Raw genomic sequence first — 288,358 nt, forward strand, 5'->3', positions numbered from 1 at the left:
ACTGGTCTCATAAGCTTGCCATGGACACACATATTTTATCTTGCAAATCCTGGAAGTGATGTGTACAGGCTGCAAATTTAACATGAAAAAAGGAGTATCTCTCACAGATCACCCACAGCCGTGCGAGAGGTACTCATTTGGAATTCTCCAATAATTGTAAAGGGCCCCTTGAGAAGAACAAATAAGCCCTGCCATGTTTCCTAATCTTGCTACACTAGTTATAGAGAGAAATGTTCACTCCTAATGATGACACAAAAGCTGCTGTAAGCTTTTCTTCTGCAACGCTGCTGCTTGTATCAGCTATTATTCAGTTATTCCATCCTAACAGAGAAGAATAATTTTTGTGCTTTTCATTCTTCCTCCCAGAGGGCAACAGATGTAATGACTTATTCCCTGTCTGGCACATTAAGGCTTGAAAAATTAATGCAGTGCTGCTGAGATTTCCACTTGCCACTTTACTTAGAGTGCCAAAGCTTTGAATTTCAGTGAAAAAAAAAATAAAGTAATAAAAAGCTTATTTTAAGTTTGTTAATGTACTTGTCTGCTTTAATGCCTTTCTGAGGTTTCCACAACATAAGAATTCCAGTCACTAATCTTCCTGAATTTCTTTTGCTTCTAAGCTATTACTCTACTGTCTAATTGAGACCTCTCACATTTCACAATTCTGACATGCCAACTGAAATTTAAATGCTATTACCAACCACATTATGGTAAAAAACAAGCAGCTGAGAATACCAAATTAACATAGATATGCTTGCTTGCAATGTTTTATTTATCAGGCCACTCACAAAAAATCATCAGCCACATGACTCCTGTCACATACTGCTCTGTACATGCTACCTCATGCTTTAGACCCAGGCTTATCCATTCCTTCAAAAATACTGTCCAGTTACATATATTTTGTAAGAGAGAGCAGTAGTTCAAACCAAATTTCACCTGCACTTTATTGCTTTTGGCTCGAACTGTCCCTTTGGAAGCAGCAAGAAAAGCAAATATTGCAGCTCCTGAGTGCAGCTTGCCTTGACACAACATTTGCAGCATCAAACCATAGCCCATCTGGTTGTAGATTCCTTCACAGAGGTTCCAAAGGATGTTGCAGGCAAAAATGCAGTGTGTATTCCTTTGGAGAAGTGCAGGGGATGGGTTTAAGTAAGCCTATAGGGTTTCCTCTCGATTAGCACTGTCTAATCACTCATGTCACACATCTTCAGCAGGCACATCTACAAACTGGCTACCTTTGCAAATAATGAACATACCCATATCAGCTGATTGTAGTGAAAGAAAAAGGCAAAGAGGGTGCATTGAAGAACACTATGAACAAAATCCGAGCTGGAAACTACTTCTCCTCCAAAAATAACGCAGAAGCTTTTTCTGCCCTCTCCCAGAGAAAAAGCAATTAAACAAGCCCCTGATTTAGACTTCTTTTGTGCAGAAGGCAGTTCTTAGTGTCAGAAGCTTCACCCAAAAGGACAGGGTGGAAAGCCTCAAACCAAATATACAGGTTCAGAATGTCTCAGCAGTTACAGGAAAAGGAAGTCCCAGGCTCTCTTCCCTAGCACTGTAGAGCATTTGTTAATGCTACTGCTTCATATATTCCAAGTCTGCAAGCACGGGAACCAGCATGAACTGCACATCAGGCTGTTCTTTCACTCCTCCATCGAGCCACTGGGCTCTCCTTCCCTCCTTAGGTGGAAATCATCAAGTCATTTCTCCTTTGCCCTCCAGGCTGCTGGCTGAGCCCCAGAGAGCACTGAGTGTTAAAGAGCGCAGAGTTCATATTTCCAGTCTCTGGCAGTGCTTGCTCCTTTGCTCCACAGAGAGGGATCTCTGTTTCCTTAAAAGCTGGCTTTGCTGATTCAGGCTTCTTCATCTCGGCAGATTTCAGTTCAGAGTTTGATCTATCAGCATCAAAGACACCCTTCTGTTCAGAGCATGCCTCAGCGATCAGACAATAAGCAGCAGAAAAGTTTCAAATGAGGCTAGTCGTTCCCCAGGAGACCCAAGGCAATTAATAACATGTTTTTCTGCAAGGAGCGAAGCTAATGAAGCCTGATTTCCTACACATCTGAGACATTCATCTTCTATCCTCTCTGTAAACTCTTAACCCAGTTTCTACTGTAAAATGAGCTCCTCTGCCTCATGCCTCCCATCTCACCTGCCAATCTCCCCTTACCCAATTCCTTCTTTATCTTACTGCGACAAACAACCTTCTCGTTCAAACAGTCATCTTTGACAAACATCGTCCACCTTCCTCTGGTTCTTACCAGAACCTCCACAGGGTCCTCCTCTTCCTCTGTGCACATTGATTTTGCCCATCACTTGCAAGATGACACAAACCGTAACTAGCCCGGAGCCACGTGGGTGCTCGTGAGCCAGCAAACTGCTGCCAAGCAGAACGAGGAACGTTTGCACCTTCAGCAAAAAGCGTGTGAAAACACACACCAAACTAGCAATTCTAATGAAAACCATCAGCACTTCACAGCTACAAGACCTCACTGAACCCACGGTTGCCAAGTTAGGCTGAAACAGGCCTATGAATACAGAAGTTTTCTGGAAGCACTGGACAGGCGAGACAGAAGGAGCAAGAAGAAACAGTGTAATTGCAAATGTTTTTCTTTGAAATCCAGGCAAACAAAAGAACAGAAGTGTTTCAAGAGATCAGCTGTGACCCTGGCTCAGTCACATCTATTGATCAGGATCGATAGGAACAACTGCAGTTGTGACTCTGACCATTTTATTTTTTCCGATAAAAAAGAGGAAACTGCAATTTTATTAACACCTGGATCATGATAGCTGACTGCCATTTAAAATAATTAACATTAAAGTTAGAAGATGAACAGAAGCTGATCAGACTGACACTGAAGAGACTCTAAAAAATTAAAGCAATTTGGTTCCCCTCAACTGTGTGATTAAACTGGATTTTATTCTCTAGCAAATTAATGGGTAATCACTTTCATTTAGAGTTGCTCACCAGCCTTTTTAAGCCAACATCTGACCCAACCTACAAACCAACACACCTGCCATTAGCCAGGATTTAGAACAAGCTGCACAGATTTAAGTGTCCATTATTTATGGAACTACCTAATGACACCTCCCACCTATTTTCTCAATCAACTGCACTGTACCTTGTCTTCCATCATGTGCTATTGTCAACAGTTTCAAGTGAAATCTAAGCAGACTTTGCAAACTAGTCTCTCAAGGGAAGAGTTTCCATTTAGCAGGGACATGGAATAGTCTACATGAGAGGTTGCCTACCTTCCAGTCAATGGCTTTCTTACAGGTCATGACATCTTGTGATTGCTGCTGATTGTAACACCGTCTCATGACTCGTTTGCAGATTTCTCTTTCTTGTTATTATGAAATCAATCCTTCAGCTAAAAAAAAAAAAAAAAAAAAAAGACCAAATGAGCATAACATCACTAAGAGCACAGCACTGGACAATTCAGACCACAGATTCAAAGAAGTTTGACTTAGTTTTGGTTGGGATATTTTTCCAGATACAAACTGTCATAGAGATAGAAATCAGCAATATTAACTGCATATTTCTATGCATATACATATATAATTTCATATATCATATATACTAACCAATGTTGACACTAAGGCATACACCTTCTGCAAAGAACCTGGAATAAATGTCCTAATTTTCTGTAATTCTCCCAGACATACCACACTTACTAAACAGGACTATGGCTGTCCTGTTGATTTCTGCTGTGATCAATTAAAATTGAGTAAACAGATGTTGCTCTTCTGATCAGGACATTGACACCTTTGTATTTAGTGCTCTAACTACAGGAATTGCAGAACTGCATCTTCCTCTGAGGAGAGAAAACTTCTGATATGGCTCATTCACACCACTTAAGAGATCTACTTGGAGTCTTCTGTTAAGTTGTTATTAAAAAGGAAGATGGTCATGCCCTAGTTTTAAACTAGCTGACCACAGGACCTGCAAATCAGTATGTTTCTTGAAGGTGAACAGAAATACCATTAAACAGGGAACAGTTTCTTTGTTTATTTTATTTCAAGCTGTGAGCTCGTTCTAAACCAAGGAGAAAAAGACAGATGCAACCAATGGCTTCACTAAGAAGAAATTTAATACCAACTCAGACAAGGAATCAAAAGCAAAACAAGGTGAAAGGAGAAAAGAGAGAGACCACAAATTAAATAATTTAGTTTATCTCAGTCATGTCCTAGGTTGACATCTGTCTAGTGCAAAATTGCACTACATTATAGTCATTGACTAGTAGCTTTTGTATTTGTAGAAAATAAATGTTTGTGAGAACAAAGAGATTACTTAATTTTCAAGACAGAGTTCTGGCAAATGAATTTCTTAAACATCTGCAAAGCCAAGGAGAAATATTTCACAGCAGCAGTGATGGAAAAGCTCTGACTGAAGATTTACAAACCATGTGTGAAACTATTTCAGACAGTTCTTAATCACTAGCTTAAAAATCAGCAGGCACTCTGAATGTCACTGGTATCCAGGTGAAAGTCACACATATTGCAAAGGATTGTGTTTGGGTTTTTTTTAATTGGCAATGCTTGAAATGGATATGAGAGATTTTGTAGTGTATCAGAAAGGTGCAGAAAACATAGAAGTGACAGAGAGCCAACACTGTGCTCCCTGCAGATCAGCCCTTTCACAAAACATGGACTGAAACACTGGAAAAGTTCGAGAATGTTTTGCTTTAAAAGGTGAGGGAGGGAAATAATATTTTCATCATCAACTCTCTCCAAACTTGAAGAATAAAAAGTCTCTAGAAAAGGGGAGGGAAGAGGAGAGGACACCAAGGTGAAAAGGAAAAAGGAAACGAAAACAACTTACGGACCCTTCTAAGACCCTACAGTGAAGCTGTTTGTGAAAGATTCCAAACAACCTCTTTATGATTAAAGGGACCTTCAACTGTCTGCTCGCATAACCCCCCTGCAATGACCAGGGACACCTTCAACTACCACCTCTGGGCAATCTGTTCCAGTGTTTCACTACCCTCACAGTAAAAAATTTCTTCTGACTATCTAGTCTGTATCTATCCTCTTCCAGCTTAAAACCATTACCCCTTGTCGTATTGTAACAGGCCCTACTAAAAAGTCTGTTCCCATCTTTCTTATAAGCCCCCTTCTAAGTATTGAAAGGCTGCAATAAGGTCCCCATGGAGCCTTCTCTTCTCCAGGACGAACAAGGCCAACTGTCCCAGCCTTTCCTCATAGGAGAGCTATTCCATCACACTGGTCATTTTTGTGGCCTTCCTCTGGAAGCTTCCCTGCCTCAGGAAACCCTAAGGGACATTTCCAACACAGGCCTGGCATACAGAGGGGATATTTTAAAACACTCAGCACCTAAGCGTTTCAAGAAACCTAAATGAACCAGATTATTTCTTAAAAATACTCCCGGACCAGACTCAGCTGGACAATCCTCATGAGCCTGATTGTTTGCTCCAGCTGTCCCCCACAGATGCCTCAGCTCCTGCCACGGAGTGCGGCGGGTTGCAGGGACACAGCTCAGATCCTGCATCAAACAGCCAACACAAGCTTAGGGCAGCCACTGAAATACCTGTTCAAAACAGATTGGCTTTAAAATGAAACAATCCCTGATTGCTTTTGAAATTCCACCAGCTCTCCTTCAAGCACTTCTTACAACAAAAAATAAATCAAAAAAATATTTCCAGTTGCTACAGGAAGGCACCTGCAGTTTTCTCTCTCCTTTCTTTCTCTCTTTCCTTCTTTAAGAATAACCAGAACTCGAAAGAACCACAAAATCTTCAATGAGTTCCCTGTTTCTACAATCCAAAACATGAAAACATTACCTCAAATACAAATATGGCCACGATTCCTACTTAATGGTGTTTCAAAGGAGGCCAAAACAGTCTTAAAGCATAACTAGTTGTACAGACCATCACTTGCAACGTGCAGAGCGTTACGGCATAATTTATGTTTATTAGGCTTTGTGAGGTGCAATAAATCATTGTTTTCATTTGCAGAGCATTATTACAGGAGTGACTGAACTGAAGAAATCCTTCCTCATGGCCTATAGGAGCGAAAGGTTAATGGCATAATGAATTCCCATAAAACAAATAGTAGACTTTCACCATCCTTCAGCCAGCAGGTGGTAAATTAGCAGGTAATAAAGTGTGCATGCAATCTGCATTCACAGGCCAATAAATAATAGTCAGGGGCTAGTTTTACCTGCTCTACTTGACAGTGCATTACTGGGAGTATATAGCTCCACAGCAGCTAGGAAAGGTACAGTGAGCCAAAGGGAGCTGATTTTGCAGTAGCCTGACTTTTAGCACTGATATATGTCAGATATTACCAGAGAAGCATACTTAGAATATTATAGCAATGCTCATAAATTCCACATCATGCTATAATCAAGTACTGCTTCTACATGTGGCAAATGCACATTTCTGTGGTCCCTTCAGCTTGTGACATTTACTCTGCCATCCTATTAATACTGGTGGCATTTCATTCTGGTAATGGCACAGCAGAGGAAAAAAAAAACCAACAGCGAAAAACTTAACATGTAGCACCACTCTGAAAGCCAAGAAAAAACCCTCCTAAAATCATAGTCTAACTCTCACTGTGAAAATTAAACATGTTATCATTGTACTTCTGCAAATGGACATTAATTATCCATTCAGCCTACAAGACTTGTGTCATGTGTTGATGCTTTCCAGCTACAAGAAATACTGCTACATGGCAGTGCACTTAAATCAAGGTATTATTAACATGGAAGTACCTTTTATATTATTATTATTAATTTTGACTGTATCCTTTGCTCTAACCAGTCTCAGCTTTTCTTTTTCCAGTATTGGAGGAGAGCAGACTCCCAGTTAATTCCCTGTTATTGATGGTTCTGTACTACACAAGTCAGGATACAAGACTTGTGTAAGGGGCATTGTAGTGAATCCCAATGCTGAAACTAAATTCAGCAGCTTTGTTGCAGTTGGGTTTTGTTCTGTATTTCCTGGGAAAAGAAGTATTTTCTGACAGGTAGCTGGAGGTTTGGGATACTATTTGAAATCCTTTCACCCTAAAGAGAAGATGGGTAAGATGTGTGAGGGCATCAGCACATTGGTCTCTCCAGACTGAACAGATCATACGGTGACTTGTGAAAACCTCATTCTGAGTCCAATGGACCTTGCAACCCAATCAGCCTCAGAGGCTTGTCTACACTGCAAAATGAAACTGCTGAAGTAAGCCAAGTGGCACCAACTGAACAAGACCCTAGGTCTCCTCAGGGCTCCAGTGGTCTTAAAACATAATTACTGCTAGGGTTTGATATTTTTTCCTGAAAATCACCTGCAGCACAAGGCCTGCAGAGTGGGCAGAGTGCTGCTTCTCTAGCACACGGAGGTGGGAGAGGGAGTCTAGCCTGCTGGGACAGTGATGGGGGCCAGTGGGAAGAGCTCACACCTCTGGCCAGGCTTCCTAGGGATGCTGTCTGCAACAAGCAGCCCAAATCACTCTCCAGAGTTGCTGCAGAAACTGATCCTGGGCACAAGTCAGGATAATGTCGTAGCTAATTGCAAAGCCCCCTCTTAAATGTATATATCTATACTTATTTTTACTAATTTTGCTAACTGATTTTATTACATTCAGGGCAGTTAATTCTGTGTCATGTAAGTTTACAGGTATCTGCTGAGAGATGAAAAACTCATATTAAAGCTCTTAGCATTAGCACACATAACATTCTCATTTGTGAGCTGATTAAAAGGAACAAAATCAAAAAAATCCAACAAAACAGATTAAAAATATTATCAATCAGACCCCAAGTATGTTACTTCTAGCTTTCAGGAAAACTTTGTCAGAATAAAACTTTAAAAAATTAAAAATTATCCTATGTATTATGGCAGTTGAGTGAGGGTATCAAAAATCACATTTCTCAAAGTGACAAAACACTACAAAAGCAAAAAAATGCCACCAAATTGCTACATTACACTGCTGTTTTGGTTAGAGTAACAACTCCCCTGTGCAACAACTATAGACAGATCAAGGAATACCATGCTTTAGTCCATACCATGTTCATTTTCCGTCGTTTGATTTTTCCATCACTCCAGACTCAGTTTAATATTAAGGTTCTGCTTATAGCAGTTTAAGTGACCAAAATGGCATATGTATATGTAATATGTAATATGTAATACAGGTAAATGGATCATGCTTTTTGTAAAGAAATCTTTACCCAAGGATGTCAGGAGGAATTGTTATCATTCACTCTCTGGTCATATTGTTGAAGGGACCTCTCACTGCTCCCATGTCCACATCAGTGCAGGTGCTGGAATTAATAGCGGCTTTTTAAAGAGTATTTATCACACTTCTAAATAGAGAACATGTGACTCAGCATGGGAGTTCAGGGCTTTTATCAGGTGATAAAATGGGACATTCAGGAGCCCTGCTGGGACAGGCAACCAGCTTTTAAAAATCCTTTCCTTACGCTCTGCTTTAAAAACCCATAACTGGAATTGGTATAAAAAGCAGAGAGGTGATTGTGGATTGCAGTGTTGCTCGAATTTTCAACATTGGCTTTTCTACCAGGACCATGCAGCAAGTCTGGGTGCATATAGTTGCACGTATTTTGAAATGGCCAGGACAACCCACTCCCTTGCATTCAGCTTATTATTTTTAACCCCTGCTCAAGACAGTTTCTAAGTTGTGGGTTTTTTTTTTAGTAGGACGTAGTTTCCACCTGTGTACAAGGGTGGAAAAACATTTTGCAGGAAAAATATCCAACCGACCAACGACACATACTTCTTCCTTAGTTTTAGGTAATATCTACTTGTTGTAGACATCATGTTTCCAAATCATTAAACAAAGCACATTGTTTATGGTATCTTGCAGATATTAGCACCATACTTCTGTTCCTCTGTTGGCTGCGATTCTAAGACCCTCCTGCAAAGCTGCATCTAGGCTCAAATAATTTTGTCAAGAGAAATGTAACTATATTGCTTGTTGAAACTATGACTGGCACCTCAAAAATCTATCATGGAGCCTTTCAGAGCTGGGAGCTGAGGACAGGGAGCCATTTTGATGCTGCTGGCTGGAAGCCATGCCCTCAGACACCGGCACGGGGCGGTTGGACACGGCTTCCCAAATGCCTCCCTTCACTCAGCCCCATCTGCTGAGGTGGCACAGTGCCCACGTCCCTCAGATGGTGCCAGTTCTGCTCCGTGCCAAGCAAAATGAGTTTAGATGGGCAGTTTGTGAGCAGTCTCTCTTCTATAGAAAGTCCCTCCTCTCCGAGGGCAGCGACGCACAGGTGCCAAATGCCGCTTTACACTTGATTGCATCTGCTGGTCCTGAGCGTGGCAAAAGTGGAACACCTAAATGGAGATGGTAGCAAAGAGAGGACTCTGCATGTATGCTTGCCAAAAGACAGCCTATGCTCAAACATAAAGCCATCAGAACAACACAGGGTATCCAGCTCCATGTTAAACTATACCACCTCAGAAGAGCCTCTTAAGGCTAATTCACAACCGACGATCAGGGAACAAAAAAGCCATGAGGGAGAAAAGGTCCAAGACACAGTTTTGCACATACCTGAAGGACTATAAAGCACCTGCAACACTATTACCCTTCCGTGATCTCCAGTATGTTTACAGTGGAAGAATTAAAAATGTTAAGTTAAAATAAATTCAAATGCAAAGACACATGGAAAAAAAACCCAGCCCAAGTCTCAACTAGAAATTTCTTATCCTGTCTTCCATTTGCCTGCAGAGATGTTGATGCTCTTCTCATTCTCTTAATGGGCCATCATGTTAAATAGTTGGCTATTTCAGACCTTATAAATAGAAAAAACATCACGTTTCTTTCCCTCTAAAGCAAAATATTAAAACCATTTAGACACTCACCTCAAAAGACAAAGGTGTTTACTGATAATTTTTTTCCTGCATTTTCCTCCCTGTCTGACCTCACTTCGTGATAAGCTTCTGGAATTCATTTTTTTTTCCCCTCAGAGGCTATAAATCATAATGGATTAGAAAGAAATGTCATTTAATTGTATTTTTTGCAGATCAATACGAGGTTTCCGTTGCATTAAGAACCACATACACACACTAAGAAACAGGCCATCCATAAAAAGGAAACAATGCTGTCTAGACAAGGCTCAGAAAGGTGTCCCTGGTGGTGCTCATCAGCTCATTTTTCCCCCTCCTGAGATGGGGAAAAAGACTAAAACAGAAAAAATGTTGCCTCTAGCTTGCCACTCCCTGGAGAAGTTGTGAGTCCAGGAAATTCTTCCCGTGTTTGTATAAAGAACAATACACAAAAATTTAATTAATACACCCTAGACCAGCTAATCTCTTCCAGATGCTTTGTTTGCAATAATCAATAAACTCTTCCCAGTTCTTTCTCACTCTCTCTGCCCTTTTTGTCCATCTGTCTCTATTTATTCTACATCCCAGACCATGAGGATAGACATACTGACTCGTGGCAAAACTTACCCAGCCCCTATTCTGCTCTGGCAAGACCCTGAGGGGACTCTTTGAGCAAACACAGATAAAGATGCTTCCTACAGTGGCCTATTAGTAATTGGTCATGATAGATGTTAATCTTTCAGAGAGTTTCACCTCTTCAGTTTTGCAGTCTAATTTTTCTTTAGCTAAGGTTTTCACAAGAGATTTTTCACAGCATTTTTTATAACAGAGGAAGTGTATTATTTTGTTAACACTTTGTATTTCAAGAAAAAAAAAAACTTTACAAAATCTCTTCTTTTACTCTAGGTGTCTGTAATATATTTAAAATGTTTGCATCTTGTCTGAAAGAAGTGTTATCCTATTCACAGATGAGGTGGCAAGAACACAGAGAGGCAGCCAGAGCACATTACTCACCATTTTCTCACCTAAACTGTTTATGAAACTTGCACTTCAAAGGAGAGGAATCCATTGCATGATGATACTGCCAGGAGACAGCAGGAGACCCACAGTCTGAACTTACATAGAATCCCGGGCAGGGGTGGCTGTGGGTCCCTGGTGAGGTAAGTTAGGGGCCTGAGTGCCTCTCCAGGTCTTCTTTTAGCTATGCAGTCTGCTCAGTTGATACTGGATGGCATCAGTCATTCATTCAAGGGAAATGTTTCTGTCATTCACCAAGACTTCTGTCTGCTGAAAGCCTTGTCCTTTTCAAGAACTGTCCCCGACACTTTCCTGTGCTGATCCTGCTAGTCCTTAAATATGTAAACCATTTTGGCACATCCAAGTCATTCCCCCAACTCCCCATAAAGTTCTCTTTCTTCTTCACTTTCTTATTAGGTCATTTTTATCTTCTCAACCTGAGATACACCCATCCTGTCTCCAAAACAGCTCTGATGAGGCCAAGTTTTAAAACTCGTTTCCATGACCCTATCTCACCCTGAGTCCAATGCTATTCAACTCAACGGGAAGACTAAAAAAAGGTCTTACTGGTTTTACCAGGAAGTGAATCAAGCATGTGATCTCAGAACTGCTGAAGCTCCTATGTTAATTCCTGGCAGTCCAGCAATATTGAAGCAACACTTAAGTACCAATACTGTTTACTTTTAGGCAAGCGTTAGCAGTTCTATTGCTCTCAGAAAGACTTTAGCACATACTTAAATTTAAGGATAAGATGAAGTACTTTCCTGAGTATATATTACAGCTGCTTTTAATTATAATAATTTGTTCATGTGTCTTTTACACTGTTGCTATATATCACTAACGTTGAGTTGCCAATAGCTGCTAGCATTTCTGCTCTTTCAGGATGCTGCTTACTTCATCAGCACAGACTGTGCTGCAGTTTTCATTCTCCCAAACAGCCTGACTTTATGACTCTGTTCATTTCACACCTGGCAACACAGAAAATGCAGAGGTAATAGAGGGGAAATCCTTTAACAATCAGTAAAATGACTAGAACTGCAGTGGTGATGTGTGTTATTTTCTCAAGCACCAATAAAATGCATGTGAATTTTCAAGGGAACTACAAGTCATTGTTTGCTACTGTGACATGCCAGCATATGCTCATGTTATCATTTAATAATCTGGAAGACAGCACTCATCATAGCCCTCACAGAGCCAAATACCAGGAAGGCAGGTGCTGCAATACAAAGTAACTCCATGTGAAAGGTGTAACACGCTGTTGATGTTAACAGCAGATTTTATGCAGACATACCTAGACACAAAAGCTCATGAACATATATAGGCATATAAATGCATGCCCTTCTATTGCTTAGAACAGTGAAAAAGCACAGAAGAGACTTTTACCTGAAACCTGATGGAAAGCTTAGGCTCTCGAAAATAAATCCAGTAATGGCTTGGTAGAATTTCATGTTTGTGGTTTCATGATGTTTACTTGGTCACAGCGTCTTCTATCTTAGTCTTCTCTAGCAATGACACATCTCTTCCTGACACTGGAAAGATAAAAGGTATGCTTTTATTTAGGAACATTAAGTAAAACTAAGCTTTACATTACTTATGCTCAATAAATAATACATGTTTACTAAATGTGAATACATTTTTATTAATTAAATTTGATAAGATTAAATTAATAAATTCCTAAAAACTCCGAACTGCTCACATAACAGACATGGGTGAGTATATAAAGCTTTTGGGAGAGAAAAATGTGTTATTTTAGTGATATTTTATATATAGTTCTTAACCCATTGCTTCTAATAAAGGCTCTTGCCTTAAAAACACCCTTCCAAAAATGTCATGTGCAGAGAAACAAAGTGTATACTCTAATGACTTTATGCCTTCTTTTTTTTCAGGGAAGGGCAAGCCTGTAGGGGCCTTAGGGAAGGCAGGAAACAAATGTCATCTTTCTTTTCATATGATTGTATACCCATGTGCTTTATGTAATCAGAATGAATACTTCAATTTGCTACATGTTTAGCTGGAAGAATAGAAGGCATATGGAAAAAGGGCCCCAGGGGCAAATGATCTCACTCACCTGGAAAACAATGTGTGTGTTAATAGAGTAATTTGTTAATTAAAGATTCTAAGATGTCCACCAAAGTCATTTATTTCTGAATTACCACTTCCTAGAGTTAAACAAGATCCCTGGTAAAATGTAATTAGAAACTCTATTTTTCCTCTGCCTCAGTTGTTCCTGAGTGCAATCAATTTGACAAGTATCCCAAGAGTTACCTCAGCAGCAGATGGTCTATGCACAAGCCCAATCAGCACCGTGCACCAAGAACAAAAGAGATAAAACAATTTCACGCCTGTCGCTACAGCTCTAAGATACAGTGCTGTATTGAATTACCTTCAAATTAAACTCCCTACTGGCAGTGGAAGACAAAACGGGAACAACTGCAGAAAAAAGAATAAATTCTCATTTATAAGACTACAAGCACAATGAATTTGTTTTTTTCAGGAATGCTTAAAACATAGGTGCTGTTTTTTCAGCTCGTGGTAGCAAGTATGAGTACTTGGCCATGAGGATCTACCTAGCAGCAGATTCCCCTGATACCTAGGAATACTTTCCATTTCAACTATGCAGCAGCCCCTTAGAAAACTGATAGCTGACTAGGTTTTTAAAGAAATTATCAAAGAGTTACTGTGTTCCATGTTGAGAACCCTCCTAACTCTGTTTTGTTCGGTTATAGTTTTTAAAAAGGAACAAACACAAATTACTACCTTGCACTTCAGATCAGTAATATGAAACAAACACATAAGTAACCCACAGGTGTGTGCTATTCAGCAAAGTCCTAATCTCCCAGGCTTTCCAGGGGGCTTTGCAGGTTGCTATGGCAGGAAGAAGGAAGAATTGTTCTGGTAGAAATCACTCTGTTTGGCTCTGACTCCTGCTGCTGCTGCTGTTGGCTGTGTTCCCAGGTTTATCCCTACCGTGGCACTTGGTCCTCCATCCTCCCTGAGGTAGGAACAACAAAAGATGAAAGAAACTTGTATTGTGGAGTGCTAGGGGCCTGGGGTTGTTTTACAGAAGTCCAGTTCCAGGTGCAAAATAGAATAGACTCTTATAGTTGGAGGGGACCTACATGAATCATCTACTCCACCTGCAATGCTGTAGGAAGATGGAGCTAACAGCTTGTTAGGACAGTGGGGAACTGGACACTGCATGGTAGGGTTACTTCTTAATGGAGGAATTTGGCCAAAACTGGTGGCAGATGATGTGTGAGTTACAAGTTATTACAGCAGAGCTTCCTTTGGAAGAGACATACTGAGGATTTCAATAGCTCCATGGTCTGATCCCCAGGAAAACGATGAAAATCTATACCAAAGAAAACTCCCCGTGTATATGGTCATTGGTGTCAGGGATTTCTCGGGCAAATGCATCAATGGAGAGCTATTCTCAGCTACTGGCTGATCTTAGGTGCAAGCATTGCTTGTCACATGCATACTCTCTTCCAGCAGGTGTTGGTCAGTTTGCTTATAAGGGATTGCTCCTTCAATTAACTAAAGATTGCTCTTTTCATTAAACTTCTAAATTTAATGTTATAGAATTTTACAGTTGATATTAAGAGCAAGCTGTTCTCTTTGCGTTTATATGCTCCTTGCCATCTATAAACTTATATTTACAAAAGCATAGCTGGTTTTAGTGATTCAATCGCATAAGTACATACTTCTAGACATAAAAACCTAAATCTGCCACTTTAAATTTTGGAATCAAATGCATATTACGCATCAGGCAGGGAACATACTATGAACTTGAATACTCCTAAGCACTAATCCACTGAAAAATTATTTTGCTGGAGTAAGCACTAAAAGCAGAGTAATTAAACCTGACACAAAAATAATACAGCAGGAAGGTTCGTACTCTAAACACAGCATGTAAGTCGTGGTAGTCCACGAAGGCATATGGTAAATAATGCTATTCTGTATGCCAGATAACCAGTATTTCTGAAAAACAGTGACAAAATTCTCAGCATTACAGTAGCAAAACATTACCACGTGGGACTGATACCTTTCTGTGCTGGCCACTCCAAGTTCAGCAATTCTGACACTTCCCGTCTTCTTTCTGTTTAGTATTTTGTTTTTCCTTTTGGCATTTGGCTTGTCCAGCCATTGAGAGCTTTTAATATCTGTTCACTCTGCAGCTCCAAAAAGTGTGTTTCTTGACAGAAGAAATTTTTTTCTTCCTAAACTTCCTGGACACTTTGTCATCCCTTTCTTGACTTGAAAGAAAAACCACAGTACTCTGTGAACACAACCGTGGGACAACAGAACAGACCCTTGGTTGAATCTAAGAAAAGGAATGCAGTCCTGCCAGTCTGCCTGCCCCCCACCCCCTACAGAGGGGCTGTCTCGCATAAGACAGCAGGCTAAATCACTGTGATCCTTACCTCAGATAAGAGGTAGGGGCAGGAGGAACAGACAGTTGTGTCAGCCAAGGCATCAGCCAAGATAAAACTCTGGCGCCAGGCTTGGGGATCTGCACTGCAAACTTGATGACTGGCAATTAGCATGACTTCTGGAACGGGATGAAGATTCTGTGGCCTGGGGTTGGAGGGATATGACAAAACAATGGAAACGATTACACCTGAGCAATTTGCATCAAGATCCACACCGGGTCCTTTTCCCTTCCCTTAATTGATAAGTAATAAGAGCTTGCAAAGGTACCAATCAGAAAATTACTTATGACCTAGCCCCATCTCATCAATTAGTACAAATTACTCCTTGAATCCTCTGTTTTTCTGGAAGAAGAGATCAACAGCTATCTGGATGGGTCGACAGGCCTGAATCCTCTCTTCTCCCCAAAAAGTGGATGCCTTCTGGTAAGACTTGCACCTCTGACTCTGTTAGATGTTTTTATTTTGTCTTTGTTACCTTCACCTCAAATCTATGCAGCTAGTGAATTTATCAGCGGCTATTCAGAACTTGTTAGAACTGTCACATCGATACATCATCTTTACTTCGTTTTAAAACTGCCTCAGTGAAAGTACTTGCTAGGGTTCTGAGGTGGGCAAAGTGCTTCAGTGAAAGTCCTTTTGGTGGGACTCTGAAGCAGCAACCTTGAGAAGCTGTCTCAGTGAAAGTCCTCTCTGGGACTCTGAGACAGGCAAATGTTGTCTTTTTTATGTGACAACAACCAAGCATCATTTTTTGACTCCAACAGTCAGATATGGAAGTAATCCAAGAATCCACCACACCCATCAGATTCTCTATATCAAAACTGCCCAAATTATTTTCTCTCTTTTCCTGCGTCCTGCCTAAGTGTCCTCCCAAATGCCCATTTTGCTTCTGACTGTGGTTAAACAGCAACTCTTGTCCACCTCACAGCCTCTTTGACCTTGGATGTTCTTCTTCTAAAATCTGGCCTGACAGAATACATTTAGTGCATACCTGACACCTCAAAATAACATGCTGACAATTTCCAAGTTTATTTCCATAACGTAGACCAATATGCAAGGAGGAAATACTTTAATACCCCTCTCTAAATCTTTGCAAACGATTGTCAGCCTATTAAATGTTATAAAATAAATAAATAGGGAAGGTGTTTCTGCAAAGGCCTGTGACTTTGTTTGTGTACAGCTCCCTGACCCAAGCGAAGTCTTTCCTAATCCAATGATTATAAACTGCTTAAATATATTTTGCCCATATCTAGGGTTCTCAGAGAAGACTAGGGATATTGATGGGGTACTGATGAGGTGAGAGTGCAAATTTACTCCTGTTGTTGCTCAACAAGGACCTTGTGGAAGTCCTTGCATTTCAGTTTTGGTTTTGGGAATAAACCTCCCACCTGCTGCAGTATTTCCTCCCTGCTATTGCCAGCTCATGCCAAGAGAAATTGATTTGTTATTACAGCTTGTATCACCATCACTGTCTCCTCCAGATGCAGACTGGAAATTTCCCTGCTCACAAAGTAGTGAGGAGTTTGCAGCAAGCTGGTGCTGACCAAAAGCTGTGCAGTTATGGGAAGGATTTGGGGGAAGAATAAAAGATTGGAGAGGCCCTCTCATGTTTATAAAGATATTCTGCCACTTCACTAGGAGACGAACAAAGAGGAAGCTGCTCTAGGAAAAAAAGGACAGAGAGAGTTAATGCATCTTCTAGTAACCTGCACATTTCCTTGATAAGGAACAGCAGGGCCATTGCTGCAGAGGTCTACAGAGCAATCCCATCACATACTGCCAGCTCAGCAATCTCTGTCTTAGATACTGTGTTGCAGAGCAGTATTTGCAAGTTCAGGCAGAAGTCTAAACATATTAGTTATGCACTAAAATGAAAAGGCTGAGTACAATTACCTTTTCTAAAAAGCTGATGTTTGTGCAAACTAAAATAAAAACAGGAGAATACATTTGTGGGCTAAGATGAATCGGTTAATTCCCATTTCTTTGCCTAGGCTGTTTATCAATGGGAAATGCACCTAACATTAAACACATTTTCATTTCTTTCTGTGTGGAAATATTTTTAAAGGGAAACCTGACTGAAAACCACAGAGTCTACTCTGCCAATTCAGTCTGTGAACAGTACTTTGAAATATTTTTCAGGCTACAAACAAACTCTATGTTCTTATGGCTCCTGGCAGAGCAGTCGGAAAACTGATGGCTGGCAAATCAATAAGATAATCTAATTGGACCACAAGAACAACTTGAAAATCAAGATGTTGAACCCAAGTCCAGAACAGACCTGCCTCTAGCCTAACTGTATCTTAACCTGGAGGAATGAGAGAGTTCTGAAGACCTTTGACCCGTTCCTTTTGATAAATACAACTTAAATGTAAAACATTCATTAAAAGTAATAATTTCCTTAACATTCACAAGTGAAAAGGTTTCACTTGGTGGAGGGAATAAATATATAGCACAATCGGGGTTTGTTAAAACCAATCAACCCTGGATGGAATCTACAGAGATTAAAAAATGTCAGTTGTCAAAAAGGAATGTAAAGCATTGTAAGCAAAGGGTAAATAAAAGACCTGATCTACCCCAGCAATGCACCCAAGGAAGACTGGATGAAATCATTGGTAATGACACAAATAATGAAAATCCGCACATTTGATGTCTTGCAGCGTGTCCTCAGATACAGTCACCTGCTGGTTTTTGCTTCACATGTCACAGATCACTTTTGCAGCAGTGATAACAGGTGGAGGGAAATACAAATAGAGTTGGACAAAGCCCTTCTTAACCCGGAAAATAATCTAGCGTTGGACTGCCAGCCACCAAAGCCAGATGTGGATTTCTGTGGAGGCGGCTGTGACGGAGCCTGGGGCAGATGCTGCCTTCTCTGCTCCAAGTGGAGCCTTGGCTGCCCCTGGGGCTTGGGCTGGCTTGGAGCAGTGTCTGAAATGGAACCACTAGGGCCTAATGGTGAGTGTGGCTCTGTCTACCTGACTCTTGCAAACCTCTGAGGATGAATGCTCCACCACCTCTCTGAATAACCTCTCCCACTACCCTCTGAATTAATTAGATAGATAAATAAGTAAAGCTTCAATAGACATTTTCCTTGAAGCTCTGTCAAAATATTGAGACTTCATTCTCAATGTTTATGGACAATTAAAAACAGAGACTTATAAATATTTTTAAATAAAATAGTTGTATAAATGAACATTAAATCAATATAAAACTTCATAAGTAAAATCTATTTTTAATGCCATAACATTTAAAAAATAGATTTAATCTTCCTCCATGCATGTTTAATTAAGGCTTTGAATTATATCATCCTGCACTGTTGAGCAATGTTTCCTTGCGTTGTTGAGCAATGGTTTCACATCACACCAAAGATAAAGGCAACATCAGGGAAGTCTGACTTTTCTCACAGGTTTTGGAATGTTTGTGTTGAAAAACCCTTGATTGATATTCATGATCTGATACTTAATTATAAGAAACGTATATTAAACGCTTACCCATGTTTTAAATATATTTCAAAATCCATCCTGTTTTATAAACAGCACATTTAAACAGTTTAAACTAACCAGTACAAGCTACAGTACATTACAATTCACATAACAAATTTAATGACCTGGCTTTTCAGTCAACAGAGAGGATTTTTTTGAAAGCTGTAACAGCAAGTTACTCCATTCAATTAACGTAGAAGAAGGTAGGACATAAGCATATCAGCATGAAATCAGTCTTCCTATTTGTTCTGTTATTCTTCATAATTGGAAAATGAAATATTACTCTAGTATGGATGCTATTATATTAGGAAACAAGTCAGGCATATACATGCAATTTGCTTTATAGGTATTTCATATATATATTCTTCTGAGGCAGGTTTGCCTTTTGCTGCAACTGTTAATATTATGGGGGTTTTTAAATTATGATCCATTGACTGAAGTTGATGTAAAAATGTGCATCTAATTACAAACCCAAGCACATATTTTATTTCACTTAGCGTTTCATTATCACCACGAAAGTCAATGAGTAGATAAAGCTCTGTCATATAGGTCACCTGGTATCTAGAAGGAAGCATCAGTAATTTGCTTTACAGTCTTGATTGACAGGAAAACTGGAAGCCATTCACTACAGATGCCTGTCAATGGATGTATGTATAGTGAATAGCACCAAAATCCAAAAGCAGCATTGTTAGGTTCATGAGGCAATTTATGAAGGAAAGTGTTACTTACAGAGAACAGAACTGTTACACTGTAACCCCAAATAGCTAGGAGGAAACGCAAGAAACCTTAAATAAAATGTTCTCCACTCATATGTAAAGCCTACTTACTTAATTGCATGGTACAGGGCCTTGTTAGATTTCAGCCATGCAGAGGCCTTTGGCACTGAGAGAATGTGTAGTTTCTGGGCATTATTTCAGCTGGGAGTTTTTAATCTTTAGTCTATTGCTGGTATTGTCTCTGTACTATGAAATTCATAATATGAAGCTGAATTTAAGTGAAGTCATTCAAATGAAGTTACGCTCCTGGCAACATATTCTTTAACAGGGTGGGATTTTGCCTCGTAAGCTGCCACGATCAGCTGTTGCTTTTCTGGTGAAAGAACTGCACAGTACTGTAAGTGGAGGGGGGAAGAACAAAAATAAACCTCCAAGAGTTCAAACAAGCAAGACGTGAATAGCACATTAACAGAGAAAGAAATCTCTGCAGTACATGAAACCTGAATTTAGGCAAGGATCTCAAAGTGCAACTGAGAAAGGAGGAGAGAAACGAGACTACCCACTCTGTTCATAGATTGAATGCCATTTCACAGCAAGGCACTCAAGAGAGTGTGGCCCCCTACCCTGCTTTTTTTTGTCAGTACCCATTCGTTAGTTAGAGATAACACACTTGAAATGCATGGGGTTTTGTAGAAACTACATCCTTCATTTCTGGAGCTCACAGCTTTGACTGTGAATGTCTGAACAACAGGCAATGTGAGTAACTAATAGGGGTAGGAGCTACCCTCCGGTAAGGAATGTTGTCACCTAGTGGGTTCTCTATTTGTAATTGAAAACCATTGATTAATTTGTTCAAAATGAAAATGTTTGCTTATAGTGGAGTCTCTTTGCGGAACTCAATTACATTTATAGCAGCTGTGACTACGATCACTCTTCTAACCCTCAAAAAACAATTAGGGTTGCTGCAAGAGAAAACATTAATCATGACAGAGCAGAACTGATGAAGAGTAGAAGGCAATGAGCATTAAAAGCCTGTTCAGGTCTCGTCAACTATGCAGCATGCACAGGCTGAAAAGAGGCTGTATAGATCCTGTAAGAACAGGTCGTAACACAAAGATAATGATGCCTGTCACCCCCAAGCTACACTTTTACACACGGCTAGAAAACACTCATCTTTTCTCAAGGGTTTTACAACTTTTCTGGATAAAGCTGATTTCCAAATATCTGCCTTTTAAATATTGTACATGAAAGTAATTTGTTAGCGACATTAAAAGACATTTAATTAAACTCAAATATACTGCTTTCTCTTTAAGAGCTTCCTTGTATGTACCACTCCTATGGTAACCACATGTTCTCCTTCCATCCCACCACAGAGCACCCACGTGGGACAGCAAGATAAAGTGAAATGAGGTACTGCATAATTGAACACACTTTCACATTCTTTCAATACGACTTGATACAAATGCATTTACAGCTTTGGTTGTCATTTTTCAATTTGACAGAAACCTCTACGCAGCAATGATCTACTGCATTTATGTAGAAAATCACTGGTCATCATCCTGCTGTAAAAAGAGGGTCTTTTAAATATGCAGGATTGCTTATTTTGTACCAGAGCAAACAGCCATCTGAGGGGAAAAGAATGTCATGTGACATGCCCAAAAGATTTAACTAGATTTTTCTAAGATCAGATGGCTTGACATATACGCTACCTGTTCCGTTGCACAATCCAACATGGCATCTCTGAAAATCTGCTGCCAGCCTGTCCTTCCCTACACAGCACCTACAGAAACAAAGGCACACAGTGAGCTGTGGCTTACTGAGTTCAGGCCCCTATTGATTCAAGCAGCCATAAGTTTTTCCATAAATAAATCCAGCTTCCTAAAAGAAAAGATCTGTGTTTTTAGAGCTAGCTTCTGTCTTTGATGTTTTATTGTTTTGTTTTGGGGGTTTTTTTGTGTGTTTTGGTTTTTTTTGTTTGTTTTCTGGTTTTTGTTTTGTTTTGTTTGCGGGGTTTTGTTCTTCCTGGGTTTCTTGGTTGTGGTGTGGGGGGGTTTTTTGTGGCTTTTTTGTGGGTTTCTTGTTTGGTTGGTGGGTGGTTTTGTTTATTCGGTTGTTTTTTCTCTGTGAAATGTGAAGTCTTAGGCAGTTTGGCTGCCTGCCTCTGATTAACTCAGGCTTGCCTTGGACAGACACAGAGCACTGGATTGTGGCTGATCACAACTATCTGTTACTGCCTCGCACAGACCCAGCTTACACCAACTACCACTCTCCCAAACAATTACCAGGCATAGTTTTGCATTTTGAACAATCTGAGGGCCATGCCTTCTCTGTTTGCACACACCCACCGTTCCTGGGGCAGCATAAGAGCCTTGCCACTGGGCCAGCTCTTTCCAGCCTCCAGAAACATTGGGAAGCCCATTCATTTCATTATATCCCAACAAAAGGAAACAGTCTGCTTATGAATTCTGCCAGTCTATTAACTGTAAGGCAGTTTCTCCTAGGTGTTGTTTTTTTTCTTACTGCCTTACTAAACAGAATTTGGGATGAATGGATATTATACTTTTAAATTTCTACTAAGCAAGATCAGACATAATTTAAGAACTGGATTTTGCATGTTTGTTTCCTCATTAAAATATACATCCTTATCATATGTGCATAGAGATCTGTTGCTTGATTCTAGTATTTTTTCAGGTTGTTTTCCCACATCAGTTGTTCCTTCTCCATTTAGAAAAACAACTGGCCTGACTGTAAGATGCAGTGAGATATTAATATACAGAAAAGAGAGTTATTTACGTTTAGTGAGAGAGGAACAGGCTTTTACTTTAAAGAACTGTAAAAAACGGTCTTAAATGTCTTCAGAATATATATTAGATAAAAATCAAGCACTTTCTAAAAGAAGTGCACAGCCAAAATGATGGCTGAATCATTTGAACACTAACTGAAACACTAGAGAAATAGATGGTCCTAGATCATTCCTCAAGTCCCGTGAAATGAGGCACGCTTTCTCATGTGCATCATTTCCCTTCCATGCCTTTTATTACTCAAACTAAGCAGAGACTAGGACCCCGGTGCTGAAAAATTGATGTACAGTTGAGCTAGTGGCAGAGTGTACGTTGTTGCTCCAAACCTCTGCAATGTTTATAGACCTTGGCCAGCATTAGAATCTGGTACTAACCTGAACTGCTGCAGAATGCCTCTCAGTTGCTTTACAAGGGTTATTATCTGTAGTTCTTTCAGAAATTACTTCACTTTGTGTAAGAAGTGCATTAAAGATTAACACCATACATTTCTCAGAATAATTTCAGAAATGAATACGGACTCAATGTGTTAGCAAAAATAAATAAATAAATGAAAATCTCTTTTCCTAGCTGAAAACTTCACCAAAGTTATAAGTTAGTAAAATGTACTTCATCTATTGATCAACTCTGTTAGTATGTAAGTGTACCTATATATATTAATAGGTGATTGCAATTGTTCCAGTATCCTAAAGGAATAGGAGAGAAAAACTATTTCAGTCCAAAGTCACACACCCTGTTTGTGACTGGGATAAGAATTCAACTTATGAGCCTTCATTTCTATCTTCAAGGACATTCTGCGCCTCAGAATCAGGATCACTATTCAGGATCCTGCATATGTTCTAGTGTCCAGGGCTGTCTGACAGTAACAGACATTCATTCCTAACCCCCAAAACATAAAGCAAATCTCAGATGTGTGCCAACAATAAGCAGGAAGGGTTGTTATTTTTTCTCTCCTCTCTGATTTCTGCAATGCCAAATGAATCCCCAGAAATACAGGTATGATTTTTATCTCTTTTTTGACAAGTCAGGTAGCAACAGCTTTAAAACACACTAATCTGACAAGGAGCATCAGACACAGGGCAGAGAGGACAAAAGAATTGTGTTTAAACTCTCAAAGAAGCAAAAGTTCTTTTTTTTTTTTCTTTTCCCTGAAAGAATATCTCTTGGGATAAACAGTCATTTTCTTATTGCATAACAGAGAAAGCATATTACAATTTCTGTGTGACTTGAAAGAAAAAAAAAATTATTTAATATAAAATTAGTTCCTTGTGACAGAGCAGGAGAAATCCAGCTCTCAAAGTTTTCCCTGCTTTCAAAGGAATGATGATTGTGTAAATTATTGCATAGACTTTAAAATAAAAACCAATATAGTCATGATTTTCAAAGTTACCAAATTCAGTTTCTCAAAGCAAAATTTCATCAAATCATAGAATGCCAGGTTGGAAGGGACCTCTGTGATCATCTGGTCCAACCTTTTTAGGTAGGAACATGGTTTGGATGAAATGGTTGAGCACCCTGTCAAGCTAAGTCTTAAAAGTGTGCAGTGTTGGGGAAGAATTTGGTATGGTGAGAAGTCCCAGGAAAGTAACTGGGTGAGAGCCCACGCAGGGCTGTTAGTACACCAAGTACAGTATTCCTGTACAAATGCTTAGCATGCTAAAACTCCAAGGAAGTGGCTGAGTCGTGAGGCTGATGATTACTGTGATTTTCTTTTTGTGTAAAGAGAAAATTCCAAACATTTCTTACACAGCAACACAAAGAGCATCCAGAACTGTTTAAGGGCTTTAGAAATTCCCAACCTACACTTGACAGTAGGAGGCTGTCATGTAGGCCAAGTTCAGGAGTTTCCTGTGAATGCCCCCAATTCATAATCCAGACCTTGGCTTGAGATTTCGAGTGATATCTTCATAGAATGAAAAACTTCTCAGGCATACTAGCTCAAGCCACAAACATATATCCAGAGCAGCTCAACCAGCTACATGTATTTTAGGTGAGCTTATGTGAAGTCATGATGACAAGCCAAACCAGCACCTACTTAATACTGCTTTAACAGAATACTGAAAAGCTAAAGGTACTCATCCTAGATCATATAGTTGTTATCACATAGCAGGAATCACACATCACTGACTGGCATCATTAATGCAGTCCTAGAGGCAGGATGCATATGATAATTCTATGAAAGGAAAAAGAGTCACCTTTTATTAGAACAGGTGAAAATTGTTTGAAGCTGAATTATTACAGAGCAAACACAAGCATCCCTATGAAAAATAATCAGTCTGACACAACACTAAACTGAAATGGTCTGTGTGTGTTGTAGGTACACAAAGCCACAGGAAAAATGCAACACACGTAAACCATAAGGATCTCAGGTCACCTGGTACCTTAATATGATTGTTTCTGCTGACCAGAAGCAGTCCACTGCGGACAAGCACTCACTGGGAGAACACCAGTGGGACACAACACTACCCATCTGAGTGATCTCTCAGTGTCAGAAGGAAGATTTCAATTCCTGGGATTTGAAAACAAATTTTCAGTACTATTGAGTCTTCCATTATTACCCATTTCTAAGCAGGAAGATCATTCCATCTTATATTTTATTTAAAACATGAAAATTAGCTGCCTAAATTAGCTAATACTCAGTAGGTACAGACAATTCGCACTATTTCTTCCCAAGCCTATTCAAGGTCCCTTTTCCGTTCCTCTCCCTCTTGCCCACCACTGCCATCTACTTACCCTTGCTTTTCTCAACAGGGCTGACACTGTGGATCCTTCCATCTCCTCTCCAAAGGCACTCTCCACTCCATCCTGTCATCTAAACCTACGGAGTGACCCAGCAAATCCAAACTCTTTTCCATCTAACATCCAGGCTCAGACAGCTACCCCCATAAAACTCAGTTTTGCCTCCCTATAATTTTTGGTCAGGATGATAAAATTAAACCTTGCTACTTATCCCCACCAGGGCCAGCCTCCAAGGCAATCAAGAACTCCTGATAATGTGAGTACTTGGCATTATGGCTTTAGGATAAAATATGAACTTATTTTGCACATTATTTAAATTACCTTACATTTTTTATTTCCACTGTTATTAAACTGTAATGAATTTATTTGTTTATGGAAGTGTGCACTGCATGTCTAGTACCATTTTATAATAGCTGGATTTAGAGCCAGACTGATTTCTATCCTAGACATCATTAAACAATTTATTTTCTGTGATAGGGGAATGTGCTCTTGGGCAAGAGCTCTCCATTAATATGAATTATTAACAATATGTATTTACATGCACCGTGCATTTAAAAGATGAAAAGGAAGCTTGCCAGTTACTCTGTGGAGCTTTCTCCACCTCCGAGGCCACTGAATTTCAGTGAGCTGTCTGCTGAGGGGTCACAGGCAAGGAATCCTAGATGACCACTAGTATTTTGCTCTCCTGTTGTTAAAACTATATAAAGTGTTACAGAAACAGAAAAAAATAAATTATCTGATTGGCAACACCTGCTTGACCCTCCACTACTTCTTCCTGTTGTGAACCAGCAGATAGCTCCCCAAAGAAACACTGGGAAGGGGTCTCACCACTGTCATCAGCACACATACAGACGGGTTTTGCAGTCTGACAAGAAGGATATTTTTTTGGAAGTGCAGCACTTGAGAAAATGGCATCATTTTTAGCTGTTGCTGCTGACGCATCTGCTTGTGATGTGTCAAGTCGCATCGATCAGCGACGTGAAGCTTCATAACCCCGTGTGGTAATGAAAAATGAGGGAAAGCAGCAGCTTTGATACTTAACATCACACTGCAAGACAGCAGCAGAAAGTCTCTAAAACATTGAAATCTCAAATAAAAACTCTTAAGGTATGCAGCACAGCGGTCACCATTCAGGTTTCTGTACGACTTTGCTCTCTGGGAAAAGCACTCTAAAAGGTGTCAGCTCCTTAAACCTTTCCAGGTAAATCAGTCCCTGTGCTACTGCAGGATCCATGCATCCCACTGCTCATGGCAATACCCCAAAATACAGTGTCAGGAAATCCACTGCTTGGTATCCAGGGGTTAATAAGTAACACTACTCCCAAGGAGAACTGAACACAGGGAGGCAGGGGGGAGTCTAGAGACAAATTATCACTGCTCTCTGCAGGCTTGAAAAAGTTTCTTAAAGCTCTTCAAAACCCCTTGAAGCAGTGCCCCCTTCCACCTGGCCTCTCTTGTATCCCTTTGTTGCCACCCAGTTGACTAAATATTGCCAAATTCAATCAGTGGCCCCGTGGGGCCCATCATGTTGGTGGCCTTAGGGCCCTGCAGGGCCCACGAGGGGATACCATGGGGGTGGGGGGTGGTGACACTAATTTGAGGTCCTTCCTACAAAAAAAAACTTCCATCCCAGCCCCGAATTACCTTCTTGGCCTCCACCATGTTGAACTCTACAGTCTTGACATCTCCCAGGCTGTGCTGTTACTTCCAGAGGTTGTTTCTCTTGATGGCTGTCTACATTTGGGGAGTGCCCTCAAAATGTGGGGCAGCCAGAAGGGGAGTATTCCCCCCCAGCACCCCCCCCTTGGGGGTTTTGGGTGCAGGAGGGTTGTTACGTGGTGAACAAAGATATCCTCCTGTGTGTCATTCCTGGGGGAACCCAAAAAAAAAGAAGGGGGTGTTAAGGTTTTTTTCTGGACCCCCCAAAATTAGGGCATTTTGGGGGACACCCTAATGCCACATCCAGTACCCTACAAATTCCATCCCATGCAAACAAGGAAGCATCCTCCCAGGACCTTCCTCCCACCCCTTGAAGGGGACCCCAGAAACCCCAGGGGTGACCCCAAAACCTTCCAAAGCCCTGGGCCCCCCCAGTATTGTGTGTTCCCTGCTCCCCCTTTTACCTGGTGGAGTAGCCATAGCCCTTGCAGATGCTGAACCATTTGATGGTGGCCAGCACCTGAGTGGCTGGAAAGGGGTGAGGGGATAAATTTTAGGGTGAAAGCCCCCAAATTTGGGTACAGCCTATCCCAAATTCTCGTCACTTTAAGCCTCCCCAGGGGACTTAACGCACAACAGGGGGAATCCCTAAGCCCCCCCTTAAGGACAAGGGATCCCCAAAAGTGGGGTGGGGATATCCCCAATGCCCTTGTCACGATTGGGGGAACGCCCCAATTCACCTCCCACCACAGCTAGGGACTCCCTAAACGAAGTGGGGGACACCCTGGATCCCCCATCCCACAAGGATTCTAACTGCCCAAACAGGGAGGAGCCTAAAGAGCTGTCAGTCAACAGCTGGGGGGCTCAGCTGTCCATCCACAGCCTCAGGTGGGTACCAGGGACCCCGATTGTTAATCAAGAACCCCAAGGGGGTCCCAGACCTCTTCCCCAAGACCCCTCTGCTGTCAACCAACAGCCCCAGGGGGATCCCAGACCTTCCCACTGCCCTTCAGCAGACCCACGAGGGAAACCAGAGCCCCTCAGCTTCCGCACAACTCCCAACCACCATCCCCTGCCCTGGCAGAAGGGAAGGGGCCCCACCGAGCACCTCCTTGGCTGCTGGCACCAGTGTCTCCTGAGTGGGGTGGAGCGACGGCCCCCGTGGCTCCTGAGGAGGTGGAGGCGATGGCGGGAGCAGCCCTGGAGGGGGCTGGGGGAGCGGGGTGTGGGTTCCTGAGGGAACAGCCGGCGATCCTGAGGTGGGAGCAGCCCTGCGGGGTGCTGGGGGGCAGCCCGGGGGGTCTGCATGGCCGGACCCAGGATGGGGCTCCATCCCTGTGGGGGATGCCTTTGTGGGGAGGTGCCACCCAGGCCCCGCCCACTCATCCCATTGGTTCACCCGCGAGAGAGCCGCGAGGGGATTGGATGGGCAGTGGTCACGTGGTGGCCGCCTGCAGGCGAGCCAGGGCAGGGCAATGCTCACCAACGCCCAGCGCCGCCCTCTCGCCTCATTTGCATAGATTTGCATCATCTAGGCCGGGGGAAAGGGGGGTGGAGGGGGGTACAGGTTGGAGGCCTCGCTCTGTAATTAGTCTCATGGAGCTCATTTGCATAGAGCGGCACGGTTGCCACGGCAACGCGGCTCCCTCACGATGGTGGGAGCGGATCCTCCCCCCCGTGTCCCAGCCTGGTGCTCCCTCCAGATTCCATCAGGCTACATCGGCGCCGACGGCCGCGCCAGGAACGCGCCAGGGTCCCTTGTAACGGCGACGGGTTCGAACGCGTGGTACTTACTCATTCGTGCCAAGGGTGCCCAGCTCCTATCCACACACCGCTCCTTTCTACAAGTCCACTTTCAAAAGAACTGCTGCTTCTTTGTTTTGTGAGGGGGTTTTTTGAGGTAAAAAAAAGTCATTATTTTCTCTTCAAATCTCATTCACAGCAAACAAACACCACTGCTGATGGAACAGTAACCTTCTTTAATTCGCATAAATAATATTCTATCCATCGTGGATTCACATTTGCAGCTTACTTAATTATTATGGTTTTCTCTACATGGATCTGCACGTTTTGACCTTAGCTCAAGGACCACTGATATATTATTATACCTAAGTATTGTATGAATGTAGTCCCACTTACTAAAACCTTCCAAATGAGCCTGTACAGCCAGAAAACTTTTCTAACTGTTTGGTTTTTTCTTTTCTTTGGTATCAGAATAGAAGGTGCACACAGGTGTTTCGAAACACTGATGATACAGAACTGAAACTGTAAAGATACTGATTTAAAATGGATTACTTTTCTTTAGTAGATTGTGCTCTTCATAATACCTTATGAAATTATTATTTGACTGAAAAGAATAAGTATTAGGGAGTTTAAATAAATAAAGAGCCCTACTGCCCCAGGTCAAAACAAATCCTCAATAATATTAATGGCAAAGCTTCCTTTGACTTCACTGGTTTCAGAATTTCACCAACAAGTCAAAATTCAGACTCAGGGTCGAAATTCCATCAACCTTTTATAAAATCCAGACAATAAAACACACGCTTGAAGCAAAAATAAGCCTTGTAATTCTTAAGAGTTGGTACACTCATTTTTGCAGCTTGAAGTAATAAAAAAGTCTGGTTCCTATTCATAAAAGATATAAATCCCAATAAACTCTTATAGACTCACAAACAGAAAAACAGAAAACTTTATAGTGTTCCTGAAGTACAGAGGAGAAGGACATAAAATAATATACAAAACCATGCCTACTGCAAACATCAAACCTAAGTGATCTATAAAATAACATACTCATTTAGATAGTAAGCCATGTTAATTTAAAAATATCAAATGATCTTTATACAGTAAAAATGTCTTTGCTTTCCATAAAGAGAGTTAAGATAGCTTTGTAAAACTTTACGACAGGTAGGTAGGCATATTGCATAAATATGTGCACTGCTACATATATACAAGTCTTTAGGCAATGTACAGTCATGGAAACCAGAAAATGAATGTGTGGAGTTTAGAACAAGTAGACTATGAGCACCACAGTAAAATACCCAGTAGATTAAAATTTGCCACTTGAATTTTAAACAAATAACTGTCTCCAAAATACATTCAGATGGTCATAACTTATTGCCTTAATCTGGGAAAACTAACAGAACCCTTAAGGTTGCAACATGATTGATTTTTGGTTGGTACAAATCAACGGAATTCTACCAATGTCAGAAGTTGTACCTTGATTTACACCAGCTGAAAGTCTGGCCAAATATACTTAAAACGGTGTTTTAAATGCAGCATAGAAAGTAAATATTATCATCACGCAAACCATGTGTTTTTAAAAAACTGTACCATTATAGAAGATGAACTCAACAAATTACAGCCATGTTGCATATTGCATAACAAGCACATCATCATGTATAGTGACATATTAAAGAGAAATGGATGTCCCAATGGTCTTCTGAAACTTAATGTGAATATCATATAGAAAGGAGGATTTTCAAAAGTGTAAAAGCTTACTAACTGATAAAAAATTAACATTGCAAGTAAAGACTGCTTTACTTCATACTGATTTAATTGTTTGATTGCAGCGAGTGATAAAAAAAGTTCTGACTCAATAATGCTCTGTAGAAGGTGTTTCTTTTACCACTATTTATGGTTCCTACCTCTGCAACTACCCAGCGCTCGCTCCTGTAGAATCTGAAATCTGGTCATTTCTCCCCAGCAATTAAAAGCTTGTGTATCTTCTATTTTGTGAATGAAACCAAATAAACAGTTTGATTATTTGCATGTATCGGTAGCAGTAAAAAAAAAAAAAAAATTAAAAAAATCAATATACTCACAGACAGCATAAGAGAGTTTGAATATTCCACACTGCCCATCACAGGGCAAGGCGATCGTGTTCCTTAGTGCCCGGAAGCTCCTCTAGACCATAAATGAGACCATTACTCTCTGGCTCACATTACCTGAGAAAGGCTGTGTCCCCAGGAAGGTCATAGTCTGCACAGACTGCAACTTCTCAAGGGCTGAAAACAAGGTACTTCTCATCTCCATGGAACAGATTAACTTTTCGAGCATTTTCCTGCAGAGCTGTTCTGGAATATCACTTAGCAACATCTATAACCTCATTAAGGTTTAGGTCTGAAGGTGTAATTCTTGCACTTCAGGGGCACCACTTTTACTGTTTATACTGGAATAACAGGGCAATAATTCTAAAAATTGGCAAACTGGCCAGGAACATGGACACACTAGACCTGTGTAAATTTGAAAATTCAAGAGTAAATTAACTAGGTTTAACAAATTTGGCGGATTATTTAGCATTTGCAATAATTTTTACTTATAAATTATACTACTCAGTTACAGAATAAATATACACATTTAATGTAAAATACCAGATAAAACATGAAGAACTACCCTTATCTACCTTACTAAAAGTCACATGTCTAACAATAAAATAGAAACTCAAAATATTATTTTATTAGGTAATTTCATTTAGCATGTTAAATTTTGAACTTCACTTGTGATTAATTTTTATATTGGTTTTACTTTTACATATGAAGTGACATATACAAGCAGTACTAGCATTAAAGGAAATACCATATTAGAAAATTATTACATTGGATGGTTATTAGTCTTTTATTGTAAGTAGTTTATACACTATTGAAAAGCAATTACAGTAGATAATAAATAATTTTATATGCAAGGTCTTAAAACTGTTTAACAACTTAAAATAGAAATATAAATAATTTAAATTGTACTAAAAGATAAAAATTCAAAGCTGTTGGAATATTTTATTGGAAAAAAATGTGGACTTCTAAGTTAATACGTTGGATTTTTCAATGAACGTTGTGACTGAAAATTTTAAATTGGTGATTTTTAATCTCCTGTCAGGTACAAATGTATGGATGTGCTAAGGTGAAATCAGCTGTCCTACATGTTTTTTTTTTTTCAAGTGTACAGCTATATAATTAGATGGATTTTGCCTTTGAGAAGACATCAGAACCCAGGGGACTGTCTGCACTGAGTACAGCAGAGGATGGCAGAAAGGCAAAAGCCAGAGCATGTCAGCTGAGGTGGGAGATGGAGCAGCCAGCACACGCCTCCCAGCTTCAAACAGAGATTCCTGTGCTTGGCACCTGCCTGTGACAGGAGGTAATGAGGATGTACAGATTATGTAGGCATGCTGCTGAAATAAAGGAGGAGTATAGAGTCGCTCTTATGCGCTGTTTTTCAGGTACCAGATAAATGGGCATTCACCTGAAATGACAACTAAAGAAAATGTACCTTCCTTGTGGCATTGCAGGGATAGATGCTCAGCAACACCCCGCTCTGTGCCACAGCCTCAGGCAGGGGATCCAAGCCACTCTCCAGAACCAGGCTGATTACTGCTCCTGTGTCTCAACTTTTTCCTTATTCACATAGTTTAGCCCTTGGTAACTGCACAACATGGAAAACTTGCATCCCTTGAGTCGCTGACACCGTCATCATAGTGGCAAGATGTCATCTACTATAGTTTTAATATTGAATTATACTGAAGCTTGCAATATTGATACAGATAAGTTCTAATGCTATAGCTGCAGAAAATAATAACCAGGTATCTATGCTTTAGGATATAGTATTACTTTCAAACGGTAAATTTCTGTAGCTATTAATATGCAATGTATATTAATAATATTCCAAAAAATTACTATTCTTTCAGTTGAACTGTATATAATTTTATTACACTATATAAAAAGAAGTGATTAATTGGAGAGCTAGCACCTACCTTTTATTATGGCGGGCCTACCTCTAGCACTAACAGTCATGCTGCAAATCCTTAGCTTCACTCATGATGACACTTCATTTTACCTCAAAGAGGTGGCTCTATCTCAGAACCACTTCTGGTTTTATTCTGGGCCATCGCAGGTGTGGGTCTGATATATCTCATACTACAGCAAATGGGAAGATTTCTCTGGCTAAAGCTGAGTGAGGTTCAACACCAATAAAAAAGGCTGCAGAGGTAGGGAGAATTCTCTGAAATACAGTTAGAAATAATGGCAGTACATTAGTATTATCATGACTCTCTATTCTACGCTATTTTATTTCTTTCCCAAAACGCTCTGGGAAAGAGAGAGGTGAAGAGAGGTAAGAATCTGAATCAAACCCTGGTGGGTTCACCATGCAAAGCTCTTCCTGACCTCCCCATCATGCTCATGAGCTCTTGCTATCTTCATATGCTGCACAGGCAGCGAGGACCTCACTCTGACAGATCCCTCCCCCACCAGTGGATGTGTGCACTCAGGGAAAGCTGGCTTGATGGAACCAAGGCCTTGCCTATGCTCTACCCTTCTGCTAGAAGCAATATTCCCTTGAAGTCAAATTGACCTTGATCTTTTCCTTCCCCACTGCCCTCTCCACTGCCCCCATCATTGCTGTTATTTTTGTTACATCATCTTTTTTGTCTTTTAGTAGAAAAGAGATAAGCTCCAGCAGTCAGCAGTTTGTGCACATACTACAAGTAGGCAAAATTTGTCACAGTGACATGAAACCACTAACACAAACAGATCTATTACCCTTTCTCTCTTGCTCTGTAAGACAGCTGCCCTCAAGGTATTAGCCTCTCAGCCTCCCTGATAAATCACTGATGTAGAGGAAACCTGATTATCCCAACATAGCAGGAGTGGGGGATGCTATTCGTCCGCAGAAGAACATGGAAGAACAACATCCACGAGGCTTATAATGAAAGATTTTTGATATACTTAAGTAGTTAACAAAAATTTATTGCAAGAGATAGTTTGTCACTAGATTTACAGTTTCAGAGAACATAGTACAAAACATAGTGCATCGGCTTTGTCTAAACATTAAATAGGTGCAAATACACAAAGATTAAAAATAAAAAAAAAAGGTGAATACTTTACAATGTAAGTTATAGAACTATAAATATATTTTATATACATTATACATATTTTCTAAGACATGATTTCACTTACATATATATATAGAGAGAGAGAGTTCATATTAGTATCAGACTATTCAGTGCTTTAATTATAGTATAGGTCTGAACTTTACGTGAAGGTTTGCATCGTTATACTTACAGTAAATGTTTCCCAAGGAACGAGGAGTTTTAACCAGTTTATTTCACAGAACCGTTTTGGCAGAGCCAAGGGGACTGCGGAAATAGCAGGACCTTTTAGCTCAAGGCTCCTTCCACCAACATCCCCGAGGAGCCTGTCCTAAAAGAGGGGCTGCAGGGGGATGACAGCCGGATGTGGAGACAGCAGGGACGGGAAGACAGCGTGAGGCAGAGGGGCCAAGGCCAGCTGGGTGGGGTGCAGGACCGAGGGCGGCAGCAGCGGCGGCAAATGTGGCGGGGCGACGAAAGCCGTGTGGCCCCCAGGACAAATCCTTGGTCCTACTGGTAGATGAGGTAAAGGTGCTCTGGAAAGAGCCGGGACCTGGGAGACGAACTGCTGGTGGGGCTGGAGAAACTTCAACGTGCTGGCGGCGGCGTGTTGCTGCAGGACAGTGTGGTGGATGGTGGTAATGGAGGTAGAAGAGAGCGGTGGCTGCAAGGGCAAGGGCTGCAGCGGGGAACTGGGGGGCTGGATCGCTGGGGAAGGGAAGGCGAACTTCACTTTGTTGGCCAGCATGTTTTGGGGCATGATCTGCTGATACGCCTCAGATGGGAGATCTTTGAATTTTTCGTGGTTGTCTGGAGGGAATATCAACGTCTGATCTGGCAGGGTGAAGGGGGCTATTAACTGCTCGGTAGTTAAAAAGGTATGGCTATTTACATGTGCTTCTTTGAACGGCAAGGGCGGTGGGCTGCTAAATATGCCTGGATGACACGGTACCCATTCACTGGTCACCTCATTTATTTTCTCATGTGGTAGAGACTCAGCCAATTCGTAATGGCAAAGACTGGACCTAGGAGGAACTTGTTCCAAATGTCTGTTGGGGAGCGGAATTTTGTAACGAGCTTGATTTTCACGACTGTTGACATTTTCTTTTTTCTTCTCATCCTGCAGAATATCCTGCACGCTGGCAGCTGCTGGAGCATTGTGCTCAGGAACAGAAGCAGCAGAACCTGTGATGACATCAGAAAACGTACTCGGAGTGCTCTCCATCGCTGTGCACCCTGTCAGTTTGTCCTTTTCCAGCACATGTGAACTATCAGTTTCTAGACACGACTTGCTTTCTTCCAGCTGCATTGTTTCTTCTGTATCTTTTGCTTGATCAGCTTTAGGATCCACATTAGTTTCCTCTAGACTGTCTTGAGTCAAGAAGTCCATCAAAGTACTTGAAGTAGAACTTGCAGAATTTTCTTTGGAAGTTTTGGAGGTCTCACTTTTTGCATTCCTGTCAAGGAAAATGTGATGGATTCTAGTTTTCCTTCTCCTGTGTTTGCCTTTTGCCTTGTGATGTGTACCTAAAATATGTGCTTGCCTTAGATACTCGTCTGCTGATAACGTCTGACTGTATGAGCTTTCATCTGATGAAGAGGAGCAGGTATGTTGTCTCCGCTTGCGGTGGGATTTTTCAGGTTCCTCTGTCAGAAGGCTGTAAACTCTTTTTATGGACTGGTTTTGACTGGGGCTCTTCTTCTCACTGCTGTGTCCTAAACATTTATGCTCTGGACTACAGCTCAGCCTCCTGACTTTGCAGCTACAACATTTTTTAGAGTACCTTAAGCTGTGCCTCCTGGAACTCAGAGCCAGCTGCTTCGCCTGCCTCCGAGAGCTTGCTTTGCTCTTTCTGTGCACTCGTTTACAACCACGGTGGCCACTATTTTTTGTAGCCCAAGCATGACACCAGTCTCTGTCCCCATATGCATAATCTGACATAGAGATGGCTCTCTTTTGACCATTTTCAATGCCAAGTTGTTGATGTGACTGCTGTATCTCACCTGCAGCGAGCCAGATATTCCCTGCATCATGTCTGCCCCTCTCGGGATTATTTTGGAGGAGAGGATATTTATTTTCATCTCCATAACTAACTTCTTTCTCACTCACTGGGGACATCTCCATTTCTGCCACTGATGTGTCTCCACAGTGATGATGATGAAAATGACAATGACATAATCTTCTTCTCCTTTTCCGTTTTCTACTTTTGTGAAGCCATTTTGCATGGCTTTTTTTGATCCAGACTTTGTTGTATTTCTCGTCTATCACAGTGTTTTGTCCTAAGGAATTTTTAGAAATGTGATACTTTTCCTCTTTTCTAATCCTGAATGACTCATCCAAGGGCACTTTATTTTGATTTTTTGCAAGATGATGATTTCTGATGAGGGAAGCATCACTTATAAGGGGTGTCGTATAGTTGCACACATTTTTGTTCGTTTCTGTTTCATAATCATGACAATCTGAAGGAGGTTTATTTGTAAAATCCAAGACTAAGGTAGAGTTGGATTCGGTTTTATGGTGCACGTGAGGTATGTTAGGCTGATGCTTGGGCTTTTCGTGGCTGTCGCTTGCTCTCGATGATTTGAAATCAAAATACAGAGGATTACAGCTGTAAGAAATGGATGGGTCTGTCCTTGTGTAAATTAACATTTCTGATGGCCACTGAAGAACGTTTGATCCATGTTTGCTAAGAACAGGAACAAAGGGCTCACAAGGTCTCTTGCGCACGTCCGGTTTGCTCTCTGGAGCTCCACTACCACCTTCGTCAGGTGGCAACGGAACCAATGCATCTGCCCCCGGATTTTTTATTTCAGTTTCAGTTGTGGATGAATCACTGTTCCTGTCTTTATCATTCTCCTCCGCAACATCCTGCAGAGATAAACAATCCTCCACGACTGCCTGTGTGAGAGCCTTGGTTGCCTGCAGCTCATAACTGCTGCAGTCCAGGGGCAGGACCTGAGCACCGTCTGCAACCATGGGCAGCGTCTGCTCTGGTAGGTCTGCTGTACTTACATCAATACCATAGCTCTCCATGTCCAAGGACACTGGTTGCTTTGAATGGGACACTGCAAGAGTTAATTCAGGACTCTCTAGAACCCCGGTGTCTTCACTGGCCAGCTCTTTTGACTCCTGAGCTTCAGAAGCTTCTGCTGGGTCAGTGCATTTTTCTACGAGTGGGTGAAAAGAGTTATGTTTCTCCTCAGGGCTCAGGACTATTTCTGCTGCTGCTGGAGACTGAAGGGTACAAGCTCCTGGAACAAACCTACTTTTTCTGCTCAATCCGTGCTCCACGGACGATTCATCGTTATATTCATAGAAAACAGCAGCTGAAGACTCCAGTTTGACTGCTGCTTTCTTAGGAAAAGCAAAAGAGAACCCAACTCTATGTCCTTGAGTTCCTTGAACTTGATCTCCAAATTTGTTAGCGTCGGATTTATCACTACATGCATTTCCAGGAGTGGAAGAAGTAACGGAAGCCACGTCTTTGCAATTCTGGGCATCTTGCATTAATGAGCAGCTGAAATCCTGCTTGTTGGCAGGATCTATGGCAGCACTTGGTGGGATATCATTGCAATGATCTTGCACTGTCACTGTCGTGGATTTGAACATTGGCCCACTTCCAGGAGCACTAGGAAGGAAAAGAAAACTCCAAGTCAGTACCTTTGGAAGAACTGTGGATACATGGAACATGGTGTAACATTGGTATGGAAGAGATTTTTTTTTTTTTAAGGAAAGAGGAAGAATCTCTGGATATATAGATTTAGAATATGAAAAAGACATTTTATAATCAGATCAGTTGACCACTATTAAAAGAAAAACAAACCAAAACAAAATATTCTGCCCCCAGTTACTTCATGTGAAGTCTTCAGCTCAAGGGCTAATATTCTTACAAGGTAGTTCACCTTTCCTAGACATACTGCCTTAATAAAAGACTGTATATTTCCCGTGAAGTCTTGCTCCTCCTCCTGGTAGACCATCATGGTTACTACACTGTTCCTGCAAATAGCACAGGTTTTACATTCCTTTGTGCTACAAAATACACTAAAGCAGAGACCGCCTCACAGACCCCTTCTCTCTCAGGCATCAGCCTAGAGACTGCTGCTCTGCCCATGGGCAACCACCCAGCAGGTCCCATCCTGTTTGTGTTCACAGGCCAACCACTGGCAATCTCAGCAATTTCTTTCATGGAAAAAGAGTATCAGGGCGACTATTTCAGCTGACTAGTGCAGTAAGTGATTCATCCCTCTTGAGAAACAAATTATCGCTGTCTACTTCTGTTCTTCATTTCATGTCCTCTTCCCATCTGTTCCATTTGACTTAATAGGAAGCAAAGAGAAAAGCAAAAACTGTTTAAGCTGCCAATTTTCCAGGATCCAGAGGAAATGCTCAACACTAGGAGTAATGGACCTATGCTAAACCATTTTTTTGTTGTTGTTGTTTAACCAAATTGTTCTATGTTAGAGTGCAGAGCAACACGAGATGATGGATAACTGGGAAAACATGCGAGTGTCATTTAGGACCCCAAGAAGTGCTGAAATAAAGAATGACAAACTTAATCTATTGGGTCTAGAAATTAAGGCAGAGGTTTTATGAGAAAAGAATTCCTCATGAGAATTCTTGCCTTGTCCCGTTCGTCATAAATTAAGAATATATATTAAACCACCCATACAATTCCTTTCCTTAACAGAATAAAACGGTGATTTCTGCAAAACCAGCCTAGATAGAAAATACCAGTTTGAAAAATCTTGAGTGTCTGTCTATTATCACACCTCTAAGGATGCAAAGTCAATGTAAACAGCAATTCTTAAATAGAAAAAGCTCAGAGACAAATTCTCCTTCAGGAACTAGAAGAAGGATATTTAAAACAAAACAAAACAACAAACCACAACAAAACAGAAACAACAAAACCCCGCAAAATCTGTGCTTCCCTAGCATGGAAAAAGGGAAATAGTAAGTTTCTCTTTCTCTTGAAATATGCTAAATTTAGATTTTGGACTCCATTTAGAGGGAATAACAGCTAATATCCTCAAGTACTAAATCTGGACATTTAAAACACTGACAGAAGAGAAGGAGTCTCTATATGAGTTATCATAAAAAGTTAAAAATTTTAAATCAGGTGTTGTGTTGCTCATTCCAAACAGACACAGCATTCATGTCCCATTCACCTGCTCAGACAGACTTTGTTTCAGCAGGCTGCTCACCATCCAAACTACAGAGAAAGATACTCTTACTGAACAAGAGCTACCACTCGGTTGGCCTTCCCTGTTAATTTGGCAAGACAAAGGCTGGATAATAAGAAAACATTTGCTCATCTACTTTTCTTCTTTCCCCCCCTTGAGATTCCCCTGTGAAAAGTCAGTACATGGATTTTGAGTGCTTATTGGTGTCATAACTGTGTCTTTTTTAGCAAGCTCAGTATTAATTTCAACAGTATGCCTAGATGCAATAAACATATGACTAGCAAGGAGTCACTGTTACAGAGGAGGTAAATATTCTGCTGAGCTGGGGAAAAGGAGAACTTGAATTTCAATAACTAGATCTTTTTTATATTGAAAGGTAAGACTAGATTTCTGGATGCTTTCCCAGGCGAACAGTTTGAACACTACATCACAGAGATCTGTTACATCCTAGAAAGACAGACTGTGTTCCTCACTTCATCAATGAAGTAGTGTCAGCCTGCAAATGCATGACCCAGTTCACTCAGCTTCCAGCCAATGTGCCAGGTTTTATGAAATATAGATGAGACACATCTTTTTTTAAACTAAAAATACCTGTCATTTTAGCTCCACTGAAAAAGCAACGAGCAACATTCATTTCTGCACACAGTGTGACTCAAATTACCATACACACACTGCTCCCAAAAGTGCCATAAAAACCGCCGTGTGCTGGGCTCCATCTGAAGGACTCCAACAGCCCCTGTGGCCCACAGCACCAACAGAGGGATTATTTTCAAGGATTTTGTAGGTTTCAGCAGCTGTGCACTTACCACGTTGCCTCTTTCCTCAGCTCAGCCAGCTTGTGCAAGCGCTGGAGCGCTTTCTCCTGTTTCCTTTCATCTTTTCGTGACTTAGATGCTACGTTTCGAGCAAACTCCCTCTGTTTCAGTTCCTTCAGCCTCTGGAAGAAACAGTCACGTAATGCACACCAAAAAAAAAAAGCCAGAAATGATAAATGTTTATACTGACAACTACTTTCTGGTAAGCAGTCATGGTGAAAATTATTTTTGAACCTAAGCAAAAGAACCCATTCAATAAATTCATGCATTTCAAGTGAATAACCAAAAGAGATAAAAAATACTAGAGACAGATTAGCTAGGCTAGAGATAACCTGGACAATGTTACTGCAGCCTTTCTGATTAATGCAGACCATCCTCAGTAGGAATAGGCAAGGTTCATCTGGAATTTTCCTCATGACTTCTTCCAAAAGCATTCTCCACAGCCTAATTGCTCTTTGAGAGAGTAATAGGAAATAATGAGACCACCCTAGCTCTTTTTATGCAAAGCTGTTCTGTAGCCTGTCAACCCCTCAGAAGGTGCTGCTTGCTCGCCAGGCAGTTCTTCTGCCCCAGATGCTGGACATGGCATTTGTCACTGCTGATCCATGGGAGGTCCCTGTCAGCCCTTTTCTGCAGCCTACCAAGGTCTCTGTGGACCTGCCCTGCCACATTATCAGATTGGTATTCTCTGCAAAGCTCCTGAGAGTGCTCTGTCCTGTCATCCAGGTCATTAGTAAGGATGTTAAAGGGTCCTGTCCCAGCAGGAATCCCCAAGGAATGTAATGGCCAGAGGAGTCTGGTAGTTTGAAATGGGAAGATCATCTCTTCAGAGGAGCTTGTTTTCTGCTCTCATTGGTGGCTGACACAGCAATTAAGCAGCCACTGAGATTCAATCCAGTATCTAATTTGCTTTTGTCTCCAGCCTGTTTCTTTGGATAGAAGTACAAATGCACAGCTCTGTTTATCCAAACAAAAGGGGCTTTTGTTTTCTTTATATCACAGACGAAAAACATGCAGAGACTTTTCTAATCCTTCATGTAACAAAAAGAACTTTGGTAGGTCCCAAACCCCATTGGTGTATCATTCAGTTGTTCAGCATGGCTCACAGTCCAGATGACATCAACTTATGAGATAGTGATCTCATAATTCTGGGACAAACCCAGTAACTTGCCACCATTTTCATGTCCGAGGCCTAAGAGCTGGCCACGAACAGGGGCTATGTGGATTTGTAAAAGCAATAATTCTAACACCAATTTTTTCAAGCAGCATTGACAGCTTTTCATCTCACTGATAGCACATGTTAGATACACAGGTAATGGAGTTTGCAGAACTCTAGAAGCACTTTTTCCCCTACTCCTATTCCATTTCTTATTTCACTCTTTTGGTACTTTTTTTCCTATTCACAGAAAAACAGCCTTCACATAACATCATTAATTTAAGCACTGGATTTATCTTTACCATTTTGGGTGATACTAATGCTATCTTGGCAGTCTATTTAATGCCAAGAAACATAAAGGTAGAAACATGCTGAGAAAGCAAACAAATGTCTGCAGAAAAATGAGCATTACTCTTTATTTTCAATTTTTGCATTATTTTTCCAACAACTGGATATTCCTTTGAAGACACTCTTGACAGATAAAGAGAAGTAATTTGAAAGGTAATAATTTCTACCATTTGCATTTTCTAGATAGAGCTATTAGTTTTCATGTGCTAATGCAGTTTAAGGTCATAAATTCACAAAACTGGATGGATGGAAGCTTTTTTCCAAAGAAAAAAAGTTTGAAATATGAAGGAACCTAGTGTAACATATTTTATTTCTGAGTATTCATGCTTTCCTAAAGATAGTATGATACTGACTTTGCTTCCCACCAGCCACTCCTGAAACGCAAAGGATTTCATTTCACAGGCGACAGTTCTGAGCACTCAGAATACCAGAGAAGGGATCCAGTTTGCTCCTCCCCACTTCCAGCATTCACACACAGGATTTAATTCCATTTTGCAGAGCTCAGTAATACCTCCTTTCCCCCCCCGCACCCCCCCCCCAGTGGGTAAGAAGTATGCAACAAAGCAGCAGCAGAAAGAGATCAAAGGGTGCTTTTTCACAGGTTAAAAAGGAGAAGCTGAGGTGTGTACAAATCCATAATCACCCTCCAGCAGCAGCAGCACTTTACTGTAATTACTGGGATGATTATGATCAGTGATTTGATTCTGACCAGATTTTGACCCCTTTTCTTTTCTGGCTGCAAGTTAGCAGGGCTCCATGCCGTCGAGAGTGCTGAAGCTAACATGACTCCTCGTTTCAGGGTGTGAGTAGGGTCTCACTCACAGGGAACAGGGACAATGCTGTTAAAGGAAGTTGTATGTGACCTTGGAGGCACAGAGATGTATCATGCCTAGCATTGCCAAGCAAACATCATCCTACCAATCTGAGCCTCTCGTCAGCCTGATCAGTCATTATCTATTTAGCACATACCAGAGCTAGTCCAGAAGAACCGTTTACAATTTTTAAGTAATTAAATTGTTCCCCTTCATTGCTACAAGTAGGTGTCAACATGTAAGACACAGGAGCCTGGCAGAAGTTGTGTGTGCACAGCTTTCGTGTCAGGCCGTCTGCTCTTCTCTTCTGGAGAACTAGTCATTCCAGAGCTCCCCTTCTGTTAGGGCCTCCTGACAAATACACTGCCCCTTTCCTGTGCAGGCCAATGGCATCCTGGGGTGCATTAGAAAGGGTGTGGTTAGTCGGTCAAGAGAGGTTCTCCTCCCCCTCTGTTCTGCCCTGGTGAGGCTGCATCTGGAGTATTGTGTTCAGTTCTGGGCCCCTCAGTTCAAGAAGGACAGGGAACTGCTTGAAAGAGTCCAGCACAGAGCTACAAAGATGATTAAGGGAGTGGAACATCTCCCTTATGAGGAAAGGCTGAGGGAGCTGGGTCTCTTTAGTTTGGAGAAAAGGAGACTGAGGGGTGACCTCATCAATGTTTACAAATATGTAAAGGGTGAGTGTCAAGAAGATGGAGTTAAGCTTTTTTCAGTGATGACCAGTGATAGGACAAGGAGTAATGGATACAAATTGGAGCATAGGAGGTTTAAGGTCAATATCAGAAAAATTTTTTTTACTGTGAGAGTGACAGAGCACTGGAACAGGCTGCCCAGAGAGGTTGTGGAGTCTCCTTCCCTGGAGACATTCAAAACCTGCCTGGACGCCTTCCTGTGTGATGTACTCTAGGTGACCCTGCTCTGGCAGGGGGGTTGGACTAGATGATCTTTTGAGGTCCCTTCCAACCCCTAGGATTCTGTGATTATGTGATCCGTAAGGATTATACCTAGGGAATTCCTGAGGACTTTATTCAGCAAGTACATATGTATGATTGGAACTTGGTTGTAGACCACAGAACACGCACCAGGTGCAAATTGTTTTAAGGCCTGATTAGGCAGTCTCCAAAAATACTATTTCCTGTACATAAAAGGTCATCTAAGTGGGAAAATGTGTTTGTACTTTTGCATATTTCAATTTTTCCATTTGTCTTTATTTAGCCATCTGATAAACCACCATCACCTGTCTTCCCTTACTGCACTTAGTCATGCTAGTGATTGCTAGCACTGCATTTATTCAGCCTTATGTTTGTATTTTGTTGGGTTTGCTTGTACTATGCAAAGGAAAACAAGATATTACCCAATTACATGTAAACTACCATTAGTCCATGCATCTGAGCCTCACTAGGCTCCCACAAAGCCTGTTCAGAATTTTTTAAAAAGTGTGCTTTATTCCTAAAAAGCATCTTTTTCTTAATGTTTTTATGCCTTTCCATGCAGCAGAGCTATTCACTAATGCTAACTTGCATCATTGGTTTAATGCCTGTTATGGTTTTTTTCGTGGATCAGTAAGCAAATAATTAGCAGGTAGTCACACAGTATTCTGTATTTTGCTCTGCTTATGAACCAGCTCAAAATGTGTAAGTCTTAGCAAGCAGAGTTCAACAAACAGTTCACAATGAATAATTAAATGACATGTCTCCAAGAAAACCTAATGCCTTCATCATTATCCTGATACACTCTGTTGCCATCTTGAACGTGCAGAGCACACATCACAGTTGTTTTGCAAAGGACTTCCCCAAGTGCAGAGCAACAGGAAGCCTGACCCTGATTCTCCAGCCTTGCAATGGCATCCTGCAACTTGGCCAGAAGCTGCATTATTTTTTAAAAAAATCTAATTAACAGTGAGCCTGAAGCAGAAATACTCCACCTATTTCTAATGAACTCCACTGGGAATCTTACTGCACACCTGGTACAACACGCTGAGCTGAGGTATGCAAGTCCAGACAGGAAGGAAGACTTTACCAGCTCCCATGTGTCTATGCAGGGATGGAACCATACAGGAGCAGACCTCATGAGGTCCAAACTCAGGTCTGGCTGTATTTCAGTCAGAGGCATCCAGCTCAGGTGTCCTCAGGATTGACACAGAAGATACTCATAAAAAAAAAATAATCAAAGAAATCCTAAATGGACTTAACAGTGTGACTCCATTTCTGGTTACCACCATTGTCTTTATTTCCCCATTTCTACTACATTAGCCAGTTCATCTCAGCAGGCCACTTGTCAAAAAGCTCATGCCAAGTTTCCATAAACTCCCCAGTGTTTTGTAACATAGGAAAACACAAGCCCAGATCCTGCTGCAGGAGGCAGGTGCTTCAAGACCTCTGCAGATCAAAGCTTCTCAAACACAAAGACACATTATGGCGTGAAGTGTACATCTTACATCGCTGTTACAAGCTTCCTGCCACCTTGCCAAGTGGTTGGTTTTGTTTTGGGTTTGGGTTTTGTTTTGTTTTTTTTTTAACTCAAGGTATAAGCATCTGTAACATCAGCACTTCAAACTAAAGGTCTTAAAAAGATGGAGAAGACAGTAATTAATAAATATCCTCAGGACACAAAAGGCTGAATAGTGAAACACAATGTACCTGATTACGATGATATCAGGTGATAAAATGAGGAGAAAAACCCAGAAACAAAACCAGCCTCAAAAAAAGCATTTTTTACTTCGAAATATTTAGTATTATCAGAACTGACTCTGAAGTAAAGCAGTGAAACTTTTAACAAAGTTTTTGAAACTGAAGGGGAAATCGTTACAAGCACCAGGATTGAGACAGGCTCCCTGTAGCATCAGTATCCCACATAAAACCAGCCCTTCTCCCCAGCACAAAGGCATCATCTAAGGGCTGCTTATCCAAAGAGGCACTCACAAACTACTCGTGCAACGCTTCTCTCTCTAGTTTAGGAACAACTTTAACAGGGTCAGGAACCAATGGGAACAGTTTTGTAACAGCAGGAGTCAGAAAGATGCCTATCAGGGGATTTCAGGGCAGTGCAGTTCAGATATTATTATGTTAATTTGCTTTTGACCTTAGATTACCAATTAAATTACATGGACTTTTACAATGTTGAAAATAGGGAGACTATTAATTCATTTTCTGATTAATGGAAGCATAAAATTACAGAACTTAACAGCCATGACACCAAATTCTGCTTCTTTACTGTCTTTTTATGTTATCAGGAAAAATGACTGTGTTCCCAGCAGTGGCTGAATCATGAATGTAAGCAGTTGTTAACTTTTAAAAAACAACTCATCAAAGTAAAACTTCCTTTTCTTGCTCAAAGCACTAAAACATCAAGTCTTTGTTGTACACCTTGCAATTCCTATCACAGCTCTTTTCCCATTCAGATTCTCCTGAAAGGTCAGATACAGCAGAGTCTAAGTATTGGTGAACAACCAGAAGCAAAGAACAAGCCTGCTCCTACTGCCCTTCCCCAACCAGCCACAGCAGCGTGAGGCTGAGACCATGAAAACATGGGATATTCTGTCCTATGCCTGTGTCCTAAATCCACAGGAGCTTCCTCCTGCTCCTGTGCTGCCTATAACTCCATTCGCACCCTGCAAGGAGCTCCAAGTCCACTGCAGCTTCATCCTGCCCTGCAAAAGTTTGTGAAGTACCTAAACGTGGCAGCCATGGGTTGGTAGTTCAGTGCTGCTGCGGAGGTGGCAGAAAAGTGGCATTTAGATTTATTGAAAACATTTATTCTCTCTAAATCTGTACAAAACCACATTTTTATTAGTAAATAAAGGTGGTTTGTTGTTTGTTTTGTTTTGTTCTTTAACTTGTATTCAGTTTGTGGGTTTTTCGAGTTTTGTTTTGTTGTGTTTTGTTTGTTTTAACCTGATTCCTACTTTATACAGGGATTAAATAGGAGTATTGCTTAGCATCTGGTGATTATTCTAGAAGCTACTCCCCTTTTTCTGAATCTCACGTGACTGTTGTCAACATACTCCCTCTTAACTGAGTCTTCCTCAGCTTCAGCGAGGCTTTTGACCCTGTCTCCCATAAAATCCTTCTGGATAAGTGTGAGTTAGTAGACCGGACAGTGAGATGGATCAAGAACTGGCTAAACAATAGAGCCCAGAGGGTTGTGATCAATGGTGCAGAGTCCAGATGGAGACCTGTGACTAGTGGTGTTCCCCAGGGTCAATACTGGGCCCAGCCTTTTTCACTATCTTCATCGATGACATGGATGAGGGGATAGAGTTTGTCCTCAGCCAGTTTGCTGATGACACGAAGATGGGAGGACTGGCTGGTACACCTGAAGGCTGTGCAGCCGTTCAGCAAGATCTAGACCCAATGGAAAGCTGGGCAAAGATGAACCTTATGAGGTTCAACGAGAGTAAGTGTAGAGTCCTGCACCTGGGGGGAAAAAACACCATGCACCAGTAGAGATTAGGAGTTGACCTGCTAGAAAGCAGCCCCATGGAGAAGGACCTTGGGGTCCTAGTAGACAAGAAGTTATTCATGGGACAGCAATGTGCCCTCGTGGCCAAGAGAGTCAATAATATCTTGGGATGTATTAAGAACAGTGTGGCCAGCAGGTTAAGGGAGGTTCTCCTCCTCCTCCTCTACTCTGCCCTCAGAAGACCACATCTGGAGTATTGTGTCCAGCTCTGGGTTTCCCAGTTCAAGAGGGACAGGGATATGCTGGAAAGAGTCCAAGGGAGGCTACAAGGATGATTAAGGGAATGGAACACCTGTCATATGAGGAAAGGCTGAGAGACCTGGGGCAGTTTTGTCTTGAGAAGACTAAGAGGGGACCTTATTAATGTCTACAAATATCTGAAGGGTGGATGTCAAGAATGGGCCAGTCTCTATCCAGCGATGACCTGTGAGAGGATGAGGGGAAATGGCACCAAGTGACAACACAGGAAGTTCCACCTCAACATGAGGAAAAACTTCTTTCCTGTGAGGGTGACAGAGGCCTGGGACAGGCTGCCCGGAGAGCCTGTAGAGTCTCCTTCTCTGGAGAATTTCAAGACCCATCTGGACACATTGGTTAGTGATGTCCCCTTGGTGTTCCTGCTGCAGCAGGGGGCTTGGACTTGATGATCTTCAGAGGTCCCTTTGCAACCCCTGTGATTCTGTGATTCTATGAAATGAGACAGTTTCATAGAATCACAGAATCATAGAATCCTAGGGGTTGGAAGGGACCTCGAAAGATCATCTAGTCCAACCCCCCCCGCCAGAGCAGGGTCACCTAGAGTACATCACACAGGAATGCATCCAGGTGGGTTTTGAATGTCTCCAGTGAAGGAGACTCCACAACCTCTCTGGGCAGCCTGTTCCAGTGCTCTGTCACTCTTACAGTAAAAAAATTTTTTTGGATATTCACCTTGAACCTCCTATGCTCCAATTTACACCCATTACCCCTTGTCCTATCACTGGTCATCACTGAGAAGAGCCTAACTCCATCTCCCTGACACTCACCCCTTACATATTTGTAAACATTGATGAGGTCACCCCTCAGCCTCCTTTTCTCCAAGCTAAAGAGACCCAGCTCCCTCAACCTTTCCTCATAAGGGAGATGTTCCACTCCCTTAATCATCTTTGTAGCTCTGAGCTGGACTCTTTCCAGCAGTTCCCTGTCCTTCTTGAACTGAGGGGCCCAGAACTGGACACAATACTCCAGATGCGGCCTCACCAATGCAGAATAGAGGGGGAGGAGAACCTCTCTTGACCGACTAACCACACCCTTTCTAATGCACCCCAGTTTATTGCTTCTTTAGGTGAATTTCGGCCTGACAAAGTGACAATGTACTCATTAGATAAACACTTGCCACACCAACCCAGATGAGCTGAGTATTCTTTTGCAAAGTGGATTAAGCTTAATCAATTATAAATAATAACTGAACAATCAGAGGTTCTGTAACACCTGTCAACACTCAAATGGGGAACGAAACATGCCATTTAAAGTTGAAAACATTGCTTACTAAGACATAAAATACATATCTTTCTGTCTTAGGTTGTTTGTGAGGACATACATTTTTCTGTTCTACAAGTGGAGACTCTTCACGCAGCATGACAGGGCTGTGTCTCTTCACTTGCACTCTGGTCTGCCATTCAACATGCTCTCCATGACCATATCTTTCATATTATTTAAAAATAAGAAATAAAAAAATAAAAAAATCTCCCTTTGTAAAGACTAAAGAAAAAACTAAAGCTCAAGGAAAAAAATACTATAATGCAAGAACACCTTACCCTGTTAGTGCTCCAACCCTTCCTTAGGAGGAGTTAAACAAGGCAATTTATTTCTACAGAAAGGAGAAATAGATTTCTCAATGAAATTAGTAATTCTGCAACTCAAATAGGCAGGCTAAGTAAGAAATTAATAAACAATCTTTCTTTGTGTTGTTTTTTTTTTCCTTTCTGCTAGTAAGGAATTACTGCTACAATGTATTCCTGCACTAGAAGAGAAACTGGGGGGCAATTTAACAGCAGCCTGAAAGTGTTGGATGGGATAGGGAGTTAACACAGCAGAAGGAGTCACTTCTTGCTAGTTGCAGGGAAAGCTTCCTCCTCGCTGAGGTGATGCAGCCCCAGAGCACATCATCTACAGGCACTGTGGCATCTTCAGCCCCATGGAAATTCAAGGCATGGCTGAAGAAAAATCCTTGTCTTACTCAGTGATTTCCTGCAGGTGAGCAGGAAGCCAGCAACTCCTTCAAACCACTAGTTTTACAATTTCTGTCCTAAGCAGTGAGTTATCCCCTCACCTCACCGGTGTATGGACTACACTGGCCACTCTCTTTTCAAGAGGCCTTTAATAAGGTACATTGATCTAGAGCTGCCTTATGATGAACTTCAGGTTTGTTGCAAGTTCTAAGTTGCTTCTAACTGCCTCTGACTATAGCTGTATGCATCTCACTTTAAGCTGCAAAACTTAAACCCTTTCCTGAAAACAGAGAGCTCCACAAATATGCAACAGAACCACGTTCTGTATGATGGGATATTCAGCCCTCCAGATCACAACGAGCATTCAAGTTGTGAAAAATAGCTTCCTCTTCTATTGCTACCACAAATTGCAGCCATAAAGATGATCTCTTAATATCAGAAGAAACACAAAACCCACAGATAGAGATAGATGCAGGATTTTGAAATAGTAAGTCCTTGGACTCCAGAGTATTCCTGAATACGTAGATTCACTTGATGTGAAACTAGGCTCTTCTTCCAGCATGGTCATGAGCACCATCCCAGACTGTGAAAGTGGGTATGAATCAGGAGGAAGGAAAGGCTAGGATTGTTTTATCTGCCCGTCGTGGTTCCAAAGGGAGGCAGGTGACGAGTAGATCAGCTTTTTCATAATTCGAGGGGTTTTTAATTTAACTTTAAATGAATTGATGTAATGCAAATGTTCATAGACAAGGACAACTTGCTCAGGACCACACTCGAGCAATTTGCAGTGGTTCAGTTTGTTCTGCAGAGTGCAAAAAAGTATTGCAGAACCAGCTTTTACAACCAGACCCTACAAATACATACTAAATATACGTATTGTGACATACAAGTTAAAACTCACATTGTTATTTTCTACTTTCAAATTAAAAAAATCTGAAATTATTTTATAATGAAAGACAACTGGTTTTTGAGACTACTTCATACTCATATATGAAGCATCTTGTTCAAGTGTCTGGAGTTCAGTCACATTTTCCTGTGTAATTTCATAGAAAAAAATAAATGAAACGAGATTAAATTGAAAACCAAAACCAAATGAAGGCCTGTTTTCAAAATCATGAGGAAAATCAGAATATTAAATATTTTGCACACTTGCACATGTAATATACATGAAAGCTAATTATCTTTGATGAAGATCTTACTAGTTACTCTTGATTAGGTGACTGCAAAAAATACACACTGGGGCAATGGAAGGAATAATAAATCTTTCTTTGCTTTCTGTTCAACATTTTACCTTCAGAAATTACCTGCCAGAAAGAGACACACACTTAATTATGTGATGATTAATGCCCTTCCTAGCATAGTAAGCTGTTTTCTTTGACATTCTGGTGCCTGCTCATCCTCCTTTCCAGTGCAGGGGGCTGCAGGATTCAGATAGCACTGTGGCTTTCAGTTGAACCAAGGCTCCAGGGCTTTGACAAATAACAGGTTGTGGAGCTTAAATTAAGGCTTTTGTGGCTTTTTGGGTTTAGATAACAAAGTTTTCTAAAGTTGACTAAATGGCCACAGCATTGCCATTGTGCAAAAACATTGTTTTAAGCCTGCAGAACTGCTGAGTGTTGCCTACCCAGTATTTCCCTGCCACAGCCAAGCCCACGTGTAACAGCAGCCTGGTCTTATTGCAAGCTGCAGGGTATTTTTTGTCAGCTTCAGCAAAAATCAGCAGAATACTCCATAAATATTAAGGTCAAGACCAAAGAAAACAGCAGAGAAGTACAGAGTTAGCATCTTACCCATCAAATTAATTTTACCAGATAATGAAAAGAACACAAAGCTGACACACACTTGTGCAGCTGGGAAGTGGTTCCATATGCTAGTCTCTAATTTAAAGGTATTTATTTTAATGACTCTAGGTCTAATTCTGCTTCTCTTGAAGTCAATGGAGAAACTCCCACTGGGCTCAGGGAGAGCAGAGGTTTTTAATTCAGCATGGAAATACTCAGTAGCACTTAAGGGAGCATCTTCAGTCGCAAAGATTAAAGACAAGATGGGTACCCATCACTTCTTTGAGGACACTTCACACCCACTCCTGCACCATTCAGGACTCTTAACTAAAAAAAAAAACAACAACTAAACCAGGTGGCCCTAAGAGTGGGGCTGCCCTCGGAGGCCACAGCTCCTCTTTGCTGCTCCACAGGGACAAGCCAGCACGGATAGTCTCAGACATGGTGTGCCATCCCGTGGGCCCACAGCATTATCTGCCACCTTCACTTCACTGCAGCAGTGATGTTTAAGCACCCAGAGCACTTCCGAGCACAGCATGTGCAATATTTTTCATGTTTGACAGTTCTGCAACCACAATATTGACACAGTGAGGCACTGCCTCCTGGTATTTTCAGTCACTGAGTGCCAAATGCTGATGATGTTTTATTCTCTGGCCAGTTACAATTTCCCACACATAAATAACAAAGAGCTCCACAACATCCCTTCTCAACTCTATTCAGAAAGTTTTAAGATACTGGGAAAATTCTTGTTTAAGCAGCATCCCTCTTCCATAAATCATTTCACAGAAGCAATTAATTCCTCAACAAGAAGCCCTTTCAGAGAAAGGTCAGCTCTATACCTCTTTGGAGAGAGGAATACAGGATTTCCTCTTAGAATGACTTTCTCTTGGGAGATGATAAGGCCATGAAATAGATGGCTCCATCAACACATAACCATTGGGTGGCTCAGCTACTAAAGTTGCCTTTTTCTCATTTTGGAGACTGTTTTTCTGTTTCCTACATCAGCGGCGTATTGGCAGCTCTGACATCTTTGAGACTTCACCCAACTCTTCACTACGGTGCCCTCCAACACCTACTGGTGTCTATTGTGACCCACCAGCTTTTCACCTTGGTCAAAAAGGTTCACTGGGTCTCCAGCACTTAAGTTCCCTGTAGGATCATGCTGCTGTTCTGATCATTCCTCCTCCTTTCCTGAAGGAGGACACAATACCCTACAATACCTTGTGTTCGACGAGCACACTGAAAATGACAAGCAGAAATTTTGAGTGTATCTCTACAACGTGCACAGTGACTGAAAGTGAGGAATTAGTATTTACAGTCAGGTTCCCTAAGGGCTATTTTCCATAATCCTTGAAGGATACTCTAATAACTCTTATGAGCTGAAGGAGATACATGAATTCCCTCACAGTTAGCTCTTTCTTTTAATTCTTTATGTCAGAGCTAAATCATAATCGCTTTCCCACCTCAGTTTTATATTGGATCACTGAGCCGTTCAAAGCCTCTCTTCACAAATTGCTTCTCATCAGCAGGATCTGGTCCTTGCCAGAGATTATCCCAGGACCATGACAAGCTTCTTCAAAGAATATATAAAATGTGACCAATGGAAATTGAGACAAGAATGGCCCTTTGTAAATTGTGACACATATCGCACAGGCACAGCTCACTGGCACAGACAAAACCTGCTACCCTTAAGCCAACCTTTAATACTACTCACCCAGACTCCTCTGAGGGGGAAAGAAAAAAAGAGATTAAAGAGAAAAATTATCAAATATGAAGTCTGCACCTCACAAGGCAAAATGAATTCATATCGTAATTTGATTTACGCTTTCATTTTCAACTGTTTAAGTGCAGGATGTTGTAAAGTACCTTTGATAACATGCCACGGACGTCATTGTGAGGTGCTGGTAGCAAGTGGCTATGAGAGCACATGTCTCTATGTGTGTCTTCTACTGCATCATTGCTTTTGCAGGCTGAAATCTTAGTAACTGTAGAGCAAGGATGCAAGTGTCACCACTTTGTGTTAATCAAGTATTACGTTATCAGTACATGGCAGCTTGGAGACTGCTGAGGGGAACCAGGAGTGGAACACACACCCTCACAAGGACAAGCTCAAGGTCACAGCAGAGGCCTTGGAGGTGGAACGAACAGGATGAGAGCAGGGTCACAGGGCTATAAACAACTCACTGGTGCTCAGTTACTGCTTGCTAAAGGAATGCGACTTTAAAATATGCATAAAAGTGGGTTCAGGGCTTAAAAGAAAATGATGCATCCAACACACTATACATAGCAAATTTTACCACAAAATGCAATTGGAAACCACTGGAGCACATATTTGTGTTAGGAAATATTGGAGTCCCTCTCGCATGAGAGCAGGCTGGGAGGGCTGGGCTTGTTCAGTCTGGAGAAGAGCAGGCTCTGGGGAGACCTTAGAGCACCTTCCAGTGCCCGAAGGGGCTCCAGGAAAGCTGGGGAGGGGCTTTTTACAAGAGCATGGAGGGACAGGCCGAGGGGGGAATGGTCTCAAACTGAAAGAGGGCAGATTTAGATTAGATACTAGGCGGAAATTCTTTCCTGTGAGGGTGGTGAGACACTGGCACAGGTTACCCAGGGAAGCAGTGGCTGCCTCATCCCTGGAAGTGTTGAAGGCCAGGTTGGATGAGGCTTTCTATGATAATTATATTTAAATGACCCCAAATAGACCCCAGAGTGAGGAGAAGGAAACCATAAAATTTCACCCTCTTTCTGTCACACAAGGAGGAATAAACCACCAATACCACATGCCCCACATGAAGAATCAATTGTGCTAAGAGCTTGCAGTGACACCTCTTCTATCTTCTTGTGAGGACTTTAACACCAAAAAAGGACCAGACACTAGAAAGGTTACATAGGTCCATATCATTATCAGGAATGACCTCTTGTGATGAGACAATTTTTACTGCTAACTGCCAGTATAATTCTAATTAGCCTAAGATTAATTGTATTTCAGTAAGCTGTTAGGACTATAGCTAAACTAACAGCAAATTCTCAGCTTTGCATGTCAGGTGTGGTTTTTTCACCCACATAACTGCAAAAGGTGTTTGGTCAGGTAAGTCAGCCTCGAGAACCTGCTGAGCATGTGATGATGGGTACAGCAGCTCCAGCTTTCTGTTTTTATGTGACCCAGAAGCAATTCATAGCAGCATTCCCCCCCCTCATTCAGATAAGAACCTTTCAGGAGATAATTTGCCTCTGATTAAGAATCACTAGGAGATTAATAAAAAAATCATTAAGTAATAACGTCAAGCTCATTACCAAATGGAAATGTACCCAAATCTCAGTCCCCAGTCTTAAAGGCAGAAGAAAGCAGTTCCTAAGAAAAACTGACAATAATCCTTTTCCACCTTTTCTGGCTGATAACAACAGCCAGGATAGAAACACATGGACTCTCATGAGTCAGGTTCTGATGAACAGGTGAGCATCGCATGAGGAAGACAGCACAGAGACCTATGGTGCTAAACTCTGAAATCCAAACGGCTACATGCTGAAGCTTTGATGAAAAGAAGAAAAAGAAGCCCATAAAAAGCTACCTATCTGACACATAAATAACAGGGGCAATTAACTGGGTGGACCTTCTGTATATCTCAGAAGACAGATTTAAAATGGCTGTACTCAATGTGAAGGTATTCCTGGATAAAACATTGCCACAGAAAATGGAAAGTAAGAGCAGAAGCTTTATCATCTCAAGGTCAGTGTAACTGTATGTTTAGGAAAGTTTAAAAAAAAAAAGTAAAAAAAAAAAAGTGTCTTACTCTCTTTCCCAACAGCAAACTCAAAGAAAAACAGAAGTACTCTGCAACTAAAAACTACTGGTGTGAGCTATGAAACCCTTGCCCCCTCTTCTTACAAAGACCAGAAGAAATAATCTTATTCTGAGAGCTCCCAGCCCCACAAACAAACCTCTCACCATCCTCAAGCACTTCACAAGCATTGCTATAGCACTCCACAATTAATAAGGATTTACAGACCCAATTCTCTACTTTTGTACAAGATTTACACTTCTCAGTTGAAACAGCTATTGTTGTTGGTCTGTAATTTGGCAGGAGAACACTTTGAGTGACCACAATATTTTTATGGTTCTGATTCTCCAAAATGTGTGTGTGTTTTGTTTTTTGTTTGGGTTTTTTTGTTTGTTTGGGTTGTTTTGATTTTTTTGGTTGGTCGGTTTTGGTTTTTATTTTGGCAACTACACAAATTTCCTTCTTTCTAGATCATCTTATGGGCATTTTAATGAATCACAGGTGAGAACCTTACCACCAAGTTGCATTCAGATATCTTTATATACTTCTTTCCCTATGGATAGCTATAAAAAATACAGAAGCAAACCATGGCATTTCTTTCTATCCTACCAAAAAAACTTGGCTGTTTTCTTCCTTGGAAACCTAGATATTTCAGATACCTGTTCTCAGTCTTCACAGCATCCCTTAAAAGAGGCTGATCTTAAAATATACTTGTGACTTAAGGTCCCCACATTGCTGCTCCACAATATCTTAGCAGTATCCTGCAGTGCTCTCTGGACTAGGATAGGAAAAAAAATCTGTAAGACACTTGCCTTTCCCTGCCACATCCTCTCCTTTTTTTTTTTTTTTTTAGCAAAATTGCCACAGACAATACTTAGGGAAGGTCGGAAGAACACAACTTCACACGAGTATCACTTTTCCTCTCTGCAGATCTTGAATACATTGTTGGAATTCTCCCTTTTAATGGTATCAAAGTGACTCATCCTTTACGAAGGTCTTGAATCTGTTCATCAGATTGTCATCCCCAAAAACTGTTTCTTGCCTGCTTGTGTAGGATGCAACTACATAATCATAGAAGGGCTTAGAAAATTTCTCAAGTGCCAAAGCTCGGAAAGTTTCCAAAAGAAAACCTACACTCTTAACTCTAACTCAAATATACACACATTAAAATGTTTTCTATTTCCAGCCAAACACAAGATTGAGCAGAGTGTTATTTCTAATATGCAGCACATAAGCTGAAGGAACTGTCCTTACCAGTGTGCCACAAAACTAGGCTACATCAGCACATGAGCACATGGTACAGCGGGTGGTGAGCACCTCAGTAATTGAAGAGAAGCATGGCCAAGCAGGCTTTAAACAAAGACAATCAGGACCTATACACCATTTCTGGCTCTGACTCAGGTTTATTGTACAGTCCCAGTTACAAAACAAAACAGCCTGTCCTTCAAATGCTGCCTGTAAAATCGAGTTAGTGTGAAGCAGCTGCCAGGAGAAAACATTCAGCCGTATCAACACTTGATCTGATTTCTGATTTGAGAATATTTAGGAAGGCATGCAACTTGCATGACCCATTTCATGTTGTTTTGTCTTACTGCAGAGGCACAGAGGTGCTTACACATGAGGATTAGCTAGAGATCGGCCAAGTCACACATCACTGCTAACGAATGGCAGGAGAACGGTTCACAGTTGCATCATCCAAAACATTTTTTCAGTTGTAGCAGGCAAACATGGGGGTTCTTTCAGGACCATTTGGCATTCCACTGTTCTGCAAAGGCAGTGCCAGATGTTGGTTTGTGCACCAAAGCCTGTGCCTGGACTTGGTCAGACCTTCCTGAATTTTGAGGAATCAGGTCCCCGGGTAAGCTGCCAGCAGCCAGCTCAAGCTCCTTCTTGGTCACACTGCCCAAATGAGAGCTACTGGTATTAAAAGAAATAGCTTGCTGAAACATCCCTGAAGATGGAAGTGAAGTAGCATCCCCTTAGTTCTAATAATTTGGTTGTAACAATTATGCAGTGTTTTCTGTTCTCGACAGTTTTTATTAACATACAGCACTTCATAGCACAGGGATAAACTGAATGCAGCTCTGCCTTGAACTAACATCCTAGGCTGAGGACTTTGCTCTAAAAATTAAGAAGGGTAATCAGATTCTGGGTGAAAAATTGCAAATGACCATCCTTGCAGAATAAAATCAGCTTTTACACTGATAGCCTCCCAAAACATGGACTAAAGATTGCATTGAAAAAAGGACACTCAATATAAAAGATAAGGACTGCTTAAGCAGTTTTGCATCAGCTTTAGTTCCTCTCCCATTAAAATTGTGATATTTTGCAGTGTTAGAATTCCAAGCTTCTGTTCAATGGGCAAAAGTTGAAGTGTATGAACAAAATCAGTGACCACCTACTTTGGGATGGCTGGCTGCCTACCTGATGCACACAGCTCCTCTGAAGGCGAGCACAAGGTGGGCCTCCCCATCCAACACATACACATTGCAGCAATAGAAGTCCCCAGCACTTCTCACTACTGAAACCAGACCTAGTGTTTTCAACCAGGGACAAAAACATTCTGATATGATTACAGGGAGCAGTCTCACACCCTTTACAAGCAGATATATTAGCACAGCTCAGACTTGTGTTCCTCTTTTAGCAGACGTTGTGGAACAAATCTTGTGAGCCTGCAAAGAGCACGCGTCACGTTGATGCTGTCAACTCTCCCTTCTGCCCGGGGCGGTATCACTAGCAATAAATCATCCTGTTTGAGATTCCTTCTGACTCTCAAGACAGCAGCTGGCATCCTGCATGCAGCACATCTGCAACCTGTGTCCAGACTGCTGCTCAGTGCCAAGGAAAGCCTTGCCTTTGCCCCTTCCACTCTGGAGACATTCTCCAGGCACTGAAAAGCTACAAAAGAGCTTAACTCTACCCACCTGCAGCAAGTCAATGGCCGGTGAGATGTAAACTTTAGGGAAGACTAAGTCATGTTACTTTTAATGGCCGCTCACATTTCAAGTAGTTGATCCTCATGTACAGCTCCTCAACTAATTCTGGTCTTTCAGAATGGTGCTCTGAATTGGATTGATGATGGAAATGTCTTCCATCTTCTTGTTCTTAATCCTTAAGGTAACGGGAGAACCTGGGGCGATAATCATATTTTTCAATAACTGGTATTTCTAGTCCCTTCTTTTTGGGGACACAAGGCTGGCAGTTTGGTTTCCCAGGCTTAGCCCAATTGGAACATGAAAAACTGTAATTATTTGTGGGTTTGATAGTTTTACCTTTTGCTTCTAGACATTCTGGATGTAGTCATAGATTTAATTACACCACCTCAGAAGAGGCTACTATACTTAAGAGTCAATGACTTGAGAAGGAACCCTTCACTGGCCTCTCCCACTTACTATGTGCTCCCCAAATTACAGTCACTTCACCATCTTCCAGGTCAGAGGGAGAAAGCATATTCTGGTACTGTACATTCAGCAAGTGGAAGAAAAAGCTTTGCCTTTAACTGGTGTTTTTTTCAGTGGGATCTCCTTAGTGCCAGGTAATCATACCCTTCATCTCCTGCCATGTAAACCAAATACAGAAACCAGTGATTTCAGGTGGCTCATGTACTTGTACAGTACAAGTATTTTCATTTAATGAAACCGTATCTTTCCAATAGCAATGAATTCCATAGTACAACAATTGCTTTTTATTCTTTTCCAGGTGCTGGGGTTGAGGAGTCCACCTGTACCACCTAATTCCTCGGTGAAACACAACCACCCTTGGCTTAGATGGCAGCAGCTGATGATGCACAGCAATTACACCTCCCAGCCAGGATGGGATGAGAAGAAGCTGCAGGGGTGGGTGTTACTGTAACAGAATCTAATTATCTGCTTGGATTTTGTCCAGGACATGACTGAGTTACCACCCTCACTCCTAAGAAAACAGCCTGAGAACAACTACCACGATGGTCAAAGTCTCTGTTTTATACCTTGAAGGCAGCAACTCCTGCAACACAATTACATTGCTCCAATCCCCACTCAAAGCAAGAAGTACCTCCCGTTGAAGTACCATCACGTCCTGTAGCACACAAATGTTAATTAGCAGTCTTTTTTTAGAAATTATGAGATGCTCTAGTCCTACACAGTGTGAGATTTGATGAGATGAGGGCACTGGGTGGTATAGCTAATAAATCAGTTTACTGTACAACCACATTTCTTTAATAAAGAGCAAATACCTGAGGCTTAGTAAAGCAAGAGCCCCAGGCGTTCACTTGCAAATCAAAATGCTAGATTTCATTTTTTTGTGGTCTCTCTGAAACAGGGAGTGCTGACCTACTGCTGGTCATTAGAGAATGCTCTCCTGTCAGGGGTCAATGCTAGCCATAAACTTTGATGTCAGAGTTAAAAAACACAGAAGAGTTGAGTGGCAAGGCCGTTATGGGAGAATAACCAGTACAGTTTTCATGAGGGAATAACTTCTAAAAGCTGTCAAGAGATGTCAAGATGTCAGGCCAGGAAAAGAGCCAGCACAATTAACATTCCCTATTGTTTCAATCGACTGGGAAGGAAAAAAAACAGGATTTATTTTGGTCAATTACAAGTTAATAAATGGGAGTGTCAGTTCCTCTGTAGAGCACTCATTAAAGCACACTAAAGGCCAAAACTTCTTACAGTTTCTGTCACGGTAGGCAAAACACTACCATTATTTTATATTTCGAGCAATTTTGCTGCCAATGACAGCAGTTACACACGGACAAGAAAACATTTTCCTTAGCAGCATACAAGCAGTTTAGTTTGCAGAAATTATTTGTGCCCCCAGAAGTGACTGGTATTTCAGATTTTTATTGTGAGTACTGTGTATTTTTTTAATTATTATGTGTATTTTATTTTCCAAACAGCTCTGAAGAACTGGCTTTGGCTTCACCCGCTCACCCTATGTAGTGGACCAAGAAAAGATGCTTACACTGCTTGAACCTTGTTATTCTCATTTTTGCCTACCTAACAATAAATTACAGCTCAAATATTTACCATTTAGATGGTATCTCAAGGGACCTGCAAAGGAGTCAAACCTCGCCAGGCATACCCGCAGGGGAAGGCACAAAAGTCCCTTTATAGCAGTGAATCTCCACTGTACGATGAGCAGGTAGAGAACTTTGAATTTTATCTGAAATCCCCTCTAAGGGAAGCAGAAGCTTCCAAACCCAGCACTTTTTAACACTCAGTTTTTTTCTGGTCAGTATTGCTTAGGGAAAATTACATGACATTATGTTTGTCTTGTTGATCTTCCTGTTAATGAAGGCAAAGATAAGAGTCATCATCTATTCCAGCTTCCCTTTGGTCACGGCCAGGCAGGTGTGCACAACCAAAGCAAGATACCCCAACACTGTTTGAAAAGAAAATCCCCTGCCCACAGAGCCATTTGCAAAAGAGTAGCTATCATTTAAGACATTGTCTACCATTATTTAATTATCACCCCACCTCATAATCATAAGGGAGGTTGCTCAACACCTACAGTTTTAAGGCTGCCCAGCTCTCACCTTTGCAAATCCTATTGTTCAGATGTTGTGGGAGCTTCGCTTGGTCAGCCACTCCTCCTCACTTGCATTTTTTTTTTGACTTAAGAAGAAAAAGGATCCTAAAATAGGCTGGGGTATAGCATATGCCTTGCAGGAATTTTGGCATGAAGTGGGTGGCCATCTGGTTCAGGCCTGACCTACTTCTAAGCATCTGAACACAAAAACCAACTTGCAAATATTCCCCGTAGAGTACTATTTTGAGCTGTTAATCCCCCAGTGATTCCACCTGGTCCTCAGAAACCTTCTTTGCAGTTAAATTATTCCAAAAATGCATCAACTGTATGCAGAGAAAAAAAGAAAAACCCTAGTTCATGTTTTAGACTTGGCTGAAGGCTCCTAGAATGGTTGAAGGACTTGAAGGCGTTTCAGCACAAGCTGCCACTGAACCGCAACTAACACACGCAGAACAACAGGAATTACAGTTGCTGAAGTAGCATTGGTCTGCCTAAAGAAATGGCAGCACTAGCTGAGTGCTTGAGGCAAACACCTTTTCCTTGGATTTCCCTGAAGTGAAGCCCTGGCTGTGAGGAGGTCCTGCTGTCCTGCTGCACGCAGGGTGCAGAGCAAGCCGGAAGCGGCACCACGGCTGCCGGGCATTTTGTTTGTCTCCTCACATCTCTTCACAACATGGAACACTGATTGCAAGGTTGTGTTTCCTCAGCATGTCAGAATCACTGCTGAAAAAGGAAAAAGCCTCCTTCTGAAATGAAAGGAGGACTGATTTTGCATGGATCAGCAAAGACTGTCATAATTAACCTAAGGTGTCCTGCGGCTGGTACTGAAAAGGTTGTGCAGCTCTTCCCAGTGCAGAATGAACTCTCACATGTAACCCAGCATGCACGAGCTGCAGGGCCTAAAATGTCATTCTAGCAGAGCTCCTAATGAATAAAAAACCCAGTATCCTGAAACTCTTCTTTTGGTAGCAAATAGAAAACTCCAAGGTGGCTTCTGCAGCCAAAAGATGCATTAGGATATGCAGGATGCCTCAAGAATGGTGTACTGGAACACTCTGTTATTTCCTGTCTTCACATCCTAACTATTATGTCCATTCTTATCTTAGTTCTGAAAGGAAAAAAAACTCCTTTCTTTTGCAACAGGGTTGGCCAAACAGCAGAAACCTGACCAGTGCCAGTACAGTGAGGTAAAGTTTAAAATTATCCTCAAGTTCGGCAAAGTTACAAGCAGAAATGTTTAGAAGTTGAGTTTTAAAAAAATAAGGTGAACTGAAATTTGTAAATAAAAAGAGTGAGAACCACAAGGGTAGAAATGCATGCAAATAAGAAAAATGTGCTGAATAAACCCTGTTTCTTCGTGTCCCTTGCTCCTCCCTCCCTCTTGATGTTGGCCCTGTGTTTTCCCCACCCCTGAAGAATCATACTTGACCTAGATTTGGAAATCAACTATAATTTTTTTTGGCATGGAAATGTAACATCAGTGATTTATCAGGTTGATCTGGATATTGAAAAGGTCAGAAAGGAGAAGGCTACAATAATACAAAACAGAAAAAAATGTAAAGAACTGAGGATAAATATGCAGTGTCCAAGCTCAGGAAGGGCTGCACCTGGGTAAGGCTACTCCTGAATTTAAGAACAGACTCCTTGTGGAATGAGAAGTGTCAGTGCAGGGGTTAATGCTCTGTTTGCAGGCTATTAGTGGGACAGATAGGGTACATACTTCTCTACTATAATTATATTTGTGCTATAAACACCTTTTCAAAAAGAAACAAGCCAATTAGTTAATCAAACATTATTACAGAACAGAATTTCCCAAACAAGAAAAACAGAAAATGTCACGCAGTGTCTTTTCTCATGTAATTGCTAAGGCAGGAATGCAGTGATCCATCTTTTTAGTAATGAGGAAACAGAATGTTAGTTGGCAACAAAATTGGATTTTGCAGTATTAATATTTTACTCAAGAATATCCTTATCTAACCTGCCAGTACAAGTTTTGAGCTGAGGAGTGCCTAAATATTTTTGTGACACTGATACCAATCAAGAAGCCAGTTTCTGGGATTAAACCTGAGAGGTAAAAAAAATCCAAACAGAAGGAAACCAGATTTTTGTTTTCTTTCATTTTGGCAACAGTGTGTGAAGTTTCTCCTGAAATAAACTGAAACAGTCATAAGTAACAGAAATTAACACCTTAATTGTAAAACACATTCTGTAAAGCAGAGTGAAGACTACCTTTGGCAGCTTTCCCATCCAGACCCTCTCTTCCTGCAGCCATCCAGCTCCCACTTGTCACCTCCCTCCACTTCATTCTGCCCACAGCTGGGAGGTGTTTGCCCAAAACGCCAGCCCAAGGGATCTCCCCACCCACCCGGGGTCACCCCAAAAGCAACCCTTGGCCACCCACCAGCCAAACACAAAGCCCCACCTGGAAGCTTCTCTCCAGCTTTACACTCTGGGCACGTCCTTACATCGGCAAGGAGCACAGGCACTCAGTCCTGTTTCCCTCCCCCTTCTTGCCCCCTGTGCTCCTGCCACCTTGGCAATCTTGACTTCCTCTTCAGAGTAACAGCAGCAGGGTTGTGGGTTTTTTAAAAGGAGCACAAAGCCTGTTGCAATACTCTGCTGCAACACTACCAGTAGTGCTGAACTATAATAGGTCAGGTGATGACACTTATTAGTATCATTGTCAGCCTAAATGCTCAAAGCATAGAAGCTCTTAACTAAAAAAAACCAACAAACAACAAACAAGCAGACCAACCACAAGAGACCACTAAATAATGCAATATTCATGGAAATAAAACAGAAATACACGGATAGAGCAGCATGTGCTTGGAAGAGAAGGGGGTAATTTTGGGGTTGTATGTGTCTTATAAATATACTTATATATATGAACACATTTGCTCGTGTTCCCTTAATATTTAAAAATGCTACAAAGTTGACTATCTTTTACTGAGGGGAAAAAATAATTATAGGAAGAAGTGCCAAGTTACCTTCTGGGAAAGCAATAATGGCAGTAAGGGTCACACAAGACCAAGTCAAGCAAAAATTTCTAAATCCTCTTCTGTGCTCGCTTAAAATTTGGAAACTGAAGACTGGCTACCCATATGGACATAGCAAGAAGTTGCTCTCTCTTGATGTGAGAAACAAGCTGAGGTAAGGGAAGGGATCAAAAATGTCTCCATTCCAAGAAATTCAGCTGCAAGAATCCAATCTGATATCAGAAGTGACGAATCACTTAGCGACAAAGAGAAGATGCACTGAAACGTGTTGCAAAGAATTTTTTTAACTTGCAAGGAATGAAACAAAAGGATGCTGCAGGTGATTCCCACCCCAGTTTCCCACAAGCTCAGCCCAACAGCATGCAAGGGTCACGCTGTCCCAAACAGGGTATGAATCCTTCCTGCTGTCTGTCCCCTCTGTCCTGCCAGACACACCCCCCCTTGGTTACACAAGATACCATGGGCTTGGCACCAGGACAGTCATAATGGCATCCTCCTGATCCAACACCAGACTAAGCGGTGCTTGAAAAAGTGATTTTTTTAATTCCTCTTGAGGATTTTCCCTGCCATAAATTCTCACCATGGCCTTCTTGACTGTTTTATCATCTTAAACATCCTTTCTGGCTGGGCTCCGTGCACAGCACGAAGCCAGCAAAACACTGTGGGGCGTCAGGCAGCGCAGAGCTGTAGTGGGGCTGCTGGCCAGTGGAAGAGGACAGCACCCAGCTGAGGGGCAGGCAGCCTCAGGACTTGCCTCCAACCCTCCCTCAGTACGTCTCATAACACAGAGCCTGGCATAGCTGGACACACAACATGAAACAAACAGTGTCTTGCTCTGCAATAGCTCCTTGTCATCCCCTTCACCATTACTCGATCAGGTGCCCTAACCCTGAGCAACCTGACCTAGGGAGAGGTGTCCCTGCCCATGCAGAGGGGTTGGAAGCAGAGGAGCTTTAAGGTCCCTTCAACCCAAACCATTCTATGGTTCCAGGTAAAACAGCTCCAGGTGATCTCCAGGAAGGGCTACACCCTGAACTTGAGAAACAGAGTTGTTTCACCTTATTGGTGAACATCCCCAAAACTCAGACCTGCTATCTATCATATCTGTTTGAAGCAAATCTTCAGAACATTTGTGTCGCTTTTAAGGTTTTACTCTGCACTACAAAACAGCTCTTTATTGACATACTGCTCTAGAAGACACCACTTTTTTGGAGAATCATTATTTCTGTGTTTCCAAGACACTATACAACATGTTGCCTGTGTTGTACTCTGATTCAAATAGCTCCAGGGGGACACAACGTGCAAAAAGCAAGCCTGAAAAAACAACATAAAATCCTGTTTGCTCCTGGTAAATAGTTAATTTCTTTCACTTTGCATTTCCCTTCAAACAGCTGTAAACTCTTTGGCTCTGCCAGAACCTGCAGATGTCCCAGGAACAAATCCACCACGGTGCCCTGAGCTGACCTACTCGTGAGCAGCAGATGCACAGCAGGAGCCAACCAAGTGGAAGAGATGGGATCTTTTCTTATTTAAGAGGGAATAACTCTCTTTTTTTAAAAAAAAGCTGTAATGATGCCTACATGGATTTGCTGCTTTCTTTTTAAATTGCAGAGTCAAGCAACTGATAGCATCCACTTATCCTTGCTGAGAATACTGGCATCCCCAAATGTGCTGTACTGCTCTTACTTTATACCTTAGGTGCTTCCTACCTCATGGGAGGCATTCCTTTAGTAAAACTATGGTTTATTAACACTGTTATGCCTAACCACACCCTTCCACTTCCAAATTTCTTTTTCTTCATCCATATTCCATGAAATACTTATGCAAACACATAAAGGTCATCACAGTTTGGACCTGTGATTGGCTATACACTGATATTCTCTAACCTATTTTGGCATTGATCTCCTAACAAATCTGCAAAGAAGAAAAAACACGGAGAGAGAAGAAAAATGTAGGCAGGAGAAATCTGTGTCTGTAACAGGGAAGAAGACACCTACTAATTTAATCTTCGTGCATAATTTGTGTTTTAGTACTTGCATACAATTTTAAATACATTTTTAGAGCAGGGAGATAATTTTCAACCAGGGAGAGACAGTCGGAGAAATGGCCTCTGATTCTGTGGGGAAAAATTCCTGCTTATAATTTCCTTAATTGATTCTATTTGCATATCTGGGTGCAAATAGATTACAGCTATTTATTTTGGTTTTTATCACAGCTTTTTTTCTTGTTGTTGCTAAGAGCTTTGGAAGGGCACTCCTGGGAGAGAAACCAGCACCAAGCAGGGGTGCACTGCTGTGATAGTAGGTAATAAATCAGAAGTTCTGGGGTGGAGAGAAAGACTCTTAAATACAGGGATAAAACCACTTTGTTCTTGTAGTGACAGAAGTCTCCTGAATGACTGATGTAGGGGACCCAGCTGTGTGATCTGGCCTTCTTCACTGACAAGACAAAACAACGCCCCAACTCTGAACAGCTGTGGGATGAAGGTCATTCAGAGCCTTAGACTTAATGCTCAGCCACATCCATTAAAACTGCAGCATTTTGAGGAACTCGGGAAGGATTTTTTTTTCACCCTGCATGACTGCAGCACTTCGGAGAGCTCCTGATGTGCTTCTAAATATTAAAGAAATGCTGCACAAATCATATGGATGTTTTTTAAGTCCTGGCTTGAACCTAAATGCAGCTGAATTCCATGATTTTGGACCATCAGCATCAAATAGCAATTCTCTCATTACTCTATTGAATAGTAGTGGTTCTGCCTAAGCTACATTTCTCTTAGTATTTAGCCCATGTTCATTTTTCTCCATTACCACTGGCTGCTTGCAAGTTGCTTTTCCAGGAATATCTCATAAAAGGCTAAAGATACCACTCTCTAAGCCATATTGTCAAAGCTAAGAACAAGAAAACACGAATGGAGGCAGGGGAGACCTTGAGACATTGGACTGAACTCCTTCAGATCCTCAGAAATAAATCTAGTTTTGCCCTACTTGTATCCTTTCTTTCTGGACCAGTCAGGAGGACCTCATGCTACCTCAGAATGAGTGCTCAGAAGCTCAAGATATCAAAACACAACCAACTTCTGACAGCACAGGGGCCCCCATCTGGTGAAGGAAAACCCCATAATAATTTAACCTTCTGCTTTAATTCCTGTAAATTGTCTGTGCTAGCAGCCTTTGAATTGACTGAAAGAAGAAGAGAAGCTTCTCCAATAAAACTGAGGTTACGAGCTGTTGCCAACATTTTCTCTGATAAGGCATCCCCTGGCTTAGATGATGTGATAAGACTGACATGGCTTTTCAGCACAGCTGGGATGAGCTCAGGTTGTGGCAGAGCTTTCATCCATTTGATCACACAGAAACCACTGGCAGGTGCTGGGATCACTGAAACTGAACTGGCTGCATCTGCTTGCAACTATTCATGGATCATAGGAAACTTAGTCTAGTAACTGCTTCCCCTTACCTATCAGTATTCACAGAAAGCTGTGATGCAAGGGAGAAGAAGAAAAATAGGAAGCAAAATTCAAAGACAGATGATCTGTTCCTCTAACCTCTGCTGAACTGCTGGAAAATTTCTGCCATTGAGGTGGGAAGTTTCGAGACAAAATCAGAGCATTCAACAACAGCACCTGCAAATGGCTCCACCACACTTAACAAAACCAGGTTGCTTAAAAAAGGCACATGGTATGAAGTTCCTTGAAAACTGAGCTAATCTGAGTGAGCCTACACTGCAGCATATGCTGCCTGCCTCCTTCTTCACCAGAAAGATGTGAAGATAAAGGGGTTTTCTTTGTAATACCAGCAGAAACCACCACAAAAAACACTCCAGCAGAGTTAAACTTGACTTAACATTTAGTCTTATTTGCCAGTAATATTACAGAAAATTATTACTTTGCCCAAGCAAACATCTATACAATTGTTTCTACTGGAAAACTAGAAACTTTTGCCTCAGTCCCTGCCAGGGACGTCAGAGTTCTGGACTCCTTACAGAGGAAGAGGATGGCTTCCTGTTCTTCACCAAACACATCCACAAAGCCACTTGCAAACACAGGCCGCCTACACAGAAGATAAGAGAGGTAGGACTTGCTGTGCTCCATCACATGCTGCTGGAGTGCCCACCACCTCCTCTCTAAAGTCATCAAGAGACAAGAATAACTATGTGCACAACAATTCTCACACCTGACCTCAGTTTCAAAATCAATTTTCCATCAATACTGACTAGTGGAACAAACACTGCAGCCTTCAGGCTCTTGCTATTGACAAGTGCTTCAGAGCACTTAGAAGTTAATAAATAAAAATCCCAAGAGAGTTCAAGTGGGGAAGACTCTGCCCATCACTTCTTTTTTCCTGCCTTCTATCAATGAGGTGCTGCTGTGTGAACCTAACACCTAAAGAATCTGCTCAGCTCTGTTATAACTAAAAATACTTGCAACTCTTAAGTATCTATAGGGTGCAATGATGTTACCTGCCAATTTCTTTTCTAATGTATCTTTCCCTTCAGGTTCTCATGGATTGCTATTGCTGCCGAGGTCCACATTGCTGTACTTATCAAAACTACATCTAACACTCACAATGGCAGTGTAAATTATGGGATATATAAAAATACCAGAGAGAGAGAGAGAGGGAAGTACTTCAGGGAGAAGCACTGAAGGAAAGAAAAGTGAACTGCTGGCTGACATAACACAGAAATAAAACACGGGTAGCAGCTCACCCTGAGCAGAATAACAGGTTAAGATGAGATTCAGTTACAATGAAAAGCAATTAATCCAGATGCACAACCATATGATTTCACCAGATTAAAAACAAAACAAAAAACAAACAAAACAAACAAACAAACCAACAAAACAAACAAACAAAACCAAAAACCGAAAAACCACAGAGTAATTACCAGCTAAGTGGACTAAGTAGAAATTTCCTGTACCATTATTACATGTCTTTATATTATCATTACCTATCTCTTTGGTGGAGTCAAGATGCATTGTATTATCCTCTGAATTACATAGTCCTGACCCTTCTGAAGACCAGGACACTGCACTGGGGTGCATTGCCTCTCTTGTTGTGTGGAAGCACTGCTTTTCTGCTATCAAAGTAGGGGACACAGCTTGGAGGTGTGGCAAAATACAAACATCAATGTTTTAAAGCTAACACACATCTTACTGTGAGCTGAGCCAAAAACTTTTCATTACCACAGGTTTGTTTTTCTATATCCAATGCATTTGAGTAAAATCACAGCCCATTTCAGAACTGTATCTGCAGTAAAAGGAAGTTTACTGAGGAGAATGTCAAGTTTCCTAGTCACATCCATTGCAGCAAATGCTTCCCAATAAGTCATCTCTTAGGTATACCGCAGTATTTATTTATGTACAAAACTGAATTGATTACAAGCAATTTGTACATTTACAATTTTATTTACAATCATATTTTTCATCATTCCCTGTTTCTCTTCACATTTTAACTGTCCACATGCCCCTTTCTGCAAAATCTTCACATTACAATTCATTTCCAAGAAAACAGTGCATTTTGCTTCCCAGAACATGAAATCTGGGCCCAACTCAACTGTGATTTCCAAGCCTTATTGCATTATTCTACCTGAAACTAGGTTGAAATAGTGAGCAGATTCCTCTTACCTGTTTGTGAGCATGATCATAAGAGTTAATGTGATTGTCAAACTCCTGGTGTTTATAGTACTGCTTGTCACAGAGTTCACAGTAGAAGTTGGCTTTAAGATCTTCCAGAGCTTTTGCTATCGTGTTTTTCTTTTCAGCATAATCCTGGAGGGGGGCGGGAAAAAGCAATTTTAGTTTTGCCTCTGATGCTGCAAATGGGTTTTGTGCTCTGCAGTTAATCATATTTGTAAACATTTACACACCTCCGTTAACTAAAAGCCTTCACATATTTGCTGTGTTACACTGCCCATATTTACTTTCTCTGCTGCGAGGCTGAAGATTTGCAAACTGCAATTTGCCATCGAGTTGCCAGCTCCCCTTAGGGGACCTGTCAGAGGCTGGAAGGATTTCCCCAGGTCCTGCCTAAATGCAAATATTTATCATGCTGAAGGCTATTTTTGAGGGAATTTCGATCCAAGGCTCGCTGCCATGTAGCATACCCAAGCAGATGGGGGTGTATGTGAAGATACAAACTGCAATCATTTAGTTATCAGGCTTTTACAAGAAAGCATGCTTGCTAAAAAGACTACAAAATCCAAGAAACTCTTCTGAGCCCTTCCTGAACATGTGCACACATGAAAACACGAGGAACACTTCCATAGCCGAGATGTAATGAGTATCTCCCACAGCTTTGTTTTTTTTAATCTAATCCGAGCAGGGCAGACACATATCCCTGTTTACCATACATTAGCAAAAGCATTACAAACAACCTTGCTTATCAATTAGGAGCAAATTATGCATTAGTAATATTTATTAATTTCCGAAATACACCGATGATAACGTGGCCTGTTCTGAAGGAGCATGGAAATGGTCTGTCACCTCTAATTAGTTTAATACCAGCTAAACATTGAACACACAACTTCAGTGCAATGACTCCTGCTTTTGACAACATTGACAGGTTTCACAGTTTAGGACTCATATACCACCAATATAACTTTTGGAGTTCAAAATGGAAAATTTAGGTTTATCAGATTGGAATATTTTTATAACAATGAAGTTTATGAAAAAATTAAGTAATCCAACTAGAACTCTATCCACAAAGTACTTAATTAAAATAGCACTTTAAATATAATTCAGCATGATTGGGCAAGCTGTTGATTCATACCCAAACAAAGGTCCTCTCTCATCTAATCTTTGCCCAAGAACTGCAAAAGTCACTTAATAAGAAACTACAGGCTTTGAACCACTTCAATTACTAAGAAGATGCCTAAATTTAGGAAAGCCTTGGTGACAGCACGTGGAGACCCTAAGGAGATACACTCCCTGGAAACGCTTCAGAAGCAATAGACTACAAGGAGATGCCACCTAATTCTGCTTATTTAAAACACAAAAGAGATAATTCTGGATTTGGGGGAATTATCAGAAATTTGAAAGATTCTATATGACATCTGTGAAAGAAGAGAAGAAATGGGATGGATTCTAAGACAAAAACAGTGAATTGAATAATTTTTTTTCTTTCTAGGAAGATCTCACACTATGTTGCTGATGACGCCTCAAGCAAAATTTGGCAAGACTTACTAATGCAGCATAAGACCTTCAAGAAAATGACATCACTTCAGTGGCATTCCTCTTGACATAAAGCCCCATTTTTAAATGACATGCTTATTATATAGCAGAATCTAACCCCAGTGAATTTTATGTGACATGCCAATGGATCCTAATGGAGCAGAGACACTGGAACCCCATAAACAACTTGACTGTAAAGTAATAAAACCTCACCACGATCTTGGGGCTTCTACTACTAAATCCCTTCCATGAGGGTTGTTTTTTGGAGTGGGTTAATTTTACATTACAATATTACATCGCAGCTTCAGAGGCAAGAAAATGTCAGCATGTCATCTAAATCACACACAAATAAGTAGATGGAATATAACAATGGAGTTCAATCATGCAGGGGTGAAACAGAACTTTTAAATGATGACAACCAGAAGTGTTTGACCTTCGGAGCACATTAATGGCTGCACTGGATCAGGTTAACCTTTTAAACCTGTAGAACACTTTGTCCTGTACAACCAGGAAAAGGAACTAAATAAAGGACTGTTCCTTTTGCTTTGCAGCTCCGTTCTGCTAGTTGCATTTGTTGTTGCATATGAGAAGAGGTCATAAACACCTATTTTCATGGTTTCATGATGACATACACGCCTACCCCACTGCCTCTCAGGTAACACTCAGTGATACAGTTGTAGTTTATCCAGGCCTTCTTTATATCAAGACCACTCATCACCTCCACTTGCTCTTTTCACAGCCTCCAAGAGAAGACATGGAACACAACATACCTTGGTGCCACACAGAGCTACATTAAAACTCTCTATTTTCTACCCTACTCCTTTTTGTATTAAGTCTTAACATACGAATTTTTAAAAATCACAACAGAGCACTAAGCTGACATTTTTCTGAAACTCCTTTATCACCTACATCCTTCACTCATGTACAATATCTTGCTGGCAGGAGATGTTTTTATCCAACTACTGAACTTCACCTCACTTCAGAAATGGCACATGTCTTCAGTGGCCATTAACAAAGCCCATGGCTGAGGTACTGAGGATCTAAGGGTGGGCAATAGCATGCACTGTGGGCAGTGAAGCACCTACCTCCAACAGGAATATATCTGCAGAAAAAAATACCTAAAGAGATAGTAGCAGAAGTGTTTTACAAAGTTTCACATTGTATTACATTTAAACAATCATGAAACACACAAAAGAAAGGTGTTTCTTTGTGTTAGCCCCTAAGACTACCTGGTGAGACTTATTTTAATCTAGTGGGAAAAGATCCTGAATCACCTCCCCAAACATCTTTGTTAATCCTGTGCAAGACTTCAGCTTTATTACCTGTGTACAGAAAAAACCCTCTTCATAAAAGCCTTAATGGAGGGTGTTAAGGAGATTCCCTGTGGCAGTGGGATCCCCCAGGCTGTGTCAGGATTGAACGTAAGTTCCTGTTGCTGGTTGGCATTGGGAGCAGAGATAGTCTGACTTCAGGGATGAACAGGGAATGGCAGGAGGAGAACAGAGGCTGCTGGTTCTCTGCCTGCTGGGCTATTTCTATTGATTTTTGCAAAGAGCATTACCTTGGAAGAGGAGACTTTCACTAGATCTATCAATTTTGATGAGGGAAAACTGCCAAAAAACTGACAGCAAAAAATTACAGTCCCTGGACCTTGATAGTGCTGAGCAACAGACTGCAGACAGGAACTACCTGGCAACTTAGCAGGGAGGAATATTCCTGGAGTAAAGTAGCAGCCAAAAAACTCAAAACAGGTTAAATACGAACAAGCTTAGTCTCAATTTCATTAAGATTGGCAAACCATTCTGGAACTTTTAAATGAACTCTGAGTTATGATTCAGCTTGCTAACGACAATCAGAACTGGGTGTCACTTAGTCTCATTACTTTTTTCCTGGAAGGCTTATTATCTGAAAGCCCTTCAGCTATAACTCACTGTAGCTATTTTTCATAATTTATATGAAAGATCTCTAAGAAGTGATCACATCTATCAGCTGGCTTTATTTCTCTAAATCTTCTCCATCCTCCAAAGCCTTAAGTCTGGGCAACTGTTACTGCAAATGTCTGATAAATTGGATCAAGAGCAGGCTTCCTCCACAGAGGGGCTACCTGTCAACACCTGGACTGGACTTCCTGCTCCCGTGATAAGAGAGAAAAAGAAGTAAAGCTTCAGAAGCACTAACCACTTGATGTAGATAACTTGGAAGAGTTAACTAGATGCTTCAAGCTAGTGGATATTTTTATGGAGCGCACTTCAGGCTCATAATTCTACTGTCTGAGGAAAGGCTAGCTACAAAAAAAACCCAACTAAGAATATGAAATTATAATACATCATCTACTCCATGGTGACCGCCAGCGTGAATATTCTTATTTTACAATATATGTGAGCTCCTTTTATTGCAGTAAGCTATTCTGCATTTACTTAAAAGGGTCAGGCTGGCAATCACTGTAAAGCAAAAGGTATTAGAGAAATAAACCCCTTCTTCAGGATAATTTACTGGTATAGTCATTCCAGAGAGGATTTGACTGCTCTGGTCTGATCCTTGGGACTAGACTACATTAGACCTCACAGATGTTCCAGTGTAACCTTATTTCACAAAAATTATTTAATTTTTATTTTTTTTTAAATTGCATTTTCAACATTGTCAAAAAACTCCACCAAATTATCTTGATTTGCTAAAAATACTCCATACAGTAGCTGTATTTATATGAAAGAATCTGCCTAAAAATACACTGTGGCCAAAAAAAAAAAAAAAAAAGAGAAGAAAAAAAATCAAGGGAAAAAAGAGCCATAGCTAAGGAGCACACTTCTCTATAAAGAATTAACTGTGATACCCATGGGGACAATTAACAATGGATTCCTTCATTTCTGGAATACTTCCTAGGTATCATAAAACAGTTATGAAGAAGCAGATTTCACTGAATAAAATGTACAATTTACCAATATCTCCTTTGCTATTAATCTTGGTATTACTTTGTACACATCAATTTTTAAATATCTTCCCATATCACTTTTTTTCTCATGGAAGCAGTCTATAGATCAACCACTGATGCACTTGAAGGAATAAATAAAAAATAGAGAACATTAATAATATACATGTGGTCTAGTGCCAAATCTAATTATTTATAAGGTTCTTGTCCTAATCAAGGTGGTGAGATGAAAGCAAAAGGCCATTAGATGCACTGATCAAATTAGTCATTGATCTTAACAAATTCATTTCCAAGCAGTGCGTAGTGAGTTTCAGTTTCATACCAAGTTTACAAAGTGACTGGCTGGGAAAATAAATACCCAGAATCTTGTGTGATGCTTTTTGATTACATTACCAGAAACTTGCCCAATAGCCACGAGAAGATGTGATATCAGCCTCCAACTCCCAAAGCCATAAACATCCAATGCCATTTCCTTTCTGACCTTCTCCTTTCATGCCAGGCAGTTTCCCCAGCAATGACCCCTCCTGCTTCACTGCACTGTGTGAGGATGGGCCCCAGGAAGGAACGGTACCCTGAAGACTCCTACAGTCATTGAACATCAGAGGCTGGAAAAAACCCACCCAAGATTCTCTTCAAGATCACCTGCAGACAACTGGTTCCAACCAAAACACTTAAAACATACAAGAGAGCTAATCAGCATTCTCCTGTGAGCATACCTGAAAATGCTCCCAAAGAGATGCTAATAGTTATAAAAGTGGCTTCTCAGCTTCCTAATAAACACACAGACAGAATTTCATGTTAGATGAACACCCTGGCATTAAGACAAATAACACAGTGAAGTCAGAAGGAAATAGCAAAATTTATTCCAATTAGTGCTGTTTGCTTCCTAATGCCATCCTCACCTTTGGAAATACCAGGTTTGTTAACCCTGTACCTGCTCATGCAAACAGCTGCATCCTGCAACCTCTGAGTGAGACAGACACGAGCAGGGACTCAGCAAAGCAATGCAGAACATGGGCCTGCAATGTTCAGATTGAATTCACTTGAAAGGGAGCTTATGATGAGGCAGCAATTTGTTATCAGATTTCTCTGTCTCATTAACTTACTTAAAGCACTTATGCTGTATAATTACTTTTAACTGGGACTCATAAAATCAGTTTTAATGGCAAAAAAACCCAATCAAGTCACTGTTGTGCATAGATCTGTAGGATTACTTATTTATTCTAGTGCTTTAAAACCTACTTCCAGGCGAAGCATGCAAGTGCAAGGTGAGAGTACTGGCCACAGATTTTTGCCTGGATGCTAGTATTAAGGAGGAGCTCAGTGCTTTTGAGAAAGCACAGGCCTAGTTATAATGGAAAAGATTTATCTAAGTCATCTCTACCACTAATCTTTTGAAGTCCATCCAAGGCAGAACTGAAAAAGGCTTTTCTATAGAAAAGAAAGAATGTCTAACTCCAGATAATATCTTCTTCACTGAATGTTCATCACTGCTTAATGATAAGCAAGGGATGAAGGAGCCCAGAATAATCTCCTTTACTATTAATCTCCTTTACTCCTCTACATTAAGTAGTCCAGTCACATGCTTTGATTAAAGCAGAATTTTGATTTAAAAACATCCTGGGGTTGACTTTTGGCGTTTAATTTCCTTATAGCAGGTATGTAGACATCTAAAGATTTTCATAGTTCCTTAATGTAATCTCATTGACAGTTAAGTGTCTAATGTAATTAGACTCTTCAGGAAAATCAAGCTTTTCTATTTGATCCTTCCAGTGACACAGTAAACTAAATGAAGTGCCTTTTAACCCTGCAGAGCTTGCAGCCCCGGAGGTGGACTGAAAAGACTCTCCTGAGCACAAAGACAGAGCCCTGCTACAAAAGTCAGTGTCTAAGCTCAGCAGCCCTCAGACCAAGGGGTATGACCACACCATGCAGAAGGCATTACAGGACACAAGGAAGGGGAAAGGACAGGGTGGGGGTGAGTGGTTTATTTCACCTCAGGTTAACTGATTGCCAACTGACTGGCAATCCACATTAAAAGGTTGCTCTAGAGCTCTTCAAGCTTTCATTTTTGGGGCCAGTTAGTTTTGGGCCTAGTAAAAACTGCAAGTAAAGTTGGCCAAGGCATCAGGGAAACTGAAAATTGGACTCCATCTTATTAAATATTATTACTTTTGAGGATGTGACTGAGCTATGGAATAACTTACACATGAAAACCTGCATATCTAGGTTTTCCAGATGAGAGCTCTTGGTGACTATCAAGTTTTTCCAGGTTCAGCTGCTGTGCTTGACTTGAAAAAATGTTTTCCTGCAACCCTTAACCCTCTCTAGTGATTTTTTTATTTGCTAAGTTTTCAAAACACTATTTTTTTTTTTTAAATTATCTTTTCTGCTTCTATTTTTAAAGGATTTTTTTAAGTAGGGAAAAGGGAACAGAATAATCTTTGAATTGAAATAAAGATGTTTCTGTCTCCTTTTACTCCTCTCAAGAACACAGTTTCTCCACAACTGGTTAAAATTTCAACCTGTTGTATTTCCAAACAAATCTGAAACTCCGTTATTTAAATACAAAGTGACATTTCAAAAATGTGAGCTTTAAATTTGTGCTACCGAGGAAGTTTCAAATCGCATTTTAAATTCCACAGGTCCACTGGGTTTTCGCCTCCACTGAGTCTAGCAGAAGTAGAGCACTTCTGCCCTGCCCACACTGAACTGTGTACTCCTAGAAATCCCCCCAGCAGGCTCAGTGATTTTTCTTTACAGAACCTTCTACTGATTCCATTTCCCTGTGGCTTTCCAGACCATTAAGCCTTTTCATGCAAATTTCCTATCTTTTCATAGCTTCAGGGATCCACCACAACCAGCCTTACGTTATCTGCTTTGAAGTTACATGCCACAAGCACTTAAAATACCTAGACACTGAAAAAGATATCTTAAAACTGGGCCAGGTCTGGAAGGCTCCTGGGCAGGTTTGGGTGCATGCCCAAGTCCTGGATGCAGAGAAGAAACAGTTTACAGCTGTAAACCACGACGATAGGCTATTCCGAGATAGAGCTGATTGTCTCAGTTAATCATGGAATCATAGTGTGGTTTGTGTTGGAAGGGACCTTAAAGATCATCTAGTTTCAACCCCCTGCATGGGCAGGGACACCTCCCACCAGACCAGGATGCCTCAAGCCCCATCCAACCTGCCCTTGAACACTTTCAGGGATGGAGCAGCCACAGCTTCTCTGGGCAACCTGTGCCAGTGTCTCACCACCCTCATAGTGAAGAATTTCTTCCTAATGTCTAACCTAAATCTACCCTCTTCCACTTGGAAACCACTACCCCTCATGCTATTGCTAAATGCCCTTTTAAAAAGTTCCTCCCCAGCTTTCCTGTAGCCCCTTCAGGTACTGGAAGGGGCCTAGAGGTACTTACACTATTAGAAATAATCATCTCCTGTGCAGACATTTGATTATCAAATGGAACACATCCTGTACAACTGGACCAATGTACTTTTCATTTGAATTAATAAAAACACCACCAACACCACAACAAACACCTAAACACACTTGGAATTACTCTCTTGAGCTTCTTCACTTGTCTAATTTTGAATATGTACGAGCTTAAGATTCGCATTAGGATTAGTATGATGCACTAAATATTTGTTTTCCTAAAATTAATTCTCAGAGTTGCCATACTCATAAAAGAACTTCATTGAATGCAAAATTTGGAAAAAAAAGAGCTTAATTTCTTTTGGCGTCTTTAAGTACTGCAAATAAATCTTCCTACTCACAAGCCCACAGGAAAAAACTCTACTAATGGGAAACAGAATTAAGCTTTAATTTGTCATAGAGAAAACTCCTTTAAAAAAAAAAAAAATTCTTCTAAAAATTCATTCTGAGTTTGGGTTGACTCAAGCAGCAATAGAGCACAATGAAGATGCTCAGTCTAAATGCAAAGCCTACCTAGCCAAAGAGGAATGGGGCTGTAAGGACACTGCTTTGCAAAGGGACAAACTAGTGTTGAAGATTTTATTCTTTCATTTCTGAGATTTCTTTTGCAAGCTGCCAAAGTATGAGCAAGGCCCTGCAGGAGCCCTGGCTGACCTTGGTGGATCTACACTAGCTAAATGATGAGTGACTTTCCTGCAGTCTTAAAGCCAGATCTAGAGAAACCTGATCTTTGCTCTTACTGGAAAGATAATCAAGAATGTTGCCAACTTCTGAAGGACTCTGGGTTTAAACTAAAAATAATAATAAAAAAAAGAAAGCAAGTTGAGGAGACTGGAGTAAGTGTAGCTGCTGCTGAAGCTGCGGCCTATAAACTAAATACAGTAACCAATGACACATGGAAAATCTCTTTTTTCCAATGTCTTTTCATGAGTTTTTCTTCCTCTTCCATTTGCATGAGAAAAAAATGGCAGATGGAGCATTTATAATGCTATGACCCTGATGTACACAAAAAGTTATTGTAATAGGTGCAACTCATAAGAATCGCTACTTTATGTGGATGATAATACTTAAGTTTTGACTACTTTAGGCCATAAAGTGGGATATTTTATCCTCAGTCGTTTAAATAAAAGGGAAAAACAGCAGAAGCTTAATAAAAACACCACTTAAGGCTCATATATGCATAAAATCCTGATTTTAACTCTACCTCCTGGCCAAAGAGGAGAAGAAAGGATTTAGGCTGATGCGATACTTTTCACCCTTGCGTTTAAAAATGGGGTGAAAAAAAGAGGCCTGTGGCACAGCTGTGTGCCAAGATGTACTGCTGAGCCAACACTTCGGAAGTTGAGAGCATCAGCTACAGAAAAAGCACAACAAAGCAGTTTGGATCTCTTTGCTGTCCACCTAGCCCCTCATAGCCAAGTTCAAAGGTTTTATGTCCCTTGTCTGTATGGGAAACATCTAAACGTGACTGGCCATCACCACCACTGCCATCTCCAAGGAGACTCTCAGAAGGGCAGCAGGACCACAGCCCTGCCCTGGGCTGCTCTGCTGCCGGCACTACAGTGTGACAGACAACCCAGCATTGCTGGATCCACCCACAAAGATGAAGCATTTACCCAGCATTGCCCATCATCCTTAATTGTGTTTAAAGAGATGCAGAGAAAATGAGCCGTGTCCTCAGAAGAGTCAGAGCTTCCTCAGAAATATCATACTTAAACCCACACGTTAGCAGAAATGATAGATGTAGACTGATCCTTAGCCACGCTTTTCCATTTTTCTCCATTTGCTGTCCTGCTTTCTTGCATAGCAAACTGCCAAAAAAATCCCTAAAGCTGAGCCAAAAGGCAGAGAATGACATGTTGTCATGCTGTCAGGTAAAGAAAAAGGCTTTTAAATGCACTTTCAATATACACTCACAAAAGCTCAGGACCAGAGTGGAGCCCAAGATGTGTCTGAAGTTCAAGGGACTATTTCTGCGAATCTGTCACACGCTGCAGTGCTCAGAGACACTGTCAGGGAGGGAGATGCCACAGCACCACCAGCCCCTCTGTGAGCACTACTAGCAGCACAACCCCCTGTGAGCAGTGCTGAAACACTTGTCTCAGCTTTGCTAATAACAGGACCGGTTTGGGTTTTTTTTGCTAAAACCATCAGGCCCAGTTTGAAGATCTGTCACGAGAAGTATCCCGTGGGTCTTACTGACCACTTCTATCTGAGCAGTGCCTAGAGGTTGGTTCCCACTGCTTTAGGGACTCTGAACAGAATACAAAAGTTTGAGAGTCCACAGAAGTTAAGCTGAACTTACAGGTACCTGCTCCTCAATAGCAAGGCTTCTTCTCTATGCCTAGTTACCCCTCCTTGGAGCCAGCACACTTGTTTGCAGGAACACACATTTGCTTAGACCAGTGAGCTGATCCAGGTTAAAAATACATTTTCAGGGGGAAAAAAAGCAACAACAAACAACAAAAGCTTAATTAAAACTTGAATTATTTAAGATATCCACTTAAGCAGTGTTCAGCTCCATCGCTACCATGCCAGAGCAAAAACCAGAATAGTCACATGAGATGTGGAACAAGTAAGAGCTGGCTGAGCCCAACCAACTCTGTTGCAGGGGCATCAAAGCCAACGGCAACAGCAAAAGGTCCAAGAGAAATGAGTGCAACAACCAAAACGAAAAACAAAGCCTCCTAATGTTGCTCTGTCTGATAAATGTGCACTTTCAGGTTTCCACAAAAGTATTGATCCAAAGATCTTTATTTAGTCTTTATGAAGAAGTTGCTATAAGGTCCTGAATTTTTCACCAGTTAGAGGAGCAGCCTGACCTGAGGCTCAAGGATCATTCAATACAAATAGGAAAAAAAGCCTGGAAGGGAGAAATAATGCCACAGCACACTAGAAAGAAATGTGTCTTGGGGAGATGTCAGCAATAGTGGTGACCTTGAAGCATTCAGTAAAAGAAACAGATTCTTGCATGCAAGTGCTGATTTTTTTTCAAAGGTTTCATATTCTTGATTATTCAATTCTTTTCTCTTCCTAAGCCTTCCCTACCCAGCCAAAAGTTCTCCCTTTTCAGCTGAAAGGAATTCCAGCTGCCTTGAAGAAACAAACAGCAGACAAATGCCCCATGCCATGGGAACTGCTGGATGCACAACAGGCTTGTCCAGCAGGAATCAGTGGGGAAACATAGGTAGGCACAATTAGCATTTCTGAGCCTCCTCATCATTTTTAGGATTCCAGTTTATCTGCAATTCATAGTAAACCAATAAAATTTAATATTGCATTAAAATGGCTACTTCTCATAACCCCTAAAACCAATACTCTGGATACAGAGCTTAGCAAGGCCCACTTAAAAAGATGAACTCCATTCCAGACTGAATTCCATCGTAAGGTAAAATACTTCAGGATGATTAAGCTAAATTAAACTCCTTTAACCACTCCAGACAAGCAATTTATTTCTTCCAAAGAGTGTGGAAGGGTACTCAGCAGAGGATGCTCGTGCTGAAGCTTTGTGTCAAGATGCTGCCAGGAGGTGCTCAATGAAGAAAAAGCACTTTGGGTTTTTCTTCCAATTTCATCCACAGCAATGCAAAAGAAGCTTTTATGTAATAATGTTTTAATGGCTTGCTTAAATTTGAGCATTTTGATCAAAGTTTTGGTGTATTTTCAAGCCAAAGTTTGAAAATTTATGTTAAAGTATCTGTATACACATATCTGTGTATAAAAACCAAATAGGTGGCAACTGCATTTATCATCATTAACCTTGCTTTGATAAAAAGCTTAAAAATCAGTTTTACCTGCAGGAGCACATTAAATGAAGCAATGGCAATGTCCCTGTGTACAATAAGACTGCCCTGATAGCAAAGGATTTTGGTCAGGTCTCATAATACGAGTCAGCAATTGTTCTGTGATATCTTTAATTTGTTACAAGCTCAATCCTCTTAAGAGCACTCGCAGGAATCCAAAAGGTCAGGCTGGGAAGTGGCAGAAAATCAATACTGACAGCTTCTGTCACCCCCTTACAATCTATAGAGCTCTTTCTAAGCTAAATTGCTTCTTTCTAATCTTTCTAATATTTGGCTGCTTGTCTTGCTTATGTAACATAACTTTTCTGTACAGAAAGTTGTTACTTCTCGCACCAAAACTCAGAATAAAGCTGGTTCTTGGTTGAGGTTTTGCACGTACTGTTGAGATTCAAGTTGCATTTTCATTCAGAGACTGTCCAAAGCCATGACAAAACAAACAACTGCACACCTGTAGCAGCCAGAACACTTTTGAGGTGGGTTGGCCCAAAATTTGAAAGACAGATTAATACCAGTTTGGCCCATTTGAATTTTTTATTGCTCTTTAAAAAATAAGGTTCCTCTACTTAAATGCATACAAGGGTTAACATCAAAATGCAGTGAAATAAAAATGCCCAGAAGGCTTTCGATTCAGCTTTAAAAATGGTTTTCTTGTCTACTGTAGTTTTAATCATGAATAAATATCAGCACTAATAATCAATACATGCAACAATGAGAAAAACATTAATTTTTAAAGAATGGGATTTTAATATGAAGCACAGAAAAGGTCATTCTCATCTAAACAAGATTAAAAGTAAAAGAAATTAGACATGTCCTTAACTTTGAGATGAAAATGTAACAGGTGCTGCAGCTGTTGGCAATCTTCTTATCAAATAAAACCACAAAAAACCCAACCTTAGCAGGAACAGGGGGAGAAAAATATAGATTTTAGCAGACAAGGAATGACAGTTTGTGCCCCTTAAAAGAAAGCTGAAAATGCATAGAAAGGAGTCAGTGCTTAGCAGTACACTGATTTTATTTGGAATCTTTCCCTGAGAATGAGAGACAAGTCTGTTGATTGTATTTTTTTTTTTCCTGCATTTGTGAGGGTTTTTAAACATTATTTTCAGGATTGTACTCCTGTCACATTAAAATCGGGTTCCACAGGTCAGTAAGCCAAAGCAAGGAAGTGATGAAAGCAGAAAAGCTGCCATGGTGACCATTGCTTTGGATTTTTAAAATAATCCTGTTAGATTATTCCAAACAAGCTACTGAAATATTGGGTTTTGTCTTTATTAAAAGAAAACCTTTCTTTGGCCAACTCAGTTCATACAGGACCTATCTGCATGGAAATGTGGCCTTCAGGCAATTACAGTGAGCAGAAATCAAGACCAAACCGACAGTACCAACATCTCAGCACGTACAAAAGTCCTTCATATCCAGGACCAATGATGCTCCTCAGTAGTAGCTCCAGCCAACCAACCAATCACCTGTGGTTCCTGGCCTCCAGGTCACCCCCAAACCGCCTGTTGACCAAATGCCTTTCCAACAGGAATGGAAGGTGAGATTCCTAACTGAAACAAAGCACAGGAATCCCTGTAGCACAGCATGTCAGGGACAGGTGACACACTGTCCCTGGCTGGCTTCCTTTAGGTGTTATCAAAGAGACAGAGCTGCCCCAACACTCATCAGGAGTATAACCCACGTGAGACTGACCAAAACTGAGACTCAAAAAAGTTAGTGTTGATGGCACAGATACACTTACATTCTCTACATATAGACCATTTCTGTTTTTGAAATACAAAGGAGGTGGATTGAAAATTATTGCTGTTAATAACAGCTCCTGGAAAAGCTTTTGGAAGAAGTAGATGTAGATCCACTCACTTTCTTGAGCCCAAGTGTTTGACTTCTGCTTGAAATGGCAATTGAGCTGCTGAGCACAAGGCTTTTAATGCTGACCTTGGAACAGTTAATTATAAAGGCAATGAGAAGAGGACAATTTAATACAAACGCATTGACCTTTTGAAAAGCTTTCCTGCACCACTTTCTCTCAAAAATTGGGAAAATATTTACTAGCAAGAAGCTTTTGCTTTTTCTGTTAACTAATACTTTCCCCTGCCTGCTTGATTCCAGTCATAATATTCTTCTCTATGATGTCACTCTCTGCTACACAAATAATTACAAAATAAAGGTTTTTCCAACTTGCATTTAGAAGTAATAAAGTCACAAAGAGAAGTAGTAGGAAAAATAGTTCAACAGTAAGTGAAAAATGCAGATTCTTCTAATGTATATTTAAATGGCCATTTTCTTGGTCTCAGAGAGCCCTGGCTCTAGCAGTGCTTGCTTTGGTCTTTGTTCCAGACAGCCAAGCACTTCAGAGAAGGATGAGCAGAGAAGAGGGCAGAAAAGAGCTGACTCCCAACAGATGCCACTCAACACCCTAGTAAACAACCCCAAAGCACCCATCCATGATCAAGGAGGACCTAGTCAGTAAGCAAAGAGCTGTGGGAGAGGGTCCAGAGAAGGGCCACCAAGATGATCAAGGGGCTGGAGCAGCTCTGCTATGAAGACAGGCTGAGGGAGTTGGGGCTGTCCAGCCTAGAGAAGAGAAGGCTCTGGGGAGACCTTAGAGCACCTCCCAGTACTTGAAAGAGGCTAAAGGAAAGCTGGGGAGGGACTTCTCTTCAGAGACAATAGTGGTAGGACAAGGGGTAATGGTATTAAATTGAAAGAGGGGAGATTTAGGTCAAGACATAAGGAAAAAATTCTTCACCGTGAGGGTAGTAAGGTGCTGGAATAGGTTGACTAGGCAGGCTGTGGCTGCTCCCTCCCTGGAGGTGTTCAAGACCCGGCTGGATGAGGTTTTTGCAGCCTCATCTGGTGGGAGGTGTCCCTGCTCATAGCAGAGAGGTTGGAACCTGATGATCTTTAAGGTCCCTTCCAACTGTAACCATTCTACGATTCTGTGATTCGATCTAATCCCTTGCAAACAATTAGGTCCACTGTCACCACCTATAAGGACACATTGTAAGTAGTCACAGGATTAACAGAAGTTTCTACCAGTGGCAGGGAGCCAAATGAGCCATCCTGAGAGAAGCTCCCTGCAGAAAGACAGGACCTGGCTGATTCCCACGGGCACACAGCTGGTGCCTACAGCGAGCAAATATTGACCTTCATAACAAATTTCTTTTCTCTCCCCCTTCTTTGTCCCTTCTGGAATAACGAATCACATGTTCAAGCACTTGCCCCCAGCGTGTTGTCCAAATTTAGGCATCAGGACCCACATGGTAAAGCTCTTGAATAAAGACTTAAATAACATTTGCTATCCTACAAAACTGAACATTTTCCTCCTCGGTTCAAAACCTTTTTTAATTCAAAAAGTTTCTTCTTCTGGGTTTTTAATGTGTTTGTTTTTTTTTTTAAGGTGGGTGTGTCTCCCATCTCTGGAACATGAAAATAATGTTTCCAAAAAACTCTGATTATATAACCCAATATGGTTACAGCAACTACACCTGAGACTCCCAAGCCTTCTTCAACATGATACGAATCTACATGATCTTGTATCGACCCATATTTTTGTAACTCTGGGGTCTTATTTCAGTGGTTCTCAGCTTTCCCAAAGTCAGTCAAACAGGTTGAGTTTTGGTGAAGAATTTTTGAACACAGTATCAAAGCCTACACGTGGCATTTATTACTGTCAAAAGAGACCTTACAGCTTTCCTGCAGCCCTGGCTCACATCAGCGTAGCTCTACCACTGCACAGGAGGACCAGAAGGCAAAGTCATACTATCACACTTTTTTTTTTTTTTTTTCAGGAAGAAAGGAGTAGCTCTTAATCTACTGCTGTATATATTGACTTTACGTGACCAGCAAGGTGACATGAGTATCATCAGTGGGCAAGATCAATGGAAAGGTGAAGGAGTCTAACAATTGCACCTAAATACAAGAGACCGCATGAAAGCCTCTGTAATCAGGTAACATTGATTTGGTGGAAGAGCACAGGGGAGAAAACGTGAAATGTTGGGCTAACATTTAATTAATTAATTAAGTCATTAATTAATTCATTAACCAATTTTAAACTGGGCTTCTCAGATTTGATTACAAACATAACTGTTTGGAAACATACGCCATCACAAACAGAGGTGTATGGGATCTCTCCAGCACTATGTAGTTAAAAACAGACATTGATCACTTGACTGTTAAAGCCAGAATCTCTGACAAATACAGCTTTATTGAACAAGAAATTAAATCTCAAATTTGCTTATTATTTTAAGATTAAAGCATGCTGTATTACACACACAGAGCTACATACTCAGATGGCAAGTGGAAAGTATTCATTACAAAAGCAGTCATGCTTCAGTGCCAGCAATTATCAGCTTGCACTTGTTAAATGCCATTCAAAATGAGACTTGCTTCAGATTGTTTTACTTCAGCCAACATGACCTGAATTAAACTACTGATGTACTGCAAAAGCTAGACTTACACAGCAGCCAATGACAGCAGTTGATTACTGTGTGGTCTTTCTATGGGTTTTAGTACAAAAACATCAGAGTGAATGCAAATAACATCCTTGATTTTATCCACACTTAAAAAAGGAATCATCTGTGCTTGTGTTCGTCGTGGAACAGCAGCTCTCTAGATTTCATTCCAACTTCTGTAGCTTAGCATCATCTTAAAGACTCAGCTTCAGATTGGGTTTACTCCAGGTTTATAATATTGAATTAAATATATTAATAACATGGATTAGAAGTGAAATCTTTGGGATGAGAGGCTGTCTTTATTTAAAAATGTGTAAATGCGAACATAGTTTCTACTAGCATCTAGAAAAAGTGTTTGAACCTGAGCAGATAAAAGGGCACTGACAATAACATTACCAAAGCCTCCTCTATTCCTCCTGAAGCAATGGTTCTAAGTAGATCCTTCTTGTCTGATTTAGCTATTTATGTTAGAGGCAGCAAAAAGCCTTTTCCAAAATCAGGGGATGAGGTTCTAAGGATGGTCATGCTCAAGACATCTGCCACTTTTTCTATCAAGGCTTTAAAAAAAAGAGCTCCAAGCATGATGCAGCTCTCTTAAAAAAAATCACAGGAAAAAAACAACCCAAAGCAACAGATGAATGAAAGGCTGATCAGCATTTCACCTGCAAAACAGTTTTTCACAGAATCATAAAATGGTTTGAGTTGGAAGGGACCTTAAAGATGATCTAGTTCCAACCCTGCTGCCAATGGGCAGGAACACCCTTCCAGGGTGACCAGCGTGCTCAAAGTCAACCTCATGAGTGGGACCAACTTTCAACTAATTTAAGCCTTCCAATTTACCTTCCAAACAATTTAAGCCCCAAAACTAGCTGTTTTCCTAGCTGTTTTCCCAGGGCTTGTACACGGGTGGGCTCTCAGGTAGCTATTTTTTGCAAGGCACACCATCCACTCACAGGAAGCCTCCTGACAATCCTTCTGCCCTCGTTTCACTCAGGTTTCTGAAGCCCACTGGAGCTGCTCCTTCCTTACGAGTTATACCCAGGCATTAGAGGGGAGCTAGGGGTGACTCTTTCAGCCAATCCCTGTTTCCATTTTTTGGCAGAGCACTGGGGTTTGTCCATTTCAAGTATCAAAGGAAAGGTCCTCAATAGAAGAGAACTGACTGTTGGAGTTAGGGGAATAGAAGTACTGATGAACTACAGATACTGTCAGAGAATTTTATAGCATATTAGAACAGATTTACTCAAGACTGATAAAATCCTTAATACCTGGAAAAAAAACAAACCCTCAAAACCCCTCTAACCTCTGTATGAGCAGAATTTGTTGGATAACCAAACTTTCATAACATTTCAATTTTCTTATCAGCTCTATACATATTACATTATTTTTAGGAGTTTATATAATATTGATGTTGGGAAGGAAGTTCTCTCTAAAGGGCATCATCTAGCCCAGAGAATCAGACGCCTCAGCTAATGTTTGTTCTTTGAAGGTAAATCCAGACATTATTCCCATTTCCAGATACAATTTGTGCCTCATTTCTTTGTCTACATATGAAGGAAACATCTGGAGCAAAACATTCTGTTCCTAAAAACCAACAAATAAACATTTCTAAGAGTGACACAGAAACAGAATTTTGGTCAATAATACTTCACTGCAACACAATGCTCACAAAAACAGGAAGAAGGTTAAGACTCTTCTGTGAATTCAGCCTTCTGAAGACAACCTTACGACACAATACACAGCCCCTTTTGTTGCTTGAGATGTAATACTACATATTTGGGAAAATAGTTGCAGTTTTGGGACCTTTGAGATTACATATATACAATCGGGCTTTACTCAGTCAAAAGCAAGAACTGATTTTGTTTCAGCAGATTTCTGCCTGAGCTCCCACAGGATCACGAAACCCTCCCAATAGTCTATTTTAAAAGATGTGATTGTGTTGAAACGCTGGTGGTTTTCTGAAACATTTCTGAAAGGGCATTTTATGTTTCCATAAAAACAGTGAAGGTTTGTATCACTGCATCACCAATATTTCTTCCATAAAGTTTGTTAAATTAACTCTATTCTAAAAGCGTAAATTCAGTCAATAAATGGCACAGCTGTGCAATCGGTGCCTCCACAGCTCTCCCTGGTCTGGAAGCTCAGATTAATAATCATCTGGCTGAAAGATTAACTCTTCTCCATTTTTTTTTTCCTCTTCTGCCCCTACACTATTTATGTCTTTTATACCTGAGCTGCAAGGAAGCAAGCAGATTTCGTATTAGACCACAATACAGCTGGAAATTGCTGCAGCAACCAATTTAGATCTGATCTCACTGATGTCCCACTCCATTTGATGTGTTTGACCTCAGTGAGAAACAAGCTGCTGGGCCACTGTCCTTAACAATGGCACTGATGAAATCAGGAGGAGCTGCCTGCTCTGAAATGTGTCGGGTCGAGTGCTGTGCAGGAGGCAGATCCACATCATCAGCCTGGGGCTATGTGCCTCACACAGCTACACTCCTGCTTCACCCACCACTGCTCACCTCAGGTCCTTTATTCACTGTTCATATTCCTAACCAAAGGAATCTCTCTTACAAGAGATGGGGTAAGCATATCAAAATGTAAACCTAAATGAATACTTTACTATATGAACACTTTTTTCTCCAAAGCAAACACATTTTGAGATGCTTCACGCCTCTCACATCACAGCTAAAGCATGGTCAAACTCAGGACTGTAAAACACCTGGGAAAAGGAAATGGACAATCTCTTATCCCTTTTCTTTCTGCCTTCCCCAACATCTCTAAGAAGTGCCATCACAAAGAGTAAAGGCAAAGAGAACTGCAAGAGATCCCACATCCAACCACACACTCCTTGCTGAGAGTCAGGACGGCACTGAACATCAACAGGCCTTTCAAAACATGGTTAGATTCCTACAAATGAGACTTACAAGGACATTGAGGAATCCAGAGGCAGATATTCCTCACATGCCCACCTGCCAACACACCTATCTCATTCTTTCCTTCAGAATTCACTTGAAAGCCAGTTTGAACTTTTCCTGAATAACCTCAACATCCATATAAACAAACACTCCATAAGCAGCAAAGCTCTCCCTGTATCTCTTATTGGTACTATTGCACTACCTCATTTCTTGAACAACTTCCAACCCCCAAATTTGGCCACACCCTTCTATTCTGCCTTTATTTCACAGAAACAAGAGGGTAATTTCTGGCTGTAACAGTTTATATGATTTCTTAGGTAGCAGCTTGTAAATATGCACTGGATGTATCTTTTGACATGGATTTAACATCAAAAATTACACACTCAATGTGTGACTTACACAGGGCCAGGGTGGCGAATCAACATTAAGCTCCTAGTTACAATATTAATTTATATTCAATTATTCCCCACAAACATCAGTCAATCAGCACATTTTCATGTCATTTCTGAACACCTAAGAGAAATGTAGTATGGCTCTAATGAAAAAAACACAGCGCATCTTCAAAACCTTCAATTTATCTTTACTTCCAGAGAAAGAGGACGGGTAAAATTTTTCACTTACTTGCTTCTATGTAATTATAATCTTCACACAATTTTGGTATTAGAATAGAGTTTCGTATCAGTTGAGAGATAAAGAGAAAAAATTACCCCTGACAGCTACTCACAGAAGCTGTGAATCAGCTTCTTTAAGGGGATGTCATATGGCAAATGTTTAAATTCATTGTGGGCTATACCTGCAGTTCTGTAAGAAAAGTCTGCTATGTCAGTCACTTAAAAAATGACAATAATTTACATCTATATTGTTGTGACAACACAAGGCCAGTAAGGTGCATTGACTGGTAACAGGACACAGAAAAGGACAGTTTGCCTTGAAGAAAGAGATCAAAACACACCACAGAGTTTCCAGTGAAAAAAAGGACAGAAATCTTCAGGTACCTGGTGATGTCACAGCGAAAATACCTGATCACTACAGTTTTTCAAGAAATAAAATACACAACCAACTAATAGGCAATTTCTAATATTTTTTTTTTTTTTAATTTACATACAGACCTTACACTAAAAGAAGTTTGCTGTGCCACTTTATTAGTGACTTTTCAATGACATCTCTCCTTTTTCAAGAGATCAGGGAATTTCTGTGGCATCTGGCGGTGGCCCCCAGCTAAGGGACTGTTACAGCTGTTCTTACATCACCATTTTCACATCAGAGAGTAAATCAGGAGTCATTTGTATCAGAAATGCTGGTACTGTGGCCAGCTGTCATTGCTTCCTGCCTTCAATCAGTGTTTTTAAAAGAGGTTGTGGGTTTTTTGTTTGATTTCTGGGCGTTTGATTTAGATTTTAAATGTATCTAGAAACCAGTATCAGTCTGCATCTAACAAAAGCAAACATCAGTTCTGGGCTGATCAGCGTGTTATACTCTGTTTTTTGTTATGGTTTACAAACACATGCTAGAGCTTAAATACACAAGCAAACTGGACTTTGTTCTGTGGGGTGTTGTTAAAGGTCACAAATTTGGAATTAGAGATAAAACAGTTTCATCGTCAGAAAAAAATAACCACAGGTTGCCTTCTCCCCCCAAGAAATCTAATGCACTCTGAATAAAAACATATTTTTTTCTGGGTATAAACATTTGCTTGAATTAATTAGGTTACCATATCACAGTAGGGAGAGTAACCAGAAAAATTTGGGTGAGTGGGTATGTTAATAATTTCTATCTGTATGTGCTAACCGGTTTTAAATAGACACCCAAAATTAAATCACAGAGTCATAGAAAGCTTAAATCTTTTTATGCAAGAAGGGATGAGTGGTGGTACAACAAATTTCCTTGTGGGAGAAGCACAATTAATTATTACAAGAGCTCTTCTACAAAGGCTTTTTGTTCTTTTTGTCAAAAGAATAGTAGCTCAATAGGAAAGAAGGTAAAGAGAGAAGGAAGTAGGTTACAGGATCTCTAGTTTTTCATCTCCTTCCAGACCAACCTACTACCTGGCAAGTAGGGAGAGATGAAATAAATAACTGTGATGCTACAATGGCTAAATACTTCCCCACTGGGCAGAACAGCCTCTCTCAAACGCCCAGTGCTCTTCTAACCCTAATATCCCATTGCAGCAGTGATAATGAACTCCGTATCAGCTTCCATTCTTCCCAACTCACACTAAACAAGACTGGCTATATCCACAGCATGTTATGCCACTGCCTGCCATGGCCAGACGGAAGGAAGGAAAACCTACGACACAGATCATTTCAGCATTTGGATCTGCTTATTTCCATGGGACTGTATTTCTGACTGGAATCTTAACTGGGAATAAAGTTCCAAATGTCAGAAAGTGTCCATGCTCCCAAGTTAAATTTCCTGGTGTAAAGAGGAATAGAGACAGATGGAATGAGGGCTTATTTTTACATAGCCTTTCCGTTTCTGTGACCAGGCTGTTTCCACACTGCTTGTTCTCAGGTGCCACAGACAGACGTTAGATACCTCTGCAAATTCAACCTGTTCCTAATGTCATGTTGGAAAAGGTCTGACTACACTCTCTTCAGTAAGCTGTCCTCAAAAGAGGATATGATGCACATATTCTTTGACTGATATTTTACCAAAGAGTACACATGTACCTCAATTAATCATATTGGGATATTGCAAGAATTGCCAGCTGGAAGGAAAAAAACTCCAGTGAATGCGAAACTCCACTCACATTTCTCCAGTGCTCAAATCTCCACAAAACTAGATTTGATTAAAAAATAGAATGTGTCTATTTTTTCCCAATTTTTTACTTATAGCAGAATTTGCAGTGACCTCAACAGACTGCAGAACTACCATGGACAAATTATTTCTGCACTTACAACTTATTTTCTGTACTTTTCTTATCTGGAAAAATAACAGGAAAGCAAGAAAGACTCTGTCCTCCAGTTCTGAACCAAAACTGAATCTGAATGTGAAGTATTTAACCATAACAGAAAACATGTTACTTTGTATAACACACCCGGAAAACTTAGTGATTGTACAAGTTCATTTAACAGCCTTCAACGCTCCAGACAAATGCAAATGCAGTATCATTACTTATGACTTGGCAAAGTCACTACATCCCAAATGGTGCCATTGGTAGATTCTGCATCAACATCCTTATATTAAGTCCTGTGCAGGACAAGAAAAAAAAAGAAATAATCCCATTTGTCAAGAAATAGAGACAAATAATACAAAGAAATACAACTTTATGGTTGTAATTTTTCTTCCTCAATCTTCCTGTCTTCTTCACAGACAATCTGGGGTAAATTTACTCTTCAAAACTTAATGGCTGAGGGTGTGGGTGGTTTTTTTTTACACTGTCTGAATTTATATGTTGGAAATTGTCCCTTCATTGGCTGTGTTATGTAGCTACTGTAGCAATACTCTAAATTACTGTTTTATCCTGGAATCCCATTTCAGCCTTGTCACCGACAAGTCTCTAATGCAATAATCAAAGAGTCAAGTCGTTCCTTATACAAATAAAAGTCTGAAGTAACTTCAACTGAGTTTCTCCAGCTTTACTCCAATGGGAAATTACATTTTGACACCAGATGCAAACTATTTTCAACACTGGGTTTGGCTAAAGCAGTTCATTTCAATCTGATTTCCCAAGAGAAAAGAAGTGTCAATAACATTAGAGCTACAAAGTCATGTCAATATGTATTGTGCTGCATTATTGGAACATCTCAATGAAACCACTTCTAAATTGCACAGGCAGGCAGGCAGCTGCATTTCCAACAACATATTCTATATTCAATGATCAAGGTCCTATTGAACAACATATGCTCAACTTACTCCACAGGGAAAAAAGAACTTCTAGGGTACCTTGAAAACACACAGTTCTCTCCACGCCCGCCTTCCCTCCTGCCTTTTTTTGCTCGCTGCAAAACATGGAGCAATTAAGCAGGTTGCTATATTTGGTGAATCTAAACTTCACAAGTTGATAGCATAATGATTTTAACAACTACTTCAAATAGAACATAGTGACAAGCTGACACCCAAGGTTTGCATCCTGCAATTTGATTTTTCCAGAATTCTTTTGTTATGCCTCAGGAATAGCAATATGATTAAGAATAATTTCTTGATAGTACTTCTTACCTCTGGTGGGGTTTCTCTTCCCCCTCCTTTTTTCTCCATTAAAACACTATAAACTTGCTAACTAAAGGCTCTCTGGTAGGTACTAAAAGTTGAAGAGTCAGCAAAGACTTCTTGGTGATTGCTTTATCTAAAGACATGAATTAACATTGCTAAAGGCAAGCAAATCACCAAGTAGTCATATCCTCTGTGAAAACACAAGCAGTAATACAGGTTCAGAATAAGGATTTTATAATATTTCAGTGCTATAAGAAGGATCTCAAAAAGCACTTGCAGAATTGTGGGCATCAGAGCCTGCCTCCATTCACAACTGACAAGACTTTGATCATAGAAGGAAAGAAACTACCACTACCTTTTTTTCTGACCAGAAAAAAAAGCAACATCACACAGAAAATGTGAAATGGTACTTAATTTTATGGAGTACCACCAAGAAATACCAACTCTGTATCAGGTGCTCTGTATTGCTACAGCCCATTAAACACATTTGAGAAATGATTTTTTTTCTATTTGATATGGTGGTACTTCCATTTTTGTGCATTTTCCTGCAGCTTTGTATTTTGAAACCAGCTGAAAAAATTCTCTACATGAACTGAAAATAACTCGAATTGGAAGTGCAGTCCTCAGTGAATTGGTATTTAGCACATTTCTGTAATCTGCAGAGAAGTTTACAGACAAAAAGCGTTTCACCACTGAATTTTAGATGAGAATGAATGGTCGTAATAGATGCCACATTTTAAGAGTGCACGTAAAACCCAGAGAATGGTATTCTCAAGGCAAACCTTATGTATCCATCTTCGACATGCTTCTGCCTCCAAAAAGTATTTCTGAAGTTCTGAAAGCCCACACTGTTGACACTGGTTAAGTCAGAAGTACCTATAATTTTGTTTGCCCAAGTCAAAGGAATCAGAATACTTCAGAATCACTGAGCGCTGCTCCATGAAATTCCTGTTTTGCAAGGATTTTATAGACTACATCTATGACTACTCATCAGAATACTCATCTATTGATCTATTTTCCAAGACAGACAAACCCCCACTGAATTTACAGCGTCCAACTTCCTCACGTACAAGACCAGTACGATTTCAAGATTGTATCATAAAAAAAGAGAGCAAGTTCTTGAAGGAATACAAACGACATTCATTGAAACCATCTTCCCATCACCTTGATTTTCATCATCCTTAATGAACTTAAAAATGTGGCCAAGCAAACCTCAGTGACCTCTGAGAGGTAGTTTATGGAGAACGTTTAAGATCCTTACCTACAGAATAGGTGTCAAGTGTTTTTTCTGTATCCAGCCTTGAAAAAAATACATCTCTGGTTATGCCAGAAGTGGAAGATATAGAAAAGTGATAAGAAGTACTTAGAAAGTACTTTTATGCCATTTTCTAATGATGATCAGCCAGAGCTCTTTTACATGAAGCATGTAATCTGGGAAACCAGTAAACCCCATCTTAATTCAAATGACTTTGGGCAAAGCACAGTCTCCAAAAGTAGCGTTTGGCAGCTGATAGGATGAAACAGTCCTCCAGTTTAAATTATCTGCTTTCGCATATGTTTTTTTACAGTTTCAAATACTCTTAATGGCATTTCATTGCTGTATTGAAAAAAAAATCAGGCAGGCATTACTTATGGCCCTTATACTGTGTGGAACAGCTACGGTAAATACCTTAATATTTATTACTTTTTAACCCAGGGGGGGATTCAGTTGCCTAAGCCTAGTGGTAAGTGGGTGTTTTTCATTCCCTAGTGACTACAACGTGACAGGACCTACAATATGTCTGCTCATTTCTGGAGCAGCAGCTGCTGGTCAGACCAAGTATTTTACACTGCTGAATATGACACTGGGTTTTCTATTTACAGACAGCTAAATCCACTCGCCTTTGGAAATTTCACTTTGAAAAATGTTAAAAAAATATTCCTGATGACACATAAAGCTCTTCTTGATCTACCAACACTAAAAATGTGGAAGACAACACATGCCTTAAAAAACCCCAGCTGTAACACAATGCCCTGAAACCCCTTGCAACCAGGTTAGTGTTTTAACATCCTGCTGAGCTTAGATAAGCTTTTCCTGAGACTCTGCTAAAGCCTCTGACTAGAAAATCCGTGGCCTTGCCAGGGAAAAAGGCTTGTACCTTGGTTTAAAATTTTGCTTGAACACACCCTCCAGTTTTATTTTGCAATAAATATATTAATGCACATATACAGCAAATATTTGCAGGTGAACCTTCCAGAGATGCTCGGTCTTTTATTTTGCAAGATACTTATCTTTGCTTATAATAGCAGCAATAACCACCTCCATTAACATACCTGCAACAGCTGAAGTCTCCAGTATAAACTCACACTCCATTTTTTTCTCTCAGAACTTCACATTCTGGCAGTGGGACAAATTTAGAGTTTTTGCAACAGTGTTTTCTTAAAAATAAACACCGTTGCATATTTAAAACAAGAGTTAGGGGGACACTCCAATTGTTCAATGACTTTGTTCTGCCAAGACTTGACTGATTGACTCACACTTCCCTGTTCCTCAGGTAGAAGGCAGCAGGTGCTTATGCCCAAATCCTCATTTTGTAATATTCAATTACTTCCTATTTGGCTAAAATTATCACCTACTGTATCCAGGTACCACAGGGAAGAACTGCAGTGCATTTAAACACAAAATTCAGTTTATACCCCTGCACTCCAATGATATCCATTCTATTGTCCATATATTCAGACAAATCTAAGTGATCTCTATATTCTTTTAAAATGCTGTCACACACCTGCCCTCCCCCCCCAAAAAAAAAAAAAAAAAAGGAAGACCACAGGTGTACTATAAAAGTACAGATTTATTAAAAAAAATAAGACTGGATGTACCAGAAAGAACTGGAGCATGGAAGACAAACACAAACAGTAGTTCAATTGAGAGAGGAGTGTTTTGCACTTCACTGAACAGTGCAGAATGAATAGGAAAGAATTATGTATCCCAGGTAAGTAATATGTATCTTTTGTAATCTTGAAATCACTGAGACTGTGCAGCTTGTCCTGGAAAAAGTAAAATATATAAAACCTTTCAATGGAAACACAGGAAAAGTAGATGCAAAAGTATTTACCAGCATGATTCTCCAACTTGAAAACTAAAGACCTTTACTTCTGTCCTCAACCAGCAACACACTTGAGTACCTACTGATGTTCAAACACCACCTAGGAGCAAATTAGAGCCTAATCATAAGTTTGCTATAGATGAAGGATAAAGTAGCCATTTACTCCTCTAATGCTCAAAAAAACCTGAGATGGAATAAAGCAGAAGAGATGTATAGTGGAACACTCAAAACATGGCTAAAAGCAGCATTTAGCAGTGAGAAGATGCAGAGCCTTGCAATTGATGTAAAAAGGTACAGGCATCCAGAGCATAAATCTGAGATTGGAAATGATAAAAGGGCTGAATTTCATCTAGCTAATCTAGCTGCTGCACGCTGAATTAAATGCAACTTACTCTGAATCACAGCTTGCTGTTTAAGAGCAAGAGGCTGTGGCAATAGCAGAGATAAAGAACAGCAACTGGAAGATCTCTGGAATTGATCCCTGCAAATCTTAGACCTGTGTCTGTTTAAAAAGAAACAGCATCATGTATTGGTTAAGACACGGACTCCAGGGTGAGAAGCAATGGAATTGCTTGTAATGAGAAAATGCTCCCTTATATACTTCTACAGTGGGAACTGAGAATAAGCAACCGGGGTACAGAGAGTGTAAACAGCACTCACACCTGCTCCTTGGCACAGACACAGTCCTTGGGCTCCCAGGATGCAGCCAATCACACACCAAACGCATGATCAACCGTGTTCTGAATGTCCAGCCTTCACAGTGCTGCTCACAGCAAGCCCTGGCCCTTAGCTGGTCTCATACTGTTTTGTCTACTTCTTTACAGATAGAGGAGGCCCTTTTTCTTTTCCCATGGCTATTCTCCACAGCACACAATTTAAAATACTCCAGACTGCAGGTCTAATTATTATCTCACAAGGTTACAAAAGGAAATATATCCTGCATGGCACAGGAAGTAGCATGCAGTTCATCTTCTTACAGCTGTGGATGAACACATTCAGCAGATCTAGTTGCCACTATCACATCAGCAGAAAAACGTCTCTGTATAAAGAAAATAAATTACCATACAGAGGAAAGAAATCTTCACAAGTAAAAGGTCCACCAATTAATTTCCTTCCGTCAATAAAAACGTGCTTATCTGAGCGCAGGACAGGAAAATGGCTGCGAGTCAGGGAAGCTTCAGCTGCAGCTGCCTGGACACTGCAAAGCTAAGAAATTATATACATAAAAAAAGTAATCAATGAGAAGCCAAGGTTGAACACGTTTCATATGTTGGTAAGTCTTCAGACTACACTGCAATGCCCAACTGCAGAGCAGCAGGACGGAAAGCCCTGTGTTTGTACTGTCTTAGCACAGACTAATAACGAGGTAGGGAAACAGTGCGCATTGCAACTTTTCCTCCTCTGCTGTGACATGTTTAATTTCAGAGATTTAGAATTACAAAAAGTCATCATCACCATCAACTGGGCCCTTCCTCTAAGCCTGGATTACTTAAATTATGCAAGGCAGGAAACTGTGTTTGCTTTGCCGTGGAAAGCCGATTAATTTGTTAAGAATTCAGGCCTTAAAACTCAAACTCACAAAGAAACGGATAAAACCAGAGCACTTGCACAGTTTATTAAATACTTTCATTAGAATGCTATGCCAAGCAACTAATCATATTTGCCATTTTTAAATGAAGATGTGGTATCTAGGTGACAATTGCAAATTATGATCCTTTTAAGGTGATAGTTACTTCGAGGGCTTAACTATACTTGGAAGGAAAACTCCAAGGATTTTATTTAGCCTAGATAACACCATGTGAACGCTTTGCAGAAATAACTTCTTGTTGCTGTTTTAACAACTGCTGCTTTCTAGCCTCTCCCACATTTTCATTATATTATTTCTTTTAACAAAACACCGACGTCCCCATAACAAACTTGGAGGAGCTGTTTCATGTCCAACTCTTGTCCAGCATTGTATTTGCCTGAATCACACCCAGATTTATTGCTGGGTCCTAACGTTACTTATAGACACAAGTATGCAAAAACTCCAACAGATAGCATCAGAATATGACTCAGGATAGACATAAAAAAAAATATTGAAGTGCAAAAGGTCAATCTGCTACCTTCAGAAAAACCTCCTGTGAGGTATTTGCTATTTGATATTTATCTGTGAGGCAGATGCTATTTTAGGAAAAATAGCATAAGACATTTCTTCCACAGATGAGGAGTTAAAGATGGTGTTTCTTCCCTTCCTGACTCCAACGGAGCACTTCATCTGCACTTAACTTGTTTTGTGCACAGACACACATCAAACCTGCTCAGCTCCTCAGTACTGGGGTAACACACATCATGGTTAGGGCAGCATCAGCCAAATCAAATCTGAAGGCCAAGCAGCAAGAAAACATAAAAAGAAAAAGAAACTTCAGAGTTTTTTACAGGCTCATATATAAAGTGAAGATCTACACATAGTCATATTGGAACTCTTTTACATGAGGCGTTTGCAGACAAGATTAAGCTTTAAGTGCTCAGGCAACTCTGTAGGAGGAAAGGACTATTCAGAGAAAAAATCCACCCTCACACTCTGTAACACCTTTGAAATTGCACTAGTCTCCCAAGACAAAACTACTTCAGCAATAGGATACTGTGGTGGTGGTTCTGCTCAATGTGTATACCTTTGGGTTAGGGTCTAGAGATGCTCTACAGAAAACAGCTAGGGAACAGAAAAAAAAAAATTAACACCACTAACTGTGACCCTCTCTCATCACTTTATAGAGTAGGAAATTAATAGCAGCAGCCCAAAAGCTGTCTGGAAAGGTCTTTCTAGGCCAGAGTGGAAAAGCAGGCTGGATGGGACAGGGAACCTAGTCCTGTGCAATGTGACAACCAAAGCAATCCACATAGCAATTCAATGAGACTTACTAAGATGGCAAATGCAAGTTTGGTCTCCAAATTCTAGGACACAGAATCACAGAATTATCAAGACTGGAAAAGAGCTCTGAGATAATCAAGTCCCACCTATGACCTAACACCACCACATTGGCGAGACCATGACACTTGGTGACACATCCAGTCTTTCCTTAAAGAAGCAAATAAGAATAGGCAGACAGAAAGGAAGGACAGAAACAGGGAAGAGGTGAAATAACCACCGGCAGCAGCAGAGCAGATGGGAGGATGGAAGGAGACAGCACAGCAATCCTTCTGCTCAGCATCAAAATAGCAAAGGGAGTCTCAGCACAAGCGCCACTGGCCACTCACTGCATACCCACTGTCCCCACAATGCAGCCTCCTGGATCATGCACTGGTGTTCCCACATTGTAATTTTGAAAGCTTTCTTTCTTCTCCTCCAATGTAAAAGTTGAAAGGACAAAGGTCTTCAATTGTCTACAAACAGAAATGAAAGCATCCTTTCCCTTAACTTCATTCAATTCCCATTAGTCTCACAAATTGACCTGGCCCCTCTGCTCTTCCTCCTAACATTATTAATCTAGAGAAACCTAGGACGCTTTCCTGAGCTGAGTTAATGTCTGGGGAATTAGTCTATTCAATATGAACAGTTCAGCAAGTTTAGCAAGTCCCTAGACAATTGCCTTCAACACTTCTAACTTCTCTGAGTCTCTTACATTAAGAACATAATTCTGTATTTTGCTTTCTAAAACAGTAGGTTCCTTTATTCCCCCAGTTTCCAGACACACGTACACCATAGCTACTCTCAGCTGAAACTTACCTCAAAATTATAATACCCAGGTTTGCCTGTTTGTAAAAAATCTAGTCAGCTATCAAAAACAAGATTGCATCTCCAAGCTTTGCATTTTTAACACAGAGCACTTAATTCCCTTGACCAATACCTGTTGTTCTATGTCACACTTACACACACTAAAGCTCATCATTTAGCATTATTAAAATTTATTACTAATTATAACAATTGCTAAATCAACTTAGAACATTATGTTGTTCTGACAAAGGCAGATGCCTTTCCTTGCATGAGCATCCCAACAACTCAGGGGCATTCCTTTCTGAAACTGTATGGAAAACAGTTTCAGGAAAACTGTAGGCTATTTTAAACCACATTGTTTTTTAAAATATCACCCTGCCATATTTGCTGTAAGTGAAAGCCAGAAAAATACCAGTGTATTACTTTTAGAATTGCACCTTAGAAATACGTGAGTTTGATCAGATTAACATGGTGCAATTTTTAAATTGTCTCCCTATTTATCTGGAGATGTGTTACCAGATTCTGTTCCAAGGTTTTCTTATGCATTCCAAAAGCTGCACAGGTATTTCATCTAATTTAGGTGTCAATAACCTTTATTAGCAGTGAGAAGTTCTCACTGTAAACTGCAAAGTTAAACTCCAGTTTTTCTTGGTCACATTTGTAATTTCTGTAGGTTTCATATACTTTTTTGAAAATCTGCAACTTATTTTCAAAAAAAAATTAATTAAGAGAGCAGAAGAGCCACATCAAGATGGACCAAGCCCACCTCAAAATCAGTATCTCATCATCACAGATATTTTCAAGATTTTAAAAGCATTTCATGAAACATGCTGGGAATATAACCATTTCCCAATAAAATTTCTTTCTCCTCATCTTTTTTTTTTTTCCTTTTAATTGATATAAGGAATAGGGGATTTTTACTCCCATTTGTACACTTCATCTCCTGTAATTGCAGATCTAAAGAAAGAGATGCACTTTCTGATTTTTCTTTAATCATGGCTCTTGTCCTCATTGATATTCTGTCATGCTGAATTATCCATGACTTCAAGCTCCTTCTTTCAGTTTTAGATGTCATGTTCTTCATTTTCAATGACTGCTAGTTCAGTTTTTTTTTTCTTGAAAAACCAGTCCTGACTGCTGAAACTTGGTGGGGGACGGTAGGAGCCCTCATTATTTATAGGGATGAGAACAGCCTCTTCCATCCCCTCTGCCTATAATACAAACCACAGAGTTTCACATCTTCCCATCAAAAGCTATTTGCAGACTTCTCTCATCTTTAACACATTTTTGGTTTGGGTTGGAAGGGACCTCAAAGACCATCCAGTTCCAACCCCCTGCATGGGCAGGGACACCTCCCACCAGCCAGGTTGCTCCAAGCCCCATCCAACCTGCCCTTCAACACTGCCAGGGATGGGGCAGTCACAGCTTCCCTGGGCAACCCGTGCCAGGGTCTCACCACCCTCACAGGAAAGAATTTATTCCTAATGCCTACTCTAAATCTACCCTCATAAAATCTAAAAGACACACAAAGCAAAATCAATTATTCAAAATGAATTATTCAAGCAACTACAATGTGTTTAGATAAGCCCTATTTAGAGGTCATGAAGACTGAACTGACTTCAAAAATTCTTGTGTTTTCCATTTTTTTCATAAAGCATTAATTAAACCTGGTCAAGCCTACTATGAGAAATTAACTGCCTTAAGTGTTTTCTAGATTATTTCTATAAAGGAGAACATAATGTCTCTCATATGAAAGTTCTCCAGTGGAATACAGTTGGACTTCCCCTACAAACTTGTGGGTAAGAAAAAATTATGGACATTTCATGTAATATTGCTCAGCAAGTTTTTAATCAATCACAACTGATGGGAAATTTGGAGGCTTTGCTTCTAGTTCTCTGCTCTCTCAGCAAGATCTGATTTATCATAACACCAGAAATTAATGTTCCTAGGAAGCTCCAACAAACAAGTAGTATAAAAGACAAAATTCAGATTTTCTTTTAATTGATCAACCTTTAGGAAGCAAACCCAACAATTGACATAAGATGAACAGATTGAGAAAATTTTAGCAGAACTCACTAATAAGGCTTGTTTAATTTTATCTCCATACACACTAACTCACACTGTTATTTTTTAGCCTTTATACTTCCCCCCCCCCCCCCCTTTTTTTTTTTTTTTAGCCTTTGTACTTGTTTTTTTCTTATAGTAGGGACTGCAAGAAGAAAATTACTTCTTCACCTTGTTAAAAAAAATTATTTATGAAGTTCTAGTTTCTGGGAAGTATGATGAACCAGAGGACCATGCCAGGTGCTGCAGATGCACATTAACTGGCACACCCAAAGAAATCAACACAAGGAAAGGACTGGTCAATACGGCAAAGAGAAACAAGGAAAGAATAAAAACGTCATTTTGTTGCCACCAACCATCCTTAGCTCTTCAGTCCTCACCTACCACCCATTTCATCCTTACTATCTGCACCCTTCTCTCCACCTGTAATCTTACTATCAGACCACGTTGGAACACACTGCTCACGGTCCACCACCAATCAGAACCAGAGTGGGTTTTAGCAGTAGTTGATTGTCTGCATTATTTTCAGAAGAATACCAGGATACATAATGCTCTGGGATCCATCACTGCTGCCTACTAAGTACAGTCCCTGGTTCAGCACCAAAATAAACCAGTGTCTGTTTCGAAGTTATGTCTTAAAAAAAAAATCATTATGCTGTTAACCACAAAGCACTGAACTTGCTCATTTTCCTTCTCCACTGCAAAATAACAGCCTAGTTTTTCCCAGATTTTAATCAATAGTTTGTACCAAGTCAGTGCCCTACAAAGCTTGACTGCATGAGCCAAATTTGTATAACCACAAAAATGATACCAGGCTCATTTCACAAGGTCTGTTTTCCACAAACCCATGCTGATGAGCAATAATTATATTACCCTTGTTTAATTATTTATTAATTGAGTCCTTTAGAAACCATTCCATTATTTTGCCTGAGATCAATGTCAGCCTGACAGACTTATAATTATCTGGGTCGTCCCATTGAGCCTTTTATTGGCACAACATTAGATTTCCTCCCGTCGTCTGGAACTTCCCCAATATTCCATGACTTACTAAAAATCAACAATAATGACCCAAGCATATTTTTTAAAACTCTCAGAGACTTGGAATTCCAATCTGTTGATTGCAAAATGCCCAACATTACTATCTGCTATTAAGCATCCTTAGCTACTGTTGTAATGAAATTTTGTCCTGCTCTTCTCCTCACTTTATTTCCCAATACTGAACATCAGTACTTGCTCAGAATTTCTGACATTCCTGCATTCTCCTTTCCAACTCTTCTGTTTTTCTTTTCTATTCTGTGTTGTTATTTAAAACATTTCTATTTCATTACTAATAAGTATTCACACTTGATGGTTACATTAATTTATAGATATTATTTTTCTATGTAACATTCTAGTACAATTTGGGATTTATTCAGGGTTATATTTCTATACATACACAATATATGTGCCCATATATATTATCTATACATGGATATGTGTTTCAGTGTATATACATATACACATTCCTCAGTAGCTTTCTACAATTTCTAGATTCTGTTCCATGATCATTAACATCAAATGCCATATTTTTTTTATTTATTTATTTTAGGCATTCTCCCTTCCCCTCAGTGAGTTCTTTTTTCAATCAGCAGTGCCACAATTATTCTCAAAATCTGGCCTCTTCAGTGCACCAAGCACACACACATGTATATGCACACACACACAGATTTTCTAACGTCCTTCCTACAGCTCAGAATTTAGCAAACTCATGTTCTTTTGTCCTTTAGTTAATTCCTCTCTTTGGTAGTTAAGCCATCACTAATTTGCCTTCATCTGTGAAGATGAGCCCTAACACAGAACTCTCTCAAAATCAGATTTTATGAAAGGAAATTAATAATCTACATGTAGGTACACTAGACAGTTCTGTTTTTAAAGAAAGACAAACATTACTTTAGAAGGCAGCCTGACTCCAGTTCCATGACAAAACTTGAAGCCTCCCACAGTAGCAATTTCTCCTCTTACATGTTACAGGAGGTTTTTAAGAAGCTGGCCACGTTGCTCTCTGCTGGTGGCCTCCTGCACATGGGGAAGTAGATGCCCATTTTGCAAATCATGGATAAAAAAGTCGAGCTGTGAGTTAGTCAAGAGAATTACTTCATAAATTATTATGAACACAGAAAAATTCCACATGTCTGAGCCACCACTTCTCTTCTTCCCTCTGAGTGCCAGTTAAATATGTTTTCAGCCTTTCAATCATCTGAATTTTCCCATTAGGCGACATTATTAGCAATCTGTTCAAATTTGCTATAAATGAGGGATTTCATTACTTTTTATTTATTGCAGGCTCTTAACATTTGCACAAAGGCAAAGCATTCCTTCTTTTCATCTCCTTTGATGTACTGATTAATGTTTTTTTCCAGTATCTTGGTTTCATGATAAATTAATGGTCTTTCTCCCTCTGAACCCACTCTTTTCATTGCATGCTTGGCCCCTTTCTCCCTTCTAAAAGACCATTTTCTCTTTTAATAACATGTGGCAAATCTCCTTCCACCAGAGACGAGCCCTACAACACAACTCAAATCCTGTTTCTTAAAATAGTGTCCCAGGATTAGAGCTCATGTCAAGAATCTTTCTTTACCTGGAGAACAAAAGGTGAGTTTGGTGCTACTTCCCCATGCTCCTTTTCCAGTCCTATGGTGGATTAGTTTAAGTGAATAATTCACCAAAATGGTTGGATGAAGAAAGAACAAGCTTGGTACCCAAGAGGGCAGGGAAGGGATTTAGGAAAGGATCAATTAACAGTTCTGAATGGGATTAACCAAGCAAGACAGATGAGGAGAACAAACCATATAAATGGATGACTAAAAGCAGATCACTAAACATTCTGATACCCCAGTGCAGAGAAGGACTAGTTGATGTAAAAGTGAGAGAAATGGGTTACAGGTGAAAAACCTACAGATCAGTCACATCTGAAGCAATTCAGGGATATGAAACAGAAGGGGAAATTGAAGTCTGATGGAAAGAGATGTGTTATCCTTTTTGTTATTATTACCAAGATGATGGGATAGCTGATTGTAATTTCTTTTATGAGAAAAGAGAAAAGCTGGTGAATGGCTTGGGCAAGCAAAAAGATGAAATACATTCAGAAGGAACATTAATTAAACTTTGTCTATGGCAGATTTCAGGAGGCCTTCCTTTGGGTTAAATAGAGTCTTCTCCCCCCACTAATGGTTCAAGGTCCATCAGAGCAGACCAGGGTTCACCCAAAGGGAAAGCTCACTTGAAAACTGCTCTGTAACATGTGGCAAGTGGAAATGACCCAGAGACTGATTACAAAACTGCACCCCTGACCCACGCCAACACTTGATCATACTGATCAAGCCAAAAGCTTGATACACCTTGTGGCACTTTGCCAAAATATTCCAAACCTGGTGCAGTCAAGTGTTCAACACCATTATCTTACATCAATTTGTACTCGATAGATTTTACTTGTACAAAGCCTCCAAAAATAATATTTTGCATTCCAAGGGATGCTGACATTTCCAGTCCACTCCTAAGTCTTCTGTTTTGACTGTGCAGTCAAGTGGATGATTGGTATTTGTAAGCAGGACACAAATGCCACAGAAAAGTTACAATGCCAGAAAATGCATCAGTTGTACTACACAAACTAAGACAGATAAATCCACAACAGCTCCTAGTACATGGTGCTCATAATGAATATTTTAAATGCTTCTCATCAACAGAGAAGTATTTCAGGGTATCCATCCCATCTGTTTCAACCACTGCTTGTTTAAGATTGCAAAAATATAGATTGACTGAAAAATGAATAGTTTACTTTTCCTTTAACATCTCTGCAAAATATTTTATTTACACAGGTGTTTATTCAACACCTTTAGTACTTTTGATATTGCCAGAGAGATTCCATCTCATGACATTCTAAAAAGCAAATGCCCTTTTCTTCTTCTTTACTCATTTTCCTTGTAAAAAGACCTGCTTTGATCTTTTGTGTCATTTTCTGCAGCTCCATCAAGTCCTGTGACAGAGAGCCACGTATGATTTAAGTACTTCTCCAACTGTGGCACATCATAGTGGTCTAGGAAAACAGTTATCCAAATACCATTCATGCCTTTCTTGCTTTTTCACACAAAGCACTTGGGAGATCTGTAGAAAAAACAGCCATCACACACTGCACATGGAACCAGTGCAGCAAACTTCAGGCACAGGCACATTTGTACTAAAGGACCAGTCTCATTGATAACAAAACCAGGAGACAGGTTACAAAACCAGCCCCAAATGCAGCCTGCATTAAGTGAAATAAAATATGCTCTTGGTGACTCAAACAAGTCTTCATGCTGCTGTGTCACAGGTGGTTTTATGCCAGGAGTTTTGCATTCTCCTAGGGGAAAAATAATAATAAAAAAAGATAATGCCTACATGTGAATTATTCTATTTTGATATTAATATATGAGCTTCAATGTCTGGTAGGAAAAAACTATTTGGACATGAGCGTTGGGGCACTGCTCCTCTCTCTTGTTACCAGTGTAGCCACTGCAAGCTTTCTGCAGGTATTGAAAAGTGCTGGGTAGGCATCTTGGTATCATAAAAGTCCAGGCTGTATGAAGACAACAAGGGCACATACTTGGAAAAAAACAATGCCATCTGACTGGACCACAGGGAACCCAGGATAAACCGAAGCTGTGATGCACTGTAAACAAACACATCCCCACCATCTTACCAAATGCTTTTTCATTCAGAATGTGGCCAGTATAATTTATTCAGATAAAACCTAAGGCAGGAAAACCGTATTACAAAGCTAGTACTCCTGGGAAATGGGGGAGTTTATTATTAACATAGGGAGTTAGCCTTCAAGGCGTAGGAAAAATGGTTTTTCTTCTTCCATTGCTTTGTTAAATGCCAGCTAAGGGTGTGCTTTGCTTTTCAGGAGTCTTTTTCTTTCCAGAATATGAGGCTTACTTTTAAATTTATTTGAGAAACTGATCTTTAAAACAACAACAAAATCACCCTAATTCTGACTGGCAGATCCAAGAGTAAAAAAACACTAATTCATACACAGGCAAGATTTTCATTACAGACATTGCATAAATGCACTTGTTTATCCCCCAGTAAATAAACAGGCTATGAAATCCAATAAGCATTTAACTGCAGAAACAGTTTATTTGGCCTCTGGGCTGTACAGATGTACTGTAAGGACTTCTCTCTGTGCTGGACTTCATACATTTTGTACATGCCTTAAATTCTGCTATTTTCATGTAAAAGGTAAGCTACCTAAAAATTATTCTATATCGTGGATGTCCTTATTTTTGCCTTTTCAACATCAAAATATTTATAGGTCTTTATTCCCCTCTACAGAGAAGGTCTAGACAAACACAAAAGCCATGAAGATGCCTTGTTCATACCCAGGTTAAACTTGCCCCTTTCAGCTCGCCATGTAAAGGGTACCTTATTCAGCAGAAGTGAAATCAGTTGAAATAAAGAAAAACCAACTTTAACAGTTTTCCTAGATAAAAATGTATATGACTATGCATATTACAGGACATGGAAATAGGCCTTGAGATACACTAATTCTGTATATCTGTGCTGTAGTAACTCCAACCATCATCAGGGAGTAATTGTTTTAAAATCATGGATGATGTGGGGAGGATGAATGAGTAACAGGTACTCATTATTCTACCACAGAAACAGTCATCAGTTAATTAAATTAACATTAAACCAGTTTAAGACCTTATTGACTTCTGCTTTAAACCTGCCACTTTTACCCATGTAAACAGCATCTTATTCACCAGAGGTGGAATCAGAACTGTTCAGTCGAAATACCAAAAACTCAACCTTAACAGTTTTCCTGCATAAAAATATAGATGACTATATATATTACAGGACATGAAACAAGGCCTTAAGACCCATAAATCCTGTATGCCAGTGCTGTAGCCACTCCAGCTGTAATCAGGGAGTAATTGTTTTAAAACATGGACGATGCAGGGAGGATGAATGGGAAGCAGTTACTCATTATTCTAACACAGGAACCAGTCATTGGTCTATGAAATTAGCATTGAACCAGTTTAAGACCCAAAAAAAGGGAGGTAGTTTACCACATAAGGCGCAGTTAAACCATGAACTTGACTACTACAGGATGCTGCAGATGTCAAAAATTACATAGGGCTGATTAGATGAACTGGTTTAGGAGAAATGTGCTAAGGTTTAAAATTGGTCTGAACCATGCCTGGCTTTGGGAAGCAAACAAGTTGCACAGGATTAGAGGCTGACTTCAGAAATTGTCCTGGGTCACTGCTAGAGACAGAAAATCATCCTGCGGCACGACCCAGAGCAATCTTTACAGGTTTTTTTGGTGTTTATCTGTGTTAAAAAGCACTGGAGAAAGTTTAAATCAAAACAAGTTACGTTTATACAAAGTACTGGTATCATTACTCACAAACAATGAATAACAGCACATCACAAAGCTTTTTCTGATGATGTGTCAAAGACATCTTGCTCAGAAAGATGAACTGTAACAAACCTGAAGAGCTCTCCCTCACTTCTGATCCCAGTTTCTGTTACAATCACATTTGACTTTCACTGACACTGAAAACTTCCACATTTCTCCAAGTTAATGCCATCTGATAAGACAAAAAAGCTTCTACGTGAGACTTTTCATTCAAAACCAAATGAGTTTCTTACCCTTCTCATTTCTGAGCCTTCCTCTGCAGTTAATGACAAAACCCAACAGTGCCAGCAGACTGAGCTTATCCCTTTTCAATGCAGATGGCTGTAACAGGAGGGCTGCAGGGTCTGCTGGAAGGGTATGGAATGGAGCCGAAACCATCTTCAGATTTCAGATGGCTGAAGCTAATTGAGATGAAGCTAAGCCACTGTCTGCCCAGCCAAACATCCATAACACTACATTTTCTCCTTCAGACATGTTCACGAGTTAATTTTGGCTAATTTTATTTATTATTGAGAAGCAAACAAAGTTACACTTCTAAATGCAAAGGAAAATTTCATTCAAAGATTTATTGATAGTAATAATAATCTCAGCTCCACTTCTGAACTGAAATGATTTTGGATTTATTCTGAATGGCAGAAAATGTTGAAGTTAATGAGCATAAACAAACTATTACAGACTTACAAAATACAGCTCTGTGGCTTCTGCAGGAGACAGAGCTGGATTGACTCAATACATGCTCTGCTGCTCCTCCTTTCCTAAATCATGTGGTGACTGGCACTCCAACTCCTTTTCCAGTTGGACTAGTGATAGACCAGTGCTTTGGTAGCCGAGCCCTGCATTTTGGAAACTCTTAGCTAGACACCAAAATGGCAAATCCCACTGAAACTAAGCAGTGGATAAGGACGATTCATTAAATGACTGTGAAATTCACAAAAGGGGAGAAAACCAGAACTGGCATAACACTGCGAGGCGAAGAAAATACAATATAAAATTAGATGCTGTAAAATTCAAAGTTTAAAAGCTTTTAGCATTAGCCTTCTACTATTATCTATTGCACCTCTGCTGACTTGGAAAGAAAGTAAAGCAAACTTGGTGCAACTTCTTCTAAGTACTTTAATGATCACTCTTACACTACCTGCTCTTTAAACCAAATCATCCTACTCCTTTGATTTTCCATTGACCCACAAAGACACCCATCATTACCTGGTAACTAAATTCCCTATAGTCAAATTTTTCCTCTATATCTCCCCACCACAAATCCTTCAGCTCAGTCACACTCCTGGTCAGGTTTTCTGTCTTTGCTTTTTTCCTCCTCTTTCACAGCAATGCCCTTTTAAGCAGCCTGAAAGCTTCCAGCTTCTTTGAAAAGCTGACTTTTCAAAGCACTGGCCTCACAGGTGCTAACATTTCCCTACGTTTCCTAATCCTAAAGTGTTATTAACAGTTTTCTCAAAGTATATGCTTTTAGCTCCTGTACTGGCTGGCAAAAGATCTGAAAAAAAAACAACCCAACAGCTCAGTCTCGCCAGAGTCTGGGATGGAAATAGTCAGCCAGGGTGAAGAAAGGAAGGTGCTCAGCAGTGAGTACTCTTCACGAAGTCCTTCAGTTCCTATTGACTTCCCAAGAGGAGCTGGTGAGCAACCAGCTGCCACTTCCTAACCTTCCTTCAGATGCAGAAGCAAGATGGCACAGGGAGAAGGCCATGCTCAAGGTCTTCATCACCCTCAGTGAGGCAGGATTTGGCCTCAAGTGAGGATGTGCTACGTAGCCCGGGGTTTTTCTTCGGTGTTTTTTTTTAAATGAAGGGCAAAACAAGGCATCTTCTTGAAACTGTTTGAAGTGGATTGACATTTTTCAGTTGAAGACTGTTGTTAGTTTCACAGCAGGCCTAATTTTTAAATTTAATGTTCTAGCACATATAAAAAGGAAAGCATCCTAGGGGGATAATAACTTCTAGCAATCAAGTGATTGCATATAGCTGCTGGTTTTGCAGGTACAATCTCTTTAAGGAGGTTGTGAAGTAGGGAAATCATAGCCTTTGGATGTACGGATTATCTGAGCTGGCAAGAAAACACTACTGTCAGGACTATTTGCTGGTATGGTTTAGATCTTTCTTTTTTTCTTTCATAATAAATATGTCACAGTAAATAAAAGAAGCAATGGTGAGCAGGTCAGAAGACATCACCTATCTTATACTATCACTCCCAGGGTTTTCTGGGGGGATTTTTATTCTTTTTGTCTCTGCAGCCTGTTCTCAAGAAAAATTGTTTGGAATTTTATTCAAGGAAAAAGGAAAATTAACCTACACTATTTAAACTACATAGTTATACTCAGCCAACTGAAATATTCTAATGCCATATTAATGCAATTAACACATCCCTGCACCAACACTTTTGCAGTTTTCATTAAGTCCCTTACCTTTGCCATCTTTTTCCTAAACACATGTAGTTGTTGCACACAGAGCAGTACACAGAGGGCAAGATCTTACTAAAAGTTAATACCAGTGTGTAATAATACCCTGTATCACATTTTTCATATAAAATATAGCCTCTCAGGTGGAAAAGAGTTTCCCGAAACCGGTCTTCAGGCTCATTTTTACATTAAATGAATATGATTTAGATAGTAAAGTTAAGTGAAATGGATCAAAGACGCTACTGTTAACTTAAGTTAGCATGTGATTATTAAATATCCTTTGTTATATGCATGGTATGAAAAAAAACCAAAAACCAACAACAAAACCAAATCTGTTTTCTAAGTGCAGGTGTGTTACATCCACATTTTAGCATTGGTGAAAAATCAAGTTTCCATACATGAAAAGATGATGCAATCACAGAATGGCCTAGGTTGGAACCTTACACTCGACTAGGTTGCTCAAAACTCCATCTCCCATGACTTCTGCATATACTTTGGGTTTAGTCATTGTTTCAGACACTTCTAGGTTCAAATGAGAATCAGTAAGCACTAGGCAAACCCAAGGAATCCAGAAATATGGAAGTCACCAGTGATGGATCTAAACATTAATCCTGCCCTTGTATCAGAAAAAGAGGGACACATGGGTACCTGCTGCATGTCACAGATACTGCAAGAGATGATGCTTTAGCAACACAGCTCCTCTCATTTCTGAAAAGTGGCTTTCAAGGCAAATTCATCTCTGTGAACTGGTTACTGCGAAGCACATGAGCCTGAAATCAAGGCTTAATTTTAAATTTGTAAGTATTCACACAGTGGCTTATGCAATATAGGCAAAATGCAATTTTGGGAGTGGCCAAGTTCACCCAACTTAGAAGCACATTGCAAACATGACATTTGCAAATTTGTAAGATGATTCCTGAAGGTTTAATGTCAGACCAGTTTCTTCCTGTTTACCTCCTAGTCTTTGTTTCTATCACAGCTGTAATGACTGGACACATTCTCAACTACCTTTGTACCTGGTGCTCCTAGCCAGGCTGAGAAATGAAAAAAAGTAGGAGATAACATTCTTCTAAATTTCTTGAACTCAGTAAGAAGCCTTAAAAGTTGCACTAGCAGTATCCTGACCTGAGACTGCCAGCCAGACTTCTAGATCAAAACAATACATGCATAGGAAGATCTCAACCCACACCCTAATCACAATCAATCAGTGAGGAAAGTCTATCTTATTAAAAATATATTGCATCTTTTTATTCAATTACTTCATCACAAATACACGACATAAAGAGATGAACTTGCATTTAAAAACTCAAGGTTCTGGACTGTTTGAGCTTAATAAGGACAAAATAATCAGTGGCAGCTGCTTTCACTTCACATTCAGAAAGATCCCATGGGACAGCAAGATTTAATTTTATAGTCATCTGCCATTTTAATGATGTGCTTGTTATAATGCAGAACATCTCTGCCTTACTTGCCTGGTTATAGGAAACACGCTAAATTGGGAAAGGATTTGGATGCACTACTGCTACCTTGTATCATTAACAAATCATGTATGCCCTAGGAATATGAATTGCTAACATATCTACTGTATTTTTATTTAAAGGAAAAGCCTGAAACTTTTGCTATTTAAGCAAAATTTACGTCTGTCTGTTGCTCTTTCCCCCCGCCCCCAATCTTGATTTTTCATGTAACTGCAACCATGTTCTACATCTTCAATTCTAACCTCTCCAATGGATTTCTTTCTAGTTGGGATGTTCAGAAAGCACACGTGTTTTGGCTGCAAGAGCAAAAGCCATTTCATTTTCAGTGAGTACATTAAGAAAGAAGGTGAACTACTCGCCTATCATTACCTACAAGGAAACCTGTGGATCTTAAGTAGCTATAAAAGAAGCCTTAAATGAAGAATTATGATTCATTTGCACAGTATGTTACAGGTCAGATTCTTTACAGTCCTAACATATAAAGACCCTTATGTCTGCTGAAGATGCTCGTGTAACAAAGTGAATAGGTCAAAAAGATTCCTCTTGAGGGTCCAACATACATGCATGGACTGTTTTCTTTTTCCCTTGCAAAACCAAACATAAGACAAGATTAAGTTTTTATTGGAATGTGTGTAACAGACTAAGACTACAGACAAAGGGACTATCGTAAAAATAAGGGAAAAACCTGTCATATAAATTAGTCCATTTTTTGTTTAGAACTAAACAACCCTTGCCACATAATAACACTGAATGTGAAACTAAACAGAGTTTGTTTTTTGTTTGTTTTTTTCCAGGAAGAAATTAACACAGGAAAGGAGAACACATTTTATGTGTATAAAATAGGTATTTTCCACAGGTTTCAAAAGTCCAGTTGGGATTAATGCTCTGACTGGAATCCAGCCAAAGAAATGCAAAGATCCAATCATCACCAGTAGAACCAATATTAGCATATTTTAAAATCATATCACTTAAAACTCATGATCTTATAAGTAACTTCTATTCTTCTGTTTTGCTTAACTTTCCACAAAGAAGTGATTGCTATGAAGATTGAAGATGTTTTCTTAGCAGATCTTTCATGGATAAGAAGGAAAGAACAAACACTTCCAGAACATTAAAAGTAAATTCTTACTTTTCTGCTTCCTTCCCTGTTGAAAATCTACCTCTAGGATTCAGAGCATAAAGCTGTTACTGAGCAGTTAGAAGAAGGTCTAGAGTAAGCAGAAGGGTGTCTATGTTCTCCAGATACTTAGCAGCTCTTAGGAACTTGATGCCATCTACAAATCCTCAAGTGAGTAGATGAAAAATTATTAGTTAGTACTACTATTCCTGGTATCATTGCATTCCTTTTCCACATACTGAGAAAGAGATGACCAAAGAGACATGCCCAGATTGATGGACCAAGCCAGCCAGGACAGCACAGAACTTAAGTCTTGATTCTTAGATCCCTGTTTCAAAGGAACAACTTAAGCAAATATTTCTTTGCAATACCTCTTCTTCCCACTGAGATAAGGGTGGTACAGATATTACCACTTCACAGATGTGTCTGTATTTTTTTTACAAAGCCTCTTGTGACAAGCCATGCCCTGCTGCCTCGCGAGTCCAACCTAACAGTACAAACACAACTTTATTTGCTCATATATAAAGAACAACAGAGAAACCCACATGCCACAACTCATCATGAGGAACTGCCTCAAGTCAGTATCAGTCTGGCACAAGCAATAGGAGCAGTACTATCAACAGGGTGTTGATCTGGGACAAAAAGCCAAGAGAGAGAGTCAGGCACACAATCCTGAAGCAGAGTTATCCCCACCAGCAGCCTGGGGCTTGCACACTTCCCTCCCTGCTTCCATGGGACTCCAACTTTATAGCTTGTATTTTTCTGTTGGAATGAAATTTAAATGTATCTACTCATAGATAGTAAGGTTTTTATACAAACCCATCTTTCCACCTAACATTTCCTATTCAATCCACATCAAAGCAGCAATCAGCAGCTTCAAGCAAACCAACTCACTCCCTGAAAAAAGTGGTAGCAAGTATTATTTACTCTGCTACAACATGTTGTTGCTCCTGATTTCTCTTTTCACTAGACCTGATGGTAGGCACAACAGAGTAGATTTCAACATAGCCATCTGTCTCCTTGGCACTTCATACCAAGCAACTATCTGCCACTTTGATGGCAAATTAGAATTTCCCACCAGATACATTAAGCCAGAGGCTGCTGACAGGTTGCCCTACCTCCTCCCTCAATGCCTTCTTCCATTTTTTATACAGAGTAATACAAGCATGGTAAGAACAAGCCTCTACATGACATGTATTAAATTGCAAGAATCATCAATAAAGGAACAATGTATTGTCTGAAAAATGCTATTATAAAGACTTGTAAAGCATCATTAAATATATTGCAACACTTCCAGGACATCTTAAGTATTGTGAAGAGGGATGGTCACAAAAAGGTTAACTGTAGTGCTTGGGAGAGAGAAGACAGACATGCTGATCGGATACACCAAGCTGCAGAGAAGCTGGAAAGAGTCAAGTGAGGATCAGCCACAGTGGCAATACTGCATTGCTGCATATTCTCTGAAATCCAGCTCCCTTCCAAGATAAATCACTATAGCTATGTTAAGAAAGTTACAGTCCTCATTTCTCACCACTGAATACGCTCTTGCCTGCATCAATCTAATTCTTTATTTCAGCTTCAATTTTTGTAGTTGAAGATGTATTGACTCTGCCTGACAGCTGAGCTCAGAAGAGAACTGCAGACCTTCTGCTCAGCGCTGCAGGAAGGGCATCAGCAGGTACCTTGGGGGACCAGAAAACGTTGAGAATACATTTTGTTTTGGTTGCTGTGAGGTGAGCAACAAGATCATCCTGAAAGTCTGTCCACTTTAATATGTAGGCAAACGTATTTCCCAATACCTCTGGGAGGAAAACATATTTCCCAACATCAAAGCCAGGCTTTTCAGGTCAAATATATTGCTTAAAAAAATAAGCCAAATTCAACTCCAAGCAAAATACAGTATAAGATGCCAAGTTACTTCAGGGGGATATAGATTATGTTTAAGTTAAGTGATGAAGAAGAGATTTTTTTTAAATCAAACCATTCAGAGCAAGCAGACAAAAGAGCACATTGAAAGGACTGTGAAGTCCCAGAACAGCAGTGCCATACCTTGCAGACAGAAAGGACATGGTTCACGTGGTGAACCTCACTCCAACACAAGGTGAACTACAAAATAACATTTATTACCTAATACTAAGCAACTTGAAGAGAAAACAGGATGCAACACCAACCTCCAGCCTGATGCTGAGATAAATGCAAACTTACACTATTACCAAAGGTTTCTGCTCCTGACAAAACAAATAATGAAAATTTCATAGTCTTTGATTTAAATGCTACTTTCATTCTTTCAGCATATTTTCAGTATTATCTTGTATTTCTTACATCAAGCCACTTGGGCATATAAAAGTGTAATAGATAATTCTGTTTCTGAACATGAAAAATGACAGGGACATCTCCCAGCATAATTTTATTTCACTGATCCTGAACAGAGAATTCAAGCACTTCCAGATTTTCTTAACGAAGTGCAAGTTCACAAAAATTTACACATTTCTCATCTGGTTATTTCTGCTCGAGACAGAGGACACTCAGACCAAGAAGATGTAGCTGCTTGATCCTGGCCAGGATCCTATGCATGGATGTAAAAAAAACAAACACAAATAAACATCAGCTCACCATGAAATGTGCTACTGGTGGGCTGTCAGGAAGGCAGCTGCCTCCACAAGACACCTCTCCCATAACAGACACTCAACTGCAACGATCAGAGCCATTATGGCGCAATGTTTACCTCAAAGATTATAATACTACCAGTTTTACAGGTTAACAGCCTATGTGGCTGCTGATTTGCCCTGGGCTATTATTTACACAGGCTTCTTCCTATTCTGAAGTGGGTAATGGCTCCTCTGGGAGATGCTGAAGTGGAAGCTGAGAATATACCTGGACACCAGAGCCCACCTTGGTCCATCAACTCAGTCGAGTTGGATACCTATTTAGGCCCATTTGGCATGTTACACAACAACACCTCATATTCAACATCCCTGTGCAGCAGCAGATTTATTTTCCTGTGTTTGCTGTTCCTCATTCAGATAAGAATCTTCAAGGGGTTGCCTAATGACTTCCCTCAGATACAGATTGCTGCAAAAGCCAGGGCAGGAAGGAAAGGAGGGCAGCTCACCCCTGGGACCTAAAACAAGGTATTAATGTCTGTCCTTATGTCCTTAGGGCATCAGGTCCTCTTTGGCCACATACCTACATTTCCTTGATCCACTGACAGAGCTTTATGCTTTGTCCCTGAAAAACATTCCTTCCAGGTGAGGAAAAAACCCAAATTCATTTATAGGGGTCAAATTTCGGGGTTAATATTTCGAGTTCCTATCACCAAATTTTATAAGGAGGCTGCCTTTGAAGATTAATTGTTTGGCACTAGGGAGGGGTTAACAAATTATTACAAACTACTATCTCTTCCATAAGTACCAGGAGGTCTAAGTCATTAACTTGCCTAATTAAGCACAGAGAAGCAGTGCTTGTCAAGGACCAACACAAAATAATTTAACTTTTGTATAGACTATTGCCTTCCTCCTCAGGGCTGAACACTTTAATTCCTCCTCAGCTGCTCTGGTCCTTGGCACACCCGAAAATCCATCAACACCTCGGCCAGGAGACACATCACTCTAGAAACATACTAAGATCCAGCATGTCATGGCCTGAAATCAGACAAGAAAATACTGGCAAATTCCCTGCATCTTCCTCTACAAGATTTGCTTCCTTCTGGTTTACAGCATTCATAAACTCCAGGACAATATTTTAATTTAGATTTGAACTTAAGTAACAGTGGAGTTTGAATCAGCATGATTTCAACAGTTTGTAATGACTCTGGATTTAATATGATTATTTCCATCTTCATTGCTTTTAGCATTTTGAAATGTGCTTGCATTTTCCAGTTTTCACTGTATCTTCATCCTCCGCAACTGGAAAAAGTACTTTACTGTTATAAACACTATGAATTTATACAGAGAAATGAAAAAATCCAGGTTTTTTTTTTTTAATGGAAAGGTAGCTGAAAATAGCTATGAAAACCTTTTTTCAGCTAAAAATCAGGGATTTGCAACAACATAGAGCACTAGGTGTCCCAGATGTTTCAGAGTGGCAGTCGGACTGTTGGTTCTCTGTTTTAAAGTAACTTTAATTAGCATCTGAAACCTCAGTTTCTAGGGGCAAAATAAAGTCTTTTCAATTTCTTAATATTTACTGATGAATCAAAAAAGCACCCAACTCACTCTATTCCATGTATACAGTAGAAGACTACTCCACAGTTATATTTTCATACATCTATTTCCTCCACTGGGCACTTTCATCTTAAAAACTTGCAAAACTGAATGCCATGAGTACCCACACCCATGACTGTGAATTAATATATCCCATCCTTGCTCTCCACTTACAAATGTTCAGTGTCCTACACTGATCTGGAACTCTGAGGGGGTAACAATTCACTAATACAGTGAGTGCATGAATATACAGAAGAAACAACAGTATTTTACTGTGAAATTACTGTTTCCAGACTGTTTCTTATTTTAATGCCTTCATATACTTGCTGTTCTCAACCAGTTTGGCTGTTCACAACCACTAATATATTTCTTTTTCCCATGAAACAATTCTGTTGAAGAAAACATTCTAGCAAAATCATGAAGGTCTCTCATTCTCATCCATGGCTTCTTAAAAATAAAAAATAAAACCCCTTTTCTGTTCTCCTACTGCCAGGCACAGGCATCAAACCCATCAGCAGAAAGAGGACACACATCAGGCTCAGCAAAGCTGCCCAAGATGTGATAGGGGTAAATGAGAACCCCCCTAAGTGACTGACCTTCAGAGAGCATTTGTACTTATCTAGCCGTTGCTCTGAGCATATCTTAGTGCCCAAGGAATTCCCTTCTTCATGTGCTGATTACCCTTCTTGAGCAGAAGCAGCAGTACTGCCTCTGCTCTGAACTGATGCTCCATTTGTCCACCCTTGCTGTCCTCTGACAGCATTAGCATCCCTCAGTTGGGATTCAATTCCATTGCTCTGTGTCACGATAAAAGGAAAACTGTGACAACAAACATAAGCGGTGACTATTTGTGGTCAAAAACCATCTACTAATTCTGATATTTTTTTTCCCACTCTGAATAGAAGATTGAGAATACTTTATGTATTTTCTGAAAATAAACTAAGCTCAGAAGAAAACAGATGCTACTCAAATTTCAAGTTTTGATTCAGACATCATACAATGAAACACGTGCAGAAATAAGCTGGATTATTTAACAGACTCTGTGGAGCAATCTCCAAGCCAGGTTCCGCATTACATCAAAACCATGACATTTATTACTGCATCTCCCTCTTGTAACCAGGATGAAAACTCAGAACAAAGGAGGACAAAATTTCCACTCAGGAACCTATTCAAACCAGGAAGCAAACATCATGAGGAAAAAAAACCCCGTATCTTTAAAAAAAACCCCTAACACACACAAAAAAAGCCCCACTTGACTTTTTCTGACTAACAATAATGTTAACTCATTTAATAAGGCTCTGACATTTGCTTTCAGAACCACCTGGGACCTGGAAATAAAGTTTAGCATCTAGCCTGCAGTCAGACCTTTATTACAAAAAAACAGAGCCCATTTCTGTATGCCACAGCAGTTTCAATATTCAGATTCTCTCAGTAATCTGTTTTCTCCAGCATGTTGTTCAATATATGTGACATCCTGGCAAAATATTTTCTAAACCACAGTAGATCATTGTGGGTTACCCTTTAGAGAAGACATAATTACATCCCAGATAAAACAGAAGCTGGCAAATGCCCCAGAGCTACATAATAGCATCAAGAAACAAGACAAAGGTGGAAAATGGGATCTGCTACTTTCACTGATTAGAAATAAAATTAGTTAGGATGCAATTACTTAGATTCAGTTGCTTTCTCAGATTGAAACCAACTTGTTAAATAGGATCCTTTTGACCCCAAGGTAATATAAAAAATAGGATTTAATCTCAAAAAATGTAAATGTTGCACATTCTTGCCAGGCTTCTTTCTGACCATAACCACTCCAATGAGGGCAGCAAGTTATAGCTCTGCTCACTTACACAGATCATATATTCGTCATGTAGATCATGAAAAACATGCTTAATATGATGTGAAAAAGGGTTTATAAACATTAATTTAGCAAAAGAGATCCATTTTTAAAATCCCATTTATCCCTTGTTTTATCTACTTTACATATTCCTTCTTATTCTTTCTCACTTATTTTTCAGCTATGCATTCAGTTTAGAGCAAATTCTGCTAATTTACATGGGGTTTTTTAGCCTAACAAACACTGTGCCTCTACTAGTCTCTTTCTCCCTTGTCTCTAAATTTCTTTATGTCATGCAATTACAGGAATACAGGTTAATTGCTGGATTTTTATGCTCCAGATGTATTAGAGCATTAGCTGCCTGGTGAACTAAATGCTCATGTAGGGTTTTCTGTTGCACTGTACAGTCATGATTAGAAGCAGACGCAGAAAAAAAGTCACTGAGCACCATCAGACAGTGCCATTAGCATTCTAAACTGGCTGCACCAAATTAAGAAAAGCAGAAACTTTAAAAGACATCATCTAAGGAGTGAAAGACACCAACAGGCTAACAACCTCCTCTCAGTGTCCATCAGCAGTGTCCCTCTGACCTGCAGCCACCGAAGCCTGCTCCAAAACACGGTCATCACTTTGGGATGTGCTCCCATAAAGTTGTAACTATTCCTCGTATCAAAATCCACATAATATGCTTGGATTGTTCAAACGTTGCATATACTTTGGCAATTCCTGACAACAGCTATGAAGTACATGAAGTAATACAACCAGTGAATAATCTGTGAATATCAGATTCAAGATGCAACTCCTGACATTTTCAGGAAATGTTGCCCCCAATTAAATCAATTACCTTGCTGAGGTTGATGCAAGAACATCCCCCATTCACACATCAAAACCATCTGTCATGATTCAGTGTTTGGTGAGAAGTTTTGCACGTGAGCATTTCTCTTCCCACCACTGTCCTTTAGGTGTTGGCTGGCTCTTGCAACCCAACACCAAGACTTAAAACACCATGAAAAGTCAAGAGCAGCAGTCGCTGCCTCTTCAGTTCAACGTTAGAGATGTGGCTGTTTTCTTCCTAAAGGAACTTCCAGATTTATTTGAAGAAATATGTGCTGTACCCCAAGACTATTAATACATGCACCCATGATTGTCTTGATTCAGTTTTGGGTTTTCAGACATTTTTTGTCACATAATATATATACTACTTACTTGATGAGTAACATATTAATCCATGAAGACTATCTTCTGTGTAACACCTAAATGTGTTAGAAAGGTTAATGTGGCATTTTATAACACACAGGCTGATGACAGAAAGGAAAAATGCTATTCTGAAAAGCAGAAATGTCAACACATCTCTAAAGACATAAAATGACACAAAATTAAATGTTACCAACTGCTGAGTCTGAAGAAAGGCTTCTTGAAGTTACAGGATGATGTAAAAAAAGCACAAATCATATTTTAAAAGCATAATAATCTACTTACTGTAACTTTATATAATGTTTTTTACACACCTAGGCTTCTAGAAATACTGTTCATTTCCTTTCTGCTGCAAAAATTTCAAAGGGTACAGAAAGGTCCTTAAGTGTTGACCATTGATCACTCATTAACTTTTTGTAGCTATTAGTACCTGAGCTTCCATAGCGTTATGCAAATTACAAACAGTTCAACAGAACTTCAGCATTTGGGAGGACATTTTGTAAAATGATTCATTACTTTATATTTAATTCCATGAATAGGGGTGTGTGTGTGTGTGTGTATATGCAGACACACTCATTCCTGTCCACACTGTGTCGCACTATGTATAAACACACACATATTTATAAGGACTATATATCAACATGACTGCCCGTGAGTACACACCTGTAGCCAGACAGGTTTGCAATTATGTACAACCAGACATTCAAACCAAATTACACCCAGTAGGCTTGCCTGATGCAATCCCCAAAGCATCAGGAGGAATGTGGGGGTTTTCTGAAAGGTAGAAAGGAAGGTGTGAGAACATTGTCACCTCCCTTCCACACTAGGATGCAGGAATGAACCACCATTGTTTAAAGCAAACTAAAAAGAAAAAAATCAGCAGCAGCAGCCTCTAGCCCAGATGAAAGTATGGGTTGAATACAAAATGAGGAGACTTGTTAACATCCTGGATTCCTCCAGTCCAGATTTCAAATCTAGTCCATTAGGAAGGTTTTGCAAAGCTATGAGGGCACACAGGGAATACACTGTCTGTGCTTTATCAGCATCAGTGACCCGCAGCTGCAGCAACACACCACCCTACTGATTTCTGAATTACTAGCATCAAATCTTGAGCTCCTCAGGTTTTTCACTTGGTGCTTTTAAACTAACATGTCCAAAGGCTAACATCTTAGACAACAGCACAGCCCAAGGTGTAAGCCTGCCGGGAAATGTAAAACAGCAGCTTATATTCCCAAGTATTCAGGCAAAAGCCCTGCTGGGAGCAGAAGCCCAGCCATCAGCTGTCAGTGAAAGGCACAGCAAACCTTTAGCACTGGCTCAGCACTGCAGCTTTCAGCTGCCAAACAAGCCCTGGGAAAAAGTCAGGAGCAGAGCTCTGCAGGGGTGCCCGAGAGGCAGGGGGGCAGACACCATCAGATTGGATGTACAAAGAGCGTTGTAACACGGTAGAGTCTTGAAGCCCTGGGCCACTTTCCGGTGCCAACTTTAAACACCACTTGTCCAAGTAATGTTCATTCTTAATACAGAGATTTTTTTCTTTAAATTGGATGCATGTAGGCAGCCAGTAAGTAGCACTTACCAAGCCAGTGTTGTGATTTTTTTGAGAAAGCATGAGTGAAACACAGGGCAAGATGAGTACAGGCTGGATTCATTCAATGCAGTTCCCCTAGAAAGTACAAAATATGTTCCTCTGCACTATAATTAGGACAACACAATAATTATATTCCTAGCAGACAACCAGGAAATGCAGAAGTCAGTTTGGCCCTCTTCCTTTATGACTTTGAGTTCATCAAACCAAAATCTCAGCTGAAGAGAAAAGCCCAGTGAGTAGAGCTCATCTACCTCTCTCTGCAAGAGCTTGACTTGAAATTCATACTCACTTGCTCATTTCAAAACTGCAATAATGAGCACAGATATGTTTACCACACCGTGACAGAAACAGAGGCAGAAAGGAGGAGAAACAGAGAGAGAAATGCTGAAGGTAATGTCTCTGCCTGATGTTACTAGTCATTCTAATGGAAAATGATGGCAAAACATTTGAAAGACAAATCTGCCCTAAGATACTTAATCCAATTTTTCATTATGTTAGACATTAAAGAAAATTTCATTTCTGCAAGACAAATTCAGTATGTGATAGCATTTTTAGAGACAGACAGAATCAATTTGAAGAGATACGGATGTCTACAAATACAGATGGCTGTGCAGGTTCCAGCATAGCAGGGGTATTGTCATCTCCCCTGTTTCCTATCAAAAGCCATCATGGTCAGTAGCTCCAGAGAGCAACATTTTTCTCTCTCCTCCTAGAAAAGTACTATGGGATGGCCCACTATAATGCAGATGGAGTTTATAAAGAAAAACAAAACAACAATGAGGATGGATTTTGCTTCTATGTGTTTCACCCACCCATAGTGGCTGGGTCAGCCCCTGGGAGAGGGATGCTGGCAGGATTCCAGGCTTTTATTTCTGTGGACAGTGTCCACATCTAGTTAATATTTTTAACTTAGATTTTTTCATTACAACAGTTTTTTCTTCTTGCAAAAGCAGCTTCCAAGTGTTCAACCCACAGAGGCCAAAAGCAAATTCTAAACAATTACAAACTGAGACCAGCATCCATTTCATGCTGCTGATCTAGACCCTTCCTTCAGACTGAGGCCAGGAGGTACTTACTACACATCCAGAACCCACCTTCCTGCAAATAATGTAGTGAAAACCTCCTTCAAAATTCTCTCAATGATCAAAGATATTGCACACACATTCAGGTGTAACTATGTCTTGCTAAGACTAATGTTTTCCTTTTTAGAGGTCCATTCTGACAACTATTAGCTTTAACAAAGATTTGCCTTAAAGTCAATAAATCTAGGGAAAAAGAATCCAGAAATGCATTACTAAAAATACCCAAAGTTTCAAGAGAAATATTTCCAAATATGGCAGAAGTAGGACTAATTAGTTATTCCTGGGGAAAAAAACAAAACCACATAACCCCCACCAACTTGAAGCACATAGAGAGAGTCCAATCCTCACATCACGGATGCACTTCCTGGAAAGCTCAGTGAAGAAATGCATTTGGTTTACCAAAGATGTCCATTGTGAAGGTTTCTCTCATTGCTCCAGACCAACAAACTCCTGCTATTATGCTGGCCTCATGCCTAAGTCTCTGTGAGTTATCTGGATGGATTTACCTTAAATCTCTGAGTTGTTCACAGGTCTGTGCCTTGGTTACAAAATAGAGTTAAAAGTTTTAGGTTATACTGCAGCCACCACTATTTTTCACAAAGAAGATTAATCCTACTTCTTCAGCCCACAGGGATTTTTACTTAGGTTACAGGAAGTACTTTTGGAAGGTATCATAGCCTCAGTGTTGTAATCTGTGCATTAAGAAAACCTGCATGACTTCCAATAGATTAAAGCACTATGGTCTTGAAATGTCAAAATGGCTCATGTTGCTTATATGAGGTGGAGATGCCCACAAATCTATTGTTAGTGCAGCCTCCAACAGCCTCCAAGCAGCCAGTGTCATCCAAACAACCATTCTGCCTTTTCCAGTATTAAGATGCTGCTTTGTAGTCTTCAGCACCTGCACGTTCCCCTCATGTACGGGGCACATTCCTGTTAAGCTCTGATTGATTCTGTGAGGATTACACTTTCTGTCCTCTACTGTACTGGTGATGTGCAACTCCAGTCACAGGCAAATCCCTGTTTATCACAAAAACATCAGGTTGGGAAATTCCAGCACAGCCACAACAGTTCCCTAAGAACAAGGCCATGGTCATTCTCCATCTTCCAGCATGGCTGGGGAAGGTGTAGACTGAACATACTAAATCCCAAATCAACATCTATTTCCCAAGACCCTTGTAAGATTTCCAATAATTGCAGAACCAAGAGACCTTCCATATCTACTCACCAAAGAAGAAGGTAAGTAATTGCCAGAAAATTACTAATATTCTAATTAACAGGAAATTAAAGCCATACTTTCCTTCCTGCCAAAGATCTCCTGTAAACCAACTGACTCTGACCTGTAAATTCATCTTTCACCGTGTTTTTGTTCCAGCTCAGTGCTACAACAGCTGGTTTGCTTAGAGCAATGGGCTGTTGAATTAGATGACATGTTTTTAATAAGTCAGCCTCGTAGAGCAGTTTTCAATTGCTTCACAATGCACAGATGTCTAAATTGTCTGTAGAGTAATATTAATGCTAAGTGGTAAAACCAGGGACTTACGATCCTGTTGAGCCCACAAGTGATAAATAAGCATTTTCTCAGCTATCAGCTTTTAATTAGTGTTTTAATTAGTTCTAAATAAAATTGCATATTTATATAGCATTAGGAATTATTTTCAGACAAATTACAGGTTAAGCGCAATAAAACACCCACCTGAACTCAGAGCTAAACCAAAGGCACAAAGAGACATATAATCCCTTGCTAGCAGTGAAGAAGGAGAATTTGTGCTACAAAAGAGAAAGTTCCCTAAAGTTTCTACTCAGTTTTACTGATCCCAAGGAAAGAATCCATGAAGTCATAACCCTGAGGCACCAAGTAAGCTCAGGAGTCTTGCATGCTCCAGGACACCTCTCCAAGAGCCCTACTAGTAAAACAAGAGGTAAGCAGAGAAGGCTGTCACATAAATAAAGGATTTCATTGCTGCTGAGGCAGCAGGTACCTGCAATATAAAGCTACTGTGACATTCAGGGTACTGGGGAGCTGACTGGACTCATGACTTGGGAAAGATACTCAGAGAGCTTTGCAGGACTGGAGTGGCCTATTCATGTCCCCAAAGTGAAGGGTTTTGGTCACACCACTCGGCAGCCCTCGTGCAGACTCAGACCTATAGAGACATACTGGTACAGAAACACAGCAAGCCTGGATGAAAAGGCTGTCCTCAAAGCAACCAGAGATGCTGCAACTGGTATTGATGCTCTTGGAACACAGCAGTATATCCAAATTATTTTTCAAATAGTCAAGTGTGACCAGCAGGACCAGGGAGGTGATCCTGCCCTTCTGCTCAGCCTTGGTGAGGCTGCACCTCGAGCATTGTGTGCAGTTTTGGGCACAGCAGTACAGGAAGGACATGGAGGTGCTGGGGAGGGTGCAGAGAAGGGCAACTAGACTGATTAGGGGTCTGGAGAGCAGGTCTTAGGAGGAGAGGCTGAGGGAGCTGGAGCTGTTCAGCCTGGAGAAGAGGAGGCTGAGGGGAGGCCTCATTGCTCTCATTGGAACGGGCTGCCCAAGGAGGTGGTGGAGGCACCATCCCCCTGGAAGTGTTCAAAAAATGGGTAGATGTGGTGTTTAGGAGATAATTTAGTAGATGGGGGCTGTAGGGCGGATGGTTGGACTTGATGATCTTGAAGGTCTTTTCCAACTTTGATGATTTTGTGATTCTAAGATGAGCATTTTGACATTTTCCTTGTATCTCTTAATAAAGTTTCCACTGTTTTTCAGATAGGGTGACAATGGAATTCTTTTTATGACTAAAACTTCAGTTTTGATTGATATAAAGAAGCACTTCCAAGGAAGACAAGATTACCATGAGGTTGCAAGTGCTTTTTACTCATCAGTGTAAAATAAAAATAAGTAACTATAAAAGAATTAAAAGAATCATTGAAAATCCAATTAAATAATGTTTTGCTTTCAGAAACAAACAAAAAAAAAGGATTACTTAGAAATCAATGAAGAAATTATTCACTAAAATGAGATTTGTTTTATAGCACAGTACTTCAAAAATACATTTGAAGCTTAACTAACAAAACACACATAAAAACCAGCAAACAATTCTTAGACTAATCAATTGCATCTAAATAATATTTTACAGTTCATTAGATCAAGTGTGACAAAAACCAAACTGTTTAGAAAAACGGGCAGGTTTGTGGCATCTGCTAAGCTGTACAAGCAATGCCATTCGAATCACTTAGTAAAAAAAAGAAAATGCTCTCAAGCCATGCTGGGTACCACACAACATGCATTTAGACAACTTACAAAATCATAACATCATCTAAACGCAACACGAACCCTCTCCACAAAGCCAATCCTCTTTTCTTCTTTCTTTGTTCTCTTCACCAAATTGTGCAGTTCCTAAAGCATTTTTGCATATGAGCTGTGCAAGCAATTCTCACCCATTTATGCCAACTGGCTGCAAAGGAGAACTCCAAGATCTCTCCAAGTTTAGTTATTCCCCAGACACTCAGTACAATACACTTTGGTAAAAGCATTCTTATTTCCTCAAACCTGACTCTACCTTTCTTCTCCACCATGCCAGTGTACTGGGCTGCTGACTACAGTGACTAGAGTACTGGCTATGCTCCAATATAAGGTCTTAATAGTGACAATGGGAAAAATCATTATGACTTGCCATGAGGGAAGACATTTATGCTCCCAGTGAACTGCCACACAGAACAGGCATCTATTTCTTTTCAGCTTGATCAGATTCTATAATATGCAAATATTCATTTGAATCCTTGAAAGCAAAATACTGATTTGAGCTGCAAAACAGCTGTGGGGAGAAGGACCTGGGGGTCTTCGTGGTCACCAAGCTGACCACAATCTCATGAGGTCCCTGTCAACCTCAACCATCCTATGACCCATTGCTGGGACTCATCTGCTCATCCAAAAGAACCGTTTTTATTTTTAAACTCAGAATCATGGCTGAAAATGAATTCCTAAATAAATCAATCTATTTTTAACTAACATTTAAGTAACTGAAATAAAAACCTAGCCCATTAGCTTGTGTTACATGAAAAAACAGTTCAGATTTACAGTCTACAATGCTGAGATTGTGAGTACAACAAGCAGCTTCACTTCAGAAACTTCACTTCAGAAAGGTGACAGACTATGAAAACAGAAAACACAAAATATTTATACAGAAAAGCTGAAAGAAAAAAAATATTGAAATCTCTTCTTAGAAGGCAAATCCTTGTCTTCCTAGATGTGATAGAAGGATTAAAACTGAAGGAGGTCACTGGGTTTGCAACCATTATGTTTTTCAAGGAAACTTGTTTCACAATACATAAAAATACCTTAAGCTATATAATCCACCTGGAGCAAATTCCAAGCACACCAAAACAATTTCAAAGGATTACAAAAAACAAAGTACTGTGACCTACTGTATCCTTGGAATACTCTTATTTCCATTGTATCTAAGAATTTCGGTACTCAGTTTATGGATCAGGGTTAGACCATAATATAAGCCTGCTAAATGCTTAAATTAACTCAAAATTGATTTTGAAATATTTCACATATACAATAATCAAGGTAGAAATCACAACTATTCTTTGTAGTAGCTTTTATGCCAAGTAAGTAAGTTAACAAGCTCATGCAAGACGTTCATTTATTTATTTCCACCAAGTTGCTAAATCTTGAGATTAGCTCCTAAGGGAGCTTGGAACTGAAGAAAGGGGACATGAAGAAATAAAACCATGGCTGAGAGAACAATAATGGAAAGAGAGAGAGACCTTACGTTGCCTGTACCTAATGAAAATAAAAATAGAGAATAAATGTAACTTCACAGCAACATACACCTATTGATCAAACAAAAATATTGTTGAGCTGGGCTATAGGACTGTCTCAAAAACGTGTAATAATGATACAGAAGCTTATAAAACCTCCAAGGAAAAGACGCATAAATCACTTTTTAAGATAAGATGGTCCTGTGCAAATAATGGCTTAGTAAATCACAGTCCCTGATTTTGGCTCACACTCATGGCTTTTGGCTCCAAAGATTCCTAAAATTCAGATCTCATTAGGAAGCATTTGGTTTGTGTCATATTTTACCCTGGTGAGAACAGATTTAATATATATGACGTCAAAGATGCTCAGAACTTTAAATATCAGTAATAGTCAATCTGACATTTATCAAACTTCATCAAGTGATCTTTGAGTAACGGAAAGATCACTACATTCTAAATCCCCATCCTCAGCCATTACAGTTCATCTAAGCTCCACTCATGTTTTTTTCTAAACTATAAAAATATTAATGCATACCCAGAGATATCAGGATTTCAGACTTGTTTCAGAAATGGAACCAAATCCATATGTATTCTCCACTGCACTAAAAATGGACATTCTAGGTACATTAGGGGGATGGAAATGATTTTCAATACACTGCTTACAACAGTTTCCCTTCTATAAATGAACTCACAATGCTGAAAAATATGTTAGAAAACAAACTCTCCTAGATGTGACCAAGCCCAGCTCCTAAATCATGCTTGTGAATTGCCATGGATACCAAGTCCAGAAATGCAACACAGATGAAGAGGAGAAATTCTCAAAGGATGAAAAAATCTATAGTCTGTTGTGAAATTCTGCCTTATCTTTAGAAATGCAGATGTGCAGACAAGGTGATACCACAGTCGTGTTTGTTCCAGCTTATCACTTACTTTTAAAGCACACACTGTCTAGCAGTTCCCTATTATAAATAATTCAAAGGAATCCAAGTTTCAAACCCCTTGTCTTTAGAGTTCAAAACAGCCGAGTTCAAAAATAGACTTGCTTTTTCATACTTCTGGGTCTTTGCACACTAACACCCCCTAAGCCCCCCCACCCATGTTTTCACAGCTTTGCTGGCAAAACCCAACACGCAGCAATCCCCAGGTGGGCTACGTGTATGCAGACAACACCACAGAAGTTGTTGAAGTTGAAATGTGCCCAGCTCAACAAAATGTGAAGAGTTCTCATTGTGCTTTAAAATACTTTACCGTTAATTATATTCCCCCTTAATAGTTTTCCAGAAGTATTTTAACGTTACAGAGCAATCTATCGGTATTGTGATCTGTTTTAAATTTCTATTGACATCTGCTCCACTATGGGTATTGCAACAGGAAACACCCAAGCCTGCTGAACACTACAATTCTTAAAAATTACCACAGGTGTTGCAATAATGCTTGTAATTTTGCATTTGAAGGATGTAGGTGAGGCAGAATCGAGGCCAAAAGTCCTATCCAGATCAACTCATCCTGGTAGACACAAAACTCAACAAGGACAGAGTTATTCTAGTCTTATTAGTGGAAGTTACCAATCACATCCTAAAGTGTTTTGCTTTTAAAAGGAGAAAGGAGGGAAATGCTCAGTGTGCAGAATCTGGGTAAACCTGAATTTTTAAATATTATCAATACATTTGACAATCTTTGTTGCACTTGAATGAACCAGATCTAAGAAGATAAGTCTGAATCACCTCCTCAATCATCCTAATGCCAGGTTTTCTTCTGCCTTCACATTTCCTTTCAAGCTATAAAGAGATCTGAAAAACTCAAATAGAAGAAATAGTTCCATTACATGCAATTCAAATAGTGATAACAAACGCCTGCTTATTTTCCAGGACTTGGATTATACATTTATCACTACACTTAGTTTATATTTCTACTGGCATTCAGTGTGCTACTCAAAACATGTAATTATAAACCAGAACTATAATTTGCAGATGTCCTTACTTAATTGAGCACAATGAAATTAATTGCCCTTCTCCTAAAGAGGACAAAAACTTTGGGTATAGGTCTTTGAGCAACTCACAGAATGTTAATAATGTTACCAATATAATACAATGTTACATAAAAACGATACCAGAGGTATCATTGATACCCAGAACTTTCCACTTCACACCAATAATTAATCATAAGACTGTCAGTGCAATTAAGTAGTCTCATATATTCAGCCATAGTCAGTGTTTTTCCAAAATAAACTAAACCTACAAAAAATATTTGGAATACAGGACTATTTTTAGCAATACTGTAACTCCTTTTACAATGTAAGATGAACTTTGCACTGTTCAGAAACTGAATTAAGGAGTAGTTGAATATGCAAAATCTTCTGATGGGCAGATTCTGCTATCTGAGGCTTTACATGACATGTACCAGAACCCAGGATTCACCCAGTTTTTTTCAAAAAAAATAAATTAAAATGCTGCCCCTCTGGCTCCCATAGTTCAAACCAGCCCATTACATTCATAGAGGCTCATCATGGAGTGTGATGAAGTTCCCTGAAAGTTTGGCATTGGCATGGAGCACCAACACCTTCATTTCCAAGTCACATCTAAGCCTGTCAGGACACAATGTCCACTGGCACTTGGAGAAGTTATCCCTCCAGCAAGTCTCCTTTCCTCCTGGCTGTTTCAGGCACTTAGCAATTGGCTCACTTGTGGGTCTGCAAGGTAAAGTGCATGGCTAGCAGTTTCTCCTTGGCTACAGTGGATTGCTTGGAATAGTTCCCTAAGAAATAATAAATAGACTTGAGTGCTTACAGCTTTGCCGCATTGCCCAGCTTTTCTTACATTTCTAGAGTTCCTTATGGAACTGCTGTGCTTCCTAGGTTCCCAGAAGAACCTGGGCCACGGTCATTCCCAAAGCACTGTGCCATGGTAGTCTCTCCAGTCTTTGTGCACTCTCCCCTTAGTAGCCATGTTATTTAGTTCACCTCAATTTCACTTACATGATCCTAACACCTGACCCTCCACGAAGTCAAACCTCACGGCAAATCACATCACAGACCCAAACTGGGGTTTCAGCAACTTAATTCGATTTAATTTCTCTTTCTGAATCACAAAGGACAAAACAATTTGATCTTCTTTGACACAAGTTATGTTCCAAAGGCTTCTCTGTCATCTTAATTAGTGCATCATACACCCAGTATTTAAGAAAACAACTATTTAGTCGTATTTTTTGTTCACCATACACAGGTCACGAGACGTTTAATACCCATACCCACGGATGCAAGGAAGGTCGACTGACCTCTACACAACAGTGGGACACAGTGCCAGGTACCAATGGGTACCATTTGTGCTTTTGCTATGGCCCAGGTTAAAAATATGTTGATGACTTGGCTCACAAGGACTACTTTGGCAGTGACTAGGCTTTTGTTTCTACAATGTGTCAATTAGCTTTAGCCTATAGTGCTGTTCTGAGACAGGAATGCTGACTCTGCACAAGCAAGGATGAGATAAATGGGAAAAAAACCTGACTCCCAGCAAGCTGTAAAGCCCACTTTCCAGCTTCCACTGGTTAACACTTCCCGGGTAACTCATGTACAGTCTTTCACACAATTATTCAATCACTATTCAGTCCTGACAGCATTCCACAACTTTTTCTATTTTGCCAAAACTACTCGAGAATTAACAAATTCCAGTGGCTTCTGCCTGTCTCACCACCAAGACTCAAGCCAGCAGGTGTCTGGTACACTGTCACACCCCAGGTGTCACAAACTGCTGCTGTCCCTGCTCACAGGCTGCACCAGGACATGGCACTCTTTGGATCACTTCTCCTCCTGGACCTAAACTCCCTGGTCTCAAAGCTTCCTAACAAACCACTCTGGCACTTCTCCGGCACATCAGGATCCAGACCCAAGGACATTCATTCTGCCTATTCATGAAATCAGAGACTCCAGGACCACACCAGACAAATAGATAAGAAGGCACCAGAAAACTAGAATCTGCAATGCTACTTGTGATGGTATCCACCTGGGATTTAATCCTCGTGACTCCACTCCCCTCTGTAAGAGAAGAATTACTTCCCCAGCTCCCAGCCCCACTGCAGAGCAGGGCACTGCAGCACTGCACTCTGTAAGGTCATCCCAGATTCCAGTTCCTTTTTGCAGACAAAGTGATTCCTTGTTCCAAAAGCATTTACTGCTTTACACGAGCAGAAGTATCAGGAACTCCTGGCCAGGTTTGCAGCATGCCAGCACAATTCCTCTCTGGAGGAATCATTAGTCATCCCAGCTGAGGACATGCTGACTTAAAGAGCTCTGCCCATTATTTTATCACTTTATACTGCATAAGAAAATGCTCTCAAACACAGATTTGTGGTGGCACGGTTATTACATGGACCTTCTCCTTTTTGCCATTTTGTTATACTGAGCTGAGATTACACATGTAGTACTGAAAAGGGGGGTGGGGGTGGGGGGGTGGGAAGAGTCTTATACAACATTTATTAGTTTTATACTTTGGTTCTCACTCCTTTAAAGCTTGAGCTCTGCTTTTCTGGAAGCAGGTTATGAAAACTGTTGCTTACGCTAAGCTATAGAAAAACACTGGAGATTAACCTTTCTTTACTCCAGTGACTCTTAGTTTCCAAATAACTTGTTTCCAGCAGCTGTGGATAGCAACATAAATACAGATAAGAACAAGCTAGTAGGAGAGGAGTCTTTAGCAAGAGATGAGAATTGAACACACTGAGGAATGGGGGGGGGGGGGGGAATCACAGTACAGAACTCCAGTTGGAAATCCCCACTTCCATACAGAAGAATTATTTCAGAAAAATTATTTCCCAAAGAATGAGTCTCATGCAAAAAAAAATCCCATCACTCTTGATATGTAGGCTCTGTATATGTGAATCTAGCTAAGTGCCAGGGAAGCAAACTACTTAGCCAACTGAAAACCAACAGAGTGGCTAATATGAAAAAAGCTGTCTGCAAACTATTGGGTAGTTTCCCCAACACACACACACGAAAGCCACTGCAGAAAGGGTTTTTAGAGCTGTGTAGAACTATTTTTGCAAACAAAGTTAATGGGAAATCAGTTATTTTGTCCACATCAAAATAATTACAAGATTTCTTTCATTGGGCAAGTCTAGACACCTTACAGTTTAGGACTGCAACCGAAATTTTACAAGGAATTTACCCTGGTTTGTAAAATACACTTTCTGCCATCCCATGAAATTTAAAGAAATCAGAAGACACACAAAAAAAACCCAACAAACACCAACCAACCAAACCTCAAACCACACACAAAAACATATATTTCATGTATGTTTCTTACATGCTTATTGGTATCAGCTGCTGATTCTCTGAAGATAACCTTTACAGCACATATAGACTTACATAAGGGGAAGGGATTTTTATTTGAACAAGAAAACACTAAAGAGAAAACAAAAATCATGCAGAAGAATTCAGTTAGCGTCTTAGATCGTAATTCCTACATCAAAGCAACACACTGCTAGAGGACTTATTGAAGGACTGCCTGAACCCTGCCTGGCTGCTCTGTCTGAGCAGGGGGTGAGAAAGAAGCATCAGCATCCTCATGAGCATCCTCAAGCAGATGGTTCCCAGGCTTAAACAAGACATCTGAGCCCAAGATGCAGAGGTCTGAGGTTACCTCGAGGTGTGTCAAGCCCAGAGAGACCTGTCAATACTTCAGGTTTATTTGTCTTATACTTGAAAGCCCCACATCTCACCCAACATATGGGGCTAAGCCTGTGAAAGGATGCTGATGAAAAGGACTAAGGTTTGTAAGTGAATCTCTTCTGTGATCAGGCAAAGCAGTGTGGATTTTCCTGCACATCCAGAGCTGTGGCAAGGAAGAGACTTTCGAACTTCTGGATGATAGGAAAGGGTGTGCTGCAAATTTGTTTGTGCTAAACTCCCTTTTGGGATAATTAATTTTCTTGGCATAAAAATAGGGGACTAGGAAATTAGCCTTTAAAGCCCATGGCTTAATTTGAACATGTCCGTTTAGTTTACCAGGGTTAAAACCTTTACAACTAGACTTTGTGTTTATGTCAAGTTACTGCTGTACAATTTCTCCATGGAGTGCCTGGTCCCCATAACCAGAGTTTCTTTCACCTTCCTTTTTCTGAAAACAAAGCACTGAGGTGTGGAAGACACCCTAGCAGACAGATCTTCAATTGCTATTGTGCCAGCAGAACGCAGCATCTAACAGCTTCTAGCCCTTACTCAGCACTGAGCTGCTGTACAATCCAGAGATAATATTGACAGTGCTTTGGGAATATGGGAATACCTAAAGGCAACACAACATCTCTTCTTACAAGATAAATATTCATTAGTTTTAGCATTCTCTTAATTGGTCCAAGCAGAGGTGACTGTTTGGTTAAGCACATCTCTGGGAAATTCAGTAAGGTTGACATTTGGTGCCAGCAATGCAGGCAGAAGTCAGGAGCTATGAATGATCTAAATTTACTGCAAGATATAAAGGGACATAAGGTAGTGCTGATAAATCTCAAGGGCTGCCACAAAACCCCAGTCAGGTGTCACAAGCTATAAACTTACTGAGAGGGCGACTTGGAATAATTCTTTCTGGGGTTAGTTGCACTGTCATGAGTCAACCTCTGCTGCAGAGTTTCACCTTCCTGCAGACACAGAGGGGCTGAGCACAGCCCTCTGGGCAGGCATCAGTTGGCTGGCACCTGGGATGAAGTTCTCCAGATACCATCTGCGAGGCTGCAGCACCCTCAAACACAAGGTGCTCATCCTGAGAGTGCTACAAGGCTCACCACAGGAAAAGGCAAGATGGGGGTACTGCACCCTGTCCTGGGGTCTTCAGAGCAAGAAGGACATGAAGCTGTTGGAGGAAGTCCAGAGGAGGGCCAAGAAGATGGTCAGAGGGCTGAACAACCTCTCCTATGAAGACAGGCTGAGACTATTTGGCTTGTTCAGCCTGGAGAAGAGAAGGCTCCAGAGAGAACTTATAGCCCTTTCCAGTACCTGAAGGGGCTACAGGAAAGCTGGGGAGGGACTTTTTACAAGGGCATGAAGGGACAGGACAAAGGGAAACAGTTTCAAACCGAAAGAGGGTAGATTTGTATTGGACGTTAGGAAGAAGTTCTTTCCTGTGAGGGTGGTGAGACACTGGCACAGGTTGCCCAAGGGAGCTGTGGCTGCCCCCTCCCTGGAAGTGTTCAAGGCCTCGTTGGATGGGACTTGGAGCAACCTGGTCTGGTGGGAGGTGTCCCTGCCCATGGCATGGGGGTTAGAATTAATTATATTTAAGGTCCCTTTCAACCCAAACCACTCTATGATTCTATAATTCTCAAACAAAAATGAAGCATTGACTCAGTAACTGTAAAGTTCTGCTACAACCAATTGCCATGCACAAAATAAAATCATTAATTCAGTGCTTTGCAGCAGTTCTCTCAGGATAACAGCTATTCCCCTCCACATTCTCTCTGCCTTTTTACACCACATTCTCCCATCCAACTTTATTTAAGAAAAGGAAGAAATTAATTACTTCTGAAGTAATTAGAAATTTAAAATCCTTTAATTCACTTCTCTCAGACACACAGCTTTAGAATATATTAAGAAGATGTTAAGTCTAATACTCTCCTCGGAAGCCTGAGAGACTAATTTATTTTGATGGAAAGCACACATGCCTCTGAAAGCAAATATAGCCATTAACCCCTTTAATCCCTCCCCATCACAAGTGATCTATTTTGTTATTTAACTACTGAATCGTTAAAACGTTGAGTAGGAAAGGTTCCAAGAAACTCAGACGTGAGGATGTGAGAGAAGCAGACAAGAAGCTTGCCTTGCCCTAACGTGCCCTTACACCCTGGCAGGCAGCAGCAAAGCCCAGCTCAGTGTCTACAGCCCTGCCTGGAAACTCTTCTGCAGCCTGGCTAAGCCCTGTCCCAGCAGACCAAACTCTTTCCTGGCATAAATGCTACTAGAGAGCTTTAATCCAAGGCACCGAGAGGAATTTGGCACAGCATATTAAAAAACATAGGCTTGAAACATTAAATTGACCATGTGACCACGAGTTTCCTAAATTGTCTGTTCACAGAAATACTAACTTTAAATGTCATTTATGTACTTACCGCTGAAAAAAAGGCACATCGCAATAGGATGCATTTATTTTTTAAATTGGAAGAACATGAGCTTACTTGACAAAACAAGTAGCAAGTACACAGATAATTTTATACCATGTTGCTAAAGTAAATTGGAATTCAATTCCAGCTCGAGCACCAAATGGCAAGTTAACACACTGCACAAGCTGAATTTTTGATCGTGTCCCAGGAAGACATGCTGGCAATGCACAGTGCAGCCCCAGGAGGAAGGCACTAATAATTTCACACCAGAACCACCCCCTGCACATGCCGGCTGCAGTAGATGGCTTGGCCTCATGGCTATCCACAGCCTGTGGTCACAATCTGTGCTCCTAATCTAGGCAGATTAAAAATACATCCCAGTGATTAAGGGAGCATAATAATTTTTCTCTAATACTGTAAGCGCCATCTGACATAACAGCCTGCAGCAGGTAACCTGAAAATTAGAAGATTACCTATATAAAATTGTTAAACAATGTATAAATGTATGTGCAAATATACAAGCTATAAAACAAACAGCCAGAAAGAAAATACTTTTTGCCAGAAAAACTCCTTTAGAGAATTAACAAGGAAAACAAGGTAATATTCCCATACCCAAACACTACCTTTCACAGTAGGACTTGCAGTATGACACAATGGATCCACCCTCAGTAAATACTTATTTCACAAGTCAGCTACAAAAGGCCTACAATGACTTTTTTCTTGATCTTTAAAATGAATATGGGGTTGTTTTTTTTTCCTTTTAAAGCAATGCAACCAGACCAAGCAGCCTAAAGGTGATGAAAATGTGAAGGCACAAGAGGGCATTTTAGAAGCCTGAAGATTAAGGGCTCATCATGTCGCAGAGCAGTTAACACACTTGAACTTAAGCAGGGGATAATTTCTTCCAGATGAGGAAGCGAGGTGGACAGAGGACTAATGATTAATAATTATCCTAATCTACTTTCACCATTCCTGCACTGAAGTTTTTAACAGAAGGGGATTTAGCAGCAAAGCAGGATAACGTGAGCCTGCACGCAGGGGGATGACGGCAAAGAGGTTTTTAGCATCCGTGCTCAGGCAGGGCTGTCTCTTTAAAGCTCCAAACCCCTTTCCCCAGGCAGTCTTCATCACCCTGCTAAGAGATTTGCTGGCACCCATCTGCATGGCAGAGAGACACGCCAGGCTCTGAAGCCATTTGGCAAAACACTGGTGGATGTTTTTTAAATGTTACATCTAATCCGCCATCTCCAGTGCTAGCTAGACACTAGGAGGTTACCTTGAAAAGGCTGGAAAACTTGAACTGCTTCAAAAGCATTTCAGAAAAAAGGGATGATATTCATTCAGAAAAAAAAAAAAAAGAAAAAAAAAAGGCAAGATCTTTCTTGGGGGACAAGTTTGGGGCATTTCCTCCCAACTAATGAACCTGAGGAGCAGGGTGACAGGACACGTGTAGGAAAGGTGGATGTATAGGGTGTATCTCATTTTGGGACTCTGCATCCTTTTCCACCCTGAAGGCAGCATTCACAGAGTGGGATTATGGATACATTCCTTGTAGCTTGCATTTCTATGTTATGCATTCTACTAAAATTAGATATTTGTAGTAGTTCAACACAACCAGCAGTGCTGCAGCACAGTAATCGCCAGAGCCATTGTACCGGCTGCAGCTTGAACCAGTAACTTTGGAAATGTCTGTTTTGTTGGGTTGAGTGGTACAACAGTCACCTTGGCAGAGCTCGTGATGCTGTTAAAGGTCCAAGCACATCTTCAGAAAATTGTAACAAAGACCTGTATTGGTATTCAAAGGGAAAAAATAAAAATGCCCTGAGAGCTAAGTACTTGTGTATGCCATGACTAGCACAATCCCATGACAGATGTAGCATCAATCCTCCCAGGAATCCATGCATACCAACTGTATAAAAGGTCTGCCAAAAGCCATGAGGGGCTGCTGAAAAATAATTTGTCACAGCTGGCCATAGCTGGGGGAGGGTACTCAAATTAGAAAGTCATGTCTGTTAAGAGAAAATGGGAAGAAAGGAAAATGACAAGAGTGAACAAATGGCACGTTACCAGAAGATTTAAGTAACATTTGAAAATAATCCAAATACAAAGACTTGACAGAAAAAAAGAGATATATTTTCAAAAAATAAATCCATATGAGAATTATTATTTTCAAGGTTTAGTACTTAAATGCCAGCAATAACATCCTTCCCTTTCCCACAGGACAGCTGTGAACAGGGGTCAGCACACAACCCAGTGACTTCACTTTTGCAGCTCCAAGGCAAACCAGATACACTCATCTTAGTGAAGCAGCAAAGGGGGAACTTTGCTAATAAGTCAGATTACAGCAACAAACCCTTCATTTTCCTATTTTTATTTCCTTGGAAAGACAAAAAATATTCAGGAAAAACCTAGACATGACCTTGTTGATGAATTCTCTACACTCTGCTTCCAGTTTTTCTACCTACATATAGAAAAGCTCACAGCAAAACCAGAATTCCACATGTGAAGTACAAGAAACTAAAATATCCAAATATCCCATGTGTATAGTGAATTGAAAGACCCCACCAGACCCAAACTCCTATAAGATACACTGCTTGTGTATCTTCTTTCTGTGAGCTGTCTATCATTCCTACCAGCTTTTACATCTTGTTATGCAAAGTTGACATGCTTTGCAAATTCTTTGAGCTCTGCACAGTCACCTGCCATGAAAACCACCTTGCAAATACTTGGCATAGTTAGTATATAGGAGGATGTCCATACTTAAATGTGTAAAATCCAGAAGAAATGCTAAGAAATAAGGGTAACCAAATACTGAAAAGGGTCAGGTCTGCATGTGCTATTTACATGAAGGCTTCCTGAGGCTTCACAGCGCTGGTCTTCCCTTAGTTACTAAAGAGATGTTTTTAACATGGCAACCGATTTTTGAGGCAGCATGATGCGATATCATACACAAACAACAATTAGTCAATGTGCTAATTAAAAATGGGTGTGGAAATGCACATCCTGTACCTCTATCATAAAAAGGAAAAAAGGCAACAAATGGAAAAGCAGGTGGTCACTCTGTCTGTAAGAGTAGAGAAACCTGAGTAGCAAAATGAAAGCACAGATTTTCAGGGATAAGGACGGAGGACTCTTCAATTAGATTTGTTGGATTATTTTTTTTCTGTCAGGTCACAGGGAAGAATGGGGTCTACCTTGCTTCCCCTCACGTAATCAAATTTTTGGGCATGATGACAGTTAACAATAGTCCAAAGAAAAAAAGGGGTACATTTACAGGGCATGTTTATAGTCAAAAAAACAGCACCTGTCTGACGACTCATGGATTGTGAAGATATCAGGTTGAAAGATTAAAAAGTCTCACTGTGAAAATCGCTCTGGTTCAAACACATACATAGACCACTGAGTAGATCAGGTCCCTCTTAAAACACATGAGAACACGAAGAATTTGCCACAGCACCTTCTAGGAAAAAAAACTTGCTGATGATAAAAACTGGATGACAATTTTCCTGTAATGAAGGAAATTTACTAAAATATTGTGCTTGTCAAACGCAGATTCTTAACTAAAAGGATGAGAATCCACCAAAATAAGCTTGGTCTAAAAGGTTTTTTAAACTATTGAATTTATTTAATACAAGGTGCTTCGTTATTGTCATGTCCTCATTGAACTGAAAACATGCCTTCATATAAAAATGTGGCAACTAAAAATATGCATTTCAAAATCTGGTGTGTCAGGAAGTTATCTTCAGACTAGTTATAATAAACTTCGTTCTCATAAAATAAACCAACTCACTTTAGTCTGCTCACTTTATATCAAAAGATTAGAAAACAGCAAGGAACAAAAAATTATGAACATTTTCTATACTACATTCGTTTTAAGCTAAGTAGTAGAAAAATCTGTGAAAAAATACACAGACAAGAGCTAAGAGGGACTCCAGGTGATAAATACACCACCACAAACTACACTGGGACCTCTAAAACGTTTCTCAAAAAATTCATCAACTTTTACTTATGAAAACTGACTTGTTAGATTGACAAAACTGCATATGCAGGCAAAATCTTCATGTGTAAATGGCCCGAGATTTGAAACCCAGACTTCAAGTGAGCTGTGACAAAAAAAGGAAGGAAAATACACCTGGAACTGCACACAATGTAAACTGAGAATTAAACGGTGTGTTCCTGCTTTTCTCAATAGCTTTCTATAGTGATAAAGCAAATGCATGAACCCTCACATAATTTCTCAGATGTGTTCTGTTAACCCCAGATTGCTGACAAGAAATTAAAGTATGGAAAGATTAAGGCCAACAATGTAAAACCAAACCAACACAAAAAATCCAGACAAACACCCACAAATAAATAAAAGGCCACCGGTTATTTGAGGACTCAAACACAGATGCTTAAACGCCGATTTTCATTTTTTACCCCTTGGAAGCATAATCTTCTTATTGCAGTTACAATTGTCACATTTTGTACATATTTATGTAGTAAATCCTAGCAGATTCCTACAAAAATGTTTGTTTGCCCTTTTTGTTTAATTAAGAGCTGTGTTTCCTCTTATGTGTAGGCACCATCGCTGCAGTCACTGAATTCTTGCTGCAGTCACGGAATTCTTGCTACAGTCATTCACAAACTGGGTCAACAAAACCAGGTTTCTCTCTAACACCATATAATTGCTGAAAGGAAGAGCCAGAGATCCATGCTGGACATGAGGAACATGCTCTATGTACTCATATCCCAGCACTACACTTCCTATTAACTGGCAAAACTCCTTGCTGAAACCACTAATTCACTTAAAAAAAAACAACAACAACAACAAAACAACCAAACAACAAGTCATTGCCAAGTATAAATTGCACTGAAAGGTTTGGTCTTTTGCACCGCTTCAGAAAGGCTCCTACAATAAGTCTGCATATAAAAAAAGACTGAGATGTCCAAGACAACATCTCAAAATTTTTAATTAAACATCCATCTCAGTAATCCTAAGCATCTGCAGGGATTCTCTTTGGGATTTTGCATACTGTGAAATGACACAGAGACGGTGAAAAGGAAACTGCTGGTTAGTTTCTTTCACTATGAAAAATCAGCAAGTATGTAATCAGTGAGCCTGAGGAGGCTGTGCTGAGACCACATGTACTGACTTGCAGGACCGTTTGCCATGGAACTTTTTGGGTACTACAAGTGACGTAGGTTTAAAAACAGCTAGAAAATAAAGAGACTGTGGGGCAGCAGACAAATCAGTTGGAGCTACTAAATGTAGATTACACTCCAAAAGGAAGAGTGAGGTCAAGATTACCTATCCAGAGGGAACATTTGGGGGACTCAGAATATCTTCAGGGCAAAGAACAAATAGGAAATTGAGAATGTATGCATAGAAATAAATACACCTACCCAAGACATCAGCAGTGAAGACTGAAGCATCGGAACCATGATTTTTCCCCAAGAAAATGTACTCATCCTAAAGCTAACACAAGCAGAATCCAGCTTGCTGAGAAAGCTCACATCACCTTCCATAGACTAAGCTGTATCTAAACAAATGCTTAAACATCTGCCTGGTGAGGACATCAGCAGGCACTATGGGTTAGACTCAACACACAGAAAAGTTTCTTCAGACCAAAAGCCTTCTCCCTGCGTGTTACATTCATGCTGCTCTTTACGTTCTTCAGCCAATGGATTCTCCGGGCTGGACCAACTATAACATCCAGACCATTCAGGAGCAAGGAACAAACTCAAAAATTTCAGTCTTGGGCCTGTTTTTGTACCATTTATCCTCCACACTTTTGTTGTGTGTGGGGTTTTTTTGTTGTGGTTTTTTTGTTTGTTTGTTGGTTGGTTGTTTTTTTTTAAATCTACACTGTTTGTTGTGTTAATATCTTGTTCTATTTAGAGCAGGTTAGAATGAAACCCTGAAACCTTGCTATCTTTTTCCAAGCCTCTCCATTACACACACAGCAATCTGAAGTGTAAAAACATCCTTGTGGATTTACTCCTTCCTAAAGGCATCTGCTCTCTGCATACAACTATAGCACTTGAGACGGATCTCCCACTAAGACAAGGTCACCTCCTCATTGAGGGCTACTGGACGTGAAGATCTGTCACTTGAACAAATGTCACTGAACCTGAAGACTTCACTCATTCACACAGAATGGAAAAAAAAAAAAGTTACATTTTTGATTTTGTGGGGAGTGACAGATGCCTGTGCCACAAGAAAACTGAATGCACTGTTTCATGGAGTAATCGCCTCCAAAAGACTTCACCCAGTACCACAAACTATGTGTTCTTCCTTTTATGATAAGATCCTTTCCTACTATAAAAACCCCTTTTATCAGGGATTGCAAAATGTAAAAGATTTGCATATGTTAGAGTAAGGCAGTCTAAAGCATGTAGAGACACCACATTATTTGTGTCTAAGCTTAAATCTTGGTGGTTAGATCTCATTATCTTGGTTTGATCTGAAAATTTGTAAAACATTCAGAATAATTTGTATTAGAATGAAACACCTCTTTGGGCATGTACACTTTGGGGATATTTATTTTAACTGCTGAATGCTACACTAATCTGCAACTGAACTGATCACTGAAATAGCTGTTATTTTATGATTATCTCAAGCAAAGCAGAGCCACCCCAAATTATCAGTCTTTATCTAAAACCAAAATCATACAGACTAAAACTGTGAAAACATAGCTTTATAATTTAGTAATTAATACTTTTTAGTTTGTTTCATTAGATCATAAATACATGGTGGGGAGGCTGTTCACTGCAATCCCTGTAAAATACTCCACCAAGGTTTTTATTCTTCATTACATTATCTGGATTGATGGGTCTATAATCTGTTTTTTTCAAAGACTTCGCTATTCTCTTTTATGCGACACATAAGGAAATTTTTTATTCTCTTATTGAAACAATCATTTAAACAGAAGCACAGCCTGAATGGGAAGATTTGGCAGCATACAAACTAAAGCTCCCTAGGCAAAATACCTATGGGATAGTTGAATCAAAACCAGGTTCTCCCTTAGGAAATACAGCAGAGCTACAAGCAACTTCTCCATCAGCCTGAGTCTTCTGGCAGAAAATGAACTCTCAGTACTATCTACCAGATAATCCAACTCCCAGTATTTTACCTTCTTTATACGGATCTGGAATGCCTACAAAAAGAATTACAACATTTGATTCTAAAATAATTTAGCACCTTCCTGTCTCCCAGCACCTTCCATCCCTCTCCTCTTCTGCAGATGGGTCTCTCTGGAGGAATGGTGCAGCCATTAGACAACTCCATCACACCTCTTGGTTGCACGACACACCAGATGGATTACAAGTAGAGGAGCTGCAGGTCTGGATAAGATACTGGGAAACTAGTTTACCCAGATGGAAAGTGGGTCACCTGGAGCTGATGGGGGAAATACACCTTGGGAGGGAAAGCATAACTCACTACAAAGCATTTCAGCAGTTGTTTTGCAACTCCAAGTAAAATATTTGTAATTCGAAAACATCAGAATACTTAATTCCCACCCCAAACAGGCTCATGAAATCTAAAAGTTATCCAAAGAAAGGGAATAAAGTGCAACTCCAAACTTCCCTGGTGTCTGTATGCTGGTATACATACAGTTGTCCGATATAATTATGAATTCCCCTGAGCTCTACAACTTCACAAACATCCAACACATTTGCCATGACTTGTGAACGTTACCCCCAGGAGTGCTGGCTGGTTTTACAATGGCTTCCTGGACATCATGGACAACCCACCCCTTGATCCCACCTCCATGAGATGGTGAGAGGTTATCCCCAAGCACCAGGATGTGCAAGGGAAGCCCTCTTGCCCAGCAGCACTGCAGAAAGGGAGAGCCTGCCAGAGAAGAACCGGTGATGGGAATAAAAAGATGAGGAATTTTCAGGTGATGGGCACACCAAGATGATGAATTTGCAAAGAGAAGGGCAAATGGCACCTTTTGTCTGGGGTGAGCAGCCTGGTCACTGCAGAAAGCTGGGGTCAGGAGATCAAAAGAGTAAGGAATAATAGGTTGGAGAAATGGAGCCCTCTACTCAGGCTCCACAAGAGAGCCTGCTCCATGGCAGCATTTTATCCAGAATAAATTCAGTGCCACAACACCAGGAAAATAATTTAAAGCCAAACCAATGACAGCTGTCTATATATCAGCTTACTTCCACTCCAAGCTTCTTTTTCAGATGCTTACAATTTAAGTCTTGTCTTTTAAGATAAATTTAGCATATTTATTCTTACCTTGTAAATCACTTTCTGAAGCTTTGACATAAAATGATTAGAAGGGAAAAAATGCTTCATGCTTATCAGTATATATTTATGTGCAATCACACGGATTTTTTTGTGATAGATGCTCAACATGTGAAAACTAATAGAAGTCATCCTTCACATTACAGCTATGTCTTCTGGATGACCAAAAATAGCTAGAGAACTTTCTAATGCCTTATTCCATGATTTTAAAGTATTTAAATATATTTTTTTAAAAATATGCATAGCTTAACTACGAAAAATATTATCATGGCAGGTTGGTGTTTAGCAAATAGGGCAGATAGGACAGGAGTAGCTCCTTAAGTTAATGGACAAAAATTGTGGCCCTGTTCCACTAATCTTTGTGCCACAGTTTACTTTCCCAAACGTGGAAAACAAAAATGTGTTAAATAAACAAAAAAGTTTCTCTGCATCTTTTTTTTACACAGATAACTGAAGCCAGGCACAGCCCAAGACTTTTGATAGCCATTAGTTGTGTTCACATCTAAATTTCCTTAACTTCCCTGCTCAAGGTCAAGGACAAATTCATGAGCTGCATCCAGATGTCCTGCACTGAGGAGCAGGCACTAAGCCACAGAAATCAAAGACAAAACCCTCACCAAAGCACAAAGTTTTCCTGTTCCTTTCCCCACCATCCCACTAAGTGTCAGGGCATAGAAGAGCCCCAGAGAGTTCACCTGTCTTTTTGTTGAGAACACTTTTATTCATTGTGAAGAAATACAAGACTGCGCTTCTCTTACTACCAGGAATCCTGGTAAAACTAAGTTGCTAAAAGCACTTTGCAAAGTACTTTTGCCAACAAATGCTGTTCTGTGTTACGCTCACTGTAGCTTTTTGGTACTCAAAATGTTCAGCTTTTTCTTAATTTACAAGTTTTGCACTATGTGCATAAAATTCAAACTACGGCTTCCCATATCTCAAACAGGAAACCAGTCTCTCCATCTCCTCGTGGCAGATGAACGCCTCGAGGAGGAAAGCTGGGATTTAAAACTTGGTTGGCTCACAGAATAAAACCTCCAGTACGAGTAATGAGATTACACAGTTCCCCAAACAATTCATTGCTGAGATGTTACAAAAGATAGATGCATACTTGTACAAACTCTTACTTTTAACAAACACCAGCAGAAAAACAAAGGAGAAAACTGGCTTCAAAAGCTTTGTGTTCAGAATGACAATGCTACAAAACAGACCATGGTTTGGTCCCCACCATCCAACACATCATGAAGACAGGGAAAGAGAGAGAACAGTGGTTGCTTAATAACAATCCTGCACAGAAGTCTGGAGAGAGTTTCAAGTGAATTACAGACCCCGTTAATCCCAGCTCCCCACCTGACTGCTTGAGTAACCACCATAAAGGGCAGGAATAAATTGATAAAGCTCCTGCTGTCATCGGACCTGAGCACGGAGCAGGTGCCCCAGCTCCCCTGGCACTCAATGGTATGCAGAAATGGCACAAACCTCTTATTTCTGTGTCTCTTGATGCTCCATGTACATGGCCAAGGATTTGACCCTAAACAAATAAAAAAAAGTGAATGCTGTAGTAAACGCTGATAAAAGCCAAAATGCTTGAAAAAAAAAAAAGAAGAAAAGAAAAAAAAAAAGAAGAAAAAGAAAAAAACCCAACAAAAACCAAAGAGAAATCCCTCCCATAAAAAAAATAAATCAAAAAATAGAGATCCCCCAAAAAACCAACAACACACCAAGCAACCCACACACATCAAGAAAAAAAAAAAAAGTTTTACTAGGAACAAAAACCTGAAATCCAGACAATGAAGTCAGGTGAATGAAAACATAACCAAAAAATACACTGACTTCATACAGACTATTCAAGCTCTGAAACTGTCTTTTATGTATTTTTAAAAAATGTAATTCATCTTGAAAGGAACCACCGAGATAGTTATAGCCACTTCCATAGTCCAGTAGTCACAATGTTTAAGACCCTCAGCAGGATAGCATGGTTTCCAGCTCAGAAAGAGCTTACTCAAGAAGTCAGGAAATCAACTGCAATAAAACTAATTCACCAAGCAAATTTTTTCCTGATTTGGCATAGGTAGTTCAGGGAGGGGTTACAGATTTTATTCACTTCTACATCTACTAATAATCCCAAATTCATCTCTACGACATACTGGAAAGACAGATTTCAGTCTGTTCCAGAAAATCTCACCTTGGAACTGATCAGCCTTAGCTAGCTCATCTTTTTTTTCACTCTTGAGATGGGGCTGAAAGGTAAGTATTGCACCAGATGGCACTATGTTTTAAAGGAAAAAAATCATTCCTTTTTCTCCTGTACCCTTGCCATAGTCTTCCAAAGACACCAAGGAACAGACAAGTTTCCAAAAGGTGTTTAATGACCTGAATTACTTGTAGCTTTTAAAATAAATAGTGACTGGAACATTACTCCTCAGGTCACTGATCAGAGGCAATGGAAAACAAGCATGGGAAGATAATACTGTAGGTCAGCCAATGCTAAAATTGTAAGTGTAAGGAAGAAGGGGTTGGGGGAACAAGCACAAAGAGTCTTGCCAACCTCCTGTAGAAAACAACTTTTAAAAGTGTATTTAGATGCCCTCTTGGGTAGAAACAGCTAAGCATTGCTGCACTGAGAGAGCCAGGAGATCGATTGATGAGGTCATTGGCTACCCGAGAACTCCTGGCAGGAACCAAGGCTGAGGTTCCTGGCAGGAGAACTCAGAACCTACCAGAAGCTGCAGAAGTTGGATTAATCAGATCTTCACACAAATGTCCAAGGAGGAAAAACAAACAAACAAACAAAGATAAATACAAAAACCCCACAATGAAAAAGCCACCCTGCTGGTGTAACTAACTACATTAAGCTACATTTTAACAGCCAGTGCCACAGGACATTTTACTTATACTTTCTAAAGCCACTTTGAACAGCAATATCTGTTTCCTAAAAATGCAGTCCAACTCTTCCACAGAGCTCTCCACCACAGCATCACAAGCCACTATACAGTCAATATCCATCCCTGAGGTTAAGAGATTGGCAATAGAAGGGGACTTGTGAGAGGATAAGACTTGCTTAATACCAAACAAAACTACATCAAAAGGATATAAAACAAAGACACGTGGGAAGTTATCAGAAGTTTAAAGATTTTTTGGGGTACAATGATACACTTACTTCCATAATGGAGCACAGTGGTCCTCTTAGTTTGCTATTCTTAAAACTGATAGCCTTGTCTGGATTTTTTTTTATCCAACTCCTCCCACAATGGAAATGTTCAAACCTCATCAATGCAGTTTAGTGATTAAGAGAAATACCAAATTTTCTTGCAAAACCCCTACATTTTTGTTACTAATGCACCTGTGCCACTGACGTCGTCTACTTTGCCAAAAAAAGCTAACAAATTAATATAGAGAAATAGAGCTTTTCCCTGCTTACCGAGAAGAAGAAGAAAAAATCCTCCTGGGCATGAAGAAAACCAAGCACTGCAACTGGGAAGGTATTATTGGCACATATTCAGCACATGTGGCACTGACTGGCTAAGCAGGATGGACAAGACCAAGACCAGACATATCCACACAGAATGGTCTGCGTTGGAAGGGACCTTACAGACCACCTAGCTCCAACCCCTGTGCCACGGGCAGGGACCCCTCCCACCAGCCCAGGTTGCTCCCAGCCCCATCCAACCTGCTCTTCAACACTGCCAGGGATGGGGCAGCCACAGCTTCCCTGGGCATCCTGTGTCCTCCTCCTCCCCACAGCATCAGCCACACGGAGCCCATGTCAGAGAGCAACCCTGGCAGCAGGGGCAGGAGCGACGGATTCAAACTCGAGCACAGGAAGTTCCACCGCAACATGAGGAGAAACTTCTTTCCTGTGAGGGTGACAGAGCCCTGGGACAGGCTCCCCAAAGAGATTGTGGAGTCTCTTTCTCTGGAGACTTTCAAGACCCATCTGGATGCCTTTCTGAGTGCAGTGGGAGAAGATCTCCTGCCTGCTGCCCACCTTTCCCAGCTGCCACACCGTGGCCTGCCCCGCTGCCATCTTGGGCCCCGCTCCCCAGAGGACAAGGCCCCCTTGGCCTTCCCGCCTTCGCTGCCCGTCGGCCGCCGTCACTGGAATTTTAGGCCTTCAGACCCCAAAAAACAAATAATGATCTCATAATAAAAGCTCTGTTTTGTGGCACAAAATGGCAATCATGAGATGAGTTACCACACTCTAAAATAATCTTAATATTACGTGTTTAGCTCCTTCAAATTGTCTTTGTAGACAGTCTCCTAGTAAAATATTTTTTGCAATAAAGTGATTTACCAAGAGCCAAATCGCTTCGCTTCTGTTAGAGCTTCCCCTCTCTTTAATTTTTGCCTTGACCATGTATTTTAAAGGCAGTAAAGTAGAAAGCAGTAAAAGAAGCAATAATGAAGGGAGAGACACGCAAAGTGATCCTTAATGGATTGTCAGCCCATGAAGGCGATTCGCAAGCTGTAGCAAAACGAGTTCTGCGCACACAAGAAATCGATACTCATTGTAGCATCCTTCCTGCAATTCATCAGCTAAGCAGGAGACTGTCACGTCTCAGAGGCCTCAAAAAACCCCCTGCTCTCAGTAGCCATATTGACCCTCTGCGGGTTTCACCACAGCTGAACTGGATCCACGCACAGCTCCCCCGCTGCTGACCCGCGGACGGCCTGAAGAAGACAGCTTCTTCACAGCAAAGACAAAGGAGGCACCTCAAGGGCATGAGCTGGAGCCTCACACATGACACAGGACATCCCTGGGGTGTCGTCTATCGCTCTCACTGCTGCTCATGCCCGTTTAGTTACCAGGCAGGTATTTACACAAGTAATTATACCATAAAATTTATTATTTAACTTCAAACCAGGAACATATTCAAACTGCCTGAAGTTCGCTTTATGCAATGTGTTTTGAAGGCAGCCAGTACCACAGCAATGTCCTGGAAACACTGTCTTTAAAATAAACAAATAAAAATTAACAAGGAATAAACCAAACAATATACTTATGTTTTGGAAGTTGTAGAGAACAGCAATAATTCTGCCCCGAGCAAAACTCACAGCAGTAACACTACTAAACTGGAGCTTTGAAACAATACTCCGCAACTCCCAACTACTAAAATTTGTCCTCACTTATTAATGAGCCCAATTTATTATAATGAAAATTTTCAAATGCAGTTCAAATTCAGATGCATACATCCCAGAAAGCTTGTTAACGTGTCTGGAATAAATAAGACTACAGAACCAAGCGACACGAAGGTCACAAGCTCACCATTTACCTAAGGGAACATATATCTGCATTCCAGATTATCCAGTCTTTTAATGAAACATAATGGCATTAAATAAGACAACCTCCCCACTAAAGATGTGCCCACATCAACTCACTGCTGTAAGAAGCACCCTCAACCTTCTGAATGTACCAATCAGCTTCAACAGGGTGTGTGAGGGTTGCCAGTAATTAGCAGAAACACAGACCAAGAGTGGGCAGAAATCTCCTCCTGGAGAGGAATTACATTGAACCACCTGCCCTGCCATGGGGCAGAGTGGAAGATGCTTGGAAACTGTGGATACGTGTTTTGAGACTGCTTTTGAACAGTTTTCCACCTGCTCTAGCAGAAGATATTCCTGTCCATGGTAGGCAAGTTGGAACTAGGTGATATTTAAGGTCCCTTCTAACCCAAATCAGTCAGTGATTCTGTGGTTCCGAGGTAATCTAGGAGCTTCCAGTTGGTAACTTGAAAACCAGTCAGGCAAAATGCTCCTGGGCAGTTCTACAATGTCTGTTCTCCCTTTCTGAAGACTACACGGCCAATATTTAAGATACTTTCAGCATGGGTACAGGAGCTACACTTGCCATTTCACTGCTAGCTCAATAGAGAAAAACAGCATGCAAGAAAAAGCAAAGCTAAAGTAGAAATGAGAACACACCATTCTGTTTCATCACAAAACATCCCAGACACTTTTCAAACATGAAAACATGGGCACAACTAACAGGGTTAGCCCTTGAAGACCTGCTCAGCTTCCTCAAAAAGTAATATTTACTGTTTTCTCTGGAAATAAATAGATATATAAATAAAAATTAAAAGTAATCACTCAAAACCACAGTCATGTCATACTTCCAAATACCAGCTATAAAACTCTCTAGCTGAAAGCTCCAGTCTTTTTTAAATATCCATTATAAACAGTGTAATGAAAAAGCATCTTTTACTGTTCATTGTCAGTGGAACACAGGAAATTCCAGAAAATACAAAAAAATACTAAACTTGTTTTCAGAAAAAAAAAAAATTTCCTCTCCTCCTTTTAATTAGCAATAATGGCACTAAATCAATGAAACAGAACTGAGGAGTATGAGTGAAGCTACATGCTTTAAGGACTTTCCCCTGAGCAAACAGGCATCTTCAAAAGCAGAGCAGTTTTTCTCCTGATACTTTGCCTCTCTCTCCCAAAAAAAAGGGGGAGATTTTATTCAGAAGACTTAGGAAACTGCTACAACCAAGTAAATGGGGGGGGAATTAAAATCTTGGGAGGATGCTGCCTACTGTCCTGGTAACGTTGGCCATTTCTTTTTCTAGAAGATGTCCCACTAATTGCAATGGAAACACTCGGTAAAGTATGAGTTCATGTAGATAAAGGACTAAAATCCAGGTCTAATCAGCCAACATTTCTCACATACAAACAAGTCCACCACAAAATTTTCTGTTGAGCATCCTATGTTAAGACCAGGAAGGCTGCAGAAATTAAACAGGTTGTGAGAAGGAACAGGAAAGCATGAGAAAGAGAAAAGGCAGATGTAAGATCCTGCCTCCTAAAATCAGGAGGAGAAATGCTGGGATAAACATTGTGAACGTGGTTACGAGATGCTTTTCACTTACTAAGTTTCCTATCAAAACAGAGGGAACTGACCTCTTTTCCTAAATTATCAACATTTAGTATCACTTCACTATGCAGAGAAACCTGAAGGGCTGGTTTGGCAAGGTGGTCAAGCCTGACACTCATGACCCTAATAGTGGAGAGGGGAAAAAACTCGACTGACTAGCATCATAAAGGTGCTAGTATCTGCTGAGCTCTGAAAACACCTGGAGAGCTCCCGACACAGAACCACCAACCTTGTTAAAAGAAAGAACAAATAAATAAATACATATATATACATTTCATTTTGAAAAGAGACAGTGAAGACTCTCTGACAAAATCATCCAAAAAATAAAGGAACTTCACAGAGAAGCTTGCTGGAGCTCTCGATTTATTTCAAAGACACTTATCTTAAGAGTAATGCAACAAGCAGAAGGGCATTCAATAAGCATATTGTTTTATTGATTTAAATACTAGTCTTAGCTTTGATCTTAGAAACAGCTGGACTTTGAAATACCTCTCTGCACATCTTAAGTTTCTAGAGGATCCTCCAGTTCCAATGCACAGGGAGGGGGTGTGCCTCAGGAGCTGGGCAGAAAGCTTCAGCCAGAGTCCTGTAAGCTCATTTTCATGGAGGATGTGTTCATTATTTGGCACTTCCCACGTACTGCTGTCAAATCTCTACACAAACAATGAAAACAATTAATTGGAAGATTAGGGAAACAAAGACTTTCCCTTCATGAGTCAGTAGTTTTAAAAATAACATTAAACCATCCATGCACCTCTTCATCCTTTCCTCACTAATCTCTACTATTCTCTCCTATAAAGCACCTCATCCTGAAAATACACATTAACTTCAGACCCTTCACAGACAAGCCCATTCCCAATATTTAAAACTCCAAAGCAAAAAAAATATTTAGGACACACACTATTTCTACACCCTCTTTGAAGATAGTCAATAGGCCTCAAGAGCTCAGGTACATGTGCCTAAACTACAGAGCTGAATGTTAGAAGTGGAGCAGGAAACCTGCACGTATTTAGTCAGCACATATTTAAAATGAGACACACACACACACCTGTATATATTTGATGTACACACAAGCACACACACAGTAGGTAGAGGTGAGCAATAATCAATGGCCAGTGTATGTAGCCACCAGAGTGAAAAAAATCAAGATGAAATTCTCTCCATAATTTCTTCAGGAGAAAACAAAACAAAACCAGTAATTAATAACTCATCCCTCCTTATTACAAGGTTTTAATCAGTCACTTAAAGGATAATATTTAAAGAATTTTTAATAGACAGAACTAGCAGCCTCACCTACTAGTAGCCTATTATACTACAGACTGTAAGACAAAACACTAACCCTACTAAAGAGTATTTATTTTCAAATTCCTTCAGTATAAACATTATTACATCTTCAGCAGAAAGTCTGGTAAAGGCACTCTACATTCTCACTATTTTGAGACCAAAACCTATTTAATATGCCAGTCTAATACACAGGTTTTCTCAGACAGATATACAAGTTCCCAGTTCAAAAGAACTTACATCTCGAAAAAAAATCCAAGGTTTATCCCAAACAAATTGGGTCTCTTATCAATGCATGAATAGTAATTAGTTTATCCATGTTATTACCATTTTTGCATGCTTGCACTCCATTTTTATCAATAACATTATAGCCAGATGCTTCAGTACTATCAGGTCAGGCATCTTACTGGCTCCTTGCCACGTACATGCATGTACAAAACCCAAAACTTGACAGGTCTAAGTATCAAATTGTCTCTCTCCCCAGCACGGTGGGCCTGGAGCAGTAGTCACCATGTCAGGTTGGTGACATACAGTGCCATGCACATTGTAAGAATGCTCATGAGTACCAAAACCAGGACCCCTGACACCAAATGTTGTTCTTCCTTTGTGAAACGGGAAAAAGAGGAGTTATTTTCCCCCTGGTTATCAGTAGAATCAAGAGGACTCTAACCACTGACAAGACCCTGGCATTCCTTCTTTACACCCTCTGAGAATACTTAACTTTACATGTGAATGTTAAGGTTCATATTCATTTTCACTCTGATTTATTTCCTTCCACTGCATGACCAAATCCATCAGCTCAAAAATCAGGGATAACATGAAGTTTCAAAAAGGAATTATCACAATAATCACCTTAATGGAATCTGTCACACTAAATTTTCAATTAGCTCATTAGATCTACAGATGATAACAATTACTTAAAAATATAAGGACCCAATACCAAATCAATCATTAGGGCCATAATGAACTCTTAAATTCACATGTAAATCCCAGGCAGAAGCTCACAAGCCTGGGTTTGCATGTTGAAGCCAGAAAGTACATGTTGCAAAATAGTTCACCTAAGCCTTTTACTTTTCTCATGCAAATATTTAATTTAAATATATTACTGAAGTCTCTCTTGCATTAATGTACCTACTACCCTGTAAGGAATTGTAATTTACTGTTGGGGAACAAAGTCTCCATTACTCTGTTCCAAAAAAAGATCAGCATAACTGGTTCATCTCAAATAAACGCTTTACCAGTCAGGCGAGCTGAATGCTAACACTGTTTAATAAATAATAATAATCACAAGACTCCTGCTAATACCCTGGCCCTTCCTCCATGGGGTTTGGGACCTGGTGAAGAGCAGAAGGAATGGAAGGAGCCCTCTGGATAGCTCTGGAGCCTGTAGGGCATTAACCATCTAGCTGGTTCTTACCACATTTGCTCTAACAGTCGATGGCACAAGAGGCCACAGCTGTCACCAAGAGAATGATTTTGCATTCATAAAGCACTATGCATCTTGGGGGGGGGGGGGGGGGGAGGGTGGTGTCAAAATATATGTAGCCTGTGATGCCTGTAACCCCCTTCTGAACACAGGTCACAATGAGAAAAATGTCTTTTTCTACATCAAAAATCCAAAGAGCAGGGAAAAGAGCACATACAACTGAGCTTGTCTGTCACATAACCACAAAGGCAACCAAAATCAATTGCTGGTTTCCTTGAGGACACCAGCTACCAAGCACCCGCGACATGAGACTGGAGCTCAGACAACCCGTGCTTGCTAACTGCTGCCCCGGTGCCGATTATGTTTTAACAAACGCAAGTATCTAGATTATACAGAAAAATGATCCTGCTTCATACTTTTCTCATATTCCTTCATTCTTTTGGGTTTTCCTTTAAACCTCTACGTAAGTAATAGGGAACAGTGTGCTTATTGAAGACTGTTACTTGTAAGATTTCCCGTGTGGGAAGAGAAGAGCCCTCCAAATGAACATCTCATTTATTTCCCAATTCAACTGTTGATTAATTTTACCTGAGGTTTGTCAAGCCAGATACCCAGCCAGCTTTACATCCCCTTCCCTCCCCTCCACCCCCTACTCCTCAAATCAACTGTTCGTGAAAAGCCAACTTGCACAACAGAAGATAAAAGTTAAGAGAAGAAAGTTCAGGGGAACAAATAAACACTGGAGAGGAAAAGAGAAGGCAGGTCTAAGGTGAAGTCCTGAACACCTTCCTCAGTCACAGAGCTGGAACAATATCTGACACCTGCAAGGACACTTGAGCCACTGACAAAACAGGAACAAAATGCTGCCCTCTGAACTGCATCCTATTGGTTTCTACATGTTGGCTTCTACTTAAATGGAATACACTAAATTTGAAATAAGAAACTAAATCAAACACACTAAACTATACTATAAAATAATCAGTCAAGGCTGCTCCAAACTGTAGTGTCAACAACAACAAAAATGAAGTACAGTGAAATTTAAACTCCTCGGGACTTCAAGAGTGAGCCCACTGTCGCATTAACATCAGCTGTCAGGGCTGTTCTCAGGTCTGGTTCTGCTCCAGCTAAACCTATGACCAGACATCTACCTTTCTTATCCCTTAAGGAGCTGTAACTATACTTAATCCTTAGCTAAGTCATGGCCAGCTCTTTGCAGGCATCTCCATACTCTATATAAAATAACTGGTGTCTCAGCCTTTTCAATTCCTGTTTTCAAAAGCCCTAAAAGAATAGTGTGTCCCTTTCCCATTCCAATGGAACAATAAAAATTACCCTAAGAAAATACAAACAGGTGTAGGTTTTCTTTTAAATCCCCAACTTGCTGATCACAGTTAGTCATCTCCCCCAGTTCATTTTCACCTACCCTATCTTATCTCAGTAGCTAACACTGTAATTATTTTTCAATACACTTGTCTCTAATCCAATAGTTTCCCTGTGCTCAAAAGTTTGTAAGAATTCATTGATAAAGTCTGCAAAAATTATTAAAATTGACAGCATATAAGATATGGATATATAAAAAAATCAGTGTAATTTACGGTTCTCATTTTGAATACAAAAATCCTTCCCCCCTCTCAGAAAAAAAACCACAACTCTTAGGATTTCATCACATTGGATAGCTGGCTACAAAGAAGATGAACTATAGTTCATGAGACAAGAGCCCTCCAGGGCAGAGCTTATCCTATTTGTCACCTTCCTCTGCTTCTCAGAAAATAACCCTCTGCTTTATTCCCTTCCATACTCTGTAAACCAAGATTGGCACCACAGATCCCACCCAAAGCAGACACACAAGGTCACGTTCTTGTGTAGTTATGGATGCTGAACCTGTATGTTACCAGATGAGCTGGTGGGTAAAGTCAGACACCAACTGCTCTTTATTTGCCCAAAGTTGACTAACACCTACCTTGTCCCTCATCCATTCCAGTGTTCATCCCTGCCACGCTCCAAAGCAATTGCATTGGAATCGACACATCAACACTCAAATAAAAAGTCTGTATATACAGTTCAGCCAGATTCTCTACAGCTACACAAATCTTCATACAAGGTCCACCATGTCTATGTGTTAATTACTGAGTAATAAGACAGGAATGTAAAACACCAGCATCTCTTTTAAAGCTGTGTTAGAGATGGAGTGGAACTATGCTCACATAGCAAGTTCCTGCAATACTTAAACTTGAGAAACAGACTTCTAACATGACCTACTTCCAGGCTGATTTATTTGTAAATTCTCAATAAGGTACCATAAATGTCAAATATTCACTACTACCTTAACAATAATTTATGATTAGACTCTTCCATCCTTAGTACAACTCCACAAAGTCATTGTGATTTTATCAGTATTTCTCATATTAGGCTAATTCCCAAGGGAATCTATGATGCAAAAACAAATTTTTGAATAGGAGTAGAGTGATTACCTTCTTGACTAAATTAGAGGGCCTGGAAAAGCTCTAGATAAAATAATCTACCCTTCACATAATTACTGAGGGATTTGGGGGAGGGGAGAGAAAAAAAAAAGCCAAGTCCTGTAATTTTCAAGTAAGTTATATAAATGGTACACACGTTAAACTCCACAAGTAGATTTTTAATTAAAAGCACACACCAATCAAAGCAGAAGGAAAAACAAAACCAAACAACCAAGACCATGGGAACAATATGTGAACAGCAGAACTGGTCAAGCCAAGAGAAAGTCCCAGGCAGAAGGGAAGAGAAGGGCTCACACCCAGAAAAGCCTCCCTGAATTCAAAGCAAAAAAGGAGAATTCTGCACTTTCCCAGTTTAACAAGAGGAGAATAAAGAAACTGCTGAGCTCCCACGCTTGTCATTACATTCCTATTTTAATATTTTATACCATGCAATGGACCCTCCTCTTTGGTTTTGGAGGGTTTTGGCTGTTTGGGGGGCTTGTGGCCTTTAAAAAAACACAACTTTTTATTACACCACTCTTATTATTTGACAGCTAAAAACCACTAAGACTGCAGATATGAGCATCTGGGCTGAAGATATGTCAAAATTCTGGGACCAAATCAGTAGCAAACAAGAACATTTTCCCTCGCAACTCTAACAAAGACTGAAAGCACAGATGTGGAGTACAGTAATAATGATTTTGTTACAGCTTTTCAGCTTCTAAAGCCTCATGGAAAATGACAAGTTTCTCCTTTACCTTGGATTTTCATATGAAAGTCACTGCTCATGTACTCTCTTCCTCCTTCATGAGGCTAAAAAGGCACAATTATTAGCAGGACCTGAAGGAGCAGGAGGAATCTCCATCTCCTTTGCCACACACTCACTGCCCAAGCTCCAGGCAGAGCAGGTACCCAGAGCTGCTGGATCAGGTACTGGGAATATCCATGGGCTCAACTCCTGGTATTTGAAAAGATACTACAAATTTTTAAGAGGGGGAGATGCAGAGAAGACTAAGCTAGAGTCCTATGCACTTCATATATCTGTATGCCCTAATCAGAATGTGTATTCAAGAAGATTAGAGTCCAGTCAATTGATAAAAAAGATGAATATTCATAATAATCTAAAAGTATTTTAAAAAAAGGCCTCATAAAATACTTGCAATTCTGAAATGAAATAGAGGGGAACAGGAGAGAAGGGGGGAGCAAGGAAGAGTATTTATTATACATTTTTTTTCCAAAGTAAGATCATTAAACAAATAAACAGCAACCACCTTAATTCATTTTCCTCTAATTATCTCCTCTATCACTGTTTTGTTTTTTTTTTTTTCCAAGCTGATTATCAAACAGATGTACTCAGGATACAGGCCAAAGTTACTTCATTTCAATCACAGGACTTTTTACCTGAATAGCAAGACACTGCAATGCCAAAGTACAGAAAGTGCCTGACTTTTAACAAGCTGCTTTTGGGCAAAGAAAATGACATCAGCTCAAGGTTTCTCCAATGTCAGGCAACAAAGATGCTGCAGGGCCCTCCCAGCCTGCCTGGGAGTCACCTGGTTGAGGCTGATGCCTGCCAGGACACAGCTCATGGCTATTTCCAGGCTTTGGCTTCTCCTTCCCCTCCCCAGCTGTGCTGAACTGCTCTTGTCCTTATGCTCTCCTTGAGTAAAAGCCAACTCATCTTGCTGGAATGTACCTGGCAAAAGTGAGCCCAGTCACAAGTCTTTTTCTATCAAAATCTAGAACTTGAAACAGAGAAGGGGGGGAGGAAAATAGCCAGGGTTTCAGAACACCTGTACCAAGTGGAAGAAAACAGGATGAGAGGTCATAGTTCCACTAAAGTGTTTTGAAATATACTGTATTTCCCATGGCTTTGCACTTCAAATGTCCATTTATACCCCACACAGTATTTACTGAAGCCAAAAGGAATTAAGATTATTTTTTTTTTTTCTTCTAGTTTTTAAAGAATGAGCAAGACCTGCAATTACAGCCCAAATGACATTCACAAAACTCAGCATTTTCCCTCCCCCTTATGTTCATTATTTGTTTGGAAATGACTGGTTTTAGCTACACCACCATTAATCTTCAAGTTCAGATTGAAGTTTGCATGCTACTGTTTTACTTTACACACCTGCTTGAAAATTAGCTTTATCATGCTTCCTTAGAGAAAAGCCCATTAATTTCTTTTCCCCTAACTTTACCAGATGACTTTATTGAGCCAATGAACAACTGTAAATGTTGGAGATAAAATAAGAAAGGTATTTGGTAGGGATGAGAAGATAATTAGGTGCCCATATATTTTACTCAGCTTTTATTGAGCAATTTCTAAGTGGTCAAGATGCCAGATGAACAGAAGGATCCAGTTCAGGCAGGTACCAGTCACCCTACCTAGGACTATTATTACATCCAGTTGTTAAAGTGAGCTGTCAGCTCAGGTTATACATCAGTAACAACAGCAAAGTGCATCAGTACCAACCCAACCACCTTGCAATTTAATATGCACACAAGTGAAAATACAAGTGACCTGCCTACCATCTCATTCTACAGGAAAAGGGTTTTATTTAAACTGTGCAAAACACTATCATACCCAAAAAACACTTGGCCACTCACTGTTTTTCTGACTCTACAAACATATTAGTCTTCCTTAATTTTATAAATATAAAGCTCTATATAATACAATACATGCAAAGATAAATTTATAACACTTACTGTAGCCTTGGATACACATTGCAGCTTTCTGGGGCAGTAACAGCCAGCAATAACATCCTGAAAGTTCATGTAGTACACATTTAATCACCTATTGCAAACATTTGTGCATATTTTACATCATCAGGGAAAAAAGGCTCATCCAAACAGTCAACACTATGAGAAAGCAGCTCCAACATTAAACTCACCAGGCATTTTGCCACCAACTTTGATGAGAAACCTTTGGCATTCAGGTTACCAAAGTGAGAAGGAGACCCTCAGAAAGAAAAACATGCCAGAGAAGAAACACTCTCTGCTGTGGCAGAGTAAGGAGCTCTGCAGACAAGAGATGCCTTGGCCATGCCCCACTCTAGAGGAGTGCCATGTAATCAGCATAAGAAAGAGCAAGAGCAAATCAACCTTTCCAACATCCCAACCTGCCAACCAGAGACACAGAGCAGAACTCTCTCCACAGTTAGTTTTTTGTCTTTATGTTTAAGCTAAATCAGTTTTTCCTCATACTCTTTCAGATGTCGGGATCTAAGTGAGGTGATTTGAGAAGGCTGAACAGAAGCACAAAGTTATTTTGATGCAGTTGGAACAACTGCTAAAGTAAGGCAAGAGGGCAGCTCTGCTGCACTGGTGCCAAGCTACTCTTCTGCATGTAAAACACATCACCAGGTTTGACTTAATTACTAAAGTTCTAGCACAAATTCATAGAATCATAAAATGGTTACGGTTGGAAGGGACCTTAGAGATCATCTAGTTCCAACCCCCCTACTATACACATGGACACCTCCCACTAGAACAGGCTGCTCAGAGCCCCATCCAGCCTGACCTTGAACACCTCCAGGGATGGAGCCCCCACAACATCTCTAAGCAGCCTGTTCCAGTGCCTCACCACCCTTATACTGAAGAATTTCTGCCTGATCTCTAACCTAAATCTCTCTTCTTTCAGTTTAAAATCATTATCCCCTGTCCTATCACTACACTGCCTAGTGTCAGATTCAAAGTATAAGGTTTTAGCCATCTTTAAATAAATTTACAAATAATGTGCCTTGTTTTCCTGTTTCCCAAATTGAAACAGATTAGGAATTCAATTTACACTGTATGAGAATCTCAAGTTTTGGTTTGTGATCCAAGTTCAATAAAGTGAAATAGAAAGGATAAACTACTGAAAGCTTAAGTCATTAAGAGAAAAAACAGGAGCAAACAGCCCAAGTATAGTTCCTCCTACTGATGCTATTACTCCTAACCAGCCCAGAAAGACATGGCACTGATTCTGCCTTCAAACACTCAGGAAGAGCTTAAACTTTTCTTGCAAGCTTCATTCTTGGGTGCTCACTGAAGTGACAGCGCCACTGATTTTAATGATGAGCAGATCAATTAATTTCAAAGGACAATTAATTTCAAGAGGATGGATCTCTAGATTGATGCCATTAGTGTAAATAAACACGTGCCACAAGAAGATCAGGGCTTTGATCTCCAACTAGATTTATTTTGATTCCCTAGCCCCAAAGCACGTGCTTCAAAGCTGTCCAAAGACCAGCCATCAGTTTGGATCCTTACTGACGGCTTAATATACATTTTGGTTGATTCACAGAGGGTGGTTTCATTTTCCCCAAAAGCAATCTAGTTCCCCTGTCCCAGCACCCATGTGCAAATCACACCAACCAGACAAGGAGATTCACTTCAAAACAACAGCATCTCTCTGAAATGAATTATAATGCAGGCACTGGCAGAAGTGATTTTACAGAAGCTAAGCCACCTTAGTGCAGCTCCTAGGGTTCCAAGAGGCAAGCCCAAGTTCTCACAAGGCAGTCAAGCTGCCCTCATTCCTGCCTGTAACCATCAGCAATGGACAGAAATTCAAAATAGCTTAGCCTAGGAGGAAAGAAAGCTAAGCTGAATCGATTTACTCATTGTTCCTCAGGCTAAAAGCCTGCTCAGATAACACAGGGTAATATTCTAAGCCAGGGTAATGCAATCATTCCCACATCCCCACGATTGACTGAAACATTCTCCAATTATTGCTGTAAGAGGCATAAGTAGCTCTCTTCTCATTCCCATTAATTGGCATGGATCAGGGAAGGCCATGGGGAGATGGACAGAAATATAAGAGATCTTCAAGCTACTCAGCAGGTCAGATATAGATAAAGTATCCAAAGGCACCTATGTATTAAACACTAACATCAGAATAAACATGATTCACTCACCACTGCCCAGTTAAAGCAGACCATACAAGACATCTCATTTACCGTGCATTTTACAAGTGGAAAAGCAAGACATGACCCTATTTTAAAAGCTGTCACTTACTGACAACTTGTAATATGTTGTTACAAACACTGAAAATGAGCAAGATGGACACTTGCTTCAGGAAGAATGAGATGGGAACGACTGGTACATGTCTTGGTCTCAACACATAAGACTTAACTAGTCTGACGATAAAAAAATGCTTCCAAGACCAACAACAAAAGCTTGACAGTCAGGGAATCTAGTGCACATATGAATTTACCATGGCATTAATTTAATTTACCTCTGAAATGCAGGCAAGATCAAAGGAAACAAAAAAAAAAAAATCTATCACATACATTAGGATATTAAATATAACTGAAAAACTAACATTTAATATACCTTAAGCAAGCAAAACACACCACCTAAGCAGGAATCCTTCAAAAAATTCACACTTTTTGTTCATGTGAAGAGAGTCAGCAGTGTCATGTCAAAGTGATAGAAAGGCTCCTGATTGCTGCCTGCCTTGTGATTTGAATGTATTCAACTATCACTCTAACATGCTTAATGCAGTGAAGCCAACTCTCTTCTGGTATCTGGCACCTTTAAACACTAACATATTTCAGCACTAGCATTTCCAGGTGGTAAGTGGCTGTACATATAAAATAACCACGAGCTGTTTTACCTATGAGTTGAGCAATTTTAACATTCAAAGACAGTAACATCACTGCACAAGAACCACGGGGCCTTCCTCTGAAAGATGCTGGTCTTTAAATACTTTTAAAAGCTGCTTTTTCAAGCTTCCAGCAGCACTAAATATCTTTAAAGATGTTACCTCTTCACTGAATGTCTCATTAAGCAGCTTTTCTGAACAAAATAGCTGCTTTCTGGCCATTTAGCTTTTCTACACACTCTGAGCATCAGGTTGATGAATGACAAGTACAGGCACCTAACCCCCTAGAGCTGACCTTCTTTTGTCTGCACACACAGCCCAGCAAGCACAGGTGTGGGCCTGCACAGGTAGCACTGAACTACCTTACGTATGTTTGTTAGAGTGTTTGATTATTTTTGTCATTTTGAGAGGATGTTCTTGGCGGAGACGAGCTGGAGCAAGCAGAAGGGAAGCTGTCCAAGAGAGTTTCAGTGAGGTTTGCTAGGAGGATTCAAAAGTTTCACAGTCTTGTTTTAAACATTCCTCTGGGCCTTTCAGAAAACACAAAGTTGAAGCCATATTAAGCTTTCAGTATTTGGTTTTTAATACCTTGACTCCACGTCACTCACAAGTACAACAGAAGGAGCAATACCCAGTGCAGCTTGTTACATACCCGAGCAAGGCTACACCCTGCCATGGGTTCTTAAGATCTGCTCAAGAAATGGCCAGAGAGTCAGAGACTTCTCTGGCAAGTCCATCTTTCTGCCAGTAGGAACATTGCCCTCTACCAGCTGAACCCGCCTCAGCATTTCCAGCCATGCTGTCAAAGCAATCCCTAAGCTTTGTTACCAGAAAAGTCTTCCTCTGCTTCCTCGTCTCTTCCCCATTTCTTCAAAATCACTTTTTCGTTATTTCTATACCTCTTTTTGTTATGAGCAACAGCTCAGGTCTTTATCTTGCAGACCTGAAGGCAGATTCACATCAGATTAAGTATTTTCCATTATGATGAAGGACAATTTGAAACAACAGACTTCCATGTTACCATTGTGCTGCTGTCCAAGAAAGCCAAAAAACACGACTGTGCAAGACATCTCTTCCTTCTCATGTGATCACCCCCTGCTTAATCAAGTCTGCCTGAATGCAGCCTTCAGCATTATGTTATCAAGGGAATGGCACCTCTCAAAATACATTTTATTCAAGTATACTTATGTGTTCACACATGCCCTGGTATCCTAGTTGCTTTTATCAAAGAAATAATACTAATAACTATCTGCGCCAAACTTCTGAGCCCTGTCTAGTCAGGCTTCATAAGGATTTTTCTCACTTACCACCGTTCACAAGAACAAATGTGGAGCATTACAAGCAGCAAAGAGAGTAGCGTAAACCAGTTTGACCACTTTCCCATGTGCAATCTCTAAACACAGAAACTGACATCTTTTTCCAATCAGCTAATGCCAGCTGCAATGATATAATTACATCTGTACCAGACCTAACAAATGAATGAGCAAAGCAATTAAGACTGTATTAGAGACCTTATTCTTACAACATAATTAAAAATGTTTCTTTACTTCTAACAAAACAACAAAAAAAAAGGTCACAGTAAAAGCTCAAAGCTTGAATTCTCATTTTCTGATTGACCAAAGGCAGTTAATGTAGTTCTAAAATGGTACCTGGTTTCGAGAAATAACCTGCAGAGATTTGGGAAATGAAATGGAACAAAGCTCAAAAAATACAAAAAGGAAACAAGCAGCATTATGGAGCTATAGGCAGAAAGGAAAAAATATGCAAAAAAGAGCAAGTGAGAAAGAATAAGGAAAAGCAGAAGGGGACAGACAGTAAAAAGGACAGACTGTAACAGAGTTCTCAAATCCAGAGCTCTGTAAAGAAAATGACTGCTCACCAGGAAATCCTAGCATCTCAGGATTTTATTTCAACTTTTTAAGTGTTCAAACCTGTACATTTTATTTTAAAGTCTTACTATGTTTTATTTCCTTCCTTGGATGGCCATGTTGGGAATCCTAACCGGAGTGAGAGCAAGGTACCCGTGCAGGTTAGTTCCAACCCACAGGCACCTGCTCCCCAGCAGAGGGGAAGGGACAGAAGAAAAAACAACATGACATTTCAGCATGTTACATCCTGTGCTTCTCTGCAGCTCTGAAGGGTGAAAAGGAAGGGACAGCTGTAAGAGCTAATCCTGTTATTAACAAGTTGACAATAACAGGTATTTCTGCAGCCTGGCAGTCTATGGCACCACTGGGCATTCAGACTGAATGAACACACATCTTGACAGCTCTCATGTGTCACCGGAAGTAAAAATTAACTTAAGGGTATTGGTGACTAGCACTTATCTTCTGTGAAGCTCAACTTCATCCAGTTCTTGTCTGCCACTTTAAAAATTCAATCTATGAAAAAATGATGAAAGAACTTGAAGAGATGGTAAGTGATGAGAATGCCAATTGAATCAGGATGGTAAAACTGAGAAAATTAAATCATACAACTGCATAAGAATCAACAGTGAGATCTAGGTTCAACACAACGGCAGGTATTTCCAAATATTTGCAGTGCAAGAAGCAAATTTGACAACTCTTTTTCCAGAAGCCTTTAGTGGATTCAGATAATCCCAATAACCAGAAAAATCATGTAAGGAGAGTAAACTCAAGTGTACTGGGAGGTGAAAGAGCCATGGCACTCAATGCTCAGACCCATCGAGATGAGCTTTGCACAGAGTCAGTGCTAACCAAGCTAAGCAGATTTTTCCATGGATTGGGAAAACAAACATATACGAGGAAACAAGGCAAAGATTAAAAGACAAAGAGGTCAGAAATAAAACGTACATCTCTGTGCAGAAATACTTAATATTTATTTCTGCTTTTCAGAAGGGGAAAGAGCAAATATATATGCACATATATACAAGTTTGAGTAATTAATAGCACAGAAGGGAATATATCTGTCAGCTCCTGGCAAGGATCACATCATTCTTACAAAATGCAAACAAGTCTCTCACAAGTGTTGTAATTGAGGATTTATTGAAACACCTTCCTGAGGAGTTGAAAATTATATCTGATATGTTGAAGGTAACAGGGAAGTCACAGGGCAACTAAAGACTCCAGAAAACTAAAAGCTCTACCATAGCTAAGCACTACAATTGCAGCAAGGGATCTGAGGAGTGGAGGAGGGAACTAGGGAAGTGATAAGAATAGGATGAAGTGAGTGGTCCCAGTGATGCTAGTGAGAGTATGTATAGAATAAGCACCTGCCACTAGAAACAGAGACAGCACGAGCCGCCCCCAAGTATCTCTACAAGAAGGAACCACTACTACCCTCCCTGGAATTCTTCTCATTTCACCTTTTGTATTAATTCCTCTGAACTGCTTTGATAGATTCATGTTGAAAAGCTGAAGCAAGTTGTTTTTTGTTTTTTGTTTTTTTTTAAAAAGGCCAAAGCACAATCAAGACTAGAGGAATGGATGTATGAAGAGGAAAACATCTCAAGAGTGTCAAGGGTGGAAAAGATGCAATCAATGGGGATTCTTGCAGCTTACAAATATCTGAAAGATGGAACGACCAAGGAGGGAGCTTAATTAGACAGTACAAAATGGGCTCAGTTTCAAACAAGGCAGAGGGAACACAGTTGCAAAACAGTAACAGTCAGTAGAGGCTTTCTGACAGAAAAGTGAAACAACATTTATTTCAAGGCACAGAGGATCCTACACAGATGTGCATATGAGATCAGCTCACACGGACAGCAGTGGCACCCTGTGCCTCCAGGAGTCTAGCCATGATCCTACTAAATGGGTGCTAGCACGGGGGACAACCAAAGAGCCTTACTACCATCCTTTGTTGGATGTGAATGATGATGCCTCCTACCCCAAACCAAACTGCACAAGAGATCTGTATGGAAATAAAACGATTGAGTACTTCTGGCTATTCATCCGAACGTGGGGAGTGATTACAGCTCATCAACATGCTATTTCTGTAAGCCTGAAGTTACACGACCATTCTGGCAGACCACATGGTTTCAGTGTATTTAGACTGCAGTGAGCTCCTCGGAGAGGACATCTGGCATGTCAGCTGTGGCTGAGGAGGTGCGCTGGGGCACACAGCAGGCTTGGGTGCAGGGGCCTGTGAGGGGACGTGTGGTGCACCCCACACCCACTGTGGCCACTCCCAACACCACTGTGAACTGCCTGCTCCCCCTCCCAAGCTTCACCACTGCCAAATTTAAGGAAGCGTTTCCTCTGCTTAAGACTTCCTTCCCAACCCCAGTACCCAAAGCAGTAATCAAAAGCTGGTTTTAACTAGCAACGAATTAAGTTCTGCAAAATTCCCCATGTCGAGACTGTTTCGCCAGCAGAAGGGGCAGATCCTGTTCTCAAGGTCAGTATTTACTAAAATCCCATTCCTTTGCTAACAACATGGAGCTTGCTCAAGTCTTCTCCCCTGTCATCAGCAAAGTCATAGCTGCTAAGAATCCCTCACAAGTAAATCAGAAATGCTGCCAAATAATACACAAAGTCTCCGACATCTCACAACACCAGCCCTATTATTTGCAGGGACAACAGGACAACCTCTGGAGAACAAGAGCACTAAGTACTTCTTCTTTATAGGTCACCAAGATTTTTATTCCTTTTTTTTCATCTTTTTGCTCTGTTCCCACAGAGTTTTGTCATGAGACAGCACAAGTGCAGTCACATTAACCCCATTGCAACCCTGCCATTAGGTTGAAAATGTGGCCTATTAGCAATTGATCTTCAAACTGGAGGTACTAATAACAGTCTCCACTCCACCAGTGGCACCGCTCACCCGGCATTTATAGCTCACACAAGGACTCTTGAGAAGGGATGGAGAACCAGAGGAATGTGATAGCTACTGGGAAAATGAGACAGAAGCTACTCACTTTATAACCTGTAATTCATCAAAAGCTTTTTCTTCACTTTTTCTGCAGTTAAACACATACTTTAAGAGACAAAAGGTCCCTTTTTTTCCTCCTCTCCATGCTTGCATTTGAGACTCATTAATGTTAATTGGATTTATGAAGGCCTGTTGAAAAGAGAAGAAATGGTAAAGATTTCACATTTGCAGGCAAACAATCAAAGGAACAATTTCATGTGCATCTCACGGATGAAGAGATGAGGAAATAATGGATGAGTCACTTTACATTATGATTCTAAATTCTGAAAATAGAAGAGATGAAAACACTGATTTCCGTACGGGTCATATTCATGCAAGGGACTCTGTCTAAGAATCCAATTTGAACCTTCAAGCCTACTCCTGCTTCTAATTACCTAACTCTGAGAATAAATCATGGTCTCAGAATTGTAATTATACAGATTTGTTGCTGTAATTCAATTTGGCAGGTGTAAAATACAAGTGCAATTTCCTCTACCCCCCCATAGTCTTCAGAGAGACACCGAACTTGAGCCATTCGATAATTTATTCCATATTGGAGCTTTCACATTTACTATGCATCAAAGTTCTGACAGATTTTTTTTTTAAGAAGGCAATTAGATACGGCTCCAGTTACTCTACTAACTAACTTGAAAATAAATCCAATATTCACCTCCTGACTACAACCTGGCTAGGCCAGCCACTACCCAGCCTGCAGTGCCCAGAGCATTACAAAGCAAGCTCAAAATTTCTGCTGCCTGTGATGGGGACAGGGGAGAACATACATGGTCTTCACATACACAGATGTGCTGTATGGGGACTTCTGCAAGGTTGGTCTTCTGCTCAGTCCCATTCAATCAATTGGAACCTGTCCATTGGTCTCAAATAGCTCCCTCTTCCAGGAGAGAGAGATTCAGTCACTCATAAGGAGCTTTGGCTCTGCCTTCTCTCAGAATCGTATTTGCTCTATGTAAATCATGAACTACAAGAAATGACTATGATGCCACCTTACTATGTTAAACAACAGGTCTGACTATACAGAGGATCTATAAAAATGCAATATATAAAAATGTTGCATATAATATATAAAATATTCCACAATTACATATTATAAACTAAGTTCATGAATATACAATAAAAAACCAGGACCACTCCATAAGCACACCACACCCACTAGGAAAAGATGCGAGATACCTGACCAATTTCCTGGAAATACCCAAATTACAGAAGTGTACACTGCCCATCACACAGTGCAGGAGCTCTGTGGGCACAAGAAGTAAGCTTTATGGCATGTTCTTTATTTCTCCCTCTTGGCAACAATCTGCATCCCCAGTGATGCAAGACTGCAGCACAGAAAAAGCTAGGCTTGAAGTTTCTCTGGCCTCTGTTCTTCTAATGACAATAAATCAGTTCCTCTGTTGGTAGCACTCCTGAGTACCTTTTAAAAGCCTCTCCAAAATGAAGATTATGGACTCCAGCAATTTTTAATATGACAAAGTGTAATCAATAAAATGCTGCTGACATCGCAAATGATTTGTGGGGAGTGAGAGCTAAATCAGAACTGGTTTTGGACAAGTTCCAAGTCCACCATCTTTCTTAATTAAAAATTGGGTCACTGACTATGAATTGCATGACTCAGCTCAGGAATCCCTCAAAAGAAATCTTAAGGAGATTCAATAGTTGCATTGGATTTATTTGCTACTCAGCGCTGGAGCAAGCGCTGTATTTTCAGACCTCTTGACAGATGAGGAGAAGATCTCCAGGAAAAGTCAGTGGAGACACTGCTCCCACCAGCTATCCATCATCTGGGACCAGGTGAGCCACCAACTCCCAGGGCTCCCGAAAGGCTGGGAGCAGGACATGATAGTGACCTGCCTCCCTCCTCAAGAAACCTCATTGCAGAAGATTAAATTACAAGCCACTCTCCTACAGATTGAACAGGGAATCATAATGTTGATGGAGGTTGGAAGGGACATTTAATCCTATACCTTCCTTAAAGCACAGCCGAGTGGATTAAGGCTTCTCAGTCCAGTTTTGAGCATCTCCAAGGATGGAGAGGCTACAGTTTCTCTGGCAACCTCTCCAAGTGTTTGATCACCTTCAAAATTTTAATATTTTCCTTGTTCCTGAGTCAGCATTTCTTATGTCCCAATTTAAGATTGCTACCTCCCACCACACACCTCAGAGAGGAGACTGAGCAAAAATTCTTCAAGCAGATGCTGCCACTGCCACCACAAATATGCTGACAGTGATGGGCAAACCTTTGTCACAGGTTTTCTCCAGTTCCCTCTTATCATTAATCACTGCAACTGTTTGCTATCATCTGATAACTCTTCCTTTGCTCTGTATGAAGTAGCTCAGGTGCTTTTGCTTCCTTTGCACACCTAGCTGCAGTTTGCCCTGGGTGTTGGAAAACTTTTCTTCTTTGCTTCTCAGTTATTTATAAAGCAGGTCCACTCGGGGCAAACTCTATCACCACCTGCTTTTGCCAGCTCCCAAGTTTCAGTAGAGCTTTTCTAATTACATTGCCTTGACACTTCCATACCCACGAGTACTCAAAGGTGTTTCATATAAAGAAACTCTCAGGCGTTGCTGGGATCCTGTTGGTAGCAGCTCTTCCCTGCCTACCAGGCCATTAGTACTGCAACTCCATAAACTTTTGCAAGTGTCCTTTAAAACTGTTTTAATCTCCTTCTAAATCCTGAATTCTAGATGCTAATTCACACACATTCGCCACCTGCCAAACAAAGAGGGGTCAGATGGATTTAGTGCTTCATTTGCACAGCAGAAGGACAAATTTTATCTTGATTTTTCTCCCTCGTGAGAGAAAGTTTTCCTCAAAAGGACCAGAAAAATCAGCACCACTACTATACAACCAAGCAAACCATGCAAAGAACCAGCAAACCCCAAATCTATTCAGCAGTATATTCCACCGGCAACCTGAAAATCTTCTAAAGCCCCAACCAACCCTATTTTAAGAATGTATCATTTTAAGAATGTAGCATAAATAAGTAGCATAAAATGTACTTGGCTTTAAAAAAGTCTATGAAAACCCTGTTTAATTTGCATGAACAGTTGTTTACTGCTCATGTAAAACAGCATAATGTTCTTTATGTCATTACATTAAGTTCACAGAGTCTCACTTTTAAGTAAACCTAAACTTTGTGTCACTTTTTTCAACAATAAATAATATTTTGTAAAAATGCAGTAAGTAAAAAAACAACCAAAACCTACTGGAGACTACTGTGCTTATGCTGCAAGCACATTAAGAAGCCAAACATCTCCAGTATAAAGTTACCTATACTACTACTTTGTCATGTTTTTAAAATTTAGAAACCAAACCAGGTCATTACAAAGTCAGTACTTAACATCCAGATAAACAACTTCCTATCCTCCTGCAGGGCAGCAAAATTAGTTTTGTATCCATTAAATGGGTAACTCATTCTTGGTATCTCCTACAAGTTCTTTTTTTCCTCAGTATTAATACTTGGGGGTACAAAAGCAAGCTATCCAAATATACAAACAGTGCCAACACACAAACACACAAATGATAAAAAAATTCAAAATCAAAGCCTACATGTAAAAGTTAGTTACCTTCACTGATTAATTCAATTCTGTTGGTCCAGAGGAGTTTATTTTTGCAGCCACAGGTACAAAAAGAACAGCTTAAAACCTACATGCCCAGTCTGGGACAGGCAGGTGTAGACACCCACAAGGCTTGGAAGTGAATGTCATCATCCACAGTGTTCTCTCATGATAAAGCAGACTATTTGCAACAGAGCAAGACCAAACAGCTTATACTATTTAATAGCTTTATACACAATTAAAAAAAAATAATATATATATATAAAAAAATAAGGCATTTTGCTTTCCAGATGTTTACTGGAGTTATGTCATGGACTGCTCTGCCAGACCCCTGTATGCATCGTAACCCTCTACAGACCCAAGAGTGTCCCTGACTTTTAATTCCAGACAATTTATCAAAATCCATTTTATGAAGCAGTAGCTGAAATGCAGTTCTCTACTGGGTATCGTGGTCTCCTGTCAAGAACACTTTCAGCAGACACTAAAAACTCAGAAACTGCAGCTATTTAAACAGATAACCCGAAAAAACAACTACATTCTGCCATGTAAATCATGTTTTAAGTGTCTCTATTGAAAAATAATAAATAAATCCACCAACTTCACAGACACTCTCACACAGAAAATACTTCCTTATTTTAAAAGTACAATTTCACAGGTCTTGTATACATGGATTTGGATTTGTTGCAGACAGATGTTACCAGTAAGACATAAAGGAAGAAACTTCCTAGCCCAGAAACTTTTTTCTGTAAGGTGAAGCAGCAAATTCGACCAGGGATTTTGTACTACCAAGTTTTAAAATGACCCGACCAAAACTTGGCCAAAGTGAGTAATAGAGCTACACACTAGCTGTGAGAAATCTAGCAACAAGAATATTTGCATTGAGCTGGGTTCCAGAGGAAACAGTCTGACCACTTGCTATCTGGGGAAAGGAGTCTCTCTGAAAGTATCATTTACACACACAAAAAAATTAATTTTAATGAAATGCAAATCAGCACAGTTAGACAAAAAAAAAACCCTGACAAGTCCTAAATGATTTGTACAAACCAAGAATATTGATGAGATATTTAAAAAAACAACCCAAAACAAAATTACTCTCTCAGTTCATTAAACCAAATCTAAACATTTTCCAAGACGTTTCAAGAATTTTAAGTCAAAACTGCTGCTCTTTATCATAAGCAATTAGGAGAGCAATGCCAGGCAGGAGATCTGGAGATTACTCTCCAGACCTTAGCTGAGGATTTACTCTTAGAGCTGTGGGGGAAGGAATTGAATTTCATTTATTACAACACTATCTGTGTAACTAGCACCACTTAAAATTCCATTTTGAAAATATTTGGAAATCTACGAGCTAAACTAATCTTTAAAAATAGGGTTCCACAGAAATTCATGTTTGCTCACAACTCAGGTGTTCTGAACGAACACCCTCAGCCAAGGGAAAAACAAAACCCTCTGCCCAGTCTGCACCCCTGCCATAGCCTGAGCTCAGAGGAAGGGAAGAGTAAATATATTTTAACAAATTAAATTAATTAATTATGCTGTGATTTTAAAATTCCAGTTTCCTCAGCCTTCAGGCAGTTTTTCATCTCTGTTGAAAAAAAACAAGGTTAAACACGGCCAACATTGTCCCTCCTTGTGAGTACATGTTGTTTGGTTTACTTCAGGTTTTTATAAACAACATGAAGCCACAACTCATCACGTAACAGTCTCTCAAAAATGCCAGAGGAAACATGTTGGTTCTCACTCTGAAAATGTGTGGAAAAATAAAAGGGTCTGACTAGTGTTTGTTTATGAGGGACTGGCCAGCTACAGCTAAATTAAGAAGGCTCATTCCCCCTCCCGTACTTACATTTGAATCACAAGTGAACAAACCAAAATATCAACTGGCTTTCCACCACCACCACCAGGCAGTATTAAAGAATCTATGCTATAAATAAGGCCACCATCATTATTAACTGTCTTAAGATATTAAATTGTAGAAAATGCTCTGGACTGATTTTGTGGGATTATCTTAGTCCATCCCTACATCCCAAGATGCATCAAATTCAGTAGCTTTGATTTTTGCTGAGTTTAATTGCTCCCATTGGCTTGCCAAGTGCCTTTCCAAAAAGGAAATACATTAATCGTCACCAGTTAGGGGCACCCAAGATCTTGCAGTTACTCAGGCAAGTCCTACTTCAAAACTCACTATACAGAACCAAAAGACTAATTCTCTAGATCTGCTCCCTCACAGTCCACCAGTTTGTTCAACAGCGAACCCCTACTGACAGGAAGGTCAGAAAACCCCCATGTTCCCACAGCACACAGGAAAGGTGAGATTTAGAGAATTGCAACCTGCATCATAAGAAAGCTCAGTAAGACTAATGAATCAGAACATACAAATGGTCTTCAATATACAGGAGACAACTTGCTGTCTCCCAGTTTGCATATTTGAGCAACGTGTTAAACTAATGTTACGTATCTCTGAGTTATGAGATCACTTTTGCTTCACAAAATACCTCAGTCAAAGCCTCTCCTCAGACTTACTGTCTAAGGCCTTTATCTGAAAAAAAACCTAAACAAGTGCACTAATTTAACCATGGTAATGGTCTAATTATGATCATCAGAATACTGATGTGTTTGAAGCTCACCATGCATTTAATAAGAAGCTTTAGCTGTACAAAAGCCTGTCCCAGTAATACCTCTGAATAAGCAGCTGTCCCAGTTTTAAGTCTGCTGCACATTAGGCTCCAGCTCCTACCATTTTTTGGACAGGACAATGCACTCAGAGGGAGTCTGACAGACATGAGGACGCCATGTCTCCCTGCCTGAGACTTGTGGCATCTCCCTGCAGCTTTGGAAACGTGCTTAAATGATGACAGCCTCCTGTTAGCTCAACTCGGGTGCTCTGGAGCACCACCATTACCCACGGCCTGACAAAGCAAGAGAAGCCACTTGCATCCATACAGATGAACTCCAGGAGTAGAACACAGATACAGTTTTACTGTTTCTTCCATTTTACCGAATGATTTTCTTGTCTTCCAAGTCGCTGGGTTTCAATCATTACCTCAGTGACATCGATTACCTATTCAGGTTAAACCACGCAACGTTTGTTCTGTTGCTGTGATATTTTGCTGAGCTATGGTTGTTCAGCTTCTCCCATAGAAAAGGTGTGAACAGTTTCAAGTTCTAAACTCTGGTAATGAGCACACTGAAACACCAAAGACCCCAGCAGATCCGCAGGGGACAAACAACTGATGAAAGTAACAGGTAATTATTTTTTCCCCTCCCTTAACCCGATTTTACCATTTGGCTTGATTTTCTGCAAGTCAGACTGCCACCTCACTTCTACCCAAACATCAGACCATGGTGATGCAAAGCCCTGCTTCATGGGATTTGCTAAATGGGGTCTCAGCCAGCTAGAAAGACAGGGGCCTTAAGCTACTCAGGCATTTACTGTTTGTAGCACAGGGGCTGTATAGAACTCTACCCTACAAACACTGTAACACTGAAGAGGAAAAATAATACACTCCAACAGTTCTATTAAAATCTACATGTAAACAATATAATTTTAAAATTACCATCAGCTACTGGCAAGATACAATATGGCAAACAGAACTGCAGGACCTGTTTTTACCAGCATTTAAAAATAAACCCATGGTAAGTATTGTTTATTTTACTTATATACTAGACAGCTTGTAATCAGCAGAGATTTCCACTTGATCATGCAGAATACATCAGCCTCAGTATCCTTCATCAGAGAAGCTGTTTTGCAGGTAGTTTATTGCTTTCTTTCCATAGTAGGACATGGACATCTGTCACTAAAATTCTCATAGATTTTTATTAAAAAAAATTCAAAGCCATTTTGTTTTATATCTGATGGTGCAAACAACTGGATTAATAAAAAAATGATCTAATTGGACATCAAACAGCTTTTCAGACCGACAGGTATCTACACTGTATTTTAAAGGTCAACATGCCCTCCCTGCACCCATGTCCAAGCTGGCTGGGGGGCAGGAAACTGTACTATGTGGTAGCCACCTGAAGTTCATGTGAGCTTCCTCCCCACATGGAGTTCAAAGCTTGAGCCGAGCTTGAGATAATTTGGACCTGCCTTCCTGGGAACCACTATTTCAATTCTGCCCCTCAAGTCCATGGTGTACATATTTATAACCAAAGTATAAACCTATATATATATATATATCTTTGTGCATATATATTTATGTATATAGGTGATTGTTACACACAGTAACAGCTGAGCACTTTGTGTGATAAGTTCATTTGCAACTACAGTCCTTTAACCAACTACTTACCGGGAAACTTTTGATCCTACCTAGTTACTCTCAGTATCAACAAGACAATTAGAATGTCAGTAGCAATTTGTACCATCTAAAGGTCTAAACTTTTCACTGACCTCCTTGGGCAAATAACAACACCTTACTCGCCCTGATCACCAACAGAGAAAATGTGTTTTTCCAGTTGCAAGATGTGAACGAGCCCTACGTGGTTTCATCCCTTTCAATCTTGAAACAGATACTGAGTTTACACAAGTGGAATATCTGAGGCTGAAACAGCAGCTCTTCAGTCACTACCCACAGACCAGCTACTCAGAGACCAAGCAAAGTTCTCTTGTTGACCAACCAGAAACCACACACGTAACTAGGATAATGCCCTAAAATGGTGTGGTTGCGATTCTGAAAGACATTTTAAGGATTTAGCAAATTACCTGTAGTTATGACTCCAAACAACTGGTCTCTCTTCGATGCTTTTGGAGATTATAGGCTGCAAGACAGCAACCACAGCAAGGAAGATGAATTGCAAAGACCAGAGTAATTTGACATCAATAACTTCAGAGATAAAAAAAGAACACAGTAAGTGCATGAAAACTCCAGGAGGTCCACGGACAAGAGGAAAAGTTGCTAACAAATAAAACTTGTATAAACTGCCACTGCTAAAAAGAACAGCTTTGGGAAAAATTTCCAAATCACCATGTATGAATCCTGACAATAAACAGCCAAGCAGTCAGGCCTTCATTAAAACACCAAGGCGTAAGCAGCATTGCATAAAAATGAAGGACATTTGCAACATCATCGTACGCTACCGTCACATATGTAAAGTTTTCAGTTTCTTGTTCAAAAACCACCTGCCACACAGACCAGACACCACTTGGACAGTGTTCAGCCAAAAGAACAAGCCACTGGGTCTGGGGGAGCACATGTCTGCAAAGCTGTACCGAGATGTATTCCTTCATGTTCTCCCACCTTCCCACTCAAGGTTCATTCACAAGCATTTTTTTACTCATCCAATTTTTTCAAGTGGGTTTTACAGAAATCTCTTTTCTCAGTTTGCCTAAATCCACCCTTTGCCTTGTTCCCTCTTGTGCCTTTCACTTCTCTCCAAGTGGATGAACACTTAAGGACCATCTGGAGGGACAAACAGTCAGAGAACGGGTTTCTCAACCTTTCTTAGAGAATGGGGCAAAACAAAAGATGAGCTCTAGGTGGACACCAGGTCACTTCCAGACTGGGACAGTAGTCAAAAGCTCTAAGGACCTTCCTCCCCTGAAACCTCACGAGCTCCAGGTTTGAAGATACACCATGTGAAGCCATCTTGAAATCATAACAGCATCACTGTACTAGGACCAGCACTTTCCACTTGCTGCAAAATTCTACTGTAGCATGTCCAGTCATCTCTCTTGCCAGGCAGAGTGTGGTGGCAGAACTCTTTAAGAGAAGCAAAGCTTAACAAATACCCTAAGGTCTGCACAGAAGCAATTCTGTGCTGTAGAAGCAAGAGGCAGTTTTCAGGTTGTCCTCAGTTTAAGACCAAGCACTGACTTTAGGAAGCTGGGAGTGCAGATGAAGACAGACCAAATGCTTTACAGCAAAATGGGAAGACGCATCTGAGTCCAAGCAGTTCCAAAATACTTCTGGTTTTTAGATTAACAAATTGCTGCCTCTCCTAGTCTTATTCTAGGATTGAAGACATCAAGAGCATATTAAAAGGCTACATTCCTATCAGAACTTCTAAAGACATATTCTACTTTGTATTAATACACCTTTTAAGTTTGAAAGCCTGTTTACAGTGAAAGTGACTGATCCTCTGAAGTGATTTTCCCATAAAAGCTGGCTGAAAGGTACTTCAGCCTCAGAACTCTTGCTCTGAACTATCCAATTGCCCTGCATCACAACCCAGCAGTATCTTTACCTCCTTCAAATTAAAAATCTCTCACAATCAAGAAAAAATCTTGCTATCTGCATATTTATTTCAGAGTGGAGGACTTCATTTTGCTGGCCACAGAGCCAACATCAAGAACTCACCATTTTCAATCCAGCAAAAACTTTGTCAGTTACACTGCTCACTGCCCACAACAAAAGCTTTAGAGACAAGCTTTCTCATAGCAAATCCACAACCAACATCATCTTTTCTCCCCTCACACCTATTCTGTCTCACTGAAGAACAGGGCTGGGCTAAACTTCTTGCCAAAGCAAGTAGTTCAAAACCTATGCAATACATTTATTTAAAGTTAGCACCAGTCTTCCCCAAAATATTTTTGTCACTAATATTTTTACCAGTAAATAAAGCAATCAGGAACGTTGACAATGAAGGGTTGTTGGTTTTCTTTTTGCCAAGGGGAAAAAACAAAAACAACAACAAAGGCAAGAATAAAATGCTATTGAAGCAGAATCAATTACGAATTGCAAGATAATACACAGTCCAGAAGTTCCATCAGAGTATTTGCTGTCCTGCCAAATGCATCTTTGCTGAAACTGTTCAGCAGAAAGAAGGTGATACATCCTGCACTTATTTAAAGTGTACCAAATATTGCTACAGTAGGTCTTGTTTTTGCAACTGTAGCAGTGAAATATTACACACATATTGCCATCTCATGGATACTACAAATACTCATTCAAAATTCCAAGAACAGAATCCCTAACAGAAAAAGACACAGAATCCACAGCAAATAAAATGGTGATAAGATTTACAACCCGAAAGCAGGAACTTTACATTTGAAACAGTCCAAAAAAACTGCCTTAGATTCTCTCGTAGTAGTTGCTATTTTTATGACTTGGCTCAGACTTGCTTTAATCTCTTTATTTAGGGAGAAACTGCCAGCTTGCCAACTCCAGCAAACGTTAAGTACTTCAGTAAATTCCCCATCAATATAGGTCGTGCATTCGAGGGAATAAGAACATGGTGAATAAGTTCTGCTTCATCTCCTCCAAAGGGGATTTCAGAGGAAGACACTGATGAGACAGAGTGATAAACAACGTGGCTAAGCCCCCGTTTTCAGCTCCATCCTACTCGCCCAGACATCTGTCTCCACTTTGCTGTGCCACGGCTGAGATGCTCCGGGATGCAGCTCACCCTGCCTGCTGTTATCCCACATCCCCTCCATCCCAACAGGCAGGAGAGCACATGTATGGCCAGCACCACCGCGGCAGAGCCCTCCCGTTAAAGTTCGGTAATAGGAGCAAACTGAGTCCACAGAAGTCAGTAAAAGCCATAGGAAACCCCATAGGTGTAAAGATAGCGAGGTGTGTCGGCTCTAACAGCCTGTGCAGACTTGCCGGGCTCTCCAGCCAAACTGCCCGAACCCACCCACGGCTTTCAAAGCCAGAGTTACGCTTTTAAACAACTTGCCAAGCAGCAAAAACCTTCATCGTTTCTGAAGCCGTTCTCGAGCAAATTTATCTACCCAAAGAGCTCAGACCTCAAGTAAACAAGTTTCTCCTCCTCTCCTCGCCCTACCCAGCGGGACCCCTGGCTGTCCCCAGCACGGGGCTGGTGGCAGTACCTGCTGACCCGGGGGGAGCCCTTCCGGCCGGAGGATGCCCAAGACCCGCCTCCACGGAGCAGCTGCCCCCCGGCTCCGGGCTGGGGGCTGCGGAGCCCCGGCCCCTCAGCTGCCCGTCCCCGGGAAGGGGCTCTCGGCGTTCCCCCCGCTCCCCCGCCAGCCTCCGCACCGGCGGCACGGAAAGGACACGCGAGCCCCACCGCAGCTCCGGGGGGTGCGGGGGATCGCCCCTTCGGCACGGAGGGGAGCCGAGAGCACCGCAGCCACACGGCGGTACCGCCACCTCCGACCCGCGCCGCAGCCCGCCCGGCCCCGGCTGCCTTGCATGGCCGGCGATGCACGGCGGCTGCCTGGGAGCGGGGACGCTGCTGGGAAGAGGAAAGAACGCGAGGAAGGGGAGAGGCAAGAGAAGAAGCCATTACCAGAGTTTTGTTCCCGTTCTTGCTGAGGGGGCCGCGGAAAACTCCCTTGATGTTGCGAAAGTGCCCGTTGCTGAGGTGCGCGGAGCTGATGACAATGTAGTAGCACTCCATGGGGACGGGGCCGCCTCCCCGCCGGGGGCTCAGGCCGGCCCGGGCTGGGCGGGAAGGGCCGGCCCGGGCTTGGGGGGTGGGGGTAAGGGGTGTGCAGCCCCTCAGGCACGGCCGGTCCCTGGTCGCCGCCGGGGGAGCGACGGCGGAGCCGCAGAGGAGCCGTCCGAGCCGCCGCCGGCGCTGGCGGGCATGGTGTTGTTCGAGCGAGCAGCCCCCAGTGCTGTTATAGCGAGCAGCCTTGCCGGTCGGCTGCACCGAGCCAATGGCAGGGAGCCGCTGGGCTGGCACCGAGCGCTGTCACAGGAGGACATCTGCCACACGCCGCCTTCCCCGCCACCCACAGCCCCACGCCCCGCTGCCCAGGGGCCGGCACCCCCCTGCCAGGGCGGCGGCGGCAGGCGCCGGGGGGGAAGGGAGAAAGGAATGGGGGAGCAGAGCCGTCACCCCAACCGCAGCGAGCACCGGAGCCCCGCGTCTGGGGGTGTCCCCGCAGGGGCTCCCCGGTGCTGTTGGGGGCGGGAGAGCTGCCGTGGGCAGACGAGCCCGTATGGGAGGGGGGCCGGGAGAACGTGGCCTGGGGGTGCGTCCCCAGCCCCTCCCCCGAGCAGCCGCCGCACCCTGCTCTGGTTTATGATCTCTTCGGTCGCAGCCCAGCTCAGCCGGCACCTTCCCCGCCCGGCCCAGCAGCCCCAGCCGCCGCCCGCGGCTCCTCAGGCCCGTGACGGCGGAATCGGGGTCAAATGGGTCATTTTCTCACTCGTGCCCTTCGGGCGCCAGCCGGGGCAGCAGCCGCCCATCCCCGCCGCAACCCGGCCCGGCAAATCTAGGAAAAAGGCTGGGACAAGTTCAGGGTGCCAGCAGGAGGAGCGGCGGGGAGAGGGCTGCTGCCCTCCCGGGGGTCCCGCCCGCTCGCCCCCCGCCCCGCCCGTACTCACGGCTCGCCCGGCAGCCCCGGGGAGGCTGCGGGGAAGGGAGCAGCCCCGGCTCAGGGCACAACCACCGTGGGTCTGGATGCCGGCTCCGGCGCTGTCATCCTCTGCCTCCACGCACCTAAAACGCTCTCGCTCTGTTCTATACAGCCCCGAGCAAACTATGGGTGTAGAACCTTGAGGTGCCTCAGCGTGAGGCAGCTATAACATACACCATCATAAGCGCTTTCTTTTTGCAGCACACACATCAGAACTCCCTGCCAGAACCAGATTTTGTCACAGTCTAAGATACGGGTTTAGAAGAGATGCTCAAGTCCTTTCCCCCCTCAAGAGATCTAAGATTTGCAGCTCTATCACCTGACCTGAAACACCCTCAGCTGGCTTTCCTGCATTCTGGATTGCTAGAACCAAGCTTTATGAGCTGGAATTCCAGTGCCAAAGGAGGGAACACCCCAGAAACTAAGCTTAGAGGCGTGATGTAACATCTGAAAATTCCTCTTAGTCAGCATTTACTGCTGGCAACACAATCACAGAATCACAGAATCTTAGGGGCTGGAAGTGACCTCTGAAGATCATCCAGTCCAACCCCCCTGCCAGAGCAGGATCACCTAGAGTACATCACACAGGAACGTGTCCAGGAGGGTTTGAATGTCTCCAGTGAAGGAGACTCCACAACCTCTCTGGGCAGCCTGTCCCAGGGCTCTGTCACTCTCACAGTAAGGAAGGTTATTCTGATGTTTACGTGGAACCTCCTGTGTTCCAGTTTGCACCCATTGCCTCTTGTCCTATCACTGGACATCACTGAACAAAGCCTGGCTCCATCCTCCTTGCCCTTAACAAATTTGTAAACATCGATGACGTCGCCCCTCAGTCTCCTTTTCTCCAAGCTCAAGAGACTCAGCTCCCTCAGCCTTTTCTCACAAGGGAGAAGTTCCACTCCATCATCTCTGTGGCTCTGAGCTGGACTCTGTCAATCAGCTCCCTGTCCTTCTTGAACTGAGGGGCCCAGAACTGGACACAATATTCCAGATGCGGCCTCACCAAGGCAGAACAGAGGGGGAGGAGAACCTCCCTTGACCTACTAACCACCCCCTTTCTAATGCACCCCAGGATGCCATTGGCCTTCTTGGCCACAAGGGCACATTGCTGGCTCATGGTCATCTTCCTGTCCACCAGGACCCCCAGGGCCCTTTCTCCTACACTGCTCTCCAGCAGGTCAGCCCCCAACCTGTACCGGTGCATGGGGTTGTTCTTCCCCAGATGCAAGACTCTACACTTGCCCTTGTTGAATTTTAACAAGTTTCTCCCCACCCAGCTCTCCAGCCTGTCCGGGTCTCACTGGATGGCAGCACAGCCTTCTGGTGTGTCAGCCACCCCTCCCAGCTTAGTGTCATCAGCAAACTTGCTGAGGTTACACTCTGTTCCTTCATCCAGCTCATTGACGAAAATATTGAACAGCACCGGTCCCAGTACCGACCCCTGAGAGACTCCATTAGTCACAGACCTCCAACCAGCCTCTGTCCCACTGACCCCAACTCTCTGACTTTTTCCTTTCAACCAGTTCATGATCCACCTCACTGCCTGATCGTCAAGACTATACTTCCTCAGTTTATCTACAAGGATGCTGCGGGAGACACTGTCAGATGCTTTACTGAAATCAGGATAAACCACATCGACCGCCCTACCATCACCTACCCACCTAGTTACTTCCTCACAGAAGGCTTACCACCTTACCACCATAGAAGGCATACCACCATCCTATCATTTTGTCCTTCAAAATAAAGGAAATGCTTCCAGGAAACTGGAGGGGGCAAACACTTGCCTGGCATAAATTCCCATCTTTTCAGTTTGTATCCTTGATGAAGGAAGCCCCAATTTACAAGAGTGCCTTCCTTCAAGAAGCATTTCATAGCATTACTTCCTTAGAATACAGTGAACAGTAAATTTTGACAGCTGGCAGTCATCCTTCAGCATTTTCAGTACTTAGGAAGGAATCACAGAAATGGCAAAAGTGGAAATTTTTGACAGCTGAGACACAGGTGAGAGATCAGAATCTGCTACTTCTTATTCTAGCCAAAGAGGAGGGTGAAAATGCACACACACACATTTTTCTGCTTATAAGAATGTATGTGTACATCCAAAAATAACTAGCAAGTTTGTTATAGTGTAAAAATTAAATTGGTATCATAAATATTTGATAAGATTCAACAACACAACACATTTAAGGCCCTGTTCCAGTTTCAGACAGGATCACAGGGCATCAAAATTGTCTTAAGTTTAGGTAGGAGAGAGTAATGAAAAGACAAAGAACAACTATGAAAACAAGTAACATCATGCAAATTCCTTCTGGCAACAAATGTATTCCAACTTGGACTAAAACAATAACTTTCTCTACCTTCTAAGTGTCAGGGCCCTTCTGCCTGAGATTGCAACTCCTTGCAATCTACTCCATGAATCCAACATTTCAAAGAATGAGAACGTTTCTCTGCAGTATTTTCAATGACCAGCATTACACTTGGCTGTGCAATCACACCTACTATGATCATACATGGGCACTGTCAGGGTTGTATGGCTGCTCTCCAGCCTTTCAGAGACATGCAGGGCATTGCTTGCATGCTCATGTTAGAGCACAAAAAACGTGGGAAATGTCTTATCGTAGCAACAGAGAAATAGTCTGCTCAAGTTTGAAAGGATCAATGTGCTTTGTCATAAATGAGAGTGCCCAAAACAGCTTTAAAAGCTGCTATTGCTCCTGCTAATGAGGATTGTCCTCCTCCTCTATTGAAGAAGAAAAAACCTCCCACAATAGGAGACACTTGATTCCTCCAAAGCACTCTATAAAGAAATAACAAGTTGTACTAAATAGCACCTCATAAGCAAAATGTACATTTTCTGATTGGCCACTTACTCTCTCTTTTTTGCCGTTTCTCTGATACTTTGCTATCTCCAGTTCTCCTTGTTTGTCTTTCTTTAATCATCTATTGTACTTTACCTGCCTCATTCTGTTTCTGTATTGTGATCACACAGGCTCGAGGTGCTTCTGCCTTCCCAAATCTTTTTCTTTTAAGAAATTACCAATTTCATCCATCCCCAACCCCATGGCTCCTACACACCATCAAGTCTTACCCGTTTCTGTTTCTACCCTAATCCCCTGGGTAATTATCTGGGCTTTGAGCTGTGTATACTGCTATTTATTCAAGTTTCTGCCTAGTAATAATAACAATAATAATAACAACAGTAATAACAACAAGAACTACAACACCACCACCAGCTGATGATTTACTCATTCTTTTATTCTCCCAGATACTTATTCGGAAAAGCCTTCAAGGAGTTGTTCCTCTATAAAACAGCACATTTCAGCTCAAGAATCAGGCTACTGATTTGAGAGACTTTCTGGAAAATTTGTGAACTAGAAGCCAGCGAACAAGTTACACTAATTCACACACATTGTACTTGTTTTCTGCCTGTGGCAATACTCAGTGTTCTGCATTTTAAAAATTAATAATATTCATAATTCAAGAAGTAGTACCAGCACAATCAATCCAGAAAAAAAAATATTCAACAGTATAAACAATCCTCTTTTGTTGAACAGCCTTCAGAGCACAGCACAGAGTATGCGTTACTGAGTGAATGTATCCTAAGAAATCGTTCCCTCGCTGCGGAAACGTATCCATCAAGGAGAGAAAGAAATGTCTGTGCTGTAAGTCACGAGAAACTCAATTCAGCTCCCACAGCAATGTAGTGAATTCAATAAAATTCAGTTTATCCTAAGAATATCTCCCTGTAAGTAAGCTGTTGTCTGAGACACACCTTTTTACTGTCTCCTGCACTTTCAGTCTCCTTTTTTATTGTGGGTTTGTTTTTTGTTTTCCTTTTCACTTAGCCTTGGATGTTTCTCCCCGTTTCAGATGTCTGCCATCCTTGCATTAAGCAGAAGGAAAACCAGGAGTATCCTGTGTACCTTTTAAAGCCCATTATGGTGTAATACACATTATACACTACATTAGGAAGGCATTCATTCATCAGCTATGGGGGTGGTGAAGATAGAGGAAGGGAAACTAGGATACTCTGGTAGCCTAGCTCCTCAGCACATCCTTCACTGTGTGTGCAGTGTCAGAGAGGTTTCCCTGTTCCAGCACATGGAAGTGGAGCACTGGGATAACAAAAGCTGAGGAAAGGCAGAAGGGACTCCAAGTCCTGGAGCATGCAGCCAAATCGTGGGCTGCACCTTGCAGCCCTCAGAAGTCACATGAAGAGGACTTCCAAGGCTCAGACTAGTATTTCTGCTTGATCCCAAAAGTAGCAACAGGGATATTTGGGGTTTTTTTTTTGCTCCTTCAGCCCCCCCAAGCACGTGATTTATACCCCAGCTCCTGCAGCAGCAGCAGTCTGGCAAGAATTACCCACTCCCTCATTTCACATGGCATCTATATCTAGCCCTGAACAAACTGGTGTGGCTAAGAGATGGCAGATGCTTTCCCATCCCCTCTCTTCCAATACCAGTACTACCACTGGCTGCTTTAGGACACTACTGAGAAAAAAAAACAACAACAACAAAACACAAAAAAACAACCACCAAACCCCTCAAACTTTGTTGTTACTGAGTCAAACACACTGCTCTCTGTATCTTCCCTTCTTAATGTTTATGCTGCAGAATTTCCCCCACAGCTCATGCATGCTCCTTTTTTTCTTCTCTAATCCCCTTCTAACAACAACAACAAAATTGGAAATTACACTCAGTATGGGGTGACATCAATCATTAACTGATATAACACAAAAGCATTAAATAGCAGGAGACTTTTACAAGGACCTTAAAGCACCTGATGGTCCAGCCAAGGTAAAAGAACCTTCTGCAAAAGCAACTGTTGCCCATTTCTAACACTGAAAATGCAATTCTCTGCTATGTTAAACATTGTCTTACAAGCAGATCCTCCACCACACACAGATGAAGAAGGGGCTCTACATAAGAAGCAAATGGAGCCAGCTACTGGTAAAGGAACCCTGAGAACAATCTCTGATGGAATTAGCTTCCCCAACAACCATTCAACCCAAACATCCAAGTCAAAACCAAACAGAGCAATTTAAATAAAATTATAAAAAACCTTATGACAAAAATTGTCCTGATCTCACCAGTGGCAATACCTCTCTTTTTCACAGCTGAGTGCTAGATAAAATCCTCTTTGGCTTTGCTTCTTCAACAAACCAGCACAAAAGCCCAAGGAACAATCTTTCAGGGACAGCATGAAAAAAAAAAAAAGAGAGAAAAAAAAACAAACCCTTTGCATACATCCAAAATATAAATGCAGTAAGGCCACAGAATGAATGCACTTCCACAGAGTCACCAGCCAAAACTCCCTAAAGTCCATTAGGCAGGTTACCTAGGTAGCACAATATTAAAGCCAATAAGACATTAGCTCCATAAGCAAGATCCAAAGAGGTTTCAAGCAGCTCTTCAAGGTCTTGTACTTTTCTGGAAAGGGAGCTGAATACCTAATAAGCACCGAGTTTTACTTTTTAACAATTACAATTTTGTCACCTAATTTTAACCAGTTGAAACTTGCTTTGTTAAAGAATACACTTCAAAGATGGTTAAGAAATAAAATACTTTAAACGAAAATAAACAAGAGAAAACATGGAAAACCAAAGCAAATTAGTGAATAAAAAGGAAAACGGTACATTTTGAGGTCTCAGATAGCAGATGGGTTGTGGCCATTTATCAGAAGCAGATATTCTCCTTGCCAACATCCACACAACTTCTTCCAGAGCTAAAAGATCTGGAGTCTAAAAAACTAATCAAGAATCTTCCACAGTCAACAGGAAACTTCACCTACAGTGAAGGAGGAGGTACCTCCATCGGAACAAGTCCTGCAGTTCACTTCAGGACTTGGCATTAACTCCAAGCTTTTCCACTGGGTGGTGGTAATGAGATCAAGAAGTTCAAGAGAACTGAGAAACTCAGAACACAGCCAGTATTTATTCCTTCATGTATGCATTCATTACCTGCTATCTGTGTGTGTACACACACAACTCTAGAAAGGTATATACTCATTAGTCTTCACGCCACAGTAATGAAAGCATGAATTAAACAGTTTCTTAAATTTTTTGAAGGACTAAAGAAAAATCTTAAAACACTTTGGGAAGGGCTAGCATATTCACTTGAAAATTGATCTTAAACATCATTTCTTTCTTGGGTATTCAGTTAAAAATTTTCTTAATGTAAAGGCTAAGAGAGCTGGAATGGCACTGATGACAGGTCAGAAAGTAGCTCCATATTATTCCTGAACGAGCCAATATAAATTGGAAACCCACTGGGGAAAAAAACTTGCAGTGATTAATATTTTAACACATTTCATAGAGTTCAATATATGACACATTATTATGGCTTCCCTCTTTCATGTGATCTGTAATAGTCACAGAAAAGAATGGAAATGAAATTAAAAATTATGTGTTTACTTTGCTAATGTTACACATTTCAGTGAGATCCAATTTTTAGAATGGGAACGTTTGGCATCATCTGAAAATCAAACCCCTTTACAATATTTATGGTTACAACCTCCCAGTTTAAGACACCATAAATCACATGAGGCATTAATTGGTTCCCTGTCACAGGGCGCTTCTTCTAACAGCACCAAAACACAGCAGAATATTAAGTGCAGGCTGGGGAAGGGTATTGTTTGTGTAGTATAATATGATGCATTGCCATGTACAATTTAGATCATAACCCTTTACACCACAGCTTATCTAAGGAGCAGTTAATAGTGATATACGTGTGTCATCAAAGGGTTTGTTCCAACCCTCAGCAGCAGTGAGGCTGGCAATGCTAATCAAGGCAGGCCCATCCTTACCTTGAGGATCCTGGGCAATAGAGCCCCACAGGAACAGCATTGCAAGGCTGGCCTGGGGAAATGAAGCAGTGGCTCTCAGAGCCTTATGTCTACTTTGGTTTACTGTTCTGTTCCAAAGTTTCATCTCCCAATTTTAGCTGAGTATACTTGTATGGTTAAATTACCCCTTTTTACTCCAAAGCCTAAAATCGCAGTAGAACTCCTGGTAGGAATTCCTACCAGCTGCATGATACATCATCATCATCATCATCATTGTTAAACACCACCATTTTTCTGACTTATGATTTCAATACAGCTGGATACATGCAGTAGGGTAATAATCCTGAAGTGCTCATTATGGTCCTCCTGTGTGGTGCTGAACACTATCAACTTGCTGTCTGAAAGGCCCTGTTTATTCATTAGAACAATTATATTTTTTCCATCAATAACTAATGCCGTACTGATCTGTTTTCTAGCAAAAGAATACACTTACAAATAGGCATGTTCAAAATACTATCAAATGAATTTAATCCAACTTTCAAAATATTAGTAACTTAAGGGCTTAATTAAAGATAGCCAAATCTAAATAGCCTTGGGTATATTATAGATGACTAGCCTGAAAAAATATTCATTATAAGAATCAAAGTCAGTATAGCTGTAAAAATAGAGAGGATTTCCAAAGCCCAGCATATCCATTTTGGCATTGTGACAATTAAAAACTGTCTACAGAACTCATTTAATTAAGTAAAAACTTACTCATTAGCTCAAGCTGTATAAATCATGCTAAGGTTTTATAAATGTACATTTTCTTGGGTATCTGTAAAACCTGTCTTATCAGAAGACAAGGCAGAATACTATTAATAGCAATATCAAGACAACTGCCATGGGTAAGCTGAAAATCTGTGCCCCAGCAGCAACACAAGCAGTTGTATTTTCATCCGGTTTTTGAGTTGCCTTGGAGCTATATTGCTCTTGTGTTGCTGAGCCCTGAATCAACACTCCGTCTCGTCTCCAAGAGGGGAGAATAAGGTTTTGTTACTTTTAATGGCTACACATTATTGAATTTAAATAATAAGCATTCTGACCTAACTTATTTCTTACTTGAGTGGAAAAAGGTTTAGGTAGTTTCAAGATTTTTCTGCTCTACAGCTACTTGCACATAGCCTTTTAGACCAACAGCTCCTGGTAGGAAGTACATGGATAGGGCCACCAAAAATACACCCTTTTGAGTTTTAAAAGACCATCTTACACTTCCTTCTTTGCATAATTGTGACACCGAAAATGCATGTATATACGTATAGTTAGAATCTTTATGTTTCACTTTCATTATTGCTGTGTACATTCACCCCAGTGTCACCTGATGTACTTCCAGAACTGGATATTACCCTTTCGCCACACAAACCTGAATTTAACACAGTGTATCTATCACCTCTACCTACCAACACTCAAAAGAATGCATTTTTGGTTTTACAGAATTTCCACACTGATACCTCCTAAATTACTCTTCAAGTAACCTTAACATTGGCGTTCCCATTAGAACCAATGACCCTGATGCATTTGAAATGCAAGAAGGGGTAAAGAAAGCATAAGGTAGTTTAAAAGTCAAAAGAAAAATAAACCACAGCTGTTCCCTGGGAACCAGCACTCTGTATACTTTTTAGAGGAAAACACATCTATTGGAAAACAGAAACATGAAAACAAAACATGAAGAAGGAAACAAACCACATCTGCACTCAAATTCTCACAACATTCTTTCTAGAAGAAATCAGATTTGTTTAGACCTGCTGATCTGGAGACAGTTTGGGAAAATAAAAATGAAAAAAAACAAAAACAAAAAAAAAAAAACCCACACAAAACATCACAAAAAAAATCTCTAAAGAAACTCCAGCCCTACTTCTTTCAAAGCAGATCTTGAGATTTGTACCTTGTATTTATTAAGGCTGACCCTGGTAGACTTGACCATTGCTAGGATAGTCCCTCTGCCCCTCACCTTGCCTAAGCTTGCCACTTTTAAATGTCTTCACTGCTACACTTTTGTCAGCTTGAAATCCCCATCAGTGATGTGACCTAATACTAAAATCAAATAATCTTCAGGCTTTTCTCTTCCTCTTTACAAATACTCGTGCATTACCGCAAGACTCTGAAGTCCCTGTATCCCTCTAGCTTCTGCTGGTAAAGCTTTATTGTCGTGACTTTAATTCTTGAACAGAAATTGATTCCTTGAGCTCCTTAGTCATGTTGATACATCTTCTCTAAATTCCCTCCACTCACTTTGCAGAGCAGAAAATTCTCTTAAAGCAGTATGTTTATATCCAAATGACCAAAAGTGTAATCTCCTTGCAGGAAGATTCTATTTAAAAGTATCTCTTAAGGACAGTAATTTAAGTCCTTTGGCTGGGTACTCATCTCCATGATGCCCTCCATGCTATTTTCAGCAAGCAAAACGTGGGTCAGTTTCGTAATAACACCACAAAAGTTGAAAAACAGGAGTTGTAACAAAATTGTCACATCGAGAGACTTTGAGAATAAAAATAACCTTCAGGGAATGTCACTGCAAAATGAGGTTGAATATATACATGTGGGGCACACGTCTGCCTCTACGTCACAGCTCCTTGAGAGTCTCCTCCATCTTTCTTGCTTTATACCTGTGGAAGTTCTCTGGTCACCACCAACACTGACACTGCAGCTCACCCTTGTGCCCTGACCTCACCACTGGCAAGCCCAGGCTACCTTTCATATCAGCATCTCAGACTCCTCACATCCACAGCTTGTTTTTCTCATTCCTCAATTTTCAGTACCATCAGCTCTTTGACTCTAACATGCTTCATTTTGCCAAATATGTTTTCTTATAATTTCTCATCTGCAGTTTCCTCCCCCTTCCTATGAGGAACTAATGAGAAGGCTGAGAGAAAACCAGATACTATTTGTGTTAATTTATTAGCAGGAAGCCAATTTTTGCTCAATATTGCAACCGTGTATTTTGGATTTAACAGAAAATGCCTCAGACTGAAGGTCTGAGCGGTGAACTAAGTGGATTTTGGACAAAGCATTTTCTGACCTCATGAAAACAGCAGCAGGAAACCAACTCCAGTGGTCAAAATTGGATCGTAAAGATGAAAAACCATATGTGTTTCTGGTCTGTAAATTGCTACTCTACAGAGTGATAAGAGACATCATATGGAACCTTATCAGCATGTAATTTCCTAACAGAAATGAGAAAGGAATGTCCAAACTCCCTCTTAGGTGATCTAACATTAGACTGCAGTAAGGGATAAAAATATTGTAACAACGGGCGTTTACCTAAGGCAGACAAAATTCCACCTCTTCTTGAAGATACTTGCTATATACAAATCCATTTAAAAATAGCATACTTCTGGTTACTGTGTGTGACTGTCTTCTTCAGGAAACGTTTTTTGGCAAAATCTCCTCACAGTTACTGTATCTTTTTAGTGCTTCTGTAATGACATCTCGTAAAACACTTTCAGTGGATGAGATTTATGAATGAAACCTGTCAAAGTATATGTAGTACAAAACCATAATTGATAAATGTCTTTGTTATTGAATCCTTAACTGTAGTCTAACTGTATTCCAAAGGGTTTAGACTACAGACTGCCACCACTAGATGAAATATCTGGTTTTCATCTGTTTGTATTTTGTATGTGTGTCTTTTCTGTATCATTTCATTACTGACTCTTGCCTCCTAAATCATATTTTTAAAAAATCCCCACATTTTATTACATCTCTAAGCTTTCTCAGCTACAAGATTATTTCCAGATCAACTCATTTCAAAAGGGTTCCTTATGAGGAATGTCATCCTTTTCATAAAAAAAAATAATTGAGTACATTTTACCACCATTTTTTAATCTTTTTCGTACTGCAATTTGTTTACTGCAGTAACGAAAAGCATTTACAAACAATGCAGGCTTGTTCAGCATCCCTGTGTGGCCTCTGGGGAGGGTGGAGACAAGCAGTGCTCTGAATTTGTGAGTACTGCCTCTGCTGTGGTAGGGGCAGCACTTGAAGATGAGTGACTGTAGGAAACGAGGACTCTCACCCTCATCGTTTATTCTGTCCTGTGGACTTTACAGTTTCACTTCCTGGTGCTTCCAGCCTAATTCCGAGATTAAAAATCTCAGAATTATTTACTACCTTAACTCTACTCTTCTGCAAGGCATGCTGCTCTCCTTTTACAGCACTATTAGTACCATTAAAGCTATAGCTCTCTATGGTCATCTTGTATTTTCACTAGCTAAAGAAAAAAGCCAAATCATTAATAAAATGCAGCAACACGTGTATTCCTGAACACACCAAGGCTGTGTCCAGCCTGTCTTACTATAACAATTTTCAAGTCCCACCTGCCATGCTTCCAAAAAGAACCCACCAAAACCCAATTCACAAAACACATTCACAGCATATATTCAGCACCTCACTTCCTAAAGATGTCTCAGACATGGGCTCCTTTTTCTTTTTTCCCCTCTGTATCTACTGGATGATGAAGCAAACAGGATTTCCCACAATCATCTCCAGTCTGTCCTCTGCGTCAGCCTGTTCTGTGACTCTGCAGAGCATAGTATATATATCTTGAGTGGGTGCCAAGTCTGCTTGGGAATCCAGACTTCCAACCAGCTCTTCATGCCACAACCAAAACCACCCGACCTTACAAAAATACACAGCAGACTCTCCTGCTAAATACATGTTGGTGCAAGAAAAGCTTCAGCGATGTAAGTTGCAGCAAAGTCTGACCTTTCCTTGGACCTACTTCAGGGCTTACAGTCATGTTATGTTCCAAGAATAGAAACTCCCCAAATGAATGGGCAAATATTTAAATTTTACAGATATCACCCTAAGGAAAAAATTGAGAGATAAATGGCGTGGTTGCCTAATGGGCATGAGCAAAATGTTAGGAAAGCTGAATGTTTGGACAAAACAGTTACGATGAATATTTCATTTAATTTTTTTTCTCAAATGTAAAATGCTTTTGGAGATGATACTTAGTGAACGTACTCGTGGTTCCAGGCCCACACAGCTTTTTAATTCCATAAGGTGCGTGGGAGGCTTTTTTAAATCCACATAATTTGGTGTTGGTTTTTTTACATGTTAAATTATTATCATCAGATGGAGGGGAAATTAAACATTCTGAATGTGTTAAAAGCCTCTGTCTTCTTGACTCCTATTACCAACTGCTAACTACTGGTAAAACTCACCCATTTTTGGAACGCGAACAACCTTGATAACATCAGAGGAAGACAAAATAAAAATAGAGTTTTGGCAAAGCCTGTGAATTGAATTCCAGTATTTTGGAACACCGTGTAAAGCTCTTGATGCCTTCACAAATGGAACCACTACACTAATATTGTAGCTCACTCATTTCCTAACTTTCCTGAGAGCAGCCAGAACTACGGTGGTGCCGGAAAGGAGGGGAACTAAATAAAATCCAGGCTGTGTAAAAGGCTGGGATTTGTTTTTTTCCTGATGAATAAGGAAGAAGACTGTAAGATATAACAGGAAAGGTTTGGGGAAAATTATTCCCAAACCATCTCCTATCTAGTTTTTCTTTCTTTTTGACACATTACAGATGTTACGTTTCCTTCTTTTTCCTTTTTCTCAGAGAGCACAGTATAATCAATTTTCTTCATCACCTTCATGATTTGGCTTTTAGGATGACAGGGATGAAAAACATCTTTCTTCATTCAGTCCTTACTTGGACAGACAGTCTTATGTACAGCACTAGGATTGTATCACTACTCAGGTAGGCAATAATAAAGATGCTTAATGAGCAGCACGCTTGGGGGTTGCTGTCTGGGTCCTGTTTGCAGGAGGTGACCGTGCATCTGACACATTGGGAAGAGGTCCCAGAAGCACAGCTGGACACAGCAGGGGGAATTCTGAGCGGCTGAACAGGATGGCCCTGCCTTGACCCTACATGTCTCTGCAGGATGTGATGATACATACAAGGTGGCAACGGCAGTTTTTGCGATCCCTCCAGCAGTCCTGAGAGCAAACGTGTTCTGCACAGACCTTTAGAAGGATGAGGCATCACCTTCATGTCATGAAGCGTGAGGCTGGAAAACTCCCCTTCACAACCACAGCTGGCTGAGCACAGAAACCACCCTCTGCTCCAGGAATTCCAGCCTCTGTCCTCAATGCCTGCATCTCTCTGGCTGCAGCCACTGATAGAGCCTTTGCCTGACTGTGAGCTCATAAGGATGCTCCAGTGGAGTAGGTGTGTGCTCCATGGCTTCACACCAAGGTGCAATGCCATGGCAGTGATGTCATAAGAAGGCAGGTTATTATATACATGATATATCTAGAGAATCATAGAACTGTTTTGGTTGGAAAAGCACTATAAGAACATCAAGTCCAACCGTTAGGCCAGCACTGCCAAGTCTACCACTAAACCATGATCTACGTGGTTTTTAAACACATGACCACTTTTTCTCCTTTTTGCAGATGAAGAGTAACCTGAGGTCAGGCAAACAAACCGAGAAGGCAGCAGGAGGTCCTTATATTTCCAGAACATGCTGGGGGGTGGGAGAGGTGACATCCTTGGGAGGAGTCATGCTGGGGCTGCAGACCTGGGCCAGTGAGCACAAAGCAGCTCAAGGATCTCCCTCATGCCACCAAGGAGGTCTATCCTGCTCACCAAAATCCAGCTGAAAAAAACACTACACTCAAGTCCCAGCTGGCTTTTCTATGACAGCCATAACCTAACAGCATGTCACAGCCCACCCAAGCTCCTCAGCTGCCTTGTTATATATAAATATTTTGAAAACAGTAAACATCAGGAACATCAATGACAACACCACGGAGAAGCAGACACAGATTTATATGTAGAGGAGAGTAATTTATGCTGATGTAGGTACAATGAAAACCATTCTGGTACGTCTTATGCAAAATCCTTTACTAGCCCAAATTCTACCAGGTCTGAAAAAGCAGGTACATGGTGTCAACACAGGGTCAATCACTCACACGTGGGGATTCACAGGGTGAAGTTGCACTCATGATCCACAATTCGGGTGGAAACAGGCAAAGCGAAATTCTGCTTCTGGAAAGGGCTCTCACATCCTTCAGTGCACACCACTGAGTGGCCCTAATGAAGTCAATGAGACCACCAATCTACACTAATGAAGGTAAGTCAGTCTTAAAGCCTTAAAAACGAGTTTGCTGTAACAGTGATACATACATGCAAATCTATTGGTAATAAACAGGATCAGAAACTGGAGAGCTGAATGGCTTCACTGACTGCTTTAAAATCAAGAGTAAATCAGAGGTAGTCTGAGAGCAAGGATATCTGCTACACTGACAAAAGCAACTACATCAAAGGCCCTGGAGTTTAAACTTTTTGTTTAAATTGCAGTCAGTACCAGCCACTGAGCAATAACAGTATTTCAGCAGAAAGCAAGCACTGTCACTGTGGTGCAAGAAACACGACCCAGCAAAGATGAGGAAGCACGCTGCAGTGGGCAGACAGCTAAGCACAGGAATCTGTTATTTAGGGATTTTGCCGTGCCTGTTGCCCACAACAACAACAAATCCATCCACTATATTTCCAGAAATAAGCTCATTTGGCAACAATACCACAGTAGTTTCAAACTTTGCTAAAATTTAGCTATGACGATATGCCTCCTTAGCACGGAGAGCTAGACACAGGTCTTTTTAACACTAACCTTGTGACAGAGGAGAGATCCATAGCTCTGCAACAGGGTGTCCAGCGTCCTCGCTTCTCTCTAACAGGCCAGCTTAGATGTGAAAAGCTCTGTTCAGGCAGCTGAAATGCTTGAAAGCACCACTGCTGCTATTCAATCTTGTTCCAGTTCAGACTCTCTTGCAGGCCACAGGCAATGACGGAGTATTTCTTATGGTCTGTGCTGGGATCGTAACAGTCCGTGAAAAGCCTCTTGCTCAAGCCCACTGCTGCACATTGATTGCATCCTCCTGCTCTTGGAGTTAATCAGGACTACAACATGTGTCTCTACAAGAAGAAAACCTCCATTATTTAACTGCTATGAGCCTATATAGGTGTTCTCTACAATACACATGAAAGATATATAAATATCTATTGCAGAATTCTCACCACCAGGGAATGCATAAAATACTAATACTTTTCTAATGTATCATTGTATTGTAATGTATAATTTTATGAAGTATTGTATTATTATCATCACCATACTAAAAAGTTATAAACTGAAGTATCTAAAATGCATAGTCATTCACCCTTCTGCAAGAGCTCTCATTTTACACCCCATGACAGATCCAAAATAACACACGGAGCCCTGCAAACGTAGGCAGGAAAAGAGCAAAGCACTTTTGATGTGTATGGGGACAAGCTGCTGCTAAAGGAACTCCCTGCTCATGCTCATTATTTCTCCTGCCATGTTCCCCATGATTGATTTTCACAAGCAGGAGTAAAACAGAATCATGCAAGCTGTGACACTGCCTGAAGAATAAATCTTTGAATTCAATTGACAAAGTGATTCAAACAGCAATATCCTCAGGACAACCATATAGCTAAGGTCATTTTCCCCAAGAGCAGAGAATCTACTCAGACACCACACTCTTAAAGAAAACCAGTTCATGTTGGCAAAAATGTGGTTTTAATGGCAAATAGTGCCAGGCTAGGTGCACTGGTACAGCCTTCGTGACATAAGGTAATGCTGTATCAGCTTAAACCCCATGAGGTTCTGGAATAATAAGCTCTGGGTGCCAGATAAGTCTTGATATAATACTGAAATCAAATTAAAAGGAAAAGTAAAGGCAAACAGGCTACAAATAAATCTGAAAAGGAAATTTAATGGGTGAAATTCACAGTTGCTTCTCCTTTCACTGCTTCTTGCCAGTTGATTGTTCATGTTGTGCCCAGGACTACTTTACACCTTGGCCTTCTAACACCCTCTGAATGAGCCACGTCTAACAGCCACTTCACTGCTGATCTGTTCAGTTAACAGTAAAAATTCTTAGTTATCATGAGGCTATTTTCCATATCAAGTTAAACTGACTGGCTAGTCATTACTTCGAAGTAGCAGAACAACTCTATGTGTGCAGAGCAAGGTATGGTTCCAGCTTCTTCTGGAGTCTGCCCTTTCTTTTTACCAGTGATATCTTCTACTGCTCTCCCACACAGCACTTACAAACAAGCAAAATTCCTTCAAGCTGATCTCCTGATGTTTAAAACAGAAAGTTTGCGAATAGCAAACAGACTGAAAGGAGAATGGATGGACAACATGCCTGTTGACAGTTAAACATCATGCTGCACTCTTAGTGTTATTGCAATAATTATCATAGCAATTCTGGGGCGATTAACATGTTTACCAGCAAACGTGCTCCAACATGTGCAACAGGCAGTGCAATTAGGATAATATAAAAAATAGCTAAAAATTCAAACCAGTCTTTCTACTTACCTAGAAAGTCATACAGTGCTAATGCAAACATAGAAATACAACTTTGGTTTTCCCCCTTTTCTCCTTATGTCCTCATAATGCAATTCCTTTCTCTGCTCCTTCTACCAGACAAAACTATTTCCCAATCTCACGGAATCTGTATTTTATTCCCCCCTGGCCCACACGTTGCAAGAGATGAGAGCTTGTGCAAATTAAGTTTGCATCATGATGCCCATATGCAAGAGGAATTTAGAGGGAGAACAGAGAGAGCAGAAGGGGCAAACGTGCAGTCTTTGCCCCAGTTTCATATACTCTGAAGGAAATCACTTCTGAGTAGAAAAACTGCTGAAAATGCAATCTGATGAAAAGGATGAGAAACAAGGAGGTTCTGTATGTGCATATCCAGGTGAATACTTTAAAAAAAAGGCAGCTTGAAAGCCAAAACCATATATACAATTTTTTCCAGGCAATTCATTCTCAATGTACCTTATTCCTTTCCAGTAATTTCACAGAAAAATTCATGTGCATCCAGAATGAATAATCAAAAGTTACAAATAAGGGATGGAGCCAGACGAGACACTTCTTTTGCAAGAATTAGTGCCATAATAAAAGGAGCTTCAGAAGCATGCCAAGCAATCAAGTCTCCAATTTCTGATGTGGAAAACTGTGACTCGAATCTTTCTCCTCTTTTCAATGTACAAGAAAGTAGGGAAGGCACAGAGATGTTTTATTGACAGACCTCCAGCCGTTCTCACGAGCAAGTAAGTCTGAACAACTCTGAAACACAGTATAAGACATTTGACAGACAGAAAGATGGTATATAGGTCCATATATATGAAGCCCTGCTGTAGAGTTCTTGGGATCAGTTGGTGAATTTGGATTTTTTGCAGTTTTTGTCTCTCCAAACAAGACAGAATCAAGATCGACAGGCTCAGCCTAAGCTCACCCACTCGCAGTGCCTGAGGCCCACAAAGCAACTAAGTTGTTAGATGACTGATGGAGAGTCAAATTTCTGTGCTATCTTCTTTTCCCCTGAAGGGGTTATGTATTTCAGTATTGTTACCCATTGTCTGTATCCTTATTTTCTCCATCTGAATAGGGCTGTCTTTACTAAACCAGGTATCCTGTCTTTGACTTTAAACAGAATAATATTCAGTAATAACATACAAAGCAAGGCTTATGAAATAATTACTTTGCCTGTACAACATCTAATATTAAAAATTACAACAATTTCCTCTTCCCGTTCCCTTCCTCCTCAGCATAGATAGAAGTCCAAGTTTACATCCTTTACAAAGAGAGATTCTCCCACAGGATTATCTGGGAAGAGAGAGAAACTCTCCGGAGAGAATTCATTCTTGCTGGCGGCCACTCCATCATCTGAAACTTGCTAATGCCCAACCTCTGTAAGATCTGATTTCTCTTCCTGTCACAAATACCCTGTGTTATACAGGAGATATCCCTTTATTTTTTTCACTGTTTGCTTGTCCAGAAGAGACTTCAAGTACCTGCAGATACTGTCTGCATCTACAATACCTCCATTCCACGTTTACGCAGTACAGGGCTCTAACATCATCTGGGAGCTCTGCCCTGCTGCAAAGTGCTTCAGATTCAACCCAAAAGGAAAATATGGGGTTTTGTAGTAATGATCAATAGCTTCTCATTTTTATCTGCATCAAAAGCACAGACACTATATGTCATGTTGAACGCAGCACTTCTTCCTTCTGCTCAGTGAACAGCTCACAACAAATCAGCTGTAAACCTTTACAGCTAGCAGATGTAAGCCCGCTTCCTTTCCGATTGAGCCGTAGTTGTGTCCCCCAAAAGTACAACCTGTTCTCCTCCTGCCTCTCACAAATCTTGAAAACGAAGTGGTATCAGCTGTTTCAGAACAAATAACAGCAGGATTCATTTTTCCTCAGACAAACGTAACTTGTACACCACTAATCATGTTTTCCCACTTCTTCTATCTTATTGTCATCGCGCAGGATGAAAGCATCTCAAATGTGGTATGGATGATGTAGGAGGGATGAAGTATCCATCACCACCTACTGGGGTAAGGAGCTAAGGCAAAGAGGCTAAGTGACAAAAAACTTGACAAATCAAACTATGGTTAGGTTAAAGAAAAAAAAAAATCAACCACCTGAAATCCCTTCGTCCACCAAATGCTCTCCATCCCAAGGGTTTCGCCTACCACGCACACCCACGCACACCTTCTGAAGTCAAAAGTTTCTGCTCTTCCCTTTCTGTGGTTGTCTACTGGATTAGAGTCAGCACCATCCTGACAGCTCCCTGCAGCCAGTCAGGCTCCAGGACTGGCAGGAGCCAGCACTTGGCATCATATTCTGCAGCTCTTGGCACATCCTGAGAATAAAGGTGGAAGAATGAATCGGCTGTTTTAGAGCAATAGTATATCTTGGCCATTAGCAGAAAAAAACTACAGGAGATAGTGCTGATTAACACATTCCTCCTTTTTCTGCTGCTCAGTTAAGCTTACAAAGGTTTGTCTGTTGACTCCCATTCTTTAAAATCCTGGCATACATGCGGTTTCCTATCATATAATGATCAAAATGCAACTTTAAAAAAGTTTTCTTACTCTTCGACATCAACAGTATTTGCAGAGGACATTACATTTCAGGGAATAAAGATAATACTAACAGATCTCTGACGAAGGACAGGATTCAAATAACATTCTTCTCATAACAGTTTATTTTTCTTACTAAGGACGATATAAAGTTGTATCATAAGTATTCAAAATAGCTTGAAGAAAGAGGCAGCAAAACATTTCATCTCCCTCTCTTAAAAAGACAAAAGGTGTGTCTGATTTTAGCAAGTTGGAGGGGGCTTTAGCATGACTGCTCTACACCTGGCCCCAACTCTTAAATGGAAAGGACTAAAATACCCATTGATCTCCTCTCCAGCCACATCTCCTGGGAGCTGGAAACATGTTAGACACTGTGACCTCTCCTTGTCTTCTTCCAGGCATAGTCAAACCTGTCAGCCACCCTCAGAGCAACGAGAGGCCACGTAGACCTTAAGGAGGTTTAGAAAGGAGAGGCAGGTTTGGTGGCAGGGGGGATTAGGTACTAAGCTCCACTGGCTCCAGGTCTGTCATTAGGATGACTCATGCTGAGGAAGAACTGTGGTTTCTGGTGACTCACATAATGGCCAGGTTGGAGTTTAAGCCCTGTGTTCAATCCTTAGCCTACAATCCCTTAAATAATCTTTTAATAGGAAATTTAGTTCATATACAGAGCCAGCACAGCTCTCTTTGCTAAAATTAATTGGAAATGGATTGTGGAAAGCCATTCACATTAATCACTGTGAACAAAAAAAAGAAAATATACTTCTTGGGGTGTTTTGGGCTTTTTTCCCATTTTATCTATCTCAAGAATATCAGAAAGTCTGCTAACGAAAATCAATGTGATTCAGTCAGTACAAGCAAAGGCTTTTTAGAAGTCTTTGTAAGCACACAGCATCCCTGCATCAGCCAAGGTATCAAATATCCCAACTTAGGCTCAATCAGAAAATGGCCCTTCACAAAACATGGCCTGTCATCCCACACCACGGTCCCACCTTCCTCCCTCCCCATGACACAGCCAGATGGCTTCAAAAATACGTGAAATATGACATTTCAATTAGAGATCACCTGCAGGCAGGCCGTGAGAGGCCTCTCCAAAGAACAAGGAAGAACAATTAAATAAAAAATGATGGTCTGGTTTCTAATTTTCTGTCTGCTCAGATGGCTCAGCGAGAAACAGGAAAAGAGAGCAGACCGAATGACAGGCCAATTAAAGTCATTCTTCTGGCCAGGACATTGCTGGCTTCAAGCCCGGATGCTCCCAGCATCTCCCTTGCGTCCTACCAAGCCCTCTGTCCAAGGGAAAGCATCTCCCACATATCCCTGCAGAGCCAGCTCGGGGCTCCAGCCAGCACCAGCAGTCCTCAAGTTTGGCATCTCCTTCAGCACCTCGCTGAACCCCAACCATCCTCCACCATGACCATGGAAAAAGATTTTGGAGCAAAGGAACTGGCTGCAGAGGCACGTGCCTTAGCCCATCCCAAAACCATCCCCAATGCCCTAGCAGAGCCCTCTGCAGCCAGAGCTGCCCTGAGGTACAACTACCAGCCACCCCCCACAGGGGCTGTTAGACAGCAGACGAAAAGTTCTGTCTTTGCCACAGATCTTGGCTGTCTGCTTGGAGCTGAAGTGGCACCATCTCTTTGCTTCAATCCCTACTTTTTTTTTTTTTTTCTTTAACATTACCAGTGAATGGCTTTGTTCTTTGAACAACACAGTTATTTAAATTCTTGCAGTTCTGAATCACTCCCAATCAGTGGGCTTAATTCCATCAATAACAACCTAATAAACGAAATTTAATATTGCAGTAATGAATACTACTGGCAGCTTACTCTGGAGTAGCCTTTAATTAAAGCAATTTAGCCTCAGTACTGGTCACAGCCAAATGAGAGCCTGTAACACTGAGGTTTGATGCTCGAGATCCCACAGCTCAAGCCTTCAGAGCAAGCCATGTAAGTGGAGAAAAATGGTATTTGTGGTCTTAAGTGGGCAACTACTCCCCAAGGCCTCTGTGTGCCACCTTGCTCCGGGTCACAGCAGAAGCTGGGAAACACCAAGTTACACCCACCTTCTGGGGCTGCCCTGAGCAAGATAACAGCACTGGCCAGTTTGCTTCCCAGCAGCAGTGTTGGACCCTTGGTTGTCCAGATCTCTTCTCTCTGTCCTGCCCAATATTCCCTGCAGTTTCTCCTCATTATCAGATGACACTTGAGAGTTTGCTAGTGCATGATTTGCCAAAGGTGCCTGAAACCTTTCCTCAGCCCTCAGCAGCAAAAAGACTCAACAATTAATTTTTGTACACAGGGATTTTAAAAAAAATAATTATTAATTTTTGTTTGCATGAGGTTTGGGGATCAGAAAACATAATAGTTCTCTATCACAGACACTAGTACAGGTTAAAGGAATAATACAAGGGAACAAAACACCCCTGTTCCCTGAATACTTCCCTGGACTTCATCTGTTCATCAAAAGGGATGGTCTTTTCAAACAGGTCTGATTTCCCACAGGCTCAAGAAAGAAATATTCCCCTTTCTTTCTGCCCTTTCTTAAGAGTTGTCCACGTAATAGACAATATCACAGTTTAGCATTGGTCTCCTTTTCTCCGTCATTTTCAAAACAATTCATTTAACTTCTGGTATTACCTATTTTAAAGATCTTTAACTAATTCTACACTAACAAAGAAGAGTGCAGAGTGCAGTGGAGGTCTGGGCAGTCTTCACCAGCCTAAACAAGTGACTGCTCTAAGGCAACTCGAACGCTGCCAGCACAAATGCTCCACAAGTCTGGGAGGAGACAGATGCTGCCATTTTATTAATATCTTCCATAAATGAGGCTTGTCATTAAATCCAGGAAGAAAAAACAAGAACTTTTACAACATGAAGAGCAGAAAGACATGAAGCATTTTGGAGAAAACAACGTACAATGAAAGTACAGCTGTTGTAAATCCAAAGTCTCAAGCTAAGGTAAAACTACATCTAAAGTTAGGACGACGTAGAGAAAAACCTTAATGGTCTTTCTTAAAGACACACAAAGATTTTCTTGACTGATACCATATTTAACCAATGCTAAATGATCAGAATGTAAAATATTTAATCAATTATCTTCTTTGAAACATTTTCTAGCCAGAGAAAAGCAATGTAGAGTTGTAATAACAGCTATCACAGTTTTAAACTGATAGGCTGAATTAAATACTGTAGGCATTTACATTTCACAGCACAAGAGCAGAAATGCCACCATCCAGATAGTTCTGTCACCAAAGAAAAGTGCTAAATTTTTCAAATCAATATTCCCATGGCAACTTTGTTACTGCCAACAATGAATATGAGACAATGGCACACATCAAGCACCTAAGCTACAAGTGAGAGAAAGAGGATCTAAATGTTTGCAATTTTTTAATTCGTAGAATGTCAGAAAAATAATAGATGTTCCCCTACAGTGAAGAAGTGGCAAGTTGTAAATCAGGAACCCCTCTGCATCCATTGACACGCCCTGGAAAAGGTTACTCAGAGATTATGGAAAAATGGTTTCTATTAGATGCCTAAATTCAAGAAGATAGCCATCCTTCTGGAATTGTCTGGGAACAGGGCAATCTCACACGACACCAGCATATGGGCTAGGCCATGCATCTCCTCCAGTTTTAGGATGCTAAATTCCTTGGACCCCTTGCCCTCTCGTTATTCCCACTGAGAGAGCCCTGCCTGTGCCTGTAGACTTCAAAAATAACACAACTGATTCAATGCATTACTTAACTTTCTGCATGTGTAAGTTTTATGGATCCATGAAACTCGTAAGAACATTTTCTAAAAATAGTAGAAGATAAAAATTAACCCAGTATTATTGACAGGCATTTTCAGAATCTGCCTTTTGGTCTAAGATTTCTGTTCCTCCCACTTTTCAAGTCTAAGACAGGGCCAAGCAACCAGTGACTTTCTTCTGTGTTAGTAAAAATCATTTGATCTTCTGCCCAATAATCAAATTAACTTTCTCTTTCCCACATCACTATAAATCCATTTCCCTTGAGACTCAAACATCATTACCTCATGCTGTAAACTTGAGACATTTCAGCAACAAAATCATTGGGTCAGTTCATTGTCTGGGTTATACAAGGGTGCATCTACTTAAAAATGTTAGTACTTTAGCAAATGTATATGAGGGAAAGACCATAACATTCAAATCACAACTATTTTCAACTGCTTTCAACTCCTGGCATGTTTGGCCTGTTTCCTTGCTGAGTACCATTCTTCAACAATTCACAAAGGAAAGCTGGGGAGGGACTTTTTACAGGGGCTTGCAGTGAGACGACAAAGGGTAATGGTTTTGAACTGAAAGAAGAGAGATTTAGGTTAGAGATCTGGGGGAAATTCTTCAGTGTAAGGGTGGTGAGACACTGGAACAGGCTGCCCAGAGAGGTTGTGGTGGCTCCATCCTTGGAAGTGTTCAAGGTCAGGTTGGATGGGGCTCTGAGCAGCCTTTTCTAGTGGGAGGTGTCCCTGCCCATGCAGGGAAGCTGGAACTCAATGATCTCTAAGGTCCCTTCCAACTCAAAACATTCTGTGATTCAGTCATGGACAAGGACCACTGCAAGAGCACCCTGGCCTTCCTGCCCTGACACACTCTGCATCTCCATACGCTGCCAACACAGCACTGGGCTTTCAGCATCAGTTCTCAGGATGCCCCCAGGCAGGACACGGCCCAGGGGCAGTGACTGCGGATGTGGCAAACAATCCTGGCCATGTGAGCTCTAACATCAACTGGCAACATCCTCTCACAGCCCAGAGAGCCAACTGTACCCTGGGCTGCAACAAAAGAAATGTGGCCAGCCAGTCAAGGGAGGTGATTCTGCCCCCAGCTCTACTCTTGTGAGACCCCACCTGGAGTATTGTGTCCAATTCTGGAGCCCCCAACCCATGAAGGACACGGAGCTGCTGGAGCAAGTCCAGAGGAGGCCACAAAGATGATCAGGGGGCTGGAGCACCTCTGCTATGAAGACAGGCTGAGAGAGCAGGAGTTGCGCAGCCTGGAGAAGAGAAGGCTCCAGGGACACCTCATAGCAACCTACCAGTACCTGAAGGGGCTACAGAAAAGCTGGGGAGAGACTTTTTACAAGGGCATGAAGGTTCAGGACAAAGGGGAACAGTTTCAAACTGAAAGAGGGTAAATTTGTATTGGATGTTAGGAAGAAATTCTTTTCTGTGAGGGAAACAATTTGCTTCTTCTGAAAAAATACCAACACATAGTAGTAACACTGTGCAAGCTTCATTAAGAAAAGCACCAAGATCTTTTTAGGCCAAAATATACCTTCCATATGTACATTTTGGAATGTATGTGTGTATATATATTAAAAATGTGCATGTATGTGGATATATGTATATGTAAGATGTATGTATGAGACAAATACACAGATTTTCTTGGCTGGCTTAGGACAGAAGGGGAAGGAGAAGGAATTGTAAGATGGTTCTTCCCGTAGCAAGTGAGCCTTGCCAGTAATCTCAGCCTTTCATGCAACACTTCAGTGCTGCCAGGCCTGATGCACTCTGTTAGAGGTAAGGAAGTGTAATTACAGGCACAAAGCAAAGAGATCCAGGGAATGGTTTCATCTAGCCCTTGTCTGCAGCTAAATACAGGGTTTTTTTCCCCCAAGAATGTAAACAAAACAGTTCAGTGATTAATAATATTTAATTCACACACACAATTACTATCTTTGGTTCTAGGTAGCAACATATTTTGGAATACAAACATTATTCCCTAGTACATTTCTGGCCCTCCAATGACAGCACAGACAGGACACCAAAACAGCCCCAGGCAGGGTTACCCCTGGTCCCACACTATCCTGAACATCCCCAACATCTGGCTACTCTGCAGACATTTCTTCCCTGTGCTATTTGCTCTGGCACCATGATACCCATTTCCAAGCAATTTGGGATGAGCTCTCCATGGCAGCTGAAGCAGAGGAGAGGCACTGTAGTTTACTCAATACTACCATCATAAAAATTAAATGCAGGACAAAATCCACAGGCACAAAGATTCCCAGCATGACATAGCTTCATAAGCAGAGGTCTGAAAATGTACCCAAATCTGAGCTCCTCTACAGCTGGAGAGAAACAGCCTGGAAAGCAGAGCATCTTTTTCAGAGTCTGTCCCTTCAACCTATATTGCTGCAAATTATTCAATTACACTTGCAATAACAGATACCATCACTTCTTTTTTTCTGGGTATTTTTTCTCCTTCTCTCCTGGACCAAAATAAATTACATCTAGGTTCTTCCCTCATAGTTTATTCAGCGCTGTGAGTCCTGGTATAAAGGGAGAGCAGAATCACGTGCCAGTGTCATGGGGATAATGGGAGTGGTTCCAACCATGGGCAGCTTTTTATGTGATGAGTTTATATTCACGCACTGGTCAGAGCACATTGCATTGTCAAGACAGGAAGTAATTCCTCACTGGGGAATATGCCCTTCAATAGCTTTATGCAATTCCACACACTTGATGAAAACCCAGACAAATTGGTTTTACCCTAAAAATACCCAAAACAGTGGTTATCCATTTACAAAGACTACTATTCATCACGCCCCAAAAAAATTCAGTGGCCTTTATTTGTTCACCTTTCCCACCCCCTGAAGAGTTACATGTCGCTGCATTTCCACACTGGAAAGCTCTAGTTTGTAGTATCCCAGCATCTTATGAAATGAAAATTTTGTTGCAAATACCAGGAAAAGTTTCATACTGATACATAACAGTGCACTCCATTGAAAATACATTTACTGGGGATTTTTAAATATTATACAGGCATATAATGGCTTTATGACCCTGCTCCTCCCCAAGTCACTAACACCCATTCCCACTCCTCGCTTCTCCTGGCTAGAAAGCCAGTTCTGCACCCTTTGTGACTTCTGCAGCTGTTTCTGTAGCTATGGACTGGGGGGGAGCCTTACACACATCTTCCATCACTGTGTTTTCATTGTGGGAAGCAACTGTATTGTGAGCAGCTTATCTGTGAGAGGGTATTTCCTAGAACTACTCAAGCCCTGCTACCAAGCAGGGTGAATGTGGAGCAGAGAGCAGACCACAGAAGGGTTGCAGCAACATAAGGCAGATTCTTTTTTTTTTTTCCATAGTCAGAGGCCTGCATTCTTTTTCCTACACATCGACACAAAATTACTGTTGGGGTTTTTTGTCAATTGTTTTGCTTCTTTGTTTCCCGTGGTTGTCACAAAGTTATATATTTCACACACGTGGCCAGGACCAGGAATTAAAAAGGAAAAAGGGAGCAGAAACAGGGAAAAAGACTCTTGAAGGCATCAGTTCCAATGTAATATTCCAGATGAAGCTAAAAGAGTGACAGCAGTTCTCACATAATCCATGAGGACAGAATTTGTAACAGGTTTCAGCATTCTGCTCTAATTTCAGTGCTTGCTTTGGTGCACTAAACACATCCAACAGTTTCTGATACTAACAGAAGAGGGTGTCTATCCTCTGTGCTTTACAAAAATCAGTGACACAGGGAGAGATCATCTGAATTGCCTTATTTCTTTATGATATAGTTTTGGTGAAAAAGCAAGGTTTTAGGAGAAAGGTATAGGTATACTGAACAGGCAGAAACAGCCTGCCTATTTTTGCATTGTATATGTATTTTTTTTTTTAAATGCAAGACTTAAGTAGGCCAGATTAGTGTTAAAATATCTTATTTGTAATGACAATTTTGCTAATAACTTCCAAGATTACTTTAATCACTTTGACAGTCTCTACATTAGACGTCAGACTTCTTACATTTATATATTCATCTGGTTTTGCACTTAGGCAGACCTTCTTATTAAGCAGAAAGCTTCAGTTTGACTTCTTCTACATTTCTAATTAAAAAAACACCTTTAACATTTAGATTATCTACACTGTAAAATAAAAATTCAAATTAGTGTCACAAAACCTAATGGGGTCACGTCGTTTAAATTCACTGCAAAACCAAGGTCATACTGCTCAGCCAATAAAGGTTTAAAGTAGGGGCATTAAAAGAAATAAACCAGAAAGAAAGCAGGCAGTAAAATGTTCTGAGAAACATGGATTTTCTTTTTTTCTTGCTTAGAAGGCAGGGGTGGCAGTAGGGTGCATGGGAAAGGTGCTCAGCATGGGAATAACCCCAGGGACTTTGCCATTGGATTCAGCAGAAGGGAATTATGGTAGTGATGAAAAAATATAATCCTTCAATACCTAAGAGCTGCCCTTACAGCCCAGCTTCTCTTTGGGCCAAGGTTAAGGACAAAAAGAAATAATAGCTCAGTCAAGGACAACACCTCCTGACAATTGTTTCTGGAAGAAGTGCTGCTTTTGCACTCCAAGACAAGCAATACCCATCGATGCTGGTGAATGCATAAAATATTCAGGCTGTCTCCACCTGCTCTGGGCCAAGCATCACCACTGCCCTAAGCACTGCACCTCTGGAGCATCACTTGGGCAGCAGCCTGGAAAGACAGCAGCTACTGCCCTACCACTGCTGATGCCCAGCATCCCCCAACCCCACAAGGTCAGGAACTGAGGATTGCATTTGATAGCCCTGTTTTTATAACCAGGAGGAGGGCCCAGGGCCTCCCCAGCCTCTCCAACTCAAACTTGCTCACAGCAAAGATCAGTGTCACGTTGCTGGTAGATGAGGGAAGGTTGCCTAATTCTTCCCTTGTTTGGCCACATGCATTTGCAGAACGCAACACACGGGTGACTAGTGACCAAGAATCACAACGTTTTAAAGAAGGAGTTGATCCTGCAGGAAGCAGAGCTTCACCTGTTTGCCTTGGGGCTGCAGGAATCAACTCCAGAGTACAGAAATCAATTTGACTTATCAACATCCTGGCAGAAAGTAAGGTTCAACAGAACTAATAGTTCAGGTCTTTCCTCACTTTAGAAGCAACAATAATAGTGTCATGTACCTTTCCCAGAGAGTTACAGTCCTTCCTTTACAAAGATACCTAAGGGCTCATTCCATTTTAAGCATGTTTTATTAATGAGTTATTCCACTGAACAACCTCGTAATATCAACTTCTTCCCCTGCTTTCACAGGAGGAGCTATCAAGCTGTTTTGCAAAGTAACCTCACTCCATATACTTGCAAGGGTTTTTTCATGTGTCATGTCAGGTGATAATATCTCTTAAAGTCTCCACTAAGTCAGAAAAGAAGCCAAATATTTCAAGGAGACTGTCTGATATTTGCAAACTTTGAAAAATAAATGACAACACAGAAGTGGTACCTAAATAGAAGGATACAGCTATGCAGACTGTTTGCAAAATATAATACTAAATAAAGAAAAAAAATTAAAAAAGCCAAACTCTTTATTTCCTCAGAAAAAAATGTATATAAAAAATAAAGCTTTCTCAGTTCCTAATTATCTTGGGTCATCTTTAGATGGAAAGCATTTTGTCTAATGTAGTGGACTGTACACAAATATGAGTGGAATTCTTCAGCTGACAGTGTCTCTTTTCCTATTCACAAAATAACTGAAGAGACATCAGTGAATCAAGAAACCCAGCAAAACCAACTAAGAAATGTAATGGTAGCTGGGGTACCTCTGTGTAATGGAACAGCAAAATTGATGGAGGGTTATTTTTTTAACACAGTTTGCATCATCTTGTACAATAATCAATTCTTCAGATACTTTGATTAATGCATTAATATAGCTGAGAAATTCACCAAAATAATTTAAGAGGGGAGGGGAAGGAAAGAGAGAAGAGTTATCAGTCAAGCTTAAAAATACATTTCTCCTGAGCCACATTTACTTCCCACATTAATTGTTTGGGGTCACATTATAATCAACCCTCAAAAAGCATATATTAATTTTGAAGGCAAGAAGGCTGATGAAATTCAAATATTATGCTTAACTATAATATGTAAACAATCTAAACTACCAAAACAGTGTGTCTAGGGTGGGACAAAGCTAAACTCACCAACCAACTTCAAAACATTCCTACTTTTATGCCTCTCAAGATTTGATATTACCCTTATGGCTCCAGCAGGAGTTATCAGTTGCTATTATGAGCTGAACTGGAAATTTCAAGCTGGACTGTTATTTCTTCAGCTCTCCAGTAATGACCCAAATCTGTTGATCATCACCATCTGCAGAGAAAAACCTTTTGAATACACCATCTTTTAAAACTATGTGAGCTGCTTATTCTGCTTTTTCATGTGGCCTAGCTCATTTGTTTGGTTTCAGTGCATTACTGGCCATCTCATTTCATTACTAGAGCTTTCAGTAACCACAAATACAGTAACAAAATTCTGGAAAACACACTTCATAATTTGTAAAATTTTTCTTTTTTTTTTTTTGCAGAGCTCATCCTCAGACTTCTCTTCTTCTGTAGTACTCAACACTTTATTTGCTTTTAAACCATTAGTTCCTGTGTCCTGCAGCCTGCAGATAAGTTATAGGCTTGGAATTATCAGAGCAGCTTGGTCTTACTCAGATTATATCAAAAGTAGTCTGAAAAACTGCACATATTTCCATTACGAAGCTTGCATATTTGTTTGAGAGATTATTACCTCTACTGTACATCAATATTTTATGGACCCTTCCCTACAGCCCTCCAAGTCTTGTTCAAGCACCCATGTCTCATTGTCAATAGTGGTTTTCTGCTACAGTTTCTGGCTGCACTGGATGGATCTGTGCTGGTGCCTCAGACAAACTCACAGCCTGTTTCCAGTAACAGAAGTAAGGCATGTCTTTGTTAGACAGACATACAATCAAAATGAAATACTGACAGGAATCTAAATAGATGCACTTGTTCTTTAAATACTTCTGTTTATTAAGTAGTGGTGCAGAGACTGCCCTGAACCCCCAGCCAGTACAATCCACATGTTGGTCTTGCCAGCCTGGGACAGGAGAAGTAAAACCACATGTAAATTAATTGGATCTACTACAACTGATTTACTGTGGTGCATGGCAACTGAAACCAGACCTAGAGCTTCTGAACTCACCCTGCCTGAGAAGAGAGCTGAAGGATGGAGCAGGGTAGGAGCCTGCATCCTCTGCCAGCACAGAGGGACACAGAGCTGACCTGTTGGGCAGTTTAAATGCAATTAAGGCTTGGGATGATCAAGTAAAAGGAAAGAAGGTCAGTAACTAGTTAAATTAATTTACAAAGGCAACCAGACTTGGGAATTCAAGCTATGAAAGAGGTAAACGTGAAGGTCCTATCTGGAGTTCTCACCCCTCAGCTTCAGAAAATAACTTAGTTTATAGTACAGGAAGACATTTCAGACAGAAGAGAATTATTAACTATGTCAAGAAAGAAATAAGGGATAAATAAGAAAGAGCTAGTAATAGAAAACATTAGTCACCAGAACTGAACCGCTAGTCACATAAGTCACGCCTTGCAGGGCTAACAGACAAATGCAGAGTCACACTGAGCCACGTGGTATGAAGAAATAATAAATAAAAAAAAAAGAGGCAGGGTGGTGGTGAAGGCTCTTTAGCTCAATATTTATATAAAAGAGACATCAAAGAAAGAAGAAAATCTTTCTGCCTGTTAGGCACAGGAAAAATCATATTATGAAAAGACGACAAGTAATTTGCTTCAGATTTGAATATGATCAAGATGATGACCTCAGGAAAAAAAAGCAGGTGAAATAATGGAAATACAAGTTAAATCGAAAAGAATATTATCACAACTGAAGGATGAAAAAAACGCAAAGCACGATAAACCCAAGATTCTAGGCATAAAATTACAGATCCAGAGGTGAGTTCCTTTAAGAGAGAATCGAAACCAGGGATAGTTTTGTGTGTAAAGACTAACAATGGCAGCACTTACATTTAGGCAGGAAGAGGGGTAGGAGAGTGATCAGAACCATTTATCTATGGCTGGTCAACTGCTGCTTTTTATGTTGGAGCAGCTTTTCATTCCTCCAAGAAAAGGGTGTAGGTTTGCATCCTGTCAAGCAGAGCTTCACTCTGCACCAAGGACAGCATGTTTGTATCCTGACTGTCATGGGGAGCTGGGATCACAAAGTCATTTTACATTGTCAGTTAAGATTTTCTCTTGCATAAGGCAATTAAACTGCAACATAGAAGGTAAACTGGCCAAAATAGATGTTGCTATGTTAAAAGAGCTGCACTGGCAAACATTTATAGCTGTACTCAAAATATGGATTGCTGGTTTGAGCAAGGAAGTCAAATATCAAGTGATCAACCAGGTTGTTATGCATATTTTGAGCAAAAGTGGTAGGTTTTGTTAGGTTTGGGGTTTTTTTTTGTTTGGCATTAGTTGTTCTTGTGGTTTGAGTGTTTTTTGTTTGTGGGGGTTTTTTGGTTAGTTTTTGTTTGTTTGTTTTTGTTGTTGGTTTGTGTTTTGCTTTCCTGGTTTGGATTTCTGTTTTTGAGAAACCCAGTGTTAAGCACCAGGCAAAACCAGGTTTTTCTGGGATGAGAGCAGGGCATGAATTTTTTATGCCAGTCAAATTTCATGATAGAAGGTCACTGATATATATACATATATATATATATATAAAAGGAAAACAGAAAGGTACAAAGTCATCAACCAAAACTGTATTTTAAGACAATATTGATATCTCCCCAAATTGTTCTTGGAGCTTTCTTTGCTTATTTTCCAGTTTAAGTGAAATAAAACAGATGTGGCTGCTGGTGCTGACAGTGCTGCTGCCCCCCAAATGAGCTGCACTTTAACAGCAGGCACAACGTTCATTCACTCACATGAAAGTTTATAGGAAGAAACTATTGCTGACTCAAATATGGATGATCCAGTGGTAGATCAAGTCAACATGGATTTTTCCAGTTCCATCAAGAAGGTAGTTTCAGTATATATCATAAACTTAACATTAAGTATTTTATGTAAACTCTAGAGAAGACTTGAAAAATACTGTAGAGTTGAAATGTCAATACAGATGGTTAACAAAAGCAGCCACGGGCTTTTGCTTTGTCTTGAACATAGGTTGTCACCTAAAGTTTATGAAAAATGTGACAGAACTGCATGTTGATATTCAACACCTGTACATCCTAGGCACTTTTTTTTAGTGGAATGGAAATACACACCATCGTGCCTTTTTCTATTCAAATCCAAGATGTTGACTGCTGTATATTTTTATCACTAATAATTAAATAGTTTAAAGCTGGAAGAAGTATCCTGATTTTGCCCAAAATAACAAATTTAGCCTTTCTGGGCTGCTCATCTCAAGTAAGCATTTTCTCCCCAAAGCCTGACTAAGCAGTGGTGACAGTTTTGCTGCAGTGGCGCTCGTAACTGGCTTCAGGCACTAAGGTTTTTTGATCACTGCGACTGATGTGGTAGATTTAACTTGAGATATGATAAGTTAAGATAAACAGAGTGTGAAGGAGCTGACAAAATGTACATCAGGAAAAGAAAAAAAATGAGATAATAATAATAAAAAAGGATATTATCCAATAGGAGCCTTCAAAAAGACTGCCTTTTTCCAAAAGCCTGTATTGATAGATTTTAGCTGTACTGGCTAAACTGATTTGCTGATATTGAAACAGAGTTTCAATATTTATCATTAGATTTAGCTGTGACTGGCACTCTTTGAATCCAGCCATTCCTACCACTGTTTTCTCTACACAGTACCTAGCTCAACAGTGAAAGTACATTAAGTAAAGAGTCAGAAATACTTGGAAGAGCCCATTATAGCCAAGGCCTGAAGTCAGCTTCCTCCCAGGTGAGTGCCGAGTCTTTCTAAATGCAACTAGGAAAATAAATGGTGCTTGGGTCATTTTTCCATGATGTCAGTGTGACTGATGTTGTAATACTTTCCATTGCATCAAACAGGGTAGGCAGGGCCACTGCCAAGGCAAGTAGTTCCATGGCTGTACAAGTTACAAACCAACCTGAATTGGACAGTGCAAGCAGCAGTAACATGGAAGTGGGCACCTTGGCTGCCTTGGGGCTTTACACTCACTGCGTTGATCATCTCTGGATTTTGCCTGTCTTAAAACTTGTATTTCACCAAACTTAGATATTGTACAGATGGCAGAAATCTCAGTGAACAGTTTAAAATAACTCATTGTGATTTCCAAATTAAGAGTCTCAAGACAAGACTCACTTGAGAAGTTTTTTTTTAATGAGCTTATCATTGCCACACCTTTGGAGTTGTGGCAGCTTTGGGGAAAAAGCTGTTTCCAAAAGCATCACCTTTATCAAACCATTAATGAGGGATAATTTATACAGCCGCACAGGCAGATCAAGACCAGCTGATACTTTTCTACTTGATTTGCACTTTCCTAGCTCAAGGTGAAGCTTTGTTACTGCTGTTGATGACTCAGAGATGAGAAGTACTGTGAAAACTGTGTAGTGCTGAGGTCAAGGGCATGAGCTTTAGGCAGAAAAAAATAAGTAAATAAATCCATTAAAATAACATTCAGAGATGTACAGTTATAATGACAGATACTTTTCCATTAATGCTTCTTTTATTCCAGTTGGCCGTGTTTTGATTTAAATAAAGCTGTGCATAAAGATCAGTTATGAAGGATGCTACAGTATCAGCCCTGGAACAGAATATTAATAAATTGCAAATGCAATTTATTTTACATTAAGATTTAATCAGATTCGTCTGGTTTTAATACTGTATGCTAACAACTTAGGCCTGTAGTACCTCCCACGATATTACTGTCACTGCCATAATGCTGCTTGATTTATACAATATTAAGCAGCAGGTGAAAGACAGTTGCTGCTTCCAGATGCAACCGTCTCTAATAAGAGTTTTAGGAGAACTGAATCTTTTTTCAATTGCATTGTAGCATTTCTGTCAGGCCTTTTACAGCTGAAGTCTTAGAGCTAAAATACTAATGGTAGATTCTTTAGCTGCTTGCTTCATCTGTTACAGTGAAGGAAGCAATAAAAATAGCTGGCACATGGATTTACCTGCTATCTTTCAGTATTTGTCTGAATTTATTTGACAACACCTCTTTAATATTGGATTAAGTTTGGCCTTATGACAACTTAAGATAAGAAAGAGAAAGAACGTGGTGCAGCCGGGGGGGTTCTCCCCAGCCATAGCCCCAGGCTCACAAGGAAGGTCAGGGTGGAGAGGGACTGAGCTTTGGCACAGCAAGCAGCTGGTGAACAGAGAGAAACTGCTGGAGGGTAGGTTTCTGCAAAAGGAAATAGCAAGAATCCTTTTACTTCTCAATTGCTGGCAGTCAGCCGTGGTCCAGACTTTGGATCTGATGCAAGATTCATCTTGATTTCCAGCAAAGGATCTGACAGCACTGGGATTCATTCCAAGGCACGTGCCTGCCACACAAACTCTCTGACCTATACCTCAGCAGCAGAGTTTAATGGCAACCCAAGCACCCAGTAATTACGACAGGCTCCACACTGGAAGGAAAAGAGTGTGTCCTCCAGCCAGAGTCCAAGGGAAACAAGCACTGCTGGCCAACTCCACACTTGAGCACCCACAAATACAACACATGTCCACAAGCTACAGTCAAAGAGGGCAGATCACAGAACCACAAAATGGTTTGGGCTGGAAGAGACCTTAAAAATCATCTAGCTCCAACTCCCCTTCATGGGCAGGGACACCTCTCACTGTACGAGCCTGATCCAGCCTGGCCTTGAACACTTCCAGGGATGGGGCATCCACAACTTCCTAGGCAACGTGTGCCAGTGTCTCACCACCATCATAGTGAATGGACTCCTTGAGCTGGGCATGTTAAGGACTTTTCCCAGATTTCCCAGCTGCTCTGCCCAGCCTGAGTGGCACCCAAGCCCCAGACTTGTGCCAGCACTTGGCAGCTCACCCCTGAAAGCCAGAGGGACATCATCAGGAGGACCAACACATCACAGCCCCCTTACACTTCCACTGGGCTCCTATGATACTGAGCAAGAGCAGTCCCTGACAGGAGAGGATTTCTTTCCCAAAACTCAGAGGAAAATGTTCAAGAGGAGCAGTGTCTAAATCTCTGGTAGGCATTTGTATGTGCATTCCTAAAGAACATATCCATCTTGAGCACAGTTGAAACCCTCCTCTACAGATTATCGCCATCCAATGTTACCACCCTAGTCTGTAAATGAACTGTAGGACCACATCCATGTTAATAATACAATTGCCAATACTAAACAAACTGATTTTTAAAAAATTATAATAATTATTATGTTCTTCTTATTTTTCAACAACTCACTTTTGTCCCTGGCCTTAACAACCTACAGAGGTCTGCAGTCTAACTCCCACATCGCACATGGAAATAACAACATACATAGTTTCAGCAGAGAGAAGATTTAAGTTTTGTTTTGGCTGAAGATACTAACAGACTTGAGTGGTAACAAACAGCCTGCTAAGGCCTGAGCCACAGGGTAACAACACAATCCCTCACTGTAAAGAGATCTGGCTGCAAATGAGAGGAGAAAATACAGCTTCATTATCCAATTAATAACCCAGAACAACTCTTGCAAATTAGATTGTGCACACGTGTGGTGCCTTAGTGAAGAAGCCCTCCCAGCAGTGCTGGCACTTCTATCCCTGAGCACCCTGGGCAGCTGCCAGGACAAGATCACAGCCACAAGAGAGACGTCTCTCTTCGTGTCTTCACTGTTTGTCACAAGTCATCTACGAAATAAGGTGACCCAGGAGAATGAAGCCAGAGGGGGCATCTAGACATCCATGGTATTGATAGATGAAGATGGGATGTTATTAAAATGGCCTAACAAACATTGAGCATACAGCCAGCCACTTCAGTGGGGTCCTCAGCCAAAGCCCCTCCTACCCCCCGCTTCAGATCCGACTTCCACCAATAGCACATTACTCCAGGTGTTATATTTTGCTCATATTAACTCCTAACTCAAAAAGCATTACAATAAAACATTCAAGAAAGAAACTTGAAAAAGCAGAGAGGAAAACTTTAAACACTACGAATTACATCTATAGTCAAGGTAATTTCCTTCCTACCACCAAGGCAACAATCACTTCTGTTTCCCTTCTCCCTGACTCAAGGGTCAGTTGACTGATTTCACAACACCTATAATTTAACATGCTTTGAAAAGCAAGCTCATTTCCCCCCCCTGATGCTACATGCTTTCACTAGACAATCATATGGCTGTATTTCAGCTTTGGGAGAGGTAAAGCTGCTCGTTCCCTAAAGCTACCATATGGCTGTGGCAGTATAAACACTCCCTGTTGCATCTGTCTCCACGTAGGTTGCTGCCCCAGATTAAAAAGAGTCCCTTCAGCTTTCTAGTCAGTCGTCATTTGCCACATATGCCAGCAAATGCCCAAATGTGTACCTCCCCATGCAGGGTGTTGTTACAGCCTTTGTACATACAGAAGGATGCCTCAACCCCTTCCAGTTCCAGTTTTCATTCCTAGACCTCAAAGCATCCACAAGGGACATCATCAGTGACAATTTTCCTTCTTCTATCTACCAGAAAAGCTGTCACCAAAGCAAGGAAAGTGACCCATTCAACAGCTTAAAGGCTGAGCTGGAAATACAACTCAGAATGCTGTCCCCACATTTCAATGGAGAAGAAAATTCCAGAATCATTTCCGGTTGGAAAAGACCTTTGACAACACACATTCCAAACTTTATACTAGCCCTGCAAAGTCCATCATGAAGCTATGTCCCTCAGTACCACATCTACTCATCCTTTCAATGCCCCCAGAGACGGTGACTCCCCACTGCCCTAGGCAACCTGTTCCAGTGCCTGGCAACCGCTGCAGTAAAGAAATTGTTCCCAATATCCAATCTAAACCTCTCTGGGCACAACTTGAGGTCATTTTCTCTTGTATGGGTTCTTCCTTGGGAGAAGAGACCGACCTCCATCTCCCTCCAACCTCCCTTCAGGGAGTTGTAGAGAGCCAGGTCGTCTTCCCTCAGCCTCCTTTTCTCCAGACTCAGCCCCCTCAATTTCCTCAGCCACTCCTCATCAGACTTCTGTTGGAGCAGGGGACTTCCCAGCTGCACCTTTCACTGCACCACATGGATTCAGGGAGGGGCTGGCAGATAAATTTGGTGAAGTGGCTTTGGCCTCAACAAACCCATCCATCAGCACAGACCTTTGCACCTCAGAGACTACAAAGAAATTTCATGAAGGCAGCATCTTATTAAAGCATGAGTGACAGTAGAAGTGGATGTGTCTGAGAGTAAGCACATACTTCATGACAACACAGCACTATTTAAAGAACATCCTTTTCTTCACTTTCTTTGAGGAAGAGGGTTTTTTTCCTTCTCTAACATAGCTCAAACACCTTTTAAAATCCATAAGATACTGTGGAAGCTGACACGTTCACGATGAATCGCTTCCTCTTCAGATTAATTTCTGTTTTATTCTCTAAGTGGAGCACACAGCAGCAAGCTTTATACATAGGTGTGTTAAAAGCAGGTGGTTTTGAAATGAGAATTACTATCCTGCACAGCTCTGAAGGAATTTTAAGTCTACAAATATGAATAGGTGGGATTTTAAAAAATCATATGCAATGTATCAAGAACATTTATGGAAGATAAATACAGTATATAGTTAAATAGCTGACTGACAGAAGCAATTCTATTAATTTTTATACTTACATTGATGCTCTCAAATATTTTTTTAATGCAGGCTGGTTTCAAGTCACATTAGGTTAAATATTTGTAAACATAATAATAAAACGACTATATTACAATTTAGAAACTTTCAAACAGAATAATAAAATGGCCATACCAAACTTTAAAAAACTTTTTAAAAGACCATCTATTCCCCCTGAAAGCCATATTTTAATAATAATTTGAACAGAGAGTGCCTGCCTTTAACTCACAGTGAATTTTCACCATCAAACATCATAAACCTCTTGAAACAAGCAGTCTAAGTAGAAATGCTGACACGAATATTAGTTTTCTAGAGCACATAATAGACTTTTATTTGCCTGAGTTGCCCAATCTTGTGAAGATGGACTTCACGAGAACTTTGGAAACTTAGTTTTGTCAGTGTCCGAAGTAACTATTGGTGATCAAGTGCTCATTCTTTCTCTTAATCTTATTGTTAATAAGAGCATCAATCTTTATTAAGGATTCTCATTACTGTATCAATAAAATATTCTTAATCTGTATTATTAATTTCAAAGCGATAATGAAGTCTCTGACAAGGTGCATGGATGAAGAGAAACTCCCTGAAAAGTCCTTCTCTGAAAAGGTCACTCTTATCAGGAACTCTTCTATATACTTAAAGCTGATTGTGGCATTCAGCAAGTTTCATTTTTCATCTAAATTATTCAACACCTGTAGGAAGCCCTTCAGAAAGCTTTTTTTCACAGCATGAGATGAAACATAAGTGGTACATGGTCCAATATTTGAAATGGCAAAGTTACTAGGCAGCTGAACATCCAGCCAAAATTAGTGCCAAAAAGAAAAACAGCTGGTTACACTCAAGGAAAAGTCAAGAAAAGCAGGCTTAGTTAGAAGGAAAATAGACTTCAAGAAACATGTCAATGTAGTATTTTCAAGGGCACCTTTCCTCACACTGACAAATAACTTTCTTCATAGATTTTTGTCTTGTGGGCTGCTTATTTTATGCTTAGGCTTTAAGACCTGCAGCCTTTCAGAACTGACCTCCTCTAAGCAACCCAGCCCCTCAGCGCCGGCTGCCCCGGTGCTTCCTCACCTCTAGGAACAAGGTCACACATCCCAAAATGCTTCACAGATAACTCAGCAGATATTTCTACGCAAGCCAAGGTTTGATCTGCTATTCAGTATTCACTAAAGTACAGCTTCTACGTGCCCAAGAGTTCATTTTTGTTTTCACAACCCTAATTTCTACAGGCAGCTCTTGTCTAGTGAAATATTGCAACAGACGGGCCACAACAACCCCACAGGCTCAGGGAAGAACGGCTGGAAAGCTGCTCAGAGGAAAAGGACCTGGGGGTGTTGGTCAACAGGAGCTGGATATGGGCCAGCGGTGTGTCCAGGTGGTCAAGAAGGCAAACAGCCTCCTGGCTTATCTCTGCAATAGTGTGGCCATCAGGACTAGCACATGGATCATCCCTCTGTGCTGGGCACTGGCGAGGCCACACCTCAAATCCTGGGTTCAGTTTTGGGCCCCTCACTGCAAGGAGGACACTGAGGTGCTGGAGCACGTCCAGAGAGAGGCAACAAAGCTGATGAAAGATCTAGAGAACAGTTCTTACGAGGAGCAGCAGAGGGAACTGGGGGTGTTCAGTCTGGAGAAAAGGAGACTGAGGGGAGACCTCGCTCTCTACAGCTACCTGAAAGGAGGTTGGAGCGAGGTGGGGCTCAGTTTCTTCTCCCAAGAGACAAGTGATACAACAAGAGGAAATGGCCTCAGGTTGTGCTGGGGAGGTTTAGATGGGATCTTGGGAACCATTTCTTTTCTTGAAAGGCTTGTCAGGCACTGGACCAGGCTGCCCAGAGCAGTGGTGGAATCACCATCCCTGGTGGTAGTTAAAAGATGAGTCGAGGCGGTGCTGAGGGACATGGTGGACTTGGCAGTGCTGGGTTAATGGATGGACATTGTCATCTTAGATGTCTTTTCCAAACAAAACAATTCAATGATTCTAATACGGTAAGTGACACAGAAGAAAGTGACAGAGGAGTAACAGCAGTTGTATCTAGAGCATGGGACCTGCTTCAGGGAAAGGAAATCTCAGCAGAGAACTAGACCATCAGAACTGGAGACTGCCAAATCCCCGCATGGGTCCAAACCCCTAGACCCATTTTAACAAGCATGCCTGCTCGGGAAGCCACAGCAGTTCCTCTCAAGCACTGATGCTACACAACCACAGGCTGAGCAAGTCCTATCAGTAAGGAGAAAAACTGAGACCAAGCAGGTCAGTCACATCATTTACAGCATTTCTTGGAGGCTCTCAGAAGTGCCAGCAGAGGATAAACACATGAGAGAAGGAATATTCCCCATCTGCTTGATGGGGAACTCGGCTCCAAATGGAAGCTTCCCTAAAAACTATGAGGTATGGTTCTTATAACTAAGGGAGTAAGATAGAAATACTTCTGCAGGAGAACATTTCTTACTGGAATTACGTACATGCAGCACTGTTAACAAATATGAATTCAAATATAGTCTTAGAAATCTGCTCTTAAAAAAAAATAAATTGCTCTTCATAGCAGAAGTAATAGTCTGAGGAAGCTGGATGGGATCCTTCTGCCAATAAACATCTAATATTCTTTATTAATAGTTTAATTTCTGTAACATCCTTTTTTTAATTAAAGCAACACCACACAAAAACCCTAATGTAAGACTAAAATCTACTGCCACAAGTGACAGGCAAATACAAACACAAAAATCAAACCCTGTGCTAGTGCACCTTATCCTATCTCAATTAAGGGGAGAAATTATATAGCCAGACCTATTAAATCTTCAACTCTCACTAAGCAAGCACAAGAGATTTCTATAGCATTTTCATTCTATCAGATTTGCATGGAATTCCTTTTTTAAGGTCTTACTAGAAAATACAGAGATAAAAAAATCAGCTGGTGTTCTTGTGCAAATCACTCTAGTGCAGATAAATGAGGATTATCAGATTCACATTTGGCATTGCAGGAAATGACAGGATATGAAACTTTTTTAAATACCTGTTAGCCTATAGAGGCAGGACTATAAACATTGTAGTCAGACCCTTAAGGAGTTATCTGAAAAAAAATACACCACAATAAAATGCAACAGACTATAAAAAAATTTACTTTCCATTTAAAAAAATTTAAAGAAACCTAAAAAAAAAACCCCAAATTTGGGTTTAAATCCTAAGCCATTGGTATTATGGCTTAAAAAATTGAGGGGGAAAGAAGCCATCTGACCCAAATGAATAATAAACTTTCCTAAGAAAATGAATATGGTGCTTTTGTTCTTATCAGTTGACCTCTATAAAACCTTCCTATACTTCATAATATAACTATGAGCTTCCACACTAAAAGAAGAAAGATCATTCAATGATTTAACCTTCGAAAAATGACAAAATAAAGTGACCTTTTTTTGTAAAAATAGATCTTGATAACCTCCAATTATTTAATTTCTACATCAACTCCAATCTTGCATTCTGTCCCAAAGACATTTCCCTTTGCCATTTTTGCCTTTTTTTTATGCAACGTACACCACTAGTAAGTAATCAACTGGATCCAAAATATGCCAAGCATTAGCACACTTTCAGGACTACATTTAGAAATCATTTTGCTTTCCTCAATGTAAGAAATGCAGACCAGAAGTAATTTTGCATTTAGCTTTCCTTTGAAAAGTGACAAATAATAATTATAAATGGAACCTATGTTTTAGAGGACAAAACCCACACATCATTAAACAGGTAAATATTTGAAGTAATTTAGATAACTGACTAAGCTTATCAGGTTTTAGCTCATATTTTAAAAATTGCACTACAGTTTCACCTGTGGAAAACAACATTAAGGGTTAATTTCATTTTTAGAATTGATTTTATAGTATTTAATTTAAAAGACTGTTTTGAAAAGGTTGCAATTCTGGTATATGCATACCCAGAATTTTTATGCCAACATATCCACATACAAGTTCTTCTGTGTTTCAGCTCTGGCAGGGACTGAAAGTAAGGGAGGCAAAATCTCCTAGAAGAGGACAGCTTGAGATATGACACAACCTGAAGCAGAAGATACTGAGAAGCTCATTGGAAGTCCCATCCTTAAAAGATTTCTTATACAATTGTGGAGACTTAAAACTGTCACGTACTTCAAAAATTTTGCCACTCTCTTGGCTTCTTCCAAAACAGGTGACATATCTATGTACTTCAAAAGCTTTGGGTACTTGGTCAGGGGTGTTTTAAGGCTCGAAAGCAAAAGCTGCAAAGGATCTGAGTATTTTTGCCTAAACTACATCTGATTGGTCAGCACAAATTCTTACTGGTGCAATGCCCACATCAAATCCCTCACAGTAGTTCACAAATTCATTGCTAGCAAAAAAGCAAAACTAAAACCCACCCCAACAAACCCCACCCTGTTTACTGTGACTTTCCCACTGCACCAGGTGTCCTCTGCTCCTGAAGTTCAGCCCTTAGCAGCACACAGCAGTGGTCACAGCACCTCTCACTCATCCTTAGCCATGCCCCTGAATTGGCTCCTCTGCCATCTGTGGCCAGCAGTGTCCCCAGGTATCCTGTTAGATCCAGGTTGCAGAGTCACATTTCTGCCCAGACTACATGGACCCTCCAGAACCGGCACTCAGCTGCCAGCACTGCTGCACTGCTTGACTCAAGACAATGCACTGCTGCAAGGAGAAGGGAAGACTCCAGGGACACCTTTGAGCCCCTACCTGAAGGGGCTACAGGAAAGCTGGGGAGGCACTTTTTACAAGAGCATGTAGTCATAGGACAAGGGGGAATGGCTTTAAATTGGAAGAAGGTTTAGGTTAGTTATCAGGAAGAAATTCTTTCCTGTGAGGGTGGTGAGAGACTGGCACAGGTTGCCCAGGGCAGCTGTGGTTGCCTCATCCCTGGAAGTGTTCAAGGGTAGGTTGGATGGGGCTTGGAGCAGCCTGGTCTAGTGGGAGGTTTCCCTGCCCACAGAAGGGGGGCTAGAACTAGATGATCTTTAAGGTTCCTTCCAACCCAAACCATTCTATGATTATAAACTAGCTGCAAAACCTGCCTGCAAAAAACAACACGCCCCGGGCAGTGTCTCACTCCCCCATTGCTCCCTTGTCCCCAGCGTCTCACTGCAAACATAAGGACAGCAGCCCATGAACACCAAGGCTCAGTCAAGTACTATTAACATGAACTTCCTGAGTGTCTCTGCAGAAAAAGAAATGGAATAAAAAGGAAACCTATATACCACTACCATATGGCCAGAAAGCTAATGAGCATCACCACAAGGAAAAGCAAGGGAGGTGAGCCAAGCAGCAGAAATGGGGAGAATATTCATTAACCATCTTTTCTCTATGACAAGAAATACTTTATTATTAAAATATTTATACTCCAACAAAGACTCTTAGAAAATTAGCATCTTTGAGCAAAGAACTTCCTTGTCCTCTCAGCTATAATGCAAAACCAATCTGCAAAACTTGAAAAAGCTTTGTAGTCAGGTAAGTCTCTACAAGAAGAAGAGACTGGGGATGCTAACAAACCTAGCTAACAATTCCCATAGGAATTTATTCTATATCAGTACAAGCTTAGACACAACTTACATTTAAGTTCACATCTCGCTCCTATTTGGAAGACGGTGTAATCGTAGGAGTACTTAGAAGCAGATGCTTCATTGAAACACTTTTCCAGAATGCAACCCAACACAACCACTCAGAGGAAGACCTGTACTGCAGTGCCTGTAGCTCTGCCATGACTGCAACAGTCGAGCTCATTCCTAGCAAGCAATAAGAAGAGGCTGCCATGGTACATTGGCCATCCCAACATCTTGTTAGAGAGACGGCGAAGAGAGACATTGGAGGAGGTTTCTCCAGGCCACTGAACCCAAAATGATCCTATATACTTAAACAGAGCCTCAAAGCTGCTCTTCGTTATTCTTGTGAAAAGTCAGGATAATATTTCCAGAGCTCAGATACCACCCTAGGATCCCCCCATTAGCATAAAGAGCCTGCCAGGTACCGGGCAGCATTATGCTGAGCAATCACAATCCCTCTGGGGAAGCGGAGCAGAGCTTTCCTAAGAGGATTCATGCCCAGCCCACCACCCCAGGCTCCAACACAGCTTGTCTCTCCTAGAGGACAACCCCATCACACGACAACACCATGAGTTGTCAAATAGAAGACCTAGAAATTGCTTTTCTGCCCTTAGCTCTAGCCAATAAGTAAGATAAGATGGAGGATGCCAGTGGCTCCAACAAGGACAATTTTTTTCCATTCTTAAGCTATCAAATGCCAATTGTAATCTAGCAGCTAGTACTATTTCAAAATCATCTTCCTCTGACATTTTCAGTGAGAGATATTACTATTTATTGCAGACAGTTATGATTGTAAAATATCATTTCAGGCTAATCTTTCCTCTGACATGTTTACGAAAAGGTAGGATGCCTTCCTCTTGGTGCCAATCCTCAGAGAATCAAGAAAGGTGAAGGCATCACCTGCAGCCACAATATTAGTTTCCTCCATTTAAACTGGTAAAAGGTAAGGAAACTGAGAATTTCCAAGTCCTCTTAACTGTGCTGCTTGTTCTGCATGGAGACAGAACCTCCTGTTACAGACATCCACCCATGCCAGTTGTAGGTAGCATCTGAAAGTCCCGTAATTCTATTTCATAAAGCTTAAACATCCAATAATACACGGCAGCAGAAATGCTATTACAGATAATTTCCTGCATATAAAAGCAATTCGTGGACAATATTAATTGCATTTCCTGACTTCATAGCAGAGAACTTGATCTCACTACTTGAAATACATCTGCACTTCAAATACTTCAGTACAATTGCACGGAAGAATTAAAGCCACCCCAGGAATTTCATGTTTGCATCTCCAGACTTCTGGAGGTTTCTCCTACAGCTATTCCTTTATTCATTATTTCTACATTTTTTTGAAGTAAGGATATTGACATTTGTACATTAAAACATTTAAATATTTAAACCCACTGAATAAGTGACATGTGACCTGATGTCCTCAACACTATTCCACCCAGAGGAAGAAAACAGGATTAACAAGAGAAATAACCTTAATCTTCCACCTTTCTTTGAGAAGTATTTTCTATCAGTTAAGCCACAAAACATGCTTTCTTGTCCTTTAGCCTCACAGAGTTTGCATTCCTGAGAGAACACACATCCAGCAGAAAGGATGGAAGGCATTTCCATCAGATGCTGCTCTACAGTCTGCTGGCCAAAGAAATGGCACCTGAAGGAATCTCTGTAGGGTCAGACACACTCAGACCACCAAGAGCCCAGTATTCAAGCAAGCTGTGTTTTGCACAAACACTCTTCCATCAGGCCAGGGTACAAAATATAGCTGCTCAACTTCATTACTAGGCAGATTGGTTCTGAATGCTCACAAATTGCAGGTTTTATTCAGGTATTTCAATTAGCTTTTCAATCAGCAGATTAAAACATTGTTTCTGTCAGAAATACTACAGAGAATTTAAGTAGGCTTGCAGAAACAAGTGGCTCAAGTTATAGCTCTGCTTTCAGGTAGACAGAAGTGGAGTGAAACCATCCTTATCTGGCATCTGCTCAGTGAACCCCCTGACTCACCCCAAATTAGAATCACAGTGAAGACTTAAATCAGGGAGTACAGGCTTTGCAAGAACAGATATGACTCACCTGCACTGGACCACTTAAGAGAGCCTTGCACCTTCCAGGTAGTTGCAGCAGAAAGTAAGATGAGCACTGGCAGTGACTGGTACAGTTCCTCATATCTGATGTGAAAGGTAAAACAAAAAGTCCACAGCCCTGACACCAAATAATCCCAGGCCTGCAAAGAGAAGGTGGTTCTTTCATTTTTCTTACCTTAAACTAGCTAAAAAAACCCCTCCATCAATGTACTCTGCACTGAATGAACCAGCTGCTCTCTAGCAAACAACAGCAATATGACAGCAGCCAGTATCACCACAGCGCAAATACAAGCTGAAGATGATGGCTGAGACCCAAAGCAGCAGTGAAAAAAAGTTAAGTCCAAAGCAGTCCAAACCAAAACACTATTTCTGTGCTCCCTTCATCATGGAGCAGCCTGCACTGCTGCCACGCTAAGCAAGAACTGCTGCAAGATGGCTCCAGTCTTCAGCAGGTGCAGGTGGTCTCCAAGGGCTGGTGCAATCATTGAAGGCAGCTGGGTAAGATCAGCCACACAGCTTGTGTTAGGAGCTTCTCATCACAAAGATTTTTGAGACTTTTGAGACAGCCTGGCTGTCTCACTAACTTTTGGAAGGCTCTATGCTAAGATCACATAGAATCTATTTGCAATAGTGGGATTAAAAGGGGAATTTTCAAGCTATTTTTAGGATTGAGATGTGTTCTACAATGCTGCGTGTTGTTTAGGCTACTATTTAAGAATTTTCTCTATCCTGCCTATATCAGATATACCTGCATCATATTTACAGTGAGCATTTTAACATCTAAAAAGATGGTATTTCACCCTGGCAAGCAACACACCAGCCTCCTCTGTTTTAGCAGGAGCAGCTGATTCCAAGCCAACCTCACTCTTGTGGGACTCTCCTCCCACCCTTTCCAGCACTGCCACGTGCTGGAGGCCCATGCCAGACTAAGGGCCATTTCCAGTGAGACTGCTGCCCACAGCAGGGTAACATCAGCACATGGAAGATGTCCCCTGAAAACATCACACAATCCCTGCTGGTCTTCTTTTTTTGACAGATCAGCTTGTGTGCTTACACTCAAGAAATATAAGATCAGGAAGGGGATCCTTTAAATGCTTTTCTTCACAGGTTTTCTGTCTCTTTATGAGATGAGACTGGTAATGCAGTCAAAACACAGTTGGTGTCTTCTGGAGAAAAGGAAGGTGGATGGATGTTTTGTTTTGGTTTTGGCAACTACAAGGACCACTCTGACAGAAAAAAAACAAAAAACAACAACAAAATCCCCCCCACAAACAAACAAAAAAACCCCAAAGCAAAAAAACCAAGCAAACAAGCAAAAAACCCCACAAAACACAACAAACAAAAGCAACCAAAACCAAACCATCCAAAAAGAACACAGCACAGTTTATTGGTATTTTGGTTCTACTTAACCATGTTTTACTACCAAAATTAAAATATATTTTAAAACCCACCACATTGAGACAAAACAAATGGTTTATGTATGTTTTTATGAAACTGGTTTGCCTTTTTATTGGGATTTACAGAGCCTCAAGGTTTATAATGCCACCTTCTTCAGCAGGCAGGTTCTGCTCACCTAAGACAGATAAACCAGACACTCAACCCAACTAGAAAGTGTGCTGAATGAGGACAGCAGGGTATTCACCCTGTCATCCATGTATTTATTTATTAAGTCCCCACACATGTCAATATAAATATATAAACCAGTTACTTCAGTTTCTGGACCAAACATTTTGAAAAGCTTTCTTCTCTGAACAGAAAATTCAGGTTCATCTTCTCACTCTCTTCCCCCTATCCCCAAACTGAAGCATTTCAGCCTGGGAGTAGTGTCGTGGTGTCTGATGGGAGCTGCAAGTTCCAGCTTGTTTGAAAAATCTATCCCAAAACTTCAATTACTGAAATTAGTCCGTCACTACTGAAACATCACCAAGAACAGCACAAAAATTAAACTATACTCTTCTGAAAATTGTCAAGACTGGGATGAAAGTAGGTACTGAGTGAAATAACTCTTTCAGTGATGAACACTGTGTTGTCTTGACCTACTGTTTATGGTAGGCTTGCACATTTCATGCAATTCCATGGGAATATAAAAAAACCTGTAGTGTTTGTAATTAGAAAAACACAGGCAATAAAGTAATGCTAACTCAGTATTATATTTCTGCAAGAATGGTCAGAGTAATCCAGATTTAAATTTCTTCAGGAGTTAATGTTCAGATGACTAAGTCTGAGAGTAGTTTTAGATTTTTACTAGTGTGTATATGAAAAAGATCTTTAAAATGTTTTTTTCTGTGGTTTTAGTTCTGAGTATGTAGGCACAAACAAAGATGCAGCCCATTTTATCCAAAACATAAAAATGACATTTCATTAGTAGAAGTTTATTACTTTATTATTAGTAGAGTTTATTACTTTATGTGAGTGGGGAGAGAAATTTCCCTGAGGAAGACACAGAGGTGGAATTTCTAGGTGGGATGGAAATGGGCAATACAGTGCTGGAAAAGTCCTGATCCCTTCAGATTTACACCTCTGTTTCTGGATCAGATTGGGATAGATAAGCCTCGCACCTCTGAAGCACTAGGCTTTTTTGGAACTGGTTTAACCTCTGCAAATTTCTTCCTGCCTTTTTCTCTTTTAAATATAGTAAATCAGAAACATTTCTTGCCAGCAGTTCTCCAGTTAGGAAGGCAAAAGCAAAGGCCACATACAACTTGGTCAGTATTTAAAAAAGCAATCAAGCTCCTACCCACCAACTGCCTAAGGATGCAGTGTGGAGAGAAGGGCTGCATTTTTCACAGCCTTCCCACCCCAGCACTCTTCCCTGGGACAAGAAATATCATCCAGACAAGGTGCCAAGGAATAATTTCATGACTTGAGGTAAAAGCATCCAAAGATCAACATCCAACAATGTGGACACTTCCTAAAATCCTGTAGGGATCTCAAGAAACAGCACAACAGGGAAGCAAATTAAGTAAAGGAGGGGTGTGGCAGGGAGAAGGAACAGCACAAGGCAAGATGCTGAGAAGCAACAAAAGGCAGCAAATGATGCAAATTACACTCATTGTAACTTCACAGGGTGGAACAGTTTACTTTTCACCCTCTGAAAGACCGAGGTTAAACCCCAGTGAAGCATCAGGTCCATCTGGACCTGAATTACCACTGGGTATAATCATCCCAGAGCTGGTACGATCGGGAAGCTTCTTACTGTAAGAGTGAGCTCCAGAACATGCAAACCAGTTGAGGCGTATGCTGCCTATCAAATGCTATTAAATTTTCAAGAGATGACCATTAGCACAGGAAATCTTTGTGCCAGGCCCAGCAGAGCAATGCCTCTGACAGAAGAGCACTGCTTGTTGCAACCTTATATCCTGCCTTCAGCATCCATTACTGCAGAGGGGTAGCAAGAGGGGACTGAGCTAAACAGAGCTTGGGTCTGACATGATACAACTTGTCTCTTGTTCCTGGTTAAGTACAAAGTAAACAGCACAAAGGGAAAGAGCACACAGAAAAGTCACAAATACTGAATAACTTTTCTTACTATAAATATATATATAAATTGTCTCCTGCTTTTTAGGTATTTTCTTTAAGTGAGCATAAAAGAATAGCAGCTCAGTGTAATACAGACTACACTTGTGATAATTCTTGTGTAGTTCTGTGTAATTTAGGGAATCTACACTATCACCTTTAGTAATAGGCTGAAAACTTCCTCCTGAAGGAACACAGCAACACAGAGATAGGAGCTTGTAACCAGCACAGCAAGGATGCTCACCTTTCTGCACAGCACCTGGAGGGACGAGGCCTCAGGCACTCACTTCACCAGGCAGTTTCTCTTACACATTTCAGAAGGCAGGCAAAGTGTCCCATCTCTCTGGGAGAAGTATCTTCTCAGACTTGAAAGGAACACCAGAATCATGAAACGTAGGCAAAGGCCAAGGGTGATAAGCACTGCACAGGGGAGCACAATGCTGGGTAGATGAGCATCCAAGTGAGACATTTCTGTTCTCCAGCCAGGATAGATTTTGAGTTCTACCATGATACAAACCTCTGAGACTTGTTGTATTTAATTTTTTTTCCTAAATAATTATATTTTGACCAAAATGTATCGCTCTTTTATTCCCCTGTTACTTACACAGACAGGCTCCCCTTGATGGGAAAGCATTATTGAGCTGTAAATCAACTGCAGTGATAGCAGAGAACTAAATAAACAGGAAAAATATGAACCCTGATGTAACAGGGTAATATTTCAGTGTCTCCGTAACCAGCACAATTCAATGAAAATATAAAATAAGTAAAAACTATCAGCTTTGATGAACTTTATCTCATTCATAACTGCAAGTTTTCTTTTAAAATACATGGAAATTATTTTAATTACTGTACATTTGAGAGACAATTGAGTAGGTAGAAGTGGTCTACAGAAACTGATTTTCTTAAAGACAGGAAGCTGGAGAACCAACAGGAACATGAACTGCACAGGTGCAACCAGGGACTTGCTGGGCAGAACTGTGAGAATTAATCCTTTAAAGAGATGGTGAGGATGCCTAGTTCCAGCAAGTCACTGAAGGAATTTCTAGTCTTCATACCTTTGAGCAATCTCACTGAATGTTTATGCAAGCCTGAAGTTAGGATGTGCATAAATAGTCACTGGAACTCCTGTCTTATGAGTAAAGGCTGAGCCCTGGGGCTGTTTAGTCTAGAGAAGAGAAGACTGAGAGGGAATCTTATTAATGGATATGAATATCTGAAGGGTTGGTGTCAAGAAGGAAGAGCCCATCTCTTTTCAGTCATGGCCTGTGATAGGACAAGGGGCAATGGATGCAAACTAGAGCACAGGAAGTCCCACCTCAACATGAAGAAGAACTTCTTTACTGTGAAGGTGACAGAGCACTGGAACAGGATGCCAGAGAAGTCATGGAGTCTCCTCTGGAGACTTTCAAGACCCATCTGGATGTGTTTCTGACCTGCCCTAGATTCTGTGGTGATCCTGCTCTGGCAGGGGGGCTGGAATCCATGATCTCCAGAGGTCCCTTCCAAACCCTAACATTGTGATTTCATTCATATTCAATCTGCTTTTTATTATACCAGAGGGACTTTTAAACTCCTTGTGCTGGAGTTGAACCACATCAGAAAGACATGTAAGTGTTTTTACTTTAATAGCCAACATTTTACTATTGCTATGACCACTGAATTTTTAATGAGTAAAACACAACAAGTCTTAGCCATCAGGTACCAGCCACTAGATTCTCAAGTCCCAGAATCCACTCAAAGAATCATTTTTATGTTCCAGCAGCATTGCTCTGGTCTCCAGTTACAAAGCAATCTAATATTCACTAGCAAGAAACTGATATTTTCTGTTATTACTGTTCTAGTAGGTATTGTACTCCAGGTGATGCAATTGCATTTCACTCTAAAACCCCTTGACCTTTATTAGTGCTCCAGGGAGCTTGAAAGCCAGATGGGTTAAAACAAGTCCATAAAATAGACTAGTACATATTTCTTTGGCTTTTTCAGGCAACAGGGGAAATAATACCTGTCAGGTATAAAGATTAATTTGGAATTAAATGCTTATAGGCAAATAAACACAATAACTGCTTTAAGTCACGTAGTGATTGTTTTGAAAAGGGACATGGACTCAATAAATTTCTAGATAATATTTTAAGTTGTATCATTTTGCTTAATCTATTCAAAAATAACTAAGGCAGCAGGTAGTGCAACTTAATTAGTATTTCAATTTGATGTTAAAGAAAATAGATGATAAAGAAAATAGATGAAGGCTTATAGTAAGATTCTTAGACACCCAAAGACCAACAACATATCCACATGTATCACAATCATGAACATTTTCATACCTCCATAGCAAAGGAACTACCTGCTGTATTTTGTTACACTAAATTTAGGGTTTATCATATTGTTTATATGTCATGGACATTTAACAAGGAAGTTCAATATGCTATATAAGAACAACATTGTGCACCTGGAACGACTGACTAAAACCCTGCATGATTCAAGTAGTATGTCTGCTGGGCATTTCACTACAGACCCCCTTCCGATAGCCCTTTTCTACTCATGCAGCGCTTTACTTGGCATGTAACTAACCCAGTGGCATAAAAATGACCAATTTTTGCCTTGGGCTTGAATGAATATTAAGACAAATTGGGACATTTTAGCAAGAAATTAAAAGTCTTTCTCAATTCCAAAAGAGGAAGCAGGCAATTTCCATGACTAGTAACACACCTCTCCCAATCCAAAAAGCTAAACCGCATCCACTAGTGTATTCCATACATAGGTATACACATACACATAAGGATCTATAACCTGATTTGAACTGCTGGCCAGATTAAGAGATACTTTTTATCAAATGTAGGCCTAGGAAAATGTAAAAGTTGATTCCCTGCCATTTCAAATATCTGCTTCTCGGGGAAACTCAAACACAACTTACATGCATAATTCTTTAAAGAGAGTAGTTCTATCTAGTTGGTGCTAACTTCTTACACTGATGCTCCCAGGACAACTCTACTGTCTAGAATAAATTCCTGTGCAGTTAATTTAGTGGTTCACCTGCTCTAAGCCCACACAGCACAAGGCTTGCTAAAGAGAATATAAGTTCCTGTGGCTCCAATCCAAGCCCAAATGACTCCTTTTTCTGTCCCTAAACCCAATTTCCAAGTAGGATTACAAGTTGTTTTAGAGCCATCTTTTTATATCACCACCATCTGGCTAATGGCTACAACCCATTAAGATTCCCCTCAGTAAAAGGCAGAACCTCTTAACACCTTTTTACCGTATTTGAGTCACAAAGATTTTTGGAGGAAGCAACATTTTTTCTACTACTGACTTTGGGAAGTTAAAACCAAACCACTCTGCTATTATTTTAAAGCCGTGTCAATAAAGGCAGATGTTTGCTCAAGTTAAGATTCATGTAAAACCCTGTGTTAAAACGAGGATCTTGAAAGACCTTTTTCAAGCTCATCTAATGCATCATTTTTATACTAAGCTACCTGTGTTTCTAATGCTCAGAAATACACATTAACTCTTAGCTTTCACATCCTGACCCATTTTATAATCTAATGATTCATGCTTCTACGTGGCTGCAAAACCTTTTTTCAAATTGTTACCAACTGTTTGATTATGTGCTCAGTATCTCAGTTTTCAATATGCTTGTGATAGGTACTGAAGGTTTCTGCTACAAACTGCAAGGAACAGTTCACACAGGCATGCACAGAAGTCCAAGTTTCAATTAGGAATTCTAAAGGCCATCTGTTAGTCCTTTGAGGCTATTCAGGCCTCAAACTATAGGTTTGCTTTAGCAAGGACTATCTAGGGTGGTATTAGAATGGAACAAGGTGTGCAAAAATCATAATTACTAAATTTACAACTCAATCTGCATTTTTACCTCAGTTCAGGCCAGGAGAAATTGCATGTAAATAAAACAAACCTTGACAGAATGGCAAAAAAGGCTCTGATTTTTATATGTATTGGGGGAACAACAGCACCCTGTTTTAAAAATGTATATATAACCAGGTGCTCTTACTTGGAAGAATAGTGATTTTAAGAAGTATCACATTCTACAAACTTCTACATAAAACTTCATCAAGGCAAGATCACTTACTGTTCTTTCTCTAACTTTTTGACATGACTTTTTAAATTACTATTAGTCTGGCTAGATATTTTAGCATATGCATGCAGAATAACAGAAATTTGTGTACAAAAAAAGCTGTGTAGTCATATTTTGTTCTAATTTCCCACACATGTTCCTAAACGGCCTCAGATATATAAATTACAGTATCATTCAGGTAACAATATTTGATGGCTACCTGTAATACTACTATAACCTTCCTAGTATTTAGTTCAGCAAGTTCAGAACACAGAAATTAGAAGTAAGGAGCCACCAGAGAAGGATAAATTTTAAAAGCTGCTCTCCACTTCTCAGCTTTTATGAGTTTATTACCTTTGCTAAAAATAAGGGAAAAACACAGAGAGGGTAACAGTTTATCCTACTTTTTTCTTTCCAAGACAGAGAAAAAAGACTTAGCTCTTCATGTCTCACACTTTATAGTAGTTTTGGAAATGTCTTGAATTTTTATTCTACCACTTCCATGGATAAAAAAAATCTGTCTAGAAAGAGTTAGTTAAAATTTTCTTTCCTCTGTCTCATAGTGAGTAGAGACAATATTTAGCATTGGCCAGTGGGTGAGATTCTACAGACTTTGCAAACATCCCAAACTAGGGGCTATGCACATACAATATTTGTTCTTCTGCTCACATTTATGTAGCACAAGCTCAGCAGAGAAATAAACAGCAAACAACGTTATTCTGTGTCTGTATTCCATTTATCTCTGTAAAATACTTAAAAATGAACTTTACCTTCAAAAGGAATAACTGTATACTATTTTAATGGAGTAAATCACATTTTATTTCAATTGTTAATGAGAAATCTTGTGCTCTGATTCTACACATGACGTTTTTGAGGCTTATTATTTCAGTTCACATTAGCAAGCCACAGGTGACACAGCAATATCTACCTGTAGGGTGTCCTACAGTAAGACACCTGTTTTCAAAACTCAGAGGTAAAAAGGAAAGAAAACTATTTTTTCCCATATTACCAATTCTTAAGACTAAAATTCTTTACATATAGTCCATTTAATTAGCTTCTCTTACCAGTCACAATTTTGTTTACATTACCAAACCATTTGTCGGCTGGGTTATTTTAATTATATGGAGTTTGAGAGCTTGTTTTGGGTTCCCCTCCCCCTGTATTTTAAAGATGATTTATAGGAAAAGTGGCATTATGGGGTAATCATCCTTTAAGTGTTATACAAGCAAGTGCTAAGTTGTTTCCACAAAGAGAGGACTCTGGTTACAGCTATTTAATTTCCTCCCACTACTAGATCAGTTGTGAGTTTATATATTCACTACAACACTGGGAAGTACTTGATTAAAGATACATCAGGACTCACACTGCACAGGATTTTGCTCCAGTGAATAAAGCCATTGATTTTGTGGGTTTTTTTGTTGTTGTTTTTGTTTGTTTGTTTTAATCATGAGTGTCTGTCCATCATTTTGACAGACAACCTTTCTTAATGCATCACAAGAAAATGAAACTCAGGAACCATGTCCCAGAACAGGTCAGGTAATGTTATGGGTTGTTTGCATTTTGGTTTGTTGTTCCTTTATTTGGTTTTCCAATTAACTAAGTCAGCTGGGTGCAGTTACGAGGTTACTAAAAAGCCAAAACACTGTCTTGGGACCTATGCCTAGGATTCTGCAGCCATTGACATGGAATTGAATAGCCTCTTTTAACTCTTGAATGCAAAGAGTTTGTCAACATTAAGACCATCAAAATTAGAGCAAGAAGCAAACAATGTGGGGGGAGGGACTTCCCACAAAAATACAACCAAGGAAATGAACTTTTACAGCACAATATTAATAACTAGACTAGACAACAAGGACTCCACAGGTTTGCAAGTTGGAGCTAGTGTCCTCTTGTGAGCCTTCCAAATTGCATAGGTTTCCATTAGTGCTCTAGTGAACTATTCCTTTTTCAATCACCACTGCCAGGAGGCTGGAGTAACTCTGAAATTAGGAGGACAGCCTTCCTCCCAGGTACACTGAGAATCTATTTCAACAAACCCAGAGTATCCCTCATATTACATACTGATTTACAAGCATCATTTACAGCATACAAGCCTTTATTAAGTGCCAAACCAGTGGGTTTACAGATTAGATCTCTTAATTTCTCAAGATACCACCTTCAGAATGAGACTGCTAAATAGTAGTAATTAATACATCAAGCAAAGTGGCTTTGTCATATAAATTAGTCAGCCCTTTTTTACATTTAGAGAAGTATGATGATGCAAAACACAGTCCTTCTCACTGAGATTGACACTGAGGATGAAATCTTCTATTAAATTCTTGAGTAAGAACAGTGTAACTGCTCCAAGAAATGGCATCGCTATTGAGGTTTCACAGCTACAAGTGTAAAACACTCAACCCAAAGCAAATAGTTCTGGGCAAATGCTGGGTAAAAGTGCTTGGAACTCCCTTCAGGCAAATTTAACACATTGGCTTTCACATTTTTCTTCCATATTTTCATTATACCCTAATGCACGTGCTAGCTCTGTAAGACTGTAACACAAGACTCCTCCTAGACACTATTTTTGATGATAGGAGATAAGAGCTACATGTAGAAAGAAAAAAAATATATTTCAAACTTAGGGAACCTGCATTCATTTTTGTGTAAGCAAATTAAAACCAGTAGATCTTACAAGAATATAAGAAAAGCCTAGATGGCCATAAACAACATACTAGTACTTCAGTACAAGGACCTCCTTAATATTCTCTGCAATTCATTACTTCTCAATTAGAAAACATCTTCATTGCCATTTATTATTTTGAAAATAATCAGAAATAATGCAACTTCAGGAGCATGCACAAATGTCTGGGACTAGAGTTGTTTTCACCCATTTCAATTTTGCTCCACAAATGGAAAAAACACTTTTATTTAAACCCTTCAGCATCTGTTTATTGAGTCAGAGTTTACTATAACAACTGTCTTCTGGTCCACTTGTAATTTCAATGCATATCAAAGAAAATATATGAATATGACACCTAGCACTTGAAAGATGTTGATTAATTTAATTTCTGAAGTTAGATTTTTGTCTGGACCAAAGTGATCTGATACTTCTGACAGAAGCAACAAGGAGCTCAAATAAATGTTTATTTGTTATATATAATGCAATATGTTTAGTTCATAAGAATATTCCCACGGGTACAGCCTGTCTGTAGACTCTTGAAATAATCTCAATAATTCTACTGAAAGATCAAGGGGAAAAATAAAAAAAGGATATTTCTTCCACCATGTTTGAGCTTAAATAGCAGAGATACTGACTTCACAGATATAACGCAAGACAGAATTGCAAGCTAACACACTGCATCAGGCTTACCCAAAATTCTGGGGTTTCTAATTACAAACACAGAGAGTCTTTGCTGTTTTCCCCCCCTATAACCAGTGCCCCTCAGTGCATGAAGGGTGGCTTGAGGGCACACAGCAGAGGGGGCACTGAACTCACCCTATCTGTTCTCCATACCTGCACTTCCTTTCCAAGCACTAAATTCACTTGGGTTTCATGCTCACCCTGATGGATTCTGACCATGCACACAATCCCATTTGCATTGGTCTTTTCCGTAACTTCGTAACATCTCATTCCATAACTGAACCAGGAGCATGTTGATCCCCTTGTTTGGTTTTTTGTGGGACACTTTACTCAAAGCACTAAATTATATTTATTTTTATATTTCATAAGGCTTTATTATCTGTGTATCTTGTGACTTAGATGAAATTATATCCAAGATTTTCCCAGACAGATAGGAACCACGGGTTTGGCTAATAGTAGCTAATGCTCCCCAGAGAGACAGAGGACATGCAGACCTCTTTCACCAACCAGGCTCTACTCAGTGCTCACAACACATCCCTTTGCTGCTTTTCCTTCTGTCTTTCCACTTTGTTTTAAGGCTCAAACAGGCACTTTGCAATGGCAGAGAAGTGCTCCTAAGGTAAGGATAAGGCCGTACTGGAAAACACCAAGGCAGCAGCCCATGCTGATATCCGAGAGCTACAAAAGCACCAGAGCCTTGGGCAGGAGGTGCACAGAGCGAGCCCAGGCTTGCCTCACCATGACCTGCTCTTGCCTCTTCCTTTGGAAAGGAACCCCAGGTTTCCAAGCGACACATCAGAAATGAATTGACACTGGTTAAGGAGCTGAATGGCTCAAATAAAACAGATCCAAGGGATTGTAGATAAAGGATGTGCCTCACATAGCACAATGTCAGGTGCATATACAGACACAAGTGCTCGAAGAGCACTGACCCTACTCAGCTGACGCAGGTCTGTGTTTTAGATTTATCCCAAAAAAGCCCATTCGAAGTAAGTGATTCATCATTATTTCTTTTTCCAGCTTGTCTTGCTCTTATCTGGAGTATTTTAGCCACATCATTATCTTGCCAGCACGTAAAATTCCACAGCTTCCCCGTATCATGTGTATTGAGACCAGAGATCTATCCCCCTTCTTCAGCAAGACAGAGCTGCTTATGACTTAGATATTTGCTCTTATGCTTTTTGTAGCCAAAAGGGAAGGGAAAATTTTTCCCAAAAGCTTTTACTGAAAAGAACTGTCACAGTGTCCAAACATGTTTACTTTATCTGCTTCTCCATTTCCAGCAGTGCCCAGTGGATGCTGAGGCAAAGATTACAAGAGAAAAAATGATGGGATCTCCTTTTTTAACACAGTCACCTTTTTTCTGGATATCAGCAGTTACAGACTTAAACTTTATCTGTTCTGCAATGTAAGATTTGTTCCCATATTGATGCTTTTCACCTGGAATTGTAATTGCTTGGATCTGTTCCATAAATCCCATGTTGCTAGTAGCCAATAAGTGATGTGGTTTGGATCAAGTGGCAGCAATCAGGGGGGTTTCAGCAGAAAGACCTGACCCCATCTTTGTTAACATAAACCAGCCACAATCCAGTCATCTGACACAGAAATGTATTTCATACATCAAGAGCAAAACGCCTTCATTCCCTGCTGCCTGCTAAACTCCTAGCGCCTGAACCTGAGGTGAAATGCTGGTTATATTGATTTTAATAACAATACTCCCATTGACTTCAGTAGGTTTTCACTCCCTGAAGCCATAGGGGTTTTGGAACATTGTTTTTGGCATACAGAGAAAAGCAACGATCACTTATTATTCAGCTTTTCATTTACAGTAATCCAGGGCACAGTTATAGATATTTTCTTAGAATCTATTATAGTCTCTTCTACTTCCCTTACCTATTGACTATTTCATGATAGATGTTTTATTTCAAGAAATATACAAAAATCTCATAGCTACTTATTGACAAGGTGCTAAATTCAGCCCCTTTGAGGCAATTCTCCCACTCAAAAGACCAAGTGTTAACAGTGTGAACTCCAGACATCTCAATACCACAGGCTGTTATCGTTTTGCACATAAATGTGCATATCCATCAGCTAATCACTAATCCCTGAAACCCCTAACTGCAATACTGGCAGTTTTTCCAAGTATTTCCAAGCGTGCACGACTCTTGTTGCATTTACTTTAGGAATTATCTGTCACAGAAATGGCTAGTTCGTAAAACGACCTAATTAACAGAGAACTTAAAAGCAGAAATAAATCTCAAGCTCAAGACTATCAAAATGCTACCTTTTCCCATCCAAAGCCACTCAGAAAGGCTTAAACTCCGGAAATATTGCTGCAATTTGAAAGCCTTTTGTTCGTGTGACCATATCGAACAATTATTTCATTAAAATACATGCAGTAAATGACCAAGTACAGTGGTCCAAGTCTGACCCCCTTTCTCTTCTCACTTTGAGTCACTTGGTTTGCCCTTTAAGACTGTTTTGAGAACTGTTCTTGTGCATGCTTTTGGACTATTTTATTAATTTATGATTGATCTGCACCTTTGGGACTCACAGGCCTCTAGATATGCATTTAATTCCTCTTAATGGCTGTTCCAGCTCTTTTGTAACGTCTAATCACAGCGAATGCCCAGTGGCTATATACGTATTTTATTAAACTCCCTCAATATTTTGACCAATACTGTTCTATAGAACACTTGAAATCAGCTTAACTGTTTAAGCTACAACCAGCACTGCAATTGCTTCCATTTCCTCTTGTGTTAATGAGAGTATCTGGTTGAAAGAATTAGGAAACAGATGGACACTTGGTCAAAGTGTTAAACTCAGTTATTTCACTGATCATGTTCGTGTGTATGTAAATATAGCTCAATCAGTCTGAATAACAACATTTTTAACCTCCAGTACTCCAACTGCTTTATAAAGGAGTCACAATTTTTCCTTTTCCACCAATAAAAAACACAGACTTATTGGAGGACAAAAAGGACTGACAAGCTTGCTCAATAGGCTTATGACAGAACCCAGAACCGAACCCTCTTCTCCCAAGTTTCAGTATAAATCTCTGTGAACTGGAAAGCCAGGAAAGAACGTCATGTTCCCATTGAGCACTGAAACTGAAAATCTCCCCTACCAGAAATTCTATAAAAGCATAAAAGATAAATTTATCACCTGACACCTGAGCAGTTTATCTCTGACTTACCTCCTAACACAAATGTATTTATGATGATTTAAATGACATGATGTGGGAGTTAGAATAACACTGCCCAGCACTGAGACCACTAGTGGCTTCTTAATTACTCGACTGCTGTAGGCTGCATGGGTAGCTGCATTGCAATGCTCGTGGCCCCTTCTAGCCCACTTTACCTTTCCAGTACTAATGACCATTTTAATCTTGCCATTCTTTTGTTCAGCTTTGACAATTTCTTGGTTACTTATTTGGAGCCTCTCCGTTACAGTCTAATACTCATACTGCCCAGTCTCTTCTGGCATCTGCAGTTTCAGTTTGGACCTGATTCAGGAAAAGGCCACAAAATCCTAACACTGCTGTTTCTGTAATATTTTGCTATTTAGGATGTTGCCCTGGTTTGGACTTCTGAGCTTTTAAAGATGTGTCTCTTGCTGTCATTTTAAGGCAAAAATAAATAAATCTCAAACCACATTTGCATTCATGATATGCAAACACTTGTGTTTCTGTGAGGATACAGGATTTGTTCATCATAACTGCAACAAAAGAAAGCTTCAGAGCTCAAAAGAAATAAAATTGAGATATTGGTAGCTCTTATTTAATATCATGTGTCGATGCAGTTTGTTTTGTGGAACACTATCATCTGATACAGGAATCCTTAAAACATCATGGCTCGCTTATTCTCTCTCAATCTCTCATTTTTACATTATGTAAATCAGAGACATCTGAACCCAAGTCAAGTGAGTTCTTCTACAAAAGAATGATAAAAAAAATATCACAAAATACAGTAACAACCTCCAATATCTATTTCTCCTATTCAGGAAACAGGTAAGATCCCAGATAACACAGTATAACAAATACTGGTAATTTGCCTAATAGCAGCATATTCAAGTGGTTCAAACCAATAATAGAACAAGAATAAAGAGACAGTTTACCTTAGATTTTCCAAATCATCAGTATTCAAGAATTGTAATAAAAATATCCCATTGTACATCTTAATAGGAGCAGAAAAGGGGAACAAATAAAAAGGACTGGCTTACTGCACAGGGCCCAGACTGTGAATGGAAATCAATGTTTTGCTTCGCAATAAGAAAAGGGTTGAAACCTGCCCCAAAACAAGCACTAGGTTGAGGTGAAGAGCTATTTCTAGTAGGTAAAACTGAACATGCTGTGTTCTCAACTTTGAAGGTCTGTGTATCTGAGCATGGGGCAAAAGGCACCTGATAATTCCCATGGCAAGCACCAATTTTCAGCTTTTGACACAGCTCATCACTGTTATTTTGTTCTGTAATCACCTCAGCCATGCATCACACAAAGCAACCTCACTGCTCACCCTGAGAGATGCAAAAACAATCATTTTCTTTATTTGTAGTTCTCTGCAGGGTTCTGGATCTAGCTTTGCTGTGGCAAAGCTTATAATGTCCTGCAGTCCCTCACTCCCATAAAATAATCAAGGAGATTAGAGGAGGCGATAATTAATTGTTCTGATCCTTTGTGTCCAAAGGATGCCTGCAGGGATAACAAGTTCCCTGCTTTTCATTTCACAAGAAAATCCACTGCAGGTGAAATCCAGATCTTGCTCACTATCACCATTGATTGCAAACTTTTCTTGGGATGTGTTTCCAACAAGTCATGGAATTCCAATAGATTCTAACTTTGCATTCAAGTTTAACTTACGTGCCTCCTACCCGTGCCAACGGAGCACACCAGGAACAGCTCCCAGCTGAGGCAGCTCAGAGGCAATAGTTTTCATGCTTAACTATTACATTAGTATAACAACAGAGGTGGCTTGGATAAAAGCCCAAAGGAAACGCCACAAATGCCAATGCTGTCTAAACGAGAGAACTTTGGATAAGAGCAAGTCATGCCAGAACAAGCCAAATTAGGATCCTGGAGAGCCAGAGAGCAATCTGGAGATTTGGTTATTTTTCCTGGAAGTCACAAGTTTGAGGACAGAGTGACTGCGTTTAAAAAGATACCTGAAAACTCTGATAACATCTAACTCATTCTGCATACAAAATAGGCTTCCTACATGACTGGGAGGGGTTCCTTTACATGACTGCTTAGATCTAAACCAAGAGGGTACCAATTCATTATCATAAAGCCTGAACAGAAACCTTCACTGCTAATTTGGCAGATTTTTTTAAACATGTATGAACTAAATACTAAAGCAAGGAGAGCTCCTCTGGGTCTGTGTCAGCAGCAAAATTTGATGATAGCAGCAAACTATTTTTAGAGGGAAAGGAATAGCCTGTCTTCTGCAGAGCTCTTATCCTCAGATAGTGGAGGCCTTGCTATTCTAGAAATCTTGGATAGGAGGACCAAGATATTTTTTCCTATACTATTATGGTAAATTCATGTAGTAGCACTAAAAAAATACACTGCATTTACAGTCACCTTGATGGCATAAGCTAAAGATATTCACTTAGTTTCTATTGCCTTGGCACGGTTAAAGTCAGTCTACCAAAGAATCTCTTTCTCTGTGGCAACCACATCTTTCCTCGAGCATTTTTGAAAATACTGTTTTAATCATAGGTGTAGAAATTTGCATCCTGTCCAGAAAGGCTGGTAACAATAAGCAGGAATATGGTTTCCACCTGCTTCCCAGACAGGATTTTTTTGGTATCTGTAATCTGCTAATTTTTTTAATATCAGGATTTACACATACATTTTCACTTCTCTTAGGTACCACTACAGGAAAATGCAAGTAACTTCAGAGATATCACAGCACATTTACTTCATTCAATTGAATGCAGTACTCCCTTAGTGTTCCCTGATAGAAACCATAGAATCATATAGAATCATAGAACTACTCAGGTTGGAAAAGACTCTTGGGGTCACCGGGTCCAACCATCATCCCTATTCTACAAAGTTCTCCCCTAAACCATATCCAATTCATTTTGCTGACACCTGACTGCTATGAACAGTATGTTATTGTGGCTGTCACTCAACTGTTCTCCTAATTACAGTGCTGCATGTCAAAGGATATGCAGGGCTCCTTATAGAGATGGCACAGCCTTCAAGCAGGCTTTCCAATTACTTAAATGCAAAGCTTGCACCCAGCTCTGTGTATGCACTCCCCTCTCCTATCAGCCCAGCAGCAGCTTACTGAATGTAAGTGGTTGTTTCACTTGAAATTCGTATTCATGTAAAATATTTGTTCTGTTGTAAATGCTGTAACTCCAGTTCCAGGGCATGAAGATAATTTTGGGACTGTTACATCCTTCCCACATGCTTCTCTCGCCATCCTCTCTAATTCAATTTAGTGCCCGTTAAAGGTGCCAGATTGATCAAGACTTAGAGTGGTTCTTTATTCACTAGGAGCTCCAGAAGAGATAACTGCCTCGCAGACTCCAGCCTACAGATGCCAAACCACGTCCAGCATGACCTGGTGGAAACTAAAGAAGTCACAGGGGGTTGTTTATGTGGCCTGAACACAGGGTCATTAGTCTTCCTGTGGCTACCATGTGTCAGCTGTACTGCAGATTGGAGTACACCAGCCCACTTTAACACACAGGCCAGAAAACCGTAACTCTCCCTGGCATTTTGGACTGAGACAGGCAACCCAGGAGTGAAAGGCTTTGTATTTGGTTATGAACTCTGAACCATCCTGGTCCCTGGGAGCAACCTTGGGCTCAGCTTTCCTGAATCACACAGCCTGGGAGAAAGTGGTCAGCTAGGTCATTTAATGGAACACAAGTTAGCTTTAACTGGGCTTCAGATGTGTAGAGTGTTAGCAGGCACTGCTTTGCTCAAGGGATTCATGGTCCAGCCATGAGGTATCACCTTACAAACGTGGAGAAGGGCTCACCAACAACTCTTGCTGCAGTGAAAAATCTGCAGGCAGTCAGTCACTGTCACAGCCTCTAGTCCTGAGTAATCTTTTACAAATCAGAGTGAATCAAACAAGCTAGTTCATAATCTGTTTTACAAAGCCTTCATGTTACATCTCATGTAGTTTATTCCCTCTTGCTGATGAAGAGAAACCAAGAGAGGAGATGATCATGTCGAGATGCTTCATCAGAACCAGATGGTCAGACTCTCTCAGGCCTTGGAATTGAGTCTCTTTCTATAACTTGGGTATTTTTCTCTCACCCCACCCCTTGGGTTCCATCTGCACCCTCCTCCTCTGTTTCTTTGTCTGTTGTGTTATTTTTTTAGTTTGGCTTCCCCAGGAGAAGGTGCTTATGCTGACACGTTCCTTACAGTGAACTGAAAGCACTGGACAATGTGGACATGTGACAAAGGGATGGGACTCCTTCGAATTTCATGACAATATGTCCAAGTGGAGCAGAGATGGTCCAAAACTCCTTCCTACTAAGGGGAAGGCTTTGTGCTAAGCTGCTGTGAGTCCCCATGGGAGGGGGCCAGCAAAGGGACCCCTGGGGCACTTATCAGGTAATCTAGATGCAAGAAAATACCCCTGAAGCAGCAGCACATGTTGTTGGTGCTGTGATGAGGGCTCAGCTAACAAAGCCAGACCTCAGCAGTCCTTGAGATTATTTCCCACCCACTTTGAAAATGTCTTTAAGCAGCTTTTACTCTCTACATTTTCCCCACTGTGCATCACTGGCAGTCCTTACCTGATCACCTGTCCATACCCAGCTGGTCGAGATCCGCTCTCTCAGGTAGCTGTTCATCCCCTCCTCACAAATCTGTCAGCAACAAGAGGCAGGTGAAAAGATGAAAATAAGGCAAAGGGAATTTCTCTCTCTGTGCTCTTGCCCAGCATCTAAAAGGAAAAAACCAAAAACCATTGCTTTAACTGCCAGGCAGCATTGACTTCAGTGGGCAGGCACCTCTCTACATCAGTTGGTGAGCTGGCCATCAGACAGAAAGCCGTAAAAAATAACCCCAACTTTACTCTTGGTTTCAGTTGCAAAGAAGGCTTTGAAAGCCATGAAAGTATGTTGGTTTTAGCTTCATGACAAATCATCTAGATTAATTTCCATCATTCCAAGTGCACAGCACTTAAATATAATTTATAAAGGAGTTTATTCATATATTCAAATATATACTCTATATTTCAACTTAATTTCTCTGAAGTTCTGCCTCCATATGAATACTATTGTGTACCAAGGACAGGCTCCCAGAACTCTCCAGTCCTTACACTCAGATTTAAATTACTGGTTTGCTTTTAATTCTCCCTCTGCTTTTACTGCTTTCAGGGAACAATGGGGAAGCCCTCTTGTAGTTAATTTACCACCTGAAGGAACTAAATAAACATTGCAGGGCCTCATTTATTAAGTCTCTCCATGAGATCGGAAACATTAGAAATCCAGTCAAGATTGTGTTTTTATTAAATATTTTCACCAGTGAAATTAGAGCATTCATCCAAACAAACATAAGAGAATACAACTTAAAACAGTTTACTTATTGATGATCATTTTAAGCGGGGTTGGTAGTGCTGACCTCCTGTGCTTGTCCAATGCACCTTGTTACTTCATTTCCATTACCCATTATCTTACCAGGCTTCCTGGTACATTCTCTGTCGTGTGTTATTTCCTATATTTTCTACCTTTTACTAAAGCATTTTAGCATGGTTGGGGTAAAACCAGGGAAAGAAAAGAAACTTGCCCAGAGGGAAGGATCCCACACTCTGGGTGCTCCAGTTGGCTCCAGTCTCCACTGCTGGCCCAAGATCATTTCCCACAGTAACCTCTGGGTGCAGCTTGTGAGGTCAGATGCTGTGCCACGTGCATTTTGTGTCCTTCTGGGCAGACAGAACTGTCCAAGTTGGAGAGGACCTCTAGAAGTCATCTAGTCCAACCCCTCTGCCAGAGCAGGACTGCATCTGGGCACCTTTTGAATGCCTCCAGAGAAAGGGACACCAGCCTCTTTGTTACCATGAAGAAGAGAGATGAGGTATCAAGCGGAAACTCCATCAGCTGGAAGTTCTCTATTTACGCCAAGTGTGAATTTTAGACTTACTTCCCAGCACAGGATTTTGACATGCAGAAGTATTTGCAGATGTCACTATCGTGGTTGTTAAGTGCAAGATCACTACTGTTTCTTACCTCATCAGCTCCTGCCTGCCACTGATGACAAGCAGCCTGGTCACATGAGGACTTGGGATTGCAATATGGGCTCTTTGGCTGCAAAAGTCAGAAGATACGTACTGAACAGAGCTGATTGACATGGAGGACTGTTGGTCTACATGAAATTCTGACGTTGTGAAATATGGTTCTCTTCTAATTCTTAACATAACATTTTTACATGTCCCACAAAAAAGACAATCTGTACAACATTCCTTTTGGAAACACAAACACACAGGTTTCAAACTGAATTTGTTCCCTCAAACCTCAGCAGTTGCTGACTGAAACAAAAAAATTTTATCATCAGTTTCAGCATAACCTTCAGCTACAGAAAAACAAGCGTTGCAGAGTGATTGAGATAATGAAACTATGTTTACTTAAAAGGCTTTATTCCTTACAATACAATTCAGTGTAACATGACTGAAGAGCACACTGGAGACTAGTATTCAATTTGAATTGCCAAAAGAATTGCATCAATGGAAATTAAATGCTGGATTTACATTTCTTCTCTTTTTCTCCTTAGAAGCAATTTCTACCTCTCTTCAAGCTTTCCCATGAATTCAGAAGAGACATGAGTCAAAGATGTGGTTGTTACTGTTTATGAAACGTCAAAGTTTCCTGCAAAGCACTTGGAGATTTTTCCGACATCTCTTTTTTTCCGGCTGAGCACAAGAAATATTGCTGAGCTCCTAATTCTATCATAGCAGATTGATCTCTCTGCCAGCTTGGAGAATGGCTCCATAAGGAACATATCTCACTGGGTATACGGCAAATACCTAAGATCAAGTAGGCAACATGCCCAAAAAACTGGTATTTTTTTTTTTAACAGCATTGAGAATTAAACATCAATACATAGGACAGTTTCTACCAAGCTTGGTATAAATTGTGAAAAATCAGAGTGAGCAGTTCCCACCTCCTCATCCCCGTGACTGGAGGTCAGGATAACACGACCAGATTATTCCAGACCTCTCGTGGGGATGAACAACACGTCCAGAAGATCCAGAGTGGATCAGATTTGTTTGCTACATGTCCAGTGACCTAGAACAAACGTTACGTTTGCCTTCACCAAAGCGCCCGTACAGGACACTCCCGTACAGGAGTGAATGCTCCAAGTGTCACAATATTGATTTGACTGAGTCTCTTAAAGCAGAGTTAGGCCTTGTTCACCCTCTCCTGGTAGGTGAAGAAGTGCAATAAGCAGTGGAAGAAAGCCTACAGGATGGGGACTCAAAACTCTCAAGTTCAGCCACAGGGGAGGACAGTGTCACTCAGCCACTCACTGTGGTTAGTAAGGGCCCCTCATCTCACAGCTGGGTTGAATATGCAGCTGCATAGAGTTAAAGAACATTACACATGACAGAAAAGAGTTTTATACCACATCAACATACAAAAATGGTGTTGAAAGAAGCCTTCTGGAGTGGAGAACAACATGCAAAAGAAACTCACTAACGTGACACCTCTTCTTCATTGGAAGCTGAGGCTTAGCCATCTTTCATGGCTTGCCCTTATGTTAAAGATTTCACTTCAACTACATCTTTCTGGGTGATAGACTAGGCAACCAGCCTGAAAGCCAGTGCCTTCTCAGCTTCTGCACAAGGAAAACTGCTATTACATACATACCATCACATAAACTTGTATACATAGTGCATTCACAGGTTCATGCCATTAAAACCCAAACCTTTAAATTTTAACACAGACTAGAAAAACATTACAATGAAAACTGTTGAAAGAAAACCAGCCAGACAGAAAAGTGTTCATGCAAACTCCTGTAAGCTAACAAGCTGATAGTAACACAAACTTATATTTCATTTGTAACAAAGCCCTGACAATACTGCAGCTACAACAGTAAAAAATAAACAATTAGTAGAAGAACTAGTAATAGCAGGTGAACAGCTTAATACAACAGTTGCTAATATCCTCCACACAATCCTACTAAACACACAGATCAACTAAAAAGGATAAAGGGACTGTAAAGATGTTTAGAAGTTTGAAGTACCAACATGGGATTATGACAATTACTATTTATTTTGTCATTACAGTTATACCTATTCTATTATTGAGCCCATCGTACATTTGGATTCATTTATTTATGGATATGATTTGTTGTACCAAATGTGAGGTTAAAACCTAACCCTAAAAACTATGGCGATTGTAATTCTTTTCATCCAAGTCCAGTAGCATTGCTTGAGGGCTTAAACACATTCTGGGTAAGTGTGCAACACCTTAAGCTCCTCCAGAAGAAAGACCAATGTTTTCCCTTGTTTCTGTGAAGCCCTCATATATATTGTATCTCTCTGAAGTAAAAAAAAAAAACAAACAACCTTAATTTTTTTTAGATATGACTTAATTTTTTCCTCTTTCTGGAATGAACAGTAATTAAACTAAGGATTACTTCAATAGAATACCATACCCTATACATTTTATAAAACAAGCAAACTTTATGTCCATTTTACTAATAATAACAACTTTCTGAACACTTTTTATAAGTTAGTGTTAATTTAGCTTTCCCAAATATGACCAAAAAAAGACATTATCTGCATGACAACAGAACAATCACAATCCATTCTGTAATACCCGCAATTTCATACTGATATGAACTTGTTTAAAAGGTGACCTAGACAATGAAGCAAGTATAATTACATTTGAAAAAGGGAATTCAATAAAGTACTGATGTCAAAAGTAGTAATTGCAGGAAATGTAAGTGCAACACTCATCTGCAGAAAGAATAATTTTGGAATAATTATATACTTATGTAAATAAATTTAGAATATAAAATGTCTGACAAAACAGTATAAAAAGTAGTCTTATTTTAACAGATTATAAAACAAGTAAAAAAAAAGAAACAAAATGGCTATCATTAATATGACACCAATTATTTCAATGGAACAAAGAAAACCTACTGATTTTGATAAAAATATCTGCTTTCTGGCTTGAAATGAAAACCACCAACCATTCCCACCATGCACAAAAAGGGGGAGACCTCAGCAGGCTCACAAAGCTCCACTGCATATCTGCTGGCATTACTGAGGGTAACCCTCCCAGTGCAGCTTTTGTTTGTTTCCACAGAAAATTAAGACTAGCTTAATATCAATTCAGTATCTTGATCCAGCTGAGGTCAGTATGGATAAAAGAGCCAGCTGAGCCCTACAGCAAAGGTCACACAGAAGCAACTCTGCCTGCTCCTTAACCATAGAAGTGAAGATCACCTTTCCAGGACACAGTGCACTTTCAATAAACTTTCAACCCATTCAACTCAGAGAAAAAAAGCTCCCACCTCTCTTCACTAATGTCATGCCATTCCAGCCCAAATGGATAATCTATGTGGCATAAACCTTTGGTTTTATATTAAAAAAACCCCACTGAAATACAAAATAAAAACTAAAATGCATTGCTGTCCTGTAAAAACAGTTTTCCCAGAGGGAAAATTGCAAAAAAGCATGAATAAACAACCCAGATTTTAGACTGTTGTTTATTGAGCAACCATCCCACCTCTGAAGTTTATCCAATTTTCAAACACTAACAGTTGTCCCTGGAAAAAAACCCACACAAGAACCAAAACCAAAAAACAACAACAAAAACACCACCAACAAAACCAAAACCAAACAAAAACCAGCAGTCTCATGTGTGAGCTCCTAAATATGTGCACATACAAGAAATACTCTTCTGACACTGTCCATTTTTTCAAGGTAAGCTCTAAGCTCTCTGCCTTTGCTGCAGAACTTGGCTTTACCAACACCCAGCATTGGCTGGACAGCTATCCCCTCATCTGCTCCCAGTGTGGGGTCTGGGGCTGGAGGAAAGTATCCCCTGGGCAGATCCAACCTCCTGGCTGCCATCTGAACCAGAAGGCAATAATGCAGTTTGGGGAATCGGTCAGATATTGCAGCAATGGCACCTCTAGACGTTATGAGGAGGACCCTATATCCTAACACATTATTTACTCACCTTCAGTCTTTGACCTTAAGCCACAAGCCACTCTGCTAACTTCTGAGCTTGTCCCTCCTCTGGATCTGTAAGATATTACACCTCCAAGCCCACCTGAAGCAAGTTTTCTCTCTGACTTACTAAATCAGCTACTTGACAGTGCTTACTCACATATAACATTTCTCCACCTTCTAGTCAACAACTTGCCCAGGCTTCTCAGTAGATTCCTGCTCTCTGTACCTTATTGTCTGCTCCATTTCTAGTCACCCTCTGCCTTTGTAACAGGAAAAGAGGAAAAAGGGGTGAAAACACAGCAAGCTATCAACAAACTATTTAAAAGAAGCCACATGATCTGTCAAGAAAGACGTGACGTACCTTACCTGTTCTACATTTGAAACTTTCATAAAGTAATAGCCTCAGAAGATGAACACAATGCATGATTCTCATCAAGGATCGGCATAAAACTTAGGGAAAGTAGATGAAGTCTGGCATGAGCTATACGGAGCCCAGAAACAAGCTGCTATCATCTCCCTGTTTGAAAAATAGGGCGACTGAGCTAGATGTTGCCTTGCCCACCATAGATAATAAAACCATCCCAGGTCTGACAGCCGGCATTGCCGGCAATGCAGTAAGAGGAAGAAATATTACAGCTTGATTTTCAGTTCCACACTGAGCCGAGATGCTGGCAGTTAGAAAAATCACTGATTGACCTGTCAGCTGAGCCAATTTGATCTGAAAGTCCCAGAGAAAGAAAAATAGGGAAGCCCACAAAGTAATTTTTCCAGAGTCACTTTTTCCGACTACAACCACACTTTAATTTGTCAGTCAGAGTCTCTCAGTCCCACACAGATCTTGTTTCCCTGGAGATGAGTCTTTTAAATAGCAGTTCAAAACATCAACCAGATTGGAAGAGGAATTCAATTAAAGACAAAAACATCTTGTTGCAGTGAAGATCTGTCCTAGTACAAGCTTCTGGAACATGTACCTAGTTTTCTCAGATGCAGGTCTGGGTTTTTTATTTGTTATTTCTTGCCAGCATTTTAATTACTAGTACAGATAAACAAGGTAAGATTTTAGCTGGTAATTTGATTATACAGGTGTTCACTATTTTTATTATTGACTAATAACTAGGAATAGTATAATGTTCTGGGCTGCCCAGTTCAAGAGTGACAGGGAGCTTCTAGACAGAGTCCAGTGGAGGGCAACAAAGATGACTGGGGGATTGGAACATCTCCCTCACAAGGAAAGGCTGAGAGAGCTGGGGCTGTTCAGCCTGGACAAGAGAAGGCTGAGGGAAGACCTTACTAATGCCTACAAGTATCTAAAGGGTGGGTGCAAGGAGGATGGAGCCAGACTCTTTGCATTAGTTCCCAGTGACAGGATGAGGGGCAACAGGAACAAGCTGGAACATAGGAATTTCCATTGAAATATGAGGAAAAACTTCTTAATAGTGAGGGTGACAGAGTCTGGAACAGGCTGCCCAGGGAGATTGTGGAGTCCCCTTCTCTGGAGATATTCGAGACCCATCTGGATGCAGTTCTGAGTAATGAACTCTAGGGGATCCTGCTTTAGCAGAGGAGTTGGACTAGATTATGTCGAGGTCTCTTCCAAATGTGACAATTCCATGATATGTTTCAAAGCTATGCAATTTAAACCACTCACTTTTCAATAATTTCTTGACAACGTTTTTATTCATATAAGACAATTTTAGAAGGCCATGAAGTTAAAGAACAGTTAATCTTAATGGCATGCTTTTTAGACCAAACACAGCTGGTGTTGGATTGGAATCATCTAGTCCTATGAAAAGAGATGCTGGATCACAAGAATCCCAACCCACAATTCACTCTCAGAAATTCTCTGAAGTACAAAGTTTATGAAAATTGGGTATTTCTTACCATGCAATTCAACTCAAAACCTAACTCTTTCTCTGCCAATTGGTAATTCCCATACATAGATGCCATTCCCAATGATGTCTTTAAAGGGAATTTTTTTATTAAGGAAAAGATGGACACAGGTATGCTTGAAATATAGATCTTTGGAATTTGAACACAGTAATAAAAACTCGGGTTTTTAACTTCCAGTTAGCTATGCAGCTGTTACTGATGGAAAGAAAACAGTAAATCACTTCCAGGCACTATTATTTGGAGCAATGAAAGGCTAGACTTCAATAGCCATAGGAGCACGTGTAATTAAACCTCCATTTTCTTCACACATTCAAGCACAATTTTCTCCTCCACCTGCAACGTTAGCCAACTAAATTTCCCAAACAGATTTACAGTAAGCACATCTTAGCCATCTCATTAAATGCTAAATTAGAAAATAACTTAAAAAAAAAAAGAAAAACAAAAGCCTCAGTCAAAAACACACAACACACAACTGAAAGCCTAACCAACCAGTGTCTGTTCCTGTATTTGAGAAGATGTGGGATTTTCACACTCCTGCACTGGGCAACAAGTGCAGCCTCCTGTGAGTGCTCACATCATGGCATAAAGGAAGATCTCCATATGAAGACTTTAGACTGAAGAGTTTTTTGTACTAAGTAGACTGTGAACCAAGCATGAACAAGAGGAAGCTTTTCCTTATGCCAGCCAGTGATGTAAACCACTTCCTACTTATCTTTCAAGTCTTGCCAGTCTACCAGCTCTTGATATTCCCAAGTCTCTGCACTGTTTGCTGTGCCTTTTTGTTGCACATTTGGTGGCCAACAGCCTTCCCGATGAGAAACAGGTCTAAAACATCAAAAGTTTGGAGGAATTGTCCCTTCCTTGCACCAGGGTAAAAATCAAGTAACTTAATCTGTGGACTGACAGCCACAGTGGATACTGATCAATACAGATCACAGTTTACCAGTGCAAAATCAGCCAAATGTCAGCTATGTCTTCTGCATTGCACCACCATAGATCAGACACAGTGAAGAAACCTATTACCTTTTTGGCTTTTAAACGTGAGAAAGAGATAGCATTTCATTCCTTTCTTAGACATAGAACATGCTGAGTTGGAAAGGACCCATCAGGATCCTCGAGCCAACTCCTGTCCCTGAGCAGAGCACCCCAAGAATCACACCATGTGCCAGTTAATGCCAGTATTTTCTGGAAGACAAGACATAAGCATCTGTAAGGAGTGATTTCCTTCAAAGATATTGTCGAGACAACAACAAAAATAAGTAACTAATCTTGCAAAAAAAAAAAAAAAAAAAAGAAAAGAAAAAAGGTATATCTAGTGCCAGCTGAGTAACTTCTTTACCTGGCTGGGCTACGGGTTTTCAAAGAAAATGTAGAGCACTAAAAGTTAACACTTGGTGCAGTGCCTACCTAGCACACAGCAGTTACAGACACAGGTGAGGAATTATATATTGTTCACTTTGAATTGCTGAAATCAAGTATTTGATCTCGTGAAGTTAGGAGCACTTCATATTGCTTAGGCAATATTGAGAAAAGGGTAGAATTAGAAGAACATTCTTGTGCTAGACATTTATTAAAGAGAGCGTATATTACAAGTAATTTCTGTCTAGTAATTGCAATACCATTATGTTTATCACTTCAACACAAGTAGTGAAGTTAATCCACACTATGCAGCTGAAAGTTTATTAAATATAAGACCAATAGATTGATAAGATCTGACTTTACCATCTAAAAACAACCTAATGATTTTTTCACGTGAATGTCAGTCTTGAGAAACAGCATATTTATTATTTTAATAGTTCTACTATTTATTTCATGCTTAAGTATGTTAAGTTACTATTGAAAACATCAAACTTATTTCAAAGTATTGGGGTGGGAGGTTCAGCTTTGTTTTTAACTGAACATAAAGGATATAACAGTCTTTATGGTTAAGATTCTAGAATTTTATAGAGTCCAGCCTTTCCAGATTTCCAAGAGCTGCAGTAGGAATGCAATAAATAAAGAAAACAAACTGGTAGGACTTGATCTACCATCAGGCAAGAACTGGATGCTGTGACAGATCTCTCCAGTTCAAATAATGGGCTTTCCAGAATCCCCATTTAGATAGGCTTGATTCTTTATAATGTCTGCTTATTCCTATTTTTTCTAACACCAAAAGCATGAGAACATACTAGGTCCTTGCTAAAAGGACCTATAGATAGAGACTGAATACCTTAAAATCAGGAGGTCGAAGCAGCACTTATTTCCCAAGGCTTTCCCTGGCTGGATTAATTCGCTCCCTTCCTGTAGGATTTACATTGTTCAGAGAAAAAGGCAGTGGCATAGCACTGTATTCAAAAGCAGTGGCAGCCCCTGAAGTGAGCTGCTGGGTTTAAGGCAATCACAGCACAACTGTAAATACTCCCAGGTTTGAAGTGAAATGGCACTGCTGGGAAATTCTGCTACTGCCCATTTTCTTATCTCCTGTGGTCACAGGGAACCATGCACACAAAGTACACAAACAAGAGGTTAAGCTGGAATTTCTCCACTTAGATCTGCACATACTTGCTTGGATATTGCCAGCTTCCATGATTAATTAGATGGTGTAAAAAAGCTTTCATTATGCCAGAAATGCGGTTAAGCAGCATCATGTTGATGCTTGGTTCCAGGAATCCAAGCTCACTTCCAGTAGGTTTACATAAAGCAATAACTAATGAAACCAGCCCTAAGTTCTTGTTCTTGGAAGTATGCTAGTTGACATAGTGGGAAACTGCTGTGTAATGCACTGGGCACAGAAACAAGGAATATCAGGTGTAACAGGAAATATTTTCATGTCAATTCTTAACTGAAGAACAGTGCTTGCTTTTTTTCTTTTAAGTTATATTTTTTTCATAAATATATGAAATTCATTTTTTTAAATGTGCCCTTCTATTATAAAAAAAAAGGATATTATTCTGATAATAAAGATTAATTATAGACTCAGGTTCCACCCTGTTCAGCTGAGGGAACAGTGCTGAAAAATCAGAAGGAACATCACCAAGGAGGGACCTGAATGAGTAGATAGCCTGGAAGTTCAACTGAAATGGTTAAGCAAATAATTCTCATGCAAGTTTTCCTGTACAACCTTCCTCTTCCCCATCTTAGATGCAGCAATCTATTCCTTTGGCCTTTATTCTCTGAAAATTCAAACAAACTCAGTGGCAGCTCACAGAACCTCTGTGAGCTGAAGTCCCATCAGGCTCAGCATCCTTCCTCCAGCTGACTGCATAGGAAGCTGTCAAGAGAAGAACTCTCCCTCCTGGCAGCAGCTCTTTCTGGAATGCATTTATTCTTTCAAGGAAGACACCAAAGAGACAGCCAGTATATTAGGGAGCTACAAAAAGAAGCAATCTGTCTGAATAGCTAGGAAAGTTGTGAGCAAAAGCCTCCTTTCTGAGCCTTCCTCTAAAACCTAACAGTGCACGACAGCTGGACTTGGTAATATTATCCATTATTCCTACTTCATCTACACTATCAATTTTTGAAAAATCATGCTATCAGAAGAGGAAAAAAAGAAAGGTGAGGGGACTGTGTTGCATAAAACCTGAAAACAAAGTCTTTTATCATTACCTGAGCAGGTAAATTTTACTGGTTGGGACATGAAAATCCTAACAATTACTTTTTTATATATATAATTCACTAGCATTTTATAGTCTACTGCAACATTTTTAAATTGCAAGAGTAGTAATTTATGCATCCTGACTTTACTCAGAAGTGGAAAGCAATGTGCAGATTCATATGGATATAAAAAACTGCTTTTGACCCCATGAGTTTAAATAAATGCTGCACTCCATTTGGAGAGCAATGCTCAGTTCCAAAACTCAATGGAATAAATGTAAATCATTTACTATTAAAAATAGCACTGACCATATAGAATTTAAAAAAAAAAAAATTACTAAGAACCACAAATAGTCTCAAATCCTTTTTGCAATATCCCTTGGAAACAAGTAAAAATTCCTCCCACTCAATATAAGCTGAGGATCCATTGGATTAATTACTAATTACCATTTTAGATTGTCTTTACTAACCTGAACATGAGAGAGATTAAATTCTCGCCTCCACTCACATCTAAAATTTATCCTGGCCACACTCTGGCATAATCTTTCTGCTGTTGAACAAACATGCCCTAAGACAAGTCCTGAGAGCTATCTATTCAGGAAAAAATAATCTTTCTTCTATCTAAAGATTACTACATGGGGTTTTGGGGGAAGGACTGTTTCTTACTTTTCTTCTTTTCCCCTTCTTTCCTCTCAGGTAATGATGAACCCAAATCTTAACCCATGTCTGTGCTCAGCTCCTTAGTCAGCAGATGAGAAGAAGGACCTCACCTCCCCCTCACTCCTGCCTGGCATTTTCTCATGTTGCTAAATCTTCACTTTCTTCTACACTGAGATCAACACTGCAGAAGGACAAAACACCAAAACACAAGAGAAAAACTACCATGAACTTTCATATGTGTTGGAGGAAACCAAGCAGCAGCAGCTTGCTTGCTTGGTCTAAGCCCAGAGTTTTCTTTTATGGATTTAGTAGAAACTTCTTTCTCCTATTCCCACGATTTACTTTGCCCCTTTCCAAAACCTGCCTTTTCCTCAACTTGAACCCAGGCACATCCCACCCTTGCTCATTTTCAGCCCCTTGAACACATACTGGAAGATAAATGGTGAACTCTACAAGGTTCAGTAGACTCCCTGACTTTCTGCCTTGCATTAGCTTAGCCCTTTGGCAGTACATTTTGAATACCCAGAGGATCAGCATGTTTGTTTTACTAAAAAAAACACCAAAAACAACACCATAAAAAACAAAATATCAAACAAAAGCAAAACATACGAACACCCCCCAAAAAAACCAACCCAGCAAGTAAAAAACTGGAGAAAGTAGTGTCAATACTAACAGCAATTTTCTGTTTTCCTATAGGGACCTCAGACATGTTCTTCCATCTCCTGACACAGGATATTGTCCTATTTCTCTGAAGGGTACTTAGATACTCTGCATCATCCTCCAGAGAAACCTTTCTCACTTCACTGAGCATAAAAGAGTCTAGACAGATTGCTTCAGGAGACTAGTCTAAAGTGAGGCAGAATGAATATCACCCACAGGGAATTCATAAAAATTACTAAAGATACAGGTTGCAAAAAAACTGCACAGAGAACTTTGAATTGAATTCTCATTTAAACAGAATGTCTCAATTTATTTTATTTTGGACTTCTAGTCCCCACAGAAATGAAAAAGAGTGCAACATTCAGGTCACACTTTAAGACTGGAATTTTTTTTCCCCATATATTCAGTGAAAAATCAGAGAAATAAAACACTTCATGAAGAATTGTTTAGTAGAAACTTTTCATCCTACAAGTTGACAGAAAAGTTCATATCAGCTACTTGCTATAAAGAAAAATTCTCAAGAGATTAGATGAACAATGGCAAAAATGATGTGCTTGTATCTCCACAGAACTATATCCAGCTTTCAAATCCATATGTGATGAGGATTATCATTATTACCATTAGTACTGGATAAAAAGAGTTATGATAATGTAAGGAATAGTATTCCCTCTGTGAGCAATAAGGAAAAATAATACTGCTCTCTAAATGTATTACTGGGCGGGGGAGGATCTGAAAATTGGTGAAGAAAGGGAAGAGTTGCAACCAGTTTGATTTATGCCTGCTTTTCTTCTTATGCACAGCCTGGGGAGCCTCCTGATGATATGTAATGAGTCAGCCTGAAATGTACATAAATAAATGCGCTGCCAATTTGTGAAGGCTTTTCAAAGCACCTTTTTTTACACAGACCCTACTAAATTGCATTTTCTGGGTGAGGAATAGGAGACATCAAGAGAAGATATAGCTGATACAAAAACAAGAATCTCCACTTCCATTCAATTCCTTTTCTTACCTTACTTGTTTCCCTTTTTTTTGAAGAAAGAAAATCATCCCCCAATATTTCATCCTGATGTGATAATAACCTGGTGGCCAAAGTTCAACATTAATGCCTTTGATCTCTGCATACAAACTAGTATGAAGAACCAAGTAGCAGGTCTTCTTCCTGGAGCTAGGGAACTCTGCTGGCTAAAGGCAGCGTTAGCTTACTGAGGCAGGACCAAGATAGCTCTCCCTGGCCACTCCAATTTGTGATTTGCTTCATTTTCCTAGAATATTTGGTGTCAATGTTCAAGCAGCTCCTTCACTGGCCAATAAAACTATACAGTTACCTAAATAATGTGTTTTTCTAAATGGAAAACATGGGGGGGGGGGGGAACCCCCACCAAATCACAGTTCCAAAACCCAACTTCCTACCCCAGAAACAAATTACTCTGAATCCTTGCTATATTTTCTTGTGCCCTTAATTACAAAGGGTAACAGGACTGCAAGTTTTCTAGATTATGATGAATTTTTGCTCAACCATAGTCAGCTGAGTAACCAATCCAATCGTTTTTTTAACAGTTTAGTAACATCACAAATAGAACTGTAGAAATATTAATCCACTTTTAGTTTTAATCTTATATTTTCCCCTCCCCCAATCCTCATTTGCCCCAAAATAACATCTTACAATATCAACCTGAGTTATAATGTACTGCAATTCAGTATTCAGAAAAGAAAAAAAATACAAGTCCCTTTTTCTTGACCAAGGTGGGATTAAGATTGTCATCTTGATTTCTTTTTATTCTCAAATTTGCTTTCCACAAGCTCCTTCCTATCATAAGCAAACTTTTAATACCTTACAAGACTCAAAGAACAGCACTTTTAAGAACCAAAAGCAATATTGTTAAGTTCAAAATAAAGCAACAAAGGCTGTCACATGCAGAAAGATGTGTGTGTGTATGGAGCAGCATTCTTTTGCTGTATGAAATGTCACTAATAATTTTCAGTTTGTGAGGGGGGAAAAAAATGACTAAAATTCGTTATGATATTCTATAACTAGTAGGTGAGCATACAGTACCACAAATTCCTAGCAGTTCAATTCTAGCCTTCACTCACTGCCTCCTGAAACTCACAATTCAGCCTAAATTCTACCATTGCAGTTATTGCTGTTCCCTGGAGATAACACAGCTGAAAAACTTTTTACTTCCACTTAAGCTTACTTGCATTTCCTTAGGAGCTTTCTAGGAGTTGCCTGAAAAGAAAATCTGAGTCAACTATATGAATCAGTGTGTCACCTGTTCCTCAGAAATCTTTATATTCATTAAGGCAGCAAGTAGCCTTCCCCATCAGGTACATACCTGCTCTGCTAATGTACTGGAGACACTACTGACTTTAATTGATAAGAGTCACTAATACATCATCCACAGATAAAAGGCATCTTTCTGTGAAAATAAACACCCTTAGTTGAGCTTATTGTTCAGCTTTTGATAAATGTCTTTGCTGTCCTTCTGTATTTGTCACCTGAAGAGGAGACCATTATCTGCAATAGCATTCGATTCCCCTGACATTATTATCTCTTGCACCTCCTCTGTCTCCCACCTCTTGGCTCTTTCTCCACCTTCGTGTTTGCAGCAGTATTTATCAAAGGAAGCTGGAAATTACACCAGTGTCTCAATTTTGCTTTTCATCTGGTTCATGAAGCACTTCTCCTAATGCGAAACGCAGTTCATGAATTGCTGGAGAGCCAGCAAAAGAACAGGAACGCATCTATTATCATATAAATGGCCTCATTACTATGCAGGCTTGGGATAATTTATAAGAAGGGACTCTCATCTGAAAACAGGGGTCCTGCTGGCAACCTCCTTCTGTTTATACACACGGAAATGCAATTGCAAAACTCTTGAAGAAATGTAACTTCTAAATCGGCACAGGGCACCTCGCTTTGACCCACAAGGAAAGCACAGATTAGGCAGGGGGTTTTGGCAGAGAAACAGGCACATTTTAACACTAGTACACAGGTTTTTTGCCTCTTTGTAAAGCAGTGAAACAGTCTCGTGGAGAAGGTCTGAATATTAAACCCAATAATAAAAATGCACAGAGACAAGCCATAGCCTGAAACATGCCTAAAATGAAGGTTATTTCTCTAATTACATCTAAGACCACCACAGAAAACCACAGAAAAGCTGTTAATAATCTTCTTCCATTTATAAGGTTTCATCTGCCTGTCACATTTTGCTGGGCTTGTGTTTCATCATCTATTATTTAGAAAAGTTTTATGCAGAGATGACACAGATGACTGAGTTTAAGTTTCCCTTAGATAAAAAGAAAAATGATTGTATAATCTCCACAGAAGTTGAGTTTTACAGCCTCTATCTTACAAAAGTATATACCAAATACCTAAAACTTGGGTTCGTGTGAGATTTTGTTGCAATTTTTCCGTCCTTGTCAAGCAACAAAATTGCTCACAGTGTTTTGCTGATATTAGTTATTTCCTGCACTTTAATTTCACAGGTGAAATATTCTGAACTGTTTTCCTAGCATACACATACTGAAAAAGGAAAAAAAAAATCTCATTTTGGAAATGGTTTTGAAAGGGAAACAAAGACTCAAAAAAGTGAATATACACATATTGCATCTAGATACACACTGTGTAGAGATACACCCAACTCAGACTCTTACAGGGAAAGAAGAAAGTCCTTCTCAAAGGTTTGCCCAGCAAATAGGGCAAACTCTTCATTTCAAGAGAAAGCAACATTCTGAAATGCAAAAGAAACATTTCTTTCTTTTCAGCTTACTTAAGTACAACTATTGGTAAGTGCTGCGAGGACACAGGATGGCAAAGCTGCTCCTGCTCAGCTGCTTCACTCCATACGCACAATACTTAATTACTTAATTTTGAATTTAATTGTACTTTGAATGACGATATAAGCAGATGGAGCAAAATGTGAGTGCTACGTGGGATGAGTGAAACATTCCAAAATCACGTAGAGGGAGTGCAGCATTGGCACAGAGGCAAGGACATGGATCCCCTGCTCTTACCCTTATCCTGTGTCCAAAGGAGTGCAGTAGGACTGAAGGGCAGCTGGCAGTAACTGGCATACACAAGTTTCTTACTACACAGATTACTTCACTGCTTTTTTACCAGAATATTAAATATTCTCTGTTAACCACTAGAATAACATCAACAGACCTTCCTTGGATGTGCTGTTAACTTCACCAGAACGTTTCACCCTTTGGGCTGTCACTGCCTGAAGCCCCAGTCCCACAGGACACCAAGCCCATGCCACCAGACTGAGCCTCATTTCCCAGCACCACGCTGAAACACTGACTTAACACCAGTTGCTTTCTCTGTCAACTTTGGCTTTTCACAATAAGTTACCTCCCTGTTACAAATGCCTATCTCCAACACCAGCATTGAGCAAATTAACAGAATTTACAACTAACTAACTTACTTTACCAGCTGAAGAGTAAAATTATTAATGTCTCTGCTCACAATATGTTATTTAAATTAGATGGAAAAAGTAGGTACAGTTTCTCTCCAAACACTAGAGCAGATTGTTTTCTACGATTCTGCTATTGACTATACTTATTTTATATTCTGTTTTCCAGTTTACTTCCTCCCTCACTGATAGCCTCAAATGGCAATTTCTATTTTTTATTTTTTACAGCAAGGTTTAATAATTAACTACAAATGTACAGATACACACAACATCTAAAAATACATATTCCTCAACTATCCGGGAAACTCCACCAACAGAGAATAAATCTCATAGCTCACGGTAGCAGTAACATGTTACCAACTAACAGACTCTAAGCAATTGCTTCTATTTTAAGGAAATAACAAAAAACACCTTTATTTCAATAGTCAGTTCTCCTCAGCATTACTTAAATGCAGAAAAATATCGACTAAGTTTGTAGGCAAGACCATTTCCTACAAGTACCAAACTGAAGATGCTATAGAACGGAAAAAGGGAAGGGCAAACTCATTTCAAAATTTTGACTTGTCTGAAAATACCTTTTAAAAGGTGGGAATACAAGAACATTCCTATGAAAGCTCAGCACAGATAGGAATAAAAGTGAGAATGAATTATTAAAAACCTAAGTCTCCAAAACATCAAGTTTAGAACAACAAGCTGGCTTCAACTTCAGCCACCAAATCGCTGTGGTAGCACTGCAACACTCCACATCTCCACCTCATGACAAAAGCATAACCTTGCCAAAACAGTTAACCAACCAGCAAAACCCACCATAGTCATCTCTTTCAGTCAACAGCAGCATTGAATAGAAACTGCAAAACCTGATTTCAGGCTCATGCCCTAAGCATAAATATTTTTTTTCTCTTTCATTAACCTTTCAAAACCTTTAATGGTCACCATGTTTGCCCATATTCTAAACTTCAGTACATGAGCCACTGCAGGCATCATTATAGAAGTGTGCACTATCCCCAGCCTGTCATGCTTGTGAGGAGACCTGTGTACACAGTTCAGACCACTGCCACCCTGGTATACTCCCACCACATTAAAAAACCCTGAATTTTACCTAAAAATTTTTCAAACTTAATATGCAAATTCAGAGGGTAACAATGCTACTGTGAAATTTAGCCTAACTGTAAACAGTACCTGCCTCTGAGGATTTTAAGTGACACTGCTCACTGAAGAAACATCAACATGTTGAGATAATTTTTACTCTGAGAGATGCTGGGAAGCAAATGCACAAGATTTATAAAAGCTCCCAACAGCTGAGTCTGCAGAATGGTCAAACTGAGCATATACCAGCAAGAAATGAAAGAAAATGGATTATATTTATGAGACACTGCAGCCTCTACATACTTTTCTTGAAACTACTTGTTCGTGGCCTAGAAGCCTTTGTAAATGTTGTGATAAGGTAAGTGCCAGGATAGGGAGCAGTCATGCATGTGATGGGAAAATTCACTAGCGTGGCAAGGGAATATATATGAATGTTCACATTTGTTTGTTTGCTTGTTGGTGTTTTTTATGGCAGAAACACTTATTGTATTGGATGCTCTGAAACACTTCTAAAATATTCAGGATTTTACAACGTGTCTTCATAATTATAAGACAGAAATGTTCTGCTTTGTCTTAAGAGTGATTACAGGAAATTGGCCATGGCAATTTAATATCCTGTGTTACGTGGCTTCATCTCTCCCCATTCTCTGCTAACCTGCTGGAAAGGGTTGCTGTTGATTTATGCTTTTGTTTGTGAATTATGCTGTAGAGTATCAGAAGCAATAAGAGCTGGAAAATTGCTTTTTACAGTCAATGACCTCCTTGTAGTTTACTTCCTTATTTTATCATAATGGAGACACATCCACATGATAGAGATTTCCCTATCAGAGAGAAGGCTCCGATCCTTGACCTTAATGACAGTGTTTTTCTACCTGCTCAAAGAATTGCCAGTATTTTAGTGACAGCCAATTCCAAGCAGAGATTTAAATAGAGTTTGTTATTCGGTGATAAAAGTGCACTCTACTGAAATAACTACTGTTGTTAAGAAAGCAAGAGTTTATCCTTTAGATTACAGTACCTCTCACTTAAGCTTTCATTTCTCTTCACTGACTAATTAATCTTTTAAACAAGACGAGTGTTGCTTCATCACTGCTGTTAGGGCTATTTATTTGTACCTCCAAATGAAACAGAAGTCTCTAATAAGGACCCAATGACTACTGAAATCAGCAAGAGGCTTCTCCCTCAACTCCAGGAGGATCTGATCCCTCTGCGTATGCACAGAGCAATTCCATTTTTCAGACAAGACACAGAGGGCTGCCTTCTCCTGCCCCCCATGCTCACAGAAACGAGGATTAATGCCAGCACAATTGAGTTAACAGAATTACATTGCTATATGTGACAACCAAATCAGGAGCTCAGCAGGGGTACTTTCTGGGTAAAGGCTGAAAGTCGGTCTGTGAAAAGACACACGGATGCCTACCCACATTTTCTCTAAGTGCTTGTTACTAGTGACAGACTGAGTGCAGTAACGCACAGAGTCAGCTAGTTAGGATCAAATCAGGCATCCTGAATGTGGCTCAGCCATTTAGTATTAGCAACTCATTCTTCACCAAGACACTCATTCCAGAAAACACAGTGTAAACCTATTAAAGAAGAAAGTTTCCTTCATTAAGCCCAGCTCAGGATTCCCTCCTTACTAAGGCAGCAGAACTCACAAATTCCCATTATCCATCATACTGCGCCCTGTAACTCTCCGAACACCACCAACCTTCCCATGCATGTTCGAGGGTCAAGGTCAACCCGATTTTTTGGTGGGGTAGAAGTACCAAATATGTTAAGCTCCCAGGTTTGTGAAAAGTGGTGGCATGAAGCGACCAAGGAGACAGATTAATACTCCCACTGCAGGAGTGTTTATGGAGCAGATTCAACCATTATTAGAGATTCCACATGACAGATGGCGCTGAAAAAAATCAAGCATCATGTGTTCTGCCACGCATAGAAATACTTGTGAAATAGGATACAGAATAGTTGCTAATGAAGATCACACGTAAGAGTATTATTCAGCTCTAAGGCTTGATTTGACTCTGGGGGAGAATTTCCATCTAGCCCAGGCTGCTCTTGCTTTTTACAGAATTTCTTTGATGCTTTTTTCTTTTAACAGGTTTCGTTCTGTTACCTTGATGAGATGGCAAGTAAACAGTGGAATGAAATTTCTCCTGAGTTTCTTGACAAATTTCACTCCCAAAAAAAAAAAAAAAGGTCAGTTTTCTTTCTCTTCCTTACTGTGCCACTGCAATTAGAGCCACCCTCTGTTGATGAGTTCTTGCTTGTCTCATCTTGTTAGATGTTGCAGTCTCTATGAAACACATTTTCATATGCAGGTTTTCTATGTCTCCTTCATTTAAATACCTATTGTCTTCCTGCAAATTTAATAACCTATTATCCAGTCATGTTCATGCTTGTTTTATTCAAATTTTTAGATCTCTTGGTTTACAGAATCTCAGGTAGCATGTAAAACCACACTAAAGTAAAACCAGATGCTCAAGTCTGGGTGTGTTTTTTTTTTGTGGGGGGGAGGGGGTGTATTTATTTAAATAAATTTAAATAAACAGCATGAAATTAGTGTATATGAAAGTAAACAATGTCAAAAGTTCAACTCCCCCCCCCCCCCCAAGCTACAGGGCTCATCTGATAAACGTGTATGGATTACTGCACTGAATAATATCTATATGCACAGGGCTTATGAGTTTACCCTCTGGTTATGGCTCTCCAGCTTCAATTACTAGCTAATCCCTGCAAGTCTACAATGACTGAGAAATAGCAGTGACCCAGTAAAAGCCTAATTTTAGACACCACATTCAAAAAGTTTCAATAGAAAGGAAGAAAAATGCTTGTATTACAAAGCCATTTAGGTCCTGGATACTCCAGAAATCTCTTGGGAGATGCAGGTTGTAGCAGAGTAAAACAGGACATAAGTCAGGTCACCACATGCAAAAGCACATGGCCACCAAAAAATACCTCTGACTCAAAGAGATGAGCATCCCTCACAGAGGTGCATGTTCCAGGACTGCAGTCTGCACTGAGCTCTTTTATCAAGGATTGTCAGCATTTCCAAACCCAGCCTGGGTTTGGGTGTTCAAAAAGAGTGTGAAGATACATTGAGAAGAAGCTCCAGATCCCTGTCTAATGGCGAAGGACCCATGCAATGAGAACAGTAACAAACTGAACCTTGGCTTTGATATTAGATTCTTCAGACTTAAATGATTACACTCTACCCTGTCTTCTTTTGGACACTGAGGTTCTCTGTTGGACCCAGGCAACGATTACTGTTCTCTCGGGACCAATGCTCCAAATGAAAAGAGGATCTCAAGGAGATTAAAACTGTGCTAAAAAAATAAGTTTCTGAATCTTATGAACCTTTTCCACCTTAATTAAGAATTTTCCAAGAAGTTGTCACATGGCTGAAGTGAGGAACAGAAGGAGTACTGCAGAACTTAAGCTGAAAGCGATGTACAACCACAAGTTTGTCATTGCTGAGATACAACTGAATCCCCACCACCACGCCCACAGCAATGGACTGAAGGGCACTAACTCATCAGTTCTACTGAACTATTTTTTCAATTATTAAGTTTCCTGTTATAAAGCAGAAGAAATTATGTTTACACTATCTATCATGCAATCAATTACAACGAACAATTGCAACATATTAAGTTAGAATTCATTTTAGGACTGACTGCTAATTACCTTCCAGAACCTTTATCATCCAGCATAGCTCAAAGGAATTAATTGCATCTAACACGGGGCAGAGATGAAACCTGCAGGTTGAGTTAGGAGCTGTGTCCATGGCAATAACCAGAAATTCAATTAATTCAGTCTTTGAGTCTTCTTTCTGAAACACTAATACTTCTGTCTTTTTCTTCTGTCTTTCATTACCTAGCAGCTGCTTTTATGCAGACACCTCCATTTCATAAACACATCAATACTTCTTACTTGCTCATATTTTCTCTGTACTCGTGAACTCTTCAATATTCAAGCAATAAAGAATATTTCATTCCCAGTCTTCCTCTGAGCAGCATAAAGCCATTGTCTTATCCAAAGCAACTACTGATAACATACATCTATTGACATCCTCCTATAGTGCATAATTGTTCAAGTCAATTAAGGGGCACTGTGGGATCTTGAAATTGGCAAGATCTTGCCATTTTTCTGCCACTAAAAGGGACACCAAGATTTTTACTGCTAAATTTCTCCCACTATTCTTTGTGCCTTTAAGCTAAACATTAAGGTAAAAAGAAGCATTTTATGGTCTCAACATAAACCTTCCATTTTTTTCTCATGAGTCAGTCTGTTTTTCAAGGAGAGGAAATGCACATTTCTGCAAGGTATTACAGCCAGCCTGCCTCCTACAGTGCAAAATATTAGGAAATGCACAACATTTTGTAAAATATGGCACACATTTCTGTTTCTTATAAACTGACTTGAATTCAGCTTGCTCTTTACCACTGGACAGTAGGTGGCTGTGCTTTCAGCAACACCAAGGCAAATGCAATTTGGATATGTTTTTAATGTAACTTATTTTAGTTGTATTGAGAGCAGTCTGGAAGGAAGCTGAACAACATTCAAGATGAGTCTACTTTTAGAAATTTTTTCCCAGCCCAAAAGACAAAGAAGCCCTTGCTGGAAGCAGACAGAAACAAGGACTATTCCCCTGCAGCAGACCTTCATACAGAGCTATGTGTACATCTGACAGGCATTGCTGTGGAGGAAAGGTCATATCTTACAAGCATGATCACCATTGCTACCAGCTTTCTGCTGCATGCAGCTACTTTTGTGAGGGATCATAACCCGAACTTTCATTGCACACCCCAAGTGTAACTCTCTCACCCTTTCAGCGTATTTCGTTCCTCATCCAGGAAACAAGTGAAACAAAAACATACATCTTTGTTTAAAATATTCTAATAATGACATTCCTTTTGTTAATAACACATCCATGTCCTGTCTGTGATTCATCAACCTCCTCCGGCAATGCTTCCTTTATTCCTAACATTTCCCTCCTCCCCCCCAGTCTTGTCCATTTCATTGTTCTCCTCTACTGAGGAGGGGATTTATTGCTCTAGCGGGTAAATTCCACTTAATAATATGGAGCTCACTGCTGCTTGGGTCATGTGCAGGCAGGAGCAGATGGACCGTGCCGTGCCCTGGCTTCCCACCAAGACATATTTAGGTCTCACATCTGCCATCTCGCTTATCTCTGACAACATCTGCTTCGGTCCTCCTTCCTGGCTACTCCATCCCAATGACTGACTCTTCATTCCTATTCCTAAAATGACAGAATAATGGGGACTGCCACAGCAAAGTATAAAAATGTTTTGCCAGCTTTAGGCCAAGAGCAAGATTCCCCAGTCAGCAGCTGTGCCTGCTACAGAGTCACTTGATGCTGCTCCAACAGCGTTGAGGTCACAGGAAATAAAAAATTCAGGCCTTACAGTGCTGCATGACTGCAGGAATTCAGAAGGCTGGATTAAATTCACAGTAACAGGGATACTTCATGACATCAAATAAACTTGTGCACATCAATATTTTGAAACATGAGCTTAGCTCTCCCAGTCTACATTCCCTCTCAAGACAACAGGAAAAAAAAGTTCCTCTAAGAAAGGGCTTAATGTCAGGATTTAATTGATGTTACTCCAATGACTCCCAATTTTAGCTACTCTTTTTCTACCTTTTCTCTTCACTGAGCAAGAAAATCCAGGGAGAGCAGTTTCCTTCAAGTTAGCTGCTAAGAATTACCTCTCCCACCTCCACCTCTAAACCAAAACATCTTGGGAAACTGTCCCTTTAATTTCAGTATCACTTAATACAATATTACAACACTGAGTGCCACTAGAAGATGCAATTCCTTCTGGAGTTTTCTTGGCCTTCTGAAGCTCTGCTGTTGTCAGACACATTAAGCTCAAGATTTTTTACTTATTGGCAGTAACCATTGAATATAAATCTTGGTTTATTCATACACAAATCTGTGTAAATACCACTTTACGGACTGGGCACCATGTATGCTGGGATGGCCAGATTACAGGGGCAATGGCTACTGATTTTAATGCTTCTTGGAACCCACTTTGTCATGCAACTTCAGGCAACTAATTTTTTTTCTCTGTTTTGCAGCTTTCTCTTCTGCAAGATGGCATAATAATTATAACCACACAATTTTCCACTTCCTTTCCACAGGAGAGCAGAACCTTGGCAATTACTATGTGATATTATTAAATTGATATTAGGATTACTGAATGAAAGCAGTACTAAAAAGATCATTTACATTTTGAGAGATTAATGGGATTTCTTGATGCATATCTAGTTACTGCCATCATAGCCTAATTACCAAAACTTCATTTTATTAATGAACAGCACAGAAGTGTTCGAAATCAAACATTTTTATCTCACTGAGTCCTAAAATCACTGAAGCCTAGACAAGATAAACACCTAGGAGACTTTGTGTGGTACCTGGTTTAGCTTCTTAAAAGCATATTCTTATTATAAACTGGAACTTTATCAAGCTTTTTCTTTACAGAAACTTTACCTTCGGTGAACACAACTTTCCCTCTTTAGGGATTAAACAGAACTAAAAAACATGGTTAAAAGGTTAGTCAAAATTAAATCATGCATCTGGGGGCTTTAGTTGAGTGGCGTAGTTGTCTCTAACCTGCATATCCAGTTGTGCAGATACCATGTGGTGCCCCTATTGTAATCAAAACCTCATAGGAAGAAAATGCATCCTGCTAGACCTGGTACAGGCAAGTTTAAGAAAGCCGAGATACTCCTGATGCCAAGACTGTGTTCAGAGACACTTTCAACCCAGATGGGAGATGTGTCCAGCTGACTGCCCAGGAGACAGCAATGGCTATTTTCTCCTGTGACCACAGCAGCTGCATGTTAGAAGGGGCGAGCATAGTAGGGTAGGGTTAAAATTCGGACTTCATGATCTTAAAGGTCTTTCCCAGTCTTAATGATTCAACAATTTTGTGTTCCAAGTCCAACAGAAAACGGTTTAAATATGAAAGATTTCTTTTAATGCCTCTAATTGTTTCAAACAGCACACGTCTCCTCACCCACTCCACAGCAGCCTACAAGTTTTGATTTAAAGCAATTAAAAATAAGTGGCATCTTGTCTTACTCATCACGATCTTGCTTCAAAAAAAAGGGTTATATGCTGTGATGTCAAAAAGCAATGCAATTATATATAATATTTCCATGAGAACCTCAGTATAAATCAAATACACTGAAAATCAGCTTTCAGGAGTTTTCTTTCCTACTCATAAATCCCTTACAAACAGGTCTTGGATTCCAAAGGTTCAGTGTAAGACCATTTTATAGGTTCATGGGCCATAAAAAGCTACCTAAGATTTATTTTAAAAATTAGAATTATGGCAATCTTGTTAATTGTTGTGTGGAGACACGGTAAGAAAATATTACATGTGAAGTTTGCTGGAACAATGACTTGTGGTTACATTCAAATACAAAGCTGAAAAGTGGAAAGCTCTCCAAAGCCTGGACTAGTGCTCAGACTGAAAACTGACATGTCTTTCATCCTCTCTCATTGCAGAAAACAGGAAAATTACAAATTGCTAATTATAATATTGTTAAATTCCAGGGATGTGAAAGCTTCTCAAAAAAGCGCTGGATGGACACGTGTTTATATGAGTTTTGCCATTAATTTGCCTACCCTGCTTTGTCTTGAGGGATCTTCAACACAATAAAAGCAGAGCAAAATGAGAAAAAAGACTTAGGGAAGAACATTTATATTACAGGAAATACCAGCTTTTGGTGTTGCAAACATCCTACCACATGCAGATAAGGTGCAAATGTAATTACTTGTACCCAGTGAGGTACCAGGTTTTCTAACCTATAAAACCTTACAATGAAATAGAAGTAGAATCAGATACCCCAACTACAAAATTCCTTACTCTGTAGGATACAGAAGTGCAACCAGTACCAAAGCTAGAGGTAGGAAGATTTTTTTCCTTCCAACATGACAGAAAAACACAGATAACTATTTGCAAAGAGTGTCTGCCTCTTGCATAAAGTAGGTACATTTTGCAACAATTTTATGTGCTTATTGTTTGCTCTCACAAATGCTCTAGAAGGCTATACACAAATACTTAGCAGAATTTTATTATATCAGGAACTATACCCTAACCTCACATGCTTTTCATTTCATGTTACAAGCAGTGAAAGAAGAGGTAACATTTGTTCTTGACAGTCCACCAATTCTGCAGCTTAGCTTGGTTTCTACATACATACATATGCATCATGGAATTTTGCAGTCTCTTCTTTGAATTTTTTAATTAGTCTGCCTGCTTAATATTTCCTGAGACTCTCTGTATTCCATCTGTCTTTGGAAATTACGCTCTAGTTCTCTGGGATTTTACCCAATTTTAAGCACAGACATTGCTTTAGTTAGTTCTGAAATGCCCTAGAGTAAAATTCATCAGATCCTGTTTAGATGAAAGCATTAATTGATGTAAGACTTCTTTGACCTGTTCTTTATTCTGTTCCTGTCCCCTGTTGTGTTTTAATAATTGCATTAAAAATAATTAACCTTTCATGGGAAAACTGAAGCAGAATGGGCAGATAATATTCTGTATATTCTGCCAGATGCTCACCTTCCTCAGGAGGTCATTTTGCAGTAGTTAACAGTAATGTATTTTAAATCCTTCCTTAAATTAAATGGTCCTATATTTTCACATAGACAAAGTTTCTCTTCTACAGCACAATGGAATCTTTTGCTAAATATTCAGGTTTAAAGAGAACCATTTTCCATTGTGGCAGCAATCACTACAACATGGAAACCTTTGCTGCCATTAAACTGCACCAGAAAAAATACAGCCAGCAAGACAAAAATGTTACCACTCCTGAGTTTTTCCACAGTTCACACTTATATGGAAAAGACTGACACAGCCCATCACATCAAGTCTGTCTATGCCCAGCATGTCTCAACACCAGCAAATTCCCTACCATTAATATGAGTTAAGGAAATAACTCTTGACTAAAAACTGGTTATTCCAAATAAACCACTAGTAGTTACTTTTGTGTTAAGACTGCAGTTTTACCAAGAGCAGTTAATGGAAGTGCTGGCAGAAACTACCCTTCCTTTTTTTTAATTCAGCCACTGAATCATCTGTGAACAATGCAGCACTCTTTTTACAGTGGCTTGTGCACAAAAACAAATCTTTTGTTGATTAAGCAAGAATACATCCCAATGGCTACTTCTCCATCTCTTAAAATAAGGAAGTGTCAGCTGCCAAAACCCCTTCCTGGATACCAGCTCTTGCTTCCTGATAATGATCATGCATCTCTTTTATAGTGCCTAAGACAGGTCCATACCATAGCAATCATTACCCTCAGGAACAGACCCAGCTCTCTGAACATGTGTTTGTACAGAAATACTGAAATCTCAGACTGTGCCAGGACTCCATTTCAGGTGCTATCACCTTCATTCACAGTTCCTCACTGACAACTCAGTAATACTACCTTGGTTTCATTAGCACCTCAGGCTACAGAGAGTGCCTCAAGTTACATACTTCTATTTCCTTCCCTTCATGCTGTTACTTTGTATTTATGATCACATTCTCCTGTATCTATAACCCTAGACATACCTCTTCAATGGAGGATGAAAGATAGACTATTACACTGTAAGCACTGGATAAGAAAAATGTATAATTATAGCAAGTCCACATTTAACACAAAATGAACACTTAATTTTGATGAAGAAAAACATACAATGTTTTAGGAAGCTCCATGCACAACTAACTGTTGCTCAGGTTTTCTTTCACAGGGTTCTGCTTTTCATTCAGCAAAAATCAACACTTATCTACTGATTTCCAGATTCAAAATTATATCAGCAGGTGTTTGGCCTACTGAAGGCTCAAAGATAATGTGTCAAAAGACACCACAGGACATCATCCTTCAGCTGAAAGAATAATTAAACGCCTTTGATCTAGTCTTGCAAAGGATGCAGGGCTCAAAACCGTGTTTCCCTTCTGCTTAACCTTACAGCTGAAAGGTAAAATATTTAGTAACTTTAAAAGACCATTAGGACAACCTTTCTGACCTTCCTTTTTAGAATTAACACAAGGCATGAAAACATGAAAGAGGCAGAAAACAGTGACAGTGAGAGGTTACTTTATATTCAGTAATGAAATGTCCTTATCTCCATAGAACACAATCCTACCACAGAATTATTAGTGTTTCTGCTATACTGGTCCTAATCTACACTTTGAACCACATCAGTGCCACGGAAAGAAGTATTGTAACAACTTCCTGGATCCCACAGTGGAGTGATTATCCCTAAAGCAGATCAATAACATCAATGGTTTCAGCTCAAGAATAAATAAAACCTGATATCAGCTAATTGTATTTTAAGCTGCTCATGCCAGGGACAAAAATTTGATAAGACTGAAGATTTCAAAGGCTTGTCGGGGATTTTTTTTTTTGTGGCTAAATTAGAAGCCTAAGCTTTGAGTGTAACTCAATTAGGCAGTGAGACACATGAAAAAAGAAAATAAAAACAAGGAACCTCATCTTAGGAAGCGTGATCCTAAACTGTGCTACAGTGACAACCCAATGTGTCATTCTGCAAGCATGAGATCAACAGCAGGAGACTCTTCTGCTTTGCCAGTTCAATTTCATACAAGTTTTTCAATTTAAACATTAGTTTCCTTTGAAGATTAACAGGGACTGGTATCTGACCTCAACAAAGCTGATTTAGTACCTTGGTGGTCTTCAGCACCTGAGAGGACATGAACATTTGCTAACTATAAGAAATCCTGTAAATATATAGGTGTAAACAGTAGAGGCAGATAAAGTATTCCTTCAACACTATTTATTGACACCAATATTTTCTCTACCATATTCCCTCTGCATTACAGAAAGCCTCCTAAATAAATACTCTTAGAATTTAAGTACCAACTTTTCACATAGTTAAGTCAAAGTAGTAAAATGTCGTTTATGCTTGAAGTTCTGTAAATATTCCAACAGTTTGAAATGGTTTCTGGTAGCAGTGTGCTGACAGAGAGAGGTGTGTTATAAATGAGTTACATGGAGTAAAAATTATTCTTTTTCCTGTTGAATATGATTTTTCTCATTTAAATGATCATTGGATCCAAGGAAACTCAATCATGTGCTGAATGCAGGGTAGCTCAGGAGTGAAATTTAATCATAGAAAGTATCTCTTGAGAAACTAAACATAATCTTATTGTGGTAATATGGAAACAGTCACTTACAGCAGCATCTCTCATCTCAGCCTTGATTCCCCTCAGAGTTTTCTCTTTTGCACAAAACTCTGCTATCTGTTATTGCTTTTCCACTGTTCCTGTGCTGCTCTTGCTGATCACAATATCTGTGTTATATCCCTATGGGGCTGTAGTTCCTTACAGACACTCATTCACCCCATGTCTCACTTACATTTGCCCATTTACTGATTAACTCTAGCAAGGAAATTTTCAGATGCATCCCTAAAGGTTACATGCCCAACTTCCAACCATTTCCAGAACTACATTTCTATTTGTCCCCACCCTCTCAGAAATTAGCTAGCTTGCTATCATCCATCTGAAAAACCTTTGGCCCTCAACACCAATGCTTTTGCTGAATCTGTCTTCTCAATCCTAGTAAGCCCTATGTGCAACTGGGCAATAAGCATTTAGCATTTATTGTGCATTATATAACTGTGTGTGCAGTTAGATTTGGAAATTTGGTAAACATGCAAATCACTCCTTCTCACAGACAAATCCCTAATAAAACATGTTTTTCAAGTAATATTTTTAGATACACTTGCCTTTTGCTCTACTTCTTGGAATTAAATTGCATTCCAATTCCATCTCAGTAGATGCCTAAGAAATTATTTCAATACTAGTTAAGAAGCCTCCTGGGAAAACTCAACTGTATAAGAAAAAAAAAGAAACAACAGCAAGCCTCCTATAGTGTCATATTTACTAAAAAAGAATTAGGGCTAATTAAAATTCTACTTCAAGGGAAGAAAAGCACCTTGTAATGATTCCATTTTCAAAGCTCTGTGTAAACAACTAAAAAAATGCAAGTATTTGCCCGTTTGTGTGTCAAGCAATCACCATTGTTCTTTAATAAATATGTGTGTTTCTTTATTAAAGAAATGTGTGGAAGTCACTTTTAGCAATATTCCCTGGACTCTGAGAGCCACTATCAGGCCAACCCAGCAGACAAGCTACCAGGAACGTCAGAGATTTGGAGTTCACCTGCTGCCAAGTTGAAAACTGTTTCCACAATCTTCTTATTCCACAAATATTGGTCAGAGTTAGAAGTCATTCACCACAGAACATTATTTTTACTTCTTTATTTCTAGGTTCCAGCTTGTGCTTTCAATTTATAAGACTGGGGTACGTTTCTAGCCAACTCCACTGTTTAATGTCACTAAGACTTTATAGATACTGGGGACCAATATTGCAAAACAGGTGATCTGACCTTTAGAGTCCTCCTGGGGATCCTAGTCATATTTATCTCAGACATAAATTATATTTTGTTCTGGATTTTATTTGATAACTGAAGGTTAGGCAAACACAAACAGCCTGAGCAACAAGCGGTCGCTCACGTGCCAGTGCAAGTGCTCAACTTCTTAGAAGTACTGTAGACATCTTCCCAAGCTTTCCACACACATTAGCTTGTAGCTGCTCTCTTCTCTAAGTTTCCACTTTTACAAAAGGTGATGGTTGCTGCTTTGTAGCTATATTTTTCTACCAGTGAAAGGAAAGTAGGCCAGAAAGTGGCACTAAAATGTAAACAGCCCATAGGGCAGATCATATCATCCTCCTGCTGCATATTATTTCCCATGGTTTTAATCACAAAGACAGCAAAGGTCACTTCTTTTAATAGGAAAAGCCCACTAAAAAATAAAAATCAACTTTGCTACCTTCAGATCCTTCCACAGTGCCAGAGTAGTGCCTTATGAAATACATGCTAGGCTGTTTTCATTAATTATGCAAATAATCAGTTTGCAGAAAGAGGGACAGAAACCTTAGCACCCTTTGAAAGCAAGTTCTGATGCTACCCAGCAAAACCTGTGGAAACTGCACAACTTTCAAGCAGGACCTTTTGTTTCAGAGTCATCTGCAAATACAAATGTAAACTAAAATTGATGAACCCTGGTGGTAAGAGAAGGATGAAAAGACTTGCAGCAAGATGGAAGAGAAAGAACACAGATCAATAAACCAAGTACTTGAATTGGACCAAGACAATTGCAGGGAATATTTCAGAGGAATGAAACATCATTAACTGACACTTACCAGTTATAACCCATTATTCATCCAGATAAGAAGTATTTACAAAACAATACCTAGTTACATTACTAGCCATGATGATAGGTCCTTGCTTTGTAAGAGACAGTGCACCAATAAGTACCTCCTCTTCTTGTGTCCTAGCTGGTGGCCAAGACTACACATTTATTGCTGGTGTTTCATGACAGAAACTACTTGTAAAACTTGAATACACTTCACATATTGAGGCTGACTCTGGAAAAATCTCCTCCCCCAAAGCCTCCTACCTTAGCTGATTCACTTAAAATATACACCTGAGTTATTGCTTGAAATATAGATACATATGCACCAATGACAATTTTGCTCCGTATATTTTATACAGACTTACTTCAAGAACAAGCAATTCTTTGTGAGAATAAAAAACAAATATTAATTATGTTGGTTAACTAGAAACAGGACCTACTGACGGTGAGAGAAAGAAAGGACTAAAGAAATACCACCAAGGAGTAGGGCTTAGCTAAGCCTCTTTGAGAAGTTCTTTAGAAATATACAAGGAACTTAAAAGGTCAAATACAGACTGAACACCAAGAAATGCTTCTGACAGGGAAAATGCAGGCTAAACAGCAAGAATCATTCTTAGCAGTGAAATTTTGCAGTCAGCGAATCAATCTTCCAAAGAAAGTGCTTGGTGACCTCCTTGGTTAGAGCTCTGACAACTGAAAGAAGCAAAATGGGTCATAAATTATCAGAACCTTGGGGCTAACATTAACTGTCCAGATGCAAATCTGCAGGATCTCCACTAAATGACATAAGAAAAGCTGTTTCTTTCTTGCTTTGCTAATACTTTATAGTCAGAAACATCTGAAACTACCAGCATTACCTTATGTACTTGTCTAGATTATTTTTTTTCTTAAAAATTTCTATTATGGAAGAAGTTTTGTCCATACAAAAACTGCATAAAGAACATATTTATCCAAGTAAAAAAGAAGTTTCTAACAAAGCCATGAGGAAAGCAGTATGCATTTCTCTGTAATTAAAATTTCTGCCCTCATCACAAAAGCCACTGCCTTTATACTAGTCTCATCAGAACAGGCATCTTGTTTGCTTCTAGCTGTGAGACAGAAAGCATCTGCAGTAAAAGCAGTATTGAAAAACATCCTTTAAAAGAAGTGATACTGCTCCTTTCTTCTCCTGTTTCACCTCAGTTGTTCTTATTATAATGGTTTCCAGCAATACCTAACAGATGTAGAATTAAAACATCAAATTTTAAAACCCCCACATAAATCTAAAAGATACCATTTACTTTTTTTTTTTTTTTTAAGCTTGTGACTCCTGGCTACCATTGCCAGAAGAGTCACTGATGGAGGATGGAGCAGGTGAGCAGAGCAGACACAGCAAACTGTACAGATCTGCTGCCCCTCACCAATATCCCAGCTGGATGGCCAACCTGTCAGTGAATAAATGAAGCAGTGAAATTTTGAGAACAGGGAGGAAGTCCCCTAAGGATGATAATCTGCAAAGCATTTTAGTTTGCACTTTATGGAGGAACATGTTTAATACAGAACACACAAGTCAGCACTTACAGCAATGCAACTCCAAACTCACTCCCAGCAGCAAAATGTGTCTAGTACGCATTTACATCAGGATAAAACTAGAGTTCAATTTCACCTCCTAATTGCAGCAGTTGGTACTTCCTTCCCTTCTCGCTCATTTTGAGCAGCAAGAAAACCAACAACAAATGCCTAAAACAGCTGTAACCTCTTCATTATTGGCTTTGGGGATGTCAACGTGCAGTTATTATTGTAGGAGTAACCATGGGTGAAAACTTTCTGGATGTCTTTGTTTTGCCTCAGTGCAGCATATGAATCAAAAATTGCTACATACAGCTTGCATTATTACTCTCCAGCATTATTCCAGCTGCATTTTTACAAGCTTAAGCTCAAAACAGGAATTGAGAGGGTTTTAAACATCAGGGACAGTAATTTTCATTAACAGGAACTAAATTTCTATATAGACCTGTGAACTGAAAACTGTTCTAGGTCCCATCTGTATCAGTGATGAACAGATAGCAAGAAGATTATCTTATCCTACAACAAATACCATTGCAGCAATTGTAATACAGCTGGGGATGAACTATTTTCAAACTGCTGAGGTGTCTGAATTCTGACAGAGCTGCCCTGAGGAAGGACATGCAAAACTGTGACTTCTCCCAGCAAAATCTGAGACACTGCCTCAGACAAAGCCAATAGCTAGAGAGGCCTCCTTGGTTAGAAAAGCTCCTATTCTTCAGAGATTTAAACTAAGCGCTGAGTTTTGATGCCACGTTTCCACAGCCTCTTTGCTCTTTTGCTGCTTCCATCTGACACAATGCCAGGGAGACAACTGCCTCTCTGTTTTCTCTGCTAACAAGTAATTTTGCTGCAGACTTTCTCCATGAGCCCTGTAGGCATCTCATTGAAAATAATGATTCCCTCTCACAGCACATCATCTGTGTGCAAGCAGAGCTCACAATCCTCTACGAGGGTCTTGCTTTCTCCATTGTGAAATGTATAGGAATTAAATGCCACTGGAATATTGTGGACTGCTCTGGAACTGCTGCTTCACTCCCAGTGCAACACCGTTGCATTAGGCACATGCAAGTAAGTAGCAAGTTTAAGCTCCTTAGACTAGACTCATTTTTTACCAGTCTTCCTATTATTAAGCACTTTCCCTCTGATTTTTTTTTCTTTACACTATTCAGATGTGTAAGGTTTTAAATTCTGCCTAATATAGCTGCATAAAATAGCTACAGTACCTAAGAGAGACAGAAACCCCTACTGAAAAATGACCTTAAGTGATCAGAAATGAGGATTTGTCAATTACACCCATAGTTTAAATAGCTTTAATAACTTCAGCCACTTTTTTTTCCCCTCTAAAAAAGCATAGTAACTCTTTTAGATCCAATTTTCCTAAGGACTGCACACCACTGAAATACTGCAATAAATAGGCCGAAAACAATGTGGCATTTTCTGGTTCACCTGTTACGTATTTTCCATTTTCTCCAATATATGTAGAGAATTAGGACTTGCACACAGAAATCATTGCAGTTCAATAAGTGGCAGAAAAAACTGAAGGAATAAATAGTAGCTCCTATTCAAAAGCCAAGAGTTAATTTGCTACTTACTTGGAATTCCAACCAACTGACATTTTTGCCTCGGTTCTTGAGGAAATAGTTTCTTCCTGCTGGTTTTCTGAAGTTGTTGAAGCTTCTTGCATTCTTGACTTCTATCAGCAGGCAGCTTTATGTCCAGCTACAGTGCTCTTTACACCATTAGGCTCACACTGCATAATCTCCAAGTTGGTTTTAAATTTATTCCTGCCATAAATACCAATGTTCAGGTTCCTATCATCTCTTATCAGTTCTTCCTGGCTTCCCCTTCTCTATTTTGCATTATTGCATGATGTTTGCCTCCACTGTATTGTGCGCTTCTGTTGCATCCTTGTCATGCTAAAACCTCAGCACTCCTACATACAAGTTCAAATCCAACTATCCAGGTGATTACACTCTAGCTCTGTAAAATACTTTTTCCCTGAACTGTATTACAACTGTCATCCCTCTGAATATCAATGTAAAGTAGCATTTCTACTTTCAGCTTTTTACATAAGTCTTTTTGAAAGGATCTATAGACAAAAATAATTAGTAGCAATGAGATGAAGACCTGGCAGGGAATTGCAAGAGCTCTATTAGGAGAGCAATTGATAATTCAGTCATAGTCAATAACTATCTGGATAATTATTTTCAGTCAAATCACAATCACACAGTGTGCACAATTTACCTAGGGTATGACTTGATAACAAATATTACGAATCAAGCACATGGGGTTATTGAAGAATTGCTTTAACAAGCTCGCAAGTCCCTCCAGTGGCACCTGCCACGACACACACTGCCAAAGCACCCAGCCAACTCCTCAAACAGCCATATCAACACACCTGCATAGGTGTGCATCTTGGCTGCCCGAGGATGTAGCAAATAGGTTGTTTTGAGTGCTGGATTTGCCCTAAAACGTTTCAGAAATCACACGGAAGAAAGCTGGTAAACACTTTGTAGCCAAACAAAATAATAAAAAAATCCAGAGCTAACTGGGTCAGTCAATTGCTAAAACTAACTTTTTTTGGAAAGCAATGGAAGCCACAAAGCAGGTGAAACTTGAATTAAAAAAAAAAAAACAAAACAAAACACAAGCCAACAAAAAAAAACCAAACCCAAACCAAACCAAAAAACCCCACCACACGACTATATTTTCAAAAATTATGAACAGCCAAAATTACCAGATATTTAAGCTCCACTGAACATCTAAATCAGATTAGACTGCTAGAGGCTGTAAACCTTAGCTCTGAACTAAACATGAAAGCAAGGTGAAGATGTGAAAAGAGTGGGGAAAAAAATAATCAAACAGGGACAGGACAAGCCCTCCAGCGCTGTGCAGGAACAGGAGGATCAGAGAGTTTACTCTCTACAGATAGGAGACCCACTCTAGTGATGCTTACTCTTGTTTTATGAAAAGCAGTAGGAAAATAGTAGGTTCCAGTCAAGTGCATGAGCTCAGTCTCCTTCAAGTATTTCTAATTCTTTAGTTTCTATGCTTAGTTTTTAAAACAGTGCCACAACATGACCCACAGAAACATCAGCTCCCCTATCTCGCTATGGTTTCATTATCCAACAAAGGCTCTTTGTTACAAAGGAGTACAGGTGGGAGTAAGTAGACGCATGTAACTAATAGCTCAGGATAGATAATTAAAGACTAGTATGACTTCCCCCCCCCATATAAATTGTCAGTATATACGTGGTATTCCCCGCATGTTGCAAAACATGCCACTGGTAATGAGTTTTACAGGACAAGGTAGGATTGGAGGTGGCTAGCAAGGGCACACAAGTACCATCACACTGTCTGTAAAGGTAAACTTGCCTGACTGGAGCCCTCTTAAGCCATTAAGTTCAAGGTAAACCTCAACAAAAGAGATCAACATCTTCAAATTGCAATTGCTTGCCTTGCTCTGCATCTAGCAAGACTGCCAGAGAGAGCAGCAGGATCTGGTAAGGCCGAGAGAGAGAAAAAAGTAATTCATGGTAATTCCACCTTCCCCACTGCTTCATTTCTTCAGCTGTCTTTTCACAAAAAAAAAATTTTCTTCACAGCCACTACCAGGAGAGAGCTCACTTCAAACATAAAGACAAAGTAGATACAGGAGAGAGGGCAAAAGGTTGCTGTACAGCCCTCTACCTTTTATTTGTCTTTTATTTTTTTGTCAGAAAACATTATGTCGTTTTTTACCCCTTTGTGGTTTCCTTGGCAGCTTACATCAACTCACATTAGTTTCATAGTCTTTGCTTTCTCTTTTCTTCTTCGCTTTAGGTTTTGGGCATTGCCATGGGTTTTTACCCAGCACTATACATTTGCCAATAGGGAAATCCAGGAAGAAATAATCGAAACAAACATCCAAAAGTTCAAATGTCTATACGACCTGGGAGCTGTAGTCTAGAAACACAGCTGGAGTTGTCAAGTAAGCTTATGCAGCAGCCTGGGTCTACACAAATGCCAAAACAGAAGTAGGGGAAGAAAATGCCCAAACTGCCATTTGTCCCAACACCTCCAATATGATAAGCAATAGTTGAGACATGTTACTGTGGTGTCTTCCTCAAAGGTATTTCATCTAATGCTGAACAGCACAAGTTTACAAAACCCCACAACAGAATAACAGCCCCCTCCGAAAAATAAAAATAAAAAAATTTCTAAAGCTAAAATAAATGTATTGCAATTAGTCTGATTTAATTCTCTTAAAGGCACCAATCAAGACATAAAAAATCCAAGAGACAGAACTGCTGGGCCTCGCAGCAAGTAGTTGATGTGAAAGGGAGGTGGCAGTGACACAAGACACTGGATAACCCCCTGGTTTGGATTTTATTTACAGTGTTACCCCAAAAGGATCAAGTATTACTAGTACAGGCAGCCAACCATCTGGCTGCTTCCTTATTCCAGCACAGCCCAAAAGGCTGCATCTGTTTAACAAGGGGTATAAAGCTATCAAGTCCCAGTAGAAGATGGTGGGTTTTACACATTGAAATTAGGTATTAGAAGATGCAGATAGAGTTTGACTTCCTCATTTGAAAGGGACACAAGTTGACACAGCAAAAATCTATTTTTACAGACTTCAGATGACACTGAGCCAGGGTTGGATGGACAGAGATAGGACAAGACCTTTTTCTGGTTTGTTTCTTTGCACAGGGAATAACCAGACTCCAAAGGGATGTTGAAAGCACACCGCTGGTCTGCCCTGACCCCAGTTATCCCATCCTTGCAGTAAATAAAGCAAGCTCATACTCATCCAACTAAATATCCCAGCCTCAAAGTTGTCACTGCAATGTAAGGACATTTTAAGTAGTGAAGATTTTGTTTTAAGCAAATGCTAATACTGAGGCTTCATGTAAACAAATGAAAATACCAATAAATCCACCACAGTAAAATGGAATTATGTAACAACATAGACTCAGAAAGGTTGCTTGAAAAATAAGAGGTTTAAATATTTATGAAAGAAGGAAAACAATGTAGCACAGCAGAGAGTGCCACAGCTGTCTGAAGGTCAGTAGGCACTACCAGTTGTACCTGAGGTGGTTTTACTCCAGTTTCACAGCTACTCTTCCCCTTAGCGTTAAGGTTTGGTAGGCAACCGAACCACATACTGTTTTGGTTTTTTTTCCATGGCTCCTTCATTTGATTCAACTAGTGCCCACTCTCTGCAACACTTGCGTGTGTGAAGCAACAAAAATCAAAATTCATCTGGAGAACATGATCCTTATTTAACAATCTGAACTCTCAGAAATGTGGGAGGCTGAAAGGTGACAGACGCAGACTAGATAGGAACATTGCCCAGTTAAACTAACCTTTCCCTGTTTTGCTATAAATACTACAACCTCCACTATGCATTTCAGAGTCTCTACGTGCAAATTTTTGAAACTGGGACACTAACAGGTGAAAAAAAAAACCAAAATCAGGGAGAAGCCAAATTTTAGACAACAAGAGCCCCAGGAAAACTAAAGAAAGGTATGGCATAAAAATCTTATCTTGAATGTTTGATCCTTAATTCAGAGCCTCAAGACCTCTTGAAGCAATGCAATAACATCCTTGGCATTAATGCTACACCAAGACTTCTATACCAGCCAAAATTAAGTCTTCAGCACCTTCCTTCTGGTGTTGAACAGTCCCAGTCATTGCCACACCCTGCACTTCCATTATCTGTGAATAACAACCAAAGATTATGTTTACCTCCATATTTTCTTCCTCCAGTGTCTGTCTAACCCCCCTTACATCTTCCTGCAGCTTCCGCTGCTACGTGTTATTCATGGTTAATAGGAAAAGCAAAACATTGCCATCACAGCCTATATAAATGTCAACAAATACAGCAGCTGCAAGTATGGCTGGGTTTCTGGTTTGCACTGACTCGAGCTGTTATATCATGCACTGAGCTGATCACCATGGCAATGGGGTGCCAGAAACCATTCCCAAACTTTAGCAAGATGAGTTCAAAACAAAGCACTTAAGAACCACATTGGGCTTCTTTTTCAAGCCCCAAGTGTCATCACGATTTTCTTAGAGTCATTCATTAGTCACCATTATTTTCGGATTAATTTAAACAACTAGTTGATATTATTATCATTCATTATTATCACTAATTACAGTCACAATGGGAAGTTCAGAACTGTGGGACAAGGTCACCTTGCATTAGATACCAAAAAAACAAAGAACAGAAAGATGGTTATGGTGCCAGTAAATTGTCAAGTATCACAGATTATTCATCGAAATTATCAGAGATCACACATTCAGACGTGATTCAGTGTAATCAGAACTGGAGGCCACAGTTCAGTTCCCCATCTGACGAAATGGGGGCATATTTTCTGCACAGATTTGGTTTAACTATTCTGTAATTTTAGTCTAAAACTCCCATTCAAAAGGGAAAATAATTTCCTACTATTACTACCAAAGCCAATACAATAGGTATACAAGCATAGTTACAAATTATTTTGCCCATCTTGAAACTAGCAGCACAACACCAAATGAGTTATTAAAGCATCACAGCTCAGCAAAAACAGCAAAAATCATGGCTTTGCAAAGGGAAAGTATTTTTCTTTTAACCCTGGTAACATCTCCTTTAAGAAAAGGTGCCAAACTTTTCTGATTTGTACACATTATAAGTATTAACAGATACAAACTCTCTAATCCATGTTTTTCCTTCTATTACTGACCATCAGGATGCTGCCTCTCCCCACCCCACATCTAAGGCAATTGACATTACCATACTTTATATATTTGCTGTTAAAGTTATTGTAAAAATAACCCCACAGTGACAGAACTTGTTCCAAAAGATGATATTGTAACCTTTACAAAAGAACTACCAAAGTAAAGAACTAAAAGCTTGTTTCAGCCATCGCCTGCTCCTGCATTATTAAAATGCATATTCAGCTTCCAAGTCTTTCAGAAAAGGTGGTAAATTTAATCTCATTCTGCCTTTTAGCCTGAATCCTTACATTTCCTGCATCCAAGTACAGAAGACATCTTCAAGCTAAAATTCTATCCCCAACAAGCCAGCTCATTGCCTGATAGCTGATGTCTTTTTATAAATCTTTCAAGCTTGCCATGAGTTGTTATCAAAAGGTATTCTGCAGCACTAAAGCCAACAGACCAAATTTTCCACCAGACTGTCCATCCTTCCTCACTCCCACTTAAATGCTTCTGCAACATTTCTAGCCACACCTGTAGAAAGAGGATCCCATTCCTCCCATAAGCTTATCCAACAGGTGAAGAAGTGCCAAGTCAGATATGTATCATGAAATTCCTTGTCTAAATAGGCTTTCAGGTTTCACATTGATCCAGATGAGCATTTACAGCCTCTATACATGACGTGTGTATATATATATATATGCATCTTTTACCCAGACTTGAAACAAATACCCAGTTTCTCACAAAAATAACATGTAGCAAATAGAAGTACCCCAATGACTTAGGGATATAAAACCAACAGAGATTGGAAAAAGACAATATTTTTCAACTGTTCTTTTTGGAAAGAACCATCATCTTCGGGGCACTAAAGCTTTCTTTGATCTGAGCAAGAAACAGAAACCCTTGAAGAAAACAGAGGGAGAACAATTGCTCAGTTTAGAGTTAGTTATATCCATAAAAGTCTAAAAAGTGATTGCTCCTTCCTACAGATATTGCTGCCCTGGCACGGAAGCCAGAAGTGTGACACGTCCCAGGGTGTTACCAGCAACAACGTCCCAACAACCCAGATGCTACAAGGACACTTTAAAGGCAGAGGCACTCCAGCTACCTTATTTTTGACAAACAGCACTGCAAACCTGCCAGACCCAGCTCTTTACCATCTTTCTCTACTGAATCCTAATTTCAGCTCTAAATCTGTTTTGTGCCATAATCTGCATTAACGTGCAGGGGTTGAGGTCCAGAAAATGTCAGTTGTAAAGGCAGTATTTGTCCTACAGGAAAACAGATAAGCTCTTCAAATAATAACATTTGATTGCTTTTAGATCAAGTTTGATTGCAGAAAAAGTTTACCTGCATGAGAAGTTTCCTAACTGCTTCTCTGTTGCCTACATTACCTTTTGACAAGATAATTGTTGGCAAGATACGAGCAAGCAGAAAACAAGGCATCAGACAGACAACATATTCCTGACAAATTAAATCAGTGTCTCTTTTCAGCTTGGTTTGTCTAGAAGAAAACAACAATAGGAAATTAAGGAGGATCTGGCTCATTTTGGCCAGAACATTTGGATACCCTCTTAATTGTTTGGGGGGAGGAGGGATATGCACATACTCCATCCTCTCCTAGTATGAACTGCTTGTGAGATGTTTTTTCTAGCTCTAAGTATTACAGTCCAGATATCAGTACTAATCATAATAAATGTTGATAGAATTCAGATCCATTCTGAATGGACCACCAAATTCTTTGAACACATGCAAAGTCATTAGGAAATATCATCTGCTTCTTTCCCCAGGAAGTAAATTATTTTTTTCCCATCTCCTAGTTAATATAACCTATTTTTTTGCTCTTCAGAAAATTGGCATGTCAGCTCCAGGTTATTCATTACCAGTAGAAACAAATTTCTTAAAGGCAATTTTCCCTAGAGAAAAATCTAACACTGAACAATTTGAAGCACCCACTCTTAGAAAATTTTTCTTATTTTGAAAACAATCTTGATCCAAATTCAAAGGTTTTTGCATATTTAATATACCATTATTCGGTAATTTCATATTTAATCTCTTAAGGTTTTTTAAAATGTGGAGTTTGATCTTTATTAATTCCAAATTCTGCATTTGGGTGCTTAAATTAAGATACAGAAGAATTTTTCTGGAGGAAAACACCGCTAAGCTGTGTGTGAAGCTAGGATATAACAGGCTCATGGTGTTTGATAGAGGTGCATATTAACAGATTTCAGTCCAACTGAAAAAAATAGCCAGTTCCTACAGACTGTAATCAATAGTTGGAAGTTCTCACAATCTATATATTTACCAAACGAATTCTGTAGTTAGAGATGGTGACAGTGTAACTGCTGTCTGAAGGACAAAAGGAGACAGAAAGGGTCATGTGTCTTGGATTTGGGTTTCTTACCCCTTTTTTCTCTCCTCCTCCCCCTCTCCTTGTCTAGGTTTATAGAAATCTTAATTAATATTCTTTGCATCACTTCAGAAACTGTTAGAAGCCTGAGGGAGTTGCATGACATTTAGAGCAAACATATTCCTCTCTGTCCCACACAAAATATTTATTCTTGCAGGGGAGTTGGACCAGGACTTGACAATAAGCTCTCAAGCAACGCACACCTCAGCACTCATTGTTCGACATCTAGAGCCAAACAAATGATCGACAATTGCTGTCTCATGTTCAATTAATATATTTGCAACTGCTCTTAAATTTAATGTTAACATCTAGGTTAACATGAACGCTTTTCTTTAATCAAGTTACTTACTTCAACTAGGACTTAAATACTCAGCCATTTGAATATATGACTGATCATGAGATGAATGGGGAATTGTTCTGGCAGCTTGGCTGGACAAGCCTGTTGTCCTGAATAGGGTTGGAGGTTTTGGGAACAGGAATTCTAGACAACTGCAACGAGAGCAAAGGCAGCAAGATTCCTTCGTGTCTCAAACAAACTACATTCCAATGTTCTATTTTTCCCATCTTTTTTCACTAGCAGAATAAAGTTGATGTTTACAGAACAACTCCTGTATAAGAAAAAATGTGAATACTTTTTTGATCCTTTCATTCTTAAGAGTTCAGGATTTTCTTGGTCCGTCCATCTCTGCTCTGTTGCAATTGCCCTAAATTCTGCTACATACAGAATACGTGAAGCAGAATTTTTGTGCAGACATACCACCAAAAAAGCAGCCACCTGAAAATCCATTCCCTGAGCACAATTCAGAGAAAGTATTTCTTGCCGAGTACTCCAGCTGCCAAACTTTCCATTAGGTCTTACACATTTGGCTTATGGTGGATTTCCAAGTCATACTCTGAAGAGGAAGCCATTAGAACAGGTCAGCGTCACTATGGGAGAAGTATAGAACAGCAGTGTCCAGCCTGCCGTGGTTCAGCATGTCAAGCAAAAGCCTTGGTCACCATCAGCTTGGAGAGAGACAGACATGGAATTGGGAGAGTAATTCCCAGCAGGTCCCAAGGTGGTCACAGAGCACTGCTCTGTACCTGCTGTGGGGTACTGCTCAGGGCAGACCTGAATTACTAACAGTCCTCAAGAAGAGCCTTAGCCAGTCAGAAAGCTGGAAAAGCTTCTTCAGAATATTTGGAGATTAATACTTCTAGGCAATTAGGTTATTTCAAAGACTAAAGATAGACCAATGCTGTCAACAAATAGCTTACTTTTTGATCACCATGTAACAGCTGCCTGGAATTAAGGCTTCCAGCACATACAAATACTTTACTCTCACACAACAAAGTAAAATATTCTTTATGTGATGCTTTGTTCAGAAGACTGAATCCAATCCCTTCCTCCTGTTTCTCACTCCAAATAAAACTCAGTATCACCTTCTGCTGAATGTGCACATCATTCCTCTTTCAGCTACACCCATCACAGAAGAATAATCACATCCTGAACATACCATTTGGACCTATAGTTTTGTTTGAGCTTGAAACTAATTTCTCCATGTGAATATATGTTGCATGAGTGTTAAGACAGAAGTTTCCAAAATCATTCTTACAAACTCCTTAAGGGCTAAAACTTAAAAAGCTTAGAAGAAAAGTTAAATCACCATATGATAATTTTGCTTGTTTTCTCTTCTGCATATCTTTGTCTTTTTAGATGTTTACCTGTCAAACCCAGATTAGCTTTGGTTTCTTTACACACTTGTTTACAAAATCTGTCACAAATTTGTCAAAGGAAAAAATCACCTATGATTTGTCCTCCATTTTCTTCAGCCTAAATTTATTACAAAATCTTCCAATACACAGTGCACAAAATTCAGTTATAGAAAACAAGAAGGGATCACCTAAAAGCAATAAAAAACAAGATGTGTTCCAGGATACCACACTGCATTCTGAGATGTGCTCAGTTTCAGCAGAAACTATGTGTTTCAAGGGAAATCTGCCCTGTGTATTTGTCATGTTCTGCCCCCATGGCTATTGCTACTCTTACGGCCCAGCCATTCTGCTCTCTTTCCAGGGCGTGCAGCAGACAATTCTTGACACCATTTGGCAGGTTACATACTACACTCTTCAGACTAAATGTAGATGTGTAAGATATAGGGTAGAGCTTTTGCTTTGGCACTGAGAGTTTATGCATTTTTAGGTACAGTTTCACATGCAATTCCTCATGTCCAGTATTTTTGGATAGGCTTAACATCATTTACAGAGCATGCTGCAAGAAATTCTAGAGTTATAACAAGCATCACTCAGAATGGGTGCCACCAATAACAACTTCTTACATATATATCACTACTGGATTTTGTTGATTTCATAGAGCATGCTCACAACCATTTTTTTTTCCAGTTTTCCAAAACTGTTTTGTTCTGCTGCTAAACATTCCTTACCCATGAAACGATGTCTGACATCTTTGTGGATTCAGAAAAAAAAACATTCCTAATTGTGAACTTCATTTTTGCTATGTTTAGGCCCTGGAGCTCAGGATAACTTTTACACTGGGCCCTGCAGGACCACAGATTCTGCCAGAAGTTTACATGATTGAAACAAGAGGATATGAAAACAGCTGGGACTTAAGTCATTATCTGTATTAATTCTTAGTAAATAGCTCACATCTTCCTACTAAATATTACTCTATTTGTCCCACCATTCATTAGTATATTTTTAATTTTTTCCCCCCCAACACTGCAATAGTTCTGAGAACATAATGAATTGCAGTACACTGGGAATACTTACAGCTGACTTGAACTTCTGAGAAAACACACAGGGAAAACTGCATTACTAGAAACATCAGGCCAATTTTTATTTTTTATCTTTTTAATATAAGACAGTGGCATAGCAGATATTTTGCAATTCTACTTTTATACAAGATGGACACAGATAATTTTAGGGGTAGATATAGAAAGGAACTTGGACCAAGCACCTGTCTGAAAAGATGCAACCAGTATTTTTATTTGATCTGTAATTTTCATCTGATGAAAAAAATTACATACTTTTTCCCCCAGTCCTAACAGGGTGAAAGAAAGCACACAAAGTCCTTCCATTAAGGTCATCAATTTAAATATGATGGTTTCAAGTGTTATTTGGGGATCTCATTTCTTGGAAGGGCTGAGCCTGTTTTTCCCTGTTAATAGCAGTACTATATTTACATAAAACCAGTACCATGAAAGCTATTATTTTGAAGCTATATCTACTGTGTCTAAGATGTGGAAACTGAACACGCCTCCGAGGTACTAGCCCCTGAATTAGGTTGCAAGAAGAAGTAGGGACATTTTCTCCCCTCAATTCCTTTGCCTCTCCTCACATCCCGGATGTCTACAGAAAGGACCTGCAGGCCCCATGAGCTGAGGACAAAGGCTCTGGGACATCACCTGGGGAGGATGTTTCTCTTTCAGAACAGTTTGTATAGCTTTATCTGCTTTTCCCAATACTGCAACTATGTCATGCACAAAGTTGTATTTTAAGAAAACTTGAATCTGTGTGGTTTTTTTTTTTTAATATTCCTATAAACTAAGTTGAAAGAACAACTTGATTTTTTGAGCTAAGAGCTCGTTCGCAAAATAGCAAACACTTCCAAAGCTTAGATTTGTCATTAGCAAATGGGTTCCTTCAAAGCTGCTCTCCATGCATATTCCAAGTTCCACAGTACTGCAAAAAAAATTTGCAGTAAAATTTACACAGTTGTCCTGGTTTGAGCCAGGATTAAGCCAATTTTTCTTTTCACTAATTTTTTTTTTCCTTCAGTAAGCCTTCTTTTAACTAGCAACTGTGTGTTCTGCTAGGCTGATAAGACAGTGGAATGTTTTTCTAACTACTGAGGTTTCAAGGTTACACCTTCACTCCGCCGGCTCAGACACTATGGGGAGATCTCTGACCCCCCCGTGGGAGGCTGAGTTAGACAGACAGCAAAATTGGCCAAAGATATTCCATTCCATATATCTACGTAAGCTCAAAGGAAGGACAGAGATCTTAGAAGACAGCTTCCTTCTTCTTCTCGCCCTCTCTCCCGTCCATGGCCGGCGGCCGGGGAGGACTCTGCTCATCCATCACCGCTGACCCTTAGACTCGAGCTCTCCTGACCCTCAGAACTCTCTGCTCTCTCCAGCAGCGGCTCCGGGATTTCTCGGGACTCTTTCCAGTTCAGGGGAGTGCTGTGGGAGTTGCTGGGGGTGGGGGGAGGCGAGAGGCTTTTGCCCATATCTGAATATATTTGTATATAATTGTATATATTTTCTTGTATGATTCATTAGTGTTTTAATTAAAGCTGTGTAGTTTAGTTTTCAATCCAGCCAAGTCTCTCTCTTTTTCTCTCTCTCCTTCCCTAGCTGGGTGGGGGGGGGAGGGGATCGAGAGCATTGTTGTCAGACCTGAGTCAAACGGTGACAACAGTAAAAATCTTTTCTTCTTATATAAATCTTTTCAACTGTTTAACTTTATATTATAACTGCATTTACATGATAGTAGAATTCACCTCACCCCTTTTTGTGCAAGTTCATATTATAGAAGGTAGTGTCTAGAGGTTATGCCTGTTCTACCTATGAGCAAACAGCTGAGAAGAGACAGAGAAGAGACACCATTAGAGTGGAGAAAGACTATCTGCAAGAGGGAATAAGTAGAAATATGCCTGGCAAGAAAAAGGAGGTCTGGAGAAAGAGCAAAAAGAGGCTTTCTGAGAGAAGGGGAGCAAGAGCATTAGAATGTGCACTGCCCCAGGAAAAGGTTACCAAACCCTTGGCAAAACAGCCCACGCAAGACTTGCCTGTCACACTAGAGAAGCTCTCAGGCATTTGTACTTGCTAGACTGAGCAACTTCAGCACTGCTTTAGCAGATGGCTCTGTAGGAAAGGTTTCTCCTTCACTTTTTGAACCTAATTGAGATGGAAGTCACAAATGGAGTTGCAGGAAGGACTGCAGATCATGGGGAAAACCTCATGTACTCAGGTGCAATTTGGGTTTATCTGTACTAATGGCTTAGAGGCTGCAAGATGTTTTCAAGCTGTGGATGGATAAAGGTTCCTATTTTACAATGGTAACATTCACTCAAATTACATCCTTTATTAAGCCTGCAACATTTAGCCCTAGAACATGGGACAAGAGACAGAAGGAGGAAGAGATGCAGAAGGATTCTGTTTGGCTGGCTAACC

At 40.3% G+C, this 288,358-nt stretch overlaps 1 protein-coding gene across 3 annotated transcripts; it reads right to left on the minus strand.

The window, feature by feature from the left end:
* Nucleotides 1-31,313: 31,313 nt before the first annotated feature.
* Nucleotides 31,314-177,105, minus strand: ZNF804A (zinc finger protein 804A). 3 transcript variants are annotated; one of them, XM_051624186.1, is made up of 4 exons: nucleotides 176,968-177,105; nucleotides 68,180-68,323; nucleotides 39,500-39,630; nucleotides 31,314-37,141 (listed from the first exon to the last, which is right to left on the minus strand). In XM_051624186.1, the coding sequence occupies exons 1-4, from the start codon at nucleotides 177,076-177,078 to the stop codon at nucleotides 33,844-33,846; spliced, it is 3,684 nt and encodes a 1,227-aa protein (XP_051480146.1). In that variant the 5' UTR covers nucleotides 177,079-177,105; the 3' UTR covers nucleotides 31,314-33,843. The 3 variants fall into 3 exon arrangements, with proteins under 3 accessions (XP_051480146.1, XP_051480147.1, XP_051480148.1); XM_051624187.1 differs by lacking the exon at nucleotides 176,968-177,105 and having other exon boundaries at nucleotides 39,500-39,628; nucleotides 68,180-68,210; XM_051624188.1 differs by lacking the exons at nucleotides 39,500-39,630; nucleotides 176,968-177,105 and having other exon boundaries at nucleotides 68,180-68,203.
* Nucleotides 177,106-288,358: the final 111,253 nt, after the last annotated feature.

The sequence above is a fragment of the Apus apus genome, chromosome 6 (assembly GCF_020740795.1).
Source record: "Apus apus isolate bApuApu2 chromosome 6, bApuApu2.pri.cur, whole genome shotgun sequence".
Taxonomy (NCBI): Eukaryota; Metazoa; Chordata; class Aves; order Apodiformes; family Apodidae; genus Apus; species Apus apus.

Bases quoted from the DNA above. Each gene is read 5' to 3' on its own strand.
- ZNF804A (XM_051624186.1), bottom strand. From the start codon at position 177,078: ATGGAGTGCTACTACATTGTCATCAGCTCCGCGCACCTCAGCAACGGG. The intron at 39,631-68,179 runs GTAAGAGGAATC...TGTTTCTTCCAG, and splicing joins ATGATCATGCTCACAAACAG to AGGCTGAAGGAACTGAAACA. The intron at 37,142-39,499 runs GTAAGTGCACAG...TTTCCTTCCTAG, and splicing joins CTGAGGAAAGAGGCAACGTG to TGCTCCTGGAAGTGGGCCAA.